Genomic DNA, 243793 nt, shown 5'->3' with positions numbered 1-243793 from the left:
TGTCTGGGGCTTAGTTGCTGGCTGGGGTTAAATCGTGACATATATATATATATATATATATATATATATATATATATATATATATATATGTACTGGAAGAGAAAATACTGCCTGAAAAAATACTCTCCTTAGTTAGCTCCTGCTTCCACAAGTGCCAAAAAGCTCTCAGGATGCTCTCTGCTGCTGATTTTAAATCTTTCTATCTGTATCACCTATAATCAGAGCAAATCATCCAGAAAAGCTCCTTAACTCCAGTAGTAGTCACAAGAAGGCAGGGCAGGGATACACAGGACTTCATTCTATCCACACTTTTACTATCACAGATTACCACATCACTGTTATGAAATTAGAAACCTCCAATTCAAAAGACAGTTATAATACTTTGAGTAACATTAATACATTTATTTAATTGTCATTTACTTTTCATTCATAAAAAGGACAAAGCACAGTCCTGTTCTACTCATTTGAAAAGAAAAGATAAAAAGGAACTAAAAAACCAGTTCAATATTCATCAGTATCAAATAATAGCAATATCAATTTTCCTGAAATATAAAGAAACAACAAATATGTCTATCTATATAAACTTTAATTAAGAACCTTGCATTTTAAAGCAGATGATACATTAGTTAGTTTTTCTTGACAATTTCAACAATTTGAAGGTCCCAGTCAAATTTACACTTACGTGAAACAGAAAAGTCTTCAACTATCTGATCAGTATGTGACACCTACTTCATCCATGTTGCTGATTTAAAAATAGAGAAGTGTCTTTCCTTCCCAGGTCACTTCCATGCAACAATGAAACAGTTTTTGCTTCTTACACCATGTATTAGAAAAGTAAAAGGCAATCATGCATTTGGCAAAAGATGTACTTGTGGTTGTATATTATATAAAAATGAGTCAACTGCAAAAGAACAAAACCAAATGAAACACAATAGAACACATTTTTTTTGTACAGAAGGCTTATAGCATATAAGTTTCTTATGTATGAAGACAGCTCATTTCTCTTTCAAATAATTACACAATTTATGAAACTCAGTAGTGTTTGACACTTTGACATTCCTCTATAGGGGAGTTACCACTTTTGCCTATTTAAAAAATTTTCATCTTGTAACAAATAGTTAAAATTAAACTTAAACTGTATTATTGAGATTTATTAATGAAGACTCTACACTTTTACATGTAAATATATAGTACAAAATTATACAAAGAAAAGAAAGGGGTGTAAATTATTAATAGACCTATCCTTGCTTCATGTAAATATTATTACGGACCTCTACAGTATCAGTTCTAAAAAGATAAAATCTATTTCTAAGTAGCTAGCAAGGTTGTGCTAATAAAATATGATTCAAAGCTTATAATTCTTGAAGCATCAGACATTGCACTATTACTTGAGCCAGCTGATTCAACATCACTGTGTTTCTTCATCTCTCACACTCAAACTAATTCCCAGCACTCCATGGAAAATGAAAGGAATGTGCATTTCTTTAACAACTTAAAAAACCCCAAACAAACCAACAGAGAAACCCAGCACTGAAACGCTCTAGACACAGTCAGAACAAAAACATTCTCTATCTCTAATAGAGTTCCCGTTTTGAAAAGGCCATAGTAAACATGTAGCTTTGACTAACAGTTGGGATCTGACTTTCACGTACTAACACACAATTGGATCATCCAGTACTCTATCAAATAGAGAAATGGTCTCAGAACTTTAAAACTCTTATTTACAACACTATGAACATTAGAATAATATCAAGTTCTTGAAAAAGCATATAGTTCTCCCAAATGTACGCCTTCAATACAGGAAGGTAACACCTGGTGTCTGCAGCATAAAAATGTAAATATAATAATTCTTTTTACTGTGCTACTCTGCTTTTGCCATTTATTGTATATCTTTTTTTCTTTTTTTTATATTTTAAATCTTTTCACTTTAAAAAATAACATACGTTTCCTACCATTTCATGGTCCACTTGGCTGATCTTAGCATGGACTTCATCTCCAAACTCCTAAGTGTTATATTGCTACCTTAATAATAACAATAGGAATAAGACTAAATCAAAACCAGTACATTACGCTGCTTCCCTGAAAGCTGACATTTGACTCCCAAAACCAGCAACAATCACCTTAACAGAATTTTTCAACAGAATTCTTTTAAGAAAAGGATATAATAAATCTCGGGTCAGTGAAGCACAGGTAAATTCCTTTAAGCTGAGCATGCTATCCATTTTTCGGGTGTTCTGAATATATTTAAAACAAAAAAATCCTTATCACTGACTTTTATTTCAATTCCTTCAAATTCTATCCAATAACCTCAAGAAATATAGCTCAAAATAATGAAATGTTTTTGCTTTGACTGTCTCTCTAAAAACCAGTAATCTCAATAAATGATGACGGGGCTATTCAAAAATATGCAGTACACGAAACATATAGGATAGTACAGACAGACGTAGTACTCTTACATTTATCACATACAATCAACATTTCAATCTCTATTATATTTCACAATTTGTTATTCAAGTTAAAGCACCTACGTATGGTGATTTTACTTTCACTGTACAGCCTATGTTATTGGGTTTTAACACTGTAACTTGCCCCATTGGACCGAATCATGCAACTGTCACAGATCAGCATAAGTGTTTCATAAGGCATATTGGAACAAGTTAAAAATATTTCTTAGCCGTTCAAAAGTTGATTTACTTTATGAAGGAGTTCCTGGATGCCTCAGTCCTCTTAAAGTTCATAGGAAATCGGTAGGGTAATTCTTTTTAAAGTGTAATTTATTTGGCTTAGGATGGTGCCACAGGAATCAAAAAGAATCGTGGTCCTCATCTTCATAGGGAGTCCTTTGTGTTAGGTGGAGGACAAGGTGAATCCAGCTACATTCAGAATCCCGAGCAGGCAAGGACACCCAGGGCAGGCACCACTAGGACCAGGAGCAGAGTTGGTACTCCAACAGCAGCACCTGTGCATCGAACAGAAAACAACACAAAATTGGTCTTACTTGGTCCCACTTCAGCACTACTTGTAGTGGGGGGAATAATCCTGAAGTTAACAGAGTATGGAGGCTGGAAACCAGCTGGCATATCTCAGCACAGCCCCTACCTGCAAGGATAATCTGAAATGAACAAAGAGACTTGTACAGTATGGTGGCGGACTCACTCTTTTCTTCTGCAAGAGCTGCCTGTTTATGCAGCAAGTTTATACAAGAAACAAGGCCATTCAGGACACATCAGTATATTTTGATTTGGCCAGTCCGAGTAACCAGGAGGTTATTATACCAGGAGGCAAAAGGTCAAAATAAATATTTAAGCATGTGAAAACAAAATTAATGGAGTCTTTGAAATGTGACAAAGCAAAGAGACACCTTTGGAAATGTTAATGCTCATATGAACAGCAATAATCTGAGAGATGTCAAAGAGCCTAGTCCGTTTGTTTACCTGCCAGATTACAAAGTCCAGATGGCTGACTTCTTAGCAGTGTGGCATTTATGTCTGTTAAATCCACAAGGCTATTTCTTAAACAAATATTTTAAGACATAAAATATTAATCTACCGTTTACAAACTTTACATGACTCGCACTGGCAAACAGAAATAAGAATTGCTATTGTTAAGCAGTTTGTGTTGTGATGGTCCAGCTCCCTGTTAAGAAGCAACTATGTGAGAAAATAACCCAGCCCAGCTGTGCCTGGCTGTCAGTCTTGGAGATGGGCCAAAGGAGCCTGAGAACTGGCTATTCTTTCCTCCCAGAGAGGGCTTGTCTGTAACAGGATGGTAGATGGGCAGTGCAGGACCCAGCTTACTGCTAGGCTTGCTGTTGAACACTAAGCACAGAAGTGCTTGTAGCTGGTGGTGACAGTCCTGAGGTGCTGCTGCAACAGGCCCACTGGACAGCTCTCCAGAAAATGCTAAATGAAGAAAAACACACTGAGAAGGTAATACACAGACTGAACAGCAGTGGTTTCAGCAGGCCTAAAAACAAGCACAGCACGACAAACTGTGAAAGTAAAGGGGTACATTCATCTTATTTTTTCGTGATTTATGAGGCACATTAATATTTCATTTTTATTCCTAAGTATCAAAGTAGAGGTTCTTAATGAATGAAGCCATAGGGGAAAAAAAAAATCAGGTTTTGCGTTTTAAGAATATCCAGAGAAAATGTATTCTGCTTTTGTCAGACCAAGATAATGCAGTAGGAAAGGAACAAAATAAATATTTTGAACACTTCTAATAGAGGAAAACAAGACAAAAAGGTTGCTGAGTGAAATTGAATGATATGCAAGTATGAGGAAACATCTGTTTGCATGTTGCTATTCTACAAAGAGAAAGGAATAATAAATCTTCCCCTGAGATGTGCTTACTGAGTCCAGAATAGTTAGCAATTCACCTCATTATGGCAGTTCTTACAAGGTTTAGGCACTGTTGCAGAGATGTATTTACCAGCTTTCTTAAATAAAGCAAGTCCTACCCTTGGACAGCACATTAACAGAACATTAGCAGGATAAATGCACATTAAACAGATAATCTTTTTTTTTCTTGCTAGATTACTGACCTACATGTAAGGACCCATACTGGATCAATTACTGGAAATGCTATTTGCCACTGCATGACAGCCAGTAAACTCCTGTGGCTTATGAATGAAAGAAAAGTTTTGCCTAAGAACAGACTACAAGATGCAATTCTGTGCAGTAATGCAATTGTGATCTGTCAGTTTTAGCAACCTTGAAAAGCTAGAGAAATGCCAGATAAAGACTTAATGGACGTGTACAAATAAACACAGGAATGTAAATTAAAAGAGAAGGATTATTAGGCTCTCTCTGAAGTCTGGCCAGGTATGAGCTGGATATATGTAGTGCCTGAAGATTCTTTCTCTCCTCAGTGTTGTAATGTGTGATCTTTCCTCTCAATTAGCATTTCATGTATCCACAGTGCAAAAAATTGCAAACCAAAGCCATCAAAGTAAGTGTCAAAACCAAATCAGCACCACATGACCCAACTACCACCCTAATGCACCATGTGTGAAATGATATCAAGAGTTCTCATTTCTTTTAAATAAACAAAACACGTCCTTAAATTTGACTGTTTTTTGTGGTTTGTGGCGGTTTTTTGTGGGTTTTGAGGGTTGTGGTTTTTTTTGTTGTTGTTGTTGTTGTTGTTGTGGTTTTTTTGTTTTTTTTTTCCTCCCCTCAACAGTCCCAAGCAAAAATAGTGAAATCTTGCACAGGCTTTACTACTGTCTGGTATAGAATTCCTGTTGTTGATATTTTAAAGTTTAGGACTAAACTATCTATAGAAACATGTATTCAGAACATAGTTTAACATCAAATAAAATCTGTATACAATGCATGCAGTTAACTAACTTTTTTCTGTTTCCTATTCTCAGGAGCCTTTTTCACACAAGTGGTTGTTTATCTGTATGAATAAATGAAAAGAAGAACTGCTGGATGGCTTTTCCTTCAGCAAGATCTTTACGTATCACAGGAACTCCTTGTAAAGTCTCACTAATCCACAGCTTTCTATTAGTATTTTAAATTCTCTGTTGCCATCTCAATCACACAACATCCAGGATGAAGCTTTTACACTTCTGAAAGGAGATCCTAAATTTTGCTGACATCTTGAACAGTATGCAACGATCTTCCAAATATGCTCAAAAGAAATGAAATCAACCTAAATGAAACAGGCATTAAACCAGTGATGTATTTCCTAAGCTTTTGTGACAATTTGTTGCATCATTATTTTCTTTAAATGCTACTTATCTTTATATATGATATTTTTGGCCCTTTTCCCAATATCAGTGTCTTTTCATATTGCATTGTGAAAAAAAAAAAGGACCTTTGAGCTCTCCTGGATCACAGCAAGCTGCAACCTCCCTCTGAGTGGGGCCTCACAGAGCCAGGAAACTCAAGTTTGCTATGCTCAGAGGACTGCTGATGAATGCCAATGACAGAGCCTGATAATCTCACTCCTTGAGGCTCAACCCTTTGCCTGTAGAGAAGATGCAAATGCATTCAACATGAGCTCTTCCCTGAACTTAACGGGAATTATTCACATACTCCTTTAGGTCTGTGTGTATTTGAGTGTGAATATGCCATAGCAAACGTACTGTGAATGTTGCTCCCTTAGTTTTCTAAGTATGTTAGATTCTTAAGTCAAGCCTGTAAGAGAGTTATTGATGTGCTTACAGTAAATTCTACAGAATCTTTCCTTAAATTGTTCAAGTCAGGCTTTGATTAAGTGCTGCTAAAACCTGTAGGCCTAAACCATTGGTCAAGTTCAAGGGTAAGTTTAGTAAGGGGGTCCCCTTGAAACCTTTTGACACAATCGGAGAGTCTCCCTTACTCCTTTTTATCTTTACCCTTCCCCATCCATACCTTTTTCCATTCCCTGCCTCTATGTCGGTAATTTTATGTTGATTTGAATTTTAGACCAATTGATTTTAGATTCTGTTCTGATTTTTCTCTATGTGTTTTGTCTATCTAGTAAGTAGAAGAGTGAACCTTGCCAACAAACTCTGTCATGGTTTCATTTTTACATTAAATCTGCTTTTGCTGATACTTTGCTGGTGACTCTACGAACAACCTAAAAACTCATTCAGGACAGTCTGCCTTTGTGTCTGTTTTGCAAAACAGATTTCTTTTTTTTCTGAAAGAATGACCAAACTCCTACCCATTTTCCTGTAAATAATACCCTCCTTTTGGTCCAGGATCCAAACACCTATATATTCCATTAGGCTGTCTCATTTTTCTCTCTCCTTTTTACTAGAGAAAGGTTAATTGCAAAGCCTTCTCATATTCTGTTTCTCCTTGTGTCTAAGTTTATCCACTACTGTGCAAAAAAAATAGGTCACCTGAAAAAAATGAAGGGATTTTTGCCTGTTCCAATCATTAGTTTCTTCATCAATTATTAGGCTTCATTTGTATCTGTTTTCTCGGTGTTTTCATATTTACTCAGGTAGAACAAAAAAAGAGAAACAGGGGAGACTAACAATTTCTTTTGGTTAAACTAAACTGCATAAAATAAAGAAGTGGGTTTGCTGTTCTTTCAACTGGCTATTGAAAAGAAATTGCTCTTGTCCCAGCTGGAAGTACTGTCTTCATGAAAGACTACTGCAAAAGAAATAGGTAGTATCAGCTGACATGATTTAAATTCTGTTATCCCTATTCATGGTAAATGGAAAATAACTGAACTAATTATAATATACTTATCTTGCATCACTGGCATCATTACTAAATCATGCGTCCAACTTTCCCTTGTCTAGGAAATCTTTGTTTGTGCACGAGGAAATTTTCCTCTTGCCTGTGCCATAAACCTTTCAAGAAAGGCACTATGAAGTGATTCACAACTCTGTGATTTACTGTTTTTGCAGCAGAGTATATGTATAGGATGGAAACAAATCTGTCTGTCCATCTGCCCATCCTCTGTGCTGTGCTAAGGTTTCCTGTGCATCTGGGGAACAGCTTCAACTACCCCAAGAAACGCATATTTGAATTGCTGCTGATGATCTGGGTGGTTTTTCCACTCCATGGTGTTAGTCTATCCTCTCCTACTTGAAAATTCAAAGTCAAGGAAACATTTTGTTTTGTTCTGGCAATAGCACCTGGAACCTTGGCATTGTTAGCAGGCAGCAGCTGGGGCTTCTTTTTCATTGACTCTAACCCTGCCCCAAACCTGGGCTGTCAACATGAAAAGATGACCTGAACTCCAAGAAAAATCAGAAATTTTTCAGTCATTGGGTTAATACTTAGATGTCAATAAGTATACATTATTTCCTAAATACCTCATCCCCTTCACACACACTAATATTCATTACAGATTCTTTTGCATGGAGAGTAAAGTAGAAGACCACTGGTAATATTTTTTTAATAAAAGTTGGTCTTCTAAACTTGTGCACACAAAAAATAAAAGCATGAGGAGATTCTCCTGTGACCCAGGCAGAGGATCTTCTTTGGCCAGCTGGCATGTCTGGGGATTTCTGAGTGAGGTCTGATTCTAATTCTACTCCTCCTTGCTCAAGAAAATAGGGATTTCTGAATTTTTCATACAAATAATTTCAGCCCAACTATATATACCAGATGTGTCACTCCTTTTGACTTGAAAATAGTCCACGTTTAAAAAACCACACAGTGCAATGGGCAAGAAACTCTTCAGGTGCAAAATGGTGGCACAGCCTCCCTCCCTCCCTTTGCTCCCTGAGTACTGCAGCACCACAAGGAATGATCAGTGGGAACAAGCAGCACCTAGGACTGGAGAGCAACATGAAAAATATGCAGACAATGAAAATAATAGACATGGAAGCATCAAAGAAAAAAAATTAGTCCAACAGGACAGATCAGCTTCAATTTGGCCTTACTCTTCAGCAAGGCAGAAAAAAAATCTTAAACTGGGCATTAAAGTCACTGTGGAAAGGAAGAAAGGAAACAGGGATTATCACAGGATAGTGCAGGCTAAGAAAAAGTAACAAGATATGGAAATATTCCCACTATCTGTCCAACATTTGACTTTGAATAGAAGAAAAAGAGAAAAAATTGTAATTAATGGGAATATGGCTTTTCACGAAAATGCTTGTTCTGGGTATGTTGTAATACATGGAATCGTCACCTTATTCAATCAAACTAAGGCCCAGAAGGAGGCAATACCAATAAATTAGAATTGTGATGAAATGAAATGTGATGAAGAAAAATCAAGAAAAGTAACAGATAACAGCATATTATAAATTATTATAAAATAATCAGATAACAACATATGTTGATTTAAGCATATGTATGTACCAGGTTAGAGGGCATTCTGAGTATTTTCTATATAATTTTTGAGTCATGAGGCAACAGCAAATGAATTTTGAAAGTTACTCTTCTTTTAGAGGAGAGTTCTTTCAGAAACGTACTTATAATTTAGTAGAAACTTTTTGCTATATCCTTGTACCAGATGCATAAGAAGTTCCAAGGCAAGTAACAGAGGACTGTCATGCTTCAGCTAGGTAGAGTATTTTTTCTTCAGTATTACGATTCTTACCTGTGTTTTCTTCCTCTTATTACGACAACAATCTTTGCAACAGATGGACATTTTCAAACTACAATCAAAAGATTGTGATTATACCACATGAAAAGGGAACGACCATCTGACTTACTTGACACTAATATATGCAATAAACATTTGTCCCCTTTCAAATAGTAATTAAAAAAAATTTAAAGATAAATAATAAAAAGGATTGTGTAAATTAGTACAGCCAAAATTTATGGATTTTCCTTTGAAAGAGCTATACTTCAAAGTAAATACTATTTCAGGATCCTAAAACATGCCTCTGGCAAATGGAATTCATATGTGTATATATATATATGTGCAGTGAACACAGAGAAACTGCAATTTTCTTCTCTTGCTATAAGCATATACAATACATAAATTACTCTTTGTCCATGTCACTATTTAAACTGAGACATTAACCTGATTTCATAGGTGAAGCTGACGGTGTATGGTATTTTCCTTTCTTCCCCAGTGTTTATCCAAATGAGAAGAGTAATCCTCCCCTCTCTCCAACCCTGGATGAACTTTTAAAAACTTTAGAGCTTGATTCTATTTTTCCTTACTCTGGCATAAAGCACCTGCACTGAGGCCAGTGCAGTTACACAAGTGAAGTAAAAAAAGAACCAAGCACCATATGGTTTTAGTTCCTACTATTGCAAGATTGTTTTGATTACACTAATATTAGTAATACGACAAAGCACTACAATCCAAAAATCATGCAAGAGACAAAAATAAAAATCTCAGCCTTTATTGTATTTCAAAGGAAACAGATAAGCCTATTATTCACTGTTGAAAAAGACTCCATTGGTTAAACAAGTCATTCCAACCTTCATCTGGTTGTGGTAACTCAAGAACGAATTTTAAATTGTGTAGCTCATTAATTTACTATAATGGGCTTGAAAAATAACCCCAAGCTCCTTATTTTACAACAGGCACTGGCCAATAAAATACAAAAGATCATGGCTGTATTTTACACTGATTATAGCTGTATGCTGGAATGCACATATACAGAGTGATTTTATGATAAGAACTTTTTTTTCAAGATGTTCACTAAAAAGAGGTGCATGTGAGATAGCTATGTTTGGTAAACTTTGTTTATATCACTCTCACCTAAAATAGGGTATCCTGTTGGAAGCTGACTGGTTACATGACAGCAAAGTAGCTGGAGGATATTTGCCTCCCCATTTTGCAGGTGACTGGGTTTTCTGTGAGATGATGAAGAGGATGAGGAAACAAAAAGGAAATTTTTCCCTTAAACAAGGAATTGAGATAGAAACAAAATCTACTTCTAGTTTCTTTTCCATTTGACTTTCAAATGGAATTTTGTTAGTTAAAACATGCTACAATTTTGGTTCCTATGTTAGGACCCCAGGGCCATTAGTGCTCTTGAACCTGACATATAAGATAAAAGATGTCTTCTGGTGTCCTGTCTGGCCTCCACCTATGTCCTGGGGTGACTTTATGATGCTGAATTGTATTCCCATTTGTCTGTTTAGCCCAGAAGTAAGTTCTGTGCCTTTAAAGCTAGATCTGAGAGCAAAGTAGGAGAGAAGGAAAAGTGGCGGAATTTTTACGCGGCTGTATTCAAGAACACAGTGTTAAGAGCTTCAGATCTCTCTTGATGCATGTTGCCTGCAGCATGGACAGGGAGAGTGGGAGAGCTCTCCTTTAGACCTCTCCTTGCTTTTAGTTAGTTTTTTAGCTAGCTGAGGCAGAGAAGTTCCCTAGACTGTGGCTTTTTCTTTTCCTGGAACTGTTCAAACCTGCTCTGGACCAAAAACCCAGAAAAACCACTGGAAGTTCATGCCTGTGGCCCAGAATTCTGCATTCCAGCACCAGAGAGACTGAGAGACACTCAGTGAGCCAAAAAACACCCACAGAAGACTTTCTGAATTTGCTTCTCTTCAAAACAGTGAAAGGTTTTATTGTTTAATATTATTAAATTTAATATTATTCATTTTTTATGCTAATAAATACTTAACTTGTTAAATAAACAGTTTTTTCCATTTTTCTCGAAGGAAGTTTATCTCCTGAACAGGTGGGGGGAACGATCGCTGAATTTTGCCCTTTAAGGAATCATCCCTTTGGAAGTTCCCTTCCGAATTCGTCCCAAACCAAGATGACCCGCCTATCCAGAAGGCTTCAGGTCCCCTGTATTTCATGCCATGCCTGTCAAAATTGTGTGGATGTCCCTGGTAAACTGAGGCATCTCAAATGCTACAGGCTTTGTTTGACATTCTGAATTACACCCTAGATGACAACTGGTTATAATGGGAGCTTAGACACCTAACTAAGCCATATTATGTAGATTACTTTGGATTTGATACCCACTGAACAGCAGGAAAACCCATCTGGATGACACACTAGTGTTGTGGACACTCCTTTTTTAAGATCTGGCCATTCCTGATCAGTGTATATACAGAGGCTATTTGGAGCCTCTGTCCTATCTGCTTGATTCTCCCCATTCACTTCTGCACAAAATTAGGTATGTTTGCAAACTCTGGAATCAGATGTCTAAAGGTCATACAAGGCAATACTCCTCTCTGAGTTTGGTAAGATGCCTTACGCTTTGCTTTAGCTATTGTTTACATCTCTGTGTAAATATGTAACTTCCATTTTGGTCAGTCAAGCACTAAAGCATGCATTCCTATCAAACCGCATCTTCTCTTCTTTGAAATTCTCTGAGAAAAACAATAAGTTAATTTTTAAAAATCACTATCATTCTTTTGGGGCAATTATTCTAAACCCTAATGCATTACTGGAAGATTTCCTCTAGAATAAAAATTAGCAGACATAATTTGCCATGTGTAGGTGTTAAAACTATACTTTGTTCTGCTTTTCAGAAAAGCAGCCTAGAAATAACCCGAAATTCTTGCCCAATTTGCTGTATACTATGCATTGCAAAGAGATTTCCTTGCCTTTTGTCTCTTCTTCAGACTTTCCTTAACCGAGTCCAGCTACCTCTGCCTAGGTCACCAGAGGCACAATCCCTGTCTGTCTAGCTGGTGAATGGTAGAATTTATGAATGAGAACTTGTCTGCAGAGTGGAAGACAGTTCAGTGCAAAACTCTGCAAACCAGCATTTGTAGGGTGCTAGCTCTCCCAGTGGTGCAAATTCTGTACAGGCATACTTAGGACAGGTCAGAGTCTTGGCAAGACTGATCAGCCTGGGCTTGACATTGTACTGACATGATGCTTTTGGTCTGGGAAGTAATCTACCAGCTGTCACCTAAAGAGTCTTTGCACCACACCAGTGGCAGGTTGTAATGCATGTTTGATACAAAGATCCTAAGGACATGTCCAGAAGACAGCAGTTGCCTTAACTTTTTTGCAGCTTATAAAATATGTTAAAAGTGATTGTCCTGGTGTATGACAATACAACACAATATCTTTCAGCTTTTTTTAAGAGGTTGACTTACTACCCCAAAATATTCTCATAGAACATGGTACACACAATTAACATGTATGCTAAATAGATTAAGAATTCAGTCACCAGCAGATTTCAAAACACAATTATTGAAGAATGGCCACTGAATTTCTAGTCAATTCCACACTGAACAGCTGTAGACTGAAAACAATCCAAGCAATTTTATCAAAAGCAGCAGAAGTAAACACTTATGGAACCAAAATGGCAAATAGAGACAACAACACATTCATATAAAAATTCAGACAACGCAGGGACTTTAGCCACTCAAACCAGCTATGCTTTGTCAAAGTCACAGGCAAAATTAAACACAAAGTTAAAAAGAGACATGACACTGTGGTGGGACTCCGAAAACAATGAGACACTCTCCTGGAAAGCAAGGATTCCAGGAAGGATTCAGAGATGGTGTTGGACAAACAAGATGAACATAATTTCATAGCCTCATGCACAGGGTAATAAATGGCTAACGAAAGCCTTTCATGAATAATGCTGGAAGTAGTTAAGTGTGGGGAGGCAAGAATATCTCTGCAGATAGCTGAGTTGAAACAGTGCTTGTATAGTATCTACAGTCCTAAAGGAAGTCTCAGAAGCTAGAGAGGTGAAGAAAAGAGTTGATGAAATTATTTAAGACTTGATGAAAATGTAATAGTGGAGAAACTCAAGGCATACAGTCTTTTTAAACATTTGATTAGTCACGTGGCTAGTATAGATACATTTCTTAATAGGAATAATGTATTAGACACAAAAAGACTCTTCAATCTAACAATGGCTATAAAAGAAAACAATGCCCAGATACCAAAGCCAGATAAACACAGATAATAAAATTAGGCAAAAAAATGTCAACTGTGCAGGTATTCATTAGAAGAAAATATACACAAAATACAAACTTCACACAAACAAAATTGGTGATACTCATGAGCTTCACACCAGGTGATATAAGCTGTATATATCATTGAAAACCTGCAGATGGGAGGTTTCCCATCCTTTAGGAATGGGCAGCTTTCCTCATAGTACCGCTAATACAGTCTAAGCTTTGTTCTTTTAAAGCCACAATAATGATTGCATTGCTTCTGTGACAAGAATATTGTTGACCTTGAATCCTTCCTAAATTTTAAAATTAAATAATAATATTGTTTTCTAATTTTTTAAATTAAAAAGACAAGAATACAATGTATGCGTTTGAATCATACCTTGCAAAGACACAATCCAATTCCTTGATGTCTATCCATATGTTCTCTTTCATAGCAAATAGTGCCAAGGAACTACTTAAGATAAAAAACTAACAGGAAAGAGATGTGCAGAGCATGTCTGAACTTGTATTTATAGTCGACATTGAGCCCAATTTAAATTATCCTAAGTCACAATTTTTTTCCAACATCCAGACCACTCTGAATTAAAGCACATGGAGTTTTTCATTGCTAATTAACCATATTTGTGCCACAGATCCCCTTTTCAATGAGAAGCAGAACTTCCCCGGCAAGGGGTCCGTGCATCACTGTGGACCACTCCTTTTCTCTATTATTTTCCTTTTAGCGACATTTGACAGAGGAATGAGATGGAGGCAAAAGGTGCTATGAACTATGGGGTTATTGCAAGCTGACACCTAAATCCTGTGGCCTGCACCATGTAGTTATGCTTGTAGGGCACTACTAGAAGTGGCAGCCCATCTGGGGGCACCAGTAAAAGCAGTCTAGTATTTGGAAGACTGGCAGTGCTTCCAGGATTGAGTTGGACTGCTACAGAGGTGTCCAGTGTGTGCCATGAGTCCTCAGAAATACTACAAGTTATTCTCAGTGCAGTCACTGTTGATGGACTACTATTCCAATTTTGGATGTGCCCATCTCTCAATAGCATGCAAGAGGAAAACACTCAGTCCAAGATTTCCGAGAAGTGTGGCAAAGGAAAAGGGAAGGCTCACCTGAAATTTTTATTTGGGCTACTTCTCCATCTCCTCCTTCACTGTGTGCTCGCACCTCAACAACATATTCACCATCGCTGGGGACTGGGACTTCTATCGTGTGCTTTCCAGTGGAAAACAACTTGCCTTCATGCTGTCCATCTGGCCTATACAGCACCTAGGAAAGTCATAGTAAATGTAGTCATTGAAACGTTACACTTCCATGAAGATACATTTATATATGTACAATGCTTTTTTATTCATATGAAACATTATACACACACACACACACACTCACACACACTCTTAGTGGCTAATACAACTTTTTTCTATATTTATACAAAGCGAAAAAGTGAATCTAGACACGATGTTTTCTCATTTTCTGTTACAAAATTATGCCACCTTTTGAAAAATAATTTCAGCACTTACACTCAAAAGAAATAATTAAGTGATGTAGAACGCAGGTGGCAGAGACCATCAAATCAAAATACGAGAACTCAGCTGGGTTTTCTGACATAAAATTTATGACCATTTTCATAAATGAAACAATAATCAATTTTATTTTTAACTCTTGATGATGTTAAACTATTGCAAATGGGATGGTATATGTCTTGTGGGACCTTTAGAAAAGATCCAATTTCTTTCTGAAATAATCTCTGTTAAGCACTATTAGAAATTCCCAGGAAGGAGTTCAGCTCCTCAATCAAATTTGCAAATGAAGAATATGATAATAATTTTCTTACTGCCAAGCAAGCAGCAACATTTAACAGGAATTAATACCTGAAGTTTTCTATATGCCCTATAGTCAGTATATACACTTGCTGTGGTTACAGAGTAACTGCATCTAATGATGGCAGAGGTCCCTTCCCTTCCTCTACCTTCCCAGAATTTAAAAACTCATGCTCCACGAGCTGTAGCCCCCATGGAGATGGGAAAGGAAAACTGAAACAATGCATACTGATATAAGGAAAAAATACAAAGTTTAAAACTTTTCTATGCACTATTTTAAGCCATCAGACAATAAATGTGATCATGTGGGAAATAAGGTTGTTGCAGTCACTGCTATGAACTTTCCCATAATATTGCTTGCCACCCAAATGAATTTTGGTGCCCTGATATTTTCTCATCATATTGACTAAGCCCACTGGCTCTGCCCTAGACCTACTGGATGGTTGCAACTGCTGAACATGATACCTTCCTCTTCAGCATTCAAGTATGTGTGCATACATAAGTGTAAGTGTAAGTCTGATTACGTACAAAGACACGAAACTGTCTATAAAATGCACTACACGACGCATACATAAAGATAAAAAATATTTTCAGGTATCATACTTTGTATCCTTCAACAGCAGACTCATTTGACATTGCCTTCACGTGATCCCAGGTGATGATGTATCTTGAACCAGATCTTACAGAACTGATAATTCTTGGACGTTGGCTTGGAGCTGAAAAGCAACATGTGTAATAATGTACACATAAATGAGATTTCATAAATGTTCAATGGTGTTTTTATTAAGACATGTAAAAATGTGAAAATGGAAATTAGGCTGCCATGTATATGAGTAAGGGATAGTCTCCTTCCAGGAATGAACTGCTACAGCTCCAGCCAGGCAATTTTGGATGGCTTTGTGCATTGGCTACGTTGTGGGTCTGCCTTTCTGTGTCGCCAGAATGGAAGTGGCCAACATTACCCTTCACTGTGTTGCTGATCATGAGTATTTGTTGGCATGCAGCTACCTTCAGAACCTCCCAGAAATGTGGCATAAGTCATATTTATTCATTGAGATCAAATATTTAATCAACTATTTACAGCCATTTATACATCATTTAACTCAGTTCAGCAGAAACAGAAGTACTTCACTGCAGAAATCATTAAATATAACTTACACAATAGGCTTATGAAATGGACTTTTATTAATGAACCCTTCAGGTGCAAGTTGCACAATACATTATTTACTGACAGAAATCCTCAAATTAGTAGCATGCATTTTTAGCCCAGATAACTGTTTTAAATACACAAGATGCTTTTCTTACATTGCTCAGTCAATGCTAGTGCTAGGTATCCTCATTGAGTCAGGAGCAATATTCAAAAAACCTATTATGGTATATTGATTCTAGGGTGAAATTCAGATCACTCACTTCTCAAGGTTGCCTGAATCTGCTGCTCTGTTGGTGATGAAAATGGCAGTTGGCCACATTTTAATCATCAGAATCCTTCTTGCTATTTACTAAACAGAAAGGCAGCATATAGATGCCTAAGTAATAGCTGGTCTCAACTGCTCATCATTTAGAGTATCATGTCCAGCTTTGGGATTCCCAATACTTGAAAGACCCTGGTAATCTGGAGTGAGTTCAACAGAGCAATACCAACATGGTGGGGATCTGGAACACCTGATTTGTGAAGGAAGGGTGAAAGAGCTGTGCTTTTTCACCCTGAAGGACAGTTTTGGAGTGGACCTACGAGTCTCCTGTCCTAACAGGGGGCTTATCAAGAAGGATCCAGCCTCTTGGACAGCATGGCAGGAGGACGAGTAACAAAAATGCACAATATTGATTGGGAGTCTCAGACTAGATGCTCAGAGTAAGTCAGGGACTGGAATGGGTTTCTCAGAGAGGTTGAGCAGTCTCTGACCCTTTGGTTTTTCAAGATCCAGCTGACAAATCCCTGAGCAACCTGATCTGAGCTTGCAGATGACCCTCCTTTGAGCCTATAATCTTAGCCTCCTCTTTACTGCCTTTTGTAAGATATCCCCATTATACATGGCAACAAAAGAGAGGAAGGAGAATTTTAGCAGAAATTTTCAAACTAAGAAGCAATAATACCACATGAGGAGAGAACAATCGGTATATGAATGAGAAGCCATGTTTGTTGATGGACATGATTATACTTAACCTAACGCTTCATTTACTTACGTGCTTTCCTGGTAACAACATCAATGGTGCTGCTGGGAGGTCCATAGCCTGCACTATTGAAGGCAGACACATCTACGTGGTAGCGAGTGTTAGGCTTCAGGTTTTCCAGTTTGGTTGAATACTCTTGATTGCTCACCTGTACCCGCTGTGCAGCTGCTTCCTTATCATGAGCAGCCCAGTAACGAATCTGTAAGTAAGCCAGTTGGAGGATTAAATTTAACATATTTATTCATAAAGAGATTTTATAAAACCTGATGTATTTCTACACTATATTTTCTGATATAAACCAGCTAAAAGAAATCTAACAGCAATAGCACAGAATTCCTTCTACAGGCTGTGATTTCAACCAAGTTATGTATAGCCATAAAGAAACAGAAATAAATGTAGAATTTATAATGTAAACATTTCTCAGAGTGGTTTAACTTGTTCCCAGCTAAGTCACTAGAAGCCTGGGAGCTGAATAATGCCTTCAAAGAACAAGACCTTTTTCTTCTTGCTGTTTTGTTCTTGCATTCTACCAGGAACTTTAGTATTATTTTCTTACACCAGCAGAGACTAAACTCTGATAATGTTTTTGGTGTGTTTTGTTTTGAATGCTGTGGGTACAACCCTTGTATCGTGAGGCTTTATTTTCTCTCGTTTACATTTTAATTACAGTAATTGATAAAAATATTGCTTTTTTGTCTTAGAACACATGCTGTGGTTGAATAAGAAGAGATGCAGGGGATTTAGCAGGGGATTTCTCTTTACCTACTTCAAATGTCTTTGGACATGAGAACAGTACCACTACACAGAGAATACTGTCAACTAAATACTCCTTGTAGCTTGTCTCTTGCCAATGTTTTTTGCCACAGTCCTTCCCACCAGTTACAGGTTACTCACTCTGATTATTATAAATGGGACACCTTACTGGCCTTTGTCACTCTTTCCTGCTGCAGGGAGAATGACAATATATCTGCAGACCAAACTGGCTTCACTTTTTAAGTTCAGCATGCACACCTGATTTTCAGCAGGCACAAAAAGATATTCTTCAGTTCTATAAATGTATGTCCTGCATTCTGTTTAGAAAGTATCATCCACTACCATCCTAAACATCAGTTTACTGTAATTTAGGCAATCACACTCATAAAATTCATACCTATAAAGATGGCTATTTTCCTGAGTAAACAGCCTTTACCCTAAAATGAGTGAGGGCTCTGCACCCAGTCCATTCTGCAGGCTTCAGGAGTAGAGTGGTAACCTCCACTGGATGAATGGTTTCAAACTGGCATGGATCTGAGACTGTGACAGCCATTTCAGCTGAAGGTCTGATAGTGATCTTCAAGTCAGAGTTTCTTCTACATGATTATAATTAACTAGCTGTTGCAGATAAGCAGGTCTTGTTGAATGCAACCATACACCATAAGGTGTTAACTGTAAGTGGCTGACTCAGGTGAGAGAGGGTGTGTACATCAGGAGCAGAGAACATCACGTCTATCTCTGTCTCTAAGTTCAAACAAGTTTCTAGCCTGCAGCAAAAGGATGTCTGTAAAGTTCTAGGTGGCCAAAAGTTTATTAACCATGACAAGACCAATAGTAGCTTTGTTGTTGATTTTACCTGGCCATTGAAAACTAATTAATTAATTTTCAGTATGATCTATTATGTGAATTAGGTAACAGCTTTATCTAAAGATAGAAAACACACTTTGTATGAAGCTTTTATAAATCATGTGGCATATTCTGGAAGCCTTTGAATTACTCTGCCTTGCAAAGCTTCTTACAATCTTAATGTTCGTTTGCAGTACAGGGATGCTAATGGTGTAATACAAGAGTAACACAGAGCATCAAACAAGACAAGTGAGAACAATGAATGAAAATGCAAATTTCTTTACTGAGAACATATATTGTTTCAGACAGAAGTAATATAATTTAAAAATTAAATAAAATTTAAATCCTAAATACAATTGTTCTTGGCTGCGATGTTGCAGACTTTACTCCTATAGTGTGTGAGCTGTATGTCATGAACACAGAAAGTTCTTCTCTAATACACAGCCATATTTACATATTTGGAACATTGTAACAAATCCTGGAAAAGAAAAAAAGATTACTTCCCTGACAGCTAAGAAAACGACTATTTTTCATACTATTCCTATATTTCTCACTTTATATTTAAATAATTTCAAACTTTCTTGAAATAATTTGGAAATTTCTTTTTTGCCTCTGGAATTAAATGCCACATTGCTTCCAGAGGTCACATTTCCCACTTTACTGAGTAGCCCCTCTCTCTTCTTTTAAGAGCTTATATAGTAGCCCCAGACAGCCTTCTGGTTCTCTGCATTTACTTTGTTAGGGTAATCCATAGCCAATGCATCCCCAGAGGACACAGAAGGGGATTTCAACCAAGCTCCAGAGTTTTATTGGTAAATAAGCCAGTTGTGATTTGTGCAAAGAAATGCCTCAGCCATCATGAATTAGTGCAGCTCTCTGTGCTAAAATCAGGGAAAAAACTGTCTTTAATGGTCTTCTCTCTTCAAACTTTAATATACTGAAGCTGTTTCTGTAAGTGCTGTGAAACAAAAGCTTCCATATTCTTGAAAGTTCTACATAGGACTGACACAAAAATATACTCTATTCACATTAAGAAAGAATGCTAATAGCATATTTCAGTCAACAAGATAAATTTGTTTAATAAAATAAACCTACACCTATTGCATAGAAGCAGCATGAAATAAGGATACTGTCGCTGGTGCTGTACGTACTGCAAGGATGTGGCTATTAGCAGTCTATTGTAAGAACTCAGAAATCTTAAATTCTCTATATGGATGGAGATAGTTTTCAGACTTTATCTCTGCTTTAAGTGTGAGTTGAGGATACTCCTCTGTAATGGCAAAATGTATCAGCTCACACTCATCACCATGGGGGCAGTCATCCTGACAGTATGCATTAGTGTCAGGAAAATCTGACTCCTCCTGGTTTAAGAAGCATTGTGTCACAGGTGAAATACCTCAGGTTCTTTGCTCAGGGTACTCCCACCTCTTAAACTTTAGCATTCAAAAGTCAATTATGCAATTTTCAAGTAATAATGAAGACCAAAAGGAAACTGAGAAGGTGCACTGGTGAATGATGGTTTCTATTAACCTGTGTTGCACCTGAGCAGCAATTTAAAGGTAACTATTGCAGTATTGTAGTATTTATTGATGCCAATAGACACAGAACCTTCCAGAGATAGTCACTAGAATTTTATAATGCAGTTTTAATACTTCCACCACAACTTTTATTGCAACTTCACAAATGCTATTTGTGGCCTTAACCTTCCAGAACAACCCTCTCTATTTTTGCCCTGTCCTATGGCTCCTTCAGGACTCATGGGGGTTCCGATCTTCAGGAACACAAGTCTTTCTTTTTATTCTCAGTGGAGAAGCATGGGCTTTCCTTTTGCCGCCTTCCTTTCTACTAGAGTGAGACTGGGGATTGCCCTGGGAAAAAAGATCTCAGAATTAATACCATATTGAGCATTGTGAGGCAGGAATTTGAGACTGTTTATGATCTAGCCAGATGGAATGTTTTAAATAGTCCTGATAATTAGAAGATTGTCTTATAAAAAGATTAAAAAAAAAAAAAAGGAGAAATTTATATTCTAATGTAGCTGGTCACTGTACATGTACAAGCCAGTCAGTTCATGCTAGATTTGTGAAAGTATATTTCTCCAGGAATAGATGGATGAAATTACACTACAGCTATCAAAACAAGGCCACACCCTGAACATCCACAGTCCATGTAGCAGATGGTCCATTCCCAGGATATCTCACCTTTCTAAAAGTTACTCTCTTTCCAGTCCAAAGACCCCCCACATTTCTTTGGGGTTTTTTTATTAATGACTGTTCCGTTCATCCCGGTCTTTCCTGCTAAATCCTTTCCCCTCCCTTCTTCCCCTGATGTCCCCTGACACAACTCAGATGTCTTTATGTCAAATAAGGTAAAATTTTAAAAAACGGCCAAACATGGGTTGCCTATGGGTATGTTCTCCTGCCATGTACTTTCCACATTTATCTTTGTCCGTCCTGCTTTCCTACCCTATTCCCCACCACACTCTGAACATCCATCTTCATGGTCTATCACAACTGTAATCCCAGCCTCTATCAGCACTCCCTGTTGCTGCTCTACCCACCAGAGAGAGCAGTTACTACTCTCCACCAGTTGCCACACTCTACATTCCCAGACATCCCCTGGTGTGTGCCTGCCAAGTGTGTGCTCAGGTTATTCTGCATGTGAAGGCTTCAGTTTCTGGGGAGACTGTCCAGCCTGGGAGTGCAACGCTGCCACAGGCTGAGCTCACGGATCTCAGCTATGACCATCAATTTGCCCATCCTATTCTAGCTGCAAAATCCCTATGAGACAGCAAGCCAGTGGGCTGCCTCAGTAAATTAGGAGTTACCACTGATACTAGTGCCTTAATTTCAACCCCAGTGTCCTCTGTTTGTAATTTGAAGACTTTATGTCTGTACTGTGTAAAATTGACCTTTACATGGGACACTATTCTTGTTACAGCATCACAGAAGTTTACATAAATCTCATGGAGACAGAAACAGAGATAAGGAAACAAACAAAAAAACAATTATGACTTATTTATTCATAGTTTTTAATTAAAAAAAACAACCCCTCATTCCATGAGATTACTCCTCATTTGTATGTCCTTGTTTTGGAACATAGAGGGTATCTTCAAGTAGCTGAAAACTTAAATCACAAGCAAGTCACTAACAAACCAAAGATCCAAACCCCTATTTTGGGTTGCAGCCAAAGTAAGCAGACTGTACACTGCAGAGTTTGTCAGCATCCACTGTGCATGGATGATGTGAAGACTTCCCTGCTAGAGTACACGGCCATTTCTCATTGCACCCAGCCTGTGGTTGTTGTCATCTCAGCAGAAGGACAAGAACAATTTTCACCAGTAATACCATTGAGATGGACCAGATGGAAGATGCCCCAAAGCTCTTATTCATGTGGGGAATAGAAACCATTAAGAAAACATCACTGTCTTGCACAATAGCAGTGTCTCTGTTATACTGGATTTTGGGCATTTGTAAAGTAGTCCAACTTACTAGAGGATTTGTGGGTGAAATATATTAATAACTGCTGTTAATTTAAGTGGGCCAGAGTTAGTTACAATTTTGCGTTTGTGTTGAAAATTACACCCAACATTTACTTTCAGTATGTTTTAAGAAGTTACAGATAGGCATTCAATTACATAAAAGAGACAACGTTCTTTCATGAAATAATGGAAGCTTTTGTTACTTGAAAATTGCAAAAATACATTTCTTAATCTATTTTAGTAATGAACTACATAACACCAAAAATAATATGTTTCTCAAGATGCAAAATCTGCACAGAACATGCTAACTAAAGAGAAGTAAACCCTAGGATATGGAATGCTAGAGTAGGAATTATTGTTGGGTATTACTACTGACAGTAAATGAATAAGAAGATTGACAGTGTCAAACTAAACTCACCTGATAGCCTTCCACAGATTTATCAGAAACATGGTGCCAAGAAACAGACATTTCAGAAGATGACAAAACTTTTACGCTGACATCTGTAGGTATTTCAGTTGGAGCTGGAAGATGAAACATATGTTAAACATTCAATCTGATCCTGTGGTGATGTTATATTTATTTACAGGGACTCTTCTCACTTTAGTATTTTATATTATTTTCAGTATTTTATATGATTTTATGGCATCACTGAGCCAAGTGTTAGTCTTTAATCTGTTTTTTCTTGAGTAAACTTGAGTAAAGTCCAGTGATGACCTGTAAGGAAAATGACTGTAAAAACAAAGCAATGATCCTGTTACTTGGCTTATACTATGTATTTTTATGCTTCAACAGATTTCATGCTGAAATTTGTGTAAACTGAAAACAGCCTTTGATAAACTGGATGCTTTGAGAAGCATCCAGTGATCTTTTACTAAATGGGACAGCAGCACACATATAATATACATCAGACTTTTAAAGTTAGTTACACACAAATACTCGTGTATGTCACTTAGTCCTAACAATACAAATTTTTTGTGGGAGCAGGAATTAGATAAACAGCTGTTCAGAGGCACACACAAATTTGAACATAGGTGTGAAATAATCCAAAGCACCCTTCTGTAAGGCATACATCATAAGGCTGATTTTGTTTGCATTCTTAGTTCTGAACAACAGTCAACACAGAGTACAGACCATCATTATGTGATAAACTTTTATCCAGGGCTTATAATATTAAGGTCTAGTTTCATTTCACTGCTGCTTGAATTTTAAATGAGGTAAGGAATTAAGAAAGGCATAAACTTAGCAATGTCTGTAAAAGATAAAGTTTTCCAAGCTAACAACAGTTCTCTGTCGTGAATCTTTTGAAACAAGTTGCAACAGACAGGCATGGCAGCCCCAGCTGAGGAAAGCTTTCATATACTTAATCTTCCAACTGGGCATCCAGTCAACTATGTATCAAAACAGCCACTGTTAAGAAAAAAATCACTAACATCTCTCATGAAAAGTATCCTAGGTAACAAAATAATCTTATATGCAAAGTTACCTTTTGTAATTGTCTTTCAATGGCTGTTAATAATGCAAATGACTAATTAAAAAAATTATACATTATTGCAAAATTGTTTTCACAATGACAGGAATTTAGATAAGCAAAAGGCCTGTGCAGTCATTACTCGCAATCATTACTCACTACTAGCAATGGCAGATATGACTAGCAGTTGTCAGACATGGAACTTGGCTTATTACACATGGGAACACAGATATTCCCAGTCACTGAAGGGAATAACAATGCCCACAGCTACAACTAGAAAAACATAAATCTGTTATAGAATACACAACTTAGTGGAAAAGCTGTCACTATATTTATATATATGTAGACATTTATACATATCTGTATGGAATATTGCATGACCATATTGCTTTAACATTTCCCCAATACCTTTGAGATGTTGTGCTGTTTAACAGTAATAATATCACTTGCTGACTCAAAAGTACAGAAATACAGCTGGAATAGTTGTGATCATCTAACCTATTCCCAAATCACTGTCAGACTCTAATTTTATCAATTACAGAACTTTCAAAAAAAAATCATACTGAAAAGTTTCAGCTGCAAGAGCTTCTGCTGATACAATATTCTAACAATATTTCATCTGATCAGGCTTGTTTATGAGCTGCAAATAATTTACATCCCTATTTGTCACATATTTTCTATAAATATTTTCCAGCCTCTCCTGAGCCAGAAAGATAGCATCAGTTGCTTTCTTCCAGCCTTCTAATTCAGTATTTCTATCAATAAAAGGAAAAAACACGTGGTCATAACAATATATTCTTTTCACTGAAAATACAGCGGTCATCATACAATTATCTTCTAAGCAAAACTATACAAAGTCCAGACTGGCGGCCAATAAGCACGCTACAAGGTATGGAAGTGATTTTGTTCACGTCCTGATGCCATTAGACAGCTCTCTCCTCAATCTTCTTCCAAGTAACTTCCATTATGTCTCTTGGAGAAATTCCTTTTAATCTGCCCTGAAGTTCCTGGATTGGATAGAGGCAGTAGTTAGGGTCACAGCTCCACACAGGAGCTGCAAGCACTACTGGTAAGGTTTGTACTCTTGTGCTTGAAATCGAAGAAGTAGGTTCACTGAGCTTCTATTCCTTTTGCAGTCTGCATCTGGCATCATTTAACCACAAATGTTTTTTATCAGGTGTCTGGACTTTGCTAAAGTCTGTGTTAGTACATCAGCAGCCACTCAAGTGACCTCTTTATCTGGAAGCTGGCACTAACGCATATTTGCTTTTCCTCTGTCTTTTTGAGCTACTAGGCTCGACCATGTTCCTGAACTTAGAGACCATACAAACACACTTGCCACTCCTGACATGGTATGGATAATCCTAACATAACACATGGGAGCTTATCAGTCAGTTGTTGATAAAGTCTCTGAGCAAGGATGGATACTTAAGTGTTATTTGACAGATACTGCTTTCATTACACCACAGCTATTTACTAACTATTTATACAATTGCAAAAAAACCCCTCTGTGTTGCTGCAGCAGCTGTTGAAGATGATTTCCTAAGGTGTGCTTTCCTGAGAAAAAATATTAGTATTATCCTCATCAGCCAGCTTGGTGTTGAGGACTCTTCTGTCTTTTCTCTGTGTGTGGCCAATTTGTGAGCGAAGTTCCCATTAGTGCTAATGTGAACCATGAACATAAATCTTCCATAAAGTACACAGAGTACAGAACAGAATCGGAAGTGTGAGAATGTGGCTCTGTTATCATATCCCTCCTCTTGGCTCTTTGGTCTACATCTGTTGACTTTGTGAAGGAGATTTTCCTCTATGGAAAGAAAAATACTAGTAATTCTTAGGGTTTCTGGCAGAAATTAATAAACCACATTTTTTTATGTGGTTGAGTGATGATAACGCAATTAAAGATGTATATATTTCTTCTGATTTAAGGTAAACTTTCTTCCAGTACTTTATCATCTCTTCTGCTAAGTTTGGAAATGTCATTTAAACTTCAGTTCTAAAGATCACAGCATGTGAAATAAGTACAGTAAGAATTAAGAAAAATATTTTAATGGAATGTGAAAGAGGTTTCTATTAAATTACTCACTTGATAGCTCTAACATGCAAACCAGAATGAAGAATGTTACATGGATAAATTATATGAGACTCTAAACATGCTGGAAATGTAACTAGATACAACTGAACTATCATTCCTTCACAATTTTGGGCTAAATTCTGATACTGATCTACTAAAATACTAGCCTTTAGTGCGGTCTGTTAAGAAGAAAAAAATTAGGCATATGCCAAATCCATGCATTAAGATCACAGAGACATTGCTGAATAAAGACCTAAATGTTTTAGGTAACCACTGTGAAGTTAAGAATTTCTTTCCCTATATTCTTAAATCTTTAAACAAGCTGTGTGAAGAATCTTGAATGCTGCTGTGTATTGCTTGTTGCCAGCAAGTACAGCCAAGTGCTCTACATCACACAGAAAGCAGAAGGTAGAAGCTGGCTGTTCAGAACAAGTGTTTTGGGTGAGCAATGCACACCCTCCCTGCTGAAGATGCATCCTACTATACAAATCAGTGTCAAGGACCAAGTTCTACTGATGTTGGTAGTGCTAATATAGACCCACAGTGTAAAATTCATTTGGAACACCTACTCACCGTCTTGGGCTGAATAAATTACAGCAGTGAGACTGAATGGCCCATCCCCTTTGTTGTTAAAAGCTTTCACTTTTACTTGATACTGAGTTGAAGGTGGCATTGATTCATCTTTGTGGACATATCGGCCAATTTCAGGATTAGTAACCGTAACTCTTCTCCATTCTTTCTCACCAAATGGCTTGAAGGCCACTATATAACCAAAGTTGTTGCCATAGTGGTATTCTCTTGACAAAGGCTGTAGAGACAAAAAACGTTAGTTTTTGATAAACAGCTAGGTCTAGAATGAAATATAAATAATGCATAAAGCATTGATATGTACATTTTAAAAACACTGAATTAAACCTCCATTTTGTCCTGGTTGCCTTCAATGCCTTGTTTCCACCTCCTTTAAAATAGGCCCTCTTAGATCTGCAGTATTTGCTAGGAAAACATTTGAAGATTTTTTTCCTCATCTGAACTCAGTGTAACACACATCGTGTTACCTCCCACAGAAAGAAACCAAGAATAATTGTGTAATAAAACAGCTGTAGCCAGCAAAAACGACCTATGGAATGAGGCATAGCAGATATATAATAGAGACATACTATGCCAGTCTATGGGTCCATGTATGTGGATATAGACATTCTTGCAAAAGAATCACAGTGAAGAGAAAATCTATGTGGCTGGGCTAAATTATATTAATTTACTGAAAGTCTGTCACCTAGGCAACTGGCACAGCTGATAAAGAAAGATGGACACATTCAAAGAATGACTCCTGCTACCACTTTTCACTGATGATGGAGGAGATCCAGTGCTGATTTAGACTGCCTAGCCTCTAACAGGTAAATCTTTTAGTAAAACGACTCTCACTTTCAGTACAGGCATTAAAGGTACTTATCCAAAATATTTCTTGTACCTGGAGTACTGGAAAGTACGAAATTAAGGAAGACAATCTGCCATCATGGATTTTTCTTCTTTTACCAATGCTCTACATTCAGTGATCCCTTCTCAGTCCATGGAGCTTTTACCACAGCTATGAGACACTGCACCCAACCAGCCAAAACCAAATCATTTATCTGTGCATTAGGAGGTTGACCAGAAACATTCTTTGAAAATAAGCTTCCTGCATCACCTTTTTCCCTAATGGAAACCTCACAGAGATGAAATAGCTTATCTTGAGACAAAGGTCTTGGAGCAGTGACACAGACTAATTGCTCTCCTTAGGTGTTTGCCCGCTACTGCAGCACTTCAGCCAATGTGTGGAGATATTCTGAGCAAGGTTTTACGAAACCTCGCTGTAGCTGATCTTCTGAATCTATCACTGTAACTAGCTGCTTAAAATAAACCAGAATTCAATCTCATATGCCAAAGTAAGCAGACTGGATGAGGCCCTAGCCTCAGAATGATTTTCAGCCAGAGCAAACTTTGAAAAGCCAGGACTTGCACTTAAAATGATATTCTGAAAGGTCTTATATGAAGTTTGAAAGAGGCTTTCCCTCCAATGGCTGCACATAATAAGTAGGTATAAGTAAGTTAATAGTTTGTAGAATCCACTGAAAACTTTGAAAAAGAAAGTGGGACAGGGAAAGACTAATAGGGAAAAATGAGGAAGAATGGGCATGCCACTCCTACCTCTCCTTCTCAGTTCCTCTTTCAAAACAAGTCTTAGAAGAGCTCTGATTGCATCTCTGGCTGTCTCATTCAACCTGGGCTTATGAATCATAGCAGAAGCTGAAAAGGGGTTGGCAGCAACATGTGAACCTGCCACACATTTTGTTCTTCTCTTCTTAATTAAGGACTATTTAGAGTAGTATGCAAATGTCAACACATTTGGGGGAATCAATATATATTTTTATCTTAGCCTTAGAGATAGATATAATGTTGTCTGTCAGACTCCATGAATCTACAGTCTCTATTCAAAAACCCTTGCTAGACATAGCATAGAAGATTCTTGGGAAATAAATATCTGAAGCCATATTTCATTTGTCTGATTAAAGGAGCCACTCAGAACAGATATGAAAAGCATAACATTAGGTAAGAGAAATAATGAAAATATAAACGTGCCTGTGTGTACAGGAAATACTAAAGTGATCTTGTACTTCTGATCTTGCGTTACTCACTATTCTCCTGGTTATATTTTCTTTGTTTAGTTTGGTCACAGCCAAGTTACCACTGTGTTGGAAATGCCATGAGTACCAGTCTTCACATGCAATGCAAGAAGCAGCTCTTTAGTTTGTTAAAGCTTTTAGAAGAAAATCTTGTGAAATAAAATAATCTAGGTCTTCTGCACCTGTCCATTGTGTGTGTTCTTTTGCTTTTCAAAAATAAGAGACCAGAATTAAGCCAATTAGGACACATTTTACTTCCTAACCTATTATTAGGGGAACTAAGACACAACCTTTCCAACATATCGTAGCAGAAGTGTGGACCTTCTTTTTCAGAAACTTATAAATGTTTTCTTCACTGCTAAAATACTTCAGAAGACTGAATAAATATTTTGTGTTTAGTCAAAAAACAAACAAAAAACCCCCCCCAAATCTCCAAACAAAACACAGCTGGGAATGCCCAAATCTGATAGCTCAAAGATATGGCTGGCTATTTCTGCCATACCTGAGAAGTTTCAGATATATGATCAATTCCAAGTACAAAAAGAAGAAAATATGCATATGGATTAAAATCTGCATGTTCATAAGGAGAATCCCTATACAACAATACATGCTATTGGAATTATGACATCTTTACATTATTTCCCACAATAAAAAGCACTCTTCCTAGAGGTAACAGCTGCTTACATATGAAACAACTATTCCCCAAATGAGACAAATGGTATAATGTACCTTTTGTATCTCATAGCCTTATGACAGTGAACAGAGAGGTCAACAGAAAATAAATTTGGTAATATTCTCAAGTATAACATAACCATCTTTCTTTGCCAGAGGTAATGCTGCTGGAACTCTGTTTTTCCTGGATACTGATAGGCTCTGACATGAATCCAACTTTTTTTTTTTAAATTTATTTCTTCTCCTTAGCTTCCAAATACCCTGCAGTAGATTTCTATTCTCTCTTCCATGCTACTTTTGCCTATGCAACTCAGTTTATAAATCCTTATCCTGTCTTGTGCTGCAGTTTTGCTTTCCTCATATCTTGGTGTTTCTTTTCCCCGTTTGCTTTACCTATATCCACAGTATAGGTAAGTTTTCAAAACCATTGCTTCAATAGCAATAGAATGAAGACTGCTTTTAATGATGCATTATCATGGTAAGTATATGTTTCAATCTCTTTGGTATAGAATGTTTCAGATGATATTTTAGAAATGTCCAACACATAAACCCCTAAGGTACTCTCTTCCTCATTCCTTTTCATGTATTTTTCATGAGAAACGTCTGAAAACCTATATATTATGTACAAATCCTTTTCTCACAAGACCCAGAGACAAACCATCCACACATTTCAGGAGGAGCAACATCAGATATAAGATATTACAGGTTTCATGCCACCTCACATGCGCAATACTTACCATCCATGTTATTGTCAGCTCTCGATTGCTTCCACCCCCTCCTCCGACATCAGAAGGAGCCACATTAGGAGCTAGTGAAACAGAAGAGACAAGAAAAATTACTACAAAATATGCAGCAGACAGCTGTAAGGCCAGTGAGCACACGTGGCACACACAATTAATGTAATGATGCTGTGCAATCTGCCAAGACTAATGTATAGCTACTGCTTCAGGAAATGTGCCAGCTGCAACCATAGCTAGTAATCATTCTTCCTTCTCCCCTGTATGATCTACAAATATTTAATTGAATATTCAGGAATGGAAAATTTCACGTAAATCTTAAGAGAAGCACACTGTGTATTGTTCTTGAGCTTTCTCAGATGTTGGTATGCCAAGGGCTCAAACACCATGGACTTGCATGTGTCATTACTTTAACACACTGCGATCAGTCCCATCTACTTCAATGGATTTACTTGCCATGTGTAAGGTTAAACCCTATCTTTGAAGCACTGGCAGCCTAATTGCATTCTAGATTAGTGGCACATGTCTTCTGGATAGTCATGTTCAGTATGGGTAGATGTACCTAAGCAAAACTAGCATACCACTTTAAAATTTATTAATTGCATTTTACACTGATATTCTGTGTAATGAAATAGGATCTGTTGATCTGTCATTGGTGCACAGCTGGGTGGTAAAGCAGCATACTTTCAAGGACTCCATTATAAATCGTTCCTATACTGTCATTTCTCTCTGACTCTTTGCACTAAGTGGAATGATTATATTGTTATCCCCTATGGTGTTTGTGTATTTATCTGCTGTCTCGCTCAATATGGACACACAAAGTAACACTGAAAACTTAGGACATGATACCCTACCTACAGGGCATTAAACACGCCTCAGATGTGCTATCAGCTACATACAATGAGCTATCTGCTATGCCCTACCTAAATTAATGTGTTCTTTGCACAAAAAAAATTCTGAATAGGATCAGGCATTTTCTCCACTAATCAGTGAAAGCCTGAGTCACAGTGCTCAAGTGCTATGTGAGTAAGATATTTGCTGAGGCCTTCCCTGAGGGTCAGCCAGAGAGGATCACAAAGCAGAGCAGAACTAATGTTTTCAGACATGATAAAAATATGTAAAAATAAATTTGAAATTGAAATCAGCATTCAATCATGGTTCCATTATTTATTTCTGGTTCTTCTGTAAACAAATTAGGGGAGATCAAGACTGAATATATGTATGACAATTTGAGAGAAAGCTGGAGTTTGTTACTTGACCTTGTAGTCACACTATCTATTATAAAAACATAGCTTTAGAGCTATGTTAGAAGTGGAGGGTTGCTAGAATGTTTAAGTAGTCAAAGAAGATAGACAGGCTGCCAAAGAACAGAAAACACCTGACTGTTTAAAGGCCAACAAGTCATTCTTTTCAGGAGAATCTTCCTCATTCTCTCAAACATTAAACCTAGGTTTCTGTCTCTGTTAAGACCAGGTAACTAATTTAAACAACTATACTTAGACAATTACTCTAACGCATCCAGAAGCTAAAATATATAAAACTAGATCTTGATACATTGAATATCAAGAAATTACTGTGAAATGTTGATGAAGCAAGCTGTTTCATTAAAAATAAAAAACCCCACTGCACACAGTCTTAGCATGCTAGTAAGTTACTGAAATTAGTTATCTACCAGAAGAGAGACTTCAAAAATGAAAAAGATACTGACAACTTTAAGTGTAACAGACATTATTTGTCACCCACATAGTGCAACAAAGACACAGCACTGTTTGTTGCTGTTTAACACAGAAAATGTTGACAATAACTACAATATGTAGACATGGCTTGTTGTTTGTTACTTACCTTTTTCAGAATTACATGAAAATGCACATGCAGTTGTGCATACTGCTTCTGTAGTACCCTTGACATCGACTGTGCAACTCAAATCCTACTGTTGCTTATAACAAATTCCAGCTCCTGGCAGAAAACACACTTGGGTGCAGAAGTTAATCTGCAAACTGTAAATTATTTATACCCTGTTTTGTCATGACAAGAAGCGCTGGCTGATGCCTAAGAAGACTACATTACCATTTCGCATGGTTTGCCAAAAACTGTCTCACAGTCTGCCAGAGCATGGTGCTGTGCCTGGGGAATCAGACAACAGACTAAACAGACCACTTCTTGCTAAAGAAGTACATCCTGCTGCAAAACTGGAAAGTATGCCATTTTTGAGGAGGCTACAAAAATGCCATGAACATGGCACACTGCAAACTGCAGGACACTACCCCTATTCCAACTGCTAGCATTATTTCCCTCCTTATCTGCGTCTTTTCTAACATTTCAAAAATGTCTATTGTCCACCAGGCATTCAAAGAAGCATGTGTAGATTTCTCCTGTAGATTCTTGGGCCTTCAAATGTAGCTCTTGAGTCATAAAACACATGATGCTAGTAGTCAATTTTCTAGGCAGTGATTATCTTTTACTTTAGTATTAAAATTCTGTGTCTTTTCCTTCCCTATCCAAAATAATTTAACCAATTTCTTTTCTTTCTCCTGAAGCAACAAAATTTTAATGGACCAAATTTGTCTTTGATGAATGTTTTGAAATTTACAATGCAAATACATTTTATTTTGAAAATACTATCTAATCAAACTTACGACCTAGCAGGTGTAATTGCAGAAGCTGGTTTTCACACTTTGGTTTTTCATTACTAGTTTCAAAACTCAAGCTATGGTAAACAATTGTAAAGAAATTTAGATTGCAAGTCAGTGCTACTTTGTGGTATACAGGCTTTGTAGGATACAGTCTTTGTGCAGTGATACATTACCCCCTAGAACACTGCTGTCTCCTCTGTACAGTCAAATTAGAATGTATTATCTGGAATAGTAACATCTAATTTCTCATTTTGGAGAATTCATTATAAAAAGGATGTGCCTAAGCCTAAAGAATATCCTTAAATATGCTCTGAGTTATTAACACTGAGCAATCAGACTGATAAGAGAGTATATTGTATTGGATAATGTCACACACTTGACATGAAGTTAGACACCAGACCAAGCCTGCAATCACAGAAAGTTGGCACTATCCAGTAGAAGAACACACATCCTGTCATGTATTCTTTAGTTAGAATACAAACCAAGTGGCAAATGGACATTTTCCTTGTTAAATACATGAATGTTTTTACCTAAATCCTGAACCACGGTCCCAAACATGTGCATGCACTCATACACACACAGCCTAGCAGACAGATACAGTGGGGGATCTCTAAAAGATGCAGGATGATTATGCTTCAGCAATGGAGACAAATTTGAACAGAGAAACATCATGATGTTTCTTTTCTGTCTGCTTTGATGCTGTCACATCTTCATACTTTGGTACTTGTTTACTACAATTTGTAGTACTGGCTGAAAATATATTCTCTGCACACTGGATCTTATAAACTCCTGTTTTTAAAGTAAAACCTAAAATTACCGAATTGGTAAACACAAATGTAAAAAATTAAGAAACACATTTTAAAAAAACCTGACATTTTCTGTTTACGTACGAGCGCCTTCAGTTCTAATCCTCTGTGATGGCATACTGGGTTCTCCTGTTCCCAAAGTGTTTGTTGCTATTATCCGGAATTCATACTCCATCCATGGAATTAAATCGATCACTGTAGCTGATTCCATATTTCCTTCAATATCTGATGGGTCTAAAAAAAAAAAAGATTAAATGCGTTAGAAAACAGCATTTTCACACTTAAGTCAGCCACATTGTGGTTGATTGTGACAAAACTTGCACCATTCTGCAACCTCACATGGACAACTAAAGGAAAATTGACATTGTAAAATATCACATTTTACAAGGAGTACCCACAGCAGTGACTGGGAATTTGGAAACTATGACACTATCTTGGATAAATCCTTATTGACTTCTAAGTTTTAACTGGGTGTGAACTAGTACATGTAGCTGTGAGATTTCCTTAATAATTACATATTGTAACTGTAGAATTTCATTTTATCTACAGACAAATGCAATGAGAAATCTGTAATGCAGAAACAGTAAAATAAATTACATGGACAGACAAGGGCTAGACATGTAGGGTTCAATCAATTGATGAAGAGTGGTTTATAAAATGTGGTCCTAATTTGATGCACCTAATTAGTGAGCATGTTATAACTTGCTATCTGGTTCTCATCAACAAAGGTAAATGTTCTTGTAATTCCTGTGAAAAGAGTTGTTATTGTCATAAGGATGAGCTTCTTCATGATAAATAAAATGAGTAACTCATGACTGTCTGCAATTCACAGACAATAGGAGTTGTTTCTATAGCTATCTGCAGCTCTGGAAAAACAGAGGATTTTCATTTATATACAAATGAGAAATGTTTGTCAAATTAGTCTTGTGTGCAGAGGAGGATAAGAACTGAGATAGTCTCCACTGGAAAGGCAGCTGATTTGGCATCAAAATACAAATGCAATGCCTGCAAAAAAGCCAGGCAACAACAGTGTAAGCACTAGATGTGACACCACTTCCCTCTTCCTAATCACCATTAAATTTCATTCCAAAGTGAGGTCCTGAAGGAGAAAGGAACACACTTTCTATTTTTCTTTCTACCTGCCCACTACCCTCCCTCATCCTTACTCAAATTATTTTTCCATCTAGTCAGTAAAGCTATTGCAAACCTCCCACGTCATCCAAGTTGGGATATAAATTTAACATTCTTTCAATGTTGTTCCTGGACATCTGATCTCTTAATTTAATTTTACTGCCCCACAGACTCCCAGAACAATTATGAACACTTGGCACAATGAGAATCTGATCCCCTTAACTGGAAGGAGCAACATAAATGTAAACAACTTCTTACATAATCCATTCATACATATTTCCATACTGTGAAGTAGAATAAGCTTCTTTCACATAACACACTCAGTATTATGAAACCTGAGATGAATGATTTGGTTTAGAGAATAATGCTAGGAGCAATAATAACAATATTTCCAAAATGCAATGCCAAAGTATATTTTCTTGTTTCACACATTGAAAATTAGCAGCATTAACTGAGAGCCTAAACATTTGGTGACAGATCAGACTGTTCATCATGCTTCATCAATCTGGAAGTTAACACTGAATCAAAACGGGAGCAGCTCAGCAATTATGTAAAAGCTTGCAGTGATGCCAATGATGGTTATTATACTGATTTTACCTATTTTGAGGGAATCATCTATTTATCAAAATTTGTAAGTGTGGTTCAAATGAAAAAGTAAGGATTTTGAAAACACCAGAATAGTTACTTTCAACTTTTCAGAAATTAATTATGTATAAAGATGTATCTTTTGTGTTAGCATCTTTAAAAAGGAATTCAACAACCTAGACTTTTCCCTGTCCCACCCAAGATGTAAATCCCACTCAGCATTCTTTAGGGTAAGATTCAAAGTCTGACTGCATGTCTCAAAGGCTATCTCAGCAGTTCTGAGAAAGCAGAAAACTTCAGAAATACAGAGAAGCTCATCCCATCATGCCTATAACATTACAAGTGGGGAATCTTCCGGTGAAGTGAGAAGAGTGGCTTCAAGTTTCTGCTCTGAATCAAACAGAATGAAGATCTGAAACCAACACTTATGTTAACTCTTACACCTCCATTTCCAGTTCCAGTAAGACACAAAACAAAACAACATCAGTTGCCACCTGAAATTCTTCAAATTTCCTTATTGTCTTTAATTGAAAACTACAGAATGAATAAGAAATAAAATCAACTTATCCTGAGAAAAGCAGAGGCTAGTCTAAAGGGATGCTCCCTCCTGCATGTATTGTTACTGAACCAAATAATCAGTTATTTGAACAGCTGTAATTTTGTATTTTTTTTTTTTTTTAAAGTTCAAAGAAATCTATTCTATGGAAGCCATTAAACAAGACATAAGAGATAAGAAGGGGTAACCTTCTGGGTTTATTTTCCAAAATACTTGGAAATATCAGTGCTGACTGATGGAGGCAATCATTTATAAGAGAACTACACATACTACACAGTCTGAAAGAAAAATATAAGACAGAAGGCCTACTATATCTAGCTTTTTACTCTAAAAAATGTAACAGACTTTCAGTTTCTTACACACCTGTCATTTCAAGTGAAAACCTAAATGGAAGACACCACTGAAACTATAAATATTCTTAGTATCTAGAAATGCTGAGTATGTGATATCTTAATTCCACAGGAAAGCACTTAAGTTGTAATTTGTGTGGGATAATGAAACATATTGATAGGAAAATTCTGTATAGCTTGTGACAATGCTATCCCTCATGACACATTCAGAGATACTAGTAGATTAAAAATATTTTAAAATTTATGCTTTTATGTTAAATCCTGCAAAAAAAAAATTTACATTAGCATGTCCTGTGCTCAGGTAGGTTCCTCTTTAACTGCAATTCTGTGGCACAATGACGACATCCAGTGGTTAGAAGGATAATCTTTGCTATGTTTCCTCTAGGGGTGCCAGTTTTAATACAATTGGAACTTAGTCTGCTCCCAGAAAAAAGCAGACAATTTTAACCAGCTTTCTCCATAACAAATACAGAAACGAAGACATCCACTTTTCATCCAAATTATCCTGTAAAAATTTTTTTATGATTACAGTATTTGATGTTGAATATTTCAGACAACAAGGAAAGAGGCAAAAAACCAGGTAGCAGCTCTGGCCAGTTCTTTTCTGTATTTCTTAATATTCAGTTGAAGCCCTCCAAATGCTGGGATCAAAAGTGTTGACAAGACCCTGACAGGACAGTAAACCTGCAGCAGACATTAATAGCATCCCTGGTTTCCTTCTACTGTGATTACTATCTGATTATTCAAACTTTCTAACAATCATACTTTAAAACTTATTGTCTTTATTACTTCTGGAATTACTCTTACCTGTTTTGGCATCTTTCCACTCTTCAGATAGAAAGGTTTTTGACTGGATAGTGTATTTAGAAATAGGACTGTGATTGTCTGTTCCACGACTCCAGGTAAGTGCTACAGCAGTGTCTCTAATGTCTTCTACTCTTATACCTCCAGGGGGGCCTGGAGGACCTGGGAGAAAAAAGAAAGATAGTACAATTAGCAAATTAAATACGCTGAAAATATTAAAGTTCATCAACATTTAATACTCTACGGAATGATGCAGAGGACAGCTGCTCTTGCATTTTATAACTATCAAATAAAACTTCCATGATTCTTGCCTAATGATATTGAGATAACGTAGGAGAAAAGTTATAGCTGAATCATCCAGACTGAGCCATAATTGCTGAGGCCTCTAGGCCGTGGCACTGAGGCCTGTAGAGGTTGTGGCGCAGTTAGAAATTTCACTGCCAAGAGTGTGTCGCATTTAGAAATTCCACTTTAGGTGTTGCTAAGGGTCAAAGGGTTTCATAGTAGTTAGTAAGTATCATAATTGGTATCAACATAGTAGCTACCTTAAATAGTTTATTAAACAAGAAGTGTTTGCATTCTTCCCTGTGCCATATACCAATGAAAATGTATCTGTAGCTGTAAACTATATAGAGCGTATAAAACCTGCCATCTTACACAGAATAAAGGAGAAACGCAGCAGTAATCATATTGATCGGACCTGTGTTTGCTTTGCCGACTTCCCTTCTTTATTTTGGGGTCTCCCCTACAACTTCAAGATAATCTTAAGTGAAAAGATGATATTTTGAAAATGTTGCTGCTCTTTTTACCACACAAAACTGAACTCAGAAAAAAACCCAAAAAATCTTCCTTCTCAAATTCCACCTAATGACGACCTTACTGGGCAGCCACCTTTAACCTACACTTCTGCTTGTGCCATATAGGCCCTGGCTGCAAGTTATGTGAAAAACCCTGTAACTTATTTTGGAGAAAAATTATACCTTAAAAGAGATTTCTATAGATCTCTTCCCATTTTTCTTGGCCTTCATACTACCCCAATGTGGTAAACCCCTCATAAGGTTCAAAGTTCCTACAAAGTTCTGGTTTTGTTATTGTGCTTCTGTTTTATGTGATACAGTTATCTGATATATATTAACTGTTGTGTAAAAACAGATACAATGCATTAGGACTATTGAGATGTATTTTCTCTTTCAACATTCAGAGATAACAATATGCCAACATGATTCAGATAATTATCCAACAACCTGATTGAATAGGTCCCAGAGAATATTAAAAAGACCCAACAATACCGTAATATTTATCTCTGCCCTATTTACAGAGAAACCACAGAGAATCAAAACAAAACAGCAAAAAAAGAATGGAAAGAGATTTCTACATCAGATCTAAATATACGGTGTGCCGAATGTATTTTCTCTAGAGCTCTTTATTTTCTTCATACAGCTAAGCAAAAGAACTCAAATGAAATTAACTGAACCAAAATCATATACTAGCATATATCGTTGTTCCTTTGTTTCAATAAATATATCCTTCAAGCAAGAAATTTCATCTCTTGGACCTCCCTTTCAAGGTAAGGACTAAATACCTCACTGCATGTGGAAACAGCTTATCTTCACAAAGGATGAGCAAAGTAGAAGTTGTTGTTAAGAGCTGATTTTTAAGATGAGGGTTGTTGGTCACCTCCATACCCTGATAACATGAATATTTGTTATCCCAGCTCTAAGGACACACATAGGTAAGGTCTGATGAGAGACCCATTCTCCTGTTCACTTCAGAAGCCCTCAAGCTGGAAGGTATGAAAAGTTTCATCAGTCCCAACAACTTTTCTTCTTTTTTCATAAGATACCTCTTACAGCTTCTCACCTCACCATCAGCTCCTGAAAATGGCACGTCTCAGGAAACACCAAAGGCCGTAGGAAAAGGAAAAGGCTCCATAGGAAAGCTGATACTGGATCCACAACCAACCCCAAGGTTGGTATTTCCTTTAGCAGTTGGGCACGGTTCCACTGGGTCTAAATATAGTGGGCAGAGCTGGGTGCCGATATGGTAGTCCCAGGTACCAGGGGTAGTGAAACGGGTGCATCCAGGTGACAAACTGCTGCATATATCCAAGCAGTCCATCCAGCAGGCAGCTACCTACAGCACAGGCCTGAAGCACAGCCAGGAGGCAGGGCCAGAGACAGAGCTGGAAGCAGGCTCATCTGTTACACAGCCCCAGGGAGGCCAACACAGGGCCGGTAAGGTCTGTAGGTGCACGTGGGGGCTGCAGTCTTCAGTGTACTAACATCACCAGCAAGTCAAACAAGATCAAATAGAACAACCCATATGAACTGTAAATTGTTTTGTGGACAGACAAAACATCTTCATGGGCCTGCAGTGACAGTGGCTATCCTATACCACTTCACTGATGAGATGTTGTGGAACATAGCTCTGTTTTCATACTCTGCTGTTGCCTCTTCTGTACCAATGCAGTGAAACTACAATTCCATATTTGTCATATTTCATAAGATATATACTCTTGGCCTGGTAAGATGCTGAGTCTTACACTCACACAAAAGGCAGCTGTAAGCAGAACTGCATTCATTGTATTAAAATCTGAATTTTGAGAACAAAACAAATGCTAATATCTTCTACAAAATAGTCTCTGAGCAATGACTCTAATTACTGGGTTGGAAGGGTAATCAGAAGCTTGATAAAGCACCTTGTCTTTTAAATTTTAAAAGGAATTGCTGACATAACACTAAGGCATACGAACCGATCCTACTCTTTTACTTTGCAGATATATTCCGTAAGTTTCGTCACTTACCATATTTGCTTTGACATTTTATCCAAAACTGATGACATTTCATGGGCTGTTAATACCCAGCAAAAATTAAATGCAGAAATATTCAACTGCACAACAACCAGAGATAACAGAAGTTCAGAACCATGACACTAGCTCTGTGGTATTACTCGAATGTGGGGGGAAAACACAACAGCAAGGCAACTCAATGTACAGGTTGTATTGGCTTTGAATTGTCAGCAAAACAGAGCATTAGCACTTCAGGAGGTGTTATGCCCACAGGCATAAAAGAGAGCAAAATGCCCAAAGGACATTGATTCATGCTATTAAAACTTCACATTGTAACAGATCTTGTAGGATATATACTGTATGAGCAAGAACATAATTTTGAGTCTGCAGTAACACTTAACAGATATGAATCAGATAAAAACTGAGTGATAAACTTAACCTCAGATGTCTTGGCTTCTGTAATTTCAAAACTCAGAATCCTTTTAATGTAGGCCTAGTATTATACACAATAATTAATCCATAGAGCTTTATGGAAAATGAGAAGTGACTTGGAAATGTATGCAGGAGATACACTGAAATGATCTTTGAAGTTTATTTTTAATAATGAACACCAAATTAAACTATTTAAAAATTGCTTTCACATAAGGAAAATATCCATTATCCAAAAATCTTTATTTCTTTTCAGGAAAACACATGCTCAGTTAGACCTCTAAATGTCTGCAACCGAATCAGGACCCTGAGTAGACTTTTATGACTTTGTTTGTTTATGCACTTCTCATTTTAATTTCTGCCATCCGTTGATGAGAAATCACATATCCTAAACAATCAGAAAAGCTCTTGTCTTGCTGTTTTGTCTGGGTGAAAAGCAGCCATACTTCTGTATTACCTGGAGAAGCTTACCTCTCACCACAAGGTCAGCTGAAGCTGAGGAGTTGTCCACAATTGTCTGAGCAGTGCACATGTACCTCCCTGCGTGACGCAGCTGAACATTTTTAATCAGCAGCTCACCATTGGATTTAATCTGTCGCAAGAACAACACTTAATGAAACTGGGAAACATCCCTCTGCAGCTACATGATACCTGTCTACACATCCCTCCCAACTGATTTACAGTGGTTGCTATTTCTAAAAAGCAAGTGCTTACTTTGAGAATGGATCACTCTCAAACATACATCTGATTTACAGGACAGCTGCTGAAAGTGTCCCGTGTTTCCTGAGGAGCTGCAACTCTTTACCAGACATAAAAAAACCAGTCACATTAGTAAATGATTATTAACAAGTCAACATTTCTCCTACTTTTTGAAGCCCACACCTGAACACAAAATTCAGTCAAGGATTTGTTCATAAGCCACAGTCAGATAATTTTTCTGCACCATTACTTGCTTTCTTTAAAACACAGGATTATTTATTGACAGATAGCATGTCATGGAGTCCTCCTAACAAAGCCAGGATGCTGTTTGGCTCTTCCTTTTTAATCCTAAAGCAGTACCTGAGTTTTTATCTCAGAGGTTACAAGCACAGCCTAAACAAATGTGCACCAAGACCTGCCCTGTACTCCTCTGCCCTCCCTTGCTGCTGAGGCCCCTGTCAGGCTGGACAAGCTCTTCCCCCGGCTCAGCTCTCACTGCTCCTTGGCAAACAGCAGGACCCCAGGGGAACAATTTAACATTCAACAAGGCTCATACACTCATCACCCCAGACCCTACTCCTTTAACACTCTTCACTGACGTCGGACTATTGGAAAATACATAGCCATGTTTTCAGATGGCTGTGAGGGCCACTGGCTACCTTTGGCTGTACAAAGAGACAAACAGAATATAGCATTTTTTATCCTATGACACTTCTGAGTAACCAGACGTGCACCTGTAAAACAACAAGTAGAACAGAGACCTCTTTGTGCACCACAGCTATTTCTTAATGAAAAACACATTTTATGTGAAGACTTTAACTTAAGTGTTAAAAAATTACACACTTGAAATACTTTGCTTATCCACACCGCATTTTATTCCAGAAAAAGATTACTAGGCTAAAGCAATGGGTTATACATGTGCTAGTCTTAAAGGGATTTCACAAAAACCCCAAACATTCTCTTCAAAATACATCTGTACTTTCATGGGAGTAAAAGTGCTACAAAAAATTAACACATGGATTTATACCACACTATATCAATAGGGGCAACATACAAATTTCCTAATTCACTGAATATTGTTCAAAAATATAACTGAAACCCCTCTCCCAAATGAAACATTGAGATGACTTACTGCAATGCATAGACCTTTAAATGCAGGAATAATTTTGCAATAAATTCAGATGAAAAATGGTATGTATGAAAAGAAATTGCAAAAAAATTTAGGTGTAAGAACCAGTGTTATCAGATTCTGGGTAACAAAAAAGACCTTCAAGACAATCTCAAATACTATAGCCTGTCTCTCAGCATTTAGACATTCAGAAGAAATGAAATAAAGCTAATGCCATCCAGTTTATGTTTCCTGATTGAAAAAGATGGGGGAAGAAAATAAGGTTATTTTTTTTCCAAATGCTCTGAAACTAGAATGAGAGCATATAGTCTATATTTAGGGGAGATTAAAATACTCAGATAACACTACCCTTCTCCTTTCCAGACTCCAGTAAGGACTCTGGTTGCCAGCTTCAATTTCTGCTGGCAAAAAATTTCAGCACAAACTGAAATCTGTTAACATCAATTTTTTTAGGTCCAACATAAGAATTTACATATTTAAGAAATGACTGTGGTAAATAAATAATTGGACGAAAGAAGAATCAAGCACACATTAAAGAAAGTTCTTCATTCTGGCTAGCAATACTTCAGCTGATTGCCTTACAGGGTCAGCAAGAAAGGCAGGTTACACTGTGCCTTCTCTCTTTTCGAGTGACACAAGTGCTGCTAGCAAGGATCAAACATCTGCTGGATCAGTGAACAATCCAGTATTCCTGATATATTCCAGATAATTTCTCTTTTAGTTATTATTAAACTATTTCCAAGTGTATATATATATTCACACTTCTCACTCAAGGCTAATATGACATGGCTTTTAATTCGATTTGTCAAAGTGCATGCAGCCTACAGAGATGAGAAGAGTCCGGGACAGTGTCATTTCTGTGCTCAGGCCTCCCCAGTTTATTCATGAGAATTCCAAGGAGACTGCTGTCACAGACAGCATCCTTTGAAAATCTGCTGGAATTACTGCATAAGTGAACACTGTCTGGCTGAACATCTGACTAATCACATGTGAACCCCTCAGTGGGCTGAGCAATTCTGTCAACAGCTTCCAGGGAGAAAAATTAGTCAGTGTGTCAGTAGCTCTATGGGAACAAAGAAGGCAGCTACCTGCTCCTCTGTCCTCCAAAAATTTGCAACAAAGAAGCTGCAAAACATCAAACGCTTTGAGTTTTCAGTTCCTGTTTTTCATTTGGTTGTTGGTTTTTTGGTGTACATCTTCTTTTCATTTTGGTTTTTTTTTTTTTTTTTTTTTTTTTTTAATTCAGCTCCTATTGGTTTTGGTGTTAATACAAAAGACAAACAGTTTCCTATTTGACTGCTGTGTATTATTTATTAACACGAAATGTCATCCTAGAAAGAACCACAGTGCCTGCAATTCTCTGATCATTGCTTGCATTTTTATCTCCAAAAAACTTAAGCAAATGCTGGGCAAAACAATAAGGTTTAGAAACAGACCAGAATTCTTACAATATTTCTTCAATAACAAATGATTACAAATTCTTCCTAGGACTACTACTGGTTAATTTCTATGTTAGCACTTTAATTAAATACTTCATTGTATTTATTAATGATGTGCCCATATACTTGTCCTAACAATAATTTCCCCTATGGGAATGTGGTTTTATAACCTAAATGATGAAAAAACAGATGGAAAAATGTAACATAATTTTAAAAATCATCAACCCATAGATCTGGTGTTGCATCTTGTTGCTTCAGAACCTCTCCTGAAGCAAGGTTTTATGCAGTTGGTAATGAAGCTTTCCATACCTCAGAAGAAGCCTAAATTCTTGGTGGTAAAAGAAGAGCTTACCCAGCAAATAAAGAGCACAGGCATCAGCAAATTCTATCCACAAATTAGATATGAATGTACTGTATGTTTTCATCCTAAAACCTCAGCTTGGCTATGTTTAAAAATGCCTTCTTAACTCAGAGAAGACTGAATCACAGACTGGAAATTGTGATAGCAATACTCAGGGATGTTCCAAGGGCATCTGTGGTTCACCACTCAGTATTTACCAAGTTTCAAGCAAATACTTTCATCATTTAAATCCTGCATTTATGATTTAATAGTGGTGTCAAAAATAGTATTCTATGACCTATTTCTGATAGTCACTGGCTTTTTTAACCATCCCCTTTGTCAGTGCACTAAATTGCCGAAAGCCATCAGAATGTGCCTCTGTACAATTAAGCATCATCTACAAGAATCTAGAGTTTTGACTGAAAATGGTGTCTATCCACTTTGTTGGGCCCTCAGAGACAATAAAGGAACTTCTGTCAATATAAGACTTACACGCCCTTTGTAATAGGAAAGTTAGCTTTGCAGAAAAAGAAGAACCTGGTAAACAGAGACAGGGTTTTTTTTTTAAATTCAGGTTCTAAAATTAGGCATCTGAGCTTCAGCATTTTTAATACACGGTAGATGTAAAATGGTAGGAGAATCAACAAGAAGAGATGGGATTCTTGGTGATAACATCAGTTTGTCCAAAGCTAGAAATAATTTCAAAAATCTTTTTCTACTACCTGTACCTAAATTATTAACTCTAAATGAGCTCATGTGAATTGGTTTGATCCTGCCAGTACAAAATTAGCTGTGTGGTTGCTAAAACCAGAACAGATAATCCAACAGTTGTTGAAGTATGTTAATGTAAATATGATTATAGATGTTTTCCTGATATTGACATCAGAGACATGGGGACACCACCACCAGTGCAACAGTACTGTCTTAATCCTATTCACCTGAGACCTTGCTTTGTTTTATAAGCCATAGTTACACATAAATGAAAAACTTAGCAGGATGACAGTCATTCCCACTAAAGAATCTTTTCCTTCAGTGAGCTATATTTATATGAAAAAGATACACAGTGTTAATTCTGCACTTGAGATGTGGACGGGGGAGTATTTCCAACAAATATATTATTCTTCTCCATTCAGCATACCACTCAGAATTCCTGAGGACACTGTGCTTTGTACCAGCATCCCTGTGGTAGTGGGCCTTGTTATTTCACTTAAAACAGCAGGAAAAGCCTAGGTACTTGCTCACTTATGCTCATGGCTCACAGCTTTATGGCTGACAACAAAAATTCACAATACACTGCAAACATCATTTCTCTGAGTAGTGCTCACACCTGGCTTTCTCAGCTCCTGCTATCTAACTACAGATGGTACATGAATTTTGGTAGCCTGGTAAGTCTCAAAACCACAAAAAAGTTACAGTCAACTGCTTTTGTACAGTATATTTTAATTCTAGCACAGAAGTTGGCAGATCTTCATCTTCTAAACTAATTACAACTCTTTGTGCTGTAAGTAGAAAAAGTTCCCCCAAAGGCTTCTGCCAGAGAAAACTGCTTGTTGCCTTTGCCATCAGTATTACATCTTCTGCTTTCCTTCCCCTCCTTGCTCTTAACCACTGACTCCATCCATCTCATTCCATGCTCACTAGGTTATTATTAGGCCATTGCCTCTAAATATTACTCTAAACCTACCCAAAATAGGGTAGTTTTGGAGTAATATTTAGAGTGACTTCCAGCTCACTCATGTCTAAAGCACCTCCCCAATACATCAAGGCATTGAAAGCAGTGTATTGAGACAGTACCTTGAGAGAGTCCTGGAACTCTCTTTCATTAAAAAAACAAAACAAACAAAACAGTAAGCAGCTGATTTGGTAGGTCATGCTTCATCAACAGTCACCTGCCACCTTAATACATTCAAAAACTGTACTAAATGAGCTCACAAATCTGGCTTTGTTCTAGGAGATAAAAACCTCACACATAAATAATAACCTCATCTTCCCAATCAGCATGTAACTGAGCTTTCCTATTTTGAATAACATGATTTCAACAATAAGGTGATGTGTTCAGTGGGTGAGGGAAAGGCGGTGTATATTGTCTGCTGGACTTTAGGAAAGCCTTCAACACCATTTTCCACAACATTATCCTGGAGAAATTGGTTTCCTATAGCTTCGATGGGTGGACTGTTTGCTGGGAAGAAACTGGCTGGATGGCCAGGCCCAGAGAGTGGTGGTGAATGCAGTTACATTCAGTTGGCAGCTGGACAGAAGTGGGGTTCTCTAGGGCTCAGTCCTGTTTAATATCGTTATTGACAATCTGAATGAGGGGATCAAGTGCATGCTCAGTGAGTTTGCAGATGACACCAGACTGGGTGGGAGTGTTGATCCGCTGGGGGGGCAGGAAGGCTCTGCAGAGGGATCTGAACAGGCTGGATCAATTAGCCAAGACCAATTTTATGAGGTCAAGGCCAGGTGCGTGTCCTGCACTTGGGTCACAACAACCCCAGGCAGTGCTACAGGACAGGCAAAGAGTGGCTGGAAAGTGGCCCAGTGGAAAAGGACGTGGGGGTCCTGGTTGGCAGCAGCTGAACATGAGCCAGGGTGTGTCCAAGGTGACCAAGAAGGTCACTTGCATCCTTGCTTGTATCTGAAGAAGTGTGGCCAGCAGGACCAGGGTAGTGATTGTCACTCTGTACTTGGCACTGGTGAGGAACCACTTCAAGTACTGTGTTCAGTTTTGGGTCCCTCACAGAAAGAAAAACATTGACGTGCTGGAGCAAGTAGAGAAGGGCAACAAAGGCTGGTAATGGGGCTGGAGCACAAGTGTGATGAGGAGCAGCTGAGGGAACTGGGGGTGCTCAGCCTGGAGAAGAGGCTGAAGGTGGGACCTTCCCACTCTTTACAACTACCTAAAGTAGTGAGGTGGGGGGTTGGTCTCTTCTCCCAAATAAAAGGGGCAAAATTTCTCCTTGGAAGGGGTTGTCAGGCACTGGAACAGGCTACCCTGGGAAGTGGTTGAATTATCAGCCCTGGAGGAAATTAGATGTGTAGATGTGGCACTTAGAGATATGGTTTAGAGGTGGACTTTGCAGTGCTGGGTTAACAGTTAGACTCAATGCTCTTAAAGGCCTTTTCCATCCTAAAATATTCTGTGATTCTATAATTCTATCTAACTATTTTACTCTAATTCTTCAATTCTCTTGAACTTTCTATTAATTTCCTGGTCTGCAGCTGGAGATAGACTAAACACTCTGCAAGGAGGATTACCAGGGAAAGCAGTGAAGAGAAATGGATATTAACCTCCCTGTATATTTTCTGCTGCAGGTAACAGTGGAATCACAGAATACTTTGGGCTGGAATACAGATTTATACAATAAAACTGTCTCCATAATAATCTGTTGAAGCAGGAGCATGCAGTAAAATAACTTTGTCTATCCATGTCCAGCCAATGAACTGCAATTTAAAATAATGTAAAAAGACCAGGCGGCTATAAATCTCTACTCCTCTGATCTGATTTTTATAGTTCAACTTGTTCTTTGTTGTTTACAAAACTATCTGTTTGGGAGAAGAAACAAACAGTGTTTTGGCAAACACTGTCTCCACTCCAGAGTTCATCTCACCGCTTCCAGAAATCTGCAGTGTGAATTTTGGTATCTGGACTAACCATCTTTAACAATTAAACAAAAAAACAAGCTCTCCCATGTGTGTTGCACTTAAATGAAAAGTACCTGTCTGGCCGTGTATGCCCAGAATATTGAGTGCCATCCTAGAAGACGGTAAAGCTTCTCTTTATCTATCTTCAAAGAGAGATAAAGTAAGAGGAATAATATTTGCATAAGGAAAAAAAAAAGCTTTTCAGTATTCAGAGAATTCTGCACTACTGCAGGTCAACCACAAGATAGCTGCAGGGATACAGAGCTGGTTATGCACAGACAGCTTGGATTCAGAAGCTACTTCAAAGCTGAAGAGAGCCTAAGCTATGGGTCCTGCAAGTTCTATGCTGAATGTATTTGTCTGCCTTTGTGCCGTGTCCCTGCACCTATGAACACTGGAGAGAACTGTAAACTCAAAATTCACACTTTCAGAGTCAGTGTGGTTTCAGCAGGTCTTAATTACTGCTCTGTAGCAGTCATGACACTGAGGTGTGTCAGTGTCAGCTTGAGAAATGCACCTTTATATGAGCATAAAATGGGAGGAGGTAACAAGTGAGTTGTCTCTAGGACAAAATTCATCATCTGGCTTTACTGTATCTTTCCATCACCACTTACTCTGTCTTTGAATACTTAAAGATGAAAGCTATTTGCAAGCAGGTCACCTTCCTGAACACTTGTATAGCAATTCAATTTAACTTATTAAAGATAAAATGGTGATAAAGTATCAGGGTTTCAGGTTCACTGATATCCCTTAAGACAACTAATGCAGCTAATTAATAACATAGCAAACAGAAATACTGCTGGTATGGAAAGCATTTTTAAATGTATTTGTGTCATTATGTCATTAAGACAACTACAGCCTAAATCTGAACTCTTCCTCTAAGTCTACATACAAGTTTCTGACTCAAACCAGTTAAATTACGGAGTTCCTTTTTATGACTATCCACACAATTGGAGTAGTGGGACTCAAAAGTATAAAAAAAGACTCTTTTTTGTAATGAACTTAAAGGTATATTCTTATTTGGATACTGTATGTATTTTTTAATAAAAACATCTTAAAAGTAATCTTTTCAATCTTTAAAAATATATGACAAAAAGCAGATCTATGAATTAACCAACAAACAAACATTAGAATTTTCCAGATTACATGAAGAGCTGTATCTTTTTGGGACTTGAAAAGATGTACTGATGTTTAGTTCCTCGATCAAATAATCAGAGGAACAACCATACATAAAATTAAAAGTAATCTACTTAACAGTAAGATTTTCAAGATTCCCTTTGACTCTTTGGAAGCTAACCATTTTTTTTTCTTTTTTTTCCCCTTTACATACCTCCGTCACAGGAAATGAAAGCAGAACTGACAAATGTCCTTCTGAGAAATTAATTTTAGTACTAATGTAATGCAAATTAGCTTTGCCTTCAGCAGTGATGGAGATACCAAAGTTTGCATTTAAAGAAAGAATTATGCAGATGTTTACCTGAATTTAATTAGCCTTTCATTATGTCTATATGACAATATTAATAGTATTATTTTGAGAACTAAAATACTGTGGCTCTATAAGCAACTTGATCTGCATAGTCACATAAATTAATAGTGATATTATCAGAGGGACTGATGAGGATTCTTCAACAACAGGAAATTATAGCACAGAGCACATGCTTCACACACCCAGTAATCTTAATATTCGCAGTGGAATATCTTTTTCTTTTGTGTTTGTGAAGTGCTGGTGAGCATGTTTCAAGTTCAGCAGTTCAGGCTGCTGCTGTGAAGTGTAAACCAGCACACCCTTTACATCCAAGAAAGCCTGAGCAAACCTGCCATCCAGTGACTTTAACTCAGAACTGCCAGGGAGAGGGAAACTGGCAGGAGAAAAGAGAAAATCCCTTTGCTTGCCCAGGAAGGAGAAAAACCCTTAATGCAACAAAAACAAATAAAACTGAAGTACAGGGAGTGAATATTCCTCTTAATTATATCCCACACAGAACACTGCATTGGATTTGCTGATTTTGTTAAAAATTCTGCATTTGTTGTTACTTAAGCACTGAACCACCAAATACCTACAAATGCAGGCTTCAAATGCAATCCTACTGTCCCCTCTGCCCTAGATAAAGACCAAGGTGCCTGTGGAAGAGTAACAAAGACTATTTGCACTTGCTTTGCATTTCAAAGCCCAGAATTAAGGGAAAGCAAAACAACAAGATGCCTCTGCTGAAAGACTTTCTACCAGTATTGACAGATGAAATGCAAAACAAACCAAGAAATATCTTTCAGGAAGAAGAATATCATGCAGGAGTTACACACTGACAAGTAAATTGATTAATACTTAGACCTAAACTACTTAATTTTAAAGGTCTACGTGAATCAGGAGTTCTTCACCTTCTTTTGAATCCTGTGGAGTATCCATCCCTATAACCTATTGAAAAAGGAAACACTCCAGGACAAGATTCAACATCCACATGAAGAGAAGCACATCTTTCCCTCCCTCTGCAGAACACACAAAGTTTGTAGAGACCAAGGTAGTCTAGAAATCTAGGGTAAGTTGGTTTTGAAATGAAGCACTTCAATAAAGGGTCTAAAATACTGTGGAGATAATCAGAATTTGAGATGAGGAGTCCAGGACCACTGGCTATCTGGAAGATGAAACAGGTAGCCGGGAACTAAGTAGGGTCAATCTTCTAAGAGAATTACACATTTTCTTAAGGCCTTATTTGGTCCTGTATTTGTAAGCTTGAAACGCTTTGCTAGGAAGTGCCCTAAAATCAGGATTAAATTTCAGAATTAATTTCCCCTAGATGAAAAAAAAAATCTAGTTTACTTCTACTTTCATTATTTAGAGGAAACCCCAAAAGTATGTATCAGTGATAGAAAATTTTTTTGTTCAATATGTTCAACACTTACAGATGACCTACAGACAGAGAAAGTTCAGGTTTCTTTCGCTTGAACTACAAACTCTTCTGATACAGACATTTTTACCTTCCTTCCACGCCAAAATAACAGATTCATCAACACTTCCAGTCCGTTTTTCTGTTCTATGGAACAGATTTCTTTGTGCGACATCTCTCAGGTAGCTAAAAGTGATCAATTACATGAAACCTGACACAGACTGATTTTATTTGCTCTTTTACAAGGAGTAAGTTTACTGGGGCCTTACTGGGGCTTTAAGCTCTTATTTTGTCTGACACTCAGCCTCATTCCAGTCTTTATCTGAGGACAAATAAATGCCATTAGGAGGCAATTCAAGCTTTTCCAAGGTAGTCCTATGCATTAATTACTTTACCAGAGTGTAAATATAGACCTACCAAAAGCATGACTTAATAGCCACCTGCAGGAAATGTTCTGAAAGATGCCAGTGTACTGGACAATCAGACTTACTAATTCCTGAGGCAACACAAAATGCACTGCAGACTACTTATTACCCTGCTACTGAGTGTGGACGTAGACTTTCAGGAGATTAACTGCAGAAAGAATACATACACTTATGTCTTTGGGTTTCAGTGTTTATCAGCTGATCTTAGCATACTTCTACTGGCTTGTTGGACAAGAACATGTTCTCCCACTGAAAGAGAGCAGTGTGGCTTCTTAACTGTGTCTTACAACTCAGCAAATGAGCAGGTAGAGGCAACTCTTGACTCCTCAAAGAGCTGTTTTGCTCCAAATAAACTAAAATAGTTACACTTTAAACATCTTTTCACATGGAGATAAACAGATACTGACAGCAAAAAAAGAAATCTCTTGGTTCATGGAAAATCAGATAATATTGCCAGCCTAGGAGAAGGACTCTTCAGGAGGCACTGGTACATCATTTTGAACACAGAGCTGAAACTAAACATGGTCCCAGGTGCTCCCAGACACTACCACTGCCATTAGCAACCTTTTCTCTCCATAGCCACAGTTTCTCTTGGGACAACAAGAGAAAAAAAAAAAAAGAAAAAACAAGAAAAAACAAAAGGTATCTAAATACGAGGATTTTTGTATAATTTAAATCCATAATAACTGAGTAAATATTTATACAAGTAGACAACCACTTGGAGGTTGCTAAATATTAGGCAAATCAGCATATGATTAGACATAACAAGAAAGGATTTATAATAGAGATATTAATTTTAAATGAACGTGATAGACGACTCTAAAAACATAACTATACATGCAAATATAAAGGAACTATGATTGTTCTAAATGCCAAAATGAATGTCTTTGTATTAACTTGTTTAGCCTTCACATAAACTGCTCTTCCTCAGTGTTTACAGACTGTTTGACTCCTACCCACCATCTGGCCCAGTTTAGTGCCAAATTCCAGAAATGTTGATGAGAAAAACATGGTTAACTAAAAATGAATGCATATGCAAACTAATTTGCACCCTGTTTACAATCAGGTTATCTAATTACTAGCTGTTTTCACTAATAATCACAGTGAGTTTTATCTGAGGTACCAAAATACTTATAACAATTTAAATATCTGATTTCAGGTATCTGCCTGCAAGTGTCTATGTGTCTGTAAGGTGTCTGAATTGTAATTCTATTTTATGTTCTTGGCTACTGGACCTGAACCAACACAGAAAAGACAACTATTCACAACAAAGAAAACTAGGCTTTTATGTATTAAATAAGGATCTATAGTATCTTACCATAACATTCCGTTCATAATGTTCATGTTCTTTCTCAAAATCTATTACAAAGCCATTTAGGGACCAAATAAATGTCAGGTCTAATGTGGGATCATGGGATGCAATGCATTGCATGGTAGCATTCTCTCCAACAGTGACATCAACATTCAACGGAGCTAAAGTAATCCTTGTGGCTTCTGTGAAGTTAAAGGCAAACATGGAAAATTCCAATAAATAAACATTTATTCATATACAAGTTCAGCTCCATAGCTGTTTGATCATACATTAAACCACTCCCTCAAAGTCTAGTTTACATATTATTCATACAACTACATTTCAAAGGACCAAACTGAAGACAACAAAGAAAACATTTTACAACTAAATACCTGACTTCTGTTTAGCTGTTAAAATCTCTGAATCACATTACAACTATTTTTATTCACTATGTCTCAAGTAGAAAGAAGACACATGATGAATCTTACGTGACTTTTGCTGCATTTCTTATTTCAATTATAATATTACCTATGTTTTAAAACTTGCCTCTTTAATGAATTTAAACTTCTACTTGATTAGGCAAAGTCAGATTTTCATTAGAGCATTGCAGGTATAGTGTTCTTATTTTATCTACTGAGAAACAATGTAATAGATGCATAACAAATTTTTTAAACAGCTACGCATGAAAAAAAAAAGAACAATACAAGAAAAGGAAGAAAGCTGTACATCCCCCAGCAATATCTCTTATTATTACAGGAACAAAAAAGAAAGCAGACATCTCATGACACTTGCTCGAGCTCTTGACACATACATGAAACTCATATGGCAAATTAGCAACTACTCTGGAAGGAACCCACTGGATCAGTGAGACTTCCTCCTTTGCTTACAATTATTACCATAAAACAAAAATCCACAGAATACCATCCTTATGCCATGACAGGTAGTATCTGTCCCACCAATATGGGAGTGGTAGTAGGGTATCAAAAGTTGGAAGGCACTAGCCGTAACGATAGAGTTATTGCTATTAGTTAAAACCTAGGCTTGAGCTTGCTCTAAGGAGCACCCTCCATTCCATCATACACAGAAAAAGAAAATATCCTCAGTAAGCCCAGTATTTTGTCAATCTGATTCAGAAAAAAAATCGTTCCCCAGATCCTGCTCTATTAATCTAAAACCTACTTAATACCAAGACTATGAGGATGGCACAACTACTGCCTTTTGCAGTATGGAGCATCTCACAGCGCATTGGAGCAACCTGTTAACATCTCGTCTCCAGGGCCTTACACACGGACACATGCTTAGGATACTTGCCCCACTTCAATGTGGTGGTGCCTGTGTGCTCAGTACCAGTATCAGTCTAAAAAGCTGCTGAAAGAGTGGACCAGTGGCAGGGAAAGAACAGCAACTGGGAAAACCTATCAGAGTTTGCAGCACCTGTCAGCTTCAGAATTACCTTTTTATTTTCCTATAGTCATGTGCCATGTCTGGTAAGTTTTATGGGCTACATGATGTGCTTGGGAACATTGCTTTCAAAGTATTATTCATCAACCCCGATCATTGCCCATAATGTAAAAATTATTTTGAAATAAGCCAACTAACTTTCTGTTTCTGCTGTCCTATACTCTTGGTGTTCATTTTCAGACGAATCAGAGCAGAATTTTTCAAAATTTAAAATTTCTTAATACTAGTTTATAAGGTTTACAAACATATTGGATTTTGTTTCACTGTGAAAATTTAGTAGGCAAATGTTCTTCCTGATTTTAGAAGCTGTGATATAACAATTAAGGGGCTGAATAAATCTATTTACATAAACTTTCAAAATATTTAAATGCCTGAAATTAATATTAAGATATATGAAACAGCAGAAGATAATAAAAAATAACTGTAAACATAAAAATACAGCTTTACATTTCATTTGGTACAATAAATTTGGAATGTATCAGCCAGAAAATTGCTTTCATATGATGCTACAGATTAACCCTTATATTAGCACATCAACATTAAGGTGTCACACCCAGCATGATTTCTGGAACAGAGATTAAAAATCTATTTGACAAATGACTCTTCCACTATCAGTGGTGCTTGACAGACACAGGTATTACAGAATGCTTTCCTTCCTGTCTGTAGTCTACAGTTATTTAGTTATTTGACATCAGATTTAAAACACACAATCAAGAATATCAGTACTCAATCAATAAATAGAAATACTGATAAAGGAAGGTAATTTAGAAGTGCAATCATATGGATGTATGCCCTTATCTCACAAATTTCATGCATGTTTCTTTAAAAGCAATGCTCTCTCAAACATGCTTATACCACCACCAGAACAAACAAACCAAAACCCCCTCAAAACAAAAAACCGCAGGGCTAAGAAAGGTCAGCAGGAGTCCCATTTCTCTGAGTCATGGCCCCAGAATCACACGTTAGCATGAGTGCTAAGCTACCAAACAGACTGAATGCATCAAAATATGTAGATTTAATGTATCTTGTTTAGTAGTCTCTTATAGAAAGATCAACCCTGAAAACTGAGATATGGTGTTAGAACTGATGTAAACTGTCCTGGGTTGTAGCTTAGGATGTGCACAAAGTATTCTATCACCATCTTCATGAACTGTTGAATCCAGGTGGGGCAGTGTTTTCCCAGACCCCCTCCCTCTGGGCCATTATCTTCTGTTAACGGCCCATCAGATGCCTTGCCCATGACTCATAGATAACTCCCTCCAGGAGTTGTTTCTGTTTAACGGGCCATCAAGGACCCCCTGCATGTCTCGTCATCCCATTGTGAGATGCTCCGCCCAGAGGAAGGAACCAAGCATTCCCACCTGGATATAATCTGGGGGTGGGACAATACAGGGGGTCCTTACCAACTGGATTCCCAGAGGATCAGAGCTACCAGACCTTTCTATGGGATCACTGCTTCAGGAAGACCACCTCATCTGGACTGCTTCCATCACCCTGCTCAGGTTGTATTCTGACTCTGTCAGTGGTCTTTTGTATTACTGCATCTATTTTATTTTACTTTTTATTCCTTTCTTCCTATTAAATTGTATCTCTGACTTGGAGCCTCTCATTTGTTTTGCTTTCAAACCACTACATAAATATACCCAGTTTCAACTGGGCAATATGCTTTAAAAGCATCAATTCAGTCTAAATAAGGAATTAAATTAGAAAGATGTAGAACAGCTTGAAAAAGTAGTGCAATGCTGGAATAAAAATTAGTCATTTTGAATTAAGGGATTCTACCCCAAACAAGGGTTGCCTGAGGCTTACCTGTCATTTCTAGGACACCAGTGCTATTGGCTTTTCCTCGGTTATTTTCTGCAAAACAGGTGTAGCGACCTTCATCCAGCTTTGTGACATTGATAATTTCCAGGCTCCCATCATCCCATATACGTATGCTATGGAAAGTGCAAAAATACACTAAGAGAAATTAGATTCTATATTAGGAAGCAATACTTCCTGTAGAACTGTAGTAAGTGAAAGAACAAACCGCAAACATCATTCAAAAGCTCACATCTAACTACTGGATTTATAAACATGCCTACAGTAAAAAATATTTGAAGAGACTGTGGCATGATTAGATGTCTCTGATTGCAGGAGCAAGAGAATGTACTTCCATTCACTTGTACTCATTTAAGTATTTTTCTTAGAGTTTTATGGTACAATTCAATTTTTAAACCAGACTGGGTAAAGTTGGATACCCTGCTAACTCTTTGAAGCCATACTGCCAGAAACATTTTGACATATTGTTTTCCTGAAGTTACACATTCTCCTGTCCCTGAAGTCTGCAAAATGGAGAATCATCCTAGGAGATATAGATAGATAGAGAGATAGATAGATAGATAGATAGATAAGGTTACATTTTTAAGGCTCAAAGTGTCCACTAACAGTCAATACTAACCGGCTCCCATTTACAAGCAATTCTGTTCCTTTGCTCCAGGAGAATTTTGGCTTAGGAGCAGCTTTAGGCTTGCATTCGATGATAACACGCCCTCCTTTAGCTGCTAGGATTTTCTTCTTCATAGGGTTCAGTTCAAAAGTGGGAGGTGAAGCTGTAAGCAAAAATTAACACAAATACTGCTGTTAGTGATTTTACAGCAAAATAGACTTTGTTTGCAACATATAACAAAAGACAGAACTATTGAATTGTTTACAAATGTCCATTATTCAGATAAGCAAGAAAAATATTAATGATACAGAGATGTACTGGGAAGTACATGGTGATCTACAAGAAACATGAAAATCATTACGTACTTCTGTGCTCTGTTACACTAGAGGTTTTCTTCTATCGATTTCTGAACTTTCATCTGAGTTTAATCTAAAAAGTTCAAAGTCCACTGAAAGTTCCTCCCTTTCAAAAGGCCTTTTGATCATTCCTAAGAAAATTCAGATTCCTGGAAATAAATTTCTTAAACAAGTTTCTCACTCAATCATAATTTCAAAGAATAGTTGGGTTTACTTTTCAGTGGTTTTAACCCTCTCTACGAACTAAAATTTTGCCCTTCTTATTCTTTGTGGTTTTCTGTTTGGCCAGTTGGCTTTAGGTGCACTCTGAGTCGTACAAGAGTATTGAGACATGACTATCATAAGCACAGCCTGAGAAAATAAAGCTATTCTTTAATTACAGGAGTACAGAGCAAAACTCTGACCAACATCCACATATTACCAACACTGAATTTTGAAAACATACATATAAAAAGTGCTTATTTTGTGTAAACCAAACTGGTAGTGAATACATAGTAATGGAAGAACAGTGTAGAATGAAGCATTGTTGTACAACGGATTGGGAAAACCAAGAATAGTTTAGTTCTTGGGAAAGTCTGAAGGCAAGTGCAAGATGGAAAGAACAGCAACTACCACAGGGAAATCTAGAAAAATGTGTCATACAGGCAGTGTGTCTGCTCTAATGAAATGAGTAAAAACATCAGAAATTGTTTTAAGGCTGAGAACTCTGGATCTGAGAATCAAACTTTCAACAGGATGCTCCTCAGGAAAACACAATGGATTTATAACTAGATCCAGCCATCAAATGGCACAGCTACATTGCATACAAACATTGTGACTTTGGTGTAACGGGTTGTAGAAAGCAAAACCAAAGGGAAGAGCAAAGACAAATAGCTTCAAAGGCCAAGTAAGTGACAACATGGTTTCTTAAAAAGCAGATTTTGCCCCACAGAGAAATGATTATATGTGAGCAAAAATGAAAATGCTTCTTAACCAGTTCTGCAAACTTAAAAGTGTATGCTGCAATTCTACGTGCTTCATATAACTTCAGCACTATCAGTTCCTCTGAGCGGGAACAGCAGGAAACAAGCATCATAAATACAAACAGAGAACATGCCTCAGAAGTTGGAAAATTTATTCCTCAAGTTGTTGTCAAAAACCAGCTAGAGAGCTCAAATAAACCCCATCTCACCTAGATTGAATGAGAGTTCTTAGCTTCATCCTCACAGTAATGTTACCAAACAGTACTTGCAAATATAACTGCTATCTTACTCAACCCCGAAACAGTAAATAGAGAAATAATCCCACTGACCCACAATCTTCAGTTCAGCATTTGCATAAATAATTCCGTGCATGTTTTCTGCTATGCACTGGTACATGCCGGCATCGTCAAAGGTCAGACTTTGCATTCTTAGTTCACCTTTCCGGAACTAAAACACAGAATCAATAAAATAACAAGATATTAACATAAACTGCAGAAGCTGAAGAATCCACACCCACCCACATTCTTTTTTTCCTTTTTTTTTTTTTTTTAATTTTTCCTTTTTCAGTGACATTGGGTTCACCTTTTTTTTAAAGAAAGATTCATTGTCATTCTATACGTAAGTTTCTGGAAAAGTCCTAGTTGAGTGTCAGTAAGCAAATTTACTCTCCAGTCCCCTGTGTTCATATCAGCGCAAACACCACTGATTCAGAAATCAGAAACAAGGAAATAAATTAATGTTATGCACATAAGCTTTGTTATGTCATGCTCAGTGGTCAGTACTTTCTTTTGTTACATCATTTTACAACAGGAAAAAGTCAAAGCAGGTCTCAGTGAGGTAGGAAGTAGGAGTTTTTCAGAAGATTCCTCTGGGAGATAGCACAAACTATTTTCTATTACTTTGTTTTAATGTAAAATATAAAACAACAGTCAATCAAAAGAAGGCAGTTAAGGTGAGGTATTTTGTAAATTACAAATAGATGTCAATCAGTTTTTGAGAGATAATGTTAATGTATTCTGTTTTCTTGTGAAAATCAAGCTGAAAGCTGTAAGTCTTGTATCTAAGTACACTGGAGTGCATGGAGCAGTGGGAGATTAACAGAATAGTGCTTAGCTGAAAAGAGAACAGATTAAAGGAAACATTTTCTGACTGTTCTTTGTGAAAATGTTTTAATCATATTTTATACAAGGAATCTTTGTTGTGTGCTAAATGAAATGCCTAATTACAAGTTATCTGATTTAGAAACAAATTACATTTTCAAGGCAATTAACATATTTCTGCTATCTTCCACTTGGAAATCATCTTATCATCATAGTACCACACAGCATAATCTTCTGGTGTGCTACTGGAGACATACACAGTGTGTTCTGCAATCCAGTATGCAGATTTTGTTAGTGAAAGCCAAGTTTAGTGGGCAGCAAGTAACTCATTAAATTTTTTGCTTGCAATAACTACCAAAGCAAGACAAAAGCATTGCTTTTCCAGGTTTAAGCCACCTCCATATAGCAGATGGTGATATCCCTGTTCTCCCTCCAACATCATTCATTTTTCTTAAGATATACAGCAAAAATATAAGCTGCCTCATTGTCTTTTTGTGTTTGTTTGCCAAGATAAGAGTCATTACAGCTCAGCAGATGCAGAGCTGCATCGTGCCCTTGTATTCTCTTGGTTTTTAAATGGCTTTTTATGTAGTATAAGCAATAGACTTTGAATACACTCTTGAAATGCCTGAACAGGTTTTTACCAGAGAAGCTGTGGATGTCTCATCCCTGGAATTGTTCAAGGGCAGGCATGCTGGAGTTCTGAGCAACCGAGACTAGTGAGAGGTGCCCCTGCACATGGCTAAGGGGTTGGAACTAAACAATCTTAAAGGCACCTTCTAACACAAACCATTCTGTGATTCCATGATTCTAGGACAGAAAATCTACTTTGTTTAAACCAAATATCCAATTAATAGAATTAAATTATCAAACAGTACTTCTTTAAACTTCTTTTAAACATCACCTAAATATTTGCAACATTCTGTGTCTAGAAAAAATGTGAAAAAAATACAGGATAGAGAAAGATCAATGATAATTTAAAAAAGAATCTTTATTGTCATATCTCCAATGACTATTTTGTCTTATATTTTTAAAGATCCATTCATATTTAATGTAGTAAAAATGATTAATTTTAAAGAGAAGCTGATAGATATTTCATCCAGAGTGAAGAGCATTTACTTAAACAGGTGTAGAGAAAAAGAGGTATCTACCTCCTAAACATATCGTGAAAAATTAAGTTCATAATTCAGAGCTGAATACTAAATAGCTGAATACTAATGCCTCATCCAAGTGGCATCAGCAAATATTTAGATGACTATAATTAATTTTCTTTCAACCTTTTCAGAATGCATGCTTCAAAAAACTGTTTCCATGAGCTAAGCACTCAAGTTTGTGTTACCTACAGCGATGCACTCACCGAGGCACCATTCTTCAGCCACCTAATTGATGGAATAGGCTTGCCCGTAGCTACACAAGGCCAGTACAGGTCACTGCCTATATCCCTTTCTGTGTCATTGATATGTTCTACCCACTCAGGAGCAGCTGCAGAATAAAATACACGATGCATTGTAAATACAGCACATACATATTTAATTTGCATTATGTTATATTAATTCCACTGCTTATTCCATGATACTTAAACAGGCAACTCTAAGTAATGATAATAACTCAGCAATGCACCAGCACAGAAAAGAAGTTTTTGTCTTACAACATCGATTCAAAAAAGCTTCAAACTATTTTTTATGAGAAGAAAATACGGAATTGAAATAATGGTTCCTGAATGACAGAAGACATAAGATATTACTACTTATATTGATATGTAGATTATTCAGTGTGGAAATTACTCAGTAGCACCATGAAAATTGTAATTAAATGACATGAAATTGTGCAAAACTGAGTATGTACTGAAAGGATCTCCAGGAAATCATTCTCTTGGTCCAAAAACTGTATGTAAGAAATTAATATTGAAAATGGTCCAGCATATTTGTTTTTGCTAGCAAACAAACCAATTATTATTAGCTTTACTTATTATAAGCAGTAATAACCTTCCCACACTAATTCTGAGTTTGATCTACTGATGTTCTAGCACTTAACTGAGGATCTTAACTCAGAAGTTCTTCTGTACAGCGAATGAAACAGACATAAATCTTCTGAGGGTGGTTCAGATGTTTCGTGTGACCTTTTCATGTCATGGTTTTGTGGCATGACCCTCAGACAAGAAGCCAAGTTACCTGGGATGATTTCACTATGAACAGTAAGATACAATTTTGGGTTACCTAATTTAACCAAATGCATAAAGGGAAGTGACAGAGGGCAGAGGAATAAAGAACTGTGCATAGCTAGTAGGACAGAGAGCTAAGACAGAAAACACAAACAAAATAAGAAACCAAGAAATCCTAACAAACCTAATGGCCTCTTTTTCTTCCCATGAGTTCTTCCACTTCAAGTACTATAAATTGATTTAATTTACATTATGCATAAATATCCTAACACAGAACTGCCAACGCGTGTACACCAGCTATCATAACCAGGCATTAAGTAGTCTTTCTATTAATACATAACTATCATGCCTGGTATTTAATGCAAGAATTTTGATGCTGTTCTATTAACTTGAACAGCAGTGTGTGAGGATGATAGTACGAATCAACACTGACGTCAACTGTGAAAACACAGATATTTCCAACATGAGTAAAAGCAACACAGATGATCAAGAATAAAACTGTTCTTCCTACCTTGCACATAAACTCTTGCTTGATGTTTATCTTTTCCTTTATAGTTTTCAGCTTCACACTCATAAAGTCCTTCATCTTCATACTGAATATTGAAGATCTTAAGAACTGCACCAGACATGCTTATCTCAGCAGAGGCTGGCAAGGGTTCAAGGTATTTACTCCATCTGAGTTCAGGAACCGGACTTGAAAAGGCACAGTAAAGTACAAATCAGCATGTTCAAGAACTGGTGGTTAAATTGCAGACTACAAAAAGAGCATTTGATCATGACATATGTATTTTCCATCTCTGAAATATGAAAGCAATTCGTGCTGTACAATAAATTTAAAACACACTTACTTTCCAAGAGCAAAACACTCCAGCGTCACGTTTTGCCCCAGGAGAGCGTACGTGTCCTTGAACTTCACCTTGATATCAGCAGGATATACTTTTGCTCCTAATATGAAGAAAAATAAGATTCTAAGAATAGGCATGTCAGAAAATTATACCGCTATTAAAACTTCCACAGTTCAGTAAAATTTTTCTTAAAATTCCAGACAAAATTCTTCTTTATACTGAACAAAAAGCCTGTCAATTCATAACACCTGACTAAGCACTGAACTTTTACTAGTAAGGCATAATTGCTTTACTTAGCAACTAGTTCTCTTTCTCTGGATGACAAATCCTAACATTTTTTACAGAATTTCTAATTGCATTTGAAGCATGATGATGTACTCTTTGTGTGGGTAGACAAAAACCTGAGTCTGTTTTCCACAGGTTTTTTACTGGATGGAATATTTTGAATTATTTTGAATTTAAGCTCAATTTTATCTCAGTAAGGGGATGAAGGAGTGAGAGCAAGCACATCTACAGTTTAATGAGTGCACAGGGATGTAAATGTAATCAAATCTCCCTACTAGCAATCCCTGTAGGAACCCTCTTGCAGTTCTAGATGAAGATGGCAATGTGAACACTGGAATATTTGGCCATAACTATGGAATAATACTGGTCGAAGATTGGTAATTTAAAATTATACTAATTCAACCTGTAGTATGAAAAATTGTGCAGATAAAAGGGTCACTGAAAAATTGATGATCAGTTTATGAGAATCTAGTGACTGGAAGTCTGAAGTGGCAAAAGGGAATTTGGTTCTTTTTTGGAAAACATGCAGTTCTCCTGAAGAAATGGTGGCAAATAATCCAGTAACACAAACCCACAGAGTTGTCTTAGGAGATTTACTGTGAGACACAAAGCTCTTAGGCCACCATTGGATAGGACAGTTCATTGGGAAAAAGGATTTTCCTCTTTCATGGGGGATTTTCTGGGAGAAAAAAAAGTAAATCCTCAAGTGTTCATCAACATTTGAATGAGGTTTCTGTTTCCCAGTCATAGTCCTTTGAAGCAATGCCAAGACCAGAAAAGATACTGAAGATTTTGGGATGAGATCAGGGGTTTATCGCATAAAAGAAATGGGGATTCTGGGGATAAGAACTCTGTTCTCAATGATTTGAAAGGAAGTTTGCAAATTAATCCATGGAGATTTCTTTCACAAGTTTTCACTGTGTATGGGAATGATTTGTACCTCTGCATCTGAAATACCAAGTAACATTGTGCAGTAGCCATTAAAACTTGCCATATAATTCTCCTTACAGAAATGACAGTAGTTATGAATTAGCAAAATTTAAAAAAAAAAACAGTTAAAAGGCTGTGCCCAGTATTTCCAATAAATACTTACGATCAGATTGCGGAATAAGTGGAATAAATTTACTGAATACACTCTTTGTTATTGAAGGGCTGGACACAAAACATGAATAATTGCCCCTATCAGATGCTTCCACATTTGCGATGTAGAGATTTCCATTTGTCTGTGACACAAATCGTCGTTTGTCCAAAGCAATGAACACTGGGAACTCATTTAGAAGCCAGCGATAACTGAGGTCATCTGGGGAAAAATATTTTAGTCAACATTAAAACTCAACACTATCAGCTGTTTAAACCACAGAAAACTGTCTGCATATAACTCATTTGAGTCTGATTTCTAGGTTATAGATCTTTTTTTTTGGAGAGGCAGCTGTGGAAGAGAGATTTGTACGTGTCTCTGCAGCCAGCTTATTCCTGTCTACACTGAACACTGGGGCACTGCTGCTGTCACTGCAGGTTACTGGGGGCCTGGCTACAGTGTGCACACCTTGCCCTGGGCACAACTATCCCACAGGAACTGGAGTGGGATGGGATGTGAGAGGCAGCTGGGTCTTGACCTTATGTAACTGAGAAGCCGTGAAGTTTTCATGAGTCTTGTGATTTAGACAAAACCTTACAGTATTTTAACTAGTAATACGTTTCCATTCTTCAGCTCCTTGCAATGCTTAAACTGAGCATGTGTCTTGGGTTATGTAACCAAAAAATGTTTATTCTATTCCATCTGTTGAAACTGGCTGGGGAGGTGTTGTTTTCTTTATCTCTTGTAACTCCAGGGGGAAGGGGGTGGGTGCCTTTTGATAATGGGCCAGCTGTTAAAACCAGGTGGAACATTGTTCCTTATCTCTTCCATGACATGTCCACCCTCCGGGGGATATCTTCTGTTAATGGGGCATTAAGGCTCACCAATGACACGACACTTTACATCATCCCATTGTGAGATGCTCCACCCAGTGGGAGAAGCCAAACTGTTCCTACCTGGATAAAAACTGAGACATAGGAACACCATATATCCAGTGTTTCCACTGGATGCCCAGAGGAAGACCAGACCCATCTCACCATTACTGGACCCTTTTTTCTACCGGACAATCTCTACTTCGACAGAACCACATCTGCCACTCCAGGAGGGCTTACTTTGGACTGTTTCCAATACCCTGACCTCCAGGTTGTCAGGTTGTATTTCTGACTCTGTCAGGGTTTCTAGGATTTTTGTCTGTTTGTTTTTGGTTTTTTTTGTACTACTACATTTGTATTCTTAATATTCCTAGTAAAGAACTGTTATCCCTATTTCCAAATCTTTGCCTGAAAGCCTCTAATTGCAAATTTATAATCGGACGGGGGAGGGGGGGTGGTTTACATTCTCCATTCGAAGGGAAACTCCAGCTTTCCCTGGCAAATACCTGTCTTCCCAAACCAGGACAGCATGAAAACGAAATCATTATTTCATTTTACAAGGTAGAAGAGATGCTAACAGCCAATTTCATCTCTCATGATGGAACTCCAGATTCTTGGTATAATGCCTGTAGAGCTCTTCAGTAGATAATGATGAGAAAAAGTCACTTCCAGAGAATAACCTCATCTCTGACCCTCTGGGGGTGCTTCTGCTGTTCCACGACTTTAACAGAATCATAGCAGTTGAGGTGACTTTTCCAGATGGAATGAATTGTCAACATATGGTCAACAACAAACATATTCAAAACAGAAACCTAACCTAAATGGTAATTCTCAAGCTGCACAAAAGTTAATGTTTAAGTAAATATAAAGGAAACTTACAAGAATAAATATTAATTTATCTTTTACTCTTAAGACCTTGAAAATGAAGCACTTTTAGCTGAATTACCTGGGTAGTGGTAAGGGGGCTCACAAAGAAGCACTGCTCCAACACCTTCTCGCACTTTAACCTCATAACGTTCCTCAGGTGGAAAGGGATCCAGATCTAGTTTTTCAAAAAGCAAGGGGATGAGAATAGGGATTTTAGCTACAGTAACTTTTTATTATTACCGTTATTTTCAATCCTGTAGAGATTAGTATAAAAATATATCATTACATGGCAGATAGAAACTTGTTGACCCCTAATGCCAGTTTTGCTTATTTGTCATTACCAAATGAATTTTTTAATGTTATTTTTGTCATCATAATTGTAAATGCCAAGGGAAAGAAAAAAGTGATGCGGGCTTTATCCCTAGGAGTAGTTAGGTTTAAAATATTTGAACGTGTTTTAAGGCACTGGATCTAAAAAGTATGCACGGTATTCTCAGCTGGACCAATGGATAAAGCACATGAGAGAATGTGGGTTTTGTTACACAGTTTCAGTACATTTCACAGCAAAACAAAATTACAGCAGGTCAAGACTTTTGAACTCTTCTAAACTGTAGCTGACATTTCTCAATCAGTTTATGCATAAGCAAAAGAAAAAAACCTTACACTAAAGATCAGACATTTTCTATCTTAATTTTAGCAACTCTATTCAGGTCTTTAGAAACACTGATTGTAGAAAGAAATGGTCTTTTATAGGTGATGATTAAAAAGGAGAAAGGAAGAGGTACAACAGTATAAAGAAGAATGAAAGCAGGCTTTTTAAAAACAGATATTTTCAGTTCACTATCTTTACTATGTTTACAGCAGTAAACATTCAGCTCATGCAGCCAGTGAGCTGGTAGGCAGAAAACATGCCTCAAACTGTTTTGGTTCTATTATTTTCATCTCTTAGGTTTATTGGTTTAATTTTTTATCCTATTCATTATTCAGGACTGACAGGACTGAAGCCTGCTATAGGTATAAATATCCCATAAACGGAATGCTGATGTTTTCTCCATTAAAAGGCAGTAACAATCTGGCCTTCAATTTTTTATCTAGAAGATACACTGGGTAAATACAGACTAAGATTATATCAACAATGATACAATCCATCAGTTCATTATAGCTTCTGACTTTGAGCAATATTTGTGGTCCCACAGTCTCACAAATACTATCAGAAAGCTGAAGTGCTCACTAAATGTCTGATCTTCTACAGCAAGTAGTGAATTCTGCTTATGGAGGCTGGTTAATGACAAGGGAAGCATCAAACCCTTAGTGTCAGGGCACCCAGGGCTTTGTGAATGGGCCCCAGTTAGAGTGGATTCCTTTTTTTGCCCTCTGATGATAAAAAATATCCAGGGAGAATGCAACTTATGGCAAAATAAAACAAAAAATCCAAAACACTGTCTTAAGTCTATAAAACTTTGCATTAATCCTCATTTAGTACATCAATTTTTTACAATTCATGTATTTGGTGATATGCAGGTCTGTACACGTACATGTCTTCACAAGACTAGCTCATGACTGTCAGAAGTTGAGAGAAATTTCCCCCAGCAGGGTTTTTTCATTGTAGCCTAGGAGTCAGGGCATACTTTACTAGCAGGTGCTGTGCCTTACTCCTGCAGTTGTGTTTGCACTGCACCTCATCACCATATGCCCTCACTCGACTCTTTCTTCTGTGACTATTTCCCCCCAGGTCCCACCATGACTTTAAAAGAGTCCGGATGTTATTATCTCCAGGTCTGGCTCCACAGGTCTCTTCAATTTATAATTTAACAGTAACTCACTGGGAAGGCAGTTATGTTATGTCAGCTGAATGCTAAAGAATATAAAATGCTTCCAAACTTATTTTGTGTTGATCTCTCCAGACTAAGGCACTTAAGATACTGTTTTTACAGAGTAATACAGATACAGCACACATTAGCAGAATACACTGCAGTGTATAACACTGGCCATTCCTAGCTAACCATAATTTTTCTATATTCTGACATAAACAATGGCTTACATCCAAAACTCAGAGTGGCTTCACTGCTTCTGACAGTTCCAAAGATATTCGACACTACACAGACGTATTTTCCAGCATCTCTTGATTTCTCTGGATTGTTGATAACAAGTCTGCCTCCCACCATACTGTAGCGCTCCTTTGTTAAATCAATATCCCAGTTGTTGAGTTTCCACCTATTAAAAAAGAAAAGCCAGATGTAAGATTTGGCCCCCGAAAGCAAACCTGGTAAGAAATATGATGCGCAAAATAACTCATAAATTCTGAAAAACTATGCAGGAAGTTATTAATATACCTCTACAAAAGTCTTAAGATTTCCTCCAGCAAGAGGCACAGATTGGAACTCCAGAGGCCTTTTAAACATAACAGTGTCAGTTCTTCCTTCTCAGAGATGTGACAAAGTTTGCTAAAACATAGTTGTTAGCCAAGCAGTAAGAGATACTTGAGCTGGCTGTGAATGAGCTAGCCAGTCACCGAACACGTGGATTTTAAACATGTCACAAATAAATATCTAAGGCCAGGCTGGATAAAAATACACTGCCTCTGCACTTTTGAAGTATGGGGTAATGAGAGATTTTTGAAACCTGCTGCAGATAATGAAGAAGTTTTATAAAACCCAACATGCCAGTAAAGGCACTGCAAAAACTGTGGCATGCTTCAAATAAGACCTACTTACTACTACTTCAGTAAATTGCTGGACACTCTTCCCTTAGTTCTGGTAAAACCCCACAGCCAATTCACTGAATTACCACAATTTTAATTCGAGGGATTATGACAGAAACTGGTGATCCAGTTCTGACCAATATCTACTTATTTTAAGAAATGTTAAAAAACACGGAGTGGGTACCAGTGCTCATGATTTGTATTTGTGACTGTTACTGCGTCCACGAGAGGGAGCCCGTTTCCTTACAAAGGAACTGCCTGGTTCCTATGCACAAATAGCTAAGATGCAACTTTTATACATTTAAAGATCATAAAATTATTTCTGCACAAATATTTTATTTTTTCATAAGGTGAAGTTAGGCATTAGTATTTGACAATGGTAACACACACACCACCTGTTCATTCACTATTAAGAATATACCAAAATATGCAGAGGTTTCATTTGGAAGTTGAACTTGCAACTGTCATAGAAAGAAACAATAGTAAGAGTGACATGAATAAAAAATAATAAATTTTTAAAAATCTAATGAAATAGGAGAATTTTAAAGATGCATCAAATAGCATTTTGATCTTATAGAATTCTAGAGGTGTCACTTCAGTCCTGTGAGACATATTATTATATGTCTGTGTTAGAAAAAAAAAAATCCTCTGTTCAGAAATATCTAGGTATAAATGCCCTGAGGACAGCTCATCCTGCAATGAAAAAGGGAGGAAGGACTTATTTACCTCTGAGATAAAAGAATTTTGGCTCAATAACTATTAGAGGACTGAGACAAAGATAACATATTGAGGTATACTACAAATGATGTGTCAGGAAATAAGAAAATTTGCCTTATTCTGTATTGAAATTATCATCACATCACCTATCAGTGCTAATTGTCAGATCTGTTCCTAGACAGAGAAGCTCTGGAGGTGCAATGCAATTCTTTGAGAGTGACTTTGCTAGTTCAGATTTTGCTGAGCCCACAACAGATAAAGAAGAATGTCAAAATTTATCTAGAGCCTGTAATCATCTATAGATGGTGTGTTTACAGTCTTGCAGACAGGGTTGAGGGAGTCTCTGGACTAACTGGGAGGGATGGGGAAATACATCAAAGGTTATCAAATCTTAGCATATGTAATCTCTCCACACTTTCCAAGCATGGCAAGAGGAAGTGCAACAAAATGTCATATAGCATGAGTATATTCAAATGGTGGTTCTGTACAGGTAGACAACCTGTTAGCATATTTTTTAAAGTGGCAATGAAAATAAAAGAAGCTGTTTTGATGGAGGAATACAATAGTTGACTACAATACTGTAACAGATTTAAAAGAGTTGCTGGAAGACTTGATTGGTTTTTCTCTTCTAGAAACCAGTCTGGAAACACACGTAAGTGAGTGCTGGAGGCAGGTCATAGGGTAATTTACTGAAATGGATCTCTTTTTCTGGCAAGATACTGTGTCTGTTTTCAGTGCAATGACAGCAGTTTTCTGACTATGATCAGGTTGTAATTTAGTCACGGTCTTAATACTGATAATCTTAAGTACATTTCTCTTTACACAAAGAGCAGATAATGGCTGACAAACTCATATGAATGCACAACAAAGCATTGCTTTCTACAATAATACAATTATTGTGAAAGAAGTCATGTGGGAATTTGTATTAAAACCAATTGAAATGTTTTTTCAGAATGAAGTTTTTCATGTCTTCAGTAGCATAGCTGACACATTCTTGATCACTGCTCTGCAACACAATGGATGCAAAGCTAACATGGGATGTAGAATATCCAGGTTCAACAAACAATACTTCTCATTTCAATGCAAAATAGAATTAAAAAGCCATTCTCAATCAAAAAGAAAAAGATTCAAATCTCAGTCAACCTCAGCCTAAGCTGGAAAGACAGCCTCTGAATTTTTTTTAAGGTCAGGTTTTTTTAAAAAAAATTGGATATGGACCAATATTTCTTTCAAAAGCTGAAAATATTTAGCACAATATACTGCTTTTAACCCTGACTAGACATTTTGGCAAATCAAATCAAGGTTGAGTCTTACTCAAAATTTGCGTATCTCCCCATTTTTTCTCACCTTGAAGATTTCACTCCAACCTTTTAAGACAGTCAGTCATTTAACAACACAATCTGAAATAGCTGCTGAATAAAATGTGCAAGATCTGAAAACGAGACGTTACCTGTAAGTAGGAAAAGGAATTGCTCGAGCTCTGCAGTTCATTGAAACTTGTCCATCTGAAGATTCTTCTGGATAGATGGTATCAATAGGCTGCTCCTCAAAAACAGGTCCATAACCTTTGTTTCCTTCCTCTGAAAACAGAATAGAATTTCAAATTAATCCCTCTTTAACTAGCAGTCAAACTGAAGACGAATTTGCATCACACATTCAAGAATCAAAATGTGAAGGCAAAATAGTGAGTCACCCGAAGTTAAATTCTATGTGCTTCAGCAGAACTGGAGCACTACGGGCAACAAAACTGCTGTCTGTCTTTCACTGACTCCTGCCTCCTGAGAACAAAAGTGACTCACACTTTGTTCCTCTAATGCTACCTTGGGTGCTTTCTCTGATGAAATTAATTATTTGTCACTGTTTAGGCCAAATGTGGAGATAATTAGGAACTGAAGATACATCCCTCAAAAATACAGTGAGACCAACTTACCTCACAGAGAACAAATTCTGACTAAAAAGGTCCACATCCAAAACAACTACCCATAGTTATTCCTGATCTTATAGCTTAATCATCTCCAATGATTTTGTGTATTTAGAGAGAATCTTTACTACATCAGACAAAAAACCCACTTATGTTGGGTATCAAAGCCAAAAATTAAATTATTTCCAGATCACACCTGTCTTTCCTTTTAAACTGAGGTATGTATTAGTTTCTACACTCCAAATACAATTTTAAAAAGGTCCTACACTGAAAATAATTTCATTTTGCAAAGTCAAGAACTTAGAGGTGAATAAATGTAAAACAGGTTTGAACACAAACTGTATTTTTTAATCTTTATCCTTCATTTCTGGATGTTGTTGTAAAGTTGGTAGGGTCTGCTCAGCCCTGCTGCACTCCCTTCTCCTTTATCTCCTCCAAACATATAAGGTTGCTCTTTTGCATCCAAGAAGCAAGACTAAGAGCAAAGGTGGAATGTTCTGGGAAAATTCTTCTCAGTAAATCCAGGATGTAACTGGGTTTTTTCTTTAAAAATACCAAATACGCATTCTAGGTACAGAATGACTCTGTAGGAGGCAGTGGATGTTCCATGTAGATGAAATTTTGAGACAACACAGTTGTCTAATTCTCACAGGTCTCTACTGAGACTGAAATAACAGTATGGACACTTGTAAGCAAATCCATGAGAGAACGAAGGAGTACATGACTGATAACAGGTTCACTTTCCATCCATGTTCAGAGCCTTGCTCCAAATCCTATGGATGCCAGAAACTTGTAAAATGACTGCAAGAATCTTGTAATACAAGGGAAACAAACAAAAAACCCACAGTTTTAACTAATAAGACCTTCCGAGATAGCTGAATAATTTAACTCAAAAGCAATGGTTGAGGATGGAAGTGATTTTCAAAATCAATGGTTATAGATTGAAAAAATCTAACAAACTGCATTACTATATGTGCTGCCTAAAAAAATTTTCTACATGTCTTGTAATTCAAAAAATCTTCTCAGATCAGTAAATAAACTGGCAATATAAAATATGAATGTTCTTAAATCAAATTATGACTTTGTACTCATGCCCTTAAAAGTCCTGTGATTGGTACCAAAATATTTTAGACTAAATTAGACAGTTTTTAGGCAACCTAAAAAAGAAGAAAGAGTCTCTCTATATACCTAAGGAATGTGAATTACACAAGTGTAAAAATACAACATCTACATAAAACACTCTTTCTGCAGATATCTTTTTCACTGTTTCTAAATTCCCTGTTCATAGACGGACGCTGGATTACAGCACTAGAAGACGACTGTTTGCAGATAAAAAGCAAGTTCCCTTTTGACTTCAAATCTGGGGGAAAAAAGTCACCACTTCCCCTGAGGACAGGAGCAGGTACAAAAGACACTGTTACGCTGTGAGATACATGGTCAGGCAACTTAGTGTTTAAAAACTAATTCATGTAATGAGAATTCTTTCAAAGAAGCCAAGAAGAGCATCTAGAAAGGCAGAGCTCTTGAACAATGGTCTGCCTTCTTTCATATTTTAAAGCACAACACGATATAAAAATCTACCTATTGCTAGACCAAAAGAAGAACTAATTTCAGACTGAAAAGGCAAGATTCCTATACTTGCTCAGAGACTGGAATGTCTAAGCCAGAAAGCTGATGGCATGTTCTGTGCAATTCTTAAATATGAATACAAAAAAAAACAGCTTCTACCAGCAAATAGCCATATCATATGCAGCTGACTCTTCACTTTAGGACTCAAATGACCGTACAGAGCACTAAGGCATTTCATGGCATGCATTTTTAATGTAGCCAGCACTATTAATTATACTGAGTGAACACCTGCTTCTCACACCTATCAAATGTGCTTTATAAATGCACTTCTGCTGCAATCTACTATGAATCTGGTTTCAGGTGTCTGTCTGAGTAGAATAAGATGTGCACACTGAATTTCAGGTATGGCAAACAATAAACCTTTTATTACCAGCCACAAGGAGAGCGTGGACCAATGATATGAAACAGCACATGGGAGAAAAGAGAAGAGAAAGGGGTTGTGAAAATATCTGCAAGAAATGCTCACACTTTAAATTAAGTACCATGACTGTGTGACAAAGTTTGGGGAGTGACAAAGGGAAGGCTAAGAGTACAAGGAAAAGCATCAGCTCACTGAAGTTGTGCCTACATGAAAAAGAGAAGTAGAGAAAGAAGATGGACATATTAGGCAAACTGAGGATGCCATGAAGAGCACATTTCCTATGCTTGGGTCCTGCTTTAGACAAGAGAATGGACTATCAGACAGTATCTCAAGCAATGCCCTATGGTTTGGGTAAATTTCTTGTGATTTGTATTTTCAGTTGGAGCAGAAGCTATCACCTGACTATTGGAGGCATTCTTCAGTGAATTCTGAAAACAAGACTCAGACCTTTCAATAGTGCTAAAACCTATTAGGAAATCTGGGCAAAGGTCAAGAAAATTTTTTCTCAACTGATGAGATTATGGAGCCTGTGTAAGAATCTTTCTCTCTGGAAGGTGGTCCTGTCATCTGTTCTCTAAGTGACATTTTCTTATGAGTCTTCTCCTCTTTCTGCTTCCTCTACACCTATCTATTTCCCTGGCACCTAATGTTGCCAAAAACGGCTGCCCGAGACAGTTGCTAGGTATGAGTATTGATCTACCTGAAAGTGTTGTATCCAGTTACATATTTTAACATGAGAGAGGGACAAAGCTCTGTTGACATGGCACATGGATAGATTAACCTTGAGTGCTAAAGGATGCTGAATATAAGAGTCTTGGAGTCATTCATTATCAGTTTAACTAAGTTGTCAGGCTCTGCATTAGCCTTGCAAGACCAGAAACCATTTGATATTAAGAAGTAGATCTTGTACTGTTTTCAATATGTCAGAGAAATTAGGACCCATTCGTGTCTGAGAAGCTCATGCTCAGAAACAAGATGGTCTGGGAATGAGCCAAAGTATCTCTACCAGGCCTGCAGGAACACAAACAGGGCACTTCCACATTTCTGAGCACTGTGATCACCAAATACATTATGGTTATTTATTTACGAATGTCAGACACCCAGCAGTAGCATGAAATGGTCTTCTAAGTTCCAAGCAGGGACAAGACAGACAAGGTAAACAGGTATTAAGTATATACATCCACTTCTTTTTTTGGAAGAAAATTATTCTCTCCTTAGAAAATGTGAATAATTCTGTATGCTATGATAAAAAGCTTTAAATAATGTAGATTTCAGCCCTCAGTTCAGAAATGCTTTTCTGAACCTACTGTTCTGGAAAATGTCCAAGCATGAATAATTTAAGGTTTGGGGACTTGATTGTTTTTTTACTTCTCACAATCATGTGGGAGAAGTTGTACTTGGCATTCATGGGAAGCTTATGTGCTGAAGCAGTAATGTGCTCATGTTGAAAAAATTCATAACGTAGCCTTCACCATGATGGAGAAGAGAGGGGTACATCACAAGTGCAAGGCATCAAGATGCTAAAGGGAAATCATTTTCCGAGAGCCAGTCAGCACTCAAACAGAAACCCCTGGCAGAGCAAGTTTCTCCACTAGTGCCTAACAAGGTACAGTTTTCTTGTCTTCTCATACTGCCAAGAGGAGTGCCAGACAATACCAATTATTGTATTTTAAACATATTCCCATTTGCCTATTCAATCTTTAATTTTTTAGGTGGTTCCTCCTTAAAATTCTAAGTCAAAAGTCACTGAAGAGCCTAACATGTTGATCCCATGAGAAAGCCAGTGACAGGCAAATTAGGGGCGAAGCTAAACTGCTGTAGCTATTCTGCACAATCTCCCCTACAAGCCTTCCGAGTGCATATGAAATACCAGCAACACACTCAGAAATTCAGCATGCTGTCTAACAGCATCCCCACATACTCATCAAAACAATCGCCTTGCACAGAGAGGCTCTGCATCTTACTGGCTTTCTTGCTTTACCAGCCTTCTCTAAAGTTTCAGTTCCTTCTGATTTTTGGAAATTTGGTTGCCTAAAAAGCAGAAAGGCTTTTGACACTTTACCCTGGGACTATTGCCTCATTTTGAACAATTCAGAATAGTTTACTAGTGACACCCTGCCTTTTAAGGCATGATCTGACCCAAACTCAGATACTGTCCGGCTCTGCACTATCAAATGCCAAGGTAAAATGTAGAACAGTTTTATGAGAAATAAGTCACCAGAGGAACATTTTTCACTGTTGATTCTTTTCATTGCCAAATGTAGTCTACTATTCATTAAACACAATAAAATACAATAAAATACAATAAAAGACAATAAAAGACAATAAAATACAATAAAATACAATAAAATACAGGGTCTTTGCAGCTTTTGATTACTCTTTTGGAAGAACAAAACAAGCTGTAGCTGAAGAACAGTCTTAATTCTTTTGGTGACAGGTTAGTATCCAAAGTGAAGATACACTTTAGTTCACTGATTTATATGGGTAGTAGTTAACAGAAAAGTTTGGAATTCAGACTTAGGACATGAATCTGATGGGGAGTCAAAGGCAACTTGGAAGTGCGTTGGAGAAATGTCAGGGGGAAGTGGAGAAGAGTCAAATATTATCAGTAATAGGCATGAAATAACTTTTTTGGCAGTGGACTGACAATCACTGACATGTTCCCTGAGGAGTGATTTGCTGCTCTCATTTCCCTAGCATTACTCAAAGTGCACTCTGAAAAGCAACCCTTGTAACAACTGTCTGTTCTATCAGTAAGTGGAAGACCGAATTATTTATGGCTTTTTCACCAGCTTCTATCTGCAAGACTACATGTCAAGCACTTATTTACCTGGAAAATAAATACTGCTCCTGTCTCATTGCAGAAGATTATCTCTGCCTATACCTCCAATGCACAGATGCATAAAATCTTTGCTTCCCTTCAGTTAAGTAAATGCACATTCACCACTGATGAGAAATGGCCAGTCAATGCAACAGTTCTCAATTTCTGCCTTTGATTACCACAAAATAGAACTGGCTAAAAAAATCAAGACAAAGCAAACTCTGAATTTCTCAAAACATATGTATTTCACTTTGGGAAACTTTGTTTAGAATTTCCTGCAGTGAGAAAAACAACAATTTGAAAACAAATGAAACCCCTCAGCTTATAGAGTCTCAGAATACCTGTCATCACTTCAGGCCCAGTTCTGAACATCTCAAGTCAGTGCAGCTTCAGGTTGCTAGCTCCCTGTTTCCCTGAAAGCTCTCAGTGCTCAGTCAAATACATGAATTCTGAATACTTTCAGGTTTTTTGGCTGGTATCTTTGAACCTGGGGACGTCTACAGGGTGAGACAGCTCAAAACACAATATATCTGCAAGCTATCCATTTTCTGGGTCCAGAGCAGTTAATATATCAGTAGGTCTATTTAGGAAGCATAGATTGCAAAAACCTATATTACAGAGTCATAGACAAGTTTTCCAAAGGCAGTTTACAGAGTAGCACCAGCTAAAACTGTAGATCCAGCACCACAGAAGGCAAGAGGAGACAAATATACTTCCAGAGAAAGCGTGTTTTACTAAAAGGTTCTAAAACAACTTCTTAAATACTCTGCTTTCAGCATCTGCTTCCAGTTAACTTGTCTCTTCACTCTGCAACTTGGTCTGTCTAGATATTTAAATGAGAACTCATGATCTTTACTCAAAAACTGTTCCCAGTTTACACATCCTCTACTACTGTTGACACCGCCAGCATTCCCCTCGATAACACCTCCTAGGGTTGATCACTTGATCACTCTACCTGTGCTCCTTCTTTTTCTTCAGTATCTTTCACTTTTTAACCGCACTGAGAATACTTCCAAGCAACCCGTTATATTTCATCTTGATTACTGCAGATACATATTTTCTGGATACAATGGCATTTTCATTGCCAAGAAATATATTCCAAAGGAAAATTTGCTAAGACTAACTGCCAGCAGCTCTCACACCCATTTGAAATGAGAAACCATCCAGCAAGATTCAAGTACTGGAGCTGAGCAAAGACTGCAACACCAGATTTATATAACCTGGATGGGTGCCATAAACCCTAGATGACAGAAGCAGATTTTCTCTCCACTCAAAAGGTTATTTAATGATTTATGTGAAGTAGAGCAGGTTCAGGAGCAGAGATCATGCGCACTACTCAGCCTTGCAGTAGTACACTGGCAGTAACAAACACCCTCTGATTATATAAAACTAGGAATCTTCCACATTGGAGAGTGGTGCCATAGCTTTAAAGATAGTCACAGGTCTTAACTTTGGCTTTTGATGAAAAATGCAAGCAAGTATTTATTCCATAGCAGAAGATAAGTTAGGAAATTTCTTTGCATGGTAACAGCACTATTAGAACCTGCCCTGGATTCACAACCCTTCACAACAATGGCTCCAATCTTGTTGTGTGACACTAAGAATTCCAAGAATAGTCCAGTGAGACATCAAACAAACCTTGGTATGACAGTGTCAGTGTGTGCTCACACTACATGCAGTGTCATGATAGTATGCTTTGCTCTTCCTATGTCCCTCAGTTGTGACCCTCACAGCACACAACATTCCAATGCCATCCTCAGGCACTTGTCAGCAGCTACACTCTGGTGCCAAGGCACTTGCCAGCAGCTACACTCTGGTGCCAAGGTTTTCTTGGCTAATAGGCGCAACAGTGACGTGCAGAATACACAGTAACATTAATCATCTAATCCTACCTGTCAAGGAGTTACCTGAACAATTTTTCTCCTTGACTGACTCACCTTTTATCAACCAGCGTCCAGAACTTATTTGGGTACTGCAGCTGATTGTTTTGTTTGATATCAACAGGTCCTGAACAAAATCATGTGTGTAACATTACTGACAGCATTTCTCAGTCTTTTTTTTATCATTATTTTTATTCTTTCAGGAAAATCCCAGTATTGAAATAAAGTGGCAAGTTTAAACTTTTAATTTTGGTGCTATCAGCAAGCCTCTTAACAAAGAAAAAAACTCTTGAAATACACAGCAAATATATTGTGAAGGTATTGATTTTTATCAGGCATCAGTAAATCCTCCATCAGACTCAGATGTGGAGTAAAGAACAGCATTCAAAACCACAGAATAAAGTAATTTTCCTGCTAAACCAGAAATCATTCCTGTGACCTCTGACTAATTTCTTAAAGGCAAGGAGCTTACCTCACAGTTTAAATCAGATTTTTTTTACTCAATATAAGGAATATGGTCTCATGGTAGTGAAATAGAGGCAATGACTGAACTGATATGCCACGTTAAGCAAGTCTGTGACCCACAAAGTAGGGAAGGATCTAAAGCCTACTTTGAAATTAACCAAAACATTAGTACACAATGTTTGCACTTCTCTAATATTGGTCAATATTTTGTGCATGCTCTGTTTATGCTAACAGTAAAATTCACCCCAGCAACTAAAACCCAGCATTCATTTAAATTGGCATGGAAATCTGAAACAAGTCTCAAAGTTGTTTGGAACAGTTGGAATTTTGCCTTTTCACAGACTTCCCTCTATCTCTTAAAATGGAATTAAAATTTCAATTGCAAACATTTCTCTAAATGCAGAGGCTAGAAATCTGACTCCAGAATGTTTTATTATTTATAGCCCCATCTCTATTTATGAAAAAATTTAAAATTTTTAATTAAAAATTGAAGTCAGAATATGCAGAACTACCCCACTGTACTATGAAAACTACCACTACACTGGGCTTCTGAAAAATTATGAATTTTAGATGGTGTCCATAATACGGATTTTTTTTTCATTATTCTAAACATGTTGATCATCATTGCACAATAGACAACTGACATACTTTGCATAATCTAGAGAAAGATTCTATATATCTAATATAGATATTCATTCTATATATCAAGTTAGAGAATGCCAGTTTTAATGTCCAGATCTGTCTTTTTTCAAACTTTTTATTATGGCAGCCATTCTAATAAATATGTTTTCTGACAGTTTCATTATTCACATTTAGTAATTTGTTGTGTCTGCACAAATAAATTAAAGCCACACAAACATTCTAATTGTCCTAGAAACACATGAAACTAATTACAGTTACTTCAATGAATTAACACAGGAGATCATCTTACCTGCCAGGGAGTACACAAAACAGGGTGTAATAAGATGATAGATGAAAAACCAAATGGTTATCTTCTGTTCAGCCATTATCTCAAAAGGAGTTGTGCACTGCAATACCATCATTCAGAGAACTAAAAATTCCTGTTACAGAAAAAGAAGAGAGAGTGAATAATTCGGACATAAAGCTTTATCTCATATCACATTTGGCCTGGCAGATCATGCGACTAAACTGAATACTTAAGAGTTAATATAGGAGAGGATCTTTTGAATAATAAGTACATCATCAGAATTTCTGGATCAAATTAATTATCTCTTTTATTCAGAGAGCACTCTATTTTGGAGTACTCAGATTTTCTGGTGATAGTATAATATGGTAAATGTTAAAACTGAACATCCTTTTTCTGCACTTCTCTTCTGGATTCTATCCTTCATCTCAGTTAATACTACATTTCAATTCATGACTTCAAAGTCTGTAAAAAGAAGACTACAGTGAAACTGATTTTAAACTTTTAATATACAATTAATGGTCCTTTACACAGGTGGTTTTATTTTTTATGAGTTTCCTCTTAAGTACTGAATAGAATCATTATTGCAATGCTGTTTTTAAAGGTTTCTCTTTTCCATATGGGAGAAACTCTGCCTATACATTTACTAAAACCACGCAAAAAAAGCATGCAGCTTCTTTTGAACATCCTAAGATTTTATAAATTATTTTTCAGACACTTCTGTAAGATTTGTTACTACTTTCAGTCAGAGTATTTTGCTAGCTTTTTGTTTCTTGCTGGGGACTACCATCTATTTCTTTAGGGAAATGTCTGTATTTGTCATCATGTTTGCAGCGTGCAATTCTCTAGGTTTTTTTGATGGATTTCTTGTCATGAATATATAAATACATTCTTTACATCCATCACCTTGTTCTTGCTTCTCGATTGCTCCTGTGCCAGCACTCATTAAGAACTTCACACAAAACAAGGCTTCCAGCTTATCACTGACAGAATATTGTATTTCAGGCACATGCTGGTATCATCCAGTTCCCTCAGTATATAAATTTTGCTACTACTTCATTATAAAGTATGCTTATATATACTCAAACACTCTTCCATAATACGCATCCCAGGACATGGTGCAAGCTAAAAAAAGAAGACTTGTAGATTAGAGACATTGTTTAAGGGTAGATCTAGGCAGTTCTGGGTTTACAGCTGGACTCAATAATCTCAAGAGGTCGTTTCCAACCTAAGTGATTCTATGATTCTAATACTGCATTGCCACTTTTTGCAAGGTGTAATCTCAATGTTCCTGCTTTCCAGCCTCTCATGCCACGAATCAATGACTCTGGCTATGATGTCCACCTTTTACCATGGCTCTTGGCCTTTCCACATCAAAATTTTTACTAAATTATAATTTCTAAAATCCAGATATTTTAGATCATGTTTTGAAACTGTGCCGTTTCCCACCTCCAACACCAAGAAAGGGGAAATTTTAAATTGCAAAACGTAAGTACAAATACACTTGTCTTATGTCTTCCCCTGAGGTGGCTAGGAATGTGTCTTCCTTTTACTTGGAAGCCTTTTACTTGAACTCTTCTTCTCAGAATAATGCTAAGATGTTCATTTAAACATGCCTCAAACAATGAACTTTTCTTAGAAGACAGTTTCAGGAGTGTTTTGATAAACTCATAATGCAGGAAAATGACAAGAAATATCACAAGAAAATATTCCAGCTCAGAAATTACAGGAGCTGATGCATATCACATTTTTTCCCTTTTTCTTTAATAGAATAAATCCTTAGTAAAAAGGTAAAAGTTATATGACCCTACAATTATGGCTGTTACATGAAAACTGTGCGCAGCAAAACACAAACAAGAGTTAAACTGATTCCTCAGAACTGAGATTAATTTAGAAATATTTCCTAGAAAAAGGCTCTTACATTGGCAACAAACACATATGCTTACTGTAGCTGGATCCAATGAGAAAAATTTACTAAGTATCTTTACCTTCCCACTTCTGTTGGCACTGAAGTTTCTTCAGATTCTGTCACACAAACGACATTCACAACTATCTCAGGCATCTACCTAGACCAACACATGAACTAGTGTGTCTGTATGATTCATCCAGATGACAGTGACAGGTTAGATCAAGAAATGAGTTTGTATACTTTTCCAGCAGTCATGCCCTGCCTATGACATCCCTGTGATACGACATTGCCTTGCCTGAAACATTTGTTTCCAAATGACACGATTAAATGGCATAGTTATGCTGAAATAATGCACATAATTAAATAGTGAAGAAACCGGAACTCTTCAGGGAACAACGGTAATTACACAGCAGCTTATGGTGATAATAACTGTGTTCAAGTGTATTGATAGAGGAGATTTTAAAGAGCACTGTGTTCTCTGACATTATAGTCATAGATGGAAGATCCCTCCTCCCTCTCTTCAGCAGAATTTAGGTTTGATTTTGGAAAGATACCGTGTCCTCTAGTTCTCCAAAAATCCCTTTTTGCTGGCTCAGAAAAAAGCCCTCATTTGAACAATGGCTCCAATTGCAGTAAATAAAAGTTGTGTCAGTAAATGCTATAAATACTTTGTTTTATTCAGAGACAAAAATATCCACCCTTCCAGGATTTAAATCCTTTCCCTACTCTCACTTGTTTCGGCTGAGTGGGTTCTGTATATAGAGCACAGCCATCCCTCCTGATTCATCTCAGCTTGTGGGTGAGAAGCTGTTTCACATCGCTCTGTTGAATTTTGGCAGAACAGGCTGCAATGAGATGAGACAGCATGCAGGTTATTGCTGTGTGTGTGAGGTGGCGTAGCTGTGCAGTGTTACCACTCAGCTGCCCAAGGAGTCATCCTGGTGTAACCGAGGTAGCAGCGCTGTGCCGGAGGCAGCACCGTGGGCTGCAGTGCTCAGGCAGCACGATCTACTTTTGCTCTACAGCTCTCAGCCTTTTTTCTTTGCGGAGTGAGAAGGATATTGCTGCCTAATTAAAAATCATTCTCGACTCAGCCAAGTTGCTTTTCTCCTCTGAAAAAGCAGAGTGACTACATACCTAGACTTACATACATACTTCCTTCAGTCTGCAGAGTACATGATCTTTCTTCTTCCAAAGAAAGCATCACAACTTCAGCAAACAAGTAACACATTTAAAAATACGTAATAAAATGAGCAGGCATTTAAGTGCAACCATGCTATGTTTAACTACTAACTAATTCTTATTAATGCACTTAAGTCCCTTTGGACTGTTCAGTTTCCCAAAAGACCCAGTCATCACTACAGAGCCCTTACTAGATACAAAAATCACAAGTTCTGAAAAATCACAGGTTCTGGTGAGGTGTCTGAAATGCAATCCTCTCAAAGGAGGTGGAAAAAACTGGGGCACTGGCTGCTGAATATTCCATTTTGAACACAGGGACCTACCAGAGTGCTTCTGGAGGCTTGCAATGTCTCGTGATGCGTCATGAGGATGAGAAGTGCTCCCAGGACACAGGGGTAAACCTGTCTCTCTATAGTATCCAATAGTAAGGATTCTTTAATCTCTCAAAATACACTTTACAAAAAAGTCTACATTTTCTGTCATATCCTGTGTGGCTTTCTTTGGACCTTCAGTGCACTTTGGCATTTATTAAAGAGAAAAAGACACCAAAAATAGCTATTTTACAGCTATGGAAGTGGACAGTGTTTTCCATCACTTCCCTGCTGAATCCAAACATGCAGATGACATCATCATTTTGCAAAGACATAGAGCATTTACAGGGTAGACACAAAAAGAAATTACAAACGGCAGGTAATTGAAGTCAATTGAATAAAGCTTTTCTAGATCAAAGGCAGTAGAAATAAGGTACATAATCTACCAGATTTGAAATCAAGGAGAGATAGGGATAGACAGGGGACAGCAGAGCAACAGTAGGGGATGTTGAAGGGGTGAAGAGGAGACAAAGAAAAGATCTCAACACTACAGAGGGAATGGATGCCATGTGGGACATGTAAGTGATCTGTGGGAAGATGGAAGCAATAAATGAACTTAAAAGGGCTGGCAGAAAAGAAGGCAGAAAAGGAAAGTGAAGAAGATATAGGTACATAAAGGTGTAAGAGAATTGCCAGTTGCCTCTGTCAGTAAATCTCAACGTTTACCATGGAAGAGCTTTCCTGAACGTTGCGTGCCAAGGCCTTCAGAGTGGGAGCAGAGTGATTACTGTATCAGCCCCCAACATCCACTCTGGGCTCCAGTCAGGAACCGCAAGTGCTGAAGGGGAAGAGAGGGGGCAGAAGAAAGTGTTAGGAGCCCTGGCATGGTACACTTAGCTAGAAGAGGTAAATCAAGACGCTTGTTATGATCATCATTTCCTGGTATATTATGATAATTATAGACATTCAAGTTTTAGAATTGCTAGAGATTCTGTCCAGATTAGACTGTAAATAGATACAACAATCTAGAAGAAATGTTTGGTTCTCTACCCTTTTCCAAAAAATGAATATATATAATTGCAATAATTCCCTCACAAATTAACACAGTGGCAAGTCATAATCAAAGTCTTTTAGGAGTCACACAATGCCTCAGTGCTTAATCAGTGTTTTGTATTTGTTTTAACTTCAGACTCTTTCAGTGAATTTTGTAAGCATGTAATTGCTCCTTGTCTTTATTTTCTTAACAGAGTTGGCCTTTTCTTCTATGATAAGTAACTCGTCACAAATTTTATTAGTTGCTCAGTATGCAGAAATACCAGAAAACGTTTTAATTTAAGAAAACAATTATGTACATTGCATATTATTTATTATATCAATTTTTGTCTTCTTCTGCTATTTTGGCCTTTGAAAATTAATTTTGTGATCAATGAACAAGTTTTGACAATCTAGGTTAAAAACGTGCCATTAAAAAGGGCCCTGAACCTTGTTCACAAGTCTGACTTCTCAACCATCACCCACACAAAATCCAATTTACTCCTGAAGCCAATACTTTGGCCACTAGCATTTATGGCTTTCTCTATTACTGGAAAAGTGATGACAGTCAAGTTCCTTGCCACTGCACAAATTTGTCTCATTCCAGTGGTCTGGAATTGCTGTAAGCAAAGATCCAAGCCAGCCCTGTTCTTACAGCACTGCTGCATCTGCAGAAGATTTTAGGTGTTAGCTGGCTCTCACTTATGAGTCCAAAAGTGACTTTAGTCCCCTTCATAAAGGCTTGTGGAAATACTTCATTTTCTTATGACTTCTATAATTATAATCTTTGTTTTTTGACATATTTGTTCAAGTGGAAATGGAATCTCAAATCCACTGCTCACAATACTGCCCACTGGCCCAAACAGTCCATCAGCAACAGTACTGCTTCTAATATTTTCCACTCCATTCTATATAAAGAATATAGCTACACTCTCCCTTTCACATGAATGAATTCCAGCTAAAAAGCACGTCAGTTTGATAGCCCATAAGTAAGATGCTCTTCTTGAACAGAATTTACAATTTCAAGGACAATATGCAATGACATAACAAAAAAGCATGAAGTTGGAGCAACATGCAGTCTAATTCTTCCCCTCCAGTAACTCAACATTTTTTAACTGCTTACAGGTGCTAAGTAACCAATAATTAAAAACAAAACAAAACAAACAAACAAACAAAAAACTCAACAAAAAACCCCCCAAAAAGCAGAATCAGTTTATTAATATATTTTAACAGGCTAAATTAGCAAGTGATTCTATCACTACTGGATAATTCAACCAGCTCTGTGATTTTGCTTAATAAACATTGGCTTGGAAATACAAAGAACCAGTAACTTGGAGGTGATCTTGGAATTTATTACCATCTGGAATTAAATCTGGACAAAAAATGACAAGGAAGACAAGAAGGGATTTTTCAACCAGTAACTAAAGGGAAAAAAAAAGATATAATGTGGGTCCACTGCTAAATGGAATGGGAACACTGGTTACAAGAGGATGCTCAAAGAGTGCTGGTGGACACCCTGACAAGGCTGCTTGCAATTATTTTTGAAAGGTTGTGGTGATGAGAAAAGGTCCCTGAGGACTGGAAGAAAGCAAAGGCCACACAGTCTTCAAAAAAGTCAGCCTCACCTCAATTCTCGGAAAGCTGATGTAGTGCCTCATTCTGGAGGCCTTCTCTATGGATCTACATCCACATGTGGATCCATGGATCTTGTCATCCACATGGATGACAAGAAAGCCATCAGGAGTAGGCAACAAAGACTGCTTAAAGGAAAATCGTGCTTGACCAACCTCATTGCCTTGTACAATAAAATAACTACCTGGATGAATGAGGGGAGAGCAGTGGGTATTTTCTACCTCAAATTCAGCAAGGTTTTCAACACTGTCTCTTGCACAACATCCTCATAGGAAAACTCTGGAAACACAGGCTGGATCTGTGAACAGCAAGGTGGATTGAGAGCTGGCTGAACAGCAGGTCCCATAGTCTCATAATAAGTGGCACAGGATTCAGTTGGATTCCTGTCACTAGTGTCCCCCAAGGTTCAGTACTGGGCCCAGTATGGTTAAAATATTCATCAATGACTAGCATGAAGATGCATTCTCAGTAAGTTCACGGACAACACAAACCTGACAGGAGGGCTGATACCTCAGAGTGCCGTGAGCCCTTCAGAAGGGCTTCAGCAGGTTTGAGAGATGGACAGGGAAGAACTGTCTGAAATTCAATAAAGGCAAATGCAGGTTCCTCCACTTGAGGAAGAATGCACCAACACAGGCTGTATCATCCTTCACATTTTCATGATTTCTCTCTCTTTCGTCTTTTTGTTATTTTGTCCTCATAGTTCACACAACTAATAATATGTCTTACTTTTCTTATTTGCATCCACTGATTCATTATGAATCAACATTAATTCTCTTCCCTACAGGGTCCTTAGAGCAGTCACATACCTGTCTCAGCCTGCAGTTACTCAACACCTCTGTAACAAAGGGTCATCTGGTAACACTATTACAAACATTTATTTTCAGGAACATAAGGCATCTTTTAATTTGTGGCAAACTCAACAACTCATCTTTACCATTAACCATTAATACAGTTAAGTTACTTTTCTTAAATCAGCTGCAAAAACATAGTTTTGAAATACTTTCAGATCATGAAGTGTTGCTTAGTGGTGCTTACACACTGTCTTGAATGATCATGTCAGCAACAAAGGGTCAGACAGACAGTCCCTATCCACACTATTTGTTCTCTCAGCAACTGGTTGCGCTTTCTTCTAAAGTAATAAATAAGAAAACGATCACTTACTACTGTCATAACTCACAGGCATGACTCACTTTTCTGAGAGCTTGCTGTAAAGGCCTTTGCTGCTTAAAGACTGCCTGGTAAAATATTTCAGCAACAAAAATCAACAAACTTCCTTTCAAGTCCTGAGCATCCCTTACGATACTAAACACTAAAACTGGGTATTCCTTCCTGATAACATAGATTTTTAGGTTACTTTGGCCAATACCTTTTAAGGGACAAAACACATTAACTTCTTCAGAAAAATTAAGTGTATAATCGCTGTTATTTTTTTTGAGCCTTAAATTTTGTTAAAGTTTATAAAAGAAAAAACATACTAATCAGAACATTATACCAATATTAAATCTAAGAGCGATCCATTTCTAAGGAAAACCAATAATTTTATGTTTCAGAAAAATTAAATAAAGACTGCATAAAAACCTTTATCATGCTCTTGGCATTTTCATTTGATTTTTCACATTTTTTTGAACTTAGTAATACCTTGTTATTCAACAGTAAATAGAGATACTGGAATGAATCATGTATATTCAAGAAGTTCAGAGCAGATGTATTTATATACATAAAAACTTAACAGTTTGTCCATATAATCTGTAACTCAGGATACCCTGTAACATACTCCTTATTATACAGCCAAAGACAAGCTCAGTGGGAGATTTCTCTTCAAAATGCATGTTTCCTAGCAACTCTCTTGAAATCAGAGTAGCATTTTTAAAATTTACATCAATCACTTGGAACTGTTGAGAATACTTAAAAACATCTCTTTCATCCTATGAATAAATAGTTCAAATCAGACTAGCAGCTGCAAAAAGGAGAAAAGAGGAAAATCAATTCAATGTTTACTAGAACTTGCTGGTGGATTTTGGAACAATACATTATTTGTGCCTTTTGGTTTTAAGCTTACACATTTCAGAACAGATGTTGGTGAGATCCATTGGCATTTTTTATAGGTTTTAGCTGCCATCTCCATTTCAAAGATCCTCTGTGTTTTAAAGACTACTTTTCAAGGATACATACTCATGAGGTAGGTTTAGCTGTACTCTGAAGATTTTAGCAGACAAGTAATGGTTTCTTCCTATTGGTTTCATGACCTACAACTAAAGCATTGTTTCTGTAGTTTTCAGATTTTTGGGGAGAAAAAAAGAAAGAACCTGATTTTTTGAAAGCTCAATTTCTTGCCTCCTAATTGTCAGTTGATACTTTTCATACATGAGTTATCTATCAATGCCAGTAGAGCCTCAGAGCCACACAGCATGTACAGAAATCTCTCTTAACATTTAGTCAACAAAGAGGGACATGAGGACATACACCATCAGAATAGCCTTTGGAAATCCCTGTGCCTGAACCACTACACCTGACATAAGAATTAACTATTTTCCCAAAACTTCTGAGAGTCTTGATCTCATGATTGCACTTAGACTAAATCAAGGTGGATCAAGGAAGAAAACAGATGAAAAAATGGACAGGCAATGGGACAAAAGGGTCTGGTTGTGACTTTTCTGGGTGACAGGCTCCTATACTCTGTGCATGTGTGTGGATAGATGCACAGGTGCCCACCACTGGGATGTGACCATGAGCCCAGGTCTCTATGGTGGCAGCAGCAGGAGACAACAGAACGTGACAGAAGTCTTGAGTGGTGGCAACTGGACAAGGTGCCACAGCCTTCAGGGACCCATGTAGCCAGGGTGCCAGCAGCTATGGAAGCTGATTAGATATGATAGTGTGGGTGTGAATGCCAGTGTGGGATTGCCAGCAGCCATAAAATAGACAGCAAGTACAGCAAGAGGCTTGCAGCAGGTACTGGTGCTGCTGCTGCCAGCAGCTGGGGATGGCTGGGCATCCAGGCCCACGTCCTGGGCAGGGTGGGTGCCTAAGGGCAGCTACGGCAGAGAGGGGTCCAGGTGTGTCTGCACACCTGCTTTCCACTAACGGATCCATCCTGATCAGCCAGACAGCCTGAGGCTCTTGGGGCTGCTTCTGTTGGTGACTCTGCTGCTGTAGGTGGCCAGCCACACAGAGAGCTGTGCATGCACTGGGAGCTGCTGAGCATCACTGCAGGTTCTCACGGGCACAGGCTCACCTTGCACAGGAAACCAGATCTGGAAATCCCCCCCAAAATAACCAAAAGTTCACTGAAATACATCTGTTGCTGAATTTGTACAATGAAGTGAAAGATAAGCTCCATGAGAGTGTGAGTGTATTATGTTTGTAATGCAATACATTTGAAAATGCCAGAATTTTACCTCTGAAATACAAAAATGTCTGTATATGAAGTATGAGAATTATATTATAAAAACTATGACTAATCAGTTTAATGACTGAATGCAGAGAACTACTGAAGATAACTTCTAAGCAATAACAGGTCTATAAATAAAACCAAAAAAGAACCGTTTGATTTTATACATGCAAAACATTCTGCTTTGCTTTTTACACTTTGCTATCAAGAAAAAAAACAAAACCATACAGATATATGAAAGCCAAAAGCCTGATCTACTGACATGTCTGCAAATATTTAAATATAGAATGAAAACATACAGCAAAATCACAAGAGGCAGTCACCAATTTGCAGGAATGAAGCCTAGAAAAGATCATTTTAGGGATCTTGTTCCCATACTTTGGTGTCAAAAGATATATTTTGGTATGCAAATAAATACAGCTTAGGCATGTCAGCCACAAAAAAAGACATTTCTCTTTAGTTATTAAAGTTGCATTAGGAAGTCCACTTCCATCAACTAATTTCAATTATTAAAAATGTTTTAGTTGATAACTATTCTATTTAACATAACAAAGGAGCGTATTCTCTCACAGATGCTATTTCACTATGGTGATAAGCCAAGAAATCAAAATAACCTCGCTCCAAAGGTGTCAGTTGTAAATTCATGCTGTCATATCTTGCAGCAACTTCATGTTTTTCCATGCAACGCAATGGAGTCCCCACAGACTTCGTTAAACAACTGCCTGCAGGTCCTGCACAGCTAATCTGTACTACTGCATTTCTGACACGGACCTGACATGGCCTCCAGTGTGGAGACTGCTTTCCCTGTTTAGCAGCTTCTCACAAAACAGGTATAATGAAAACTGAAGTAACTTATGTCTGAAAAAGATAATCCTTCCAGAACAGGAATCCTACCTGTTTTGAATAATAGCTCTGATTTGAAAGTATGAGAAAGCGTGTAGTAGTGTTAGAGTTCTGTGCTTACTACTCCTGCTTTTCAGCACTGAAGAGAGTTCTAACATACCATGTTTAGAGTCTTTGCTTAGTAAAACTTGGGCAGACAGTGAATATGCACTGAAATTTTATTAATTTTCTCTATCATGACCAAAAGTTTTTCATCTTTGGCCAAAGAGAGATACTTCCTAATTCTTGATTTCCAACTGACGGATAAAATTTTGATTTTTATTATTATTTTTTATTATTATTATTATTATTAAGGCTTATTTTGGGGTTATATATGACCAAAACTGTTCAACAAGCAAGGCTGGTCATTCAAACTGTACTGTTAAGTACTCACACAATATTAATGTTCTGATTTTTCATTGTCTCCTACCACAATTGAAGGGCAAGAAACCCATTACCTAAGGGAAAAAAAAAAGCATAGAATCATCTGCAGACATTGCTCTACCCAGTAAAAGTAAAGTAATCAGCATATATTCTAATGTCTCCAGTGATTTGCTAGTGGATTTACAAATTAGGAACATCCACACCTTAATGTCTTTCAAGGAAACAATTTATAGATGCTTTAATCCATTAACTTTTACACATAGTTTCTATCATGCCTGCCTTTGTCCTTCTTCCTTGACCTTTACCCCAAAGTGCTCAACTTTTCTTAATTGATATAATTTAAATGGAGAAGTCTGTAAGGTACTTTTCACATTCAATTTATTTGTAAAAAAAATTTGATAAATTATCCCACATCTGAAACGACAAGAGAAGAGACAAAGTATTACTCACAGTAACCAATACCAGAAATTAAATTATTATTACATCATTACCTTCATTGGAATCTCTGTGCTTTCATACTGATGGAGATATGAGAAAACGGTTTAGTACGTGTAAGAATATTTTAACAGGCCATGTAGCTATCCAGAACTGCTGTGTATCATACTATGTGGTCTGCTAATGCATCTGTCAAATGAATCATTATAGCAACACAAATTTAGCCATTCAGTATTTCCAGTTCTCAAAATACTACAATAAATCACCTTTCAAATGTACAATGTACAATGTTTGTTCTGTAACATTCTTTGGGGGTATTTGCCTTCTTTTGGTAAAAAAGAATTTACAATTTCCATTACAGCACCAACAATATGAAAAAATCTTCTAGTGGGGAAAGTAACTACAAAATATTCAATACTCACAACCAAACTAACCAGGCATTTTCCATCACAGTTTTATATATGACCTTTTTCTTCTTATAAGAGAGTAGCTACAGAGAAGCTCTAGGCCACAGCACAGATAGCTTCTGTGCTGATGGTATAACAAAAAAAATTCCCTTTTAAGACATTGAAATTTGACAATAAGTCAGTATTATCTTAGATATGCCTTACATTACTATTTCCTTTGGTAATTTATTTTAAAACTGTAATCTGGCTTTCCTTTTATAGCCAACATAGAAATGCAAGGACAACTTTGAAGAGCTAAAATTTCAGTATTTGTGATCCAACACATGATCTCAAGTCCAAACTTTCACAGATCAATCTTTGGACAGACAGTGACACATTTCAGAAGAACACATTTCAGCAGAAATGTGACAACAGGAGCATACAGTCCTTTGTCAGTATGGCATATCAGCATGGAAGGACTTAAGTAGAAGCACAGTGGAACACAGGAAATAACATGATGGTTTAGGACCCCAGGATCAAGGATAGGATTCCTATGGGAATAAAGTGCTCTAGATTATCATGAAAAGATAAGCTTCAGAAGAACTGCAGCAAACTTCACTCCAGGAGGCACAAGATGCCCTAATGGAGCATACACCAAAGAACTGAGAAAAAAATGTACATTAATATACTCCTTTCTTGTACATGAGAATTGAATAAAAGCTAGACCTCTTCCTGGTTTACATGGGCAAACTCCCCTTTGTCTATGCCTACTATAACATGGTATAGAACAGATTTTTTTAATACAGAGAAAAAGAAAAATTCTCTTTATCTCTGCTCTCATATTTGACACCTGAGATTACAGTTGAGGAAATTATTTAAGACATCATGCTATATTCTTCAGTAAATTGTGTGACTTTATAGTTTTCTACACGTCTTATCAGAAGAAAAGCAACTAGATGGAGGAAAAACAAAGTAGGGAGAATTTAATTCCTTTGTTTACCATCAACCTTCTCCTGTCTTGATTTTTGTTTTCCAGTACACAGTTTGACAAAAACAATCACTAGTGGACAAGTTTACTGTTCACAGGATACTCTAGTGCTGTGTCTGTAACATAAAATGTGTCAGATTATTTCATTAAGTGCTCCTGTTAACACCACTAATTTATGCTTCATGGCATATCTAAAAATTATTTCTTCTTTCTTTTATCATTAGTATTTTTTTAAGAATGTTTGTGGTTGGCAATTTGGATTTATCCTGCAAAGAGTGCAAACCTACAAATAATACCAAATGCATCTGAATCAAATACAGAGAGAAATGATCAGATGATGGTCCTAAGTGACTAATATCAAGAGCTCTTGGACTCCATTACGTTTTAAAATAAATGTGACTCATCTAATGTCTCATAACTTTTATTGCAAACATTTGGCTAAAATAAAATGCAAAAACGTAAAAATGAATTAAAATAAATTGAGGAGGGTTATCTGAAAGTGATCATTTGCTACTGTGTAACAATTTAATGAATTTTAGTAAAATCTGTATATATTTTGAAGATTTTTTTAATAACTTTGTATTCAAAATGGAATATGTACCTTGAAGATGGTTCTAAGCAATTGTTTTGTGTTTGAATCACCAACTTTTTGTTATTGATTTTGCACATTTAATTTCTCATTTCCTATGTGGTGCATAACCCACTTCTCTTCCTAACTCCCAACAGACACAGGTTAGCTCTTACAATAACACTCAGGTGGAAGAAGTCTGACAGACCTTGTTAACAGCTCTTAACAGCAGGCATTGTAAAAGTTTCCTTCAATTCAACACGAGACTTAAAAGTATATCTTTTTGAGGCTACGTTTCAGGGTCACTTTGACACAGGAAACATCCCTTCTGATGCCTTCCCTTTCAGAACTGTATTGATGTTTGTGCTACCAGGCAGGTACACAACTGCAGGATACTAGCAAAGCTCTGAAGTCTTGGGTCTTTCCCATGTAATAGTGCCAAAGGAAGGACATGGAAAAAGAAATTACATTTCGGAGGAGGTTTTTGAGCTGTTCAGCTTGGTAATACTTGTCATTTGGAAGTAAATGTAAATTCACTCCTGGTGTAACTGCAAATGAAAAATGTCTGTTTTTTGAAAAAACACAACAGTAAGTACAAAGCAGCCACAGTGTTCTTCCATGTTTAGAAAACCAAGGCATTCAGAGCAAAAAGGAATAAATTATGGCGGTCATAAACCAGAATGGGTGATCTCTGGACAGCAGCAGCTCTGAAAAACATCTAAGGGATACACAGGACAAGCAGTTTTACTGAGGTTTCCAGGACAATGCTGTGGCTAAAAGAACTGCGTGACCCTTAGGGATTAAATGACTAAGAAGTACAATTACCGTGTGAATTTGCTTGGTAGAAATCAGCAATTTTGCCTGTAACTAGCATGACTCATATGTGAACACCATCAATAATTGTGATGCTGGGTGATTTGTTTAGAGAGACTTACTTAAAAAAAAAAAAACATGGAGAGACGCAAAATACACATATATATACAAAAGGAGTGGAGAAAATGCCTTATGGCAAGAACTTTACTTGTTCAACCTGTCTGGCATACCAAGGAGATGACTGGGGAATATCCTGGTTGCAGAACATAAGTGTGGCTTGAAAATATGGGAGACAAAAGAGTACTGCTATATTCTAGAAGAAGACATAATAAAACCAAAAAATCTGGAATTTGATTCTGGAATGATTTAGATGGGATGTTGGTAAAATTTTAGCAAGGCATACAGTGACATTCCCAGCTCTTGAGGTCTTCAGTAACTACTAAACATTTTCTTTCAAGGCAGAAAGTACCAGCACTGAGCAGCTGGCTGAAACTCACTAATGTACCTCAGAGCTCCCACTGCCTTTCAAGACCTCAAGCTGCAGACAGAAAGGCAGATGATGATATTCTGACATGGTGTTTCCCCAGAGTGGAATCCTTTCAGACTGACAAGCCTTGTTCCCTGTTCCCAACACCATTTTACAGCACCTCCTTTTAGTGTTTTCTGCAAAGGACACTGCCAGTCCAGAAAATAAAGTGCCATGCTCCAGTGAGGTTCAAAGTAGATTATTTTTTAGTGAGCAGAAACTCTTATTGCTCCTAACAATTAAAAATACTCCAACCTACTTCTTTTCTGAGTACTACAAACAGCTGTGGAAGCTGCAAACAAAGCTGTGATCAGGAGATCAAAAATACAGAAAGAAATGACTGTAAATGAAAAACTCCTTGATAATAGCTACATCAATTACAAAAAGTCTGGAGATGATATTGGGTTATGAATTACAGGGAAAGATGTTCCATTTGCACAGAAATAAATTACCTGAAGAAAAAAAAGTCTTTATAACCAGCACACTCATCATTTCATCAGCAACGAGACAAAGAAACAGACCTCCATGTATTATGGATAGATCTCACTGCTTCTCTGTTAAAAAACAAGCTTCAAGGTACATTTTAAATTTATGCGATAGACTGTATGTCAAAGATTACTGAGAAACTTTAAATTTCATACTTCAAATGCTACAGGCACAGATTTTCAAGACTGACTTCTATATCTATTATTAAAAATATAATTTTCAAATATTTAAAAAATATTTTTGGGTGCTCTCTCCTTTCCTTTTTTTTTTTCCTAAGCATTTTACCCATTTCCACCAATTAATTTAATACCAATGCTTCAAATCACATTACTCAAGATGAAATGCTGTTCACTCCAAAATCTTCTATACTCCCACTCTTTACCCAACCACAACTAACTTATGTCTCATTTTTCATCTTTCACAGAATCACTAGGTTCTAAGAGACCTCCAAGATCATTGAGTCCAACCCATGCCCTAATACCTCAACTAAACCATGGCACTGAGTACCACATCCAATCTTTTTTTAAACACATTCAGGGATGATGACTCTACCACCTCCCCAGGCAGATCATTCCAGTACTTTATCACTCTTTCTGTAAAAAAACTTTTTCCTAATATCCAACCTATATTTCCCTTGGCACAGCTTGAGACTGTGTCCTCTCGTTCTGTCAGTTGCTGCCTGGAGAACAATCCCCACCTGGCTACAACCACCTTTCAGGAGGTTGTAGAGAGTGATAGGGTCACCTCTGAGTCTCCTTTTCTCCAGGCTAAACAACCCCAGCTCCCTCCTCAGTTGTTCCTCACAGGGTTTGTGTTTCAAGCCCCTCACCAGCCTCGTTGCCTCCTCTGGATGTGCTCCAGTGTCTCAATGTCCCTTCTAAACTGAGGGGCCAGAACTGGATACAGCACTCAAGGTGTGGCCTCACCAGTGCCCAGTGCAGGGGAAGAACCTGACCTCCCAGCTCCTGCTGGACACACTATTCCTGATCCAGGCCAGGATGCCATTGGCCCTCTTGACCACCAGGGCACACTGCTGGCTCATGTTCAGTCTGCTGTCCATCAGAACTCCCAGGTCCCTTTCTGCCTGGGCACTGTCCAGACACACCATCCCCAGCCTGTAACATTGCAGGGGCTTATTGTGGTCAAAGTGCAGGACTCGGCACTTAGATGGATTACACTTCATCTTATTGGACTCTGCCCATCCATCCAACCATTCCAGGTCTCTCTGCAGAGCCCTCCTACCTTCCAACAGATTGACACATGCTCCCAGCTTAGTGTTGTCTGCAAATTTACTGATGAAAGACTCAATACCCTCATCCATGTTGTCAATGAAAATATTGAACAGAACTGGCCCAAGCACAGACCCCTGCGGGACACCACTGGTGCCTGGCTGCCAGGTGGCTGCAGCACCATTCACCACCACTCTCTGGGCTCAGCCATCCAGCCAGTTCCTAACCCAGCAAAGAGTGCTCCTGTCCAAGCCATGGGTTGCCAGTTTTTCTAGGAGTATGCTGTGGGAGACCTTGTGTCAAAGGCCTTGCTGAAGTCCAAGCAGACAACACGCACAGCCTTTCCTGTGTCTACCAGGCAGTTCAGCAGGTCATAAAAGGAGCCCAGATTGGTCAAACACAACCTGCTCCTGCTAAATTCATGCTGGCTGGGTCTGATACCCTGGCCATCCTGTAAGTGCTGTGTGATGACGCTCAATATAAAGTGGTCTTCGCCATTTTTTCCTAATTTCAAGCACATTCAGATAAACACAGGTACATTCATTCAATTTCCTGTCTGCATCTGTCTAGTGCCAGGAACCAGCAGCATCAAGAAACAGCCTTTTTGTACCTTTATTTACTAAACAAAAACTTCCTCCTAAAAAAAAAGTACTCCTAAAGTACTTTTACCATTGCTTGTAGATATTAGTTAAGTCCTTGGTATTCACCTCATATGATAAGGCATACTTTTGAATACTTCCATTATTCTCATTATTTTTCTATGAGCCACTCAGATAGTTTAAAATCTGCCTGAAATGCATCTTTCCTCAATCTTACTGAGTATTTCCTATTTGACTGTAATTGAACATCAGAGAAGAATATTTACACATAGCACTAAGATACTGACTATCTCCAAGACTCCCCATGTCTTTTTTAAAGCCATTCACCTGATGGAGATGATAAACTAATCCACAGAAATGTCTGAATCATACAGATATCGACCTCAGGGAAGGGGAGGAACTGAAAACCCATGAACTGCTTGTTTGCCTATCTTTCCATTCTATTCTGCATTACAGCTATTCAGTATTAAGGAAGAAACTGTTCATTCCTTAAACTTGTTTTTAAAAATCACATGGCTTGCTTTCGGTTCTGTGAAATGTAGCTAATGAACTGTGCACAATGATTTTCTGTTAGATCGTGGCCTTCCCTATTATTTAATTGGCAATTAGTTCAACACACTGCACCGCATGCACTGCTAATGCTACCATGATACACAGACAGAAAATATTTTTTCAGAAAGAAGCAAAAGCAAAGAAAGAGTATATGAAATTCCATCACTGGAAAGCATGTTTGAAACCCTATCACAACCAGCCTTGGGCAAAGACTAATAGAGAAGGCCACCTGATTGAAAATAACCTGTCTCCATAGGGAGCAACCTGCCAAAGGTCAGTGTGATGGTGCATAAAAGAACTGAATAAAGGAGGCTTACAAATTGACCACAGCATTCTTCAGATTTCCTGGCTGTAACCCATTCATGAATCTTACAGTTTTTATTGGTTTTCCCTTCTTTGAATGAAAACTGAAATACAACACAACCATTTATATTTGCAATGTTTCTAGCTTCAATATAACACATGGAGAATAAGGAAAGAAATGATGAATACATTGGCTGCTGCTTTTTCTGTGTGAATAAGAGCATTATGGCTTTGGACTATAATCTGAATTCTCAGACAAGTCAGTCTAAGTGAATCACAGACTTTCAAAATGTCCTGAGAAGTCTCCTGATTCACCACTGTGCAACTACACCCTCTGGATTAGGTTATACAACTTAAAAATAGAAACGGTGCAGCATTGTACTAGAAGTATGTTTTAGCAGTAGAATTTTCTATTTGTGTTTAAATAATTTTTCTAGTAGGTTTTGTGAGATAAGAAATGTCATTTCAAGAGTTAAAATAGAAAACAGATGATTTTTTTTTCCTAGGTAGAGAATTACAGGCAACAATCTGTCCCAATGTCTTGCAGCAGATAAAGAGTAAGTGATGTATATAACTACTGTGCATCCCTGTCGTGATGCAGCTGCTGCTTTTGTGTTACTAATGGAGTCCTCTCTTGATAGAGAAGGACTCTCCAGTCCTTTTTCTACAGGTGACAGGCAAAAATAAATTGCAAATCCTTGAGCTGGCCTGTCAGGGAGCCAATTGCCATTTCACCTGACCAGAATCACTCAAAAAGAAAAGTAAGGAGAAAGAAACATCACAGAAGATGACAGAAAAATGACAGGAGAAAAACAACAGAACTAGGCAAAAAGGAAAAGTGGACTCAATGCTGAAAATACAAGCAGTCTCAAAATAAAATTAGGATACTCTCCTAGTAGTTGTGCTGTTTTCCCTGCTTTCTTTTTCATTTGTTGGGAGTAAATGCTAAGACCAAGCCCCTGTGGCTCTTTTCCGGTATCTTAACAAAACACACTTTGCCCCTGGCAAGTTTTTTTACAGTTCATTATTACAATGATTTGGGTTTTAATGGAGTGCTGCATCTTATTCAGCAGTAAGTACTGGCATGAACTTGAGTGACAGCACGGGTGGAAGACGGGGAGGAGACAGAGGGAAGGCTTTCTCATCCCTCCAATTGCAATACACTCCACAGCTTGCCCAGAGGAGGGAAGGGTACTGGCCTCAGGGACAAGGGTGCAAAGAAAAAAGGGATAAACATGGTGATTTGGCTTAATAATATGCTGCCTACTATTTCAAACTGGATTAGATACAGTTCATTTCCTGCAAAGGTTTCCCAAGCTTTGCTTTACATTGCCTTGTGCCAAATGAGAAGAGTTGTTTCCTACTATCCTATAAATGTGGGTTTAGTAGAAGGATATAACTTTAGTATGAAGCTGGCTGCTACATGGTCCTGACTTTGAGTCTCAGCATGTGACACCTACTACTCTAAAGCTGGCTCCTAAATTGTTGTGCAGTACCTCAGCTGGGTAAACAATGACACCCAGGGTAGATGACAAAGATCTCTCTCACAGATGCAATTTTACCACATGTAAAAGCTTAGAGCAAATCCCTTTAGAGACTGTTTAATGAGTGGCAGTCCTAACATAATACCTACATGTTTCTTTCCTTCAGAGTTTGCAGAAAACATGCCAGTACATATGGTGTTGCTGGTTTTGTAATTCACAGTGTAAGGTGTTTGATTTAATTTATATGTAAAAATGGAGAGAAACATAACAGAAAATCACCCATTTGCTTCCAGCTCTTATCTTCATATTTGAATGGATATAAAATATGAGTCATTTGGGAAAGAAAATGAGTGGTTCCACTGGAGGCGTGCCTGCACAAGAGTCCAATGATAGGAAGCTCAGCAGCTCATCAGCTGCCCAGGGTCCTGTCCCTCACCTGGCATCCAACTGAGCTTCCTGCCTTTGCAGTCAACAGTAAATAATAGCAGATTTGTGAATTCATACAGACAGCTTCCATCAGGAGGGAGTGGCTTATATCACTCAGATTATACAGAAGCAGGTTCTCAGGGAATTTTAAATGTTTGCAGTTCCTGACATGTCTGGTATCCTGCTTTCCATCACAGAGAAACTTACCAGCTTTTTTCAAAATGTTTTATTAGAAAAAAAATAAATTGCTTTCCATCGGATCTGAAAACACTTTTCAGAAGCTTCCCCTAAAACTTAATTTCAGGTAAAAAGCCAAGGTTGTACCAGTATTCTTATTCTCTAGCAATGAAGTACAGGGTTGGCATTCACCCATTGTCACAAAATGGGGGAAATAACACTGTCCAAAGGTGTGCTTCTGTCTGCCTCTAGAACTGCTGTGCAGGAAATTATTATTAGAATGAAAAAGAAGAGCTGGTACTGAACAGTACCTACCATCTAGGTAGTAAACTAGTATACCAAGTAAGCCTGGTATACTACTAAGTATACCAAGCAGTAAACTAAACAGTAACAAAATTTCTAAATAAAAATAAATAATAAACAAACTGGAAATGGTCTTAAAAAGCATTACGTTCTTAGCATATGGCTGCAGATTACATGGAAAGAAGACAAAGATCTATTGTTTTTAAAACTGGGATCTATAGAGAGTATTTGGTACAAATTGGAAAGTTGTTCAAATTCACATTTTCAGATATGATGCAAGATTCTGCTTTATCAATGTATATAAAGACTGTATTAATATCAAATAAACTATATCTTGTTTTAAATCTCAAAACTCATTTGACTGATACTGTTTACGATTATAAAATGCTGACTGGGGGCTTGAGGACTCAAACCACCTCACTGTGCCAAGTTTGCCATTAAGAAGAATAGGGTGAATTGCTCAAACAGACAGACAGAGCTGGTCTGATTCCACATCGTGCTAAAAGGAAAATGCTTGGCACAGATTCTGGGAATGCCCTTGATAGAAGTAACTTCTGTTGTTCTTGATCTGGTTCTTTGTATTTTGCACACCTATTTGAACACACTCCATAAGTCCCTAATCCAGTTATGAGACTGGGCTGTGAGAAGCCTCCTCGAGGCCTCCACTCATGCATATGCTGATCCTTGGGCTGGGGCCTATGCTGCACTCAGGCTCTTGCCACACAAATGCTGCAGACACCTGTGCCCAAAACTGACCTGGCCTTGCTGACTTCAGTCCAGACTGGCAATTCAGAGTCTTGCCTGATTCCTGATTTCCATCACTGGACCTCCTCTGCTCTTCTTATTCAGTTATAAATAACAAGGCGTATGGTCTACACACAAGTACCTGTACCTGAGTATGGTTTCAGTCATAAGAAATGGAAGGATCTGTGGGTTTGCATGTGTCTGTGTGTATGAAAGGTGAGTGGGGAAGGCTGTCACAGCAGGCTGAGTATGTACATGGGGACTGTAACGAGGTGATGTGTGTGGGCAGCACAAATGGTACTGGTGTCACTGAGGACACCGGCCCTGCCTTGGCTCATGCAGTGCCTTCCCCTGCCGAGCAGCCTGCTCTTCCGGACCCTGAGAAATTGCATCACCTCCTTCTGAAAGTACACAAAGAGCTGAGCTTGTACACAAAGGGAAAGAGACACAGAATAGGTAATTTTTACAGAATGTAACAATTTGTATCAGATATTATGAGGTCAAGGAAAGACATTTTGAATTTATTGTATCCAACAGCCTAAACAGCTTATTACATTTAAGTTAAGATGAAGACAACTGGCTAGCTTTCATAGAAATGAGACACTTCTATCCTTTTCATGTCTGCAGGAAATAAAATGAAATTAAGAGTTTAAAACTTTCCTGCACTCTCTGTAAGCATCCAAAGGATTATTACTGTTCACTGCCAGCCAAACTTCAAGTTCCATTTGCAGAGCCAGAGAAGAACTCCAGGACAATCACTGAAGCATTATCCATGCTTTTGTAATCGTGTGGCAAGTTTCCTATGTCATGAAAGCAGCTGGAGACTGCTTACTTCCAAATGCCCCAATGCCAAGTTTGTTTGCCCCAGTTTCAGAATGCTACAGAAAAACAAAACCAATTCACACACTTTATTTTCTAGTTTTCTGCAACACTTTCATCTTTACTAGCCTGTTTTGAACTACCAATCTTCAATAAGTGAAGATGATGTTTATCAAAAAGGTAGTTGTTCAAAAGTCAGTTCTGGAGATATCCATTGACCGATGTTGTCTACTGCCAGTATGTAAGGCATTTGACGATACCCCTGCTATTAACTGCCTGTAAAAGTACACATAAAATAAAAAAGGAAAACACATATGTACCATAAAAGATACATCAAAATTATTTGTGTTTTGCTTGTTTAATGCTGATCTTACTTGTAAAAATTTCATCATTTTATTTGACCATGAAAGTGTTGAAAGCATTCTACCTTACTCATTGCAACACACAGAATTTCTATTTTTTAAAGTTTAAAAAAAGTAAGGGAAAACAGTAGTGGTGAGAAAAGTCTATCCTCTTTAAGCTGATGTTCTGACAACACTTAACTGACATTATTCTGCACACACTGATAGAAACTATCTACCAACCAATCTTATGGTTTCCACATATTGAGGAATTAGAATAATACTTGTACTTAATAAAGAAATAATTTTAAACCACTTATAAGCAGTTGCAGTACTTACTTCAAGGAAGAAAATATGTATCAACAGAGACATTCATTTAGGTGCAGATTCATTCTATGGTCCTGCTTCTTGTTTCAAAAGCTGAAGTCTTCTATGTGGATTGGACAGAATGAAAATCTTCACACATGCTGTATTTTTCTTTACAGAGTTATGTCACTTTAAAAATCCTGCTACAGTTCCTACCTTTCCAGGAATACCTAAAAACTCAGCAGTCACAATTCTGTCTATCAGTGTTCTTTGTATTATCATCCTATGTATCACCACCACCATTATGTTCCTTCTTTGACACCAAATCAGGCCTGAAGAAATGGACAACTGCTTTCCAAGGAAAGTAACCACATTAACACAAACTTTTATTTAGTGGTAAGTAGTAAAAAAAGAAGCCTATTTTTGTATAGGTAACAGGTACACGGCCTTTTAGTTCCCTCCTGAGCCTCTAACTTTCCCAGGTCATTCAGTCTGTAATGAAGATTTCCCACACATGCTTCCTTTTTAAATGTCACAGGAAAACATCTGCTTATTTTAAAAAAGCACAATAAAAAGGTCTGTCTCTACAATTTAAAATAAAATTTCGTCACATGAATAAACCGGAACTCTATCTACTTCCCGACGTGTACAAGGTCACGTAATTTCCCAAAGAAAAACTGCCTTAGGAAAAATATATGTTTTGGCAGTGCAACAAAAGACTCACACAAACGCACAAATTGTGTCTCAAAACTAAACTATAGTTTTTGCAGCAATAAATTAATACTCAGTTCAGGAGGATCATCTGCATTACAAATGCCAAAACAAACCCAAACTAAATAAGAAGACACCAGTGATGGAAGTTAGATCCTACAATCTGTTTTGTTCTGGTCTTGGGCAATTAGAGAGAAGAAATATTTCATAGGCTCCAAGGCTCGCAGTGAAGTAACCGGACTTACCCTATCACAGCTGCCAAGCCCTGACTGGTCTGCGCCCTCCTCCAATACTTAACTTCCAGGAAACAGTTCTCACTGTTCTGCCAGGAACTGACTGCCGCAATGCAGAGCCAATGAAGGCTGCTGTCATGAAAGGACATCTTCTATAGGAAGAAAATCCAGGAGGCTGCCCATCTCCAAAAGGATACAGAAAATGCCTTGTAACACCTGTTGTGGTATAACCTGCTTCTTGTCATGGTGGAAATAGTTGCAGTGCCTCTGCAGTTCACTTTTTTTGTTGTGAAAGTACATCAGACATGATGGTGATAGTGTTTTTGCTGGATCTTAAAGTTAAGATAATCAGGCACTTCCAGCAAAGTTCACACTTTCCTGGACATTGAGTTGTTCAGTGATGAAAAAGGTCTGCCCATGCCCATCTACTGTGGTTTGGTGGGCCTGCAGGCCACCTTAGCAATGCTTTCTACAAGCAGATTTTGCTTTTAATTATGCTGTTAGCATGAAGGGGAAAATTATGAAATTTGCTAGACAGTACTAGAAACAGAAGTCCTGAGTGGGTTAAAAACAGTAGAGGAAACACTGATGGAAATTCCACCATAATCCCTTTCTACCGTCTTCTGAAGAAGAGAAGACAATTGGCAAAGCATCTCATCTGCTGTAGTCAGCAACACCAGATAATTGCAATGGAGTTTCCTAGGATGGGACTCATTTCCATTAACATGGTATAGACTAAGGTTTTACTGTAAATGGTATCAAATTTCCCTATGTAACTAGCTGAAAGCACTTCCAATCCTCCACTGTCTCAGCTTTATTACCTTACAGCTTTTCACATTTGGACATTTATTCCATTTTATTATCCTTGGCACAGTTACACAAAATTGGCACCTTACAGTGATCCTTATGCATAGTCATTTAGACTGAATTTGGAGACTGAATCACGGCTAAAAATTTATTTGAATAGAACTTTGTTCATTTGAACTGGAGGATGAACAGTTCCAGAACTGTTCCAGGAGCATGGAGTCCAATTCTTTGATTACTGTGATTTTTAGTAACTGCATTGCTGTATTTTCTCAACAGTATCCAATAGTATCTTCATGTGTTACTGTAAATAATTTTGGTACAAACAGTAATTTCAGTAGAGTGGAACTGATGGGCAAATACCACTTTTATGGAGAGACATTTGCAAATGTTTGAGAGAAATGGGGCTGAATACATGACAAAAAGGTATTTCAATAATTATAAATATTATATTCATAAATTATAAATATAACACTGAATATTATAAAACCGTTACAATATAATTAGGAAATAAATATAAATTAGTACATTTGAAGACAAATATGTTTTAAAAACTTGCTCCTTGAGGATTTTTCCCTAGGTGATATTAGAGTTAGTGCTGGAATGTTCTTTTCTGCCATGTTTGAATTGGGAATATGAGTGGACTTGAATATTGTTAGAAGTGACACGTTTTACCAGTAATGACATTTAGGTTATATTTTGCTTTTGATTCTTTTTCTTTGTCAACACATCTTTGCAATAAATTGTTAGTGTTAAGAAGATTTATTCTAACGGCACTGACAGAGATAATAGCCCCTAACAGTTGAATAAATAATATAGAAACTTACCTACATTGCTACAGGGTCCTAATTTGTGGAGTTTAGACCTAAAGTACCCGTAGTCAGGGAATTAACAGGAATTAATCAGTAATAAACAGGGAATCTCTGTTCTGCTTCGTTAGCCAATGTACAGGACACTGGTTATCACTATAATTGTGGTATAAACACTCTGCACAAGCCCCAAGATTTGCTACAGAAGATGTAACATCCTACAGTTTATAGCAGTTATTTGCATGCCATACGGACTCAGTGGAAAAGCAGCACAATCTTAAAATATCTATTCAAGAAAAGCATTCACAGTTTGGAAATTTAATTAAAAACAGCTAATGATTTTAAACATGCTTCTTTTTCAAAAAAAAAAAAAAAAGAACGAAAAACCACCAAAGCAATCAAGTTAATGCTTGGGAAATCACATTTTAATGGGTGATTTTTCAAATGCGTATCTTTTACAGTTGCATAATCTAGAAGCAATGGCTAATACTCTGAAGCACATCCTGAAGCCCTGTTATTACAAACTTAAGAGCAGAGTCATTCAAGACACTGTCTATAGTTGGAGGATAGAAATCTCCTGACTGCAAAAACAGCTCAGCCTACCAAAGATATCAAAGTGTCTTAGTGGGTGCTTGATTGTCTTCTTTCACTTGCCCCCTCCTACGACTGGCAAAGCAGACTATATACCCAGCTCATGCAACTCACTTGGATGGATAAAGTTAGGTGTGACAAGCCTGGTCCCTGGCTCCTAACGTTTTGATATATTAAAAAATAACAGGATCTGTACCCTCTATTCCTTTTAGGAGCACATCTGCAAGGAGACAGACGAAGTGCTGATAACATTCCTAGTTCTGCTGATATTAGTACAAAGACCCAACAACACTAAGCCACTGAGAGAAGAATTTAGCTTTTAACTGCTCTCATTTACATCTCCAACAGGAAACAGCAACCTCAGAAACTGCTGAAATTATTTTTGAGAATGTATGCATTTAAAAACTAGTCACTCATTCCAATTGATAGAATACATCGAGCGGGCAGCTGAATGCCAGCTGTTACTGCCGTGTAATTTTCATCTAGTAAGTGTGACAATTAACATCCTAACTGCATTTGTATCATGCTAACGCTGAATATCAAGAGACCAAATTGAGCACAACAGGTTAAAAACCTGAAGAGAAATCTAATACAGGAATAATGGTTTGTAGCTAGATGAGATTTACAATTTCTCTTGCGTGAAGTAGGAGGATATATGGTTTCGGCTTCTGTCGTCAACACTACAAATAAACATGAATTCATCCCTAATAGGCACTGCAGGAAGTCAGCTATGCAATCTTAATGATCCTAGACTCTTTTGCTAAAGTATACAGTTCATAATCTCAAGCAGATTCCACAATTCTATGTCAATTAGGATATCATGCAGAGCAACAAAAAAGGCAACACCAGCTGGAGGCAGTCATTGAATCTCATTGTGAGTGCAGCAATAGAAGAAATCCTGTTCTACCAAAATGAAAAGCATAAAACAAAGATAAGATGAATTGGGTCAGGATGTAAAGCAATCCCTTACTGCCACCTTCAAATGGCTGAGTATTAAAGATCTTTGGATAACTTACAAGTCAGCAGATTGGGAGCTGTCTAACTGGATGCCACCACCGGATGTCACTGGTGCTTTCACGACAAGCCGCTGAACATGCATTTATCAGGCTGCACAGCTTGGAAATGGCAGTACTGGGAGTTTGAAATACTGTCATCTTAACACTTTTCTTTCATTTGCTTTTCACTTTTATAATTTCTTCAATTTACTCCAGAAGCTGAAATTACTCAGTAAGCCTCAATAATACTTGAAGAAGTGAAAAAGAAAAAATAATTTTATAGCTAGCAACCATACTGCTGCAATTATCCTAATCCTAACATCATAATTTGTTTTCCTTTTAAGTAGGTATAGCAGGCCTTCTGGAATATCATCTGTTGTACTCTTCTGTCTACTCATCACAGAATTGAAGATTTCCTTATTATGTGCTGCCATCTTCATGTTCTACCACACCATGAATTTCACTGGCCAGGTAAAATGTGATACACAGCAGGTTTTTGCAATAGATGGATCCCAACAGCTAAAGCTATAAACCACGAAACTTCATGCATCTACTGTTATCTTTCTTTCGAATTCAGTCATGATACAAGCTTCTTTTCACCTAAAACGATATCACTACAATGAAAGCAGTATTTTTGCTCTTCTGATTATTTACTGTAGTCCACTGGCAAATCTCAAAAGATGGGAAAAAACCAGCCTCATCATATAAGTGTTGCATTAAAGCATCCTCCTCTGCTGATTGGCTCTGTGAAGGAAGCAAACCCAAAAACTCACAAAGCAAAGGATACTGGAGACCTACATGCAGCCTCTACCCACAACTAACAGGGCACTTGCCTGAAAAATACCATTTCCTTCAAAAATCTCTTTTTGTAGATTAATAAGCAGAAAATAAGAGGGAAAAAAGTGTAGACATAATAGGTTGGTTTTGACAACAGAATGAGGGTACCAGAGAGAGATATCTTGCTGTGCAGCAGATCCACAAGGGTGACGAAAGGGGGCACAACACTGAGATGATAAAGAGTGCTGAGGATAGAACACTCTTCAAGGCAGTAAGATCTACGCTATCTGTGAAAAATTACAGGAGATCATGATATCAAGTTACAGAAGGTAAAATGAAAAAACAGCAGATAAAATTCAGTTCTGATAATAGCAAGTGATGAACATTGAGAAAAGTAACTGCACATACAGAAAAACAGGATCTAAATCAGCCATTACCACTCTACCTCTCCCACATTTTAGCACAAGTAAAGTCTCCAAAAATATCAGTCCAATTCTCAGCAGCAGTCAACAGGAACAAGACTTGGGAATACTGCTGGTCCAGTTGTAGCTATGTTGAGTTCTAGATAAAGGCAATTGTAGTTTCTCAACCAGAGGTTATCTCATACGAGTGGAAAAAACTAAAAAGCCTTCTGACTTTCTGACTCTTCTCTGGCTCTTAGAAACAGCAGCAGCCTTCCAAGCTTACCACAAGCTGAGAACAATAATTTTGAGTTCAACTTAACTATGTCATGAAGTTACACCATGTTGAGCAGAAAGGGGGTGTAAAGCATGCTAACTGTAACGGGCAGCTTCAAATGAGCTCTGCAAACACCCTGCGTGAACTCGCTTTGATGGAGAAAGAGGCCTCACACTGTCATATATCCACAGATGTCACATGTCCCAGTTTACAGCAAATTTGGGAGGAAAACTCCGAATGGGGTTCCTCTAGAGAGCAAACCCAAACAGCCCCTCCCCCAGCTGGTCTGGGAAAAGAAATTCCTTGGAGAAAAGTGGAAAAGCCATTTATTTAAACAAACAAAATGCCCACAAGCAGATAGAGAGAATAATATGAAACAATAAAGCCTCTCGCTGCTCCAGAGTGAGATGGCAAAACTGAGGAAGTCCTTGCCATGGGTGTAGCTCAGCTCACTCATCTCCTACCAGTCCCAGTCCCTCTGGAGGTCCAGGCCCCGGTGGGCCACAGGTGTGAGCCCTCAGTCGTGCTCTGGGTTTTTTCAGTCCAGAGCAGATTTAAACAGTCCCAAGAAAAAGGAAAAAAAAACAAACAGACCAGGAAGCTTCTTAGCCTCAGCTAGCTAAACTAATTAAAAGCAAAAAAAAAAATCTGTGTCTGGCCGCTGTCCGTGCCTCTGATGAACACACAGAGTCCGGAGAAAAGAATGTGTAGGAGTGAAGGCTGTTTTCTCAAACAAACTGCGTGCTTCTCCCTTCCCTGCTTCACCCCCAGAACCAGTCTTAAAGGCACAGAACACAACATACAGCACGCACAGAACAGACGACTGGGGATACAAGCATCATGAAGTCACCCTAGGACACAGCCTTACAGGAGAAACCATGCAGAATAATAATTTAATGTGGAAAAATGATCCTACCTCATGTACTTTTCATCTGCTTCTACTAGTCAAGCAATACCTCAGCTTTGCTAAGCTCCTGAATAGGAGCAGCCTCTCCTCACACAAACATATGCTGCCACTGGAACCAGCTCACTCTGGGGCAGCAAATGCAAGACTTGGTGACTATCTGCACAACCTGCAAACAAAAGTGCTGCTCCGACAAGAGCCATCCAAGCTCCCGCCTCTGCCCAAACATTTGATACAATGTACCAAATGCCATTAGCACAGCCTCCTATGGGGCCAACACTAAACAACCATTTTGACAAGAACAAACAATTTTCCTTCTCAGATCAGTGGAGTTAAACCAGTATGAGCATTCTTGCTGATATGCAACCTGGAAAAAATATTTTAAGGAGAACACATATTAGGGCCTTGCTGTTCTGAGGAACTGGAGAAAATGTGACACATTACATGTAGGCATCCTCTCCTTACATCTAGTTCACATTCTTTTAGGTGCCCATCTTTCAGATGGACAACAGGCTACAATCTAAGTGAAATTCAGCATGCACAGATAAAGAGATATTATTCAGACTACAGTGAGCCATTAGCTTCTGCTTCCTCATTTAGAAAACAATCACTTCAATTTCCATTAGCTTCACGTTCTTTTGGATTTACCTGCTTTCTACCCCCTCCAGCTCATGAAGAGAACAGCTATCTTTCCTTGAAGCCATGGCAAGGTCACTTGCTGCAAACTGGGAAGAGAAAACTGGCTGCAATTACTGGATGTAAGCACAAGCACTCATTCTCCTCACTCGAGAAACTGAGCTGTTGCTATCAATTACATGTATTTAGCTTTTCCCTAGCAAGCATAAATGCTTGTATACAGTAATTACAGCTGCTCCGATGTCCCCAGATGGAAGTAGGGGAAGTAAAATAAATCATAATAATTTGTTTTTATTGCTTCCCACTTAAGTTTTATGCTTTTAATTACATAATGTTACAATTAATAATTTAAAACTTTTTTTTTAAAATGGTTTTATCTAGTGTTGTGTAAACTTAGGCCACAAAATGCTGTAGCTTTGTAAAAGCTTCTCAAAATCTACTGTATTGCTTGTGGGCTCAGAACAAATAACTGGAGACTCATAGTTAAGCATTCTAATTGATTTGATAGACCATATTTTATATATATGTATTATGTCTAAGAAATTTACCACTGTAATTAATGAAAATGCACTAAAAGATATTATTTTGCACCACATATTTTCAGTAGTTAAGACACAACTGAAATTTACTTACTAAGAGATATTCCTCTCTAATAATTCTGTGTGCACAGACTAAAAACCACAGCATTTTTATATTCCTTATGTATGCTATATTCTTTTGCAGTCATTGATGTTACATGTTTGGTAAGAGTAAGCTAATTATTAGGAATTGAACACAGTATGTAATGGTATTGGTTTTGGTAGAAAAAAACAGCAAAGAAATTAAGGGATTTATGTATGTTATGAGAGTAAGCAGCAATGATTCTTTTAAAAATTACATCTTCAATGGAATGGTAACTCAAAACTGCATATAAACTGTAGTGTTTGTTAAGTGTGATATACCAGGGAAGATTAGTTGTGTTCATTAGCAGGAAACCATCCCTCTCATTTCTGCTGAAGTTCTTTGAGGGAGCCAACAAGATAACCAACTTATTCCTCATTAACAGTGGAAAAAACCTGAAAGCTGCTTAAGTGTTACCAGGAAAGAAACCACACCAGAACCAAACCTCACCAGAAAATGTCATGATGCCATCCTACAGACACTTCAAACAGTTCTGGGATTTTCATTCTCCTCCACTCCAAAACACTGTAGGTGGAAGGGTACCAGTGACAGACCCTGCACTGACCCAAGAAGCAGAGAGGAGGAACCAGCACAAGGGACCTCACCCCACACCTCAGGCCACCTGCACTTCTAGTATTCCACTTCTGCCCAACTTTAATGTGGTGGCACAACTGAACCCTGGCCATGCACCCTCAGCTGAGGACTCAGCACAGCCCAGCGGTGCAGCCGCTGCTCCAGTTCATTCATGAAGAGTGACAGGAAAGTGTAAAACACTATGTGACCTACAGTTAATATGAGGTAAGAGAAATGCAGAAAGCGGTGTTATTGTTGAGAAGGTAAAATACAGCAGCACAGCAGTTCATAAGAAAAATGTAATGGTTTAGAACTGTTCAGTTTTTAAGGTTTAAACCCGCAAAGTTTAAAACCTAAAGAGTAAAAAACAGGACTTGGAAGATGGCAACTCAGGAAGATAATATAATAAGAAAGATATCAGGAAGATACATGAAGGTAATGAATCATCATTTCCTCACATGGCTGATACTCACATGTGGAACATCAGAACACATGAAACATCTTCTTGAGAGTGGTATTTTGTAGCTTTTAAATTCTATCTATTGCATACATTAAGTAAGAAATTGGAATTCCCAAGCTGCATATATCCTGCTCGCAGAGTCTCTTGAGGAACAGGTTACTCATGCAACATGTGCCAAAGAGAGTATTCACTTAAAATAAAGATGCATGTGAAGCACAAGTTTCACATCAGTTTCCTCAAAAGAAATTCCATTTGTGTACTGTCCATTCCTTTACAGGGAAATAGAAAAATCTGGTGATTGGTATCAAAGCTCACTCCACGGTAGGCATGTGTAATGTGGATGTTACTACCGATTATGTAAGGATGTCAAGTTTTTTTGAATTAATTCAAAAGCAATTACACAATCAAGCAATAGAGAAATCTCTAAAACAAAATTAAGCCCAAAGATAGCAGCTGTGATTAGGGAATTCCCAAAGTAACAAACTTCTGAGGATAGACAGAATATTGTAGGAGTTCATTATGCAAACTTTTCCATCTTTTTGATACTCTTTCTTCTTTATATTCTATTTCAAAATCCTAGAGAGAAAATACTAGGCCAAATAGATAGACTATTTTAAAATCTTACATAATTCCTGTATCCACACAGTTTTGATTGTATGTACTCTGTATACAAACCAGTAAATCTTATATACATACCCCTTTCCATCCAAAAGAAATAAGCAGTAGCTTTTTGTTTTTCTTTCATTTTTCTATTACAAAATATGAGCTTTTTCAGAGGTAGCTTCTTTGACTTCACTTTGTTTGTCATTCCTCATGCCAGGTGACGCTGCCTCAACCAGTTGAATGACTTTGCTCAAGTACTGCATAGAAGTTAGGTGCTATCATATATATGCTATAACACCTCTTTATACACAGTAAAATATTCTAATGCCAGTGTCAAGAAAAGCCAGGAAAACCAGGCCTCTTAGTTTAGCCACAATTACATTGGAATACATGTCTTCCCTGCAAGCTCAAAGGACTACCTTACATAGACAATTTCCTTTCAAGACAGAATATTTTTGTACTCTCCCCTCTTCAGTCTGTACTAAAACGACAAAATAAACTGAACTCAATCCACAGTTGTGTATTCACCATAAGCTTAAACTTCTAGCATCATGACCAAATGCTGTCTGTGTGGGACTGTCCCCTCTCAAGAACTCCATCCTGTGATTACACAAGCTCCCTGGTAAAGAGAGAATCAAGCTGGGAACAACAGGGTCACAGCTTCACTCAGAGCTTCACTCAGAACTCCAGGCGTTACCACAGGAATAAGGATGGCTGCATATGGTGTCTCAAATAGGGCCATGTATGTAAGGCAACCGCAATTACTCTTTGGATACATGAGGTTTGTATGACAGTTCACATAATGATGGATAAGCCTTTGGTACACAGACAAAAAAATTAGTCCTCCATGAAAAACAATTTTCTAAAAAAATTAGCTGTCTATAAAAAACCATTTTCCTAAGACACGTATTTTGGTTTTTGGAGGAGGGGAAAAAACCCCAATGTTCAATGAGGTAATTTCAAAGCCAGTAACTAAATCAAATGGATTTTCAGGCCACTGAAAGTAATTTCTTCTGTTAAAAGCCCATATGAACCCAACATCTATCATTCCACCTGAAGTCAGTCATTTTATGACTCAGATTTTCATAAAGAAAAAAAAAAAAGGTTTTTCAGTCCCCTAATTATCACATAATGACAAATTTATTTCCACTTTGAAAAAAGACCAGAGGCAAAAATATTTGTAATAAAAAGGGCTGTCTAAGAAGATAATTAGCGTATAGAAACACTGATGAGCTTTACTGATGATCTGGGTGGGATTGAATCTATCATTGGCAAATTTGTGGACAACAAGATGTTGGGTCAGTGTTGATCTGCTGGAGGACAGGGAGGCCCTGCAAAGGGACCTGGACAGGCTGTATTGATGGGCTGAGACCAGTGGCATGAGGTTGAAAAAGACCAAGTGCCAGGTCCTACATTTGGGTGACAACAACCTCTGGCAGCGCTACAGGACAGGGGCAGAGTGGCTGGAAAATTGCCGAGAAAAAAGGGGACTGGAGCTTCTGGTTGACAGCATCTAAACATGAGCCATTGTGTGCTCAGGTGGCCAAGAAGGCCAGTGGCATCCTGGCTTGCAAAAGAAATAGTATGGCCAGCAGTGATTGTCCTCCTGTACTCAGTACTGGTGAGGGCACACCTTGAACCCTGTGTCCAGGGCCCCTCACTACAGGAAAGGCATTCAGGTGCTGGAGCCTGTCCAGAGAGGAGAAATGGAGCTGATTAAGGGTCAGCAGCTTGTGTCCTTCAAGGAGGAGCTGAGGGAGCTGAGGTTGTTTAGCCTGGAGAAAATGAGACTGGGGTTGACTTTACTGCTCTCTGCAACTACTTGAAAGGAGGCTGCAAACAATTAGGGGTTGGGCTCTTCTCCCAAACAACCAGCAGTAGAAGAGGGCTAAGTCTTAAACTGTGCCAGGGCAGGTTTAGGTTGGACATTAGAAAGAATTTCTTCACAGAAAGGGTGATTAGACACTGGAACGGACTGTGCAAGAAGGTGGTGGAATCACCATTCCTGCAGTTATTTAAAGAAAGACTGGATGTGGCACGCAGTGTCATGGTCAAGTTGACATGGTGGTATTTGGTCATAGGTTACACTCAATGATCTCAGGTCTTTTCCAGCCCACTTGACTCTGTGCCTCTGTGATTGGGCACTAGCAAAGTGGTAGTGACAGCATTGCCCTAACAGGAGAGCTCATATGTGATCCAGTGTCAGGTATAACTTGTAGTTCCTGTTTTAGTAAACCTGGGTTCTTAAAAGTAGGTTAAAAACTCAAATATGGTATTTTATATAAAAAATTCTTGCATTTTAACATTGTGAATCTACATATCCATTTGGAGTTGAATGGAATTAATTTGTCAGAATTTTTGAAGGCCTAATCATGTTTACTTAAAGATTTGAGAAACTGCTTTTAAAAGCTCAGAAAAGTTTCTTGCCTCTTGAAGCTGCAAATGATATAAATACCTTCTCTCAGGGGCAGTGCTCCAACCTCTAAAGGTCCCAAGGTGATAAAGCAAATCCACTGATATTTATCTTCAAGACATCCATTATTGGAAGGCTTCCATTTGATATTTAATGCTTCCAATCTATCCATTTTCTAATTATACTGATCTCATACTTTACTGTGTGCTTTTGGCAATATCGTTGGATTTGTGTGTAACAAAAAATTAATCTTTGACTTATTATTTTAAAATAGAATCACAGAATATCCTGATTTGAAAGGATCTCCTAAAAATCATCAAATCCAACTCCTGGCCCAGCACAGGACCATCCCTAAAAGTCACAACCCGTGCCTGAGAGCACAGTCCAAACACTTCTTGCACTCTGTCAGGAATTCGTGCTGGGACCACTTCCCTGGGGAGCCTGTTCCAGTCCTCAACTACCCCCTGGGTAATAATAATCCTTTTCTAATATTTAACCTAAACCTTCCCTGACACAGCTTCAGACTATCCCCTCAAGTCCTGTCACTGGTCACCCCAGAGGAGAGATCAGTGCCTGCCTCTCCTCTTCCCGTCACAAGGAAGTTGTAGAGTGCAATGAGGCTTTCCCTCAGTCTCCTCCAGGCTGAACAGACCAAGTGACCTCAGCCGCTTCTTGTATGGTTTCCCCTGAAGGCCCTTCACCATTTTGGTAGCCTTCCCCTGGATGCTTTTTAATCACACAGTAATTTTCTTATATTGTGGCTCTAAAAGCTACACAAAATATTCAAGGTGCAGCTGCCCCAGTGCAGAGCAGAGCAGGACAATCCCCTCCCTTGCTCGGCTGTTGATGCTGTGCCTGATGCCCCCCAGGACAGGCTTGGCCCTCCTGGCTGCCAGGGCACTGCTGACTCTTGTTCAACTTTCCCTTGACCAGGATTGCCAGATCCCTTTCTGTGGCATTGCTCTTCAGCACCTCCTTCCCCAGTCTGTACATCCAGGGTTGCCTCATTCCAGGTGCAGAATCTGGCACTTGTCTTTTTTAAACTTTATACAACTGGTGATTGTCCTGGCCCCTAATTTGTTGAGGTCTCTCTGCAGGGCCTCTCTGCCTCTGAGGGAATCAACAGGTCCTCAAAATTTAGTGTCACCAGCAACCCTATTTAATATACCACTGCAAATCCAAGTTTTTTATGAAGATTTTGAAGAGCACTGGCCCTAAAATGGAGCCCTGTGGAATGCCACTCATGACCAGTCGCCAGCCTGATGTCACCCCATTCCCTGTAACTCTTTGCGCCCAAACCATGAGCCAGTTGCTCACCCATCACTTCATGTGTCTATCCAGCTGAGGAAGGATCCTGTGTGAGACAGTATCAAAAGCTTTACTGAAATCCAAAAAGATTGTATCAACTGGCTTCCCTTGGTCAGCTGGGCAGGGACAATTGGAAAACTTAGTTGAGTTCTGTAATTTTTTTTTTAATTCCACAAAGTTTTAAAATCAAGCATCCACACAGATAACTCTCTTACAGCAATTTCTACGCCATCCAGGCTGCAGTTTTGGGAAAAATATACTGATGAATTATATAACTTGAGATCATCCAAACACCTGCTTGCAGACAATCATTTGAGACTCTGCAGTCTGGGGAGGCAGCCCCAGCTGGACTCCAGCCTAGGGAAATGACACAGTCTAAGGCATGGCAGATCTGCAAAAGCCTGAAGCACTCACAACACACACAGACAGGCCCAGGGTCTGGCATCACTGCACCGCCAGCTTCCTGTGGTATACTTCTGTGCCCAGTTGTGATGCGTGGTGTAGGAATGGCCTACATACCTAATGTATAAGCACTAACTAATATTCATAGAAAACAGATGGGTTGGAGGAGATTCCAAATGCCTGAAGCTCTTTTTTGTCCTCATCCTGCTCCTGCATGAAGCATCTGGAAGCTGTACTCTAATGTTTTCATTTCTTTTGAATTCAACTTCCCTCTGCTCTTGTCCTATCCATTTCTTTTTTCATACTCTGCTTGTGACACACCCTGCACGTGTGTCTGTTTTAATTATGACTGTGCTTGAGTAGGGCAACCTGGGCTTGGCTTATCACAATATTGACCTGTAGGTCCAGGGAGATTTTTTTAAGCAGCACTTCCAATGCCAGATTAATCTGTTACCTTGTTCTACACTATGGCTTGCTACAGAAATCCTCTTAAAGGTCTTTAAAAAATTTTTAGCCATGCTTTAAAGTAAAATAAAGAGGTTTTTTCTTTCAATATGACCTCTGAATTTAGCTGATAAAGTTAAAAACACTTCTGCAAACTGCTCCGGTTTATGTAACAATATAATTCAACCCCTAAAAATTGTGTTCTTGTATCTAATGAGAAATGTGTAGTTCTTTGAGCTCCTTTTAAAAAAGTCTAATCAATCTGAGCATATTTCATTAAAATCAGAAAACATTTCATTAAAAAGTAAGGCAAAGTCTTTAAATTACTCAAGCATGTGTTACACATTTATGTGAAAACTTGTGTATACACATATGCTGAAATACAGCAGATCTAGATGACGTAAAATAAAAAAGACTGACTTGCCTATTCTCTGATCTGATTCATCACCCATTAATTATTTAAATCTGATAAGTATCTTAGCTTGATTCAATGTCATAAAATGAGTATTTCTGTTAATGTTTAATAAGGCATAAAAGTTACCATGAAAAAAGCCCTTCCGACCATTGCAATTTATGGTTGCTAGAACTAATATTAAAATGTAATTATTTAAAGGTAATTGCATGCCACTGAAGTACTGAAATTGTTTTTCAATTTTTTTCCTGTGGTATTATTTTAATCTGAAATCCAGATTAAGATTCATCTGTATACGATGACTTACTTCCTAATGTCCATTATAACTCCTTCAAGTTCCTCCAGTCCAGCTATTTCTTTCTCTGATTCAAAAAATCAAGTCGGCCAACCATCTCCTTGTATTCTTAACTTTTTATTCTAAGTAAATGTTAACAACAAGTATCTCAAAGCTGAAAAGGAATTCAATTTCTTTTTTATTACCCTTCTACAGGCTTCATCTGCACGCACCAAACATGATGTTTGCCACTGCAGCTATGGTACAGTGCATAACTGCTGTGTTTGGCTACACCAGCAGTCCTGATAGCCTGAGAAATCTTCTTGATGGCTTATTTCACTGCCAAGGGACTTGGATGAAGAGCAGATTCAGCAACCTGATAGAAAAACAGTCAAGAGGTTTCCTGCTGGCTGGTTTCCTACCCCACTCTCATTTTATGCCTCTCCAGCTAAGAAGACCACTACACCTCATTCAACTCTATATAAATCTGGAACCGACTGCTAAACTGAAAAAGGCTGAGCAGCAAAATATGGATTTTTATAAGAAACTGGTTAGCCTTGCTGAACAAACAATCCAAGCAAACAGTGACTTTCTTGAGTTTAATAAGGGAACTACAGTAGTGTTTGAATAAGCTGGACACCAGGAAAGAACACCATTGTATTCATGTTGGACAGAAATCTTCAAAAGTTTGAAAAAGGTCCAGCAAATTGAAATAGGGTAAAAAAAAAAAAAAAAAAAAAAAAAAAAAAAAAAAAAAAGCCAGCACTGTGCCATTTCAGTACAAACAAGATGGCCTAATTTGCTCAATTCTGAATGAATGAGACAGGAGCTACTTTAAGACTGTCATATAGTTCAGCCTCCAGAGGAATTCTTAGCCCACAGATTTTTTAATTCTTCTCTGGCTCAGAGGACAGAGGGCACTTTCTGGTGCCATGTGCTCTGGACTCCAGAACTGCAACAAAGCAAAAAGAACTTAAAATCTTAGTCACAAAACTTGACATGCTGCACTAAACTGCACTAAAACATATCATCTGTAAGAGCACATTTAAACTGTGTGGATACTGCATCTCAGTACAGCAAAGCTGGAGGGCAGTGATACTACATCTGAGAGACGAGGCAGAAGGAAAGATTTGGTTTGGTACCTAGGCACGCTTTCTTTCCATGTCTCTGATTTAATGTATAGCAGTGGTAAAAAAAACAGAAGAGAAGCAGCAGAATTTCCACTCCTGGGCATATGATGAAAGGTAGCTTAATGTGGACAACAAACACATTAAAACAGGGATGGTGTCTAGAAACCAGACTTCACAGATAACTCTTTGGAAGAGTATTTAATTCCTGGATTAGTTTTAAAAAAATACATTTGCTTTTCATAGAATGAAATCTATACCCATCAAAGGAGGGGCATTCTGGAACAACCTTCCAAAGAAGGAGCCAAAAACACTGCTTAAAAATTGAGATCTTTTTGAAAGAAGTTAAAGAACAGAATGCTTTCCTTATTCTACAGTCCTGTATTTTAAAATAAATTACTATTAATAAAGCACTAGAAAACACCACATTCAAAAAAATAATTCAGAAGTAAACAAGGAACAATTTGAATACAGCAGCATTTTATGTTTCTGGATTTTGATTACCATAAGCTCTTAGGCAGCTGCAGTTTTCCATTTCACTGTGTCAAGCTCCATCCTTACTTCCCATTCCAGTGAGTACATGGAGATGTTCAGCTTCACTTTAAGATCAGCTTGCCATTCATCAAAGGTTTGAGAGGCCTAAGGAAATTATTCATGTCATAGTGAAAAGTAATGTCACCATTCTTCAAATAATCACAATGAAAGATTAACCATGTGCCTTCCTGCAGTAAAACTGGGAGGTGGGGCACAAGAAGACTCAAGTAAACCTGCAAGCTTCACCTCTGGATCCTTTTTTAGAAAACTCTGTGGGGGATCAGTCCAGGAAGAAATCAAATGGGTACAGAAATGGTCTTCTACATTTCAGAGCTATGGACCAACATGGACTTATGCTTTAAGTCTTTCCCCTTTCCTCTTGCTTCTCCATCCTGCACATCCAAGTTATTTATGAAGATTATGCACGGCCCACAGGCTGCCACAGGATGTACTTCAGGCATATGTTAATAAGGGGCAGACAGAGAGAGATAATATCTCAGAAAAAAATTCCTACAGATTTTAGAATAATCAAGATTAACTACTGATTAAAAAAATAGAATGGTATAAACATCTTTACTTTCAGCTGAACATTTTGGGTTGCCTTCTCAATATAGTTGTGCAATGTAAGTGTATGGACACAGTCAATCTGCTGGAACACCTTCTAAGGAAGTAATTTATCTTAATTATAGATGCAGGACATTAAGCATGCAGGACAACCTAACATAACATTAGAAAATTTATCTAGATGATATATTAGGCCACTGCAAAGCAGTTTAGTGATGGCTCATGAGAAAGAATTGTTAATTAACTGATTACAGTTATTCCTCTTCTATTAGTAGCAAATTTTAGGCTAAAAAAATAACAACATTTGCAGTTAACCATTTCTTGAACAAAACAACAAAAGAAGTTTTTCAGTGGTTTTCCTGCTGGTGCCCTAAGACAAAATACTTAATTTTCATTTCAACTCTCTTTAAAATTATATCCTGATAATTTACTATCTAAACATCATTTTAAAATGAAGTGCTGGAGAATATAACGTCTAAGCATAGTCCATAAATCACATCCTGCACTCTTTTTGGGGAGAGAATGAAGAGTATTGCTTGCTGAATATGAAATCAGCCCAAGTTCTATTAACTATATATCAAAAATAATTTAAAGAGCAAAAATTGTAATTCTCTTGGCATAAAGCCTTAAACATGTTCAGCATTTAGTTCTCAGCCTCATCATAAATAACTTATAACAATCAACTGAGTGCATTTTAAGTAGACTGATCTACATTGCATGAATGATGTATATATTAAGAATATTATATACAGAAACTAGCAGGAAAAACCTTAAAGCTACTCTTAAAGTCTTAATTTATCCCAAGCTAATAAAATATAATTTTAATATTTTAAAATTAACCAATTGTTATCTAATTTGAGCTTTTTCTGAACTGTCAAAAAAACTCCTACCTATTCATCCGTTTCTGGTTTTAGGTTGTTTTTAGCTTTTATAATACATTTGAACCAGTAAGAAAATCTTACTGGAATACAGGGAAAAGATTTAGATGAAAAAATTTGCCTCACACTTTCTTACAGAGTTTGCTTGTAAGATATTCACTTTAAAAAACAGCTGTGACTCTACACCACACCACTCTCAATCTCAGCTATTGACAATTTCTAGCTACATTTTTTGATGTTAGATCATACAAACACAACTTGAAGATGAATTTTGGTTTTATTCCTTCAAAAGTCATAAACAAGCATGTCATATGGTTTGACAATGAAGATGGCATTGATTTTACCATCTTTCAGGTCCTCTGGCTATTCCAGACCCTGGTGGCATTCCCAAAGTCTCTCACTCCAGCGACAGAGCACACCATGGGCCACATCTGCCTGCCAGGTGTGGCCCCACAGCACATCTAACTGAGTTTGCAACCTGCAAAACTGCGTTATTTGTCCTGTGGCTGAAAAAATTAAGTGACAAAGTAGAAGTTTCTACATCCAACTACTCAGTATTTGTTAACGAGAGGACAGGAATTGTATCAAATCAGTGAAATGACCACACCCTGAAATTTAACTGTCACTTTCAAACTTGCAACTCATCTTAGAAATCTCTCATCTCAGACCGCTGCCCCAAAGGTATCACTTCTTTCCATTATATTTTACTTAGTCATTATTTATAAATCACTATAAATAAATTAAGATTTGATTGATTGATTGTTCTTTTGGCTTCCATAAACATATACACCTAAGCCAATGGTTTATATACTCTATCTGGTATGTTCCAGCACAGACATTACTGCAGAAATGTCTTTGAATAATTTTAAAGGTACAGTCAGTGAGTTATATGTAACCATTGCCAGCTGAGCTCCACACAGAAAGAAATACCAGCAAAGATGTATAGAATATTCACAGAAAGAGTTCTGACATGTTCCAGTGCTGGAGAAAGCCATAAAAATCAAGGACAGCTACCATGTGTGCTACAGTAAAGTCATAAGACTCCCAATGAAGGCTCAAAAGCTGCTGTTCTGCATGCAACAGAAACCATAATAGAGTTTCGCAAGCCTTTTATTCCAAATAAAGAAGTTAATAAACATGGAAAGAATGAAGTATTGCTATTCTCACATTACATTTTATGAACTTGAATAAAACAGGAGCTTAGCATTTTTGATTTGTCCTTCATTGCAACCAAGAGCAGAGCCCAGTCCTTGTATTTATTCCCCATGACAAATCCTCACTCAGGAAGGAGGAAGTATTGTACTCCACAGCTACATGGCACCATCTAATTACTCAATTCATGGCATCAGGCCACTGGGCAGGCAGTGAGTATCGTTTCACAACTGGCTACCCCTAGTGACCAGTCTCATTTTGCCATTTGCTCATTTGGTCTCACAATCACTACTGTCAATCACTTGAAGTACCTCTATCATCAGAAGTCGCGGCTGAAATTTCATTTACTGTAAGGTTTCAGATGTGCACAAAAATCAGGCTAAGCATAGAAGCCTATTACAAATAGAAACTACAGCATTAAATGTTTCCTTTCACCCTTAAAAAAAGATGCCTGGAGGTTTTTTCCTAAGTCTCATCATGACTTTCACTTTTTAACAGAATTTCAGAAACAAATTATTAGTGCAAAATAATAACATTTATATAGGGCTCAGTTATCCATACTTCTTTCAGGCTAAGAGGGAAAACAAACATGGAAAGTATAGAAATGAGCAGCACACATTTGTTTCTCTTTTTCCTTTTCTCCAGTCTCCATTTAAAATAGCTTACAGTATGAGGAATTCTATCATTCATGGTAAGATGCATGCCAGAACTAGCAAAATAAAGTCACCTGTGAAGTGTCTGCAGGCACAGCAGAGATACAGTAAATGAGAAAAACTCCTAAAGAGTCACCTTGAAAAGCAGGAAGGCACAGCACTCATCGCCACTATGGGGAACAAAGAGGAAGCACATTGTAACATCTAAGACACACTGTGGTAGTAAAGAGAATGAATTTTCTCTGAGAAAGCACAAATTTCTGGTTTTAAAATCTTTTATCTTCATACTTCCTTCCCCTGTTTGAAGTAGTTTTGACAGAATTTTCTAAACTCCTATTGGATTGAAAACAAGAACATATTACAAGTGCAGAGAGAAGTGTCATGAGAATGCTTTTTTTAGCATTTGAAGAGAAAAACCACTTCAAAAAGAGATTAAACAAATTCCTGGTGGATGGGTTAATCAGAGACTACCGAACATCCACCAGCTGGCTCTGGATCAGGGATTCTCTGAGTATCTGAAGGCTGGCAGCTGGTAGGTAAAGCAGGGGAAGCATTTGTTGTTTGTGACTGTTCAAACCAGGATGCTGGACAAGGTCTGGTCCAGTACAGCCCTCCTCACGCCCTTACATTATGCTCCCCCAAAAATCTGAACTGTATCCACTTCCACCCAAAACATCCTGTGTGACAAGCTAGCCCTGGGTGTCTCAGATAGGTACAGATGCTCTGTAAAAATGATGGCAGCAAAATAACCAACACTACCAGTTTTCTGAATACCACTAAATGCTTACTTGGATGAAGTCCTTGGCAAAGGTTCTTTACCAGACTCTGGAAAATAATGATTCTCTTTTTCCTCAACAAAAGCCCATTTTAAAAAAATCTTCATGGTCTGGATTGTTACCAGGCTACCAATGGACTTCTGGTTGCTGTAGGCCAGGCAGATCTTTCTAAAAGAAATAACAGGTTAGAGGGGCCTATATTTTATGCCTGATGGTACTCAACTGTTTGGTGTCTCCTTCTTTAAAGTGTTACCTCATTTATGACTAGATTCTAGGTGAAAATTAAGGTAGTCTGTTTTATTTTTGTGTCCCAAATAGAGATTCAAATGTGTCCCAAACAGAGATTGAAAGGAGAAGATGTTGGGGGAAAGAGAAGTGTTTCTGTCTTCTTAGTATGTGACCCTAGATAAAGCTTCACTATAGCTCCTGCAGTATTTGTAAGCAGTACTTTCACACCCATGTGTCTATTTCAATTTGGACTGGTTTACTTTATCTGACCCCATGTGTGAACATGCCTTTATTTTATAGAACATGCAATGTCTAGAAGAATTTTTCATAACTTACTCTATAAGATTACAGCAAACAAAGCATTAAAAAAAGCAAACAAGCAAAAAAAATCCAGAATGCTAACCTCAAAATTACAAAGATGATCTTACTCTGTAAATGTACTAGTAAGTGACAGAAGGTACACATCCTCTGAAGAAACTATCACCAGTACCAGGAATAGTAACCCCCTGAATTTGGCCTGTAGTTTTGGCTTGTGGAATAACCCAGAAGGTCCTGAGGAGTTTGGCTGGATCCCAGTGCCTGTGATTACCTGCATATGGACAGCTCCACTGCCCAGAACCTCCACAGCACCCCACACGGCAGCTTGTTTGGCTGCCAGCCACACCACTGGCAGAACCCACACCTTAACACCTGAGAACAACAAGCAAGGTAACACCAGGGTGTATCCAATCTGCCTATCCTGCCCATCACAGGGCCCCACAGAATCTGGCCAGGATGCTGCCCCGTATTTCCCCAGAACACCCTGTCCTTATGGAACTTGGGGATTTTGGAACTTTATGCATCAGAGTTAGCACCTTTCTGCCTAATAGTCTTTAATGGATTGCTCCTCTGCAAATTTGTCTCATCACTTTTCCAGCCTGCGTAAGAACATTTTGCACCTATACTCCCTGTAGCAGTAACACAAACAGTTTCACTGTTCCTTAAATAAAAAATACTTTCTTTCACCTATTCTGAAGCTTTTATCACTACAAAGCAAGATTTGAATGAAATAATTACAAGAAACAGTGACAGTCATTCCCTTTTGCACACTCTTCATACTCCACTCACTCCACTCGCCCATCTGCTTCCAAGGCTAAAGACACTATCCATTTATGCTATTTCATTTGTTTTCAAGAGTCTGGTTATTACATTTCACAAAAAATTCTTCCAGTTTTATATTTCTTACAATGTCACATCTATTTCCTCCTCTCAGTACTACCAAAGAACTAATCAGACTAGATATAAACAACTGGAATACAGAAAATTATATACAATGAATCAAGCACTTCTGTTAGGTGCTTCCTGTATATAAACTGAAGGCCACTAAAGTATCTAAACCCAATATGGGAATGATTTGCTCTATATATAGGTAAAATTCAGGAGTTAAGTGCTCCAGTGTACAAGAGTCAGAAATTTTTTGTAAAATACACATGAATGTCCTTCTGTTGCTATCAGTGGTAGTCCCAGTTTGGGAAACAAGCAAATCTGGAGGATTTATCTGAAGCACAACTGGAAAAGGCTGAATTCAGTGTCTTGCATTCATCAGTGAGCTGCTGTTTTTAAGGCAGATCCTGACCCCATCTCTGCAGGTATGGCTAAAGCCCTACAGAACTAGGGCAAGCCCTGGGCATGACAGGAGAAGTATCCTCCTCTTGGTCAGCAGGAATGCCCAGCAACTGAGCATTCCAAGTGCAGAAGATTGTTGCATTTTCTTGCTTTACTAAGATCATATGATGACATAAAGCCTCCTTAGAAAAACTTTATTTACATAGTTTTCCTTTTAAATTATCTTCTCTCTATTCTGAAGCTGTATTGTGGATTGCAGCTGCTTGTGCACTGCCATCAGGATGAGAACTCTTCTTGCCTGTTTAGTGAATTAATCTATAAACTACAATTTCATACAGTACATGTGAAACCCTTGGGATGCTAAAAATAGACCGAATGATAAATTTCTCTTTCTGGATTTTTCCACGCTTCTTACTACTAAAACCACAAAGAGAAAATACACAGGAGAGTATCATACATCATTGGTGTCAAATTATTAATTAGCAAAGTCTAACTTTTCCGATGGGAAAGCTGCCTGTAGATTTCAGAGCAGTTGTGCAGGCTAGGAGGACAGGAAGAGAAGAGCGGGTAACACGCTTTCCCCATGTGTTGAAGCTGCCTACTAAGAGGATGAAGAGCTTATGCTCAAAGGTCAAAAGGAAAGACGATGTGCCCTGGCCCCAGCGCTGATGCCTTGTGCTGCTTTGGGGTCTGAGGTGTTCTCACTACATGATCCCAGGAACAGGGGAGCAGAGAAGGTAGAGCAGAAAGAGAGGTTATCAGCTCTAGGATGACGAGTTGAGAGAGGAGAAGGAAGGAAGGAAGAAGGAGAGAAACTCAGCAGTAACCATGTATTGGTTTTTCTCCTGGTACCTTGGCTCTGCTGAGCATGTTTCCTAGCCTACAGTACGCTGTCTCAGCAGATAAAATGGACTCCATGCACACACAGTGTGCTGGGAAGCACCAAGTGCTCCTCTAGTTAGAGTGGTACAAAAGAAAGGAGGAAAAACCCCACCTGCTACACTGGAACTCACACACCGTTGGCTTTCATAGTACCTTATTCTTTAGCCTCTAAGGAGACTAGTAACTAAAAAGTATCCCTCTAACTCTAGCAGCACAAATGCCCCCTTTTCCATCCCCAGGTACTTTTCAAACAGATGCTTCAAATCAGGGGAAAAAAGGAAAAAGCAGGTCACAAGTTCTAAAAGATTAATGGCAGAACATTCATATTTCCACTGCAATGTTCAGTTCTGGTAAAGAACAAAGCATTTGAATTCAGTAAATAGCAAAACTATTATTTTTTTCCTGGAATAGTAGTAGAACTATATAACTATTTCCCAGTAGTTTCCATGATTACAAGTGGAATATAAAACCAGTAATGAAACAAAGTACAGAACTAATTTTATAAATGCAGCCATAATCAATACAATGCTACATTACCATCACAAATGTAGTAATGCTTTAAAAAGAAAGTTTGGGATTTCTTTCTGTCTTAAGATAAAAAAGCACTTATTTGTGCAGGTTAACATCTCACATTTTCTTCCTTTCCATGAAAAAAACCCTGCATAACTTCCAAAGTATGATGTTGCTGCAGGCAAGAGATCAGAAGCTACTGATCAAAAGATCAGTGTTGGCAGTAGTAGCCAATCCTGAGCTACATGTAATTCATAACCAGTTCAGGAACAGCTCCTAAGCCTGGCTTACACCCTCCATGGACAATGTGGTTGTCTGAAACTTTAGCTGTGGTAGGAAACCAGCACCGTGTTGTGTTGAGGCTACCACTGCCAGTTGATATTGATCCCCATGAATCCCAGTAAAGCGATGCAGAGATTACATTTCTATGCTATTATTTCTGTTCATATTGAGCTTTGTTTCGAAGTCTCTGATTCACGCAAGATGTAATAATCATAAAAGAGATGATTGTGTTGCCTGGACAAATCAAAATTTCTACAAATGTAATTCTGTATAATGAAATACCTGATCAATACCAATCAATGCTATCAGTAGTTCATGTACTCCTCATTTGTGATATTAGATTCATAGAATCATTTAGGTTGGAGAACACCCTATCCTAAATTATTATGAGAACAGTGAGACTAAAAGGCATCACTGTATTCACATAACAAAACTGCTCGTTATGAGAGCTTCAAACCCTAGATCAACCTAAATAATCTTCCAATCACTCCAAACAGACCACCCTGATATGATGCCAGAGAATCTGGAGATCTTGCTTTTCCTTGTATGGCTTCCCCTTTTCCATTCTTAAACCTTTTCCTCCTGCATCACACTGAAAGATTGCAGAAGCAGCAGCAATGGAACCTTCTACTGGTTTCATTCCCATTAAACTACATGTGAATATGGCAGAAAAGACTCAAGTTAATCTAAGAAACAGGTTTTCTAAGAGAAATAAAAAAATAGTAAAACAAAACAGAAATCCTTCTGATACTTCTGTCCTATTTGGCAAGAGAAAGCTGTCTGCCAGTTTCCAGCTCACAGCCCTTGGCTTTTTCCCGGCTGAGACTTCTCCTCAAGGCTGTCCCTGAAATATTCTCATCAAAGAGCACAAGGGAACAGCATGCTCTGCCCCAGGAGGAAGAAAAAGACTAGCCAAATTTGTGACCACTCTGCAGTCATACCCTGCAGCTATGAAATTCCACTCTTCCCTCACTAAGGGCATTTTCAAAGGGACCCAGACTTCCAGACCTGGAAACTTGAATCAAGAACAAAATTAGGTAGAGCCTGGTTCCAGTCCTACCATGAAAGGCTATATATTTTGGTCCATAAGAACAGTTCAATCTTCCCTGCAGAGCACAAACTAGAATCTGTCACAGGCCAGACACAAGGTCCTGAAATTTCTAAGCACTTTCTGATGATTGTGTCTAACATGTAAGTTCATTATTTTGCCTGTCTAATGAGTTAAAAGACTCAATTTTTTTTCAGATGTCAGTGTTTTCCTATGAGAAAATATGGCCTAAACTTTCCCCATGTCTGCTGGGATATCAACGTGAACATCATTTCCAGAACTAGATGTGTATAATTAATAACACAAGTTTTCATTTCCATCAGTAATCCAATGAAATTTTGCATTTCATTTCTAACACTATTTTCTGGTGAGTAACAAGTATGAAGTCTTGTGACACAAAAATGTCAAACTGGTGGCATTCATCTGATGTCAAGAGCAGCAATAACCCTTTTACAGTCTGCTGGGTTTCTCCACACAGAAGCAAACACACAGCCCAAGGGTAATCTATTTCATCCTGTAACAGGGTGCAGTGGGAACAGCCTCGCATCTAATGAATAAGATCATCGTTCCCATGCCTTTGAAGAAGGATTCAGGATAGGAGATTGGCTTCTGGACTGAACAGGAAAAAGCATTGTGGTTAACCCATATTCCAGCACCCAGAATAATGGCCAGTGTTTGATGCTGAAAGGTCTGCAAATTTCAGTGTTATTATGTTATGTAGTATACCTGCTTCCAACATCAAACCTTGAGGAATAGATTTTCCTGTCTACAACTATTTCATTTTCTGCTATAGTGTTCCTCCAGTCCTTTGTGCTGTACTGTACCCATACCAGAACAAGTTTTCAGATACTAACCCCATTTTTAAAATAAAGAATGTGATGTAGCTCAAGAATCTCAGCTGAAAAATTCTAAGTAATTTCACTGACCTACATTAATCAATGAATTTATAGCCTCCAGCCCAACAGGCAGGTAATTATTTTTATAAAGTAATCTTTAGTGTGCCAGCCTTTTTTTTTTTTAGTAAAAATACTACCAGTAGAAATCCTGTGACATAGGTTTCTCTTACCAGTTTCTCCTAAGAGACTAAAGACCTCATTTCTAAAATACTGAAATATTACTGTACTGTGAACAATATCTTCAGTAAATGAGAAAGAGAAGTTTCAGATCTCTTTCTGCTCAGCTAAAGTCCAATGAGCTTTTGGTGCTACCAGTGAGTGAAGTTTAACCCAACTCTGTCATCCCTTTAATTTTATCTACAGGAAAATGTTAACAGAAATAAAATGTGCTGATTTTCAGATACTGCTGAAAAAATTAGTACTTAGGGAACAGACTTGTTAAGCAAGCAGGTATTACATACAGATGTATTTTTCTGTTGATAAGCACTGGTAAAGTATTTGTACGTTATTCGCTTTAAATTATTTTATGCAACTGCTAATTGTTAATTAGCAAGATCTATTTAATCATTCAAAGGCAATCTCATTATTCTCAGTGATTACTTCTAAACCATCAGATGAAATGTAAAAATAAATATTACTAATAACAGTGCTTAATACAGTGAATAACAGGAAAAAAATTTAATATGTAATGAATGATTTAGAAGCATGCTCCTGCTTGCAAAGATACATGCTGAAATATTTCTTTGCAGCTAATCTAGTATTTTGCCACTTTTGGAACAATACCAACTGCATGATAATTTAATATGTATTAATTTGTTATTAATTCCTCTTACTAATATGCATTAATTCCGCTTTCTCTTTATAGAAACAAATCAAAACCAACATTAAGCAGAAGAAAAAACCTTTCCTTTTACTTATCACAAGACCATTAACTCAGAAGTATGCCAATGCTTCTTTACTGCAACAGAGAAGTGAGAACTGATCTGTGTTCGAGTTCACATGATGCCTGAGCATCAGCTCTTAAAGCTCCTGGTTTTTCTACTAGTCACCCCTTCAGTTAGTAACTGAACTGAATGGATCTGCTCTACAGCCCAGGGCAAGAAAAAAAATCAGTAAGATGTGGTAGCATGCATCAATTCTCTGATTGTAAATGTATTTATCAAAAAGACAATTTTCCAGAATTAAGTCCAAGTTGGTTAAAATTTGCAAAGTTACAATTTGAGAAAACCAAGTACTGAAATTGAATCTTTGGCTTTATAATGAGAACAAGGAAGACAATATTCCAACACATTATTAATGTACACTTCCGTCCACATTAAACTGCTTTTCTTTCCTAACAATATCCCCTGCTAATAAGATGCTTGCAAGATTGTCCCTTCTTGACCCTTTTCTCTGTATAGCATCATGGATTACTTATTGGTGTTTTAAATTCTATCATTATCCAGTTATCTGAGGAGATTTTGGACCAGAACAACAACAACAACACCAAAACAAAAATCTGTTCTTCCTTAAATTAGCTGTATTAACAGCAAATAGTTCCTGGGCTGCCTTTGCCTTCCTCTCTTTTTATTCAGGCTGTTTGCTCCATAGTGACTAAAATATTTATGTATGCTCCTCTGAAAACCTCAGCCAAAGTGACTAACAATCATGGTCCCTAGGCAATTTCAATGGGCCCTGGATACCTCTCTCAAACATGTTGAAAACCCAGCCATTATTTTTTGGACAACATTCGCATTTCCAATTCCTTACCTTTAATTAATATATCTGTTTCCTCATTAAACAGGTAATTTAAGTACCTCACCTTCAATGTAAAAAAATGAGAATGTTGTTATAAGATCCACGCCACTGTGATTATGGCTGTGATGCTTTTTATTTACGACAGCCGAAGAATTCAAGCCATGTTCATTCACTGATATATCTGGATATAGAAGCAAAGAACTGCAACAGCTGAGCCATACTTCAGTAAATCACATATGTTCCGAATCCAGTATTTGGATGTGCAACCCTTAAACTGCACACATGTGAAATTCTCTCTCATAGAAATACATATCCAATAATTTACTTAGTTTCCATGAAACCTGAAGATAGGTATTCCCTAATTAACTCAGTGAACGGAACTTAGGAAGATTTTTTCTGCTGTTAGTTATTCTCATTTTTACATCTGTTTTCACAGTCGAAAGCCTGCTTAATGTGCAAATTACGCATTTCAGGCAATATTTCATGGCAGAAGCACAGAAAATAGAGTAAATCCTCCATGGCAAATGAAGACTGACTAGCATCTTCGCGAGCACCCAGCGACCATGTACGTCTTCCTTGTTAAGAGTATCATGTGAGCTCCTCACTGCCGTCCCCGCCGTGTTCCCGGCCCAGAGCTCGCACGCCTAGGAATTCGTTTGCATTCAGCACACGCGAGACCCAGGCTTTGCTAGGGAGGATTTTTAACCCGCTCCCTCTCTCCCCTCTAGACGCTGCTGTTCGCTCTAGGAGTGTTTTCCCACCCCGGGCTGGGTCTGGCTGCGGTGGCCGCTCCAGGGGCCCGGCGAGCCCCTCCCAGCCCCGCGCGGTGACTCAGCATCCCGCAGGCCGCCCCGGGCCCGGGGCCGCGCAGCGCCCGCGCCCCGAGCGGGGGAGCTCCCCCGGCACGGCACGGCCCGGCCCGGCCCGGCCCGGCACGGCACGGCACGGCACGGCACGGCCCGGCCCGGCCCGGCCCGGCCCGGGGCTGAAAGGGCGAACCCCGGGGCGTGAGCTGGTGCGGGGCAGCTGCCGCACAAGGAACGCGTTCCCCGACAGAACGGCGGGTTCAAAACTGCCGCTTCAGCCCGGTGATCGTTTGGTTTCAGTCAGGCAACACTAACAATGCCTGATCTCCGGTACAGCGTTCTTCCAGCTGATTATTTCGTAATTAACGAGCAAACACACACTGTTCACTGAGACAGGGCTCCATATGTGTTTCTGTGCAAATGTGGCATAAGGACTCAGGGATCCAAAACTGGTCCATCAGGCGTTATTAGATGCAAATGTAAAATTACAAGGTAAACTCAAAATAAAAAGGCATTTACCCAAGGAAGGGCAGCATCCTGTTGTGAATGCCTGTAATGCTTACTGGCGATACCTTGCTCTTTGAGATCACATAGGAAACAGCTTTCAGATTTATTAAACTAGCTATTTCTCAGTACTCTCTGACAATATATCTCTTGGAAAGTATGGCTGTGTCTTCAAGTTACTAAACACAAAAGCTAAAGCATTTGTACTCCTTTTTCCAAAATACTAAAATCTACAAGTGTGAAAAATATTAATGATACAGAATTTTTCAGTATTTACTGTGGTAAATAACTGAATTTAAAAAATGTAATTTATCTTCTTTAAAAGGTGGTATCTTTACTGTACATCTGTATTAGTTAGACAATTTTCTTGAATACATCCAAAATTATCCAATTAAAAAATGTAAAAGGTTTTTAATATTTTTTTAAATTTTCAGCAAATACGATAATTAGAAATAGATGTACTTATATGTAAAATTTCTAAGAGTATATACTTTTCTGAAGGACAGTAAGGACAGGCTTTTCTTTTGACTGAATGAAAGCTCAGATTTTTATCCAAAATGTAACAGGATGATCATCTTCGTTATTTACAGGACAGACAAGCAATAGATTCTGGAATGCATTTTCCTGGCACACATTTTACTGAAGCTTGCAAGTGTTACAGAAAATGTACAGAAAGAGGAAAAAAGTCAATGAAATTTCATTGTCATTATTCAGATCTAATGAAATAGATCATGTTATTATATTGATCACCTCAGTGCCTGCCCTGCCCCTCCCCACAACGCAGTCATCTATAGCAGACAACAATTGATCAGAAATGTACACTCTTGAACAAACTGCAGGATTCAAGCACAGTATTTAGTCTCAGCAACATTTAAACAACCATTTAAAAATGATCAGACTAGTAGGATCTCTGCAGTTACATCCACCTGAGAATCCTGACTCTGCATTCCAGCCCAGGTATCTGAGTCAATGTAACCACACTGCATCATCATAATCCTGCCTCAGCATATTCCCTTTACTGCACTCAAATCCACAAATAAAAAATACCCCTTTTTACCTTAAATGGTGAATTCTTTCTTGTCCTTTTGTTCATGGTAATTAATCCAAGTTTACATTTTTGAAAAAATACAGGGATGGTTAAACCAATAAACTTTGCAGATCCTCTCCTGCGGCAGAAAGCAAATTACAAAAAAAAAAAAAAAAAAAAAAGGACTTCAAACTGTGACCTCAGAGCAGAGCACAGCCGCTAGCATCCCTCAGCCAACCTTCAGTAGAAAGCAGGTTTAGACAGCACGGAAACTGCCTCTGTACATGGCTGCATTGCTTTCAAATCAAGCATTCTGTGCTGTAAGCTTGGGGATTTATATCTTCTTAAATAGGCCGTCCCACTCAATGCTGCTTGTGTGCATGAAAATATGAAGCATTTCACTGCAGTCACTTTATGCAAGAAACTACCCCAGTCATCTTAACAATCTCTGTCACTATGCTCTGAGACTAAAGAATGAGGACAGCATGCATAATTCATGCATTAAAATTTTCTGTGCACTTCCTGCAGCAACTGTTACATCCAGTAATGGGGTATCGATCAGCTCATCGCTAAAACAATTGGGGCTGGGCAATTGCTTTGCTGCAACAAACAATATTCCATCCAAAACAGGACGCAGACACGGGCTTTACCCTGCAGCACTCAAGCCTAACTCCAACATACACGGCATGGCATTTACATATTGCAAAGTGTTTAATCTGGACTCTCCATCTCTTTGACCTCCAAAAACTGCTGTGTTACCTGAGCCTTTTATTTGAAGTCTGTATTCTCGGCATACTGTTTCTCCTTTAACTCTGTGCAGCATGAGAAGCAAGTATGTTTTCCTAACCCCATGTTCGAAGCACAGTGAACTTCTGAGAGCACAAGGCAGATGTAAAAGGTTTCTACCCCATGCCATATTCTTTGCCCCATACACACCTGCACGATGTTTGTACATGCAAACAAATCCATTCTCACTTGAATCCTTTTATTAGAGTACATATATTATATTCTATTTGCATAGGCACACATAGATACATCATTTTAGTCTAGCACAACTCACAAAATTTGTATTTGCGAGATCAATTAAAACACATTCCACAGTTGCTACTTCTTCCCACAGATCTAAACATCTTCCAGTCTTTTCATCATACTACTTTTTCCTGCACCCCTGTCATTTAAACAAGCTTCATCAACGGTATATCAGCCCTGTCTTCAGCCTCTATCTTCAGCAGCCTCTGGGCATTCTCCATCTCTGACTGCCACGTGCTTCTCCTCCCAGACACAGGAAAACCACAACTGCCAGTGTTTCGTAAGAAAAAGATGGACAAAAGGAAAACATCAAGTCATGACTGAGGTGAAACTCCAAAGTAGTATCTAAAAATAAAATAAAAAGGATCTTTGATTACCCTGGTGTTGCCAAGCAGCAACTGGTCACTGGTGTGTGAACCACACAGACCTGTAGTTTCCTGAAAGCCATGGAATTATTCCTTACCCTTGACAGTTTGCGTCTGCTCCTTTATCACTAAAATACATCATCCTCACTAAAATAAAGAACACTTACTGAGGTTTGTTAAAATATATTCAAGAGGTCAGTGAGATAATAATAATAATTATTTATTCCTGGCAAAACAAAAAAATCTTGATGGAACTGCAGCACAGAGATAATCACATATTGATGAAAACCTGAATCTGGGCTAAAGTATCAACTCTCCTGCAATCGTACACATTCAGAGTCCTCCCAAGTAAGTTAACGGAAAATTGTCTGGAGCGAGCAGGATTTGGCATACAATCTGGAAACTTGAATGAATAGAGGCTTTTTCAGCAGAAATTCGGGAAGAAGTTTTTCTTTGTTTGCTACTCACCAAAGCAATCACCTTTCAGTACATCCAGTGTCTACTGCTTTCCCTTATGCTAAGGCATGCCCATACAATTCAGTGGGCTGGCAAGCACATCTCCAAGAAATTCTCGAATGTCTATCTGGTACATCTTTCCCAACAGCTGCCAAGGCTATAATATAACAGCAGTTAATCACTACTTTGGGGTACATCAAAACCAGAAGTTTAGTTTGTCAAACTCTTCACCCATTATCGTACTGAGTGTTGGGCCACAATAATCTCTGACAAGCATTAAATTAGAAGGTACAAGTCATATCAGAAAATGTGATGTTGCGCACCTGACTGCTTAATTAATCAGATTAGAATGGGAATAAGCCTCATAGAGATGAGATTCATGCCCCAGTTCATTGCAATCCCCATGAGTTCACTCTGGTCTTACTCTAATCAGTTCTAAGTGGGAAGTTTACTGGGAAAAGAACACTCATGTAGGCACTGTAGACTAGTTCATTCTGCACTTACTGTTGCAGTGGACATCTCCCACTTCTTGCTATGTTGGGAGTCTGTTCCACATAGATGTCTACATTTGAACAGATAGCAGCACATGCCTACGCAAGAGTAAGATGCCCATTCTCTGTCAGAAATTTGTCAGAACCTGTTCAGCTCTTGTGGTCTATTTAAGGGCAACTTGAATCATTCTTATGTTTGTGGACTCTCTTGATTAGTTTCTGCCCAGTAGGATCAGACTGAGAGCATGTCAATCACATATAGGTACTAACATGTAGACCGCTCAATTTACACATTTCATTCTGTCACTGTATTCCCCCTTTGTGTGGTTTGACAAGAATATTCCCTGGACATAGGAGATACGGTAATTTTGGGAACAGGATCACTCATCCTATTCAAGCTATGTTGGGAATCCTTAAAGAAGATAAGCAATTGCTTAAACCTGATTTCATATGTAAATGCCACAAGTGCCATATTGGACAGTTCTGTCCAGAATATAAATTTTGATCATTGACTCAGAAAGAAACTAACCTTCTGCCTTTTATTATGAGATAAAGTTAAATTATTCACTGAATTCAGAAGTTTGAAATGGAAAACGTCTCCATGTGATTGCCATTGGTACTGTAATATATCAGTTACATAACTATTTGTGTGAAAAAAGATGTTGTTTAAATGTCTGCAATATTTGCCCGGTATTTTAGAACTTGTATGTAATATGGTGGATTCCTCAAAGGAAGAATTAGAAACTCTGGAGAATAAAGTAAGTCTTACATCTATCAGAGAATTTCATAAGAAGCACAAATAATAAAAATAGAAACTGGTACACTTTCTTTGGAAAACAGCAAAGATAAGGGTTTTACAATTTAGAAAGGTAAGAGCTAGAAACTGGAAAAATTGGTGTTTTCTTGAAGTTACTGGCATCAGCAAACACAGAGAAGTGTTAGAGGTATTATGACACTGAAGTACTGCCTAGGTATTTCACTGTTATACAGGCATCCCCCAAAAAAATCTGACAATCCATGGTGACAGAAGCTGTAACAATATGACAATCCATGCTGATTGCCTTCTCTGTGTATTTAATTGTATTTTTAGCATTCCCTGATTTGCTAATGATTAAAAGAAGATAATGAAAACGCCCTGCTCTCTTTGCTCTACTCCTCCTATTCCACACTTCTGATGCAAATGAGACATTCTCATTTTTACTATGCCTAGATAGATGTTAAAAACTCACAAGAAAAAAACCCAAAGATTTATCATTCATTGTGAAAACCAGTTCCAGTGCAATACACAGCTTCCCAGCCCTCCTGGAAAATTACCCTTTCAAACTAGAAACTCCAGAATTGGGAACTTTTTTTTTCAATTTGGAATGGGAAAGTACTCATGGCACATAAGGTTTTAAGACATGCTATGCAGTAGACTGTCAGGTACTCTCAATCACAGGATCCCATTTTTAGCAGAGTATATTCTGAGACCACAAAACCATTTAATGCAGCCATTTCTTATAAACATCTTACAACTCTTCATTTTATTTCAGTAATTAGTTTTTTCAAATTCTGCTGTTTCATACACCTCTGTTTTTCATTTGCTATTCCCTCTTACTGTAGTCTAGTCATGTTAGCCTTGATTTAAAGAATCACGCAAGCACTTAAGTTGAAAAGATCCTTGAGACTAAGTCCAACCATTAACCTAGCACTTCCAAGTCCACCACTAAACCTTGTCCCTAAGAACCACCTCTCACCATCATCTTCCTCCTCCTACCCTGAACAAAGCCCCTGTTTTTCACAACAAATTAATTCTGTTCTCCTTCACATTTTCTAGGTATAAATCTTTTATTCTACCATTTATTTGTAACATCCATGACTGCATTCACCTCCAGTGCTCAAATCCTCCTTTTTCTCCTCTTTCCATATGCCTATTTCTCCAACAGATATAATGGCATAATAGACAGACATAATAGCAATTTGAGTTTTTTCTTCTTCCTTTGCTTTCCCCTTCTTTTCTACTTCATCCTTGAAGCACCGAAAATGGTTGTGCTCAAGTCATTTATTTGTTCCACTCTCCTTAGAGCCACAGCCATTTCAGAGTTTCCCAGTCCTTCAGAAACTCATTTCCCCATAGCTGTTTCATTCTCTTCCCATTCTTTTTCCATTCACAAAGGAAAAAACACCCTAGTGTTTTCTTTAGCCACCAGCACATCTTCTGCTTTCCTGCTGCTCTTTAATAGTTTTAAACTACTGCTTGAAGTTTTTCTCTTCCTTTCCTCACGGCTTTTACCTTTTGCACTCAAAATGTGCAAATGGATCTCTTTAAATCTTTATCATTTGCAGTTATTGCAGGCCTCAGGAAATTGGCTCATTTTTCATTCTTCCTGACGTGCCAATAGTTTTTCATGTTTAGGAGTTTTTACTTCTAATGTTTTGGTTGCCTTGGCACAGTCTTATCCTGATGTCCCTGACTGTTGCTCTGGATGTCATTCAAAGGAACAGCTTCATGGTTTCTTCTGTGCTTTCTGGAGAATTTTTTGGTCTTTTTTCCTCCTAAAACTTTAGTACAATCTCATCTCTAGACACAGTGTCAACTACTATCTCCTCTTTAGATGCTGCACCTCTACTTCAATACTACCTCGTTCTTTTCAAATTGCTATCTCAGACAGTATTTCTGATACTGTAAATTCAGGCATCAGCTTAGCCTCCACATAGACAAATTAGGGTTTTCATTACCCACCCCCACAAACTCATTCTGCCAGAGCCTTTTTGAATCACTGTGTACAGTCTGAATGTTATCTCTAACCCAAACCATCCTTAGATCATCATCTTTCTGCATAATACTGCTCATATAAAATCTTTTTATATCCATTTAATTAATACCCTTCTCCAGATTCTCATAATCTCAGAAACAGATTAATCCAAAATCTTGTATTCTGACCTGGACAAACACAGCACCTTATCAGAGCGCTGCTGCTCTGAGTGTGTGATTTCAAAAAAAAAGTAAGTTCCCACTGGTTCCATGGACAACTCTCATTATTATTCTCACTTGGTACTGAACAGCCAACTTACAATTAGTCTGCAAGTTATTTTTCATTATGCCCTTGTTAAATTCTCAGTGAACCACTTCAGTGCTTCCTCACATTATGCTTCACACTTTGGAAGACTCTGCAACACCTGTAAAGTTGCTGCATTGCCCTCCTTAAAATTCTTTCTCAAATCTTGTTTGGTATGATAATTTCAAATTAAATTGACAGCATGTAGGCTGCTCTGGAAAGCTGAGACCGCTATCCTCAATGGCTGATCTTCTTTGCAGTTCCCCATCTGTCTTTGACTTTTATGTTATACTTCCACTCATAACTACGAGTAATTCTCACTGGGAGAGGGACAGACTTCTTGTTTGTTCAAAGGGATCTCTGTTTGATGACTCTGACTTTTCAGCACTACAGTAATGGAAAGTACCAGAGGGCACAGAACAATAGAAATTTAACCAGGAAAGAACCTCATAGAAACCATGGAGTCCGGTGTAGAATTTGAGCTGGGCCCCAGCTCCTACTGAGAAGTCATATGAGGCTGAACAAAATCAAGACTTCCAGTTCAGTCAGTTAGGCTGAAAATGTGACTTTTATCTTCTGTGGACCACTTTGCTACCAATACCTAAACAAGTACCACAACAAAACCACTGCTTGTTCTGCTTTACTGTTTAAGTCAGTGTTCCAAGACGTCAAAGATACTAATTATATGAAAATGCTTTCTTTAATCATTATCCAGAAACAATCATGACATTTAATACAATTATATAAATTGCATGCCAACGCAGTTGTCCCTACTACATATACTATACTGTATTCTGTAATATAGCACAGGCTTAAAATATCATAATATTTATTTATAATTATATTATAAAATAAAAGAAGAATAAAATGAAATAAAATAAGATAGTAACGATAGTTACTGATAAAACAGACTACAGACTACTATACGTATCAACCATATTTAAACTGTAAAAGAGATCCAATATATACTGAGAAAAATGCCACTCCAAATGTCCCAAGAGCTCCAGGAGCCAGTTACAAATACAGAGCTGTAAAGAGTACTACTTTCATGTTCTCCCAGGCCTTTGCACTCAAACAGCAACAAAGGCTGTATACATGATAACACACAAAACTTCCCTCCAAATGGTTTACGTTTACAGAGGGATTTACTTCAAATCACTGCTGATCCAAAACCATCATCAAGTGGAGCACAACTTGCTGCAGTATATTCCTCCACAGACTGTCTGTAATACTGATGGGAAAATTCTCTTCTTCAGGTCTTCTCTTCACATGTTTTTTTGGTCACATCCTTATCCTCAGGCCAACTGGCCAACACTTAAAACAACTGAACCTCTTCATACATTTTGAGCTTAAGAAACAATTTGTTTGATATGTTTTTTTCCTGTATCTTTGATACTGCTGGTTTTGCACTCTACTATGCGTGCTTCCTCTACGATGTTCCTGACCTCTGGATTGATTGTTCTAGCTGTCATTAGTTAAGAACTCCCTTCATTTGCTTTATTGGTCATCACAGTAACAACTTACATCACCACATAGACAAAGCAAGCCTATGCTTGATCTGACAGCAATTTGGTGTTGGGTTGCCTACATTAAAGCCAGACTCCTTCCCATATCCCCATTCAAAGACCTGCAAAAATTCAGGGTACACCACAGGAATCACCACTGAGTTATGTGTTTTGCTGAAAAGTAAAGAAAAAGCCAAGTATCCATTACTATGAGCAGAAATTCAGGGCCACTGCCTGTGCAGAGCATAGCAACAAGTTCAGGGCTGCCAGCTCTTTTTAAGCATGAAGCTCAAGCCAATAAATGTTTCCAGCTGACTGAAATGCTTTCATGACAAGCCTTTTACCAGACAAACAAGAGACAAACTGCTGCATCCAAACATCTTGCTGGGGTTGGGTGGGAGGGGCCACTGGGTGAGGGCAGGGGCATGCGTGGGTAGCTGGGGGCCACAGGCAGCCCTCACCTCGGAGGCACAATTCATGGCCCCTGAACAAGCAGTTTGGGGCTGGGCTGATGGCAGCCAGGGCAGCCATGGATCTGGATCACGGGACAAGACCACTGCAACAGGGCAGGCCTGAGGTCCTCCCCAGATCACAGCACGTCAGAAGAGTGAGACTGAAATCATGACAGTGCCCATTGTGCCCACTCTGCCTCTGTCTGTTGCAGCAGAGCTCTCTGCTGAACACACCCTGCCAATTCCAGGAATCTGGGGAACATCATGGTCCTGATTCAAAGATCTTGTGGCCACAATTGTCTGGTGCCCTGAAAAAGTGTTTCAGATACCAAGCCACAGAAATACCAACTTATGTTCTCTCTGCAAATTAATACTCATGACAAAGTACACGACAGTCAGACTGCATTTTCTCCTGCTCACTTTGTAATCTGTGCATTTGGATTTTTATCTGTTTTCTACTCAGTCTGAAAACTCAGAGAAAGCATATTACATAGTTTCTTTTCAGAGTGGACTACTGTTCTTGCCGTTGCACTACAAGGCTAGAAGAAATACAAGATTTGCTTGCTTAATTTTATTCCATTCCCTATTAATTCTGCATGTCATACTACACTTTCGAATGAAGAAAATGTCAGCGTGATTCCTAAAAGGCAGCATGAGATAGCATTTGGCTGAATGAAAATCACAGGAAAACTGAAATGGGAAGCCAGTATTTAATCTTCATCCTCACGTCAAACATACTTCCCAGTCAGTACCACCAAGTGTTTTCAAACGCAGGTCAGCCTAGATCAGTAGCATGCCAGTAAAGAAGCAAAAAGTGACACAAGATAGACAGAAAGCCTTCTACTTCTGTGCCACCAACAGCCTGCATTGTCAATGACAATCATCCTCTGCTATTCACCACCAGCCCTTTCTCCTCTTTCCTAGAGCATGGCTTTTGACTTTTTCATCTGTATTTGTTTACAGTTCTCTGAATCAACAGCTCCATCACACAACACACAGCATTAGCCCTGTCTGACCAGACAGAAAATGAAGATAAAAATACAAATATAGGAGAGTTGTTATTTTCAGCTTGGGAACAACTGTGTTCCTCCAAATAAAAACCAACTCAGACACTTGGGTTCTCCTAGGAAGGATCTTCCCCAGCGATAACATGCATTCCCAAATCCAGGAACAATCATGTTTTCAATCTTCCACCTTAGAAATGCACTATGAGAAATTGCTAACTGCAAATGAAGAGACAATATTAAATGAGTTCTAAATGTGCATCATGGATTGCAGGAGGAAGAGCCTAGCAATCAGCAGAAGCAGAAAACTCTGTTACCAGTGAGAATTTAATGGAAAATCAATTAAATACGTAAATTTTCACCATTGGGGGAAAACACAAAACTAAGGCAGACTAGGATTGTGAGGTCTATAAAAAATGGGAATGATAAGCCTTCTTTTCTTTAAGCCTTATTTTCTAACCTGTATTAATGCAATTGGTTTACATGACTTTTTACTTCCTCCTCCCCAAACTCTAATCCTGCATAAACTTTCTGGCGTCTTATGTGATTTTTTTTTTCAAAAAGCAGATTCACAAAACAAACAAAATGCAGCTTTCACTGGCACATACAGAATAGGCTATTTCCATGGGGTGATGCTGAAATCTGAATGAACAAATTCATGTCTAGAACTTTGTCTGAACAGACAAAGGACGAGTAGACAGCACTTTGTGTGAAGCACAACATACGATATGAACTACAAATCATAATGGGTTGCAACCACTGAATAAGGTATGCAAGTTCTTCTGCTTGTTTTTGAAGAAGCTAAAGCAATACTACTAAAACCAAATTTCCAACTGCACTTTATTTTAGCAGCAAAAATTAAAATGAAAGATGATGACACAGCATCAGAAATGCATCTTTTGTACACATTTAAATGTTCACCATTTTTAAAATACATACAAATCAGGCTAAACATTTCACAGATTAAAAAAAAAACAAACAAACAAAACCCACCAACTTAAGCAATTTAATGCAAAATAAGTATTTTCTGGTCATTGGCCAGGGTTTTTTCCTGACATAGTTCCAAGACCAAACATTTTTATTTATATGGCCAATAATAGGATGGCTGAAGAACTGCAACATTCTCCTGCTGTTTGCAAATACACTCACATGTCTGCACTGAAGTATGGGTGGTCCTATGAAGACAAATTAAAGAAAGTTTTCTAAAGTGCCTTCAATTACTGAGGTCTGCAAAAACTAACAGCAGGTCCTTGACAAATACAGGAAATGTTCCATAGGAGTTGAATCACCATGTAAGACTAAATACTGTGCCTTATGGGATCCAGAAGTTAAAAAACTGTCAACCTCCCCCCATCCCTTGCCCTCAAAACAATTAAATTACTGCCTTTTTGTAGTTGTCCATCTTATGGTTCTCCATCTGACTAGTGAGATGAATAATTGAAAGTTAACTATTTGGGCCTTTTAGTTGATGTAAGTTGCCTGTTAACCTTTTAGTTATTTTTCACTTGAGACATTAACAAGCATACAGAGACTATATTTTTAAAAGAAAAATGCACAGCATGTCTCAAAGGAAAGGAAACTGCAGTGAACAGCTTAATGGATATGTACTATAACCCACCATAAATGTCCATGAAGGAAAGTAGCAACATAAATAAAAAGTACAAATATGCAAGCTACCCAGATGAAAACTCTAACTTCTGAAGAGTATCAGAAAACACTATCCTTTTGTGTTAGTTTAATTGAGTGTTTGGGGGCTGTAATTTTTAGGGTTTACAGACAGTGATGGACTCCATTCTGTATATAAAGTTTTTATTTATAACAGCAGTAGAAGCTATGGGTACTGACAAACAATGAAACTATGGCCAAATCCTGAAATAAATTGCAAATATACCATCTGGCACTTAAGATTTAACTAAATGTCACTGATACAGCCCACCTGTTCTGAGAAGTTTCATTATAGTGAAGTTTCACCCAATTTCTCATCGAATTTATTCATTTCTTTCAAGCATGAGGATGGTCTAAAATAAAACAACTGTAGGCATACAAATTTAAAAGTCAATAACTGAATTTCTCCATCAGAGAATTAAATTTAAACATATTTAGTGACCTCTAAAGAGCAAATTAAGTTAGTCTTGAACTTAAAAGAGATACTGGCCATATTCCACCTCTTCCCCTTGTTTTCAGTGCACTGTCTGCCAAAAAGCACGTAAAAGGTTTTGTTCCTATCAGATTGAGTAATATCCTAAGATAACCTGACAATGAAGGACAGGAATCCTCTAACCAATTCAATTTTGATCTTACCAGTGTATTTCCAGACTACTGATATGTTATCACATATTAAAATGCTAGTAAACTTTTCCAATAGGAGCACTGAATTTGATAGATGTCTCTTCCAAGAATCTTCCTCTTATTTCCTAATATAGAACAAAATTGCTGCTGCACTGCACAAAACATGGAGCACAAATTAGTGACATTTAAATGACTATACAAACTTAAAACTGTGGCCAAGGTTTGAAAAATCATTTTTCTTACCTACAGGCTCCAATTTTGCCATAGAGCTACTGGCAGTTTCTGTAAACTTCAGCAGGACTGCAGGGTTGTTGCAGTGTGGGAAATGTTTGTTTTGTAGTAATTAGTTATGTTTTTCACAAAAGCAGTTAATTATGTTAATCTGCTATCTCCATAAAAACAAGCTGAGATACCAATGAACACCACTGTTGCTTTAAAAGGAAACATAACTAACTGGGGCAATAGATGGGAGGGTTACATCGCATGATTTTCACATACACCTGTCTGAGGCTGAATGGAGCAGGTGGGTTTGCACCACCAAGCAGTAAGCACTGTCCTGCATCATACGCAGTGACTATGCCGCTCTGACAAAAATCTATGTGAGGGACACCCTGCATGGAGCACAACACAGTCTTTTAAAACCAAACTCTATGAAACTCACCAATTACAGAGCTTTCACTGGCTCTGCTATCTCTTCCTCTAGTTCCTCAGTGATGTGTGCGTATCTTAAATGATGATGTTTAGACTAAAAATACTTTGCGTAATATGTTCTGTAGAGGGCTGAGGTAATTGAGTCAGTTGACTGTAGCTTTTTTTGCACATGTTGCACAGAGGAATCCGGGGCCTTCAGGAGGGAGGGAAGGAAAGAGCATGACTTTTCCACAGATCCCCAGGCTCAACAAACTCACAAGGTGCTCTCTGCCTCCTTGGAGAGCCTGTGTCCCAGGATGTCACGCACTCAAGAAGCTGCCTGCCATGCAGTGTGGGGTTAGCTGCTGCAGTAACAGGGGTGTACCGAGCTAAGGCCGTGCAGCCCAAAGCAAATAGAAAATCTCAGACTGGATCGGGAACTTCCTTGAGGTAAGGAAGGAGCAGATCTGGTTACAAAATCAGGGGAAACAGAGGGAACTGCATACTTGTTTCACCATACTAGGGGAAAAAGCCAGCTCTGCAAGGGTACAGCAGGAGTGATGGATATTCAAAGCCTTTTATTTTTATGTGTTTATCTACAGCTTTTCTTATTTAATTACAGTTTATAAATTTGTGTTGTAATGAAACTACCTTTTAAGTCCCATTTGGTCTGCTTGAGTAAGTCATCAGATAGGAAGAAGGTAAACCTCTGCTACTTACCTCTGTTCTCCAGACAAACACAAGCTTGTCATATAAATGGATTAAAAAAAAAAAAACCCTCTGACTTCTCAGTCCATCTTTCTGTTATCAAGGAACACCTCTCAAAATGTAAGTATGCTTGATACCTTGTTCAGTTTGATATATGGTCTCATCCAAAAAAAGAAGCATGCAACTGCTGTTAGAGGAAACCAATAATCAGTATCAAATGCTTGGAGGTGTGGGACCTGTAAGAAAAATGGCACAAATAAGACTTCATTTGTCACAACATTAAGACCAGAGAACAAACCTATCCGAGATAAACTGAAGAAAATGCGTCTCATACAACTCTCCCTGTAGTTCTGAAAGGTGTCTGGAGAGTACCTGTCAGATTGTGTGTTTTTTTGACCTAGAGATGGGGCAACTGAGAGAGGTTTTAAAAACTTTTATTCTATTTTCAGTCTCATGTGAAGGGTGAGACAATACAGATGTTACAATTCACACCATCACAATCAGAAGGCAAACTATTTCCTAATTACAATACATTATAAGCGTTTCTTGGTCTATTAGCTTTTGTCACACAACACTGTTAACGCCTTAAAGCCAATTATCTAAAAATATCCCTCGTGGGTCCTTGTCTACTACAATACATCTTAAATAGTTCTGTTTCTCCAAAGTATATAGTCTGTTTGCAAGGTCATCGTCTGAAACTTGTTTCTGGTTCCATTCCTCTCTCAACAAGAGAGGAATGTCCTATCCCACAGCTTTTCTAAGTCAGCATATGCCAGAGTTTGCATACAGATGCATACTATGTGAGCCTTGTGTCAGGCTTTGAGAATTCTCTACAAATCTATTTCCCACATTCCCCCTCATCCATTTCCCACAATCCCCCTCTCTCTTGAATGGAACAAACTTTTTTGATGGCCTTGTTTGTTGTTTTCTGTGCACAGTGAAATACACAAGGCACTATAACTAATATTGCTTTGAGAATTCTCTAGAAATCCATTTTCTACAAGTACCTAAAGTGATCATTATAAAATAATTCCTCAAAAACATGTCTAGACATAGGGCAATGCAAGTAGTTGTAACATTGCCCTGTGATAGCCTTTGCTCTTCTTACCAAACCAGGTCACTTTTCTGGGTTTTCCTTTAAAGATTCAGACTGTGACTGTTTTTAAGGTGAAAAAGCCTAAACCAACAACACAACACAACGCACACCAAACAAACAAAAACCCAACCAGAACCTAGTTGCATCTCCAGCTTTTGTGGTTCTTGATTTCTTGCCCACGTCTGTCTATGGGTGGTACTATAGCACATGACATTTATTTCACATGTGACTCCAGCCAGTCACATTCTCTGAGCCTTTTCCAACTTTCCTTCCACCACAGCATTAAGCTTCCCTTGGACACCAATCATCCCCAGACTGGACGCACGGCTGGCATGGCAAGCTGAGGTGTAGGACTTGTGACCATAACTTTGGCACACAAGGCAGGCACCCAAGCCTTGGACTTTATCAGAATCTGCTGCTAGCAGAAAGAACATCAGCTCCCCATCATCCAACTGGATGAGGAAAATATATGAGTTCTCCTGGCTGCTGACATCCAGAAGTTTCCTTGCAATTATCCTAGGCTTATTAAAATAAAACTTTAAAAAGACTCCTAAATATCGTTTCAGCCAAGCAAAATGAGACCTGCCCTGAACTGCTTCAGCATTCTAAATCGCCACTGACAGCAATGGACACTTGCAGTAAAGACTCTTCCCTGAATTTTTGTCACAATGGAGGGTCAAGAATCAATGACACATAAACCACCAGGAAAGATCAAGTGTGTTAGTGCTACCACTTCTCTTCAACGTTCACCTCAATGTGCTGTAGAAATGCTCACTGAAAAGTAGGAACAGCTTGTCAAAATGACCCAGCCTTGGTTTTGTCACTATGTAAAGTCATTTTTATTCTAAAATTCTACTTTTCACTGACACAAAGACCTAGATCCAAGATACATTTGAAGGTTCATAACTTCTCAGTCTCTGCTGCTTTTCTTCCTAGATTTGAAAAGAAAAAATTTTACCTTTTAAAGGTCAACTCAGACTGCTCAGACTTTCTTGCTTTCCTCAACAGGAAAAAATTTGAAGATTTATTATCTACTCCCATGTGATCCAAACAGTGCACCTCCAAGTCACAAAGGATTGATTTTTACCAGAAATAGTAATAATTATCAGTAAGCAAGAAAGTAAATAAATTGCACTGAGATTGCTAAGGCACATTTATAAACTATAGGAACCAATGCTCTAATTCCCATATACAGTTAGATTCACAGGGGAATTTACACAGTAATACTTTTCATTAATAATTATTGCTATAATTCCCTTATTATGATGATCAAGGAAGCTTTAATTTGGAAGACGTAACAATCATCTGGGCCCCAATCCAGCAAAGCACTTTAAAATGTTAATTTTCATCATAAAAATAACCAACTGGATTTGAACAGGACTGACATGCTTAAGATAATCTTGGCTTTGTTAGGCCTATAATGGGAAAATCAAGTAGAAACATTATATAGAAGCAGTCCATGAAATCCTGCCAGAACCTTGCCTCAATATTACACCATTATCATACATTCTCCAAGGAGTTGCTTTCTGCTAGGAGACTACCAAGTAAAATGAAGAACTTTTATAGGAACTAATTTAGAAGAAAAAGATCCATTATGGAGCCAAGGACTCTTAAAAGAAACATACAGCAAAAAGCCAGATGATTACAAGACCCATATCTGGTACTTAAGGCCAAGATTTAAGTGTCTGACATGAAGACAAACCCTGAATCAGATCTTCCACATCTGATTTTGAAATGTGTTTTCTTTTTCTTTACACACATTTTCCAATAAGCAGTTGCAAAAGCTCCTTCAGAAACAAAGACTTGGGGTAGGTAACTGTGTGTTCAGTTGCAATATATGGAAGAAAAGGAAGAAACATAGGAACACATTTTATTTAACATCTTGGTGACATTTGCCTCTGGACTGATCACAGTAGATAGGGACAAACTGCCAAGCCTCTGCAGTCTTTCTGGGGAGAAAGGAATGTTTTTGGACAAAAACCTCAATATAACCCAGTAATGTGCATGTGCAGCCCAGAAAGTGAAACATATCCTGGGCTGAATCAAAAAAAGGCATGATACACAGGCCACGGGAGGTGATTTTTCCCCTCTACTCTGCTAAGGCCCCACCTGGAGCACTGTGCCCTGCTCTGGGGTCCCCAACACAAGAAGGACATGGACATGTTGGAAGGAGTCCATAGGATGGCCACCAAATTGATCACAGAGATGGAGCACACTCCCATGAAGACAGGCTGAGGCAGTTGGGGCTGTTCAGCCTGGAAAAGAGAAACCTCTGGGGAAACCTTATAGTGCCTTCCTGTATCTAAAGATACTTACAAGAAAGCAAAAAACGGACTTTTCACAAGGGTGTGTAATGACAGAACAAGGGAGAATGGCCTTAAATTGAAGGAGGGTAAGTTTAGATTGGATATTAGGAAGGAATTCTTTACTGTGAGGGTGTGAGACACTGGCAGAGGTTACCCAGAGAAATTGCAGAGAAAAAAACACTTCCCATTCCTGGAAGTGTTCAGTGTCAGATTGCATGAGGCTCTGAGTAACTTGCTCTACTGGAAGGTATCTCTGATGAAGGAAGGGAAGTTGGAACCAGATGATCTTTTAAGTCCCCCCACAAACCATTTCATGATTCTGTGAAGGGATCCAGTCCCTTTTATCTTACCTAATGCAAAGTGCCTGCCTCTAAGTCTGTGAGCTTGCCACAGCATGTCAAGATTCCCAGAAGCTACCTACCCATCTGCTTAAAAGAAGCAATGCACCTCTTCAGAGTTCCCTATGGAAATATATTCTCTTTTGACCAAAGAATTTTGCAGTTCACTAGAAATTTACAAAACATCACCAGTCATAGTGCTCAGCCTTAAATTTAGACAGCGCTTTTTGGAAGCACAGACCTTCCCCCCCCCCCCCCCCCCAACCAACCAGGAAAACAGAAGTGCTCAAGAAAGAATGTCTCTGAATTTCTGCAATAAAATTTAATCTGCATTTAGCTGAAGCAGAATGTGTTCTGAAGAACCCAAATAAAGTGTCAGCAGTTTTTGAGAACAACATGAAAATTTGCTGCCTTTTTATTCTACAACGTTTGATCATGCTCTCCTTTTACTTTTTTCTTTTGCTCTTATTTAAGGCCAATTATATATATTTAAAATTATATTATATAATTTAAAATTTTATTTTATATATTGATATATAGTTTTATATATATTTTATATATATTTAAAATTCATATTTAAAATATAACTTTATGTATTTTATATAAATATATATAAAATTATATATTTAAAATTTTAATTTACATAAAATTTTAACTTTATGTACAGAGTCCAGTGAATTCAGCACCAGTATCTGATAATAAAACTTCTGCCTATGTCTCTTGGCCCTTGCCCTATGCGAGACAGAGATTTCTCCTTCTCAATGAACTCAGCATAATTAGGAATGAAACACAATGAGAAGTTTCACATAAAATTACTTTTCAAATGCTATGTCCACGTTCCAGACACTTTTATAAAGTAACCTACCAAATTTTAAGTGCAGCTTCCTACTTGTCTTCTCCCTCAGTAGCTAGTGACCACTAGGTTCTATTCCAGTGTACACAGCATTTGGAGACACCCATTACCCATCTCTCCATCCACTTCCCAGTTATATAACACACATCTTTGATTAGCCCTCACACCTACCTTTATGCTTAGATAATTGATATTTCTAAAGTAATGTTGATGGGTTTCAAACATTACATACTTAGAACCTTTAATGTCAAATCATACCACCTCCCTCTGCCTACCAGGAGCATAAAAAACAACCAGAACAAAAGGAGGAAGCAGGAAACCAGAAGATGTAAAGGCCATTTTAAGGTTCACATTTTGCATGACGTTTCAACTCTATTAAAAATAGCTCAGTACTAGAAAATATGATTACATATATCATTAACTGTACTAGAACAAATTATATTTGAGTTGCTGAAAATATAGTGCACTGCTAGTGGAACAGAAGTGGATTGCCTGACTCATTCAGGCTGAAGGTTAATCCTAGAGGTTTCAGAAACCAAATGGAATAAAAGCAAAGAATCCCCACAACACCACTGAAGAACATTTCACTAATTACATGCACTTCTATACAGCTCCCAAACTTGATGCAAATGCTTTACAAAGAGAATCAGGGTGACAGTCTAGGCTATGAAGTTTATCTGTATGCCACGTGCTCTGCCAGCTCTGGAAGCAGCAGCAGGTGACCTGTCCCCATCCTGCGGGGAGAGCCCAGTACCTGATGTGGTTGTTGCACTACGAGTTTACCTAACGGTCGTTCCCACATCAGCACTGGTGGCACAAACATATTAAACATCTTGAACATGCCATGGCATTGTACAGGCTGACTCATACAAAACAAACGATATTCCCTATTTTATGACTGCGTTGACAGTATACACCATGCTCCAGCTATGTCCTAATTTGAGATGATACCTGATTGATAACTCATCTTTAATGCCTTCTTCTCCCCCTCCTCTCTCGAGGTGCAACACTTTCCTAACATATTAAGGTTGGAAAGAAGCCATGTTGTATTTAAGGAGATCCTCTGAATTAAAAGTCTGACAGGTGAGGACTGTTGGAGTGTGCATGTGTCCTAAGATCAGGATTTTGGAGTACACCACAGGTGGCATAAATGGTGCAAGTATCCAAGGCTTAGCTTAATCCAACATCCTAAAGCTTACTCCAACATCCTAAGAGCAGCAACTAGGAACCTAAAGAGAAAAGTGTTTGGATTTCCTCAGTGAACACCTTTGTCCTTTAATCTTTTCTAATCTTATACCCTTAAACACAAAGAAATGTATTTCTCTTACACCCTCTATCAGGGCTATCAATAATTTTTGGCTGTCCTTTGGAATTTTGTTAACCTCTTTAGATAGAATAGACTGTGATGATAATGTCAATAAATAATTTTGCAAAATATGTTTTCTTTTATCAATTTTAAAATACTTTTGAAATAATTGGATTACTATGTCACCTTTCTATTATTTGAAAAATTACGTGGAACTTTATATACAGATGGTCAACTTCCATTGATTTAATTGTAGTTCTCCAATTATGCCTTCATTGGAAGTATTTCACCTGCAAAATGAACTGTCCTAAACAATTATTTTGCAAAATAAAACGTTTACCTGTGCATCAAAACATTTCTCTAAAATGTTTAGTTATTCATATTTTTGAAGATGTTGTCTAACCTGTTCCAGATGCTTTTATGCCTTTATGCTGACAGATCATTCTAAAAAAATTAAAATTCAAAAACCTTTGATTTTGATCCTAGGTCCTCTTCTTTGCACTATTTCTTCATATTTTGTTCAAAGTATTCGTATTTTTATTAAAACTGATCTCCTCTAGATGCAATACCAGTTTTTCTGTGTCCCTTATCTTACCAAAGGCTCTCTGATGAGCTGTCTGGCACACGGACAACTCGAGGAGGACAAGGGCAGGTCAGTGGTAGTCACGTCTCCCCACACTGGGAATCTACATCTCTGACTGTCAGTCAGATGTCAAATTTAACAAACTTTATAGCACTCATAAAGGCTTTTTTCTTCACTCAGCCTGGATAAGGTACAATATTTGATTTCCTTTTTCTTCATTCTGGCTTTATTCCAAAGGCTATTCTAGCTTTTATAAAAGCAAAACTTCTGAACTAATATTATGCTTTGCTTTTAGAAATTATTCATAGGACTCAAATCCTTTTGTCACAGTACAGTAAAAGTAAGTATATTGCCACTAGCAAAAATAAGAACATAAACTACTAGCTCTCAAAATAACACCTTTGGTGAAGTATTTAAATTCACTGTGGCTCCATAAAGAAGTGTGTTTTTTTTTTAAATTGTCTTCCAGAGTGACATATAATGAGGACTAATGTTAACCCATTGAAAGACCAGACAGAAGTATTTCTGAAGCTGTACATTGGGCAGCTGAGCTGTATTCCACACTACTATCAGAGAACAGAAACAAAAAATGGTTCACAGCTAATAATTCTGAAGATTTAATATGAAGAAAAATAGCTCTAGCTGCATTAAGCATAAATGTATAGAGATTCAGTTTTCCACTCGTTCTCATCTCTGAGGCATCTTATGTCTAAAACTGCATGGTTGGTGAATTCAGTAATTACTTGAAAACTGAAACATGAATGGTGAAATAAAAAAAAAAAAAAGGTAATAATTTTTTCTGAGGTTAACAAATGTAATGAAACAAGATTTCCTACAGACTGAAGTCCTACTTCTCTCATGCTTCTTAAACAAAATAATTCTAGCTTCTCTCCCAGCACATGTACATCTTGATATCCCTTCTGGGCAGGAGACACCACCTGCTGTGCTTAGCCCAAAGGAAAGTTCATGTTGATTGCTGCCAAGGAAAATATATAACAGCTTTCCACTCAGGAGGGCACTGATTTGGGTTTTTCCTCTTTACTGAGCCACAGACACCGTGAAACTTGTAAGAACTTAATTCTCTTCAAGGCTCCCAGAAAACCTCCCTCCTATTAGCGGGAGCTAGTATAGCAGTTCAAAACTTGATGCAGAGGACTGACAGGCAAAAAGCGGTTGCACAATCCTTGTTTCCTTAGGAAAAAGTAAAACGTTATACCAAATTAAAGTTCCATTACATTAGCAGTGCTGGCAGCACAAGCTCTATGAAAATTTCATTAGCTTATTAAATTTATTGAGTTATGTAACATAGGACTGTCATAATGTAGTTAAATATACATTAAAAGTATATCCTAAAATGTTTATTTTGAATTTTGTATGTACCCTGCACACCATCATTTATATATATGATGTGTCCTTGCGTGAAATAAGTCCCCAAAAGAATCTGAATTGTATTAATGATTTTTTTTTCAGCTGTAGGTTCTCATCAAAATAAAAACCAACCTAAATGGGTGATGAGGTACTCTGATCCTTGCACACCTCCAAGGTGGAGCAGCTGGGGTACAAACTGACAGTGGCTGGTACCACAGGTGCATCTGAACACAGCCCCATGGCTGTGCCTAAACCAGGCAGAGCAAGGAGCTGGAGCTGTTCACAAGGCAGCTCCAAGAGCTATTCTGTTAGCTACTCGTTCATGAGTCTTGACAGCTCCTACTTCTGGGTTAAATTTTATGATGAATATAAAGAAGCTTTAGTTTTACTTTGTATTGAAAGTAAAGGTCAAACAGAACTCATGTCTTGCCCACCCTACTGCTGTCTTTTCCATGCCTTCCCCAAGGGTGGACTGGCTTTCACCACAATCTCAAGTCTCTGAAATGCTGCTCTTTAAGACCCAGAGCTGCTTAAATATTTCATTCCTACAACCTATACGACTGTTAATTCTTTTCTTACTTACACCCTTGAGAAACAACTAGTCCAAGTTTGGTTTGAGGACTTTGGACAGATAATGCTCCTTGTTTGCTTCAGGTGGTTTCCATTCAGGGAAGGCCTCTGAAAAATTTTCTGACACCTCCTGGCTTCTGCACTTCTCATAAGGAATTTCCAGGTTCCCCTTCCCAGCCCTACTCTGTGAGGCTGAGCAGTGTTGCTGGGAACCAGCTGCTTGTTTCACCTGTAAAAACATCCACAGTCTGATTGCTCCTGTCACAATTCCCCAGATTCAGTTTGGCTATTACATGCAAATGTCTCTCATGAAATGACTGTACAAAGCTAAATGAAAGCCTCCTGTCAAAACAGAGATTGTGATGAAGATGCTGCTCAGAGAACCAGCACCAAATTCACATAGACATATTCCCAGCCTACACAAACATCATTCACTTTGAGAAGTATTGTTTTTCATTTTCCATAAAATGAGGGGAAGATAGATCAGAAATACACATGTTTCATCTCCCACCTGAAATATGATCTTCAAGACAATGTCTCTAAGAATTGGTTATCATGAGGCAAGTAACTGACAGCAAGTTAATGCAGCTCAGGAATGTAGTACAGGTGGTCAACTGAAACACCTAATTTAATACTTGAGCTTCCTAAACAATAGGCCTGAGATACCAATACCATAAATTTCACTCTTCCAGGACTTCTCCACACAAGTTTATGACCAGTTGGTTCAGTATTGCTCAACTGAATTTCACTGCAAAAACCAATAATGGGAATTTTGTAAAGTAATATTGCAGGCACAAAAAAACCCCAAAACAACCGCACACACAACTGGAATGTACCTAAGACACGCATGCAGCCACAACAGTGAGCAGGGCTCAACAGTCTAAGAAAGAAGGAGACTTCAGTTATAAGCCACAGCTTTCACCTGAGTTTGAACTTCAAAATATAAATGGAATAGAAATAAAGCTGACTTTCCTTAACCACCATGAAATGAAACATACAACATTGTTTTCGGTTTCTATTACTGTTTAATTTAAATCCTTTATTAACTCTGATACATGTTGTGGCTATAGGAGAACATTTTAATTTAGAAGAATATTTTCATCTTCAAGCTCAGTTGTGAAACAGAAGGAACATTTTCAAGATGCAATCAAGTCTGTGGCCATAAAGCAATGTGCTGGCCATTTCTGCTTTTCCCCGTGCAAACCTGGTAGAGAGATGATAGCTGGTGAGTTTGTCACCCTGAGCGCTCCACACCTGTTATTTTTTATGGAAGAAAACTACTTACTGCTTATAAGATTACTGCATTCAATAATTTTTTGCTATGGTTATGAACAAGCTGGTAGGAATCTGTAAGCTCTGTAAGGGATAGATGTGGTTTAAGAGCCCAAAGTGTCTTCTTTACCTTCTGCAGGCAAGCCTAAGTGAAGAGAGTAATAGCTGGTGGGAGTTCAGTGGCCTAAAATTCTTTTTTCTAATGTCAGCTAATTGATTTGATTTCATTGGAAGCAATTACTCCAGAAGGATTGAAACAGTGACAGAAAGAGAAAACTGAGCTAAGAAAAATGGAGTAAAATGGAAAGGAGAATGAAATAAAAAATATCAACAGAAAAATAGAGATAGGAAGCACTTGGGCCATCTAGATCATTTTGTATACCTCAGCAGTATACATACATCACCTTGCACCATTTCATGCTCTGATTACCTATTTTTGACAGAGCTCTAGAAACAAACTAAAGTTTCAAAATGAAGCTATCCCTAGTAAAAAACGAGAAGTCCCTGCAAACCATTACCCCTCTTGTTTCTGCAGAGAAGATCACCTCTAGCAATATTTTTCTGGCAAAGCAGGTTTCCTTTGCCATTACTCAGATGAAAAATGTGACTGCCTCTCCAGAAGTGCTCTGCAGTTACAGACTCTGACGATGGCAGACTCAAGTCTACCAAGAACATCGGCCAATCCAGCTAACACCAGTATCACCTCCAGCTGTGGAAGCCACTTTTCTGATCCATTATCTTCCCCATAGGTTATCTCCTGGGAGAACAGCCCACTTGGCTGCTGCCAAAACAGACTCACTGCTTTCCCATCAGCTCCCCACACATATCTTCTCACCAGAACAGCACAGAGTAGACAGTAGATGGTGTCTCTCCTGTCCACACATAATGAACACTCAAAAGCTCAACTCTTCCACACCATTTTTTCAACTAATATGAGATTTTTTCTGTATTACTTCAGCAGTATCACAGTGAGTAATAATCTAATTTGCTGAAGCAATTGCTTAAATCTTGATGTTGTTCTGGTATTTTCAATGCTCTGCATTCCAAGGGAGATGCTGATAAGTTTTGGAGAAACTTTCAAAGGTTAAAACAGGAGCCAGGATACACTCTGTATTAACCAAGTACTTCTAAGGAGATTATTGAGATTCTCTGAAGCTTATTCTGTGAGAACAATCAAATGTTCCATCCTACTGCATCCACGGGACTGACTAAAACAGGTATCATCCAGGAGAGAAAAATTCCATTAAAACCTCTCATGTTTGTGTGTATTCATTAATTTACGTGTGTATAGACACGTAGGTATATGCAAATGACATTAAAAAGAGATAAGGAGCTGCTAGCAGCACTGCTGTTTAAATTACCATGATGCAGGATTAGCAGAGCACATGTAACTCAGCAATTTGTTCTATCTGATCTGCAAAAGCAGGTATGCACTATTCAGTCATTTATAATTCATGTTTGGATCAGATTGTTGTCCAGCTCTCAGTTACAAAGTACTACACTTCTGCTATTCTTTTTCAATTTTCAAATGGTATTATTTTGAAGAATAAGCATGAAATCTTATCTTTAAAATGGAGAGCTATATCCCAAAAGGCTCTCAAGCAAACTCAGCAAGGACCAGGAAAATAGCTGAAGGTGCACTTCTAGTATGCAGTTTTAGTCATCCTTGATGTGATAAACAGCAAAATTATATACTAATACATAAATATTCTTAGAATGAATATGCAATTGATGCTTTTGTATTTGGTATAATTAGGACAGTACATGACATTAGTGAGGTCATCATATTCTGCATTTAGTTCTTGAATCAACACCTTAAAAGAATATTTAAGACCAAATGAAATGTTTAGTTGCAGTTGGCAGACTTGCCTCAGGCAGGACCTAAAGAACTTCAACCTATCTGGTTATTCAAAAGAAAGCTAAGATGAAATTGTATACTCCACAAATAACAGCAGACAATAACAGATTTCACACTGTCTGTAGTGGTTCTGGGTGGGATTCATACAGCCTACTGTTTAAAAAGTATGTAGTGTAAATATTCATCTGTGATCTCTTGAGTTGCTTTTTAGTGAATAAGCATTTTAATAATGCAAGTATCAACAAATACAACAAATAAGCATCTTATTTAAAAAAAAATCCATACAGTTCAAATGAATGTCTGTGTCAAGGAAAGGTTCTGTGGTCTGCAACTATCTAGTAACTGTTTTTTGGGTCTTAAAATCTACAACTAACTACTGCTTTGCATAATTACTGGAAGGTCCAATAAGCACTGTTTTGCAGAGTTAGTCTCTTTGTAATGAAAAGCACACACTGTTCTTGATGCAAAGTGAAAAGTCACATATCAATAATGTCACAGTCCTGCAAGGCCATTTGGCACACTCTATTTTAATCCATATGAATCATTTTTTATTTACTTGGGAAAACTGGCAACATATAAAAGTGTATTAATGACTTGCCTTGATTCAAATAGATTTCACCACACCCCTGATCTAAGTGCCTGATGCAGATGCTTCCTTCTTAAAGAAAAGGAGGTGGTGTTTGACCCCAGCATCAATTTCAGCAGTTGGCTAGACAAATATCTGGATCATCTTCTTCCCACCAGCTCTGCCTAGGGAGTACAGAGTGTTGACACATGAACAAAGGAAACGTTCTGAGCATCTGCAAGTATTCTGCCCCTAATCTGCAATAAATTATGCTGTTTATGTAAAGAGTGCTTCTTCTGAGAAAAATATAGCTTAATTTTCTTTTGCAAATGAAGGGCTTGTGGGTTATTTTGGGAACTTCTATACACCATCTGTTTCTTCAGCTACTGTGCCTCCTCCAAGGCTACTGGCTTTTGTGGTCCACTCTAGCAAAGACTTCTCTGGACACCTCCAATTTGCAAATATCTATGCCCGACACTCGGTATTTGCTGCTGGTTTGATAATGATTGTACTCACTCCTTTGCAATAGCTACATATGTGCTTCCATACTGTCCTACCAAAGTCAAAGGATTTTGCTGACAGTGGCAGTAGCATTTGGGAGCTGCCTTTCAGTAACATGCCAGTCACATTTTAACCCCAAGCGGGGTGGAAAGGTACTCAGGCATGTTAAGAAACTGCAGCAGTAACTACACTGAAGTATGCATGTAGTGAACACAAACTTTTAAAAAATTAAATGTTGAAGGCATATGGTCCTGCTTATTTCACAAGAAAATCAGTCAAAGACACAAATACAATTGATTCAGGCAATCTTAGCTGGACATACTTCATCTTTTCACAGTCCCTACTGTGTCAAATACCTGAGTAAATTATAATCCCAAACAAAATTTTCTCAACAGAAAAATGGCAAGATAAATTACCTGGCCTGTTTCAATGTATCAATCAATAACTCCATTTCTGCAAATTTGCTGCAGTTTTGTAAGATACTGCTGTGCACAGTGCTATTGAAAAAAAAATCTGTTGATTTTCTTTTAAAGACAAAAAATCTCAAAAGCACAATTGACTGCACTGTTGGGAAAACTGGTGCTTATCCAAAACAGCTCACAGGTGAAGATCTTTTTATCAAGAAGACTAGACAATGCTAGACTTTCACATTTCTGCCAGTTTGCTCCACAAGAGAAGCAGACCACTCCAACAGTACAAGTATAAGAATGCGGAGCAGAAGAAACTGAGGCAGTTGAGTAATTCATCTCTCTTGAGAGGAATAAGACACGATTGCACTCTGTACTGGCTGGCACAAACTCCTGAACAACAATCTACTATGTGGAAAACAGATTGGCCTTTATATTTTGCTTAGGCTTTTACCAAGAGCATCTCAAAACACTTCAGTAATTAGAAAATAATGCCTCCAATATAAAAGGCAGATGCATAGTTATAGAAATTAATGTATAATAAGCAGAATCTATCCTATGAAGGCCTTTCCAGGGAAATTCTTATTGGACCTGTTTCTGGTCATTTGAAAATATCCAAAAGGAATTCTACAAGACTGTTGGCAAGTATTTAGTCTGAAGTAACCGTTGTAACTAGACAGATCTAATCTTTCACACTTAGAGGAACTGCAGTGAGAAAGAGACTGCACTGCTTTACAGAAATACAGCTGTATATGAAATGCAGTAGTTTTGAATGTCTGGATATTTAATTAGCTCATAGCATGCCTCAAATATGCCTTTCTAGATCAGAGTCTACAGCTTATGCAACAGTTAACACACCACCATTACTTCTGCTGAATACCTGAAGAATGATATACTTGCATCTCAACCCTCTCTTCAAATACATGAGAGCTATCGTGCTTGGTCTCATCACAGAATCATGTCTCAGTCAGACTCTGAAAGAGGCACACAACAGGCACTCCGTGCCACTATCCTGCAGCCTTGGCCTCAGTGCTGAGCTCTGCCAGAGAGTGCTCCTCTGTGGCTCAGCATCTCTCCCAGACCTGAACAAAACACAAACGACAAGCAGATCCTACAAACACTGGCTAATCCCATAAAGTCAGAGAGTAATAGGGAGGCTGCAGTGTTGCATTCCAGCTGTGCTGCCCTACCCCCAGCCTCCCTGTCATTTTATATACATAGGCACTGTGTAAAGATGGTGATCAGAGCTATATGCTTTGCATGTGACCTGCTCCCTCTCTGCATCCCAGGAGCACAGAAGAAGCTGTGCACGAGGCAAGTGGCTTATTCCCAGCTGCTTCCTTCCCTGAGGAAAAGTACTAAATTACATTACACCTGACCTACAGCTCAGTGCAGCTGCACAGACCACAGCACTACCTGATGAGCTTGCAGGCAGGTGCCTTCTCCCAGCAGAGAATAAGCAATGCTATCTTCCACTGCAGGGAAGTGCACACTCCTCTACTTACACCTTCCACACCTCTGTAAGGATCTTTGTTCTTCATTTTCCTTTTTTTTTCCCCAGGTAAAAAATAAAATAATATTCATCTTTACTGATGACAGAAATAAATTAGAAACAGCAGAACACTGTGGCCATTTTGAATGAAGATAAAAAGCATCAGGTATAACCAGCTGCTCCTGTGATCACAAGCTCATTCACACAGAAAAATAAGCAGTTCTTTAATAAGAGAGCAACAGCACATGCCATGCCAGTTATGGGTTTGTTAGTAAGGAAGGTATAACATGTGCCTGGAAAATTGAATGCAACAAGGGTGGATAAACTCTTTCTCAAACAGAAGAGGAGTGTATGAAGAATTTCATGGATCTCACCTCAAACAGAGAACAGGTTTCAGGAATGAAAGATATGTCTCATAAATACTTCTTCCACAGAAAAAAGATACCCTGATGCCCTTGTAAGCACAGAGGGCTGAAGCCCTATGAACATCTACTTGCAACAGTGTGCATTTGCTGCAAGTTTGAGAAATGCTAATGGCTCCAACAGATCTGGCTGATAAGCTTCACTTGTATGTGAATTATACTAAGAGCCTAAGCACAGCTGTGAAAGGACTGGAACTAATACAGTGAGGTATGATATCATACTCATAATCCAAATAGAAAAGCATTGCCAGACTCACAGAACTCTGATCAGACAAATGGAATCACAAATAACTATTAATAAGCTGCACTTACATCTTTGTTAATGAAGAAACCAGTTTTATAGTACGTAAATAAAAACAGCTTAACAGATGAGTTAGCTCTCCCCAGAAAATATATGATAAATCAAGGTCCAAAGACTGAAATAATTCCTAAAATATCTGCCATTTCATTAGCATTGAACAGTCATATCGCACTATACAGTACATACATATTAGTGAACCAGCATAAAATCTACATACTATCATATATACAAAAAGTAATGTCATAGCAATTTGGAAATGGAAAAAAGATCCAGATAAATATTTGACTCCATAAGAATGAATTAAACAGTAAAACTGGGGATTTCTGGGCTATTTTTCAGACAGGCTAGCTAAGGATGACTAAAAACTTAAGTCTGTTCTACATTAATTTGTTTAAGTTAACTGAAGCAGTATGTGAAACAGAAATGCAAGGAAGCATTTCACAAAAAAACCCCAAACTGTAATGAATATGAAGAATTATTGTCATTTGCTTATATTACACAGATGCCTTGGGTCCAGTCCTACAGAAACATTCAACAAAACAGCCTGTCAGTATATTAGTCAAAGACACCAAGATTCAGCCTCTCAGAAGATTACTTTAAAATTGTATGTAAGAGCTGAAAAAATAAATGTCACTAACCTCTAATAAGGCAGACTCTGTTTCACTGCAGATCCAGAGGCAGTATCTGGAATTGAATAAAACCAAGGTTCAGTTGTTTGCTCAATCCTCAGTTTTTCAGTTACCAATTGTTAGAATTTGTTATGCATATTTTCTTAATGTTCTCATACAATTAGCTTTTCTCAGATGTTTCTAGCATTCATAAATATGTGCGTGTCCAGTTAGTCACTTTTTTGTATAAAGATAGGACATACCCATAAAATTCTACTAAAATTAAACTTTAAAAGCAGAGTAAACTTGTTTGGTTTTATTTTTCCTGATTACTTCACAACAAGCTATCATGGGCTACCTTTACAAACTGGCTTGGGTGAAGATTTAGCTACTTTTCCAAGTTATTATTATCAGAAACTCTTGATCCCAGAGCTCTCTCCTGAAGTAAATTACACTGAGATACCTGTTCAGACACATACTATCAGCAAACTCCGGCTTTCTCTAACACATAATTCTTTGCTCTGTGGTATCTCTTCTGATCCCTCCCTATATTTGTCTCCATCCATCAAATGTTGCCATGGCCTTCCAGAAAAAAAAAAAATGTACACAACTTTGGTTATGACTTCTTCATCCCCCTCTTTTCTGATTCACAGCTGTATATGCTGTCAAACTACCTCCAAATCTCAATTGCCTCTCTTAGCAGTTTGGAAGTAACATCCACTATACATCTTGATCAGTGGATTAAAGGTAGGAACTACACTACAGTGGCACTACTTGCCATTTTCAAATGCTTCAAAGATCTACAGCAACCCCAACCATTCCATTGTATAAAAGAGAGAACTCATTTCAGAAGTTTGCTACATAAAAGGAACAGATTTTCAGCTCACTCCTATCTCCGTATTTCCTTTTGTAACTGTAGTTCATTCGTTTTACAAATAGGATTTTTAATTTGTGTTAATAGCCAAAAGGTCAAAGATTTAAGTATGTGAGATATGGAATTATTTTAGATATATAAAGTCCAATTGCTAATTCTATGAGTGCCATAAAAAAAATCCAGGAACTTAGGCTCCAAAGTATTACTCTGTAGGTAGCTTAGTCAAGGTTTTTGTTTGTTACTCCGTTTCTCTTGTACTCTTACTGTACTACTTTTCACTGTGCTGAGAGAAGAAGATGATGACTGTACTTTCAGGCTCATCCCTTCTCCCTGTTCCTAAGTCAGTTAGTGTACATGTTAAGACACCTGGGCTTAATCCTTCTGCTGCTGCTGACATGGACAGAATATCAGGGTGTTTCCCATCTATAAAACTTTACTATTTCTACCTCCTTGTAAACTACTACTGAGATTATGTGGATAAAACTAATTTTAATAATTTTAACTACTCTTACAGAGCCACAGACAGAGAAAGACTCACTTTGCCATGCCCAAGTTTTATTCTCCATTCACTTCTTGCTGAGTACATATTTGCATGGTCAGAAGTCTTATTAACTCTAAAAACTGGTTTTCAAGAAAGACGTTTATCTTGAGTATGAAGTTCTTGGAGTAACAAATTATTAAGTACACCATCAGAATAATGCAATATATTCTGTCATTCTTTCAGTTCTGAATAGATGAAAGGTTTACATGCTTGCTTCAAAATTGATCAGCTGGATTGGAAAATAAATTAAAAAGAGAAAAAAAACCAGCATCAAGGTTCTGAATGGTTTTCTGAAATGGCAAGCATTTTAAGAATTTTAAGCATTTTCCTGTTAGAGTTCTCCAGGCTAGTTATGTATTTTTCCAAAGCAAAGGCATGAGAACTATTTACTACCATATTCAATGAAACTCCCTAACACTACTAGTCTTTCTGTAACTTTCTCTATATTATTTTCTATCATCCCTTTATTTTACACCAAACTTTGCACTTGTTTTACAAAGTGCAAAGATTTACAAAAAATATTTGCATTCATTTATTTCAGCTAAAGCTTATGACTGCTGTGCAATGTAAGGAAAAAAAAAAAAACGGTTAAAGAAATCACCAGCAGATTTAGTCCTCACAGCTCAGTAGCTCCCCTGCCCACATACAGGGCACAGCAAGGGAAGGAGATGCTCCAGCAAGATTCACTCCTGGTGACTAAATAAGCATCTTCCACAGACAGCTCTGGGAGCCATCAAACCATACTCCTCTTTCATATTTGAGGAACAGCATTGATGTCAAAGTATTTCTATCTACTGGTACCTGAATCGAGACACTGATATAGGTGGAAAAGCGATCATATTCATTTTACAAGGATTCACAATACTGCATCAGGTGTCATGAAAATATGATTGGACAATTTTAGCTCATAACATAACGAAGACAGGCAGAATATTTTCAGTTTTACCCCACTTTTCCCATTCACATTTGGCTGTAAAAGATAATGACGTGATTTGCATGAATCTCTGTACATGAAACTTTATCAAAAAACACACAGAATTTTAGAACATCTTCAATTCTTCACCCTTAATCACACTGTGAAGCAAGAGGGAGAGCTGTGATGGATAAAGATTACTGCTGAACTCAGTAATGCCAAAGCAATCATAAGGTGACCTTGTAAACACCACTTTCAGACTCAGCTAATCAGAAGAACCCATCAGTTTAGCACCAGACACTGGCTGTGCACAGCAATGGTAAAAAAAGGCCATTATAAATTAACTTCCACTCAGAGAAAAGCCCTTTTGTAGTACTTGTCACATATATTAATACATTGTGGATGACACCATAGAAGGAGTATATCATGCAAAACATCACCCACAGACAAGAAACACAGGGAAAGTAAGAACTTCACGAAGCTCAAAGACAAATACATGGTTTGTATCAAAAAGATACTTGTATCTCCATGATCTACTTAGGAATGGCTTCTGGCTGGGAATACAGTATGCAGAATCCTGCATAAATTTAAGTCATGCATTGTTTTCTGTGCATGTCAGGAGGTTAGATATTCCAAGTTTCAAAGACACACAAAGCTGTTGCCTACCTAGAGATACTAAAGTTCAATTGAAAAATCAATATGCTAGTTTGTCACACTAGAAAAAAGATCTTGGTACGAACCAATAAACAAAGCATTTCTGAAGGTATAAATTGCATTAAAAAATCAGTACTGACTTGGAATAGTAAGGATTTCTGACATTTTTCTAGTAGCTTTAGTCAAACTGTTAGCAATAATTTCCCACCCTTCTATAAAGCCCTCCTCTGCATTTCCACCTAATCCTTTTAAGTATCTTTCTTCTTCTTCCCACACATAGGGCCTTTCCGACATATCCTTCCCATTAAAAAAAAAAAAAAAAAAAGCTTAAAAACATTATGTAGCTATGTAGCTTAGCTCTTTCTGGGACTATTGTCTACTGTGTGAGTCAGTGTTCCTTAAGCTCAGATGTTAACTTAACTCACCTCATATGCTGAAGGCCAGGCTTAAATTCAGCTGAAAAACAGGCACATTCACAGGAAGGTATGCCCTGACATAAAAGATTTCCAATCATCAGAAGCCAAATATTGAGAAAGCTCCTTCATAAACTTTAGTACTATACCATTAACTGTAGCGTCATGGAAAAAAAATCACAGAATTATCTACAACCCTAGAAGAAACCCCAAAGTTAGCACAACACTGACACAGACAACTACCAAAGGCATGAGCCAGAAAATATAAGTCACATTGTAAAGGAGTGAGTCAGGTAAAATCAGTTTTAGCAGCAGTAAACAGAAGAAAAAGTACAATGTGGAACTGGGAATCAATTAAGAAAGTGCAAGTAAGCCAACCATGCTAGAAAACATGTAAAACTGTCTCTTAGTGGATTTATGAGAAGGCGGTAAGGGACCCCCACCATTAGTATGCCACTTGTCCTTGCACCAGTGTGCTACTGACTCATCATAACCTCACTCATCTGCCCTTCCAGTTGTCCTTGAGAAGTATTGGCACCACCAGGCTGCAGACTTAAAAGATGTTGAAAGGGTGAGTGTACACCAGAGAATGGAACAAATACTAAAAAGTCTGTGTATTAACTGTATCAGTAACTGTAAGGAGCTGGACTGATTTCAGCTGTATTTTGATTAGAAAGTTAAGACTATAGCTAAAGATAAACCATAGCTGTGCACATCACTCAGCATTCCTCTGTCCCTGCAAAAGAGGCACAGTACTTGTAGTCCCAGGCTGAGCACCAGACTCCTGCCTGCGTTCAAGAGCTACAGCCAAAGACATCAAAAAACACACTTCCTGCTGCCACCATCAAGTTACAATGAGATTAAAAATTTTTAAAATTGCTTTGGTTAATCATGGCAACATCTCATCATCTTCTACTGGCTGCAGGCTGTTCCGCTAGCTATTGAGGTCAGCAAACTGGCAACTAGATCTGTAAGCAGTGGAGATCCAAGGTCTTATCTTTCTACAGATGAGCTCACTGCACACCCAGGCTACAAACAAGTCAACTCGATAGTGCAAAAGAGAACAACTGCCCATGTGCCAAGAGTCTCTGCAATGCTTGTTCCCTGTTTATTCTGATTTTAACTCAGTGCTGAAGCTTAAGTCACTGCTTTTGCAAGAAATTCAAATTGAGTATTATAAGTTCATTCACACTGGAGGTGTATCACAAAGCAAAGAGACAGATATGGCTCTTGCCTGGGAAATTACAAAAGCTCTTATCCCCAAAAAAATTACATATCAGGAACTTTATGCATGTAAGTAATCAGGCAGGACCAGGACCTTATTTAATCTTTCTTCAGAAACTGAGCCTTTACAAACAGCACACAGATGCTGCCTCCACTTTCAATAGCAAGTCATTTGTTTTATGTTATGGTTCTACCACTAATTTAGCTGTAGTGTTGCTAAGAGGATTTCCAACATATTGAAGTATTATTGAAATTGTATAAACTATTTGCATTTGAAGAGTATATTGTCTATTCCAAACAATACGGCAGGAGATCCCCTCCATGTATTAAGAAATCTCTCACTAATCACTTTAAGGCAATCATGTTACCCATTGGAGAATATGAAATTCTGCTCAAAACCTCCTTCATAAACCATTCTTTATGCCAGACAGAAATAGCTTCTACCAAAGCCAAAAATATCTCCCTGTGGTAAGCCAAGTGTAAGTATGAATTTCTGTTGCTATAAATACAAAAAAGACGTAAAAAAACAAACAAACAAAAACCCCCAAAACCAAAGGTGCTTGCTTTTTGACAAAGACACAAATATCTTCTTTTTGATTAAACAACCCTTTGTTCCAGAGAACCTTTAAGCTTCTTTTGTTACTATTTTTCCAAAACCCATGAGATAATATAAACTTTAGTTATATAAGTTACCATCCTACCACACATCACAGCACTAAAAAACATTACAAGTCTCTTAGCAATGTCCTCTGGTTGTGAGGACATTCCAAATGTCTTAGCAGGGAACAAGTTAGAATCACTCTGAACTGCAGGCCTCTTCATTTCTATACTATTTTAATGCTGAAGAAACACCACAAAAGCAAGAAAATTCTCTATTTCATAGCTACCCACACTGCCTATGTATCATTTATTGACAGTTGGGCAATTAAATAGTTTTTTTCTAAAAACATGGGAATATTTAAATGGTGACCAATATGTTGCAGGAATTAGTAAATTTTATTCTATATTCAGCAAAAAGAAATTCACTTTTTGCTATTTATCGTTAAGTGGTATTTTCAAGTTCTGACTTTGGTGACTTCGTGTACCTTTAAACTGCCAGTTCACTGAAGGACAAAATTTAGTTATTGGATTTCAGTGATCCAATGAGCATGTTTTGACAGCCATAGATTTTGCTTATACATTATGCTTTGAGCATTAGATGCGTAAGATTGTGTGAGGTGTCCCTGTTCTAGCATGTGTTTGATTATGGCTGGGAAAGTTAGTTTTCTTCACAGTAGCTGGTATGGAGCTGTGGTTTGGATTTGTGACAAAAACTGTTGATAACACAGGGATGTTTCAGCTGTTGCCAAGCACAACTTACCCAGGGTCAAGGCCTTTTCTGCCTCTCACCTCACCCCAACAGTGAGGAGGCTGGGGGTGCACAATGAGCTGTAAGGGGACACAGCTAGGACACCTGACCCCAAGTGACCACAAAGTTATCCCAGACCTGTGGTGGTGTGCTCAGCATATAGAGCCAAGGGAAGGAGAAGAAAGAGGGGGATGTTTGGAGGAATGGTGTTTGTCTGCCCCAGTCATCATTACCTGTGACGGAGCTTTGCTTTCCCAGGTATGGCTGAACACCTGCCTGCCCATGGGAAGTGGTGAATGAATCCCTTGTGTTCCTTTGCTTTCATGCACAGCTTCTGCTTTACCTATTAAATGCCTTGATCTCAACCCGCTAGTTTTCTCACTTTGACTCGTCTGGTTCTACCCTCTACCCTTCCAGGTTGCTGGTGTTTAGTGGCCTGCAGGGGTTAAACCACAACATAGCTCTTATCTGGGTTTGGTCACAACCACAGATGACTCACACTCCCTCCTGTGAACAAGTTTCATTCACATAAAAAGCAGTAACAGCCACACAAGTCAGATCACTCTGCACTAGGTGATGATAAGGGCACATCTATAAAGAATTCCAATGAGGTACCAGTATTTCAGCTTAGGGTGGTATATCCAGTATTTAATACCAAGGATGTTCTTCACCGTTGACCAGAACAATTATCAGTCCAGTTGAGGCTAGATTTGAAAAGTGCTTTCCTATTTCACAAAAAATGTATCAGGAAGTAGAAAAAAAAATCACATGTTTACTGACTCCCTCATTTTCATGTATTGTATCACTGCTGTATTTGCTCTGAAAGATAATGGACAGTTTGAAAAAAACCAGCTGCAATAGAAGCATTTACTGAAACCAAAAGCATCAAATCAAAAAGGTTTGCCAGAGTGAACCAAGCTCAAATAATTCATCAAGGGCCTCCAAATTTAGGTTTGTCAAAGACCTGTAATATATTTCTCCTAGTACACAAAAAGAAAATCGTCTTTTACCCTCGAGAATAATGTTAGCAAAGTGCATTCAACCAGCTCAGACTGAGTTATGCTAACAACTCTGTTCACCTCTGAACATGGAGACCTTCAATCCATCACTGTAAAATTTGATAAAAATGTTCCGGGAACTGCCAAAAGGTTCATATTTAATTATCACTGGAATCAATAGAAAGAAATATTGGAGAAAATTACATGCTCTACATCATTTAAGTTTTCTGATTCCTGACTTCTGGGCTTCAGAGGTAGCCTGCATTACCTTCTAAACCCTAATTCATCTGGTTTAAAAAGAGTAATTAATTTCTACTTCAAAGAACATAAAACTGTCACCACTTCAAAGTATGTTCCACAGGCCTGGATTTACTGGGAAGAGCAAGGAGCTGCATCTGCCCTTGTTTCTATCATGCAGAACACTCATTAAACAAATGATCCAATCCTTCATTACAGGCTCTTCAGCTGGTGAGTGCATGCCCAAGATCTAAAAAGAGATCTGGATTTAGCTCTACTTATGAAAAGAGAAAGGACATTGTATCAGCTCCTTGAGAACAACCAAAAAGTTTTAGTAGGAGTTGGAGAAGGATTGCCTTAAAATTTCTGTCAGGTAGTAGGATACTATATAACTTAGCTAAGAACTCCAATTAGAAAACAAAAGCACTAATAATTCTGCTATCCTTAAGGTACTAAGATGTTTCTGTGGCAAAATCAGATGGGATATTCAAAATACCGCTACCACAAGTATCAAGCCTCAGGAATAAACATACTAATGCTTAAATGGTATGCAATAAAATAACCAAAAAAAAGGAAATTAAGTATTTGGGTATTCGTTTTTATTTTTTGTGCATGGCACTGAACAGAGCTGCTAAAAGCGTGATACATTAAAAACATCACTTTTATTTGTAAAATGCTGTTGAGATATTTTCATTAAGAAAATGTACCTGTTTACAAGGCACAAGAATATATATTTCTAGCTACAGTAGCAAGCAAAAATCCCCTTTTATGTCTGAGTTGTGCTTCCATCTTGCTTAACAAATCACCTATGCGTACTAAACCAGAAAATACTTAGCAAATTTTCTTTAGATTTACTAAAGTACTCATAGAGCACTGTAAGTTGCTGCATGAGCAGATGACTGAATAAGCCTTAGATACATGAATCCTGCAATTTCTACTGTCTGCCTTGCCTCAGTATGAATTCCAGTTCCTTCCCCTGCCCTGCAGAATTATCCACTATCCCAAAGCACCTACAACTGATGTCCACACTGTAAATCGACCTTTGGGTGTCCCCACAACCTGCCACATATCTCATTTAAGAACTCAACAAGTTGTAGCCAGTTCTGCAGGTGTGTGTGCTTCCAGCACAACAGGTAACCGTGAGATAACACACCTCCTTACTGGGGTCAGTTGCAGTTATTTGGGGAAAATGCATTCTTCCTCAACCTTGAATTAGAAATCGCATAAGAGGTACAAAAGATACCAGAGAAACACCAGTGAGTGCACAGTACAGTCATCTACGTCTCATTTCCTTAAAAAGAGGCTAAACAATATACTGGCCCTTGTTTTTCATTGAATGTTTCTGTGGAAAACTAGATACTGATGAAATCTTTCCCGTGTCATGGGCTCTTCTGCCATTCTACTAATGTAAACCTCACAGGGAAAATCAACTTCTCTTGGGCTAATAAGCAAAAAAAAATTCACTTTTTATGATTTCTCTGAAACCAATCAACTAATGAAAGTATTATTTTATGTAAAATTACTTCATTGAAAAATGAACTATAACATCAATTCCTGTCAGATGAACTACCATCTCTAAATGTCAGATATTCTTTCTAGTCAGATACTGATCACTTGGATTGGATTCAATTTGAATCAAAATTTAAATAATTTCTCTTCTATCATGTGCTCCCTGATCAAACTGCCTTTCCCCATGGAGGCATTTTTTGATGTTAAAAATAAACATAAACCAAAAAATGTTTCCTTTAAGTCTAAAATTTTCATCAGTCTAAACATATTTTTTCTTTCCTTACTACCTAACTTCTGAAATGCCAGCTTATATTCTATATTGAATGATTTAATGATTTTATTTTGGTGCCCAGTCAACCAAAGTCTCTTCTGTAAAATCAGTATGTATATAATTTCATGGTTTGGCAGAATTGGCATTCTAGACCCAGAAAATGCTAATGCTGTTTACATCATGACTAAAAGTCCATTTCCTCATTTTTCTATTAGGCCAGACTGCTGGGCTTAAAAGCTGAAAGTTAGAAACCTACTGATCTATCAGGCATGCAGCCAGATCAGAGCCTCACAGGACTTCTTGAACCCATTAGAGAATGTATTATACTACCAGGGAGTCATCTCCCTTCTGAAACAATACAGTAAAAACATTAAAGTATTTATCTTACTGTTATGGTATATAGATCTGGATTTATCATTAGCTTCATAACAAAAATATAAGATCCTGAATAAGTATCTGCTAAAGAGACTAACCTGTGCCCCAAGACAAACTAGACAGAACTATACGCTTTTACACCTGACTACATCAAAGGAAGGCAATGTTTAAGTGAGTATAGGTGGAAAGGGAAAGTGGATGGAACACATTATCTTTTTTCCTCAGAGCTTATGGCCACAGTTACAATTTCCTCAAACTGAAGGTGAGTGAGAAGGATGACAAGGTAAGCACTATTACCTTAAATACAGGACAGTTAATGTGGAGAATAACTGTGCTGAAGTTCTGATCATCTGTTTTCCATTTCTACTATTCATAGAAAACAGATTTCTCCACTGGCAAAAATAAATAAAGCAGTGAATTTTAGTATTTTGGATGACATCACTGACAGGGAAGAAAACTAAGATAAGCTCTCAGGGATATAAATTGGCCCATGTAATGAAAAATGAGATTAGGGTTGTTAGGAAAGCACTATGAGAGCTTTCCTGATTAACATTATGTATATTATGTCAGATCACAGAGTCCAGAGAGACTGGGGCTCTGTTATCTGTGTCATGTCACACAGCACAACACAGCTCAGCCTGTGGGATGCTTCCACTAGCCTGTGGGGTTTTTTTACCTGATCCAGAAGATGCAGCTCAGTTGTCTGAAGAGTAAACACAGCTCCAGCAGTCATGCTTCTCTTGTGTTTGCAAATGGGGCCACACTGCGTGCTCTGCCAGTGTATGACAGAAGTGAGGCGTTTCCTCCTATCCACACATGGATTGCTAAAACTCCATTGTTGCAGCTGCCAGTGAGTCATGAAACTTGGATCCAGCACAGCCTGGGCCTTTTTAAAGTGCAGTGCTTTTCCCCCGAGATATCATACTCAGAAGAAACCAAGACAGGCAAATGACAGGTGAGAAGGAATGAAGACACAGAGTAGCGCAGTTAACTTGTCTGTGTGTGTACACATAAAATGTCTACTATTCTGATAATAAAGGGATATTTTCTAGTCCACGTATCATGAAACATTAAGAAAATTCTTACAAAGAATTGCAGTGAAAGAATATTTAGCTTCTAGTTTGCTCTCATCCCTCACAAGGGAGATATTCTGTGACTGCTTTCAGAAACAAGCTAATGAATGATACCAATTAACCACAATAATTACCAGTCTGGTTTTGTTCTCTATCTCATCTATTTTACTTTGTTGACAGCCATTACTTTGCTCACAGCACCATGAGTGCCCACCTGAGGGAAGAAAGCCTCTTTGAGCCCCAGAGAACACCCTGATGTCTACCAGGTTAAGAGAATAATATTTACCTTTGCTTTTTGCTTTCCATCCCTGCTCCTCTTAGTAAGGATAAGGGAATAAAAAATACAGTGAACAAGCAATACATCACTACTGAGTATTAATTTCTGATGAAAAATGGACCCACATCCCAAAAAACCCTTACCTTTATGTCAGAAGAAAGGAGGGAAAACAGACAAGTCAAGAGTGGACTGTGGCCCATATTAGGAGAGGACACATTTGCTGCTCTGGCCCGTCCTGAAAGTCATGCTACTCCCTACTACCATGGGCAGAATAGATCCTGCAGCATCTGCCAAGAAAGAAGCTCTCCCAGACTATCCTTCATCTCCACCTTAGAAGAACATCAGACTGAGTAAATGCATCTCCTCTTCTGCAAAAGAGACCATTAAGGCAATTCCTTTCACTGTATCAACTTCTTCCTGCCTCTGAGGAGATCAGATCTTACAGATCCTCCCTGACAAAGAGAAAAAAAAATCCTCTGCCCCTATTCCAGCCTTTACTACAGATATTCTATGCCTCTAACAAGTCTCAAAGTCTTCTAGTGTCTATTTCTTATAAAGAGTAAGAATTAGGAAAAATAAATGTTGATTTCATTATGTGATGCTATGTTTGTGTTTCAAGGTTCTCTCTTACTTTTATAGTTATTTCTAGAAAGCCTGTGCCAATAAATAAATCACTTCTTCCATCTGGGTTTTGATAAGACTTTGTAAAAAAAACAGCCAAATTCTGCTCTGACTGAAATCACTGTTAAAATTTCCACTGATCAAACTGGATACAACATCTGATAATAACTGTACAATCTCAACAGTGTCCATGTTGTCCTAGGTTTCCATTTAAAATACAAACTTAGAGAAGGTCATTCATGGTTGCATATTACAAAAGTACTTCATGAACAGATGTGCACTGCTTAGGAAACTCTTGCTCTCTCAAGCATGGTGCTTTGAACCTTGCCTTCCCTGACCATGGTCCCTTGAAAGCAGGGAGCATGTGCTTGTATAAACCAAAGATGACGGGTTATATGATATGCAAAATCTAGATTTGATTTATTGTTCACTTTTTTCCTCTCAGGTGCACACATACATTAGAAGTATGTTTATATATCAAGGCTAAGTTTCAAAATCAAAGGTTATGTAAGACAAAACAACTTTAAAGGAAGTTATAATATGCCTTTAAACACGACCAAAAGACAAATTTATCTCTGTTTACACCCCTATCAAACTTAAATTCTGTGTCAATGCTGACCTGTGCCTCACAACTGGATGAGCCGTACCTGATGAACTTCCATGCCTCTGTAAGACTTGGCCTGGTCTGATTGGATGGCTTATGACATCTACACTGCACCACTGAGACGGCTAAAAGCCAAAAACAGCATTAGAAAAGAACATTATAAATGTCCCATGTTCCAGAGATTAATGGACTTTGAAACATGCTTTTTTTCCCCAAAAAACTAAGCGAATTTCTTCAATGTGTTATGAAGCATAACTCACACTGGGACTGCTTTACACAACTGATATGCTGGAAGAAATCTTCTCCACAGCCAAGATACCATTTTTTATTCCAAGTGGGAACTGGTTCCTTCAATCTATTTCAGATCTCTCATTATTAGGTTAGAAACCAATTTCTCATGGTTTGTTTACATTGTAATTCTCAAAAATAATGCACATGATAGGAAAAAAGGCAACAAATTTGAAATGTTTTTCAGTTGGAGAATGAGTTTTGGGATGTAACAACTTTTTGAGTCAGTAAACAAAAGCTTTTTGAAGAGGATTTATCCTGCATGTTATACATTCACTAGGAGGAAGGTGGAGGAGGGGTAGAGGACAATAAACCGAAAGTGAAGATAATGAGGACTTTACGGGAATTTCTGGAAAATCAGAATGGCTTACAAAATTCTAAGGAAATGCCTGCTACAGGAAAACCCCTGCAAGATCTGTACAGATGGTTAATATTCTTTGCTTACTTATTTTTAGGACTAGTCATTTAAGAAATGCTTTTAGTTTTCTTTCCTAGTCTACCTCTCATAATTATATATTTTGGATTAAAAACTTGCCCAAAAAAGCTTGTTTCCATTTGCCTGAGTGGTCCAATCTGCTTATTCTTTTATTGCTTTTAAAAATTTTATTAAGGAAGCCTTAACAATCAAACTGAGCAGACCATGTTTTTCTCAAATCTAATTTTTGCTGTGCTGCTTCTTTTTCACAGCTTGGAGAATGAGGGAGGGAAATAACTGTCCAACTCCTATGTCTATCCAGTATGGTTTTAAGAGAAGCCTGACCAGAAAATCATTTTGCTAGACCACGGTGTTCCCTAGGAAGCAAACTACATTTTTGAAATTCAAATAAATAACTGCTAAGAAAGCTATGTCTAGCAGAAAATAAACAGAAGAAAAATCTTGCCACAATTCAGATGGACACAGTGACAGATTCATTGCTAAAAGTATGGCATAATCCTACAGGGATGGCTTTTATTAGGTTTGGTTTTTTCACACTTAAATCTATTCAAATAAATAAGGTTCTAGGACAGCCAAGAACCAGCAAAAAATACGGCAAGGGACTAAAATACTACATTCAGTTTAATAGACGTATCACAAAATCTGGAGCTCAGTTCTGTATGTGTAATGTCACCCAAGCAAAGTATCAACATTTCCTGAACTCACTCTCTTAACAGTTCGAACCCTGTTGTCATTGGCCCTGCAAGTTCAGCATCCTTAAATTTCACCTTTCAAAACCAAAGATATTTCAAAATTATGGTTTTACTTTTAGGTAAGGAAAACTGCTAAGCAGCCTGTTACCTGAGTATGAAACCAATACTCCAAGCTTTCTGTTTTAGCTTTGGTTTGATACTAGGTAAGCTGAAGTAGCAGACAAGAGATTCCAGGCAGTCTATTGCCTAAAGCTGTAAAATGGAGGCGCTTTTGTATAGTTCAACTGAACTACTGGCCAAGGCTTCTTGACCCCAGAACTCTTTCTACCCCAAATGACAATTTCTTATGTTTGTAATGAGTGATTTGGAATTGATAAAGAAAAATATCTGAAGATTGATCTAAAGTTGCTTTAGTCTCAAAAAAATTTTTTATTCCTTCATCTCACTGCTTATACCAAGGACTGTACAGTCTTGAAAATCTCCTTTGATATTATAACTATAGATGGGAGCTGAACTGTACTGAACTTTTGACAGAGCCAACTAAACTGAAAGCATCCATAAACACTGAGGAATAATATAAAGCTTTGCAGCAGTGTTTTTTTGGATGCTCTAAATGCAGAGTATTTAACTAGTTTAGCTGCCAACTTGACCCTCCATAAAATTGCATATAGTCTCCCGTGTTTTATAGGAATTTATAAAAACTGCTTTTACAGACTTCCCCAATACGTGCTAAATTATTTCTCATACCTTTTAATTGCAATTCCTTACCCATCCAAGAGATGCCCAACAGTCTGCATTTTAACTCCTCCCACAGTTTAAATATATACAAGCAGCACTGTTTCTGCTCAAACAATTTTAATTCGAATCCTCAGAATCTGAATTAAATTAAATAGAAAACCTATTTTTCCTCAGTAGAGAAGAGAATCAGAAGGTAAGGCAGGTAAGTCTTGGTCAGAAATATTTCAGTATTTATTTCCATTTCTCACCCTGAAAACCTATTGGAAAAAACATCCCCTTCCATGTTTTTTGTTTTGTTTTACTTTTGCTTCTATTTACTGTGCAGGAAAATTTTTCCACTTCAGGCAACAGAAATCTTTTACTGTATCTTCCAACCGAAGAACAGGAAACTATTTTATTTTTCTCAGTTACTAACCCTGCGCCTTTCCTTAAATATTTTCCAGAAATTACGAGAAGCTGTTTCTCTCCTGAGTTAAAGTAGAAATCATAACAATAAAAAATCAGTAAAAATTGCCTGTTCCTTTAACTTCTACTCTACAGAGCCTCACTTTCATATCAATCTGTGGTATGTTTGGCTGGATGTTTTGTGTTGTGCAGACCTTTGAAATATACTGGTTGGTGCAGCATTCCTGAATACAAAGTGGAGAAAGCAGATCCTAGGAGGAAGCTCATCAGTACTTTTCAAGAGCATTTTTATTAAAGGAGCAGTAGTGTCTCCTATCACCTTGTAACATCTTTTAATGCAAAGGAAAAAAAAGAGATGCTTACTTGTCACTAGAGACTGAAACTTTCCTTCAGTATTTTCTATGAAAATGACTGCTCTACATCTTTGACTGCTTCATCAGTTTGCAGATTGCTAAAGAAAAGCTTCCTATTTTAGGCCACACACAACCTTCCAAAAAACCCCATGAATACAGGGAATAAACAGTAACAAGAATACAGTCAGCACAGAACAATATTAATTGTTAAAAGGAACTCTTGATGTTCTAAATAACAATGCACTATACATCTCTGAATTCTGATAGTCAAGAGTTGACAAATGCTGAATTTTCATTTAGTTTTCTGTTCAACAGCTGTTTTTCCAAACCATCCCCAGTTGAAGAACTCCCAGGACTCTGGCATATATCACAAATCCCAGGTTTCAGCAGATGTTGACAGCACAGTATCTCCCTTCACACAGAGACTTTTATTCACATAGAAGCTCAATAATGCAATAAAAACTTGACTATGCAGTAAATGAACTAATACAAATGAATTTAGGATGTGGCAAGAACGGCTTATAAAGCCTCTGGGCAGTTATCACATTTCTAAATCCGCTCTAGCACGTGGAGAGGAAGAAGGGCTGATGACACCAGGAGGTGCAGCAGAAAGCTGTACAGGACCCTCTGCCCCCGAGTGCAGGTGCCTCCTCGGAGGGAGGATTACACTGACTTTTGCTGACGTTGGCAGCCAGCCAGTTCTGCAACAGAGAGAGACACATGCAGGGTGCCAAATCCCAAATTATGCTAAACATAGACACAGGGATGCTGTCTCACATTTGAGGGATTAAAGTCCTCCTTTCTCCACTCCCTTTTCACATCTAAGTGGTGTCAAATTCTTTGGTTTCTGAACTATTTCTGATTGCTCTTTAGAGCAGCAAGTGCTACTCCAGCCCTCCTACAGTTATCCTGTGCTTCAGCTACCACAAGCTTTTTTATAGCACGCTATTGACAACATTGCTCAACTTAGCCCTGAAAAAATATACATTATACACACCAATAGGTTGAATTGCAGGGCTGATTCTGGCAGTTGTATGACAGCACAACTACACCAGAGCCTACAGGAATGAAAACGTGAACAAGATTGACTTTTCCTCCACTGATAAAAAATACTTCAAAATTAGACGATGAAAATAATGCTCCGCTCCTTGTTGTCACTGCAAATGAATGCATATATAAAAATGAAATCCACTGGACTTTCCCTGTTAGACAACCTACATCTTCCATACAGAAACTTTGGCCTTTATTTGGTGTTTCACTCTTCCTGAGTGCACTGGAGAATGTGTTTGGAAGCATGAGAAACGAAAAAAAGGGCACATAAAGATGTTGGTGTGCATTTCTGTAGGCTATTCTCTTCCTTTGAAAGCAATTAGATGTTAGGTCCTTCAACAAGGCTAACACACACACACACACAAAAAGATTCAAAATAGGCAAAAAAATATTGGACTATGCAGACTGCAAATATAAATGACACTATGCTATCTCACATGGCTTTAACATATGAAACAAAAATTAAAAGAGAAATATGAGAAATTAGAAGAAAAAATAGTCCAATTATACTTAGCATCCCAGACAGCTGTATGAATCTTGTGAAGGTAGTGCTGTAGTATTTGAATTTCACACAGCATTCTCATGATATTTCTATAGTCTACATAAGAAAAAGAAGACAATGGTTTTTTTTATATGAGGCTTCAATATCAGTCTTTGGTTATTGGCTGCCAGAAGGAAGTCAAGTGAAGCATTCCTTAAGCTCCTTGGGAATTCATATCTCACACTTTTTTTCAGTCCTGTTTCAATCTTCCCTATGTGGCTGAAGTATTTGATTGTTTACTGGCCTTAGCAGTCACAAATGCCAGTCTGGAACATGACCTGCATCCAAACGTACTCTTTTGACAACACCTGTAAGCATAAAGCTCAACGACTTGGCTTAAGAAAAAAAAAGATCCTCTTCAGTATCAATATGGTGCAAAAGTTCTTCACAATAACCTGTTCATTGGAGACCTCAGGGAGGTGTAATTAGTAATTTCTAATGAAAAAGTACAATGACCAGAATTTTTTGTTTTCCAGATATCAAGAGCATTTCATTAAGTAGACTTTCCCTTTTAACTGATGGTGCAATCATTTCTTTGCTGACAACTGAGTTGCATGCAACCAATGCTGGAATTACCAGGCTTGACTTACCAGAGTATCAGAAATGGCTGCTGATGGCAGACCTTGGAGTCTGCTTCCCCCACAGCTAGGGCTGGCACTTCTTGCCTGAGAAATGACCTGGGGAAGCCAGCAGGTTTTAAAATATACTGTTCTTAAATGCAAAGCCTCTGGTATCTTAGAAGCACTGTATTTAAAACATAGGATCAGACATATTTATTATTAAAGTTATGAATTCTTCACACTTTTGTTCACAGGGGGCAGATTACTTCCCCAGAGAGCAGAAATAAGGCAAGCAAATACTAAGACTTAAGCACACGCAGTGTCTTGCCAAGGAGAGCAGAGCATGCCTGAGTTTTACTCCAGAGCAGCACCACACCAGCAGATTCTACAGCTCCCTGAGGCAGATTTTTGTAAATAAAACTGCCTGTCTCTGTCAGTGTTCTTTCTCTTATGAGGCAGGGAAGAAGGCAGGGTTTGAAATTTCCTCTGGCAGGCAGCTCTAGGCCCCCATTTCCAGTGCTGCTGACAGCTGGGGCAGATGTAGCTGGCAGCGATGGCCAGGTGTTTAGAAGCCAGGTGTATTTCCAAACACCGACTCTTACACTTCTGGAGCATCTGTTTGGTTTTGACACCAAACCAAAATCTGTGGCTAAATAAAGGGCAAGAATATTAAACCATGCAGCTGACTCCCAAGAATGAAACAGTAATGGAGAAGAATATTCTCTTTGGTCTTGAAAAGACTGATCAAATCCTATCGTAAATCTGAATCAGAACTGTATCCTTACTGTGCAAAGAGAATTGATCAGCAATATAAAAATAGGACAGCAAAACAGTAATTTCTTCTCCATTATGGGAATTGTACAACCCAAAATAAACATCTTCCTATCCACCAGCTGAATGTAAGAGTTATTTTCAAGGCTGACAACTGCATGCTCTATTTATGTAATTTAGAAGTCTGAAGTATTTATATTATTAAAATCCAGCATGTGGTAGAGATCTGGTTTTGTCTGAATAGGTCCAAGGCACAGACTATACTAAGATGAATTTTTTTCTGACAAAAATGGAAAAATGTTACTTTACTAAATTTCTAGCTAAGAATTGTTTGTTTAAAATAACAACTCAGGTAGTATTGGAAGGACCAGTTTTATAATAAGACAAATTAAATTTAAGAGAATTCTTCCTAAGTGAATTGGAAGACACTGCTAATTTCTTATCTGATCTTCCTTAGTCAGCTGTTACTATGTTTCTGTGTACTTTTTTCCTGCATGTACAGTATTTATTTTAAAATTAAAATACTCTTCACAAAATTTATGAAACAGCATATTTTAACTGAACTTTTTAAGAGTAGATTGGCTAAATAAGGATATTAGAAGAGGGACACATTTTTGCATCCTTCTCCTTATTTTAGTGGGGGTTTTTTATTACAAAAAAAATCCCACAGAATTGTACCATTGTTGTTATATAGAAAATATAAGAGTGGAGCTAGTTTTTTGCAATGAAAGTTTAAACTACTGCTGTGTCAGGAATTACTACAGCTTGATTATTTAGTTTTCTGTACAATCCTATCAAATTTCTGTCAAACCTCCCCATTTCCAAAATTTTCCCTGTTTCCAAACCTGAGTGTTAGCAGCAACTTTGGAGGGATGGAGAGGGTCAAGAGAGGTGATAAATCACTTCTTCATCTAGTTTGCTGCCCAATTTCACTGCATATAGGGAACTCAACCTTGTTTTCTACAGTTCACAAAATGAAGACAAACTCTAACTCCAGAGCAAAACAACTGTGGTTTTGCTTTTTGTATGCTCAAGCAAATTATTAAAATTTGTGTACAATTAAATGTCAATGCTTTCATGTTAATTGACATACATTATCTAGCGTTTATTTCTGTAATTTCATTTCGCTGTATTCCCTGCTCATTTTGCATTCTGAAGGAGAGGAGGACAGTTTTTCAGCTGACCTAATGAAAACACTGCCATGACAAATGAGAAATCAACCTGTGTGCAGTGGAGTCTGGCTGGAGAGAATGCTAATTCTCTGCCTCAATACTGCCTTCAAAGAGATTATTCAAGGCTGCCTCTGACATGGAACACAGTGACCAGCCAGCAAATGCTAGAGATGAAAATAACCTTTATCTGTTATAACAAAAAGGTGAACTAAAAAAAGCAGTCAGTCTTACCCTTAATGTTTACTATTAGCAGTGAGAAAAGTGACTTTATTTAGTGCTTATTCAGTAACTTCCACTGACAGGGGTTTTACTGTAGATTTTTAAATTATTAAATCAGCATAATTTATCTACATAAGGCAAAAGATGCAAAAAAATAAGCAATAGGAACCTGATGGTTTTTTAAAAAAATTACATATTACTGAGATCTAACAAATGCCTAAGAAACCTGGAAAAGAGATTTAAGCTACAGTTTTGCATTGCAAAACTACATACACTGAAGCTGTGAACTCAACTGTTCTTGTCAACTGGGTTGACTTGTTTATAGAATTCGAGTATCCAACATCCAAAAGCATGAAGACAACTCAAATGAAAAAATGAGGCTCAGCCTGAAACTATCAAAGATGCATGAATGAACCAAAGCCAGCAATTTAATCAAAACACTAAGAGCAAAGAAAACCTTCTTAAGGTGACAAAATGTACAGGGGGAGAAATTACCTGAGATTTCTAAACTCCTACCTGCAGAAAACCAGAGCGATGTACAGTATGTAGCTTATACTACCATGAATGCACCTAACTTATTAGTGCTTACTTTTTTTCCTGAGCAGAATTCTTAATGAATTTTAAACTTACAGTAAGTGCCTAGCCCTCCTGAGAACTGAATCTTAAAACAGGACACTACTGTGACAATTCTATTAGAAAGGACAAGTTTTTAATATCTAAAATTGCTGAAGTAATTTAAATATCTGACAAGCAAACAAACATAGATTGCTAGCCTCACATACGACATATTTCAAGGGCAGAACTGAAAACATTGCATTTGTGTAGATACAGCAGTTCCAAATAAAACAAAGAAGTCTTACTACCTATGACAAAGAACTTGGAAAACTTGCATAGATCACATTATTTTAAAATGTATTAAATAAAATCCCAGAAAAGATACAGTTCTTCTTAAAGTCTCAGAAATAAGGTGTATAATACTGTTTTGAAGTTTGTCAACCCCTGTAACAGCCAGATACAGGTGATGAACTCCATAGCTCAGCTGTACTTTGCATCCTTTCCTCAGGGCAACTCTTGGCGCTGCTGTGGGTATTAGAAAAATGCTGAAACAATTCATTCAGCAACAGCTGTTAACTGTGCCCCAAAATACTCCTCTGATAGAGAATATAATGCTTTACTTGTGGTTTCCCAGGCCAGACTCCCTACCTTGACGCATCCTGCCATGTCATATAGTACAGGTCTGCTCCTGTACATTTCTAGAAGGTGTTTCTCCAAACTATTCTGATGCTCTGTCATTCTACAAAATGACAACCACATGTGAATGGACTGTGGTTCAAGTTCCCACTCTAAATTACAATTACCAGTTGATAAAGCCTTTAAAACCCCTTAAGTGGACAGCTGTTTCCTGATTCCCAGGAACTACTTTCCAATCCAAGATTATTATTAGCTAACTCATGGCAGAGTTCTTCAAGAAATCCATCCTCCCTATCTTCGGCCCGATGATCGTAAATGTCAAGGCAGCATTACTCGTCATTATTTATCCCTCATTATATTTTCCCTCAGTGGTATTTGTGTCACTTGATTCCATCAGTTTACAGTGCATTAACTTCAAGAGTGGTAATTTTTAATCATCATGTTTAGTTTAGTATGATTTGTAGTTTCCTATTATGTTTTCCACCATTACAGCTATAAGCAGGAAAAGGTAAAAGTACTACCTTTCTACTGCCATTTGTTATCTTCAGAACTTTACATCAGCTTTATATTAGCTCTGTCTTGCCTAAATGGTCTGAAGAGGTATTGAACCAAGGGCTTTGGTATTTACTAAATGCTCTTTTTACATTATTCATGGGCAACTGTCAAAGCATCAACAGAGAGTCAGCAAACCTTTCTGGACACGAAAAACAGAAAGCTACAAGACACGCTGCACAATAGGTAGACAAAAACTGTTTTCTAGGTAGAAGATTTACATTTTGCACGCATCAAGATGGGATGTTTAACATGTTTCTAGGATGATGTGGAACACTGCCCCTGGAGCCCTGCTGGCTCTCTCCTCCCTGCCCCATCAGTTTTGGGCTTAGCCATGGAGACACATTTGAACCATCCCATGAGCTGCATTTGGCTGAAACTCTCTGGCTTGGCCAATTTTACAGTAACAAAAAAGGCAGATGCAGTGGAGTGGAGAGGCCTGTTTTCAACCTAAAAGTAAAGTAAGACAAAGGCACCTTGAATAAAATGCCAATTGGAGTTTTCATGTGATCAGAACTAGATTTCATCCCCTGAATAAGATCTTAAAATGTCATCCCAGTTCATTCACATGACAGACTGGAACATGGGTCATGTAAACAATCCCTTTCCTTCCAGCCATCTACATCGTTCAGAAATTACTAACAAAAGACATCAGTCTACAAAGACCCACCCCACACTGTATCCTCCTCATTCACTTTCTCATCTCTTTAAGATCTGAACTTGATAATTGCTTCTGTCTTAAGGGATGGTAAAATGGGCAGTGAACTTACTCGCTTATTTTGTTCAAGGAAACACTGCAGCCACACTGTCATGAGGAGGTCCCTTCCTCTCTGACACTTTCAGTGACTGTAAAACTCCCCTGTTTCTCTTCTTACTCAAAAAGACCTTGACTCTGCTGTGAACTAGAACCTTCAAACACATAACAGGAGAGTACTGCTGTCCCTGTGTTCCTGAGAAAATATTTTTTCTGCATAAGGCAGCAAAATAATTTACTGTGGGGCACAGAAACAGACCAAAATTACTTGGACCTAGTTTTAAGAAGCAGAGGTAAGCAGAGGTGAGGCAAAAGCAATAGCTTTACTGTCTAATGGACATTTGGATGTCCATCTAACTACACATGAGAGAATGGAAATTCACTTGTGCTGCCATGTTTCAACACTGCATATTCCCAGACAAGAAATACACACACTCATCATTGGAGAAGACAGAGCAGAACCTCACATATTCTTTTAAAAGGATTATTTTTGACACAGTAACATGTCTTCAAAACTGGGAGTCACCCCACATGCACATTCCCATAATTTAGCTTAGCAGGTAAGGAACTCATCTGAGGCAGAAAAACCTCAACTGCACTGGACTCAAAGTCAGGTCTTCCAGTTCTTGGTTAGTGCTCTCCAGAAAAAGACAGCTAACCCATTCTATGACTGTAAAAGCATGAGATGTTCTTTCTTTGAACACATGCAGGACACTGACCACTTCAGAGGATTTAGGTAAAGCAATACCTAAATCAAGACTCATCCCATCTCATCACAGCACATCACAGAGAGGTCCAAGTTACAAAAGCCACCATGCCGTGTAGGCTCATTATGTCATCATGAGTGGAGAGAGACAGGCACTTTCAGGCTGTGATTCATGTGTTAGGTATATATTGACTGCAAAGGATAGGAATGTTTAAAGATGGAACAAAAATCAGTGTAGGAACCTGGGGAATTATCAGTCAGAGAAAATACCCACTGTATTAGAAACCTCCTATTAAAGTGGGGATTGGGACCCAGCCCATTAGGCAGAGCTCTCATTTAGATCTGTTCTTTTGCCTATTTCCTAAAGCAAATTAAAAGATTAAGAAATAAAATAACATTAGAATTAACCAGTTTATTATGTGGATTTGCAGATAGAGATGTAATAAGTACCCTGTGCTTGACTCAATTCATAACAGTGTGCTAAGCCTTTAAAGTTCTGAGGGCAACTATTAACACCAAAACATCTTATTCTGCCCATGTCATCCCTTTATTGCTAACATTTATTTTTGCACAAAAATAGCTGCAAAATGCAAACACTCATTTAAATTGTCTTTAGGAGTTATGAATAATGACAGGTAAGAAATGGATGAATAGCTTATGGTCAAAAGCCATTAAGGTAAAACTACTGTATTTCAGAGTATAAATGCAAGAAACAGTGAAACTTTAACAATGAATCGGGTAGGAATTCAAATAATAAAATAATTATTTTCTGGCTACCCGCATCTTCCCTGAACTTGTCGAATTTTAGACAAGTTATTATGTATCAAATCTAGACAAAATATGTCCTTATTCACGTCATAAACGACTCAAAACCTGGGCAGGAATGAGTGAATAAAATTTAATTTGAGCCCAGTAAAATTACAAAGCAAAGGGGGAACAGAGCTGGGAACTTGATAGGACTCCTGCCCACCAGAGGCTCAGCTCACAAAATGGCAGCTCCGCCTTTTATAACATGAGATTGTATCAGCCTTATTAATATTCATAAGCAGTCCTTATATGTCCTTCTGGCCCCTCCCACAGTCCATAGCTTTGCCCATATATGTATACTTTGCTCTGCCCAAGGCCTGTCAATCATTCCTTCCGTGCCTTTCATTGGTGAAGCCCTTCTCGTATCCCGATTGGTGGTGCGATGTTACCTTGCCAGGCCTCCCAGCAACATGTGTCCCCCACTCTGCCGCCTCTTCAGGGGGCAAATATACTCCCTCCCCCACACGTTTCTACAGCCCTGTCAGCCAGAGCTGCCAGGCAGTGACCACAAAAGGGGAGGGGAGGATTGAAGGGAGAACAGAAAAAGGTTCAAAACTATGCGGGAACAACAAAAGTACATGTCAAAGGAACTGTAAACCCCAACAGAACTTCTCCCCACCATACTTAACAACTCCTCCTCATTTGCATGAGCCAATCACCATACCTTATTCATAACATTCAACTATAAAATATTAACTTTCTCTGTGCTGGACAGTATACGCAATGCTGACAAATGATGAGCTGTACAAAGACTTCAGAGCAGGAATGCAGGAATCATACCAATGTATGAATTATAAATACTTTTATTATTATTATTTGTAATATTAATACAGTGTGTGCATTATTAATACTATTAATACCCAGTTCATAAATGACTCTGATTGTGTACTTGGGGACTGAAACAGCAAAATGTTTACTTTACTTCATTAATTTTTTCTCAAAATATGATAGGTAATTATCTTGTAATGAAGTCACTAATAAAACAGGTAGTCACTAATAAAATATTAATTTTAATTATCCCAGTTAGTAGATGGTAGTATTCAGTGAAAGGAAATGGCACTGCTGTTTAAAACTGTGTAAGAGAATGATAGCTCAATATGCAGAATATCACCTTTAAATGGTTTCTCACAAATTGTTAAAAAATTTCCTTTTTCTGTCACTTCCTGATCAGTTGAACGAGTTACAGATTTGTAATGTCAAAATGAGAATTACTCAAGAAAGTAAAGTATTAAAACTATGCAAAGTGCAGGGCTGACAGTCTGAGTACAAAGCAAGGCTCTCATCTAAATGCTGCTGCTTGAAAAAGATGTCTGCTTCATCATCCAAGTTAGTCATCTGCACTGGTGAACATCTGGAGGAAAGGCTCTCCTTTGAGGGAGCCTCCTTCTCACTGCTGACTACAGAGAAAGCACAGAACAGCAGTTTAACTGGACACACACCTTCAGATTACCAAGATATGCTTAAATGTCTTGATGAGTCACTGGTCGCCACCAGCACTGTGGGCTTTTTCTAAACCATTTTTCTTTTTAACTGCAACAGTTCAATGATCCAGATCATTGTGAGGGCTTCCAAGTGCTAACACCAATATAAGCCAGAGGACAAGAAGATCCAGCTCAAACCAAGGAGGATGCCAAACCTTCCCTATTGATGGCAGAGCAGATTTATACAAGAATAAAGAAAATTGCTTCTCACAGTAAAAAGAATGCCGTTATTTTTTCAGTGTTTTTGGAGCAGAAATTCTTTCTGCCTGCACAAGCAGAGAATTCACTGAGTAGTTTCCACTTATAAGTAGAAATTTCTGCTTCTTAGCGATTTATAAGAATTAACTTTTCTGATGTTTCTTTCAGCTAATTAACTAATATTAAAAAATTATATTTGATGCCAGAAATTATACTCAACTAAATTCCATGATTTTACCCAAGTGTGATCAGTGATCTATAAATAATTACACTCTTTATCACTATTTCACAGACAAAAGAAAGTTATCTGAGCTTTCCAGTTCTAGAAAACAACCCTGACAGTTTTAAAAAGCATCAGTATCAGATACAGGAATCAGCACTATCAGATACAGAAAGGTAGAACTTGGACCTTTAAGCAGGTGAATGGACTAAAATGACACTGAAGGATGGAAAGGAGTTTGGGTCACTGAAAAGATTGTCCTGGTGAAAATACAGCCTTATACAGTTAGTCTATCAGCTATAACAGGCATAACAAAATTCTGCAAGGTTGTCTCTCTAGTTTCAGAAATAATTGTATTCTTTTAAGTACTTAATTATAAGCTAAGGAAATTACAAAATCTGAAATGACTGTGAATAGCAACACAAGTGGTCCAAACCACAACTGGCACAGGACTAACAGTAGCCCAGCAGATAAGAAAGGTGGTAACAATAAGATTACTCACAAGGTGCAGCTGAACAGGAACTGGCAACATCCCACATATGTGTTAAACAGCTGGAATTGCAATCCCGGTTCCTGCTCTGAGACAGGGCTTCTACCAGCATCCCAAGTGTTTACACCTCATGGAGGGTGGAGTAAAGAGAGGTGGCAGGGGAAGCTGGCAGTAGGTCAAGCAATGCTATGAAGGTGCTGTACAACTGCAATTTCTTCAAGGCAGTAAAAAACCTACATCTCTATTTTTTGGGAGAAGCAGTTAGCCAGTTGTAAAAGTACAGTACTCAGGACACCAGCTGGTAGGTGGTGCATGACCTGGAAAATAAAAACCCATCCCAACATACATAGAGGAGAAATGTAGCTCAGGTGTAGGCAGCTAGACCCCACAGAGCAGCTCTTCAGCTGGGGGACACAGTATTCAGCTATCAACTTGTCTCAGATAAAGAAGTTTTTGTGACAAATCCTGGGACAATTTCCAGCCAAAACCGAATAAACCTAGTCCCAGGAAGACAGAGGACAACACACAAAGCAAGGACCTTCTGACTGCACCTAGTAAACTCACTAGACTTGTAGGTGGCTGACTCCTTCTAAACATTTCAGTTCAAGCAGACTCCATTGATAGTATTTAAAATTTGGGAAACATGGGTCTCTCCAAAGTCCACCCACTCCAAGGAGTAAAATGAGGGAACAGATGATTAACACTTTGCTGCATCTGCACAATAAACATTTTGAGAAGCAGGAAAACAGAAAGAATTACAAAACCAGCAATGGAGTCAATATTGCAGAACAGCTGTCAAGGCAGCTTTGCAGATCTAGCTTCACATGCTTAGCAAGCGGAACGGCATCAGTTACACCTAATTCACATTTTAAAATACTGAGTGCCTACAGAAGAAATACCAGTGGGGGAATGGTATTCTACATAATACAGCTAGACAACTTCTTTAAGGAATTGCTCTCTTCAAAGAAGATTCAAAAGAAGATACTTGAGTCTCAGTATTCTGACCCTTTAGCAAGCGACAGAAAGCAGCAAACACAGGGTAGTTTCCTCAGCCTGATGAGAAAGCTCAATGCAACAAGCATGTATGTTGCCCATGGCATAAACCTCCAGCTTCTCAGTTACTGTATGTAACTCTGCCTTTTTTATCTCCATTTGATTCAAAAGCTTCCCAAGTGAGAGACCAAAGAAAACAACTTCCCCTCTTCCCACGAGTGTAGTTTCCTCTTCACACTCTCAGTTCCATTCATACAGAAATACAACTAAGGACCTTAACTCCAGTGACCAAAAAAGTCATGTGTCAGCCCTGCCCCCATAAACCCCATGCCATGTTCTATTGTTAGTGCCTGAGTTTATCTATTCAAATTGATAAAAGGATTTGTTAGGTTTTTGCAACAACAATTAAAGACCATATTCACCCTACTCCTGAGTGCCAAGGGGTAACCAAGAATGCCCAGGCAGCAGACTCATCACACCCATGTCTTCTATCTCAGCAAGCAATCATACATGCAAGGTTGATCAACCCACAGAGAAGATGCTACCTTTTATTCCCATTAGTGAACTTAATTTTCTCGATTTCATTCTGAAGTTCTCCTTAATGGTTTCCTAAATTCACAGACTAGGCTCTTTTTCATGCCACCATGTGAGTGGGCAAATGTGTAGTAACCAATTCACTTGTACCTAATCTATTTGCTGGGGAGAAAAACCATTGTACCAATCCCTTGTATCACTAAAAAAATAGTAATTTGTTTGCTTAATTTAGTAATATTGAAAATTCATACAATTGATCATATATTTAAAAATTGACTAATTTTCATAGCAATCGATTAATTACAAGGATGTTTCAATGTGATTGAGTGCACAATCTCTGCAGCAACTGCCATGCTTTAAAAATAGCAATGGAGTATGTTTCCCTAACCACCAGCTGGAAATTTAATTAGTTAAATGGAAGTTTTAGCACTTAGTTTCAGAAGAGATAAGATAAATATGAATTATTTTTACCAATGTGTACATACTGTGCATGCCACTCAAAAAGGCAGTGAATGCAGTTTGGGAAAATTTGCATCCTTTTCATATCTCTTGCCAACCCCTGAGGCACATACTAAATATAACCAGGGTAATTTTTTTAAAACCATTTACTTTTAAATTTATTATGACCTCATACTTGGTGACACCATATTTTAAAATTATACTAGCCTGGTTTTAGACAGTAATTAGTTCTATATAAAACCCAACAGCCTTACTGAACATAAAGTAATGACATTATCACTTTAGAGCACAAACTGAATTGAAGCTACCCAATAAATTCTTTGAGCAAAGACAACATGTATCAGAGAGAACATTATTCTAGCATTAATTTTTATTATATGAGAAAAAGCAGATCATAGCAGTTCATAAGCAAAAAGAGCAAAACCAGATGCTGTAATTGTTGGCACAGTGTTTTATCTTCTGTTAGTAAAGAGAAATGCTAATAGGTTTTTATGTGTTTATTATGTACATTTGTACACGATATTTAATCTGAGGTAACTGACACTGATCTTGGTAAAATGGGAGCCTTTTGTTCATTCTACACAAGAAATTGCAGATGAGGAAAAATGTATTACTCTCTTATAAGCAACTGTTAAGAGCATTGCATGTTATTTTTTTTTAAACTCCTGCTCTTGAACAGCTTTAACAGATAACAAACAATACTTACTTTCTTTGCCAAATAAACCCTCAACCATTGCTATTTAACTTATTTTAATTCAGATTTCAAGAGGAAAACTCCAAAAAGCACAGCAAGGAAAAAAAATTGAAAATACCTTTTACAAAAATAACATTTTAACTTTTTTCATAGCATAACACTACTCTATATCAATCAAAACTCAATGACATTTCAAAGAAATCTAAATTCTGGGAATTAACTGAGCTTATTTTAAAAGTGGTTCTTCATTGTCCTGAAACTCTGATCATCAATATTGTAAGACTAAAATTTACATGCTAATAAAATCACATAAAAACACCCATATAAAAATCAGACTGCAAGAGCTCTGGAATGACTCAATGTTTCAAAGATATTTCTTCTAAATTTTTCTCTAAAATGCCAGTTAATTTGCTGACAAAGTATTTCTAATAAAGCAGTATTTTTATACACACAGTATTTTATGTAATATGTAAACATGCTTATGTACTTACCACATTCTCAATACAATTTCAAAGCACAAATAAATAGTTCAAAACTCTCACATGAAAACTTTTGTGCTCAGTGAAAAATTATTAAAGGATTTATCTTCCAGGTGATCTCTGTTCACCTTAGAACTGAAATTTAAAAAAAAAAAAAAAAGGAGTACATCCAAAATGGTAACTTCAGTACAAGTACAGCAGCCTTTTATACACACAGAAAAGCAGTAAGGAAATGTTTTACCAGGTCACACAGAAAAAATTCCTATCATCTTTCTTAGTCGAGTCACATTTTAAACCTCAATGACCACACAATGCAAAAGAAAGCCAGCCAGCAAAGATTGGTAGATCGGAAGTACTTCTTACTCCTAACACCACTAGTCATTTGTCCTTTTGCATTAAGTGAAATCTTCAGTCAGAAAAACAGAGAAGGAAAGGCAGTGAGGAGGGATGGACAGTGGTGAAGCTGCAGATCATGGTGGAAGAACATTCCAGGCTCCCAACGCCTGGATCTCCCAAACTGAGTTGGTGACTAGTCCTAAAATATCACAGCAAGGTGATTGGAAACACCATTCAAAGCAGGCCAAAAATCAAACGTTTAGCACGTTCAAGCTTAAAGATCAAAAGCTGCTATTTCCCGCTGAGCTCTCCGCACAGCAAGCCACAGGCAGCCCCATGCACGAGGTTCGCTGTGTGAGCAGGAGCCTCCCCTTCACACCGCCTTGCTCTGAACCAGTGAAGCACATTCAGGACAAGCTGCACAGCATGGCGACGTGGCCTAATCAACATAGAACAAAGCCATCACTGGCACTGGCAGCTCTTCATTTACAAACATGTGACTAACATGAACATAGTGGTATTTTGTTCTCATTCTGAAGCAATTATCAAAGAAGGTTCAAGACAGAAAACTGACATAAAAGTATGTGCAAGTAGGAAACTCTTCATGGGTTTTATCTGAATATAGGATTCAAAGACTAGAGTTTCTCATTTACGGACTTACTATCAAAAAAATAAAGTTCAAACTGCTTCATTTTTCTGAAATCACAGAATGATAATGAACTTGCTTTGAAAGATTTAAAATAGAATTATACATTTACTTGACTCTTATAATAATAATATCTATTTAGGAAATAGGAAAACTGTGACTGCATACTTACACCATTATGAGGTTAAGCATTCCAGGAATAAAGTTTGAGCACTGGATTTTATTTGGAAAATCAGTTTAAAATTTGAAATTAAAATATCAGCAGAAGCTGATTGATGGCATCACAGTATCAAAATACTAAATAACGCTCCTGCTTCGCTAATTTCCAATGCTCACCCACAACGCAAGCATAACCATCTGTAGCTCAGCTCTTTTTTTCACAAGTCAAAGTACTTCAGTGGTCTGGTGAAATCTGTTCATCACACATCCAGAAGCAGAAGAGAGAATCTCAGCGAGGCTCTCCCCTCACAGCCTTCAGAGTGTGGAACATGAGATAGCTTCACCGCTGCCTACAGAAAGAGCTCTACAAATGATTGCTAAGGTTGGTCTTGTGTGTTATGAAAGGTGAACCCAGGTTTGCCATCTACCTGCTGATCTGGATTAAAAGTCTTAAGAGTTTATCAAAAAGTAGTATGAGGCTACACAGACTGACATATATTCTGGAATGCTTATCAAATAAGTAAGCTTCCCTAAAAGAGGACAGACATTAATAACAATACAAAAAGGAGTAGGAAATATAATCACTTCTGAGATATTTTTCTGTCCCTTATGCTCTCAGCAATTTCTAAAAATATTTCTGCCAACATATTATTTTGTGTCATATAAAAAGACATTTGATTATATGATCTTTGATTTTTATGCCTTGTTGATAAAAAATTAGCTTCAGATTCATTATTCAGAAGAGAAACAACTTTAAATATTAAAACATAAAGAGTGTGCATCTAATACTGGGATCTGTGTTTTACCTGCAGAGCATTTCACATCCTGTTTGTGCTCTAGGAAGTGAATTTTATTAATTTCAAAAGAATTAACGTAGTTTTGACTGGGGTAAAAGAAAAAAGACAGTCTACATTAAATTTTTAATGCTGAAACAGACCTGGTATACAAGATCGGTATGCACAAATGTCTAGTCTATTTGAGTCTACTTTCAGCACACAATTTCAAAAACATTTTTTCAAATAGCCACAATATTAATTAATATCTGTTCTTCATTTACTGAACATTCATATTGAATAGTTCTTGAATGTTCAGAGTGTATTAAACATATTTCTTTTTCTGTTTCATTTTCATGTACTTAGGACTGTAAATTTCATCGTACCGCAGCAGACATAAAAAAAAAAAAATAAAGCACTGGGTCAGTTGGTTGGTTGGTTGCGGGGGGTTTTTTGTGATATGGGGGAACAAATGGAGCAATTCTTTTTCGAGTGAAAATCTACTACATTCCACTTCAGAATTAAGAGCACAACCAAATCCATCTGAAAGTTCCTTCACTACTGGCACTATTATGGAATAATCTTTCAGATACGTACAGATGCACCTAGACATCAGCAAAAGCGTGCTTTCAGCTTTCCAGGCACACCTGCTTCAGGCCTCACTTAGTATTGCTGAACTGTTACTACACAGGACTTACTGCATATTTTCAGCCTAATAAACTGTCTGAATAAACTGAATGGTTTAAGTAATGCAATGTATTTAAGCACACTCATCACATCCTATCACCAACTTATTTCCTTCAGAACCCCTCCTCTGGAGAAAGGGTGTTTCCTATCAGTTTCCAGTGCTAAATGAAACTCTGGCATAGTTCCTCTCCCTTTCATCATGAGTGAGGAGTGAAGAGTATCACCCAGCCCACTGTTATGGCAAACCTGGGCTAAACTCAGTTACTGCAAATATTGTTATCATGCATCTCCACATTGGGCAGTTTGAGAGAGATTATTTCAAAACATAATGGTGAAAAAAAGGTTTGAATTCCTCTGACCTAGTCTTAAATATTTATTTTTTTAAATACACAGGTCTCAGGCATTACATTCACTTCATGTTCAGAAAAAAATGGGTTAAGTGAATCATTATGGAAATATGCCTACTCCTCCTGAGTGATTAACTCAGACATAAATATCTACCTTTTAGATACCTCAATTGAGTTAGATGAGTATCAGCAAAATATTTAAGGAAGCATTCAGAGGGATCATGAAAACATCCCAGACTTCCCCACGCTTCCCAGGGCCTGAGCATAGAACTGCAGAGCAGCAGGGCTGCCACAAGCAAGGGAAAGACAGCAGCAGTGGCTCCATACTGTGGACACTGTCCAGATTTTCTCAGCTTCTACCTAAAAGAAAATTCTTTGCACTTGAGACTCAGCTGACACAACTTTTTTGCCTTTAAGAGGAAGATAAAATCATCTAAGGGAACTAATTATGGAAAGGAATCTGTGTATAACTATGGAAGTAATCTTTTCTCACTTCCCCAGTTAGACGGGGTAAAAATACTTCATAACCTTTCCAAGGATTTAACATAATTTGTTTCCAACCTGTTTATGGAATATTATTCTCAAGAGATCAAATTTAATGAGCAAGGGTATGTCTAAAAGGAAAGAGAATACAGATCTGAAGGTACTTGACTGCAGCTCTCAAGCAATCAAGCCTATGAAAATATTTAATAGGCATGGAGAGCTGGAGATAAATGAACACTGGAGAAGGCATTTTTTATTCAGTCAAGTACATTCATAACTGGAACATAAGAGTAACTTGATTGGGATTCATGTAGCTTAGTAATTTTTACAGTATAAAGGCTTTTCCTTGCTTGTTAGATTACTGAATTAGGTGGTTGAAGACTAAACAACTCTAATGTTCTTCTAAGAACTTGGGTGAAATTGATAAATTCACCTGATTCTATTTTGAAAACTTCTCATGAGCTGCTACAACTCATTGTTAACTGTAACAGCACACCAAGAATAACACTAAATAATATGGGTTATAGGCTTTGTCTGGCTACTCTGAAAGAATCTACTTTTATTCTGGTATTTGCTGTGTCACACAAATTGTACTATGCTGAGGATGTTGCATACTGTCACTGTTTGTTTAACTACTGGAAAACTGCCAATAGAAAGAAAAATGAGAAATTGTTTTAATGAAGTGGTTTCCTGAACAATCTTGGATGAAAAGTCTCTCCATATGACTTTTAAGCTGTACCTCTATCTAACACTTCATCTCTATACTTCTGTAGTCTCTATCATCTAAGGATCTTAGAGCTTTTGCGAATACACTTTACAGCAAAGTTACATGGAAAGAAACTAATCACTCTACGATAAATAAACAATGAAAACTTTGGAAAGTAAGACAACATTATAATGGATTTGAAAATACTTTGCTTAAAAAAATCTAGGCTGTTAGGTATTAGACTTGTTTTCATATAGTATAGATTGCATTAAATCTGTTATACAGTTTATGCTTCTGAGAAATTAGGTTTTCCAAAACTGGTTTTCTGTTTGGATTAACATTGCCACAAATCCAAGTTTAGTTCTTTTACCTGTATGTCTCAGTCATGAAGCAACATACTACTACTGTAATTTTCTTTGCCAATTGTGGGAAAATTGTGGGAACTGAAAAAGCAAAGGACTTTCATAGCATTGCAATTAGCTTACATAGACAGAGGTTTGACACAGAGTTGAATTTTAGGCCTTGAAATATTTGGAGCATGGAAAGTTTCTGAGCTGCAAAAAATATAAAACAAGCAACTCTTGTATACTATAAGGTGTACGTGTAGCGTTTATTGATTGGCTTAAGTAGACGATTGTAAGCTTTTAGCATTAGCCTGTTGGCCAAAAAACTTTTAAAAGGCCTTGCAACACAGAGAATTTTGGCTGCTGTTGGCAAGAGGTGAGTTGTTGCCATCTTTCAGTTGTCTCATCCTGTACTGAGACTGATGCCACAATAAAGCTCCTGGAAACATCCCCCGGCAGTCCGATCCCATTATTTGAAAAACCAGATTCAACAGCCAATATACTCCCATAATATATTATGAAAAGCCATATATGCCAGAGAGCGGGATTCCATAGAAACAGTTTAGTACATGTATGTATAATGCATACCACCAACTATCATCAGTAATTCTTGCATCAAGGTCTCATAACTTCTAAAAACACTAACATGCAGCTTTTATGAAATAGTTCATCTTGGTTAGGGTTAATCTAAGAGCAAATAATCCTTCTCTTTAAAAATACATTTTACTGTACTTTACCACTGTTTCTTGCATTTTCAAATTCCATGTTTACAGTGCTGCTGCATTTTGTCAAATTAAAGGACTCTCTAACAGTAGCTTTCTCTTCCCAGCGCAGGTACTCACAGTCTTTCATTAGGTCAACTCTGAAGTCCTCTTTTTAAACTAAATAAACTGAGCTTCTTAAATCTGTCACTGCAAGGTGTTTTTGCTAGACCACAAAGTATTCTTGTATGAGCTATAAGCCTTCAGATCTTTCACAGAAGTGAAAAATTTTATTTTACGTTGGAATGTATGTGCAAAACCAAAACAGAACACTAATATAATTTCTTAATAAAATTAGCATTTATTATTTCATATGATCAATAACTGAATTTGGAGACTTCTCATAGGGCTATGTAGGCTTGCTCACAGTCATAGAAAAAGCTGGACTCGATCCTTTTGGTTCCCTTTCAACTCAGAGCTAAAAGGTCTCCTTTTTCTAAGTCATGATTTCACATGTTCATGTGAACATACTCTCATACCTGTACACACATTCTTTGTGTTTAACAGTGCCAATTCAATTACTTACATTTCACAATAACTTTTGGATTACTGCTATTAACGTAACAGTAACATTTCAACACACAACACATATTTCCTCTCTGTTAAGGAAATCTTAAGGCTCTTTAATAGATTTATGGAGTATTAAATGCAATTAATGAAGCTCTATTTAGTTGAAGGAAACAACCACATTTTCACAGGATTAGTAAACTTCAAATTGTATTTAATCAAGAAAAGTATTAGTCATATTAATCTATCTGTATCTTTAATTTTCTAATTTTTTTCTCATGTGATAGAATTCCTCCTTCATCATTCATTTCCAAGAAACATGAATTACACTTTTGTGGGTGCATTAAGTCATCATAATATTTACTTTATAAATGTTGCTTTATTACTAAGCACTTAGCTGTATACTTGTATGGAAACAAAATTAAATCATTTTTTCAGCTGTCAATGTGCCACACATTTCTACAGTACCAGATAAATCCATAATCACTCTGCTGATTGTCAGCAAAACTACAATGGACAGTTTTATCACTGCTGGCAAACAAATGTCAGAGAGTCCTCTGAGAGCCATGCTGTGCCACGACTGCTGCATGCAACATACTGGAAAATCGTACCTCTGGAAGGGTTAACCACTACTCTCCTGCCAGTAAAGACTGAAGGCCACATAAATAAATAATTGACAGTTAAAGTGTTGGGAGATTTTAAGTGGTTCAGTCATTATTGGGTTTGATCCAGTTCTGAAAGAAATAACTGAAAGAGTCCCCCGATGATGCAGACTGTAAGTAACACTACTAAAATAAATCCTATTCAAGTATAGGCTTGAAGTTGTCTTCTATATTTTACACATTTAGAACTTCTAAGAAAAGCAAACTGCCACCACTCATAAGTTTTATTTTTAGCACATATCCCTCTGAAACACTTAATTAGGTATTCCAATGTTCTACTTTACTACGACATTTAGCTCTGCAGGAACACCAATAAATGGTACACAAATGAAATGCATAGCAAGGCTAAGGATTTTTATTACACCTCTTTGCAATTCAGAAGGCACAATAAACATCAACCAGTTCACAAAATAATCAAATATTGACACTTCACCAATAAAGCAGGGTATCTAGTACAATTGGTGATGAAATTAACAGCAACCAATACACTAGGAACATCCATCCAGCCTGTGTTTTTTTATGATCTTTGCCTTTTCCACCCTTTTTCATTCTTGTAGTGGTTTCATGTTCACCTATCTCTGTTTGCTAAATTTAGTGTAGTGGTTTGAGTGTTTACTTTTGTTTTCTCTCTGTGAGATAGGATCAGGAGAAGCAAAGTAGGCTTAAACTTAAAGGTAAACAGATAGTTTTATTAACACACACTAAAAACAAGAAAATAGCAATCAAAAATGGAACTTTCAAAACACTCTCCCTTACCCACAAACTGCTTACTTTCTTACAAACAACATAAAGAGACAAAAATTGTGATTTTTCAGTCAGTTTTATCATTTAAAAATCATCTTTTGTCAGTTCTTTAGGAGAGGAGTCTCTCTCAGAGTCTTATAGAGACATTGTTACAAGAGAAACAGTCCTCTGATGGCTCCCATGTCATGAATCTGTAGCTGCTCAAAAGAAACTTCTGCAACCTATGAAATCCTACTCATTAGCAGATTTTTTATGGCTTTATAAGGGCCTATCAGCTTATTAAGGGTACTGTTGAGAATGCCTCCTCGAGTATAAAACGAAAATTCTCTTCTTCTATCTCCAAAATCACCTTCATCTCTAAAACTGGAGATTTTCTTTTTCCTTAGGAGCAAAAGGTTTCGTATCACTTTTAACTAGAGCCAAGCATCCCCCTCCAAACAGCATTCATGTGTTTCAAGAAATAGTCTGTTCTCCACGATTTTCCTAGAGAAGTCTAACCAATAAAGCAACTCTTCATTCCCTTGTCCCCCTTAGCACTACCTTGTCTGTTCTCGCTCAGGGAAGGGCTAGAGCTTTGGAAGTTCCATCTGGTGTTAGGAAAGAGTTAAATCTTGCTTAGGTCTACAGAGGGCATAATAGTTCTTCCCGGCAGGGACCGAAAGCAGTACGGTCAGGCCTCACTAGGCTGAGCCAGTCTTAGGTTCTAACCCCTACGAGGCCACCTACCCAGCTGCAAAGCTGCTTTTGATTTCTTAAGCAAGCTGGGCTTTTCTTCCCCCCTTCTTCCTCTACCCAGGAGTTACCGGAGGGGGGAGGCTCAGCCCCCACAAACAACATAACAGCTCCTAGAAATCTGATCTGGGCCAGGCTAGGGGCACATTCGCATCCCCTCCTCCGGCCGCCCGGGAGGTACCAAGCTAGGTGCGCCTCCCGTAAAAGCCCTGGGCCCAGGAGGCCAGGCGGGCACAGCCCCCTGGAAGCCAGGGCCAACTTACCTCTTCCAAGGCAGGGAGGAAAAAAGAGGTTTCCCAAGACCTCCTAATATTTAACCCTGTATGTCCATGGAGATGTATCCCTTTCTAATTAGTTCATCAAATTATAACTTCCTAAAAAAAAAATCACATTCTAGCCAAACCACCAAAATTCTTCATCCACTATCTGTTGCGAGCAAACGGCTTATTTTAAGGACCTTGAGGGATTCTCCATGAGCACACCTAGTCTTTCACCTGTTTTAAATGACAGTGCTTTCATGTAAAAGAACTGTTACATTCTGGAACAATTTTCCCAAGACCAAAAATGCTTTTTTTTTTCTTTAGTAGTAGTTACATTAGGCCTTTCTGAGTAGTTTTTGCTCAAATATATGCTTCAAGGTCATTTCTTTAGAATATAACTTCATACTAAAAAAGTGTAAAAGTTAGTGTAACCTACTTTATGATACCTGTATGCTTTCAAATGAACATCTAATTTGAACAAATAGTGACACAGGTGACCAGTTCAACAGGATATGGGAATTATTCATCCTGAACTGAACAGGAAAAAAGAATAAAATCACTCCACAGATAGGAGAGGTGTTTGTTAGTGGGTGAAGCTTGCATGAACTGATGACAAAGCCTGGAACCTTGTTATCTGAAAATGTTCATTTGTAACTTCTCCATAATTTTTCCTAGGCAAAAATTGTGCTGACTTAACAGTACTTGTCTCCTCCTTTAATACCAGAGTACGCCACCAAGACATCTGTGTGGCTCTGTCCCAGTTACTGCAGTTACTATCCTGGAGATGAAGCCAAAACAGAAGTGTTGGTTCATGGCAAAAACAGTGCCAATCTGCTTTGGCTAAAAGACATCCTTTTATAGCAAACTAATGTTTTAATTTTATGGTATCATTTCTAAAACTACTTACGTGATCCATGCAAAATTATAATTGCAGCATACTTACACTATCTAGGGGCATTGTTGACATCAGTGTGGTAGCATGGAAGAAATTGTTGGCTAATTGCTCAAGAATTTTTTCAGAAGCAGAGGCATATTTTGCCGCTATTGTTGAGCCCCATTTTCCTAGACTGTCTCCTTAGCAATTAACCCAATTAAGTGAATTTAAACTTAGGTCATGCAGGTTTATGACTGCTAACAGTAATGTTTCTGACAGTGGAAAAGGCACCTGCTGTTATGCATCTATATTGTCCTGAGTTTCCATGGGATTTCGTTTGTATTGAATTTTTTTGCCAAAACAAGGATGACAACTTCCTAAATCAAAAGGATCACCACCTGTAGCTTTCTAGGAGCCACACATTTCCAGGATAGTAAGCAGAACGAGTAACAGACCCTGAAATAAATTACTGAATTGGAGAACTGAGGGAAGGGAGGGGGCAGTGGGCACATGGAAGGAAGAACAAAAAATTGCAGTGGAATTAAACTAAGAGTGACCCTATTTTATATACAAACAAATCTTACGACCAACATGTGGTGAGTGAATTACACTCCACTTGAGCTGGAGAATATTAAGGATGCTTGATGCAGTCTCTCAGATTGTGCTGAAAATAGAGATGTGGTTCATACAGATCAGGAGGTGGCCATTCCTTTTTGCCTCACAGCTGGGGATGTGCCATTTTGCCTTCATTACAAATGCAGAGTGTATGCTTGGCCAACAAACAACACTGAATCTAAATACTGAGTGACACAATCAGTATAGCTAGATGTATTATGCTCCCCTGTTTGTCCTTGGACAGTGTCTCTTAAATCAACTATCACATCTTTTTCTCATGAAGCTTTTCTTTGCATGCACTGCAGTTCCCTTGGTATTGGAACTCTACTACTCATCTCAATTCATTGACATGAGTGATATGGATTTGAGTTTGTCGCATGCTTTGATACCACACTCCATTATTTGCCATGAGCCTGTAAATCACTTCAGCAGGGTCACTGAGTAATTAAAGAGGTGGTTAGGTCAGAAGCACAAGTACAACTCAGAAACTTTCTTTCTCAAAACCACATCTTCCTCTTGAATCAGAAAACAAGTAATCCAATTCACAGGAAGATCTGCCTTGGGAAAGATTAACTGCAAGTGTCATCTGTCAATCCACAGTTACTCACTACAACTTTCTTCAGCTTTAGAACAAACTCCCAAAGAAAAATGTGATTAGCAGGTTGTTGGCACAGATGAATCCACAGTCACCCAAGCTCATGCATTTTGTCTGGAAATAGAGAAAATATTTCTCTGTCTCAGCCATTAACTTGAAGCAATCACAGATGGCCCATTATATTACATATGCATTTATAAGCCAACAAACCCAAAGAAACGCCTTCTGTGGAATAATATAGGGCCTTGTTACCAATAAGAGTTTTCCAGAGTGAAAGAAGAGAAAACTAAACAAATTGTTCTGAGGGATGGGAAAAAAAATAGTGACAAAATCAGATTTTAAAGACCTTCATATATATGTCATTTCTGCTAAATATCTGGCCAATGCATGCAATACTTGGATTTTTTTAAAATTTGGTATGTTCTTCAAGTTTATCTGCATTATACAGCTGTGTCTACTCTAGAAATTAAAGATGCTCTGAACCAGATTACCTGACATAGAGTTCCACTGCCATAGCCCATATCCACACTACTGCAACCTTATACAACAGAGCCAAGCAGACACAAACTCTGTCCTGGGAAATGGTTTGGGACCATATTAACTCCTGAACTATGCTCAGCATTGTTTCTGCATGTCCCAGCAAGAAACCCTAGTAACAAGTTAGCATGACAGACAGCTGAACATAGTTCTCTTGATCAGCATACTATAGATACAGGGCACGTGTCCTTAAGATTATTTGCAGGAAGAGGTCTGAAGACTGAACATTACTCCTACACACTTACATATTAGGCAGAAGCAGTCCTCAAAAAATCCTGCAGTTAACAGTTTGTGATTCTAACTGAGCATTGGTAGCACCTTGAGTCTAAATGTCTAGATACTATTTGTGAAACATACTTTTTCTTCCATTTAAAAACTCCAATTTTTCTTTGGTCTCAGACTTTTGTCTAATCTCACTGATAATAATCAAATGCTCATCTTTTTGTGTTCATTAGAGGAGCTGCATGCACAATTTCAGATTAGCAGCAAGTCTAACCACACATAATTTAAGATGTTCTTCCTTACCTATAAAGCCCATTAAAATTTTGAATGTTATCTCAGTGTGGTTTCAGCATATAGACACTTTGTTTGACATCCACCATGCCTCAGTAGAGTCACCACGCTTGAAAATGGAGGTGCTGTGGCTGACAGTGCTGAGATTGCCTTAAGGCTATACAGCACCTGGAAACAATAAGCATGCAATTTTCATACAACATGCATACATGAATACACAGATGCGAGTGGCAACATGAATTCTTAGCTCATGAAAAAGCAGCTAACATTTGAATTACTGACTACAATGCCATTACAAATAATGAACATGGTCAACTAAGAACTATACAATTCATATCCAGATGTATAGAGATATCTATAGATATATCTACACATCTGGACCCCCACACTGAAGTCATTGTGCTCTGTGTAGACTCCATTATCACAAGTATTGTCCTCAAGACAAAAAAAGAGCTTGTCATCTGGGCCAGACCACCTTCTCTGTAAACATAAACTTTCATCCACAGTCACATCTTTACAAGAAAATAAATTTTTCATTACAAAATGTCACTTCAGACACAACAGTCCTTTTGGTCTTTCCACAGTAAAACCCAAAACCAGGATAAATATTAGAACTAATAAGTATAAACAGACTTAAGATATGTTTTCAGTTACCAGCAAAGCAAAATAAACTAATTTCTTGATATGATTCTTGAAGTAATTCCTTTCAACTTTAACCCAACTTATGCACCAAAACACAAAAACTCACTAGGCTCTTGTTGGACAAAGGTACAAAGGGCAAGAGCTGGCATGACCAATGGAATCACTGCAATCTTCAGTGTACATCCAGACAGCAGTTAGAGAAATAAATCCAAATTTAAAGCAAAACTTAGATAAGACAAATAAGAATAGAGGTGATCTTTTTGTGCATTTTTTTTTCTTTCAGGATAAGAGTACCTTAACACTGCTGTTGAACAAAGTGAAAATTCTTCCATCTGAATAAAATAAAAATATATTGTTAAAACCGTTTTTCACACAGAAACTGATCAGACTAGAATTATCTTAAGAAGGTTACATTTCATGTTAGTGACTCCACAGAAATGAAGAGGTTTAAAAGAACAGTAGTTATGCTGCTAGTGATCACAAAGTTATATGACACTTAAAAAAATAAATTTGGTTTATTATTTACTTTTATTAAGGATAAACCAGTTGACATTAAGTCAAGTTTCACATTAATTTTTTTTTTAATTAATAATTCTCTCTTGGATAGAGGAATCTGACATTCCAACACTGCACAGTGACTCATCTACCTGACCAGAATGCACTGGAATCATTTCCCTCCAGTAATAACACACAGCATATTGAGGCAATTATGATCATTTTGACTGTAACTCCTGTCTTACACATCCTCTGGAATATTCTTAAGGAATCGTTTTTACCAGAAATGTCACAGGGGCAATGATGGGAAAAAGTAGTCATATCCCCTGGATATTAGTACAGTATTTGAAGAATTGATTATATTAAATTAAACTACAAAATGCACCTTATGCAACAACAACAGAAAAACAATGTTGCCTACTAAATTCATGAACAGGCAGCAGGACTGAAATCAATCCATTTAGTTAAATAGATAGCTATTTTTCTGCATTAAAGGTTGGGCCCAAATATAAGCTATAACAGAACTGAAAGCACTAATGGTTAGAGAATCAATGTTTCTCCTAAATGATAAGGCAGGGAAGGTTGCAGAACATTTACATGTAGCGGAGATATTAATCCATATAATCATGCAGTTCTCTGTTTCCATGGCAACCATTAGAGAAGAGTTTTCACCCTGAAGGAATTTTTCTTTCACGGTACTACTGGAAAGCTGCCATTGGAACAGTGCTAGTTATCTGTTGCTCAAAGCACAGGAAATTCAAGGATAGGTATAACTACACTCTAACCTTGAGAGAGGCTGAGCCCACTGAGACCAGAGGGGAAAAGTCAGGCAAATCCACATGGCCTGGAGTATCTAACTCTGCATTCCCTTTCACTCAATTTCCCCCCAAAATCCCACAACTGGAAACAGGTGCACACAAGTTAAGATTCATTTCACCTGAACAACACCATCATGAAACAAAACCATAATGAAAGGGAAACAAATTTGAAAGAATAGAAACAATTCCATGTGAGAAACACCTGGCACCACACAAAAGCAGAGTCCAGCCCCTCGTCCAGATGTATTCTGTCTTGCTCTGGCAGCCTGGTCACACACCCTCTGGGGGCTCCTGGCCGCCCTGCTCAGGTGCCTCTTCCCTTGCAGTCCTGCCAGCCAGCCTGCATACAGATAGAATGGCTGGAAGGAGTCAAGGCATGAAGTTTACATTTCACAACTTGGGAAAGAACCAAATAGTATGCTATTCTCAAGTAGGATACTAAAACAAAACCAAAACACAACCACTTTTGTAAGGACATGGTTTATGGCACATTTGAAGGAGGTGAGGCTTCCACAAATGTTAAAGAACTGCACTTTGAACGTGAAAAACTGTCATTTAATGTTAGATTACAGCAGCTTCCCAGGAATATGCCCAATGCTCTACTACAGCAAAATGTAGATCCCACAGGCATCTCCCTTAAGAACAAAGCCCCTGGAGTGCCCTCTCCTGGAACACCTCCCAGATTTCATCTCATCTCTTAAAAGCTTTCTCATACCCTCCCTTAGCCTCAATTACCAGCAGGGCAAGAGGTAGGTGCAAGCTATTTACTGATGCCTTGACGGAGGAGGTATGACTGACACCAAAGAAGGCTTCAAGCATCAGCTCCTTGTTATCTGAAGTCTCTCATACCTTTTCTGCATAGCCTCCCATGGGCAGTTCCACACAGCTCTGGCTCTTTCTCTTTTCTCTTCCCTTTGAAGCTCAGGCTAGCTCCTTCCTGTCCCAAGCAGGGCCACCTAACCCTGGATGTCCCTCATATGACATCTTACCCTTTCTGTCCCTCACACAACCTCCTGTCCCTTCCTCCTGACAGCACAGCCAACAGATTCCAACTGACTGCTCTGCAGCTAACTCATTCTTTTATCACACCCATAGCTGTGTGCAAGGCTGTTGCCACTCTTCAGTAAGTAACACAGCTGCGGTATATGGGGGCAAGATTGCCTTCAGCACTATCTCTATCTGTCTTCTCACAATGCCTTACGGCACATTAAAAAAGACAGGCTGAATCTCAGGTTAAAAGTTTCCTGAAGAAAACATGAAAAAACTGACTCATCAAATACTCTACAAGAAAGACCAGAAAACAGGACTACATATTAAAGCTAATTGTGATAGTTGTCTGTGGCAGAACAGCATTTAACAAACCACTGCAGAGTCTGCACTCTTCCGTTTTTTGAGACAGATCAACAGCTTACATTATGAAACAGAAATCACATAACTACAAATCATAAATACTCTCAGAGTGAAGAGGGAACGAAAATGTTAGTAACATGAGATAATCCTATTATTTATTTTCAAAAAAAGCAAATTATATTAAGGGATCATTCAAAGCAGCAGGTCAGCACAAAGCAAAGCATGCTATCTTACTGACATGCCCAGAGTTTTATTAGGAAGCATGTGTATTTTAAACTCTCGCCATTCATGTGTGACAAAAATACTGAAATTCTGTCCACTTCTCTGCTGTAACCAGTACACTAATACTGCAATATATGAATTCCAGTAACTGAAATAACTTATAGCTTAAAAGTATGAAAAAATAATACTTCCATAGCAAGCATAAACTTGCAACTCAGATACACATATCCAAAAAATGTAAACAAAGAAAACCAACTACAAGAACACAAAACATTGCTTCCCCACTGTCTTATGGTTCAGAACACAGAAGTTGGGTTATCTGTGTTTGCTTGCTATCTATGCTGGAATACAGGATAAGATGTATGCAGAAGTCTTTTTAAAAACCAAACACCACAACAAACAAAAAACCCAAAAAACCCCAATGAAGCAAAAACACACAAACAAATCTCCAAAACAACAAAAAATCTCCACACAACACTGTCCCACAAAAAACAAATTCAGTTTGGTTTTTTTTTCCACCTCAAACAAGCTTCCATTATTGTCTTTCAATTCTACAATCACTTTGGATACTTAGACAGAAAATTAGCTGGTTGAAGTTAGTTTATGTGGTGGGTTGACCCTTTCCCCTCCTCAGCTGGACAAAGGTGAAAAAACACAATGCAAGGCTCACGGAAAAAGGTCAGGGAGCAGTCATTTACCACTTACTATCACAGGAAAAACAGCTTAATTTATTAGCAGTCAAATCAGAGACAGGGTATGAAGAGTCACTGATGGGCTTGGCCATGCCCAGTGGAGGGTCTGTCTTGGAGCCAGCTGGCACTGGCTCTCTTAGAGAAAGTTTCTGATAGCTTCTCAAAGAAACCACCCCTGGGGCCCCCCACTACTGAAATCTGGCCATGTAAACCCAGTACATATTAATAAATTCTCTCATTGCTCAATGAAAATGTAATTTGTTGAAAATACATCTGTTTATGTATGACTGCTACCTGCATCAGCAGGTGGAAAATGCCAAATCAAAATACTTAGAAGTTCTAATTATAATAACTGGAATGACTTAAATTTTGGAGTCATTAATATTATATATTCACATTTATCTAATATGAGCAAATGTGTGATTACTATCTTTTGTACACCTGAAACTTTAGTATGTAAAAGCATATTTGTCAAATACTCCTCTGATCATCTCTTCCTTATACTTTTGTCTTTCTAAATTAAAGAGAAACATTAAACTATCACTATGACAAAGATGGGATAACTCATTAAATTTTTTTTTAGTAAACTAGTTTTTACTAATGTTTTTCTAGACAAATTTATGGTACTTCTTGCTAAATTCTACAGAAACTCACAGAGTCTGTAAACAAAATTTAGCTTCTCAGTTTTTAGTAGGACAAATTTCTAAGGAACTGAAACAAAAAAACTTATTACCTTCCTATTTATTAAAAAAAAAAAGTTGAATATATTTCCACATCTTCCACACAAATACTCAAAAGAAATGTAAAATTTAAGTAAAATATTTTAATAACTCTGCAGTGCATCTGTTTTGATTCAATGGGACATGTTTTTTGCCTCAGGACTCCCAGACTGCTGGTTGTTCAGATGGCTCACTCACATTTATTTGTATCAACAAATAAACAACAAATCACTACCAGGGGATCATTTCAGCAGTCCAGGGATGGTTTTTCTCTTTTGTAAGAGATCTCTAAATGAGATCTCTAAAGCTGTAATAAGTTGTAAAAAATGACAGTTTTTTAAAGTGATTTCTAATGTATTTTTCCTAGAATTTACCAAGTCATTAAAAAGGTGATGTCTATTAAAAAGAAAATTCTTCATAGACAAATAAACTGAAATCAATTTTATGTCTACATAGTGGGAGAAAAAGTCAAAGGCAACCCTCACTTCTATTCAACTAGAAATTGAAGTTGAAACATCATCATCTCTTTTCTCATGAAAGCCAATCATGCAAATACTTAATCAGTGACCTGTCAAACTCCTCCTCATGACAGTATCAGTATCAACAAATGATGCCCTGAGGTTTCAAAATGCATTGACTTTTCTATTACTCCACTTAGTGATAAACCCAAGACCAGAACATAAACCATGACCTACTTCTTCCATTTTACAGATTTCATTTACTGCCTCTAGTGATAACCAGAAGACTACTCTCCAGGGGCTACATCAGCATCTGAATCTGAGAAGGAAAATGAAAATAATCCCAAACTCTTTAACAGTCAAAGCTGAAATTTAGTCCCTGAGAAAAGAACATCCTTGCACATACTGTACAGGCCAGCCATCTGTCTGACTGCATCGACAGAGAATATTTTTGTCTGAAGAGCTACCAAAATCCCCAAACAGAACATAAAACTTGTTCAAAATTAAACATAATAAGCATTCTAAAACTACCATTATGCAAAAAAAAAAAAAAAAAAAAACAAAAAACAAACCCACCCCAGAACAAAACAAAAAACCCTGCAGCATCAGTTATTAATTGAAACTCAAATAGATCTTCCTGTCATCAGGCAATGAAATTCAGTATATTTCCTCTCCTTTGCATCTATGATAACTATTCAAACTTTTTTCAATTTTTTGCTATGTTTACACCTTTTGATAGCTTTAAGTACTGGGGAAAAAAAAAAAAAAAGGAAAAAAATTGGTCTAAAATACAGGACATCAACAAAAACAGCATGCTCACAATCCTCCATGCAAGCATGTACAAGGGCATTACTTGGTTTATCACTCACTCAAGGACCAGAAACCCATATCAAATGGGTTCACAGGAGATAAAACATTGTGCCTAGAAAGATAACAAATACAAGCACTGTCTTAAGGGGATTATGTGGTGAGTCTCTGCATGTCCGTGAGCTAAACTAAGCTACAGAGGCAGCTGAAAGGAGATAAATTACACTGCCATATATTTTAAGGGAACTTGCTGTTAAAGGACCATTGAGATTTGCACTGTTCAGACATTAGTTTGGGATCATTGTGTTCTTCCCGAAAGTATTCAAATACTTATGAATAACATGTCCATATTAACAGTGGTGACAAATTCAAATTGTTTAGTTACATTAACATAATCACTCAGAACAAAAATTAAGAAAACAAAGTAAGACACAAATATTACATCTGTGAGAGAATACAGTTTTAATTTTCATTAAATCTAATTGTCTAATTTACTTGCAGGTTCCTAAAAAATTAATGCTAGATTCAGAGATATTAATATGCCATTTAAAAATACAGTTTAGTGATTCTGAAAGAACCCGAACTAGATTATTTTAAGAATTAATGGGATTCCCACTTCACTCTAGAGTTACAAAATATGGAATTACTCCAGAATTACTGAGCTATTCATCATGTAAAATTGACAACCCCATTTAGTGAAACCATCAAGTGAACACTCTGCAGCCAATAGCTCAAAGGGACATATCAGATCCAAATGAAATATTCAGGTAATTAAAAATCTAGAAATTAAATTAAAATATCACGCTATATTTCAGTCTATATCTCAGGATATATTAAATACTAAGTAAACAGGAACAGCAAAAAAGCAGAGACATTCTCTTATACAATGGTAAATCCAACTAGCTTGATGTCTCCTCCCAACACTCAGAAGAAATCCATTTTTTTTCAGAGGTGAAAAGCAGAACTTAAATTTACCTGCATTCCGAAGTATTAGAGACACTTTAATGACTCATCAGTAATGAAATGCATTAGATCATAAACAGTATTTTAAAAATTCTTCTTCAAATATAGTAATTCCATTTGCAGCCAAATCAACATATGAAACAGAGCCAGTGAAATGGCTTTTGCACAGTGATAAACAATTTCATCCTTGGTCTACATATCTATCCATGGAAAGTGATTGAGTACTACATGAGAAAACTCAGAGATCATCTGATGGTGATCATAATGATGATCATCACCATACGTTCTGTATTATGTCTACAGTGCTTGAAAGAATCTACACTGATACCTAGAATGACCTCCCAGCAGCTAAGAAAGTGGGTTATAAAAGGATCATCTTAGGAGAGAGTTTGGATATTGTTCAGGCATATAGAAATGCAATATATGGGACTAATTTTATGTAGTAAAATTAGTTGATAGAGCAATATTGAACAGCATTGACAGAAGAGTAATGGTAACGCTCTTTACAGGTCAGATATTTTCATCTTACTTGCAGTGAGCAAACAGTACTTTGAAAGCTGTCCAATTAACAGCAGCTAAAAATCTGAATTAATCTACACTTTTGCGGACAAAATAAGATGCTATATAAATTACTTTTCATCTTCAAAGTTCTCTGCAGACAAAGCTCATTAAAAACAGTTTTACGCCAGCGCCACTCCCTTGATGTCAGCTAAATTATTCCCAATGCATACCTGCACGTGATTGATGTCAGACCTAATCACCAGCTAATAACAATGAAAATCCATAAAACTTTCTTCTGTTTCTTTCTAGGAAGTAGAAAACCTGCAGAGGGTGCAATGTAACTTAAATTATGGTAAACCACTAGATTCAGCTTCTTTCCATTTTTAGCATCAACTGGAAGTTTCACAGTAACACAAGTTTCAATGGCAGACATTCAAAATATAAAAGTTTGGGAAAAGGGAAAAGTAATATTGGTGATTGAGAAAGGGGAAGAAGAATTTAAAATAAAGATGACTGCTTCTGCAGAAATAGTTTACTCTGTTATAATAAATATATTTGTGTTGGAATTGTATTTAAAGGTTAGATAAAATTGTCATGAAATGCATTTGATGTGACACGTTTTTTGTTAGCATTTTTAAAACAATTGGAAAATGGCATTGAACTTGGTCGCAGTGGAACAAATAACAGAACCTCACAGAAGTAAATTAGAATACAAAAAGGAAATTCAAACTTCAAACTGATTGCAGTTCAATTCCAAATACAGTAAGAAGACTGAAAGAAAATTGAGAAAAGTGTTTCACAGGTCAGCGACATCCCATCGCAGTTTTTCAATTAAGTATCAGTTGTACAAGGGTTGTGTTGTCATCCTGTTGCTGGGAATTTCTCTAAATGGACTCAGTAGAAAAGAGCAAACTAGAAAGAGAACCATATGTGCTGAGAAGGTGTCTGCCAAATACTAACAGGTTATGGAGATTTGTTGTCCTGTTGCCTTCTCAAGACATGAAAAGACCCAGAGCCTGTGGCACGTGTGTAAGGCCCCTAGGCCATGCCAGTGCCAGCGAGGGGCTGTGCAGCTCAGTCCCCATCCCAGGTGCACCCTCAGAGACACCAGGTCTGCCCACGCTGCTGGGCAGCTGTGAGGGACCCTGTGCCCAGGGGTCACTGTCACACAGAGCAGCTCCCCTGGGCAGCCAACAGCCGGGCTGGGCTCTACACAGGTGACTGCGAGTGACGGTGTGTGTGACAGTGACCGTGTGACCGTGTCTGTGTGATCATGACTGTGTAACCGTGTCTGTGTGACACTGATTGTGTGACAGTGTCTGTGCAACAGTGACTGTGTGACCGTGTTTGTGTCACAGTGTCTGTGTCACAGTGTGCACCTGTGCAGTGGGAACAGCAGCACAAGACAAGCAAATGTACCATGGAAGTATCTGCTTTTAATAATAGCCTTACTCTATTCATAGTAAAAGCTTAATTGATAAAAATTGTTCAAATACATTTCTACTGTACCCTGTATCTTTTTGACTCGCTCCCTTATCAGGCAAAAGAAAATTTACAAGCATGTTTGGATGTTCTAAATGTGATCAGGACTTAATCTCCTGACAAGCATTACAACACCTGCAGAACAAAGCATTTTGTCGACGTGTAATTTTGTTCTTTATACAACTTGTGTCTGAAAATGTACTCAAATAAATGGGTTTTTCACACTTTCATTAAGAAGAAAAGGTACTACAAACTCCGACATGATCAGCTCAGATTTCACATCTGATGCATCAAGAGACTCCACTAGCCTCACAGAATGACAGATTTCTCTGAATTCTATAATTCTGGTTTTAAGTGCACTGTGACTTGTACCCATACACACTGTCACTATCTCTAATAGCTGTTCAAAGCAAAATACACTTTTAAGTATCTTTTAACAGTAATATCCCACAAAACAACTATTAACTCTGCTGTTGCTCCATTAAAAAAAATACACAGAAAAAAATCCCAACTAACCAAAAAATCGAAAGAAAAGAAAAATGAAGTAGTAAAGAATCATATTTTCACATGCACAGTATAGAAATCTTATTTTTAATGAGAGGGAAAGGAGACTTTTTTTGTGTAACTGCAGACTGACAACTTTTTTCTTGCTTGTACAGGAATTTCTTTTGCCACTTATTTCACACAGGTACCCCTGTGTGAAGTTTTTCCCAATCAGCACCCTCTTCAGTTTCCAAACATTCTTAGACTGGTTTTCAGAGATATAGGTGAGACTGAACTGCTGGCTCTTATTGACACAAGTCATTCAGAGAGCAAGTAATTCTTCCTCATGCTGCCCACATGTATGCCCATTTTCTTTGAGAAAATTTAATAGTGGGTGATTTTCTGTGGAAAAGGAAAAGAGAAAGAACTTGTCTTAGAAAGCCTGTATTGTAGCATAAGAGAGGGAGGCAATTTCCTTACTCAATTTCAGTGCCAATTACCAAGCTGTGCAACTTACAGCTCTCACTGGGAGCCAGCACCTGCCAACTGTCACTAGACCAACAGAGAGAGAAGAGACACAGTAATGTTTTCATACACTTCTGCAGTCAGAATTAACAAAACTAAATAAAATCATTTTTAACAATCTAACCAAAACACCATTTGCAAATGTCTCTGAAACAGTAAGAGAGTATTCCTAAAAGTCTGCAACAAATATTTCTGCTTTTATATCCCACTGCACTGATAAAACACGGTCAGTAAATTTACGAGCAGTCCTAATCCAGAGTAGGGCAAAATCAGACTACCTGTTTGAAACTGTTCATCTGACTTTAAACTAACGCAAACAACTTCAGATTGAAGAACAGTACAAGCTAGGCAAATTAAGAAATGTGTGTTTGCCCTTGTTAGCTGCTGCCTCCTCCGACCCAGTTTCTCATCACTCCCTACCCTGAGATGTGAGATTACATCTACAGAAGTTTTCAGGCCATCAGGAGAACTTCCAGGGAAGATGAAAGAACAATCCAGGATGAAAGCCTGATTTTCAAGTTTTAATGAGCTTTGAATTTGGAGACAAGCATGAATACAAACAATGTATCAAGCTGATATATCCCGCAACAGAAAATTTTGCTATTTTTCAGGAAGAGTAAGTTTTAAAATGTCACCCAAATGCACACACTGGCATTTTTTCATATATACTAAACAAACTCCCAGATAAAGACCAGGAATAATGAAGTCAGAATCAATAAAATTACCCTGTAGATTAAGAGACATAAACCCACAAAAATAAAAACACTTTTTACATAAATGCTTAGCAACACCCTGAAGGAGGAGGAGCCACAAGTGTCTGTGTTCTGTGAAGTTACTCCCAACACCTAAATGTTGATGTTCTATACTATGGTAAACATCTTCACCCAGAGGGAGCTCAGTCCAATCCCAAACTTGCATCCGGATGATAAAAGTTAAAGGACTAATGTTAATAGCTAACAAAAAGGCCTGTCATTTAAATTCACCTATTTTTAACTCTGAATTTTGTGTTCCAACAGAACTTCCAGATGAGGAAGATCAAGTCACAAGCAAAAAATACTGAGAATGTCTATTTATCAACTGATTCTCCCCAAACCGGCAAGAATTAGCCTCTGGACTCTTTGGAATGATTACCTATGTTTAATGAAGCTGAACTGAAATTTGCCTGCTGGCACACCAAAATTTCAAAAATTTAATTTAGTAGCTACACATATAACCATATTTCCTTTTTAATTGTTTTATCATCTTAGATTACAATGAATCCAAGACAAATGCCAAACAAGTGCCCTTTGGCTGCTGGCACACCCCATTAAACAGCACGGTATCTAGCCAGTACCCACACAATAAATGTTTTACCCTTCTAGAAAGGCACCTGGTACTTATAAAAAAAAGTTCAATACCTCATTAAACATAATAGTCCATGAAAAATAGGCCAAGAATATCCTAAATGTTTGGAGTGCTTTAGTTTATACAATCACAAACAAGTATCAAAACTGTTTTACCTAGAAGCATGCTAACCTTAACAAGCAGCTGTCAAGAGACAGGTACTAAACTCCTGGAATAGAAATTGCATTGCTACGCTCTGTATCCTTCACTGTCCTTATATTAATCCAGTTTTCCTTCAAGCTGGTCTGGAAAGAATATCTGAAAGCTGATTAGTTGTTATATAAAATACATAGGGGCTTTGGTAGTATTAAATATTCACAGAACAGTTTCTTCTGACCTGTTTTCATTGGTTTGTGTGGTATACCAGATTTTTTTTAACAGTGGCTAAAAACCCACATATATTCCTTCCACACTCTCCTTTCTTATCTTGGTACTTAAACCATACCAGAATGCTTGTTATGTATTGGGTTTGAGGAGGCTGGTTTGTTGATGCTTTTTAAAAACAAAAAACCACACAACACACACAAGGGAAACCTTAGTGACTGTTTGCAGGCTTTATCTAATCACTGTCACTTTAAATACTATATTAGAAACACTGCCAAGGATAAGATCAGCTATAAATATTTGGTAGGTCACAAAAGTCTGCAAAATTAATGTAAATAAACTGACATAATACATAAGTATATGGTAATGCACTGAAGTATATTTCTTTCAGAGTTGTCCTAGGTTAAAAAAAAAAAAAAAATTCTATGCAGCTACTCTATGCTTCCTTTCAGTGTATGTATAGGCAAAGTCTGGATTATATGAAGATGCTGTAACTTCAGATACAAACATCACATTTGACTGGAGTTACCCTTCTGAAGAAAAAAAAAAAAAAAGCCTTTTCATCCTTTGAATGCTTCAAATAAGATCTCATAGAAATAAGACAAAACAGGTTTTATGGTTCAGCCACATTTAAGACTGGGTCAGCTGGTCTGTAGAGAAGCCACAGAATGTATTACTATAAAAGAATGTGAGCGGAAGTGGCAACAGCTGTGCTTTATTACAAACCTGAGGCTGTTTTAACTACAAAACTTTCTTTATGCTTTTAGGTTTCTGTAGCAATATCTGTCATTCTGAGCAGCAGGTAAGTAAACTCCCATTGTCACAACAACAAAATATGCGGTTTAATCAAATTTGCATTTTTCTGTGTTTCACCTATAGAGTTAAGTGCAAATTAACCCTTTTTCTCATGTATGCCACTTTCCTTTATGCCCCAAAATCACAATTTGGAATCACTCAGCCTAATAATAAATGAACCAAAAAAATTCTAGTAATAAAAATGCAATCATGTCTTCTTCACTCAAACCCTTTTAGTTATCTCAAGTATTCTTAGCTAATAAAACACAGATCACCATCACTTTAAAAACAAAAAGCTATTTAATATTTTAAAACAATTACCCACTCTACTATCCCAGAGGGAGCATTTATACTGTTCTTGCTCGCATTTCTTTGTCAATATGAAATTTCCAAGATGAAACAGGGAGAAATACTTCAGTCCATGAAACTCTTTAAGTAATGACTCATTTTTTGCACATATTGACAGAAGATCCCCAGAAAAATAAAAAGCATCCTCTTCAAAGTAAATGTACTTGTTCATTTCAGTAATACAATGCAATTAAGTCAAAGTAGTTTTTACACTGACATTTTAATAATGGAATTAGTAACTTCTAAACTCAGTTCTTCAAAATCATCCCACTTGAGATTATCTACTTCTCTTCCCTTTTGTTTTTGGGAGTATTTAATAGAGGTAACTTTCTTCTTCAGTTCACTATCTTCAAACAAATAGGAGTGCCTGGGTGGAAGACCTTGTATACAGATATGTTTGAGTATATGAATATAAGTTAATGTAATAGTGACTGGATGAGGTCAATGTGTCAAATAAGATAGTTAAGTATTTTCTCCATTAACAATTTTTTTTAAATAATTCTAATTAGGTTTTGCCAATGCTTTCCAGACTCTTACTTTATGAATACGAGATACTTAAAAGGAAATTAATTCTTCATCTAAACTCCTATATGCTTACACATATAATTTCTTTATAAAAACACAAGAATTATCAGGTAAATTGGCTGTGATAGGAATTACCACATACATGCATTTTTCACAGTAAATACATTAATATAGTTTGCAAAACTCTACTTTTGAATGGGGCAGATCAACACCAAGAAATTAAAGAGGCAATGAACTGTTATGATGAGGCAAAGGAATTAAGATCTTATTCAGCATTCCCTTAAAATTCTGACAATAAACCTTTACTCCTACTAAAGAAGTAGTACTTTACTCCTACTTTTACCAACTAAAAAGAAACCCTAACTAAATAAAGAACCCACAACCAAAGTATCCAAAGAATCTATCTAACAAGGCCTAATGCAAAACTGAAACGGAAAATGTTTAAACAACAAAGTGTAAGTACCACCCCAGATGTTTAGAATGGAAGTCAGCATTGGTACACTCCCATAGTTATCCTTCAATGGTTTTGTTTGGATTTTATCTGCTTGTTTTACAATACTTGCAGAGTAATTATGTCAAAAAAGGAATTAAAGCAATCAAAACCAAAATCATACGTAATTTTTAAAGTGCAGTAAGTGCTGAACTTTCATCTTTATTTCAAAAACACCCTATTTCAGTCAAGTGGTAGACTAATTCTGCCATTGTGGTGGCCTGTTTATGCATTTTTCAGGGGTATCATGGCTACACCTACTCTAAGTGGCAGAACTGGATACTTCTTCAAAACATGTTAAAATTTTTTGGAGAAATTGCAGGGTCAGGGAAAGTCAGAAGGAAAAGATATAATAAAAATCCAGAGCAAAGCGAATTCAGGAAGTGACAAGAAGGCGAAAAAAAAGGAGCGTTTCAGAATGCCTGGCTTCCCAAGATCCATTTCAACAGCAGCTGGTTTCCCTGGGAGCTCCTTTATAATGAAAATCTGAAGTGGAAACTGTTCAATATTCCGAAGTTCATTTTTATAAAACAAGTAAACTGTAGACTGCTGATGAAAGGGGAGCTGGGCTTCTGGCAACAGTACAAAAGAGAGATGACCTTATTCTTCAGAAGAAGACATTTAGAAAACAAAAAAAGTATTCTTTCTAGTTGCTCTTCCTCATTTATCTTAATTATTTTCTTTTTGCCTTGCTCAAAAATGATCATAGTGAAAAAATGCAATGCTTTCTCTAAAGTACTACTAGTAATAGCAAAGAGTTCACACTTCTAGAAAAAGCAAGCCTTATCAACAGGTATGTTATCCTTCTAGGCACTTTTACAAGTTTACTAATAATACCTGGTAAAGGAAAATAGAGTCCTGCTCTACAACATAGACACATTTAATCTATTTTTAACTTTACTTAAGGTCTTATCAGTGAGTAGTTGGCAGGACAACTGATCGCCTTTATCAAAATAAAGTCAGCTTTATTCCTAGTTTCAAAGAAAGCATTCTAGTTGGAAATACAGATATCTAGAAGTAAGTCTTCATCAAGTAATATTTGAGGTATATGACTGCTTCTCTTTTCTCACAGAAGAAAAAGAAAATTGGTTTATTTCTCCAAAGCTCTGATGAATCTAAAACATGAAAGGCCTCAAGAAAAGACAGAGTGAAAAACAAAACTATGTGTGAAAGGTTTATTCATGGTATTCATAAAATCAAGAGAGCTTTCAAAAGGTTATATATTTATCACTGCATCACATATTAATTGACTTATAAGTAGGCACAAAAAAAAAAAAGTGTTTTTACAGTACACGAAAATTTAAAATTTCATGGATTTCTGTCCTGATGGTGGAAAATACAAGATTTCCCATCTCACTGAAGCTGATGTTTTAGAAACAGTCACTCTTCTGTTGTCTCGACCCACAGCTTAAGACAAGGCACCTAGTTATCTCCCCATTCAGTAAGCAGCAATCATTCCCAGAAAGATTAGCACTGTAACTAGGAACAACATTGAGACAACATGAACAGCCCGTTCCACCAAGCAGCATCAGTGTTTATTTTAATTATTATTTTACATTCAGATTTTGAGTATGAGACTTTGTATGAAAAATAAATTTTTTCATAATAGACTAATAATAGACTTGATTCTTCTATCCTATGAACTTACAGATGAAGAACTACAACTTTCTCCAACATAAATGTTAACTAATGAAGCTTCTGAATCCTGCTATAATCTCCCTGAAAACAGACCTATAATAAAACATCAAGCCTAACTAATCCACAGCAAATCTAGTAGTGCATTTCAATACAATTACCAAGGAGAACTATAAAGGCAATTCAGTCTGTAACATTATTTCATTCACACATTGAATATTTTGTCTGTAGGCACAGCTATCCTTTCAGAAAGCACTGTTCACACCATATATTGACTTTCTTCCCCCACCCCGGGAATTACAGAATAACCTCATAGGATATTTCATGCTGTAAGAGAAGTCAGAATAAGGGATGTCATAGAATAATTCATATTGTAAGGGATATCAGGAGGTTTGCAGCCTGACCTCCTGCTGAAAGCGAAAACATTTGGTCCGGTTACGGGGGCTTTATTTTTTCAGTCTTGAAAGTTTTGAAGAAGAGAAACTGCACAACTTCTCTGAGTAACCTGTTCCAATGCTCAACTCAACATATAAACATCTCTTTGATTTTTACAAACAAATTACATTTAGCAGCTGGTAATCTGAAGTGCATTATTCATACTTTATGGAAAAGAAAACCAATTTCACGCAGAATCTAATGCAGCAATAAATTCAAGCTCATGTCTAACAACTGAGTACTGGCTTGACTAGGAACTACTAATAGTAATGTGTCTGTTCAACTCCTGCTGAACTGGAGAAAATTGAATTGTCTATGGTAAAATAGTATGTTTCCAATAAAGCTATAAAAAATCACTCATCTCATGACTAAATCCTGATGTTTGTGCTCCAAGCTAACTCATTTGCATGGAACAACATATAATCTGTCCACTATTTGTCAATTATGAAAACATTACATCAATAAAAGCAAAGAACTTGTAAAATATGTATATTTCTTTTATTTATATCTTCACTTTAACATACTGTATCACATTAATTATTCTGTCCATAGTGCTAAGCATAGCTGAGGCACATGACCTAAGTTATCGCAAGTACTATTTTACCACATCCAAAAGACTACCTTATGAAAACAAAATCACTATGGTGCTGTGATAACTCCACCAGTTTTATCCAGATCTCAATTCAGTGAGAAGCTTACATCATCTTTTTCAAGTATTTGTCTCAAGAGGTTGTAACAAATCCTTGAGATAAAATGAAAGAAATAAGTATGAATCCAAACAAAACCCAAATAATCTGTCATTTTATTTCCCAGCACAGAACCGTGAAAATTTACCTGAGTTAAGCAAAAAGACAGGATATGCTAGAGTCAGAATTGCTGATTTCTTTGCATAATTAGGACTATTGAGGTTGTTTGGCATTTCTGTAGTTTACTACTACTTAACAACTTTGTCAAAGTGTCCTGTGTGTCCTTGCTTTCTGCCAATGCACATAAAACATACACTCATATGCCGCATAGAAAAATTTAACATTTCAATTTTTAAAAGGAACAATGGAGGAAAAACCACAATATTTTTTCTTCAAAAAATGCTTGTGACTATGTATTGAAGCCAACAGCATTGACAGGCTTTGAGAGTTAATGCTATGTTCTTTGTAACAAATGTAACATCTTTGTAAAAAATGTACCAAAGACCAACCAATTTCTACGAAGAAAGTACTGTGTTGTTTCAGGGAAGACGAACAAAAGCCATCCTAAAGTCTCTGAAGAGGAATAAAAATTGAGACCAATGTCTGCTAAAAGCACAGAAAAAGTGACTGGAGACAGCGGAAAGGAGACTAGACTGGGCTGACATAGCAAATCAGGATGAGGAGGCTCCAAGGAATAAAGGAAAGTAAATGAAAGGAAAGCTGACAGGAGAAAAGCAAGGAGACAGGACTGGGTGAGGTAAAAAAAAAAACAAAACCAAACTTTGGAATGGTCAGGACCAGGAATACCTAAAACACTGACAGCGGCTATAGGACGATAAAGGCTCTTTCATTAGGATACATACAAATTATGAAGTGCAAAGGACTGGGCTTGCAGAAGTCCAACAAAAGAGCCCTCACGCACCTCAACACATTCCAAAGCCTACAGTACACAGGACTTCAGTCTTCCACCATTTTTCCACTACCCGAGCAAATGCACTACAAGTTACACCATTTTGTTTTACCACTGCTGTACATAAAAGGGACTGCACTCTTATAGTATCAAGCATGATGGTAAAAGTTCAGGAGCTTTTTGCAAAGGATTAAACTTTTCTGATTCTCTTTGTAATCACTGTAGGTCCAATACAGTAAAACAATAAGAAATTTATTTGGAAACCTGAAATTCTTCTGCATTTTCTGGGTTTGTTGGTATGTTTGTTTTTTATTTTTAGTTCCCTAAAAATTAATTTTCTAGGTTTTAAGGACATTCATGAGACACGTACACAAATTTTACTTCACATACAACACAAAAGAACATTACTAAGGTTACTAAATCAAGCACTCAAAAGGTGTAAAATGACAAACTGTTGTCTGTGCAACTATAATTAACTTCCCTTGAGTGTGTTGGTTTTTTTACAATACTTAAATAAACATGTGCTTCTTATTCAAAGTTACCTTGCCATTGAAGATGATACAGAACTTAAGGCAGGTAGGACTCTTGTTTGATCTATTTAAGAACTGATCTTGAAGAAGGAGCAAGGGACAGGGGTTCTGTAACACACCACAAAGACTTGAATGGCTAACATTCTATCTGTTGTTGTTTCCCTCATTCCCCTTACTGACTTGCAGCAAACTGTCTTGGGTTATGTAACCAAAAAATAATTCTATTCCACCTGTTGAAACCCAGATAGAGAGGTGTTTTTTCTTTATCTGTTGCAACTCCAGGAGGGAGGGGGTGGCTGCCGTTCTGATAACAAGCTAGCTGTTAAAACCAGGTGCGGCATTGTTTCTTATCTCTGCTCATCCTCCCATTATCTCCCTGGGGGTATCTTCTGTTAAAGGTCCACTAAAGCTCACCAATGACATGACACATTACATCATCCCATTGTGAGACGCTCGACCCAGGGTGGAGGAGCCAAACCATTTCCACCTAGATAAAAAGGAGCGACAAGCGTCACCAGTCATCCAGTGTTCCCACGGGACTCCCAAAGGAAGACCGGACCTATCTCTAGACCCTTTTCTTTACAGGACCATCTCTACTTCCAATAGGACCACATCTGCCACTCCAGGAGGGCTTACTTTTGGACTGTTTCCAACACCCTGACAAACAGGGTGTCGGGTTGTATTCTGACTCTGTCAGTAGTCTTTTGTATCATTGCTTTTATTTTATTTTACTTTTTTTTTCTTCCTATTAAATTGTATTTCTGACTTGGAGCCTCTCACTGGTTTTGCTTTCAAAACCACTACACAAACCATTTAACCTAAAACTTCCATTGTTTGTAATTAATTGTAAATTCCTCTTTTTCTCCATCCACTCTGCAGATACAATCACAGACATGGAGCAGTCAGGACTGTTAAAAAAAGCAGTAGCACATATAACTTGAGCAAACATATTTACAAGAATTGTAGAAATTTCAAACTGGACACCAAAAATTAGTGAATACTTCTCACCTAACCCTCTTTGTGCCTTTTTTCACCATCTGTAGAAGTGTAATCTCACCTTAGGTAGTGTTAGTACCTTAGGTACTAATACTTTGTGGGGCATTCTGATCACATAATGATAAGCATTTTAACAAAGCTCATACAGATGTTATCAGTTCAGTCTTCAAAGCAGAGCTGAGTAACACTGAATAAATAAATCATGGGCTCACACAATGATCAGTGAAAAATATTGAATTCCCTTAAGTGAGCTCAATCTATCCCATGCAGTGAAAGACAGGATTCCTGTGGAAAAAAAATATAGTATGTGATCATGTAATTAAGGCTGTATCAGAAGTACATGCTCAAAAAGGCACTTAACCTTTTTGTTCCACAACCTTAATAATGAGGGATTTCTCTACAAAAGGTGTTTAAGATACTAAATTTAAAATTCTATAAAATCAAGTAGGTTCTTGCACTACCATGAAGTTGTGTTGAGGTTGCATTACTTTTTAGCACCTCTCAAAAGTGAAACTGGAAATCTCTTGCTGGTTTAGAACAGCACTGTGGATAATACAAATATGGACCAGGACAGAAGTGTTTTTCTTAGGTTATTTTTACTTTTTGCAAAATTTAGAAAAGGAAAAGGGTTTTTTTTTTTTTATTATGTGAACTATCACTAATGACAAAAACTGGGCAACTGCTAACATATAACAAATAACACATATTTGAATATAAATGACCAAATAAAAGATTCATACTACCAACAGTTTTCAGAAACATTAAGCTGAGTTCTTACTAAAGAAATTTTGTTGCATTATCATTTATACAACATGGGCCAAAGATCATCCTTTCACAGACATCTGTACAGTATTTGCACTACAAGGGCATTTCGAAGTTACTAATGGTAGATGAAAAAAACGGAGAATTTTTATAACTTCAAGTAATTTCAGAAGGCTTTCCCCTGTCTTACGTAATTTCAAGGCCTGTGTGTTCATGTTTTTTACTGGTTTACAAGTAAATCTATACAAAAGAGATATAAATAACATACTCGTTAATACCTTCTTTGACACAGTCACCTCTGCACAGGTGGCTGCATTTTAAAGGCATATTTTTCTCTAAGTTGTAGAGCCTAATAATTACATAATGGCTTATTTTTAAAACGTTAACAAACCCTTTTTTAAGTGCTTTAATATAACTGTATTATAATATTGTTATATAACTATGACTATGCTAGAATACAACACTTGAAAACATTCGCAGCTCGAAGGTCACAGTTTACTTTCATTACTAAATGGAGCACAGTTGATTAACTGCATAGATAATCTCCCGCAGATTTCATAAGCAGAATTAAACAGCGCTTCACAGAGCAGCTGCAATTCCTAAAGAGCCGCTGACCGAGGTGCAGCTCAGGCGCGGCACCCTCGGGCTGGCTCAGCCCTTCCAGGTGCCTTTAGCGGAGCTCAGCAATGGCATTTCTGCCCTCACCAGCAGGTTACTACAGCCGCTCCCAATTACTGACAGCTACGGAAACGCGGCACTGAAAAAAGGCATTATTAGCATTTTACAAGGAGATAACGAAGTGAAACACTATTATTTTTACTGCAAGAAGGTGCACTGAAAAACAAAACAAACCAAACAACACCCTTTTTAGCCCGTCACCACTAAACACACCCAAAACGCAGATACATAAGCGTACGGCGCAAGGCTGCGGCTGCTCCGGCACACAGACCATGGTGCTGAAATGATGCGCTGGAAGACCACGGTACGGACGCGTTTTTACACACGCTGCCAAAATCCATACGTGCGCCCGTAGGGAACGGAGATGAAATCGCGCACGAGGCTTCCCCTGCGGCAGCATCCCGGTCCCTCGCCAGCCAGCATCCCCCCGCCGAGCCCACGATCGGCGAGGACAGCCACTCGCCGGGGGATTACCCGGGGCAGGCGGCCCACTTTCGGCAGCCCGGGGTGCCGAGTAATTCCGTGCCCAGCGGGCAGGCGCCCTGGGAGGGGGCGGCTTCCCCCCCGCCCGCCCCGCTTCCCGTGCCGGGAAAGGGCCGCCACCCCCGGCCGCCGCAAAGGAACGGGTCCCACCCTGAGCCGTGGCGGGGTTCCGGGCTGCCCCGCCGCCCCGCACCTGCCCCAGCTCCCCGGGTTCCCCCGGCCGCACCGGCAAAGTTGTGCCTCGCCGCCGCTGAGGGGACCCACCCGAGGCGATGTCCCCTCCCCAGGACCCCGCGGTGCCGGTGGCCGTGCGCCGCTCTGTCACTGCCGTTCTAACGCGGGACCCCGCTGGCTACCGAGCGAGCCCTGCCCTACCTGCGCGCTGCCGGCGCACGGCCGGGCTGTACCCCCGCGCCGTGCCCACCTCCGCTGCGCAGCGGGCACGTCTCGGACGGTCCTGCCCGGACGGCACGGCTGGCGCGGCTCGGCGCGTCCTTGCCCGGCTCGGCTGGGCTGACAGCCGCCAGCGCGCCCCCGCCCCGGCCGCGCGCGGGGCCGCCGGGGCCGAGCGGGGCCGAGCGGGGCGCGGGGAGCGGCGGCGGCTGATTGGACGGGGGTGATGTCACTCGTGCGCGCGCGAGCGAGCGGGAGCGCGCGCGAACGGGGCGGTGAGGCAGAGCGGGGAGGGATGAAGGCAGAGCGGGGGAGCGGGCGGGACTGGGTGCGTGCCCCCTGTTCCCGAGGCGCGGGAGGAGAGCCGTGATGGCAGCAGTATGGTGAAAGCGGGGTGAGGAGTGCCGTGAGGCGGAGGCGCGCACCGGCCGGCAGCCCCGGCTGCGGTGGGCGGGATGAGAGGGGCCTCTGCAGAGCGGGAGGGGCGAAGGTGAGCAGGGCCGGGGGCGAAGGGGGCTCGGCATCCCGCCGTCCGCGCCCGTCCCGCTGGCCGTGACACATGACTGCGGGTGGAACTGCACTCCGCGCTGTCCAGGGAGCTTGTGCGGCACCGGCCGCTGCTCTCTCAGAGGCACTCACACATAGTCACAGACACACAGCCACAGGCGCAGACTGATACAGACACAGCCACACGGGCACAGGCGTACCCGCTGCACATGCCCAAAGGGCGGGTGAAGCCCGAGTTAAGCTGCTGCCCCTACCCCGAGCGTGGCTGTCAACTGTGCCGGCATCCACGGAACGCATCAAAAAAAGAGGCGGGAGACGGGACAGACTTCAGGGCTGGGCAAGAGTGATGCTCGGGACCCCCGAGAGATTGCTCGACAAGGCCAGGTCTATACCCTCCTCACAAACTAGGAGAACGATTTTGAAATGACGTGATTTGTCTTCGGCCTCTGTTTATTTTCTGAACTTTGCGTCTTCTATGTAGGACCATATTTCTTAATTTTTTTTCATTACCACAAAGACTAGCTATTTATTTTTAAAGCACCTACTTGTCCCTTGAGCCCAAGTCTTTTGTATTTTCCACATTATAAATTGTAGAAATCAAAACTCCCAGAGGGAGCAAAAGACAAATATGGGGCTTGAACAGGTCCAGAGAAGTGGAGACATGATCCACTGAAGAGTCATGAGTTCCTAAATTTGTGACAACTGCTGAAGGAAGGACTCAGGAGGGATGGGACATGGAACCTGCAAAATTTTGAGACATGAGTTCACCCTGTATATGAAATGCAATTTTTGGTGGTAGCAGGGGTGGCCGTGCAACCACGGCAATTTATCTTTACAGAGAGTGACAGATAAGACAGTTACTAGCATGCACAGCAGAAATAACACTTGACTAGGTTCCACCACCTGCATGACAGTAATGACCAGAGAGTGAAAAACTTCAGCTAGTCCAAGGCTCTCTGCCTGAGGCCGCTTGTTTCTTCATGATCAATCCTTAGGGTGGGAGTAACACCAAAGCAACATACATTTCCCCTTATGAAAAATCAAGTTTCTGCAGTTCCTTTTTTTTTCCAGCCACTTGAAGTAAGGAGAGGAGGATTACTTCACTTACAGCTGTCATCTTGGGTAGTTCTCACAAGTCTGAAAGAATTTGAACTCTAATGCACAAGATAGCACTGACTTTACCGCTTTACTGTTTGCTGATTGCACCAGATATGGTTATGTCAAGTTCAGTGAGCTCATACTCTCACAACCATATGGATCAGAAGCTTGTTCAAGAATAAAAAAGATAGTTCATAAAAAACCCCAACCCAATAGATTTTCATTTAATCATTCCAGAGCTGGAGATTTAGACTTGGATCTTTTAATTCCTGTGTCTTAATCTAATACTGACCATTGTATGTGTACACAGTGACCACTGGTGTGCTCTCAAAGCAGCAGAGACAGAGACTACATGCCAGGGAGAAAACTCTGTGGTAGCAAAAGTGCAGAAAAAAAAAGGGAAATAAAGACCGAACAGCATATTCAGGTAAACAGGTCAGATTATGCATGTTGGCATAGTATATAGTCATGAAACAGAAGGCATTCGAAGTATTAGTGTGCTTTGAATCTCTGGCACAGACCTCACATGAACGTCAGTTTTTAGACACCTTAACTGCTTTCTTATGGTGAGGACCATAAAACTGTTTCAGCCCGTGTCAGGATTTAGAGCAGTCTTACAACTGCTGTGAATGGCGTTCAGTTGCCTCAGGCTGCATTTGCTGCTAGAAGCTCTAAAACACAAAGTCAGCTCTAGGATGAGTTGGTGAAGTAGTGCTGTGACGTGTCCCCTCTGATGTACAGCACGGGCTGCTATATACTGCCACTGTGCATTTAACACTTACAGTACTCTCTGAAGGATTTTCCTCCCTAATATTCAGTTTTTCAGTTTATGATTTCACTGCCAGAAGTTAAGATGGCTGTCTTACATATTCTGAAGCCGGGTAGTTTTTTACTTAAATATACCAGTGGGTGTCTCTGCACTGCACAGAACGTCTGTCTCTCCCTTTGCTTGATTCAAACGTCCTTCACTAGAGTCAGGGAGTCAGTAAAGCAAAACAGGAACAGAAGACACACAAAAAGCAGAAAGAGAGTGCTTTCAGAACCCTGTGTGTTTGTAAATATCAGCTGCTCATTATTCCATAACACTCTCCCTACAATCAATGTGTATTTTAGTCCATACACATACCTACATCCCTGGGTACTTGATTCCTGTGAGGGATTTGCTCCCTAGAAGGAGTCAAAAGGCATTTGGGATCCAAACATAAGGATGAAATAGACATAGCTTCAGCCTGCAGCACTTAGAGAGGGACAGCAACCACTGACCTCACTTCATATTTTTACAATTCTCATAGCATCCACCATGGGAGGAAAGGGGGGAAGGGAATATGAAGCAGGAACAACAGCTTTCTGTTATTGTAATAAAATGGAGACAGAGGCCAGCATGAGCTTTATATACCCCTACCCAGTCCCAGCAATCTTTTAGAGGATTAATGAGATTAGAAGCCCCTATTGTTTTGCTAATGGCTGTTTATTTGAAAAATGGCTTTTCTTGTAAACATACAGAAATGACCATATGTTACTCCATACTCTGGTGCTGCCTTGGGATACTACTAAAAGCAAAGAATGAGTGTCATGTTCCAACTGCAAATTTTACAAAAAAACAATTAATTTTCCCTTCAGCTCTGTCTACGGAGTCTTACCTGGCTGAGGGTAATGCATTAAAATAGATTAAGGGTATTCCTTTGAAGAATCTTGCTGCAGCTTATGCTGCTGAAAGAAGACTAACAATGCTAGCAATCCATTTTAAAATTCTTGAAGATCTGAATTCCACATGTATATTTGCAGAGATAATTTGAACTCTGGCTATACCCGAGCCTATCATCCATGAAATTGACACATGCAAGTTCCTTTTCATTGCTCCCAAATGTTGCAAAATATTTCCCATGATATTAAATATTTTCAGATGAAAGGAAGTCTTATAGTCAGACTTAACTGAGCTGAACACTATTCTTGTTGAATTCCAAGCTTTTCAGAGTGAATGAAACACATTAGAAAGGTAATTTTAATTATAGAGCTTAAAATAGAACATCCGGCAAGACTTAAGGTTGAAATTAGATTCTGTATCATATGAGTCTATTCTCAATAGCTTGAAGTTTAATCACTGAGGCTGTTATTTCCTATGCTTGATCTCTTTCATGAATCAAATGTTTCTGGAAAATGATTCAGACATTTTTGATGATGCTAAAGGATAAAATTAGATACTTTTAATGAGAAACAACTTCTTCAACCATTCTTGTAATGGGAATACTGTTGCTATATCCCTCCTCAGAAGGGATTAAGAACTTGAGGTCTGGCAAAAAAAAATAGCTTAGAGCTCAGACTAGGTTTTTTTGTACAAACAAAAATATTAATATCTGACAAAGAACTGGAGCAGGAGAGAAATTAAGAGGATGACATGATAATATGTTTACAATCTGTTGATCACTGACTGGTACCATATGCTCTGGATACCAGTCCAGCTTTGGTCATTAGGTTGCTATAAGATCTATCAGAGTTCGTTTAAGAAGCTGTCACATCATGTCATGGGTTGGGTGAATATAAAATTAGATTTTCCTCTCAGCAGGCAGATCTCAACTTTCCTATGAATCTACCCACAAATGAAAATATTTAACTTTCATTTGAAATTCTTTTCTCTATGAGCTATTACCAGGATACCACAGCAGAGGCAACTCAAGTGCAACTTCAGAGAAGCAGAAATGCCCAGATTCTTTCCAGAGTCAGAAGTACAATCGCTCACCAGTTCAGTCCATATTCCATGGATGCATGTAGCCAGATGCATAGACACAGCCTCACAGCAAAACAAAGGAGGAAACAGAACCAAACATTTTTAGAAAGTAGATTGTGTAGCCCTGTATCAGCTATTTCTCATATGTGATGTTGATTCTATCGATTACTGTTGATTCCCACAGTTACTCATTTAGCCCAGGTGATAGACCATCATCTCATGAACACAAAATTCTGCAGTTTACTGACAGTTTCATATATAGGGAGAATATTTCGATTTTCTCTAAGTATATGTGAAAATGTGCATAAACACAATGGAAAAAGAGTACTAGTAATTACTGCTGCTGCAAGTCTTTAAATTTAAGAGGTATTGTGTTACCTTCGTTTTCTCACCCTAATCTTAGGCATTAGTTTTGCAAGGGCTTAGTGGGTTTTCTTCTAAGAATTCCTGTCTCATTTACTATAAAAAGGGAATATATGTGAATATATGATTCAGTCATAATTTGCAGCTAAGGGGTGCTAAGTAAAAATTCCTCTTCTTTTTTTCATTGTGACCATGAGTGCATTTCCCGATACTCTCCAAGATTCCTGTCTTCAGAACTTTTCTTCCAAAGACACAGGTATGACAAGATAGTATCTTCATTTCAGGATATGTATTTAAGATACAAAATGACATGTGGAAATCACTAGAAAAATTGCAAATATCCAGCAACTAGATGCCCTGGGTTTTCTTTTTCAGAAATGCTAGTCATTTTCCATATTCTTTATAGGCAAAGGAGAAGTTAGATAAGATTACCTAAAATCAGGGCTGAGACTGGCACTTCAAGCTGGTTGAATGGAGAATAAAGAGCACATCTACTGTCTTTGAAAATAAAAATGACTGAAGTGGCTTGCGCAGGAACACATAGACTGTGAAAGACATGGAACTTAGTTCTCCTGTCTTGATAACTTCTTTTAAGCACTTTCTGCTATTGAAATCGTGCTGCAGTGTACGGCTTTCACAAGAAAATACACAGATTTTGAAGAAAGTCACTTCATTCAAACCTCAGTAACAATGCAAACATAATCTTTACTTTGGACTCTGGATTATTGTGTTCTTTCAGCATCATTTTGTGAGGGAAATATATAATTCATATTTCGGTGTCATTTTTATTTGCTTTTTAAAATAAAATATTCATCAGACATACAGAAAGAAAGAATTAATTTACTTCAAAGAAGTGGAATTTCTGTGCAGTAGGGTTAAGCATATCTGTAGAGGCTACAGCATGCTCCAGTTTTCTGAACAGCATTAAACAATTCTTTGATGATATTTTAAGAAGCTCTTTTAGAAGGAGCATTTCTAATGGAAGGCACTCAGTCACAGAAGGTACTTGTGTATTATATACTCTAGCATTAGTATCAAATGCTTTCCCCTAAGGTGTGGCAGATGCCTTGGAATTCTGGTAGATTTATATTTGCCCTAGCCTGCTAGTCATTGCTTATTAGCAATCTGCAATTTAACCTCCTTTTTCCCAAATCTTATCTGAAATCTGCCTGACAGGACAAGATACAGAGCTGATACAGCCCTGCCTGATTGTGGGAGGAAATGGGAGAAAGATTAGTGCTAAAATTTGTATGTCTACTGTTATCTCTGCTGTTAGTCGCCATCAAGGTCAGAAGTGGGTGGCTTCTTTGTTGCTGCCATTGTCTTCAGATGGAGAATATGGACATGTCTGTGTTGTGACTGGAATGCTGCAGTGCTTGCAAAGCTACTCTGAGAAGATCTTAGCATTCAAATGTCTAAAACAAAACAACCACAGTATCAGCTCAATGGTAAAGACACAGCCAAGTATACTGGTTGCCAGCACATTTGCCTGATGATCACCAGTGTTGGAGATAAGGTGTGTCAAAATGATGTACTGGAGCAGCATCAAAATACATCACCAAAGACTACCATCACCCTCAGTTAGTTTTAATTCTTACTTCACTTGCAGAACAGCCCTGCTTAAATACCACATTTTCTCTGTATCCTTGTTTTCTTAATATCCTGTCTTAGGTAGTCTAACCTCAGCTTTATCAGGTTCAAAAATTGTACTACGGCTTTTCTTTCTTTGTGTCCTGATAAGATTGGGCATTGTGGGAATGCCATGGCGAGCTTTTATGCAATAGTGTAGCTGCTGAAAAGCATGCTGTAGCTACAACGTGAGGGACATAGAATTCTATCACATACCTAATGTGCTCATGAAAAGGCTACAACCCCGAAACCTCCATTCATATCTGAAATCTTTTTGTTCACTGTGTCTTGACGGCATGTGCATATAGGTAAAGATATAGATAGAGAGAGAGAGAGATGATACTGAGATAGATACAGGCATGTATGCATGTTCCTGTGTACAAATGAATTTAGAACAATTTTCGTCTGGTAGAAAATAATGACAAGGACTATGTCCTAATTTTCATCCAATAAAATATATTCTTTTTGAGCTCCAAAAAGTCTTTAATCTTCTCAACTAAAAATGACAAAACTTAATGTAAAGAATTCTCATGGGACTGATGGAAATTGGTTGCTCAGTAGTTGAGATCTTCTAATAAAAGGCTAATCTTTAAACTCAGCCAGAAACTTCCACTTCAAAAGATTATACTTTTTCACTCATGTTTTTTCAAGCAAGTTATTTTTCTTCTAAAAGGGCACAGAAGTAAAGGAATAAAGGGAGAGGCAATAAAATGCTCCAGTGAAGTTTGGATTTTTTCCTTGGTGGTTTGGTGTGATTGTGCTTAGCAGATACAATACCTCAGGGGACAAAAACCCCCAACAATTACAGTTGACAATTAATGTCTCTATAGTTCCTAACAGTTTTGTGACTAATCACAACAAACTGCATTGTTACACTGAAATGCACACAATTCCTCTGTTCAAAGGGTAGTTGGGAAAGAAAAAAATTTAATTCAGCCTATTATCCATCTGTTTTGAGGTTTTTTTCATCCAGTGACATTCTAATGGAACATGTAGAAACTGTTCTGAACAGCAACCGGAATTAAAAGTCTCTATCCTGGATAAATTACATAATTTCTTCTTCTTCACTTCTCTCCCATTAAATCTTCATTTATTTTCACAAAGCTTTGGTTGGAGATTCTTAATCCTGCTGGGATTTAGGAGCTAAGTGTTATTGGGGTGCAGACTGTATTTGAGAAAATACACACTTCCTACAAGAAACATAAAATCCAGGGAATTTAAGTAATTAGAAGCTATGAGTTTGTATGATACAAGTCTTAGATATCTGAAATGACAGGTGGCACTTAGGTCCTTTTGTTAACCTGCCTGTCTCCTTCTCTGCAGATATGTCTAGACCAAATTGTAATAGACTGGTCTAACCTCCTCATACAGCAGCCTAACCTATACTGAGTAAAGATAAAAGTTAAATACTAGGAGTTTTTAAAAGTTCCTCATAATAGATACTGAGAAAATTGGGGAGGATGATTTAGATAAAAATGCTGTTGCCTGCCTACAAAAGCAGTTGGAAAAGAATACTCAGGGTAATTAGCAGTGACTCAGAGTAAAAACGGGAAGGTGTCTGAGAGATGTGACAGGGGCCTGCCTTGGCGTGGTGTTAATACTTGCATTGTTGAGAGGAGCAGTAAGGAATACTACAGGGCTTAAAAGGCAGAGTAGTGTAGAGAAGGCTCTCGGCCAGACATGAGAAGTAGGACACAGTGATTATGTGGATGATTATGAATAGATTTATTGCCTACTACAGTATCTAAATTTTGCCAGTGCAGCATGTAAATAACAACTCTATCATCTATTACCTGGGTTATGGTGCACTCAGATTGTGTCTCTCCGGTTGAGTCAGGAGCTTCAGTGAGACCCACTTGCTTTCTAAACTTCCAGGTGTGGCTCCGTCCACTTAGTCTCAGATTTGGTCAACTGTTTATTTCTAAAGGGTTATAATATAAGCTGGTTCAGGTAGAAACATACAAGTTCACAGTCTTTGGCCTTTTAGAATTCACAATTAAAAGCAACAAAACATCTATGTAACTACTTCAGGATTTTATCTCCCTGTTTGACTGGATCTTGGTGCTTTTCATTCAGGCATACAACAGGGAATGTCTCCTGTCTTTGGGTTGAACACACCCTGCAGGAGTCCCTGCTGGGGTGTGTGTGGAGGGAGCAGTCTACATAGAAACTGCCTGTAACCTCAGGATACCAGTTTACCCAACTGGCCCAGTCTCCAGCATCATTCTATACCTGTATGCAGGCTGACAAGCTCCAAAGTAAATGGCAAACTCTTCATCTCCGCCATCACTGGAGCATGTTAATTATGCAAGCACCTAGATGGTTCCTCCTGCAATACCCACCTGGTGTTTGCATCTTGGGACAAACCACATTGGCCATCCGAGATGGAGAAGGGGAGTGGGGGGCCAGGGGAACAATGCTTGCAAAGACCTATCACGCTTACTAAATTTAAAGATGGTCTAGATGGCAGTGTGTTAGCTTGACAGAGGACAGGTTACTTGAAAGTAGAGTGGACAAGTGGAGAATCCATCTGAGGAAAACCAGTGTACTGTAGGAAAGGATCTGTGGGTTATCTGAGATGAATCCCAAGCACATAGGCAAACAGTGTCATAGTGCTGCAAGAAAAATCACACATTGTACTGGGACTTAGAAACAGCAACATACACAGTTTTTTAAGCCAGTCCTTCCACCTTCCACCCGCCACAGGTCTGGCAAGGTTTTATCACAGTACCATGTTTATTTTTGGACATAACAACAAATGGATGTGGAGCAGTTGGACAGAGCTGAGACATGCTGAGAAGAATCACTATGTTGTGTGGCAAGAAAAAAATCAGACAAAATGGGATTGTTTAGCTTAGAGAACAGGGAACTAGCTGATGACATGGCAGCAGTCTGTTACAGAAGAGGTGAAACAGAAGGAGATTCACCTGTTGTTCAAGCCCACAACAGAGAAGACAAGAAGTAGTGGCTATAAATTACAACTAGGAAGCATCAGCTTAAATACTAGTGGTTTGAAGTCTCCAACTTGGGAGTTTTGGAAAGACAAAAATAATCTCACTAAAGATGACCTTGCCTTAGGAGTTTGTCTGTAGCAGGTGATCTCTTTAAAGCTCATTCAGCCTTGTGATTGATTGTCTTATTGATGTCTAAATCTCAACTAGACTGTTTTCCTGTTTCAAGACCCACAGGCAATAGCAAAACCAATTCCTGGGTATCTTCAGTGACAATTTTAGGTTATCCAGGCCATAGCAATATTGTATTCTGAAGTTGTAAATGTTTATTTTGCCTGTATTACTTTGCATTAACTGAATGATGATGCATTAACTGAATGACACCTGCTACTTTCTATAAGAAGATAGTGCAACACAGTGTTTACTTCATTTATTACCCTGGAACCTGCTCAGCCATACCATAACCTGATTAATCTCACCTACCTTCCTGTGTCTACTGTATAAATGCCTACAACTACACAACTCAATGCTGATCTCCATTCAAGATAAACAGAGAAACTAGGCAATTTTAGGATGTCATTCATTTAACTTATTGAAGATGTCCATATCAGGGTGAGATGAGCAGAAATGCTTATTATTCTCCATTGACTAGAGGGAGACTTGATGAATAGCACAGATGGAGAATTCTCCATGGTAAATATCCTCATTCTCTAAGAATAGAAATGTATTTGGTGTGTCTGTATTTAAAGTCCAACAGTATTGACCTAATAGTATTAGATGAACAACTCTGATGACCAGCAGCTGTTTGAAAGAGAAGGTAGTAGGGAGACCTCACTCCACCTTTCAGTTAAGTTGTACAGTGTCAACTGCAGATAAAAGTAGGAGGTAGAAATTATTAAGTTGAAATGACTGACCCTGTGAGAAGGAAGTATCATGCAAATGATGTTAAAACCAGAGAATTAATATATAAAACCAGGGCAAATATCTTTCAGCTTAAGAGTCTGTTGATTGAAACTGCTGTCTACTGTTGTTTATTTTGAATTAGAATGACTGCGTAGACTGAAAAGCATAATATTCCTTCCCTTGGGCTCTCCAGATGAAGTATGAAGGTTAGGTTCTTGCTATATCTAGAGTTACATATTCATTATCTGATTTTTGTATTTTCAATCATTAAAAATAATCTAAAAGGAAGGAGCATGGCACTTCTCGCCCAGGTTTTATTTTTCTTGAAAATGTCTCCCTTTCCTATATTAGACTTTTCTGCAAAAGACTATTTTTAATTGAGAAAAGAACAGAATGCGCTCTTTAGCCTCAGTGTTTGAGTATTTAACTCTGCCTTCCTGTACAAAATCAAATTTCTTCCTACAAGATCACATAGTTTTCTTTTCCTCTGGACTCAACAACTGTGTTAACTTAAACAATATAGCATTGAAACCTTACCAGATATACAGATTTTTGCCAGAGCTTCCCTTGAAGGGTCAGGCATCCTGACTGGTTCCATGATTCCTGTCTGTTCCACTGCGCCTTGCTTTCTTCTTCTCACCTGCTCCTCCTTAGCATTTGCCCCCAGTATATTTCTCTCTATTACAATGTTCTGTTCTGGGATTGCCTATAAAAGTCAGATCCCATTCTAATGGTTGCAGTATATGTACCCACTTAGCAGAAGCATTTAGTTACCAGGTTCCATTCTGAATATTACCTTCCACAGTGCTGAAATCATTCTCAGTCAGTCATTTTCAGGAGAAAAAATAGAAGAAAACTCTTAGCTCTGGGGCTGCTAGAGACAATTTTTCCTCAAGTGCGTAAATTTTTAATTGTTTTTTATTTTTTTTTGCTTGAGGATCCAGAATACAGAAGCCAATCAAGATGAACAGAGATCACCCTCTAGAAATTTGCCCTACACACAGACCCCTGGAAATATATACAGCATCAGACTGCATTTCTTTTTCTCATCTTGAAAAACCCCACCAAGTTTGACAGGAAATAAATAGTTTGTATATAACACAATAAGTTCAGTTAATGGAATAACTAGGGATCACAAGGAGATTTCTGAGAGTTCAATGTATATTACCCAGACGCATTAGAATCCTGAAATAGCAGGTTGAAAAACTTTTCTCTGTACAAGAGAGTGTTAGGCAACAGTCCCTAGAGCTTCATTGTAAACATGTTTTAGGTAGCAACTTGGAACTCGTGTTGAGATGAAAAAAGATGATGTGTAGAAAGAGATACTGGTTAATTCCACTCCTTTTGTAACAGCTACAATACTTTCCTGTTCTTCACCATGAAATTTTGACTCCCCAACAAGTTTCCATGGATTTTCCAAGGCAAAACTCCATAATCTTGCTAAAGGGGAGAAAAAATAAAGATGCTATACCTTGTAAAAAATTATTAATTTTTTTTTGCAGTGTGACATGTTTGTAAATTTGGTGTGCAACATTATTGCATTGGAACTACTCAGCCAGCACATGCCTGTATTTTCTAAATATCAGCATATTTTTAAAAATTAATACACTGAATGTAGCTTTGCTAAAATGTGTCACAGATAAAACTCTTGTGTTCCCCTAAACTGCTAAGCTCTGAAATTCAGACATTGTTAGAGAAATTTATTGACCTTCTTTTCACTGTCTTACGCAAACCTGGCGAGGTTAATGAAACCACCTACATGGTGAAATTTGCTGGGTCAAGTTTATAATTTCCAGCTTAGCTTTTTAAATACAGTAGGAAAAATGATTCATCAATATTTAATGTGCATATTCATTTATTTGCCAGTGACCTCCAGATAACTGACATCCTCCTGACTGCAGTCACTGAAATTGCATTATAAATAAACAATATAGACACAAAAAAGCCAAATGCACAGGTGGGTAAATGAGCAAATCCCAGAATGCCACAGGGTTATTGCTCTCTGGAGTTAACACTGAGAACAATATATCCCCTTACTATGATTTAAATTGTCTCCTCAAAAGAAGCAGGTGCTCCAAGCAAGAGACCCAAATATAGCTGGGAGATATTCCATAACACAGTAGGAATACAAAACAAACAAAAGATCAGAAAACAGACTGAGTGCAAATCAGAAGGGAGTGCAAAAGTCTCTGCTTATTCCCCCAGTGTTTGGCTTAGGTTGAAGCAAGAGGCAGATTGTTCCTGTGTGGGTTAGCAAGGACTGCATTGGAAGTGGATGAACACTTAGGGCTGTGGCCATGCTGCTTCTGCTCTGGCCTGTGTCTGCAGTGCCAGTGGTGGAGATCACTGAGACTCCATGTAATAGGCCCTAAAGCACCCACAGATCCAGGGTCATGTGTGACTGGACATCCTGTGTTGTTTCTCCATCCGGTTTCTGTTTTTAAAGCAGAATCTGAAAATCAGCTGTGTCCAGTTAACTCCAGCTGCATTAAGGATTTTTAGACACATAAGGACATATTTCAGGCATCAACAGTGACACTGTCATGCTGTTAGGTGATACTTTCCAACAGACCCAGTCATCTCCACAAAATGTTACAGCTACATGCCAGAAAGGCTCCTTCTGTGTACAAACCTGACATCAAAGCATAAAACCAAACCTGACAGTAAAGCATAAAAGATGGTATTGCCAGTAATGATCCCATAGCAAACGAGAATTTTAAAGCCATATATACAGAAAGAAAAAATCAAGACCAGAAAGTCACTGTTAGGTAGCAAAATAAAAAAAAAACAAAAACAAACAAACAGACAAACCTCCAAACACAAAATCCAACAAGCTAGCAGCCTGGCAGCAGTCTTTTTGGAGCTCTATTCTGGTTTTCAGCTCACAGCTGCTAAACACCAGCTGTGTGCACCTTATGTGGCAGCCCACATGCTATTCCTGCAGCTTTCCAAAGGCACCCCCCTTGGTGAGCTGACCTTTTAGAGAGATTCTGGAGAAGGAATGCAATGTTTTCTGCCTGACCAAAAGGAAAGTAAAGTTGCTGAAAATTAAGGCTTTAATATATCCCAAATATAAATTACTACCCAGCAGTGTGCTGGAGAGAACAGTCAGGCTGCTCGCACCACAGGTTCAACACTCCTGAGGCTGATGAGCTCTCTGCTGCTGTGCTGGTGGAAATAAGAAAAGTAAATGTCATCTCTAGAGCCTTACTATTCCTTATGCTAAAGAGCTTCTTAAAGGAGTCATTATTGGAGCAACTGTACTATCAATGTCACATTATATTTGCATCAGGAAATTTTGTTCAACTTGCTTCTATGATTGCCAAACTAGCATGCTTTTAGGCATACAGCTTGACATTTTCCATGCCCAAATACAGTCTTTAACAAATTCCTAAAATGCTGATGTTTCTCTTTAAGAAACCCTAGAACTTTATCCTTTGAAAATGGTCTTTGTTATTAGACAGGGGTGTAATTTTTTGTGCTGTTACTTCTGTAATTTTGGTCAAACTCAGGCAAATGATTTCCTAAATGGGTAAAGACTGCCACTGTTTTACAGGTTAAAGGTATAATGTGTCAGGGCACAATAAGCAAAACTGAGTCAGAATATATTCAGGCAAAAAAAAATTAAATGTGCCATGTCTGGTACAGAGACCAGCTGGCCTGACATTGCCCATGGCATCATTATAATCTCTCTCTGTACAGCAGGAGGGCCTCGTTGCTGCTGCCTGCTGGGAGAGGTCCCTGGCTGTTCTAGTTCCTGAATGGTGCCAGTGAACTCTTTGTCAGAGTGCTTGTTGGTCCAGATCAAAATTATGCCAACACTTAAGAGTGCAGACAGGTGAGTGTCAGTAACCCAAGACTGTTTAATTTACTAGTACAGCTTTGACCTCAGGATGTGACCATCCTCACAAACAAACATGCTTTGTACTCCCTGTTCTCTAACAAGCTTGAGTTGCATGAGCAACAGAGAGGGAATCTGTGTTTGCCCAGAACTGCCTGTAGCAAGCCAAACTTTCCTTGAAACTGCTTTTTTGCCTAACTTTAGGACACCCTTTTTCTCACTTTGGAGTCCTGGTATTGTGCTAGAAGCAGCCTGACTCAATAGCTGCTAGGTTTGATGTGCTGACCAAGGTGGTACTGGACCAGACAGGTTAAAGGAGGACATTGGAGAGCTATCAGTTAGAGCTCCTGGAGAGACAAGGAATGCCTGGGCAGGGGAAACAGCATCAAGTGGACAAAACTGGTTGAAGCTCTGTGAGTAACATTACCTGTTAAATAATGCCAACCCATTCCCAGAGTATGTCCACAGTGCTATTTTGCATACTACTTAGCATATGCTTACTGAGACAACATCTTAGTGGAGAAAATAGTCTATACCTATTTTGTAAAAAATCACTATAATCCGTTCATTAAAAAAGCAAATTAGGCAGTAAAGCAGTAAAGTTTCATTTTAGCACTTTATAACTTTTTAGTGTTTGTCTTTCCCATGTCAATAATGCAATTTTAAAACAGATTTTCAGACTGGACATTTAAGATAAAATGCATGAATATGTATTAATCCTTTCTCTACAGAGATGCTGTGAGCATCCTGGTACCATGGCTAAGTCAAAACACTCTAGGAAATGCAATTAGAAATTGAAAATTTAGGGAACAATATTTTTGTTTAAATAGTTTGAGCATTTTTACTGGTTTATTTCAGACAAAATTGCCATAGGCCGCCCTTCAGGCTGAATGCAACATGTACAGTTGTAGTCCTCTGTTTGTCCCTGCAAACATTACGAACTTACAGCTGTAGTAATAAGCTGCTGAAGAGCATGTTGCTTTATTATTGGAAAAATGAGTTTAGAACAAAGGCTGTAGTTAATTACAGACATACTCAGGGCTCACATCTGAGAGCTCTTCAGTAGTAATGAGAGCAGATATTCTATATTTGGTACAAGACATAGTAAAGGAATTTGACAAACCGTCCATCAAATTAAGGACTCATTGACTCTCTAGGGTACTTAGAGTTGTAAAGAATTACCTTCAGATAGACAACTTGAACTCTTGTGTTTTGTACCAGCCTCTGTGCAAAATCAAACCTGAGGAATTCAGTGTTGGTTTTATCCACAAAGAAGACCATCCTCCAGCAGCCTTTCCCCCTTTTCTGGTAGGAAAGCTGTGTCAAGCTATCTCAAAACTTCACCAGGCTTTAGACGTGGAAATAAAAGTGAAGACCTGAGAAAATACCAATGAGATTTGGATCTCTTTTAAATATTACATGAGATAGACTATAAACTAATGAATATAATCGAGCCTTTGCTTTGCAGTAGCAACCTAGGAGATAATTGAGATAATAGGTCAGGGAAGGAGACTTAAAAGGAGGCAACTTTTTAATACAGAACTTATGAGCTTGCATTGGCTTTTATTTATTTATCAGATCCCTTATTGAAATTATGAGATTTGGAGGCCCAATATATACTCATTCTGTCACGATGGCATAAAACCTCCTTATTGTTTGGGCTCAGTTTTAAGTGTGTGTATTATTAAATAAAAAGCTAACACAAGATTAAGAATGGGGTCAAACCCAGAGTGATTACATTTTTTGTCACATCTGGCATTTGGTGATTATTTCAGTGTCTTACAACACAAGAGACCAATTCCATAAGAAATGGATTATCCATGCACATATCATAAGGCAAACCCATCCTCCCTCCTCATATTAAAAAATGTTCCCTTATCTTCCAAGAGTAGCCTGTAGATTCTCCAAGACTGCACATACCTCTTGGTGTGTTTTTGAATCAGGTGTAGTGATGAAATTGCGGTGCCACTGTGAGGACACAGGTTTACATCATCAGCAGACATCACCACCCTCTCCTGACCTTTATTTTCCTTGACCCTTTTGGGCATGTTGGTCAGTATGTGATTGGAATAGTCAGCGGGTTAAGGAGGATTTGGCTGGCAGTCAAACAGCTTGTGTTCCTGGCGTTCATACAGTGCCAGTACAGGGCTTGTGGAAGTACACTTGATTCAAGGCTGGGAAAGAAATGGTCACAGTTAAGATTAAAATTCAAATGAATTGTGGCCACAAACTCATGAAGGGAGCAATTAGACAAACTGCATGGTTTTGTGAGCAATGCTTAAATAAATACCAGAGATTAGCAATATAAATGATAACCATTCAAATAATTTTTTTCAAAATGTCTGTCCCACATTAAAACCAGAGATTTCTCTCAAGTGTTCACCCTTTTTTCCCAGGTTTCATTTTTCAGCTCCACAAGACCCTTATCCAGGTGCTTTCCACCAACTTCGTGTCCCAGCTTCTTGTCATTTTCTATGCAGCCTGAACTCCACACAGCTATTTATGTGCATCACTAAGGATTTCTGTGCCTCTTAAAACTCTGAGCCTTAAGCACTTAGGTGTCTATTCTTTTTATCAAAATGGATGTGGAAAGCCTCCACAGGGGCCAGTGGTAGGTCAGAGGGTTAATATGCACTGTGTTTTCAGGGAGAAACTGCATCTTACATTTCAGGTTGTGTACAAGGACAAGCTGAGTGTGCATGAGAGCATCTTGGAGGCAGTCCAGATTCCAGGCTCTCTTCAGGTTCCAGATAGCTCAGCTAAACATAGAAGGGATGATGGGGTCACAGTGAATTCAAACTTTTGTGAAAGGGAGCAGATACTCACAGCAACAGGCCCTTTTTCTCACCATCTGCACCATTGTACAGTATTGCAATATCTTAAAGCCCAAAAACGGGAATAATTTTAGGCTCTACTCTTTGTTGTTTCTACACAAAGAGACACCAACAAGGCACTCTCTGAAAATGCAGTGGTTCTAAATATTCTCCATGGTTGCTTCTGAGTTCGGTTCGGAAGTTAATAGCTCTCAAGTTTCATGAACAGCTCTGCAGGTCAGTAAAGGGAATGTAAAACTGGTCAGAAATGGTCAGAAATGGTGTCTCTATATATAGAGATGAATCCAGTAATTTGGGAACTGATGAGTGTTTCTTCATTTTTAATTATGAGGGAAGCCTTCTGTTAGAATTATATTTTGTCCAGCATTACACATTCCCTTTATCTAGGGAGCTGGCAGGGGGAGAGGACAGAAGCTCTTCAGGCAGTAGAAGTTGAATTTAATTGGATTCACAGAAGAGATTTAAGGAGCTAATCATCCTTATAGCTGCTCAAGTTCAATTTTTATCCCCCAAAGCTACTAATTTTTAAGCATGTATTTTTGGCAGTGCTTTGCAACAAATATCTCCCCTTGGGGCACATTGAAATGTGCAGGCTGTATTACATGAATGAGCTTCTTTGCCATCTCAGTAACCCATAAATGCCAGTGATACATAAAACTGGGTATTCCCTCATCTCAGCAGGCTGACCTAGTCCTAGCCTTACACTTAATAAAGTCAGAGGAGGACACAGTGGCAAGCACAGCTACAGTCCTTAGATGCCAGGATTCAGAGTCAGAACTGACAGTATTGGATGCCCACAAAGTACCATCCAAACATGAGGAGAAAAAAAAAAAAAGGCACTTTCCTGCTCTTTCAGCCAAAGTAAATGTCATAGAAGGCATTTGTATGCCATGGTATGGTATGTTTGAAATTTCAACATATATCAATATACATATGTATTCCATTTAGAGGAAAGAGGGTAAGAAAATGCAAACCAAGCAAATTATTTCTTTGCATACATTTATCCCTCCCTTGGTTACCTCTGTTGTGAGTTCAGTGTCATTTAAATTACTGGAGTAGAGGAATATTGTCCAATATTTGGAGGAAGATATTTCGGAACTACTCGGGCACCCCTTATGCCTCATAGACATCTTGTTCTCATTAACACAATGCTTGTCAAGGATCTGCAAACTGCTTTTAACAGGGAGTAAATAGGTAGAAAAGTGAAATAGTTGTGAATTTGGAGTTTTTTCTAAACTCACTTTAGATGAGAGGGATACACAGCCCTGCTTTCCTTGATTTCCCAAAATTCCTGGCTTCTTTGAACCTATTTTGAACAAGTCTAGTATCTCCATAACACATTCTCCTTAAAACACAAGGACATTATTTTAGCATACTAAATGCAAGGACAGCTGAACAACTCACCTCACAGCAGTTTCCTTCAAAAGGAATGCGTGTCCTGTGTCTATATGGCAGAAGAGGGTCATTCATCAGTGTCCGGGCTCAGAGCCCCGCACTGGGAGACAGCCAAAATTTGTCTGAAGCCTACAGCCTTGCTGCCAGGAAAGGCAGGGTCTGGAGAGTTTCTCATCATCTGATAATTACTGCAGCACACTGAAAGAAGAGTAGGGCTGAAATTGGCCAGATCTGGAAGGGTTGAGATGCCACCACCATTTTCAGCAAATCTTAAAAAACTAAAGGCAGCCCACGTGCAGATGTGGGTGTACCCTTTCCATTGGCTCTGTCCCTCCAGGGGACCCAGAGGCAGAACTCCCAAATGGTTCCTGGGCACAGGAGGGAACAATACTCTCTGAAAACAGTCAAGAGAAAAATAAGTCACTCTGCTGACCTCAAGTTCCATTTTAGACAGCTGCATTAAAAAAACCAACAAGATGGGTTTGACTGCTTTGGTTTTCAGAATTAGCACACAACCTATGCAGTGATCCTCCCAAGAGGTGTCACATTCCTCAAGCCCTCCTGTGAGTCCTTACAGTTTTTCAGCTACCAAGTGGCTTGGATAGAAGTAGTTTGTATCTTGCAGGTTTAGTACTGGGACAAGGCTGTGAAGGTTAGTAAGGACTCTGAAGACACACTAAAAAAACATTTGGAAGGTATTGGGATGGTATACAAAGTTTTTAGTGATTGTGGAAAGCCCAATAATAAAAAGACATCTCGAAGAAGAAAAAAGTCAGTGAAGATGAGGAGCCAAGGCTATATGGGTCTTCCACCTGATTGGTATCTTGTCTGTAGCTACTGTGGCCATGTTGAATAAGGCAGAAAGAGCCATAAATTTAACCCGATGAATAAAGATAGGGAATTAAATGCCAGAGAGAGTACCTGGTTCTTTTCAATGTATTTTAAATGTATTTATCATGTACTCACAACACTGAAAAGTCCACAACTGCACTTCATTTATTATATCTTTTCTATATAGGTAGAGAGGTCACCTTAACCTCAAGAAAGGCAGGTCAGTGTATATTGTTCATGCCACCTGAAAATAAAATGTATCCTGTTTCAGAAGCATCCCTCTTTCTGAATCCTAATCCCTACGATTGAACAAAAAGATATGTAAATTGAGATTGCCAAGATTGTCTGTGGATTTGGATGATAAATTTGTATTTATTCCTGTAGAATTTAGGAAATGGGATGTTTCACAGAAATTTTAAATTATATTATTTTAAAGGTTTTTGATTTATTTGTGCTTCCACGTTGGTAACCTGAAAGATATGTAATATCACATTACAACAGAAACAATTATTACACTGGTGGCCTACTAAAGGCTTATTTTATTACATTTTTATGACATTAACATGCTCATTAGAATACATGATCATGTATATCAGATGAATGCCAAAACCCAGTAATCACACAGTCACTAGGAGCTACTCCTGCACTCCCACGAAAGCTGCACTCATTTACTTTCAAACTTGTGGCTATGAGCCAGTGTACATGGGCAGCCTAAAATTATTAAACAAGGAGCTGCTTCTTCAGTTGTGAGAATCTTGCTGGCTGCAGACCTTCGGTAACTTCTGGTGCCACTAAATCAAAAGCCTGACACAATTCCTGATTCTGTGTGGGAACTTGCTTAGACTTGCTTAATTTCTCACAACCAGAGCTGAGCTTTCAAACCTGCACAATTTCTGTGATATTTGTAAACTGCTGATAATACAGAACTGTACTCATCAAACATTGTTTTGCATTCTGGTGAGAAAAATAATTAGCATGGGCATATTTCTATAATTACAGTAAAAAGCTTTGCTTTAAGTGGTGCTAAAACTTATTTTTAATTGGATTTACAAACTGAATTAATTTTATATAATTGCCTTGGATTCTGTAGTTCAGCTGTTAAAAATCATTATCCCAGCTGGCCCCTAGCAGTTTTTCCCCATGTCTGACCAACCATTCCTGAACACAGACACGTGTGAAGTGCTGCCTCATGCTCCAGGGGGTGATGGAAATGCAAGAAGCCATCAATAGCCAGCTCAGGCTAATGAAAGCACATCTCTGCAGGGCCTGAGCAATCTGATGATTGGTTGTTAATTATATGGGGCAAGTTCAATGGCATTTCCCTGCAATAGGTTATGTCTGCTTGACCATGATATCTACTCAATTTATACACCCATTTAATAACATTGCCGTTTTCATACTGGCAAAATGCAGAAACTCCTATTAAGTGAATAATTCAGAAATAAATGGGGTTTTGCCAGTCTTATCACATAAACTCATAAAGAATTGTCATTGCGTATGTATGCAATGGAAATACCAAGGCCTACTTACCATTTTGGTATCTAATGTATCCTTTCCAAAAGAGAGTTTTCAGCCTGTTCCATGTAGCTCCCCTTTTCATCCTTACCTCTGCATTTCTACCAAGTAAGCTGTCTGTGAAGGCTTCTAAGAGCCCCCCTGCCCACATTTTTCCTTGCTTTGTGGAACTTCTCTGCAGAGATTTTACAACACTTATGGAAGAAGAAATATTGTGTCATCCAACTCAGTTTCTCTTTGCTTTCAGCACATCAACCATTACATATTTTCTTGGTATCCCATCCTATGTGAGTTTTTATGCCTCTGTCTGTTCAGACTTGTGTCTTGTCTCTCCCTTGTCTGAATCAGAGTAACAGCTCCAGACAGTAGCTGCGCTCCTCTGCCTCCTTCATATCTTTTTCTCTCTCCAAATATTAGTAGTTCTATCAAATCTCTGTCCATCTCTTTGTCTCTTGGAAAAGGAAAGTTGTCTTTCTTACAGTAGAAATGGAGTCCTTTTGAGGCCCATACATTTTCTGCACTTGTACAGCTCATGAAATTGGAAAGGAACTATTTTGGACCAGTGAGAGCATTTAAGGGCTCCTTTGACACTGCGGAGTCCAGATTTGTTTTGTTTCCAATGCAGAGAAAGACTGCCAGTCATGGAGTAAAGGATGTCCACTCTGATATGTACATTTAAAGTAGAGCCACAGGAAGCATCTTTTCTCCTGAGACATGGTCTGAACCCAGCCAGCCCATAAACAGTGGTTCAGCTGCATGTCTGTCTTCCCAGAAATCATTTTATATGTAGCTATGAAAACATTTCAGTTAAGCAGCGAGACGTGTTATCATAGCACCAAGCTCTGACCCCTGGGGTTACGTAGGATCTGCTTAGAACTGGAGTCTCAATAATGGTTTTTTCCTACTCTTTACAGACCTTTATACAGCTTCCAAATCTGAATCACAGTAGTTGTATTCAGTGCCTGGAAAAACAGTTCCTATTCATTATCATCCCTCCAGTACTCCTTAGGCTGCCAAATTGTCATCAGTGCTTTTACTCTTAGTTTGTATATATCTTCCTGTCCCACTGGCTCAGCTTCTTCTTGTGTTCTGTTAGGAATGATAATTTAAAAAGATACTGTGCATTTGCTTGGAATAATACCTTTTCTCAGTGGCATGTCCAGCTGCAGGCTAGGGTGCTGACTTGCGCATCTCCTACAGCCATTCATCACAGTACAAGACTGTGAAATCACATCACTGATAGCTGTGGACCCACCATGGGAGAGGGCTGTGGCACCTCACCTCTGTGCCATGTCAATTGAAAACAGAACCAGGCTCCAAGGGTGCCAAAGATTCAGGGTTCAGCTTTTCTTTCTGCAGATGTGTGGGCAAAACTAGAAGTTTAATGAAGTATTGTTTTTTGTCCATTTTTGGATTTTGGATGATATCTAGATGTTCACGCTTGATAACTAAAATGCTGGGTGATGGATTATTGCCATCAATATAATCTCAAAAATTTTTGTATGATACCCATGCATGTTCATAGCCATTTTATCTTCTTGGGCATAATGTCAGACTATTTTTCAGGTACATATCATGATTTATGCCCTTTCTCTTAGAATGAAATATTTCACTGGAGTAATCACAGTTTCCAGTCTACCTTTTATCAATGACATCAACTCATTCACCAGCCTAATGCTGCATTATCCCAGGAAAATCACGTTGTTGTGGTATTACCTTTCCCCAGAGGAGGCTGAATTGCTTTTATTACTTCCTGCTTGAGCAACTGCTAATCTCATTTCTGGAGGTATTCCAGCAGGAGGAGTAGATTTCTGACACTATGGATTCAAATCACCCTTGCCAAGATTTAACAGACTGAAATATCTTTCTTCAAGGGCAGAGATTTGATTTCCTACAGAATCTGTGATTTAAGGACAAGTGGGGGTTTTGCGCAGTTTCCCATTTATCCCCCTGTTTTAATGAACTTGCCCATATTTTGACTTTTCTGATTCCAATTTGAGAATTAATTGCACCTACAGCCAGACACTATAAAACCTGTAAGTCCCATGATTTCTGTTCCTATTCAAAATGTAAACTACTCAGAATCTGCTGTTCAATTCCTGTTTTCCTCCATTAATTTTCCAGATGGTAACATTTTAGTTTGCTAAAATTTTAGTCACAGGACAAATCCATATCATACCCAGCCTTCACCAAGGTAATGCTGTGGCTGTATCCTCAAAATACACTGAAGGTACACTCTCATTTCTAAAGTAACAAATTAAATTCCCCTGCTATTAGGCAGTAAAACTGCAGCCATGAACTTCTATTCAAAAAGCTTTCAGCTTTCACATTGAATTCAATGCCTACAACAGGGCTCTCCTGAATCTGGGGAAGGAGAAGCAATCTGAGGATGGTGGCAGAAGAAAGTGGGAGCCTTTCCTTTGACCTCCAAAAGCTCTTCTGCACCCCCATCCTTCCCTTTCTCCACCAGCCCTCACACAGTTCCTGCAGTGACAACTACAATGCATGTCCGCTTGCTCAGGGATCTCTAAACAGTATTGCTGAAGAAATTTGTGTACCTTAACTTCTGCTTTTAGCTCGAGGTGAGAATATTTTTGGTAAGAATCTGTCCCTTAAGCAACACCCTTTCAGTTCTTGGGGAAGAAAAAAGTTAAGCTGGTTCCTTGTGCTGTGAGGGACTGATCCAAATGAAGATACTAGCGAAATAAGTGGACAGTGGCAAGTCCCATGGATCCTGCTGTGTCACCATTTCCTCTCCCAGTCCATAATGTGCATTTTTACTTTTAGCAGGATTTAAGACATGGGGCTGTGACTTACAGTGGGCTGCTATTTAAGAGAATTTGCAAAATAGGGGAATGTCTTATCAGTGTGTCTTGTGAGAGGATAAAGTTGAATTTAAAGTCAAAAGCTACGTTGTTTTTTAAAGCAATTTAAATTGGATACAATGGACCCAATCACATTTTTAGTTTCACTTAATCACTTAACAGATTGGGATCTCTAAAAGCCTCACTGTGCTTTTGTAACATAAATAACAACCATAAAGGATTCCTTCTGGTGATGGATCTGATCTCATGGAGGAAAATCACAGACATAAGAGTAGTAAAAAGAGACTTATTTAATTATGCTGAGATCTCTTTCCCAAGTTGCCTGAATTGTGACAGTCCTGGTTTTTCATTTTCATAAAGGGTTTGGATCTGTCTGTCTCCACCTTTTCAGTCCTACTCGGTGGGAGCAGTTTGACATAGACTGAGAAGCAACTCTGTTCTCTTTCACTACCAGAAGGGCACATAGTGGTCAGGGCAGCACAAGAGCAAGGTGAACCCACAGGAAATGGTAATGAACAGTGAAAATCTGATCTTCTTTCCATTAACTTAACTGCCATATAAATTTTGAATTTACCCTTAAAGTTATTACCCACAGGAAGTTACTAATTTTGAAGCTGATAACATACATGTCTGTAATCTACCACTTGTGGTTTGACTATCCAAAATGCAAAGCAGAGTTTTTTCAGCTTGGAGGTTTTAGCACAGTGTGAGCCTCCAAAGGGGCTGGAATCTGAGACAAAACTATGCACCCAGATATAAGGTCCATTAACAATGAACTGCATTTCTAAATGGAGAGTGTGACTTATTTGATTATCCATTTAGGGAGAACATGCTTGCTGAATACCCTTTAGAATAAAATATTTAAATCAACTCAATTCTCCATAGATGTCTTATTAACTACTATTTGCTAGAAGAGTGGCTATTACTTGGGTCTAAAATTGTTCTTTTCCCTCCAACAAAGAACATTTAAGGCATCACAGAAGTGTGCATGCAGCAATGGGCAGGCAGTTTCCTTTTAGGCTTAGGCAGTCAGCTTTTTGCTTTTTTTTTCAAGGTTAATGCTTGAAACGTCCATTAATTCACTAATCCTTCATATCTTAGTGGCAATAAAGTTTTTTTAGGTGTATTTATTCTTGCCTATTCATAGAAAACCAACTTGAAGATCTTAGAGGTTCATTTCTTTCAAAGCTGCAGAAGTAAATACATCTGTAGCAGAGAAGTCTTCTTATTTCTGCCTTTT

The 243793-nt window shown here is 38.1% G+C and overlaps 1 protein-coding gene across 1 annotated transcript; it reads right to left on the bottom strand.

Annotated features, from left to right (window-relative positions):
- Window positions 1–285: 285 nt before the first annotated feature.
- Window positions 286–200633, bottom strand: CNTN1 (contactin 1). The gene is made up of 25 exons (XM_066183095.1): window positions 200411–200633; window positions 158074–158192; window positions 157641–157686; window positions 77697–77826; window positions 69139–69268; window positions 66312–66484; window positions 64350–64445; window positions 62547–62753; window positions 61172–61268; window positions 60835–61016; window positions 59520–59644; window positions 57392–57509; window positions 55757–55907; window positions 55126–55253; window positions 51883–52058; window positions 40480–40600; window positions 36795–36953; window positions 33450–33599; window positions 29927–29997; window positions 26431–26665; window positions 22733–22836; window positions 17247–17433; window positions 15666–15778; window positions 14355–14511; window positions 286–2959 (listed from the first exon to the last, which is right to left on the bottom strand). Exons 4-25 carry the CDS (start codon window positions 77806–77808, stop codon window positions 2880–2882), a joined length of 3072 nt encoding a protein of 1023 aa, XP_066039192.1. The 5' UTR covers window positions 77809–77826; window positions 157641–157686; window positions 158074–158192; window positions 200411–200633; the 3' UTR covers window positions 286–2879.
- Window positions 200634–243793: the final 43160 nt, after the last annotated feature.

The sequence above is a fragment of the Chamaea fasciata genome, unplaced genomic scaffold (assembly GCF_029207755.1).
Source record: "Chamaea fasciata isolate MVZ Bird 193981 ecotype frontalis unplaced genomic scaffold, bChaFas1.0.hap1 SCAF_5, whole genome shotgun sequence".
Lineage (NCBI taxonomy): Eukaryota > Metazoa > Chordata > Aves > Passeriformes > Sylviidae > Chamaea > Chamaea fasciata.
The sequence above is the reverse complement of the archived record's forward strand: the minus strand, read 5'-3'. Positions and strand labels throughout refer to the sequence as shown.

What these genes read in the sequence shown, in the direction of transcription:
- CNTN1 (XM_066183095.1), bottom strand. Translation starts at nt 77,808, where the DNA reads ATGATGGTATTGCAGTGCACAACTCCTTTTGAGATAATGGCTGAACAG. An exon ending in GCCCCCTTACCACTACCCAG is followed by an intron (nt 62,754 to 64,349) that starts GTAATTCAGCTA and finishes ATTTTTCCCCAG; the next exon opens with ATGACCTCAGTTATCGCTGG. An exon ending in GGCTGAAGAATGGTGCCTCG is followed by an intron (nt 57,510 to 59,519) that starts GTGAGTGCATCG and finishes TCTGTGTTTTAG; the next exon opens with TTCCGGAAAGGTGAACTAAG.